Source organism: Martes martes (assembly GCF_963455335.1).
Source record: "Martes martes genome assembly, chromosome: 1".
Taxonomy (NCBI): domain Eukaryota; kingdom Metazoa; phylum Chordata; class Mammalia; order Carnivora; family Mustelidae; genus Martes; species Martes martes.
In genome coordinates this window covers 123,380,673-123,645,143 of record NC_137888.1, presented here as the reverse complement: position 1 = coordinate 123,645,143, position 264,471 = coordinate 123,380,673, and the positions used below count along the sequence as shown (strand labels likewise).

At 41.4% G+C, this 264,471-nt stretch overlaps 5 protein-coding genes across 6 annotated transcripts; 1 reads left to right on the top strand and 4 right to left on the bottom strand.

Annotated features, from left to right (window-relative positions):
- Window positions 1–24,225: 24,225 nt before the first annotated feature.
- On the bottom strand, window positions 24,226–62,058 carry DZIP1L (DAZ interacting zinc finger protein 1 like; the record flags this gene model as incomplete). The annotated part of the gene is made up of 16 exons (XM_080810403.1): window positions 61,994–62,058; window positions 55,468–56,049; window positions 53,065–53,149; window positions 49,961–50,082; window positions 49,097–49,258; window positions 46,128–46,256; window positions 40,675–40,737; window positions 39,114–39,254; window positions 36,824–36,854; window positions 35,696–35,749; window positions 31,784–31,917; window positions 30,897–31,089; window positions 28,200–28,416; window positions 27,597–27,787; window positions 25,937–26,076; window positions 24,226–24,387 (listed from the first exon to the last, which is right to left on the bottom strand). Exons 2-16 carry the CDS (start codon window positions 55,966–55,968, stop codon window positions 24,226–24,228), a joined length of 2,325 nt encoding a protein of 774 aa, XP_080666529.1. The 5' UTR covers window positions 55,969–56,049; window positions 61,994–62,058.
- A 9,165-nt stretch (window positions 62,059–71,223) lies between these two features.
- Window positions 71,224–76,128, bottom strand: A4GNT (alpha-1,4-N-acetylglucosaminyltransferase; the record flags this gene model as incomplete). The annotated part of the gene is made up of 2 exons (XM_080807275.1): window positions 71,224–71,838; window positions 75,718–76,128. 2 exons carry the CDS (start codon window positions 76,126–76,128, stop codon window positions 71,224–71,226), a joined length of 1,026 nt encoding a protein of 341 aa, XP_080663401.1.
- A 22,815-nt stretch (window positions 76,129–98,943) lies between these two features.
- On the bottom strand, window positions 98,944–111,562 carry DBR1 (debranching RNA lariats 1). The gene is made up of 8 exons (XM_080810854.1): window positions 111,251–111,562; window positions 110,494–110,618; window positions 108,668–108,748; window positions 106,808–106,893; window positions 104,905–105,129; window positions 102,011–102,091; window positions 101,620–101,765; window positions 98,944–100,917 (listed from the first exon to the last, which is right to left on the bottom strand). The coding sequence occupies exons 1-8, from the start codon at window positions 111,445–111,447 to the stop codon at window positions 100,224–100,226; spliced, it is 1,635 nt and encodes a 544-aa protein (XP_080666980.1). The 5' UTR covers window positions 111,448–111,562; the 3' UTR covers window positions 98,944–100,223.
- A 9,452-nt stretch (window positions 111,563–121,014) lies between these two features.
- Window positions 121,015–224,084, top strand: ARMC8 (armadillo repeat containing 8). Of its 2 annotated transcripts, XM_080804577.1 has the most exons (22): window positions 121,015–121,303; window positions 147,412–147,488; window positions 158,043–158,114; window positions 159,735–159,877; window positions 159,982–160,079; window positions 163,461–163,553; window positions 168,590–168,670; window positions 171,038–171,113; window positions 171,210–171,300; window positions 173,165–173,225; window positions 175,178–175,378; window positions 178,292–178,387; window positions 194,385–194,467; window positions 194,781–194,862; window positions 198,384–198,470; window positions 201,363–201,455; window positions 204,929–205,078; window positions 206,287–206,382; window positions 211,363–211,458; window positions 215,717–215,789; window positions 217,191–217,284; window positions 221,536–224,084. In XM_080804577.1, the coding sequence occupies exons 1-22, from the start codon at window positions 121,259–121,261 to the stop codon at window positions 221,567–221,569; spliced, it is 2,022 nt and encodes a 673-aa protein (XP_080660703.1). In that variant the 5' UTR covers window positions 121,015–121,258; the 3' UTR covers window positions 221,570–224,084. The 2 variants fall into 2 exon arrangements, with proteins under 2 accessions (XP_080660703.1, XP_080660704.1); XM_080804578.1 differs by lacking the exon at window positions 147,412–147,488 and having other exon boundaries at window positions 121,020–121,303.
- A 2,913-nt stretch (window positions 224,085–226,997) lies between these two features.
- On the bottom strand, window positions 226,998–248,339 carry NME9 (NME/NM23 family member 9). Its single transcript, XM_080818425.1, has 12 exons — window positions 248,207–248,339; window positions 247,820–247,973; window positions 242,776–242,833; window positions 238,676–238,779; window positions 237,540–237,611; window positions 235,792–235,908; window positions 234,433–234,508; window positions 232,270–232,352; window positions 231,824–231,916; window positions 230,700–230,854; window positions 229,310–229,446; window positions 226,998–227,269 (listed from the first exon to the last, which is right to left on the bottom strand). Exons 2-12 carry the CDS (start codon window positions 247,850–247,852, stop codon window positions 227,205–227,207), a joined length of 993 nt encoding a protein of 330 aa, XP_080674551.1. The 5' UTR covers window positions 247,853–247,973; window positions 248,207–248,339; the 3' UTR covers window positions 226,998–227,204.
- Window positions 248,340–264,471: the final 16,132 nt, after the last annotated feature.

Genomic DNA, 264,471 nt, shown 5'->3' with positions numbered 1-264,471 from the left:
CTTGTGGAGAGCTGGCGTCAGAATGACCCTCACAGCCTCTCTGGCAACATACACACAAGACTCAGGCTAGCTCAGTCTCCTGGATCCAGTAGTTCCATCCCCGGGAATCTTCTCAAAGGAAGTCAGCCTGACTGTGGTCCTGCTGCCAAGGGAGCCATTGGCAGAAGGCTGGGGTGCAGAGAATATGAAAAGAAACATGATACCACTATCTTTCCAGACACATCTTTCCAGTCTTTGCATGTCCAAGGAATACCACAGAAAGTGGTAGAAGAAAGCTGAACAAAAATAAAGACTTGACTTCAAAAAAGCAGGAGTCAAACCACATGGAAAGAATAAGTTCCCCACTTAGAGAATGTAAAAGTTATGTGTACTACCTGGGTTCTCATTCCTGCCAGGGCTATGCCTACAAAAGGGACATCAGTATGATGTTGCAGGGGAAAGGTTTCAGATACCAAAAACAATCACAAATGTCTGTCTGGATGTATTTATGAAGTTTCTGGCTTTCTATATGATTTTACTTTCTTCTTGGGATTTTGAAGGCATAACATAGTGGTTCAAGTTACAAAATAACATGTTTTAAAACACATAGTTAATGTTAACTTCAGGGACACCTGGCTTGCTCAGTCTCAAGTGTCTGCCTTCAGATCAGGTCATGATCCCAGGGTCCTGGGACCAAGTTCTGCATTGGGCTCCCTGCTCAGCAGAGAGTCTGCTTCTCCCTCTCCTTCTGCCCCTCCCCGCTGCTTGTACTTTTTTTCTCTCTGACAGATAAATGAATAAAAATATTTTAATAAATAAATAAATAAAGTTAAGTTTAAACCAGGGAAGTTGATCAATATTCATTCTTTTGCTGTAGAGAGGTTCTGATCAGCAGCAATACAGTCTTCTGCATTAAATTGTTATTCTGCTTACAAGCATTTTATTGAGGTGGAATGAGTGACAGATTAAGTGGAAAAAACATCTCCCCTGTTTTATATGTACTTATTACTTAACATTATTCAAATAATTCTTATTATCTTCTCCCTCCACTTTATTTATAGATATTGCAGACGTGAGTGGGAAGTTATTGACGTTTGGCTCTGAACTTGGTGTCCAGACTTAAAATTCTTCCCTCAGTCCCTCTTGATTGCCTCGTTCTTCGAGCCAACAGTCATTCAATTCATTGCTGCTTCACAAGTATTTAAAATATTTGAGACTAATATTGCTGAATGCTCCCTTAGTAATTAGTCTAGACCCAAATCAAAAACAGGTTGTATTTGTGATTTTTTTATTTGTCCTTGGAATCAAAATCCCAATATCTTTCTTTTTTTTTTAAGATTTTATTTATTTATTTGACAGACAGAGATCGCAAGTAGGGAGAGAGGCAGGCACAGAGAGAGGGGGAGGCAGGCTCCCTGCTGAGCAGAGAGCCCGATGGCGGAGCTCGATCCCAGGACCCTGGGATCATGACCTGAGCCGAAGGCAGAGGCCTCAACCCACTGAGCCACCCAGGTGCCCCCCAATATCTTTCATCTGAGAACAAGAACACAAGGAACACGCTTCATAGGTGCAAATGAATACAGCGGATTTCAGAAAAACACATATTACACACACTATCTTGAATTCAAACTGTCATGAAAGCCTGGGGTACAGTGTTCATCCACAGTGATGTGTAATATAAATGAATCACTACTGTTTGGGAAAGCTCTTTGAAGCAAACACCAAACTTTTTTTTTAACCTTTTCTCCTCCCCAATTATGCACACTAGCATAATGAAATATAAATGCAGAAGATAAAATTGTGTTTAAGAACTCATCATAACAGATGGAAAAAATCTCATTCTTTCATGTTATAAGAAAGGGTAAAATTCATCATTGTAAATACACTATAATCTGAATCATGGGGGAAACAGACAAGAATCTGAAAGGAAATGCATCAAACTATTAACAGTTCTGGTCTTTAAGTGCTGAGACTTGGGTAAGTTTATTTTCTCTTACTACATTTTTCTTAATTTTCTATAACGGGAATGTAGTTTTTATATTTGCAATGATAATAAATATTTTGCAAGACCTACACATGTTCTCTTACCTCATAGCATTCCCCAACCTCTTGGCTCTTGCCTGCTTCTACTGTAGAGGCTGGAAAAGCTCAAATTGTCACTTTTCCAATCATCTTTGTCCTAGCAGAAGCCATTACAGTTCCAGCTGTGAGGTGTGAGTGGAAGTCTGAGGCCTGTCTTTGCCCTTTTTTCTTCTTCCTGACGAGATTGCAGACATGGTGGGCAAGTGGGGCAGTAACAGCCATCTGGGAACCAAGCTGGGAAGGCCAAGAGAATCACATGCTGGCCCCTGAACTAAAGCCAATGGCTGAGGTTGTTAAGACCATGATGAAAAGTATTGGAGGAAACTGTGTGGCAGCAAGGCCAAGAGCAGAGGTTCTCAACCATTGCCATCGTCATGTGGACAGATTTTGTCAATACAAATGTCTGGGTCCTAATCCTGGAAACTTTTATTTAATTGGTCTAGGCAGTCAGCTGGGCATTGGGATTTTTAAAATTTCCCCAGGTGGCTTGGCCAGGGCTGAGAACCCAGTTCTGGAGGCATACAGAAAAAGAGGTCAGAGGTAATACCACACTACCCAATGATTCAGACTTCCCATTATGTGAAAGCAATCAATCCCACTGTGACTGGATTTTCTGTTGCTGGAAGTTGGATGTATTCCTAACTGATAAAATTGTACTGTTTCTTAAGCCTGGGCTAAGTGTGTACATATGTGAGTTTAATACTGATAAAATTCCATAGCTCATACTGGTCACATAGATATTTCTGTTTCTCAGTGTGGACTTCTCCCCCTTTGAAATCACACCCAAGCAAAGACCAGATTTATGAAAGTATACAAAAGTACAGTTTTGTGCCAAGATGGAGACCCCAAACTGAAGACCTCATGTCCTCTCATCCCTTCTATGAGATGAAGTATTGCCCCACTCTGGCAGAGACCATGAAGTATCACAAAAATCTCACATGGCATTCTGCCCCCAGCCCCAGATGCCCTCCTCTTGATGTTAGTACATGGCTATACCTCTCAACCATAGGACCTTGTTACTCAAGGACCAGTGGGTTGGTTATTACCAGAGAACTTGGTAGAAATGCAGAATCTCAGGGTACCTGGGTGGCTCAGTCAGTTAAGTGTCTGCCTTCGGCTCAGCTCATGATCCCAGGGTCCCCACATCCACTCCTTGCTCAGCAGGGAGGCTGCTTCTCCTTCTGCAGCTCCCCCTGCTTGTGTGCTCTCACACTCTCGAACTCTCTCTTTCTCTCCTTCTGTCAAATAAATAAATAAAATCTTTTTAAAAATTTATTTTAAAAGCTTTAAAACCAAGAAAAGAATGTAGAATCTCCATGCCATCCCAGACCTTTTGAATCAGAAACTGCATTTTAACAAGATCCTCAAGTAATTTGTATGCTCAATGGAATTTGGGAAGCCCTGCCATAGCTAGAGTTTACCATGTTTAAAAGCAGTGGTTCTCTCTCAACACATTCCCCTTTCGGTTCCTCTTTTGCCATAAAAAAACAAAACAAAACAAAAAAACTACAAAATGGAGACAGGAAGGACTAAGCAGAGAGAGAGAGAGAAGCAGGGTTGTACTAAGAACAGCCAGGAGGACCTGCCTGCTTATGTAATCAGCAGGCTTTCCCTTCTCCCCAGGTGTGGCTGGGACCTGGAGCCCACTCAGCTCTCTCCCCACTGGCATGCCCATCCCAGGTGAATACTCCACCCACCAGCGAAGAGGAATGGGAAAAAGAGCAAATTAATTTCCTTCTTTTAACCTTTTTGCTACAGCAAATGTGCCGATCCCACAGCAAACTCTTTAGGGAAGTAAAATTTCAGACACCTTTGAAGGGAAAAATTAATTACCACATTTTGTGTGTCTAGAGAAGAAAATAGGACCTTAGGAGACATGAAGGGACAGGGAGGGGAGAGTTGGGAGCGGGAGAAGTGGAGCCTATATGCCCACCTTGGGAATTCTCACACAATAGAAGACACCACCATGAGGGAGATCTGTTTGCAGGAAGATCTGGGAGGAAGATTGCATGTGTCTGTGCAACTAACTGATGCTTGGATCAAACACAAAATGTTTAGGCTTTAGCAGTAAGAGGGAGCGCCTCGATGGCTCAGTTTATTAAGTATCTGCCTTCAGCTCAGGTCATGATCTCAGGGTCCTGGTTTCAAGCCTGCTTCTCCCTCTCCTTCTGCCCCCCTCACTTCTTGAGCTCTCTGTCTCTCAAATAAGTAAAATCTTAGGGGGAAAAAAAAAGACTTGGGAGGCCTGGTGGCTCAGTTGGTTAAGCATCTGCCTTGGGCTCAGATCATGATCCTGGGTCCTGGGATCAAGTCCTGCATCAGGCACCCTGAGCCTGCTTCTCCCTCTGCCTGCTGCTCCCTCTGCTTGTCCTCTCCCTTCTCTCTCTCTCAGACAAATAAATAAATAAAATCTTTTTTAAAAGGGCTTTAGCAACAAGAGAGAACAGTCTGTATCCAAAATTTAAAAGGGAGGGGCTCTGCTTGAACAGAAGAAAGTCAGTCCGAAGCAGGAGAGGCAAGGTGCCCCAATGTGGTCCTAGAACACTGGTTCAGCATATTCAGGATAGAACATTTTAAAATCAAACACAGGGTGGCATTCCTCAACTGCCCTTTGTCTCAGCCCCTGGGACCTTATGTTAAGATTTTGGGCAGGGTCTGGAACGGGATGGGTGATGTTCCTCTTGGATGAGAGCCTCCCCTCCCCTCAACCTCAGACAGAAGCAGCTAAGCACAGACACCAAGATCTTCAGGAGTCCCAGTCATTTCCTGCCAGTCAAGGCAGCAAGCTGAGCTGACATGGGAAGTCTACCCCACCCCACAGCCAGTTTGAACACATAGGAATGCTGGAAAAAAACTGAAAAAAAAGTTTTTTAAATCTTTAGCCAAAATAGAGCATGGCGACCACAAGTGCTGGAAATGAAGAAAGAATTCAAAGCCAAAATGATGAGTGGGAGTTGATGCCATATGGCCCACAGGGGGATTCCGCTAGATATGCATCATGAGGTTTGTGTTTTAAGCTCCTTTGGGAAGCATCAGACGCCATGCCTGTAGATATTTGAACTGAGCTCACTGCATAAAGGAAACAGAAATACTGCCTTCACTAGCCCACAAACACTGAACAGAATGTGCCACGGATTGTACATCAAGGATGGAAAAGAGATCACTTAAAAGGAACCCACATTCCATGCTGTATACAAGACTTCAAGGCCTAAAATCTGTGCTTCTCCCAGTTTTTCCTGGCTTAGGGGTTTTTCCATGGCACAGAACTTATTACCAAAACTCATCTGGGGCAGCTCAGCTTCTAGTACAACTTAGAAAGTTCCTGCCAGAATAACCCTCCTGCAGATAACAAATATAAACTCTGTTTAAAAAAAAATACAAGGGGCGCCTGGGTGGCTCAGTGGGTTAAAGCCTCTGCCTTCGACTCAGGTCATGATCCCAGGGTCCTGGGATCGAGCCCCATATTGGGCTCTCTGCTCAGCGAGGGGCCTGCTTCCTCCTCTCTCTCCCTCTGCCTGCCTCTCTGCCTACTTGTGATCTCTGTCTGTCAAATAAATAAATAAAATCTTAAAAATAAATACAAAAAACAACCACCTGAAGACACCTAAGAGCAAACAAAGACAGGCATATTCTGGAGGATAGGTGACACTTGGAAGAAAGGAAAAGCATAAGACAAGTTTCCCATTTTGGTGGCTTCTGGCCCAAAGGATGATCAAAGTCAGGCAGCATGGATGCAGAGCAGCTAAAACTGTGTTAGAAAACCTGCGTTCTTTATGGCCTGAGGAGTCAAAGAATAGGACTCAGGGTAACCATAGCCAACATAAAATGAGAAGGGAATCTTGTAATAAACAGACCCAGAGAGGTAATGACCAAATTTTGTATGTAAACTTTTCCCCATATCTCTGATTAAATCCTGAACTATACAAGTACAGGGCTGACTTATAAACAGATGGCTTAGGATAATAAAACGAAAGGAGATTTGAGATGCTCCCAAGACACAGAGTTTGTAGTAAGAGTATAAGCAAGTTAACGGTTTACACAAACAAATAAACAAAGTCAACACACTTTGGAAGAACACAATGGGATCCAGAGTCTCCTAAAACATACATTCACAATACCCAGAATAGAATAAAAATTGTTTGATACACACATGACATGACCCATTTTTCATAGAGAAATCAATCAGGGAGACTAACTTCAAAATAACGCCAGTGTTAGATTTAGCAGATAAGGATTTTAAAGCAGTTATTGTAACTCTGCTTAAACATACAAAAGAAAACATGCTTATAATGAATTTTCATTATGACAGAAAATCTCAGCAGAGAAGTAGAAATTATTTTTTTAAAACAAGAACTCTAAAACTGAAAATACAATATCTGAAAAGTTTTTAAATATATTATGTGAACTTAAAAGCAAAATAGAGGTGACAGGAAATCATCAATTAACTTGAAGACAGATCAATAGAAATTATCCAAGAACAGAGATAAAGAAGGGGTGTTTTGTGGTTTTTTTAAAATTTAGATTCAATTAGCCAACATATAGGACATCATTAATAAAGCCTCAGGGATTTATAGGATAATATCAAAAAGAAACTAGGGACACCAGAGGAGAGTAATGTGATACTATTAAGGTTCTGAAAGAAAAACTATCAACTTAAAATTCTATACCCAGCTCAAATGTCCTTCCAGAATGAAAGCAAAATACAGTTTTCTGATAAAGGAAACCATGAGAATTTAATGCCAGCAGATCTGCACTACAAAAAATACTCAAGAAAGTTCTTCAGGGGCGCCTGGGTGGCTCAATGGGTTAAAACCTCTGTCTTTGGCTCAGGTCATGATCTCAGGGTCCTGGGATTGAGCCCCGCCTCGGGCTCTCTGCTCAGCCAGGAGCCTGCTTCCCTTCCAATCTCTCTGCCTGCCTCTCTGCCTACTTGTGATCTCTGTCCATCAAATGAATTTAAAAAAAAAAAAAAATCTTAAAAAAAAAGAAAGAAAGTTCTTCAGACTGAAGGGTAGTGATGCCAGATGGAAACTAGGATCTTCAGGAAGAAATGAAGAGTATCAGAAACAGACCTTTTTAAATAGGACATTGTATATCACTAGGTATAATGCCAGGTTCTATAATGCACAGTCAGTGCACCACATCTGGCCTCCCACTGTAACCACCACAGCAGTTCTGGGCAGCTGTCAGTGATCCACACTTCCCCACATAACTGGGAGTTTCTATGGAGCCACACTAAAAAGCAAATATCTGTTTATGTATAATAGTAATTGGCAAATCTTGGCAGTCCCTATACACAGTACTAAACCAGGAAATTCTTTTTGTTTGTTTGTTTAAAGATTTTTATTTCTTCATTTGAGAGAGAGAGAGAAAATGTGTGCACATGCATGAGTGGGGAAGGGGCAGAGGGAGAGAAAGACAGAATCCTCAAGCATACTCCCCACTCAGCACAGAGCCCAACACAGAGCTTGATCCCAGGACCCTGAGATCATGACCTGAACCAAAATCAAGAGTTGACCACTTAACTGACTGAGCCACCCAAGTGCCCCTAAACCAGGAAATTCTTAACTTTGGAAACCAATTGAAAGAACAATTGTAAAAATGTTATTCTGTAGACATTTGATGTAGAAGTAGAAGCTTCCAGGATGCAAATTTCCTCACAATCCCCATATCTTAAAGGCATTTCCTAAGAAGTCCCTAGATGATCAAAAAAGCCAGTACAAAAGACAAAGAAATATCAGTTGTTCATTCTCTGCATGCCTTGTCCCATATTAGGGGGTAAGGTCAGCTTTTTAAAAAAAAAATCTTTTTTCATTTCGTATTTGTCACCAAGCTACCAGTTTGTTAGACATCTCTTCTTACATTTTAGTCTCCCCTTTATTGTGTGTTAACACAGAGTACTTTGTGTGACACATGCCTTTCTTTGTTTGTGTTTATGGGTGAAGCAGGTGTCAGCTAGAACAAAGTCAATTCCATAGTCTTTGGTTCTCAACCAGAATATGCTAAGGAATGGAAGACTTCTTGACTTCTAGAAGAATAACAGAAAAAAAAGTAATTTTATGCCTAGCACATTGAATTGATTGAAAATACCTGCTAAAATAACTTCTCCACACAAGTGTGACAGTGAGAGAATCGTGTGTATATATGAAAGCTGTAGGGAGATAGGATTTTAAAAGAAATGAAACTAATTTCACTCTGCTTTTAATCACCAAGAAACTATTTCACAAAAGGATTACAGAGTGTCAATTAGTCACCACCATTAATGGCAAATAGCTCAACTCTCCCCACCCTTTAAGCATATTTCCTTCCTGGATGTAGAAGGAAAGCCTTTCTGAAGCAACAGTCGTCAGGCCAGACTGTTTTAAGGGAATGACTGGGCCCCTGCAGTGGACAGCTTAGCTTCAGAGAGCTGCTGAGGGGTGTGTTTTGCAGAAGAGGGCAGGACGGACAGGAATAAAAACACTACTGTGAGCCCCATGGTTGGCTGTCCTCCCATCCCCTGCTCTGACTCATGTTGCCATGGAATGGAAACTCTAAAAAGAAGCTGAACATGGGACTCCTCCATTTAGGTGCAACCCTTTAACTTCTCCTTTTCTACAGGGATGCTAGCTCCCCTTTGTCTGAACCTGAGGATTGGCACTGAGTTTATTGTTTTCCAAGTTGAGTTTCCTGCACATAATATATTTTCAAGATTCACTGTACTCACTTACTGAATAAATATGTATTTAATGTCTATTTTACACCAACATAAAGAAAATTTGCTGTTAAAAAACAACATTTATGAATCATGTCGCAAAATTTTTTTTAATTATCAAAGAGAGGAAAAAAACTGTCTGAAATCAGTGAAACCATAGGGCTTCATGGAAGGTATTCTGTATGGATGCACCCACATTCCAGGACATACTTGAGCTTCCCATATGAAAACTTCTTTCACTAAAGATAAGATCACTATCAATTATTGAATAAAGCCAATTTGATCTTCAAATTTATACAGTTGAATATTTGTTCTTCAACAGTTTGGACTATGTTCCTCACCTGCAGACATCCCATCTCTGATCTCTTCATAATGTATGATAATTACCTTCTTTATTGCTTTACCTAATTTCAGTTGGGATTTACTATCACTTAAAGCCAATGCCTCCTAATCCAAACAAACATGGACACCCAAGCCAGGCTTTCATCAAAGACCATGGGCAGATACAGCCCCCACAGAAATATCCACTGTGCCACATGGGTTTGGTGAACATGAGGAGAGTGAAAACCAAAGCATGTCCTAGGACATCCCATCTCAAGGGAAGAAAATTGGGAAAGAACGAGTTTCCTTCAAGGATGAGTAGGGATGATTCTGGATGCAGTATGATGGTTTCATTTTGATTGTCCTCTAATCTACTGTGCATAGTGTTGTATCTGAATTCTAGGGCAAGTGCACTACAAAAAGAAGTGAAAAATATTGACAACTACTTCACTAAAATCTCCATGACATGCTTTGAGGGGTACTAGTAGGTTTGGTTGCATGGTCTGGCTGTATCAGGAGATGGGACTGAAGTGTCCCGGGAAGGAGGACTGGTCTCTGAATCTTGGGAACTAAGCTGGCATTAAGTCTCCTTGTTTGGAGCCAGGGACAATAAATGGTTGGATCTTAAATGTCAATGCAGACTGATTCCAATGAACTGTGGTTAGAAGGACTCAGGCATGAGAGAAGGCCAAGATCAGTGAACAATGTCTGTCATGGAACTGGCTGGGGAATGGCAGCAGACATGCCACACACTTACCCTCCTGAATCCCTCTGAGATGGAACTCAGCCAAGCATCCCCTGCATCATAGTGAGGATGTGCTTCTTTCAACATCCTGTGTTATGCATTCAAAAATCTTGTATTTATTTTTTATCTCCTCTTAAGCAAGGGTGTACTTATAAAAGTGCACTGTCTCCAGCCAATCCAGTCCTTGTTGAACAATCCACCAAACCCAAGAGCCATTCTCATCGCATTTATTGTCCCTTATGCTTCAGAGCACTTAACAATCCTCAACTATTGCTATTTCTTGAAAAGCAACAGCACTCCACCTAGTGAATTTCACTTCAGAATCTTAGTACTATTGTTGTTTTTAGGATTATTCTTGTCTTCCTGCTTCATACTAAAGATTTTAACCATGCGCAGATTTGACATGCTTCAAAACTTCTTTTGTTCTTTCAGGGAGCTTTTGGAGAGGGTCCAACTTCACAATGTCCCTGGGAAGCAAGGCCATGCAGAATCCTTTGAATTTACTTCCATAAATATTTCTTGAGTACCTACTTTGTAGCAGGGGCCATGGCAGGTACAGAGATGAATGAAGAAGAAAGAAAAAGTATCATTTGTTGAGATCCTGCTGTGCTAAGCAACATGCCAATACCTTGTTGGGGACATTGAAGTGTTTCAGCTCATTTCATTTCCATAACAACCTCCCAAAGCATCACTATCACAAACACAGCCGAGGAAACTGAGGCTCAGGGAGGTTACATGACTTGCAGACTCACTCATCTGGTGATTACTGGAGCTGGAATTTGAACCCTGTCTGTCTGACTCAAAGCCCATCGTGTTTCAATGCACCATGACATAAGACCAAATTAGAAGTATGCTTCGTAGGAAAGTGGGAGGAGGGGTCCTGGGAAATTAGGAGTCAGAGTACTTCCCAGCAAGCTGTGTGAAAGTGGGCCGGTTATCCACTCTTAGTTACCCACTCTTAGCTTCCCCAGCCTAGTCACGGACTAATACATACCTTGCAGGGCTGTTGCAAGGATTAAAGAAGATATGTGTAAAGCACCTAGCACATGGCAGTCTATAAAGAATACCTATTTTTATTCACATCCATGTAAATTACCATTTCTCAAAGAGGCAGGAGCCATTTCCCTACACACTGAATTCTCAGAGCTTACATTGGGTACAAATTTTGAAATCTAGAATCAAAGTTAACAAGATTTTGTTATTTTGTCATATGGCTTTGAGAAAGTATATGGTTATCTCAAGAATCTCAGGAGAGTCTGCAAGAAGAGAAAACCCCAAATCAGAGGAAAGTTTGAGGACTTGCTTTCCTACTCTCAAGTCCTCCGTCAGCCGAATTGCTGGCCAGGAATGACTCACCATTGTTGAGCCTGCTCCTGATTTTGCATGAAAAGTGATAAGCAACAACAACACCAGGTCTGGCCCCCTGAAATAGCCACAGCATCTGCAATGAGAGGAAGGCCATTATCTAAACTGCCTGGAATCCCACAGCAAATCTCTACAGAAGGGCACAAACGTACACCGGTTCAGGCTTCTGTTGGTCTCTGGGGGGGAAGCTGACTTCGTTCCTTAATGCCACGACAAATGTGTCCTTGAATGAGGGAAATGGCAGGACACCTGTCTCTGCACTGAAACCTGATCGAAAGCAAGTCCAACCCCTTCTATTCTCTCAGGAGTCCCCACAGTTTCTAAGCTAGTTAGTCCTTTGTGATTCAGCAATTTCTATGGCAGGAAGACACCATCTTTGTTTCTTCTAGAGATAATCTATCCATGGTGCAGCGTGAACCCTCAAGGACCGGGCTGCCTCCCAAATAGCGAAGGATCATTGCCTGAGTGGAAGGACTTGAGAGAAACTGAAGATGCATCCCCATGACACCCTAAGCAACCCCCCCCCCACCACCCAATAAAATTGTTTTCTTATCTCCTGTCGCCAATGTTGCAAATCCTACTTTGGAGGCAGTGGCATAGGCAGGCAGCACTTCCCACACTTTTTTAGCAAAGAACCCCTTAAAAATAGAGTAATGGCAGGGGTAACTACACAACACTATGAACGGACCATAAACTACAGGACTGCGCATTGTACAGTGATGACATTTATGTTCTATAAATTCATCTCCATAATAATAAAACAAAACAAAAGCAAGGGAAACAGCCTTGGGAAACTTATCCTTGGGAGGCCTGAAGGGCCTGGACTCAAGTGCACAGCTCGAAGTAGGGACTCTCTCGTGCCTGTTGCATTTCACTCCCTAGAATAACCTCCACTTGCTGTGGCTTTTGAAGAGGGTTAAACAACAAAATGCAACCAAGTGAGTTTGTAAGTCTAATTGGTTTTATGAAGCAATTCATAAATCGGGCATCATTCCATCTAGCAAGTAGAGAGATTCTCCTAAGAACCTTATAAAATGGAAGATTTTTATAGGAAGGAGGCTGGGGCAATAAGTTACTAGCAAAAGAAAAGAAAGGATTGTTTTAGGCCAGAACTTTTTGTGGAGAGTAGTGTGGGCCTGGAGGGCAGAACTGCAGGGTTTTTATCATATTGATTATCTCACTAGTGCTGATCACGACATTTCAGACTGACTTTTAACAGGTTACAGACCTTGGGGCACTTGGGTGGCTCAGTTGGTTAAGTGTCTTACTCTTGATTTCAGCTCAGGGCATGATCTCAGGATCATGATCTCAGGGTCATGAGATCCAGCCCTGTGTCAGGCTCTGCGCTGGGTGTGGAGTCTGCTTAAGATTCTCTCTCCCCTCTTCCTCTGACCCTCCCCCACACCCCTACTCTACTCTCTCATCAAATACATACATACATACATACATACATACATAAATGTATGTCGGTCACATTCCTAGGATAGGTCGAAACTGTAATTAAGTCTTGGTTTCTGTTGTGGGGGGCAAATGACTTCAATTTGGGTTTGTTTTTTAACTTTTTAACAAGGGTTAAAGTTATTTACCAATTAAAATGCTCTACCTTTAGGCCTTCATTTTCAAATAAAATTGAAACCTCAGGAAGACATACCTTAGTTTCCTGGGGGTTTCGGAAACTTGTGGCAGCCCCACTCCCTTGTGGGCTGGAGAAGCATGTGAGAACCAGACTTACCAGGATGCAATACCAGGGTGTGATCCCAGGGATGATTCCAGAGTATGGATCCCAGGGTGTGGACCCAGGATGGGATTCCAGAGTGTGGATCCCACCCAAAGTGTGATCCCAGGGCATGATCCCCGGATGTGGGTCCTAGGGGGTGGATCCCAAGATGTGATCCCAGGATATGATCCCAAGGCATGTATTCTAGTGTGTGACCCCAGGGTATAATCCCAGGGTATGACCCCAGGGTATGGATCCCAGGGTGTGGATGCCCTGGTGTGATACCATAGTATTGTCAGGGAGGAAGACTTTCCTCTGCCCTTTGCTTCTTCTAGCTGGACTTAGAATCAAATTGACATGAGACAAATTAGCAGCAGAAAGTCAAATTTAATAGCACACCTACGGAAAATCCACAGACATGAAATTCTCAAGACAATGAGGGAACATGAAGCTTATATGAGCTAAGCACAGGCCTAAGGACACGAAGGGGAGAAAACTCATTAGCAAGAAGGTAAAAGAAGGTGTTTGGAAAAAACAGGATTGTTCCATCATGTAGCTGAGTTCCTTCTGTAAAGAGGGCCTAGTCAATACTTCTCTTCCAGTTGCAGGCTCTCCTTCCAATGTAAGTTTAATCAGTTATGAGGGAGGCAGAGCACCTCTCTGGCATCTGCTGGGTTTTTATTATTTTCAACTCAAAATAATCTTTATGTCAAAGTGGCCCATTTTGGGGTATCTCATCCTGCACCTTTTCAGTATAATCCCAAGGTGAGAGTCCCAAGGTGTGGTTTCAGTATGGGATCCTAGGGTGCAGCTTTGGTGTTGTGACCCCAGGGAGTGACCCCAGTGTGTGGACCCCAGGCTGTAAATGCCAGGGTGTGAATCCTTGCTGTGGGACCCTGGTACATTTAGGTCCCTGAGAGCATCCATTTCCTCCTCTGTTAAATCGGGAATCTAGTACCTACTATAGCATGAAACACACCCAAATAAAAATATACCTTATGTCACAGGAATAATTGAAAAAATAAACCAACATCTACAACAGCTCCCAACACACCACACATTCAGACATTCCTACTAGAGAGTATCTCCAGATTTGAACGAGCTTATCCAAGGCAGGAGACCTGAGGTAAGCAAAGAACAAACAAAAAAAGAATAAACATTTAATGAAAGGTTTCCAGATGAAGCAAAAAAGAAAAGTTCCTCTACCCAGCCATAAAGACCTGTTAAAGCCAAGGTTAGGACAGGCTTCTGCAGATGGAAGAAATGTCTTTTCCTCATTATGGGTTCAGACTGTACAGTCAAGAACAAAATGTCTTCAAGATAGTACTTACTTAAATGCCATTTGAAAGGGCGCCTCAAGTCCAGATGAGGGTGCAGGGAACTCAGTCCCTGTTTCTCCCCTTCTCAGTTCTCGCTGACTCTCCACCCTGAATGAGGGGTCAGTCAGATGCCCAAAGGGGCTCTGGGATTTGTGGCAGGCATATGCTCTTACTAGCTGGGGCAGTGATTCTTTTTGAGAGCATGCAAAGTTGGGTTCCAAAAATGCTACTAACATGCTAATTTGGGGTGAAACATTTTTCACAGAGGAAGTTCAAGGTTCTGAGTTACCAAAAGTCCATTGCCACGTGAACAGGCCCTGTGTCAATTCTCATGCTTCCATGCTTTAGTTCAGGGCTGCCACAGGCTGGCAACTTGGGAGAGCAGCGGGTGACATTTATCCTGCATGTCCCTCACTACTGAACCCAGGACAGTCCTCTGACTACTCATAGGCTTCAAGAGTCCTCTGGGCGTGGTCCCTTCTGTACCCCCTAAGGTGTTTCAAGGCTGTTGCTCAGCAGCACAAATGGACTCTTCCAGTTGATGTCCTTTCTTACTTCCAGTTGTGGTGACATCCTACTCTCCTGGGTCAGTCTTATGCCATGGTAGAGAACACAGGGACATGGCTTGCATAACGGACACACCTTGCTCTTCTCCCTCTACCCAAGGACCCCTTTCCTATCCTTGCTGCAGGCAGCTGTCTGTGGAAAGCAAGGGCATGGTCAACATTGAAAGGGAACACATTCTAGAAAGGCAATGATTAAGGTCTAACCACCTCAAGAGAAGACATGGTTGGAAGACATGTTAGTCTACATTTGTGTTATAAAATTCTAAATGGTAAATTTACCAAGACCAGAAAATTACCATTTGATTTTCCTATATATAGTGGGCAAGATTTATATTTGCACTCAACAATGAAACACTGCAACAAGATTTGAGAGTGTCATCAGAAGGCTGTATTCACAGGTGGCATGATTGTAAGTGATGATGGAACTAGCATTAAATAATAGGTCTCAGGGAATTGCAGAGACCAGTAGATCTGTATTGTTTCAATACACACAGCCACAGCTTTGGGAGAAATAACAGTGTTGCTACCTTTTCCTCATGGTGAGGGATATGAAATTAGCCAGGAATGGTACATTTGATAAGAAAGAACAGGAACAGATGATGCCAGGATACTACCCAGGGTCTTCACACGCAATGACTCGACAAGAAACAAATCCCTAAGTACCTCTTCTCCACCAATTTGTCTATGCTCATGAGCCCATGAGTTTTGTAATTCTTTGTTTCAATCAAATTGTTTATACAGGCAGCCCCATAAAAAATATTTGTCCAAGGCCATGCATCCCCTGGAGGTTGCCTGGGCAGGGTTGTGCCTTTTGGAGGCAGGGGAATGGGGTTTGTGGGAAAGAGCTGGGCAGAAGCCTGCTTGGGAAAGTGCATTCAAAGCTGAGGACAAAAGAACATGGTAATGAGTGGAGGCTTTTTTCCCCTTCAAATACCTTCATTAGCCTTCCAAAATCCTCTCCAAATAGAATAAAAATAAATTACAAAAAAGAAAACTGAGCAAAATTAAAGGTTTGAATGTTTTAGGTTAATGTCAGGAGGAAGTATGGCATAGTAATTAAGAACAGTAGCTTCTAAAGCCTATTACCCTGGCCTCAAACCCCACTTCCATCATTTACAGTCATGTGACCTTGAACCTATCTGAGCCTCAGTACTCTGCTCTGTAAAATGGAGGAATAATAGTACTCATAGTCTCATTGTCTCAAAAGTCTCATTGATATGTTATTTGTATAAGTAACTCTCATGATATACTATTTGTACAATAAATGCTCAATCAATGTAAACTGCTATTGTTTATTTGTTGAGGTAACAGGCCAACCATATACAGGAAAAAAAAATCCCAGATCTGTTTCTATTAAATCCAGTTAATTATCCCATCTATCTTTACGTTTAGCATACTTTCATTTTTTAAAAGTGTTTTTGAAAGGATATGAGTCTTCTAATTTAAAATCACACTGTATCCCAGTAAGGATAGACAAAAAACAAATCCATCCATACCTACAAACACTGTGATTTTTATAGAATTGTAGAGATTGAAAGAACAGCTTAAACTTAAATCAAGAAAAAGGCAGACTGACTACAAAGCAACAGCATTTGGAGTGATGACAGAATTCTCCAGAACACAATGGAATTGTGTCTTTAATGTAATGACAGAAAGCAATTATCATCCTAGTATTCTATACCTAAATAGTCTGTCTTTTAAGAAAGAGAGTGAAATCTTTCTATTTTCCATTTTCACTTACTCTAAGGGCACACAGTGTAAAAGCATAGAGCATCCCTAAACCCATGCAACTTTAAGACAGGTCTTTTCAAGCCTTATCCCCCCTCAGACTGTCACCCCGAAACCCTGTCATTATAGAAACTGGAAGTGACTGAGGAATGTATTGAGAATGCCCAAATCCACACTCTGAAATGAGAAAAACACACAAGTTCATGTACTATTAAACCCAAGTGTATTTGCCACCTATGCCACAGCTGCTGATGAGGAAAAATTCTGTGATCATTTATACAGAGCCACGTTCCAAATATCGGGGCTCCAAGCCCCTCCAATTTTGGCCAGTAGGAAATTCCATCTTTTGCCACAGAACCCTTCCTAACCTTTTTAGATCTCTCAGAATGCACATGTGAAATGCAAATGTACCTCAGTCTGCTCACCTGGGGGTCCTAAGTAGGGTCATACTCCTTCCTGGAGTGCCTGGGAGGCCCCACATAAAAACGGAACCTCCACCTGCACCTTCCCTTAACTCTTCCCCTCCCTGTGTCCTGCTGTCCCTGCTTGTCTCACAGATGTGCCTCATCCCCTCTGCTATGGAGTTCAAACTAACCATTTTCTGGCTTCCTCTGGACCACCCCAAAGTGACTGTCTCACCATAGCAGAACTGCCTCTGACCTCAACAGTCCCCCTCTGCCCAGACCCAGGTCTCTCCCACAGCCACATGGGCCCCTAGTGATACCGCCCTGAACCCATAATTCCTAAAGGGCTTTTTCAAAAGTCATTTTGTTTCTGCTATACATTAACCACAAAAGAACTAATTCTAAAGCAAAAAAAAAAAAAAAGAAAGAAAAAAGAAAAAGACAATTATATGAAAAACGGCTCAGAACCATGAAATAGAGGCTGATTATAAATATAGGCTTGAGGCATTATGAAATGAGGCAGCTCTAAATTTTCAAAGAACAAAGAGAAAGCAAGAGGATTTTTTAAATATCAAAAGGACTTTCAGGTTATAATTAGTAAATTGACTAACCTTTTTAAAGGTAAAAGTGAATTTCCAAAGCCTAAGGCATTCATGGGATTCTAGAATACCATAAGTCTAGGAAATGTCCCCTGCGAACCTCCCCAGTCCCCAGGTGAGAAGACTAAAGGTTACATGACTTGCCTAAGGCCACCAAACCTGTTTGTGGCTGTCAGGATTTGAATCAGGGCTCCTGACTTGCTTCTTCAGGTTCTTTCCACTCAGTCTACAAGAGAAGATGCATTCCCAAATGGGCCACAACCCCAGAATTACATGGACCGATGCAGGGTGGTGGTGGTGATGGTGGTGGATGGGAGTGGTCACTGTGTAGGTGGTGGTGGTGCAGGAGCCAGTGGTGCTGGTGAGATATATATGTATATATATATATATATGCCAAGGGGACAGTTCAAGGGTAACTCAAGGGCATGTCAGCCAACGCTGAGATTCAGTTGTAACAGGGTACATCTAAGAAATTGATGGACTGAGGAACATGGTGCAGTGGTAGAGACAAATCAACTAGATGTATCTATAAACAAAATACAAGAAATAATACAGCAACTGAGGAAGCAACAAAGGATTTTTCAGTGCAGGCTTGCCATGCATGTTGGCTATTCCCAGGACAGGGAACACCTCCCAACGGTGAGACTCTTTGAGAGCACACCTGGCAGAAAGATATCTGTTGATTGCTTTTTCCATGCAAGACTCTCAGATAGGCCTTGCCCACGCTAAGGTAAGCAGGGAAGCAAGGCAAGTAAGTCCCTGCTCTCTACCCTATTTTTTTGTTTTGTTTTTTTTAATCACAAGGGAGTTTCCTGGCTGAATGAGACAGTTTGCTAAATCCTGCCCACCTGTCCCGGAGAGGTGGTGCGGGCTGGAAGAACCCTGGTTATCTCTTGCAGAGAAGTCCCCATACCATTAAGTCTGCCTGTGGCCATGGCTTTGTAGCCCACAGTGCCACCATGTGGTAGGCACCAGTTGGCTGATACAACTGAAGCTTTAAGCCAATATATCACTTCAGGCCAGGGAACCCTGAGCACTTTTCTTTGCATGGCTACCGTGCTAAAACAATGCAGAGAAAAGGCTGTTAAGCCTTAAGGTGCAAGAGACCTCAGGGACCATCTCTCAGGCCGGAGTTCTCACCAGTCTCCTCTGTAAGGTCAGCTGTGGTCAGAATCAGTGAGCAGCAGGTGGTTCTCTGTTCTTGAGACCACCCATGGGATCCAGTCCTCTGATGCATTCCGTGGACTATGAAATGCAGCTTCAGCTTCTACAAGAGCCTAATAACAACCAGCTATTGACAGTGGCAGGACAATTACGATCATTATCTTGCCCTGGGTCAGGTCCTTCTACCCGCCACCTTCACACCTTTATTTTAAGCCCCCTGTGCCCCTTGGGAATATTTTTCTTTCTGGTTCCTTGCTTAGGTTCATTCCGCTGTCTAGTCCTGTCATTAGGTAGAACAATGTATGAAGACACTCCTGGCATAGGAACGGACATGGAACTGGCCCAGCTCAGCATATCAGATGGCAAGTGTCTACTCTGTGCATGTTCGAGTGATCCAAGGGTCAGCAACACAACCTCCTCCCTACAGAACTTAGCAAGTGTTGGTGTCTGGCAGCACCATTTTCTGCCTGTTGTTCTCAAGGTAGAGCCTGCAGCATTATCTCCAGCAGGAAGACAGAATGGTAGCCATTTGTAACAGGCATGAAACAGACACAGAGCAAGCCATGCAGGTGTACAATGATTCCTTCCAGTCCTTTCCTCCTAAACCTAGAAAGGACTTGATGGATATTTGTAACTCCCTTCAGAAACTGGTAGCAGGCGAGGAGGGCAGAGGGAAGAGAAAAAAGTACAGAATCCCACTTGAGGTTCTGTCGACTTTAGAGATTGTTTTATTTGAATTCCCTATAAACGTACAGTTTGATTATAGTATGTAAAACAACTTAGGTTATTTCACATTAGACTTTCCAAAGCTGAAAATGGTCTTGCTACACTAGATCTTTGCCAAAAGTCCAAGAAGCAATTGATAATGGTCTTAATCTTCATTATCTTCTATACTACTACCAAGTTCCAGCCACGAGCCCAGAGCATCTTCTACTCCCTAAATTGTGGGTTTACATTTTTAGATGGTTTCAGGTTGTAAACGTAAACTTATTACTAACTTCCAATCAATGTCATCCCCACGTGTCTAAGTTAAACTTCTTTTTTTATTAAGTTCTATGAGCTCAAACTCATGATGCTGAGATCAATAGTTGCATGCTCTTCTGACTGAGCCGAGTGTCTATAAGTTAAACACAATTTTGAAGTTACCTCAGAAGATACATCTATTTATTGGGCACATGGGCGTCTCAGTCAGCTAAGCATGCAACTCTTGATTTTAACTGAGGCCTTGATCTCAGAATTGTGAGGAATGGGCCATTCTACCCAGAAGTATTCAAAAGAGACCCCCAATACGACCCAAATAGTTTCTGTAGTATACAACAAAAAGGAAAAGTTAATCATCAGGGGAAAAAAGATTAAGAATATGATCAGGCAATTTGTACAAGGAAAAATAGAAATAATTGATATGACAATGAAAAAGGGACTCCTAATAGAAGACCACTAAAAAATGTCAATTTTTTTAAAGTGAGTTTCATTTTTCACTCATCACATTGTCATATCCCAACATTTAAAGATAAACAATACCCCCTGGTGGCCAGGGAAGGAGAAAATGAGCCCACACTGCAAACATTAGGCTAAACTGGTTCGGGTTTTCTGGAGAGCATTTAACAATCAATAACAAACATCCCCAAAAGTAGGTGGTTTGGAGCCAGGGCTCCAGGGCCTGCCAGTCAGGGCAGATCCCAGTTGTACTACTTGCTGGCACCTGGACTTGAATCAAGTTTCTTTCAAGGACTGCTCTATGTCTCAGTGACTAGTCGTTCAGTGACTGTAAAGAGTTGCACCAGCTCCCTGACTGCTGTCAGGTTCAGCCGGTGAATATTCATGAGCACTTTGGACCAGTGCCTGGCACATAACATGGCTTTCATTATGATGTTGGTCCAGCAACCTCACTTCTAAGTATTTATCCTAAGAAAATCTTAATTAAGGACACAAAGATGTATATACGCATTTATCACTTCATTATTTAGCAAAGGCCAAAAGTGGAAATGTCTGGTTAAATTTTTTGCAGACTTTACCTTGTAATACTATGAGCCCATTAAGTATAATTATGTTGATACATATGTACTGATGTGAGCGCATTCATATTCTATTTTCGAGAAGGGAGGTCAAGTTAGGGAAGAATAAATATAATGGAACCCTAGGAAGGAGACATATGTGTTTTTTTTAATCAGAGCATGTATAGCTTGATGTTAACAGACATGTTAACCATGTTGACCCTTGATTTGGGGGTTACTCAAATTTATTTTTCTTTTTTGATTGTCTGTGTCTTCCAATTTTTCTACATCAATCTCATTGTTCATATAATTTTTAAGTAATTTATTATGTTGCATACTGAGATGGTTAATCTCAGTCAATTTGACTGAGCTAAGGGATGCTCAAATAGCTGGTAAAACATTCTTTGTGGATATGTCTCTCAGGATGTTTCTGGAAGAGATGAGCATTTGAATCAGTAGACTGAATGAAGAAGATCCATCCTCCCCAATGTGGGTGGGTATCATCCAATCCACTGGGGACCAGAACAGAATGAAAAGGCAGAGGAAGGATGAAATAGCTTTCTCTTCTTGAGCTGGGACATTTATCTTATCCTGCCCTCAGACATTGGAGCTTCTGGTTTTGGGGCCTTTGGACACCAGGACCCTTCCTTGTTCTCCAATCTGCAGATGGCCATGGGATTTCTCCATCTCCATAACCATATCAGCAAATCCCTACAATAAATTCCCTCTTTATACCTATATCCACACCTATATCCTATTGCTTCTGTTCCTCTGGAAACCCTGATTAATACACACATGCTCCAAAGTTCTTATCAATTTTGCCACACATTCTAAAATATGTTTGAAAGTGGGGAGGGATAAGCAGCATAGAAATATAAAACCAATGTTAGTCTCCAAAGTAGATAGAAAAACACATTCGGAAACATATAACTTTATAGTGAACACTGAGGTACAGAATCATTCTCGGTAATTATCACTAGTGTCTGTGTGTTCACATGCAAACAAATGTGCACACACATCTATTTCCTTTGGGTTCCCCCTAAAAGCAAAGCCTGAGGCAAGGATTTGGGAACAGGTTCATTTATTTCAGAGATGCTCCCAAGAAGCGTAAATGAGAGTGAAAAAAATGAAACAGTGGGGAGAAAGGCAAATAAGAGGAGCGCTAGTAAAAAGTAACTGCTGCAAGCCACTGGGATTCACTCCCACTGGGCACTCTCTGAGAAGCTGTGATAAACCTCAGAACTGTCCCACCAACGCGCAGGCAAGCTGAAGCAATTACTAACTCCCCTCCCACCTGGGCTGTGGGCTACCCGGGTAGCGTCAGCTCTCCCACACTTCAGGGTTACATCTGCAAATACGCTACGCAGCCTCCCACAGCATCAGAGACACCTCTGGGCCAAAGAGCAGTGACCCTAGGATGCATGTATGAAGTGGCTGGGCTGCCATCCGACATCAGCTCAGAGTTGCGGGAGACCCGGATGTGGTGGGGGGGACACCCGGATGTGGTGGGGGGAGACCCGGATGTGGGATGTGGTGGGGCAGAGGAGACCTGGATGCGGAGCCACCATCTTTCATATCTCCCTTGCCTAAACCCCGCGAATAGGAAACCAGGACTTTGTTGGGAGAATCCTGGGAGGCGGACGAACCCACCACACTTCCCATTCACTGCCCCTTCTCCTTTTCACACACTCACCTGCGACCATCGCTGCACAGGTCCTCAACTGCTCAAAGGTGTGAGAAACACAAAGGGAATTTACCCTCCGGCAGGCCAGGGCTGTACCAGCCCCAAGTCCCACATCATGCCCTTCATAAGCTGTCTTCTGGCCTCGCTGAGCAGCCTGGTACTGCGGCCCCCTAAGCCTACCCCGACCCCAGATACCCTTTGTCCTCTGCAGTGCCTTTCCTCCTTCGCTTCCCCTGGTTCCTCCCACCAGAACTTCCGGGCCTGGCCAGGTGTTAGAACCCAGAGGTCAAAAGAAGCCCGGATGGAGGGCTGCGGAAGGCAAGAGACCCCAGGTCGGGGGAGAGAGAGGTGGAGCAAGACTGGCCATGAGTTGCTTTCCTAATGGCTGAGGCTGGGTGTTGGGGATGTGCACTGATCACACTACTCCTGAAACCTGTGACCAAAGGGGTCCCATCACAGCGGGAGAATGGTAAGTACAGCTCCAACTTCTTACCCAGCCCTCTCTTAGTTTGCCTTTACATTTCCCTTACTCTCCTCCTGCAAAGAGAGGTCTGAGGCTTGCCCTCCTGTCTCCCCATTTGGCTGCCTCTCCACTAAACCCTTCCCTTGCTGCATACTTGAAGTCTCAGTCATTGTCTTTGCTGCCCAACAAATGGGCAGATGGACTGGGGTTTCTCTACATGTGACTCTTGGAGCACAAGGCTGCATCTCCCTTGAGGCCAGAAATTGCTGTTGGGCTCTGAGGAATGGAGTAGATTGACAGGATGGGGGCACTAGAGCCCAGCCCTTTCTCCCCAGTGGCGGTGGGGGGTAGTAGGAGGGGTCCCTGCTCCACAGCTCCCACTGGGCTGGTGGAGATGTCAGCCCCGCCAGGCAGTTTGGGGGCTCCCTCTCCTCTCCCAGTGGTGGGACCTCCCCCACTCTCTGAGGGCTCTCCCTGCCCCTTCTGCTTCCTCTGCCTTCAGCCCAGCCAACCTCTGGCACTCCTAACTCCATCTTGGCAATCGCATCCCAACAGACCTCACCCGATACAACCAAGGTGCACTAGCTTCGCCCCTACTCTGCCCCTGCTGAAGCTCCAAAAATAATGAGTACACACAAGTTGTAACCATTGTGTTATTTAAATGTTCACATATAATAAATTAAGCTCTTCACATTAAAAAAAATACAGTGGTGGCATAGATAACTTAATTTTGGAGATAATATCAAAAATTAAATTTGTGGTCCTTTGAGCACGGGGTCCCATCCAGGTGGCTTTCCTTCCCTCCCGCCACTGAGCAAGCACAGCCAGACATCAGTTCTGAGACCCTCTCCAGGACTGCCCCTTACAGCACTGGCTGGCTCGGGCTCTACTACCATAGCACCCTAAGCTGTCACTAGTTTAGCACCTTGTAATTCTGCCCCAGTCACCTCTGCCAGCACCCCGATTCAGCAGGGAGAGGCTGAAGGGCCTGGCACAGAGCAAGCACTCAGTAAATGACTTTGGATCAGTCACTGAATGAATGACTGAGGCATGTGTCCCACAAAGACACCATGCAGGGTAAGACTCATCTACACACTATTCCCACAGATTTACAAAATGCCAGCAAATAAAGATCAAGGGGCTCCTTCAGACCGTAGTGAACATGGAGGTGGGAAAGGAAACTGCTCATTATAACCCTTTATAACCCATTATAATCCTTTCTCAAGCCTTGGGACCCAGGGGCACCAAGCACCCCTGGTGCTCGGGAGCAGGACAGGTGGGAGGAAAGAAATTATATCCAACTTCTGCTCTGCTTCTTTCCAAAGGAGATCTCTTGGTTACTGGCGAAGACAAGAGGCCTGGCAGCCTCTTCTGTTCAGGGAGCCCGCCTCTGGGGCAGGATCACCAACCAGGGACCCCGGGTCGGCCAGGGCTCCAAGGGCTGGCATCAAACTTCTCCAGTGGCTTTGAGCGAGACAGGGGCTTCGGTTTTTCTCTCTGGCCCATGTCCTGGGGGAGCTCTTCCAAGGAAGAGATCTCCAAGTCACTCTCAGCATCAGAAAGCTGCAGAGAGGAAAGGGGGAGAGGCAAATGCATTCTGAAAATGGAGGATGAAAATGCTGGACGGACATGGGGGCAAAATGCAGGTTTGGAAAAAGCAGGAGGGAGATGCTCCTTCTCCTGTTTGTTCCCATTTCCCTGTCTTAGAAGACCTGATTCAGAGACCCAGAGTCAGAGTGATTTCAAATGCTCCTGAAATCCCACTGGCCAAACCAAGGCAAGTTCTTTGGAAAGGCTTATGGCAAGTCAAGTTGCTCTTGTAATTTAAACTTTGTCCAGATTTGTTAATTCCCCACATTGGAGCTGAAAGCCCAGAGCATTGACTTTTCTGAATCCCTGAGCTGAATGCCGCCCAGGCTAATGTGCACCTCCCCTCCTCTAAGACAGCTGCTCTGGGGCCCGGTAAACACTCTGACTCGAGGAGTAGCAGAGATGCTCCAGAGCACCAGGATCCCCTAGCCTGGAAAGCGGCTGGGCTGTAGCTAACAGAAAAGCCCGAGCAGGCCAAGGGCCCAGGCAACCTCTGGGCCATGGACCCCACTCCAGAACTTTCAGTGCCCTCCTGGCCTATGATAGGAACATCCTATGCATTTTTTCCCAGAATGTAAGGCCAAGCAGCTAGAACCACCCTGGGCCCAGGGCAGCAGGCTCTAAGCAGAGCCTCAATCTGCTCTGGGACATAGGAGAAGGGACAAATACTTGTTTAATCATTTGGACTTCCTACTCATAAACTGCACACGGCCTGCGCAAGAAACCAAACACGTTATATAATAAGTGTATGATCTCATGAGGACCAAAAAGTGATTGTCCACTCTCCTGGTCATCCCAAGAGGTGCCTTTTCAACTGAGAAGGGTGAGAGAGGAATGTGAAGTAACGAGCTCTGAATGTTTCTGCCTAAGCAGGTAATGGGCATGTGGGAGTTGTTCCCTGACTGGAGGCAGTGGGGAGGGGGTCCTGATGGTAATGGTCGCAGAGGCTGATGGCAGCTAGAGTCTCAGAGAGGCAAGACCACCAAGACATTCTTAGTGATAAGGAATGGCCTTGAATATTCTTAACAAAGATCTCTAGATATTCCCGTTCTATGTTGTCACCTGCTATGATGTGCTATGGGATGCCCCTCCAACACCCTGCCCTCAGAGAGAAGTCGTCTCTGCACACAAGGCCTGGAGTTGGGGTCTGGAGCTGACTGAAGGAAGGGGGTGGGGCCCATGATGGGATGAAACCGAGCCAGAAGACAGTAGCTACTGCAAGCAGCCAGGCACAGCACCAGGTCCCGGCTCTGTCAGAGGCGGGACATAGGAGCATGAGTGACCAGGAGAAACGATCTGTTGAGCAGTTGCTTGTGTAATGAACCAAAAGGCTTCTTAACATCAACAAGGATACAAATAAGAAGTGGCCGTCCCTTCCTCTGTGCAGGGGCAGGGACAGGGAGGTTACCTGCAATGTCCCACTAGGGCCAAGGCTGACACTACACCCCACCCCAGGGCCCCAACACTTGGAGTTGGCTCTATTGGAAATGGCAAGACAACCTCCAAGAGTCCTATGCCCTACCTGAGGCTTGTTTCCCGGCACGGCAGCCCTCTGGGGTCCAGTGTTAGGCAGTAAGAACAGACTGACCCCTCCAGCGGGCTTCTTCACTGGGGCCTCCAGCTGTTTCTCAAGGTTTTTGACCAGCGACTGCACTAGTGTTCCTGGAAGACAACCAGAACAGAAATTCCAGAGAATGAATGCCTCATCCTTCTAAGACATGACCAGACTCTGGTGTGGATAGAAGGAGTGTGGAGAAGGGTCAGAAGGAAGAAGGAAGGGCAGCCACAAAGAAGAGGGGCAGGGGCAGAGAGAAGGCCCAGGCCAACGTGCGCTGGCTTTGCCCATCTTAAAAGTATAACTTCAGTTAATGACATGGCTGTGAACAGAGGCTTAGGAAGCTGTTATTCCCTCTTAATGGCAGGACCTCTGCCCAGCTAGTAGATGAAAAGCAAGACTAACAGGCAAACACAGCCTCCTTCAACATCTTCACTGAGAAGAGAAGAAGTATCATAAATGTAAATTATCACAGAGGAGCCAGGGGCCAGACAGGCTTTCTGCAAACTCCATGCAGGAAGAGGGCTAAGCAGGGACATAGACTATGAACAGACTCCTGGTGACATGCTAAACCCCGCGGGATGTCCAGGCCTCAGGAACGGCCAGGAAGCAGGGAGCTAACCACCACCTCGTAGGGTTCAAATGTCTGAGGGCCTGAGCAGATGTCTGGGGCTACAACAGCCCTTGGTTCATTGATTCATTCAAGAATTGTTTGTTAAGGGGCGCCTGGGTGGCTCAGTCAGTTAAGCATCTGACTCTTTTTTTTTTCTTTAAGATTTATTTATTTATTTGTCAGAGAGAGAGAGAGAAGCAGGCTCCCCACTGAGAAAGGAGCCCGATGTGGGACTTGATCCCAAGACCCTGGGATCGTGACCTGAGCCGAAGGCAGTCGCTTAACTGACTGAGCCACCCAGGTGTCCCAAGCACCCGACTCTTGATTTCGGCTTAGGTCATGATTTCAAGATGATGAGATCAAGCCCTGAGTCAGGCTCTGTGCTCAGCGTGGAGTCTGCTTGAGATTCTCTCTCTCTCTCTCTGCCCCTCCAACGCCCCCCTCCGTTAACTCACATGGGTGTACTCTCTCAAATAAATAAGTAATAAATAAAATATTTTTTAAAAAAAAGAATTGTTTGCTAAGGGCCACTATGTCCAGGCACCCTGTTCCTTACCCCTCATTGTCTTGTCCCAGTACCTCATTTTACAGCAAAGGAACTGAGTGAGAGTGTCTCTCACTCAGACACAAGCAGGTAGCAAGTGACAGAGCCCAGACTGTCTCAGAGGACTTTCAACTCCTGCTTCCAAAACCTTTCCACCCTATCTTCCCACCTGGTGGCTATCAGTACCTGGTGCTGGTGGATTCTGGTGGACTGGGAGACTTGTAATGAGCGAGTGAGCTCCTCCAACCTCTAACAGTTAGGCAAAAAAAGGGGCAAAATAAACCTCTCTCAGATTCTTCCTTCTGATATCTCTGTGATCCCAGGAAAAGATCTGATGGGAGGGAGGGTCATTCTCTCCAAGTTTCAATGAGTTGCCAAATCAGAAAACCCAGAGAAAATCACAGGGTATTTCCAGAACTAGAGGAATCTGGGCTGGAAAAGGGCTGTCCCAGTGGTCCCAGACCACTCACCTGAGGAAGCCAGCCCACCTGAGCCCTTGTTAGGGGGCTGGGCACTCCCCTCCGAGGTCTCGGTGTCAGACCAGTCCCAGTCATCCTCTGGCCGGGACCCCATCCTGGAGGGACCTCGTGGGGGCTGGAGGGATGTCCGCTGCACCGAATTTCCCTCCTCCAAGTCCTCTTCAGAACTGAACGGGGGCGTACTGTCATGGAAGGGAAGAAATGAGGCCTATATGGACCAGAAACACTTTAAAAGCCAAACCTTACCACTTGCAAGCATGTTTTGTTTGCCCTGAGCCAGCCCTGCTCCTTCCTTGGGTCTGGGTGACAGGAGGTACCCTGGAGCACAGAAGCCATACCAGCAACTCTGTTAGAAGATGGGGACCAAACCCTCCTGGTGCAGCAACTAAGGCTTAAGGAAGAAATAGGGAAGGAAGGGTAGGTTTGTCCCGCCTGGGAACAAAGGACCCTGGTCTCTTCATGGGGGCTTGGGAGGAGACCCCACCTGAGGCCCCTCACCTGTTTGCAGAAGACTGTGGGAGGCCCTGATAAGGACTGCCTGAGGCTGGGAGCCGCAGCCACAGACCCAGAAGGAATGCAGAGTCCAGGGCTCACCTCAGCCCAGGCCCTGGGGAAGCAGGGGTGCTGGAGCGTCCATGTGCTCTGGGACGTGGAGCGGGGGTGGGCATGTGGGCCAGGCCAGGGCCATGGCTGCCGCGGCTCTGAAGAGTCATCGAGGGAGACTCTGCTGGTTTGGATGGCGACGCCACATGCAGGGTCCTGGACTTCGCCTGTGCCTCTTTGATGACCAATGGGTTCTGCTGGCTTTTGACTAGAAACACAGAGAGGAATAAGTTCCAGGGCATGACCATCTGGGCCCTCGAGCCTGAAGAAGACAAAAAGAGACGTTCTGGCCCACTAGAAATGGACAAGTCACTCTGTCACTCTATACCATAATAGCCACAGTCAATAAAGTCCTTGCCCCTACTCCCAGTTGTCTGTCCTGCTGCTGGCTTGACGCAGGGTTGGGGACGGCCCATAGTTCCACGAGAAACCAGGAGAGCAGCTTGTGTTCCAGGGTCATAACATCATTCCAGGAGTGCCGCGGGAGTCGGCAGGTCTGAAGAGGGGCCCAGCTTGCCTGCAGCTTCACCCTGCAGTCCTAGGGCCTCATCTCCCCAAGAGCCCCACCCAGGCTGCGGCTGCCAGAGTTCAGACAACCTTGCAGGAAGGCCCTGCTGCCACCAGAGGTCGCCACAGGACCACATGGGCCATCCACACCCACCACTGTCCTCCCAAATAGGCAGGTGGCTGGCAGGAGGGCTCAAGGCAGGCCAGCAGACCCAGCGCCTCCCTCTTCTGAACTGCATCAAGTCCCATTGAGGCTGGGGGTAGGAGGGCGGCGAGGATCCAGGATCAGCAATTTTTTTAATGGAAAGAGAAGCACATCGCAAAGAGTCAGAGTAAGTTCTGTTGCATGAAACTCATTATGTGTGGACTGTCACCGTGTAAATGTGTTTCTTACTGTAGTTCAAGATAGAAAACGTCTGAAATACACTGCTCTCCGAGAACACATTTACGTGGAAGTGGATCTTCTAGGAGGCGCAGACTGAAGGGAAGGGAAGGCAGACAAACTGGCTGCGGGAAAGTAACGACGACAACTAGTTACTGCACACCGACAGCAAGCTAAGCCCTCTACCTACAGCATCCACGGAGCCCCGAGCCCTTAGGACAATGTTTTCTCCTTGCTTTACAGAGGATACAGGATATCCAGGGACTCAATCAAGGCCCACAATTCCATAGAAGGAAGTGGTCAGTACAAACTCAGGTCATCGGCCACCCCAAAGCCAGGGTTCTTGCTACTCATGGCCTTGCTTCATCCCACAGCTTTGCCCCAAAACAAAAAGAGGTGCAATCAAGGCAGAAATCAGAGATGAGCATTCCCATAGCACTCATGGGACCTAGAAAACTAGCATGTGGGCGTAGAGCTGGAAAGAGAGGTCTACAAAATGCTGTAAAAACACATTGCTCATCTCATACCTCCAAGACATGCCCTGGAGAAGGTGGGGCCCCTGGACCTGGGAAGGGGAGCTCAGCAAGGGGTGGTTCTCACTCTTGGCTTTCTGACCACAGGAGCAAGGGCTAGACAGGAGGGGGCACCTGGAGGAACAAGGTACCTTTCCTCTTTTGGAAGCCTGTCCTCAGAAGATGCTTTCATTCCTCTTCCTTGCCTCCCTGTCCCCTCTCTCCTCTCAGCCCACGCACCCACACACCCCACCCCTATGCTTGGCCCCATCACACTTCCTAGTCTGGGCTGGTTTCCCAGCTGAGGTGGCAAGCCCTGGCACAGATCAGCCTCAATAGATTTTAAAATTATCAGTCCCTGTACCAACAAAAATCATCTCACATATCCCCAGAGAATGTGTCCACACTCTGGAAAATTCCTTAATATGAAGAGTTCAGATTGGGTCTGCCTATACAGGAGGAGATAAGAGAATCGGTATCCCTCTGGCCACATATGAGGGAAAGGAGCTGCAACATCGTCCTGCACAAACAGCCTCGGACCCTTGAAGCCCTCCCTAGAGCCCCCAGTTTCAGCAGCCCAGTGGATCTGGGAATCCTCCAGAAATGGGGGGGGGGGTCTCAAACCTAAGAACACAAATTCCCTTGCTTTCTCAGTTCCTTGAAGACAGAGACTGGAGGGTCCTCACCCACACATTTGGATTCTCCCCAAGAACCACTGGGCCTGTCCTTGTCACAAGCCCCAGGGGCAAATCAGGGACTGTGATCTGGCAGAGGGAACCACAGTCAAGCTCTGAGGATGTGTGGGCAGGCAGAACTCACCCAGCCTCTCACGCCCTCCCACTGCTACCCAGCAGAGTTTCCATCTTATTCCTATTTGCCTCCACCTGCAGCCCCAGTGCTCTCAGGCCTTGGGCCTTCTCCCGGCACTGACATGCCCCTCTTCAGAGCCAGAAACAGAATGGGCTACTCTCTGTTGGAGCAAAGTTCAAGTTGTGATCAAAGCAAGTAAAGCAGTGTAGAGCCAAGTTGCTGAGTGGGGCAGCAAGCTCAGAGCTGACCACAGGCCCAACTCTAGCTCTCCACCAACTTCCCTGGGTGACTCGGGCCCACTCCTGGATTCTGGTTCCCCCAACAGAGAACTTTTGGACTCAGTCATCTGTGAGGACTCTCCCCTCTAGCCCTTGAAAGTAATGCCTTGCTGGGGACAGGCAGTGCACCCTCCTTGTGTGCAAACCAGCCCAGATCCTCCCAGTCACAGCCCCCAGGGATGCCCTTTTGCCAGCTCACCTGGAGCCTTGGTGTCTGGCTGGGACACTGGTGCCCTCTTCCTCTGTCCCTCCTTCACTCTGCTGGTGGCTTCCTTGACAAGCTTTTCCCTCAGACTCAGAAATTCAGAAAATCTCCGTGCCCTCTGCTCCCGCTGGGCTCTCAGGAGGGACTCAAGGTGTCTCAGAGTTTGGATGGAGATTCCCTTTGCATCCTAAAAAAGATAGAAGTTCCTCTTTGAAGACAGAAGCCCACCTCATTCTCCCCCAAAGCCTCTCGTACCTGCTGCTGGCCTGGGAGTCCCTGTGATCAGCGCTGGGTGTTCTCTGGGAGAGGATATGGTGAGTGTCAGAGCAGGGTGGGCAGGGGGTGCCTATGCTGCACAAAGTGTGGTGGTTTAGGGTCTGGGAGCCTTGTCAAAACATGCATGGTAGGCACCTGGGTGGGTCAGTCTGGTAAGCATCTGCCTTTGGCTGAGATCATGATCTCAGGGTCTAGAATCGACCCCAGCATAGGGCTCCCTGTTCAGTGGGGAGTCTGTTTCTCCCTCTCCCTGCCACTCCCTCTACTTGTGTTCTCTCGCTCTCATTCTCTCTCAAATGAATAAAAATAAAAATAATAAATGGACACAGAAGAAAGCAGCCCATGAGTGGAGAGCACAGAGAGGTCAGGACACAGGGTGACACCCCCAGCAATCACTAGAAACGGAGGAGAGAGACCACACTGCTGCCGTGAGGTAAGGAGAAGCCATGTGGGCTTATACTCCCAGATATGAAAGGCTCCCCAGCTGGAACAAGTAAGATGAATAAGCCTATGCAGCTAAGAGAAATCAAGCACTTGCCAGGTTAAGAATGCCACGTATCCAAATGGTAGGCAGCAGCCCTTGCAACTGTGGCTCCCGCGCTTACTCTCTTTATCCCCATGCTTTCCAGTTTCTCTTCTAGGGTGTCCTCCAAGACTGGCCTGAACTGCTTCAGCAGGGTGGGGTTTCGCCTCAGAGCAGCCAGCACATTCTGCTGTCCGTCTCGGGAGTCCTCCAGATCTGCAGCACACAACAATCCACCAAGGTCAGCCTGGGCGCCCAAAACCTCCATTCTCAAAGTCACATAGCCCCTGCGTGGCCCTCACCAGCCCATGACCCATGTCTCTGGCCAGCGAGCCCAGAGCCACGGACCCCACCTGAGTGTCCACCCCAGACACTGGGAATGTTTCTGCTGCTGGCTCCCACTACTTCAGGCCACCTACCTGCCTGCAGGATTCTCCTCCCCTGCCCGTCCGGGCCACCAGGATCTGGGCTCAGTGCTGCCCAGGTGAATCTGGGATTTGTGGGCTTTTGACTTGCTCTTGAGCCCTAGCAGCAGCTTGTTGCCAAGCTCCATTCCTCCCCTCAACCCGGTTTTATTGAGACATAACTGAGACAGAGCAGCTTATACGTTTAAGGTGTATAGCGCAGTGACTTGAATTTATTCTGAGATTATCACAGTAAGCTTAGTTAACACCCACCCTCTCATACAGATACAAAAGAAAAAAATGAAACAAGTTTCCCCTTGTGATGAAACCTCTTGGGATCTCTCTCTTAGCAGCTTTCCCGTATGTCTTCCAGCAGTGTTAGCTCTGGTCCTCCTGTCCATGACCTCCCTGGCACTCGTTTCTACTCTCACGGGCAGCTTGTACCTTTTGACCACCTTCCTCCAATCCCCTTTCCCTACCCACTACCTCTGGTAACCACAAATTATGATCTTTTTTTCTATGAGTTTGATTTTTGGTTTGTTTTGATTCTACATATAAAGGAGATGATACAGTATTTGTCTTTCTCTGTCTGACTTACTTCATTTCACATAATGCCCTCAGAGTCCATCCATGTTGTCACAAATGGCAGGCTTTCCCCCCTTTTATGGCTAAATAATATTCCGTTATATATATCTACCTCTACCTCATTATCCATTCATCCATCAATGAACACTTAGGCTGTTTCTGTATGTTGGCGATTGTAAACCGCAGATTCCAGGCCCTGCCGGCTGCCAGCCCTGTGTGATCCTGGCCCCAACTGACACTCTCACCTACTGCTGTACCACGTTCTGCTCCCATCCAGGGGATCGAAGTCTGCACGGGACAGACACCATAAATTTCCTTCAAGTTTACTGTCTCTAGAGATCAGGGACTCGCCCTCCAAAGTAGTACACAGAAGGACCACAGAAGTTAAAAATGCATATTCCCTGGCCCCACCCTCCAGAAAGTCTGATTCCATAAGTCCAGGGAAGGACCCTGGAAACTGCACTTTAACTTGTCTAAATGATTATGGTGGAGGTGAGCCACAGACCATACTGTGAGAAATATGGACCCAGAGGATAACAAAATAAGCCATTAAAATAAAATGTGGTCATTGCTGCAAAGAGGCCCTCCAAGGACTCGGGTCCAGTGTGGGGTGGTGGGAGGGAGGGTGGGCACACTGCCCTTACAGCAGGACCAGCCCTTGAATTCACTCAGTAGACATTTTCTGACAAGTAATATGGAGAATGAACGGGCTAGTACTGGGGTGCTGGGGGGCACAGAAGACCCTCAAGGGGCTCACATTCAAGAATGGTCATGTCAACTGTGGCCGCACATTTGAATCTCCTGGGCCCCATCCCAAACTAATGACATCAGAATCTCTAAAGCTGGGCCATAGACCTCAGATCTTCTAACACCCAAGCCTGAGAACCAAGTGTTCTAGAGCAATGGTTCCCGAAATGTGAGCTTCAGCGACGGCACCACCGGGTAACTTATTAGAAATGCAGATTTTCAGATCCCACTCCAACCCTACTGAGTCGAAAATTATGGATGTGGAACCCAGCAACCTGTGTTTTAGCAAGCTGCCCCCCACCAGGTTGATCCTCCTCCATCAAGTCCATGCTGGGGCGTAAGCCCCAACCGTGGCCACACATCGGAATCACCAGGAGCTTTAAATACTACCGTTGCCTCGAACCCACCTCCTATATGTTCTGTTTAAGGCCGGGGGTGGGGGTTGCTGGTGGGGTCCTCAGAGAGTTACAAGTAACCTGGGTGATTCTTAATGTGCAGTCAGCTGCGGACAGCCACTGGTGTGACAGCGGGGCTCCAACAAGCATCAGGACGCCTGGAGAGTGCCAACATAGGCTGCTGGACCCCGCCCCAGAATTTCTGACTCTGCTTATGTGGGATAAGGCTGAGAATCTGACAACTTTCCTTTCTTACAAGTTCCCAAGTGGTATTTCTCCTGCTGATCTGGAGCTAGAAGAGGCAGGCCAGGTACAAAAAGGCCGAGCACAGTGGATCAGTGTGGGAGACACCAGGTGCGTGTGACAAGATGGGATGGGTAGGGGTCAGCCAAAGCACCCTCCTCAGCTCCGCTCTCCATGACTCGGCAGCCTCTGCGGAAGGATTTGGTTCCTCCCCTCTATGAACCTCAGCAGGTCCAGTAACGTGTTGTGTTACTCAGCAGATAGCTTCCCCCAACAAAGCTGCATGCATCTCTAATTTGAACTTCTAAATTCCAAGGTTAAGTGCATGGGATGGGGGTGGGGAGTAGTAGAGGACGAGTTAAATAAATTTTGGTGGGGCACCTGGGTGGCTCAGTGGGCTAAAGCCTCTGCCTTTGGCTCAGGTCATGATCTCAGGCTCCTGGGATTGAGCCCCACATAGGGCTCTCTGCTCAGTGGGAAGCCTGCTTCCTCCTCTCTCTCTCTCTCTCTCTCTCTCTCTCTCTCTCTCTGCCTGCCTCTCTGCCTACTTGTGATCTCCATCTGTCAAAGAAATTAAAAAAAAAAAATCTTTAAATAAATAAATAAATAAATAAATTTTGGTTCATCCATCCAACAGAATACTGTAAAGCCCTGCAAAAATAATGAAGCAACTGTACATAAAGAGACAGGAAATGATTTCCCAAATAAGTTGTTGAGAAAATAACCAAATACAGAGCAGTATGTATAGTATGATCCCATTTGGGAAAAAGGAAAAAAATGCATGCACATATGTGCTTATATCTGCACCAAATATCTCTGGAAAGATAAATGAGAAAGCATAGCAGTGTGATCTCTGGGTGGAAACTGGATAGCCCAGCAGGAGGGAGACCTACTTCTCACTGTACACACACTCTTTTGCTCGCTTGCTCACTTGCTTGCTTACTTTTTTTTCCTTTTTTCCAAGAGCATAGATTACTGTCTCAGAAGTAAAGGAAGAAATATTACATTAAAAAACAAAATTCCCATGGTGAACTCTTTGGTGACACAAATAAAACCCTTTCCTGGGTGCACTGGTTGGGTCACTTTTGTCATATGAGAGCCCAGCTCCAGAGGGCAGCCCTGGTCAGCAGGTCAGCTGCACACACTCATTGATCTCTCCTAGGAGCTCTTCTCCCCAACTCCCCCAGGAGCTCCCACAGTCAGGGAACACTGCTGGGTTTTTTTTCCACTTCTTCTTTGCATCCCCTGAATCATGTGGTTGAGCTCTCTCTGCATTTCAGACTCACCACTAAATGGACTGAATGAAAACAGAATGTGCCCAGGACCGTGGAGAGGGAGCCCAGGCAGACTCCGAATCCCGCCTCTGCCCACCTGCCGGCTCTGTGACTCTCCCTCTCTGGGCTTCCCCATCAGTGAGCCATCAGATCCCACGTTAAGGCCTGTATGTAACCTGCCTGGCACACACAAGGTGCTTGAAGTACTCATCTCATGTCCCTACTTCCCTTCCCCGGGCTTCCGGTAGCCAGACACAGTGAGGGAGAGACAAACTAGACAAGGAGGACAAATATAATGCAGGACGAATCCTGCATTAGACACCGGGGAAAGACATTCAGGCCTCACCTTCCTCAGAAGAGTCTTCTTCTGTGACCACAGCCTTCAGGCCCTCGCAGGTCCCTGAGGAGAGCCCAACAGTTAGTGGCCCCGATGCCCCGGATACCATCCCTGACTTGGAGGAAAGCGCAGAACACCACGTGATTGCCAGTCAGAAAGAGCAAGCCTTCCAGTAGTTTCTTCACCAGGAGAGGCAGGATGGATGAAACTGCGGTCATGAGCACAGACAGTGCGAGCCAGAAAGACCAGAGTTCCCAGCCCAGCTTGCCCATCGCTGGCCCTTCACAACCCCGGGGGGGGAGGGGGCTGTCCCAGAACCTCGGCAAGCCCCAGTCTCCTCATCTAAAAAATGAGGCTGATAATGCCGGGCCCACATTAAGTAGTGGGGAAAATGTAATGAGACAATGAATCTAAAGTGCTTGACGACACGCGTGGCACACATCCCAGCCCCAGCCCTCAGGACGTTCAAGGCCACAGGGAGGGTGCCTCTCTGACCTGCTAGCCAAGCTGGGGAAGGAACGTCTGACCTAGAGGCAGGGATTAGGGACAGGCATGTGGGTTTGCAAGAAAAGGCAGAAAGGTGGCTAACGAGACAGGACAGAAGAAGTGGGAGTCCAACGGGCCAGGTTTCATAAGGGCTTGGCCAAGGTCCTCCATGCAGGGGCGGTCTCTTGTGGGTTACTGGCTCCCTTTAGATGCCAGCATGTGCATCCATGAGACACTCACACACACAAGAACCACACAGCAGCACACCAGGGTACCCAGAGGAAGACTACACATAACTCTAGACAGGCCACATTCATATTCAACTGCTACACCCTGGGAGGAAGGTCAAAGTTGATGGCTCGAACCCTAGGCATGAGGAATTAGAATCTTTTCGTGAAAAGCTCCATCAATCACTGCCCGCAGGATCTTCACCGTTCCCTGGGTCTCCACCACCCCACAGAGAAGAACAGGCCAGGCCAGAATCCATCTGTCTGTCCCAGAAGCAGATCTCCCCTTGCCCTCCCTCACCCAGCCAGCGAGCCTGACACCCCATGACCCAGGAGCTGCTCTCACTGCCACCCCCCTCACTCTATAAACTGACTGGTGAGGGACAGGAGAGAGAAGAGGCCAAGACTATTAGAAAACACTTACGCTCCTCCTTCCTGAGAGACATGGTCTGGATCTGCAAAGATACAGAACAGAACAGGCAGCTGGGAACCCTGCTCTGTGCAGTGGGTCTGCCCAGCACCATAAAGAAGGGACAGTCAGTTTCCACATCCCCCACTGGGAACTAGAAGGAGCTCGGAGAACGCTGCCCAACCCCCCAGTGCACCTCCTGCCATCCATATGTAGGGGGGGTGATGGCACCGAGGTTGAACAGAAGCATCCAGGATGGGGAGGCGACAATGCCCCTCTTCAGAGAGGGACTGTGATTTGAAGGGCAGGAGCCCCATGTGAGTGGAGTGGGACAGGCATACAGCAATACTACTGGTACACTTGGTGGACAACCGGGGTGAGGCAGGCTCCCCCCCAACATGGGGACATGAGCTGAGGGCCCCCTGGGCGGAAGGAGGCATGAGCTGGCAGTCATTTAACTGCTGAGCCCTCCCTTTTCCAGAAGGCGCCTCTTCATCCTCCTTCCACACAGTCGCACATGGGACAGCCACTTGTGACAATGTGACCCCGCACCACAGCCATAGCCAAGTGTCTAGGTTGGGGCAGAGAACCCTGAATTGGAAACATGTGAAGTCAAGAGCCAGTGGCAGCCAACTGGTTTGGGGGTTGTTTGTTTGTTTGTTGCTTGTTTGTTTGTATTGCCATATGGGACAGGTATGACGTGAAAGGTGATCTTCAGAATAAAAAGAACAAATTTAAGCAGATCTAGAGAAAAGGACAGACACACACAGCAAAGGAAAACTCCTGACTACATTCATGTCTGTCGTTCTAGTTAATCCCAGACTCAGCTGCTCTCCTGCCTTGAACTTTCTGAGACATCCTGTCTACCCTTAAGACAAATTTCCTCTTCTGCTTAAGCTTCAATTGTTTTTTATTATCTACTGATGAATGACACATCCAATGCCAATTTCCAACTACTTCTTCCTTTACCTACCTCTATGCTAGAGACTCTAAAACTAATTATTTGCCTTCTAACATTCCTTGCAGCTATGGTTGCCCATGTAATACAGCTCTGACCAAAAAATATAAGCAAAAGTCTGAGGAAGGGGCCTTTTCATCAACTTCTTCTACTGAATATGGTTGTGATGGTTGGGGCTATGGCAGCCATCTTGCAATTATAAGGGTCAAACATGAAAACAAAACTCAACCCACTGAAGATGGTAAAAAAGAAAAACTGAGTTTGGATTTTCAATGACATAATTTTGCTGCTAAACCAAGGCCATCAACTGTCACCTCTTTTGACGTTACAATACAAATAAACCCCTACTAACCTATTCTAAATCCAGGTTTAGCCAATGGGCTCCCTAGTGAAATACCTGCAAACAGGAGTCCCGGGTAACAGAAGGAAGAAATCTCCATATTGGACCTGAGGTGGCCAGAGCAGTGAAGAGCTAAGTGGGGGGAGGCCCAGTAAAAAGAAAAGCAGCAGAAGAGAGGGTCAGATCCATTACCCAAGTGAAGTACAGCTAGGAGAACTGAAAACACAAAAACCAGGGAGCGGGAACAAGAAGACTGAACTAGGTAGTGACAGGAGGCGCTCTGCTCAGATAATCTGTGTGGAGGGGGTTCCAGAAGAAAGGCAAGGCCCTGAGGCCCTAGAGGGGCCACTCTGATGGCAGAGACACCTGTCTCCTGACCTGCAGCTCAGAAGGGGGAGCTGAGCCTCGACTAGGCAGAGAGCTAGCAGCAGTAGGTCAAGGGGTCAGCTCTAGGAGAGGGGTGCTACGTGAGCAGATGACTTATCATACTAATTTGTCTGACAACATCATCAGTGGCCGTTAATTTAGGACAAGTGTTTTGACCAGGAAATGATGTCTGAGAACGCAGTGAAAAGAGCCCAAGTTTTGCAGTGTACTGCCTGGCCAGGGCTGAATCCCCCCACTGGCTCTTATAGGGTGTGCTCTGTGGACTTGAGGGAGGCACCTGCTTCTCCAGCCTGTTCCATCATCTGTCAAAGGAAGATGGGGGAAAGCCAATGTCTGCCTTGAAGGGCAGCAGTGAGGTTTAAATGAAGTAATACACCAAGTATCAAGGAGGTTCCAGCCCTTGGAAAATGACTGGTGTTTGTGTGAACTTAGCTCAGCCCCTCCAGACAACAGGGGTATCTTCAGCCTGGAAACAGACGGCCGCAGCTCCATCATTCTTCTCTCTCCTGAGAGCCTCGCTAATGAGACCACTGCCAGTGAGTCCGGAGAATCAAAGGAGATCCTCACAGAGAAGAGGCCTAGGGGCCCCGGGGCCTGGCAAGGAGGAGGGACAGACCTACCATCTCCTCCTGGGAGGCAATGAGCCTGGCTTGTTCCTGGAGCTGGGCGCGGAGAGCACTGATCTGGCGCTGGAACTGGGCGGCTGCTTTCCTCTGATCCTGAGACAGGGAGGCCCGGAGCATCTCGTTCTGCTCCTGCAGCTGGTGGGCACAGGGGACTCAGTCAGTCAGGTGTCGTGGCGACCTCAGAGTGCCCGGGAGCTGCAGGCCTGCTCTTGTAGGCACACGCTGGCTGCGGTTTCACCTGAAGTGGGGTGGGGGCTTCCAGACCTGGGTAGGTGGCTTCTAACAGGATGGGCTACTTCCCAGTTTGGGCATATTTCCAAGCTGTGCTTGAGGGGAAGTGAGAATTGGATGCAGGCCCCTATGATCAGGGGAAACAGGCTTTCTGTCCAGCATGAGCACCCATGGAAGGACAGTCAGATAACCTGAGGCCATTCATGAGTCATCCAATGGTGTTTTTAGGGAAAAACCAAAGTGAAGAAAATACCATCCCATGCTGTTGTAAGAGTAGAGAGAAGATGAAACTGTTTCTATTTGCATAAAGAAACTCTAGAAAAATACCCAAGAAAGCAGTACAAGTGGACAGAGAGCCATGGGGTGGGTGCTGGGGGCAGGTAGACAGAGTCGGGGTGGAAGTGAACCTCCATATATTTCAGTACATTGTACTGAGTGTGCCTTCATATGTTTCTTCTGCTTTTGGAATAAATTAAACTGTATTTCCCACCTGAAGATGTTTCAAATAAAATAAAACCATCAGATGGTCGGGGCTCCTGGACGGCTCAGTGGGTTAAAGGCTCTGTCTTCAGCTCAGGTCATGATCCCAAGGTCCTGGGATCAAGCCCCACATCGGGCTCTCTGCTCAGCAGGGAGTTTGCTTTCCCCTCTCTCTCTCTCTGCCTGCCTCTCTGTCTGCTTGTGATCTCTCTGTTAAATAGATAAATAAAATATTTTTTTTTAAAAACCATCAGATGGGAATTACTGGAAATGAGAGTGCCGGCCTCTGATCTCAGCACCTGCCTCTTCTGGGCTTTCTGTAGGCAGTACCTGGAGCTTCTGATAACCAGCTTCCTCCTCAACTTGCTTCCTCCTCAGGGGCATTTTCATAGAAGCTATTGTCTCATCCTGAGGCCTACTGCTCCCTGTTCCCCGATCTCAGTATTTGAGCCTTTCCATGTGGGCTCCCCTTGAATGATGGCTGAGGTTCTCTCCTGGGTGGGGTTTCAAGGAAGAGCCCAAACATGAAATGACCAGGCAATGCATCTAAGGTTTCCAGGCCTGCTCTCTGTGGACGGCCTTAAGGGGTCCCTGCATAGGGGACCACAGAGTAAAGCAGGTGTTGGGTTCAGAAGACAAGTCCCAGAGGCCCTGACTCCTGGCCAGGGAGGCTGCTGTCTGGGAAGCTGACCCCTTCTAGGGATTGATGGGGGGTCAGCTACCAGGAACACTATCAGCAACCAAATACTGGTCAGTTTGAGGGGGGTAGTGATAGAGGATGGGGGTGCCATAGGATAAGAGGAGGTCTCAGGAAACCCAGCTCCCCTAGACCACCCAGAGTTACCTCTCGCTTCTGAGCTGCATACTTTCCCTGAAGTTCCTTCATTTTTCTCTTCCATTCTGCTTTCTGAAAAAGATAAACAGGCCTCTGGATATCAGAATGTACTACAAAGCTACAGGAATTAAAAAGTGCTGGCTCATGATTAGGCAGAGTAGTGAAAAGAACAGAAAGCCCAGACAAAGACTGGGGGGTGGTGGGGGATAGAATCTTAGTCTGGGGGAAAGAGATTATTGACAAATGGAGTTCAAACGGGTGGTTAACTGCCTGGAAAAAAATATATGAACTTGAGTCTTTATTTCATATCTTAAACCAAAATAAATTTTAGGTGGGTCAAAGATTTAAACTTAAAAATTGGAAGTGATATCAGTAAAACGGTACCATAAGAAATTCCAGCTCTCAAACCACCCACAGGTGTGGATTCCTCTGTGGGAGCCCAGGAACCCAGCTGAGAGTTTCTAGCACTTCAAAGAGGAAAAAAACAAAACAAAACAAAACAAAACCAAACCTGAGAATAGATGCATTCCAGAGAAGTTTCACTTTCCCTGCCTCAGCTCTCCCCAAGGTGGCACAGCTCGGTGCCTAGAGAGAGACCCCTCAGCCTGCAATTTTTCCCGTGGAGGAAAGTGAGAGCAAGTGAGCACCCACCGCCCCAGCCTCACAGGGTGCTGCCCAGGAGGCCCACTTCTCTCCCCCGCCCTCAGAACGGGGGGACAGGGCAGAGCCTAATCAGCCTGTGGTGCCGGCACGGGGATCTCAACAACCATCCACAGATCCGACTGGCTGGTTTGTAGACACCAGGAGATGTAAGATGAGAAGTATTTACATGCAACCAATATTAAGTTATTATCAGCTTAAAATAGACTGCTGTACTATAAGATGGTTTATGTAAATCTCACACTAACTACAAAAAAACCTATAGCAGATATGCAAAAGGTGAAGGAATCAATGCATACCATTACAAAATAAAACCATCACATCAAAAAGGAAGGCAGCAAGAGAGGAGGAAAGGAACAAAGTAACTACACAACAGTCTGAAAACAATTAACAAAACGGCAATAGTAAGTCCTTACTCACCATTAATTACTTTAAATTTAAATGGGCCGGGGCGCCTGGGTGGCTCAGTGGGTTAAAGCCTCTGCCTTCGGCTCGGGTCATGATCCCAGGGTCTTGGGATCGAGCCCCACGTCGGGCTCTCTGCTCAGCAGGGAGCCTGCTTCCCTTCCTCTCTCTCTGCCTGCCTCTCTGCCTACCTGTGATTTCTGTCTGTCAAATAAATAAATAAAATCTTTAAAAAAAAAATTTAAATGGGCCAAGTTCTCCAATCAAAAGACACAGAGTGACAGAATGGATTAGAAAAACAAGATCCAGCTATAGGCTGCCTACAAGAGATTCATCTCAAGGACACACATAGGCCGAAACTGAAGGGATGGGAAAAGATATTTCATGCAAACCACAGCCAGGAAAATGGGGTAGCTATAATTCTGTCAAAGGCTTTAAGTAAAAAACTGTGACAAGAGACAAAGAAGTCACTATATAATGATAAAGTGGTTAATTCATCAATATAACAATTATAAATATAGAAGCATCCAAAATCAGAGCACCTAAATATATAAAGCAAATATTAATACAACTGAGGGGAGAAAGAGCAATACAGTAAGATTATGGGGCTTCAATGGCCCACTTTCAACAACGGAGAGATCATCCATGCAGAAAACCAAAAGGAACACTAGACTTGAACGTCACTATAGACCAAATGGGCAAGACAGACATACAGAACATTCCGCCCAAAAGGAGAACCACCTATGGAATGTGAAAAAATATTTTGCAAACCACATATCTGATAGGGCTCATATCCAAAATATAAGGAACTTCTACACCTCAATATAAAAAGAAAAAAAATTAATAGACAAAGAGTCTGAATAGACATTTCCCCAAAGAAGGCCTACAACATTAGTCATTAGTGAGCACAAAAATGTAAATCAAACCACAATGAGATACCACACCTTACACATGTCAAGATTGCTATTACTAAAATAGATATAGATATAGGTAGATAGATAGATAGATAGATAAAACAAGTGTTGGTGAGGATGTGAAGAAAAGAGGATCCTCATACACTGCTGAAGGGAATGTAAATTGGTGTAGTTATTATGAAAAACAGAGTGGAAATACCTCAAAAATTAAAAACAGACTTACTCATTTCCCCTGGATATCTCCCAGGTAGACATGAAATGTATTTGTTAATAAACTTGTTTGTTTTTCTGTTATTAAAAAAAAAATTAGGGGTGCCTCAGTGGCTCAGTCAGTTAAGCATCTGACTTTTGATTTCAGCTCAGGGTCATGAGATGAGCCCCACAATGGGCTCTGTTCTCTGAGTACAGTCAGTTTGTACCTCTTCCCCTGCACCTCCCCTCTCTTGCACATGCCCTCTCTCTCTCTTTCTCAAACAAACAAACAAATAAATAAATAAATAAATTTTTAAAATTAAAAACAGAACTAACATGATATCCAACAACCCCACTTCTTGATATTGATCCAAAAAAACTGAAATCAGGATCTCAAAGAGATACCCTCCCATGTCCACTGCAGCATTATTCACAATAGCCAAAAACAGGGAAACCTAATAATCCACTGATAGATGAATGGATAAAGCAAATATGGTACATACATACACTGGAATACTAGTCAGCCTTAAAAAAGAAGGAAATCCTGCATCAACATGAATGAACCTAGAAGACGTTACACTATGTGAAATAAACCAGACAAGAAAGACCAACACTGTATGATCTCACTTACTTGTAGAATCTAAAACTCATAGAAACAGAGAGAGAATGGTGGTTGCCAGAGATTAAGATGGGGAGAAAGTGGGAAGGTTATGGTCAAAGGGTACAAGGTTTGTTCTACAAGATATGTTGTATATTTAAAATTAGCTAAAAAGGTAGATCTTATGCTATGTTATTACCACACACACAAAGAAAATAATAATAATAATAATAAAGAGGGTGGGAAGAAATTTTGGGAGGTGATAGATATGACTGTGGCCTGATGTGGTGATGGTTTTAAAGGTAAATACTTATTCTCAGACTCACTGAGTCATGTACACCAAATATGCACAACTTCTTACATGCCAATCATACCTTAATAAAGAAGGACGTATGAATGAAGGAATAAATAAATAAATAAATAAGGCCTTAAAGGCACTAAAAGGAAACACAGAAACATTTTCTTTTTAAACCTCAGAGTGGCCATATACAAAAGATTGATAATCTAATCATTTTGACCACATAAACATTATTAATTTCATATGGTCAACAAAATTGGAGGCACAATATTGTGGGGGAAACAACCAAAAGAACAAGGACGCCTGGGTGACTCAGTCAGCTAAGCATCTGCCTTTGGCTCAGGTCACGATCCCAGGGTCCAGGGACTGAGTCCAGCATTGGGCTCCCTGCTCAGCAGGGAGCCTGCTTCTCCCTCTGCCTGCTGCTCTCCCTGCTTGTGCACTGCCTCGCTCTCTGACAAATATGTAAATAAAATCTTTTTAAAAAATTAAATAAATAACCACAAGAACAAGAAAAGTTTGGGTTAAGTTCCATACATTATCGAAACTCTCAAATTGGTAAGGAAATCCATAGAAAAAGAGGTAAATGATGAGAACAGAGGTCATTTCTTAAAGTGAAACCTGTAAAACATCAAGCAGTAAGAACACTTTACCGCTCTCAGACTTTAAGCTTTCTTAACAATCTTAGCGAGCAGAAACAGAAGCATGATCTGATAGAGTGATCAGGCCCTTCCTTGTCCTGGAGCGATCAGTGTTGCAGACCAAATGTAGCTGGACCGTTGTAAGATTCCTCCAGTGGTGGCCGGAGCCACCTCCTGCAGCCTCAGGAAAGCAGACTGGGCGCCAGCCTCTCCAACTCCATACCCAGGGGCCTCTCGGCGGCAGCATGAAATTGGCCTGGGTGGGAAAACTTACACCATGGACGATGGCAACTGCTACAAATTAAAGCTTTTTTCGGTCCAGAGAGTGGTTGTTGGGTATTTACCGTCATCCACAAAACCCACTGGAAATACCTTCAAAACAGGAGACTGTCACACTTCCTTAGAGTTGTTTTCAACTGGGTTGGATCCAAAGTGAGGGTGAAATATTGTATGTATTTTGGAAAGGTCCTAAGCAAACCTGATATTCCTCCCATGTATATACCAGCCTCACCTGAGAATCCTAAGAATCTGATCCCATGCTTTCATGCATCCGCAGAAGGTCTGCAAAGGTAAAACCTGATGTCTTCCACATGAAAAAATGCTCAACATCATTAGCCATCAGGGAAATATGAATCAAAACCACAATGAGATACCACCTTATACCAGACAGAATGGCAAAAATTAACAAGACAGGAAACAACAACTGTTGGCAAGGATGTGGAGAAAGGGGAACCCTCCTACACTGTTGGTAGGAATGCAAGCTGGTGCAGCCACTCTGGAAAACAGCATGGAGGTTCCTCAAAAAGTTGAAAATAGAGCTACCCTATGACCAAGCAATTGCACTATGGGATATTCACCTCAAAGATATAGATGTAGTGAAAAAAGGGAGCACATGCACCCCAGTGTTTACAGGAGCAATGTCCACAATAGCCAAACTGTGGAAGGAGCTGAGATGCCCTTCAACAGACAAATGGATAAAGAAGATGTAATCCATATACACAATGGAATACTACTCAGCCATCAGAAAGGATGAATACCCAACTTTTGCATCAACATGGATGGAACTGGAGGGGATTATGTTAAGTGAAGTAAGTCAAGCAGAGAAAGACAATTATCATATGGCTTCACTCATATATGGAACATAAGCAATAGCACAGAGGACCATAGGGGAAAGGAAGGAAATCCAAAGGGGGAGAAATCAGAGAGGGAGATGAACCATGAGAGACTATGGACCCCAGGAAACAACCCGAGGGTTTCAGAGGGGAGCAGGGAGGGGGGTAACTGGGTGATGGGTATTAAGGAGGGCATGTGCTGTGACGAGCACTGGGTGTTATATGCCACTAATGAATCACTGAACAATGCATCAAAAACTAATGATGTACTATACAGTGGCTAACTGAACATAATAAAATAATAATAATAATAATAAAATAGAAAATATCAAACTGCATAATGCATAGAGAAGATAAATATTGTTTTGTTTAAAATATATTTCCATTTTATTTGTACATACATGAACACATCAACATAGGTCTATCTGCATATGTGCACATATATGTATATGTAAAATGTAAAATGTTCTTACTGTGCATCAATTCAAAAAATTTTAAAGGTAAAAAAAAAAAAAAACAGAAACAAAACAAAACAAAAACCTAATGTCTTCCAACTTCCATAAAGCCAAGAGCAAAACTGAGAGACTTCATCGAAAACAACATGGCTGGCTGTGGGGAAAAGGGCAAGAGCCCTTAGCTCACCTGAACGTCCATCTTCTCCCTCAGGACCTGGAGCTCCTGAGTCTGCCTGAGTCGCTCCTCAGACTCCTCATCCCGCAGTGACCCGAGATTGGACTCCACCACACTGTGGGACTGCAGCACCTGCAGTTTCTGAAAAGCCAGGGCCCAGTTTTATTCAGATGAAGATCTAATCTTGATGTTGTCTTTCATACGGTCAGAAGGGCCCACCTCACCCGACCACAAACTCCAGCTTGTCTTCACCGGACATCTATATGCCTGCATATACTCACACAAGTCTGCATTCCCCTCCACGAGGGTACCCCTGAGAGCTCAGTGCTTACACAGGAGAAGCAGGCGCCCATGGACGAACAGAATTCAAGAGCAGAATTTCAACAGCACTGAAATTCAACTGTACCCAAAGCCCAGAGCTCACCAGACATTTCTGCCCCCATTTCCTCCTCAGTCTTGAATAGGCTGAAGAGAATCAGACTCTTAGAGGCTTTGGGAGGGTCTCATGCACTCTGGACCATTCCCTGAGCACTCCTGTCCCTCTTCCCATCAAAAAATGCTGGCTGTCACCAAGAAGGCCTGGCTTTGCCTGGCTTGGAGTGGTGTCACCAATACCTAGTGATTCCTGAGCATGTGGTGTGTAATCTGAAGGAAAAGGCACAGAAAGGGGGATCCAAGAGAACAGGCCTTGCCACCTGTGGTTACGCTTTTAAACATACCACTTCTGCAGTCACAAAAGTAAATTATCTCCATCTCTATTACCACACCAAACTCACAAGCCCCCCATTAAAGCTTTAAAGAACTGCACGTCCCTGAGTTTAACTTGTCACCATTCTTCAACTCTTCTCAACTGCTAAAGCAATATCGGGTAAAATCTTAACCATTTCTAATTGAGTATTATCATAGAGTAAAATGCTTTTTCAAGTGTATGTACAACCCTCGGCTTCTGATGTGTCATTTATGTCTTCACACCGATGTTTAGACAACCAGAGAGCAGGCTCTCTCGGCATCACAAACCTTCATGGCAATTTCCATTCAACTAGGGACTCCTTTGGCAGCTGGATTTACCCTACATCTTCTCTCAAGTTCTCTCTGCAGTCAGGCAACTTAGCCAAAGTAAGCTCACAGGCCTTGGTATCAAAGAGAAATTTTTGAGGAGAAACATCTTCAAGAACTATTTCCCTTTCATTGGCCCTCCTAACACCAAGGGGAATCTTTTCTTGTGTAATGAGACAGATGGTCTTACTGTGTTATTCATTCCCATGGTAAATGAAATCTTATCTTTTTCTCCCCCAAATAAGAAGAAAAACTAACAAAGTAATTATCCAAATACACTGAGAAGTGTGTATCTAGTTTGGTTCCTATAATAATAAAATGTCACTTGAGAGATGGGGGAGACATACGGACACAAAAACACAGCATAAGCAATCCTATAGAGGAAAGACAAAAAAAAATGATGTTCCAGTTTAGGAAAATGTGATCCAAGTTAAAAAGAAACCATGGATGGTAAGAATTATGTCCTCATTTACCAAAACTTCGAATTTCTGAACTGAAGGAACCCTCTGACATTTGCTGAGGTGGTTTCTGAACAACTCCAAATTCAAACCAATACGTATCTATCAAATGTCTAGTCAGCTAACACCGCGTGAGGGGAGGAATGGGAGTCAGCAGGGGTGTGGGTGAGCTCAGGAATGATGAGCACAGAGCTGATAAGAGCATGAGCTCCATGGGGTAGAGTGGAATCTTGTCACCCACATATCATCCCTGACAGCATGCGGGAACATTTAGGATGGGAGGACTTGGGTCACTAGAGATAACCACACACACACATACACACACACACACACACACACACACACATCATCATCATCATCATCATCTCAACCCCAAGCCTTCCCCATCCTTGACTTCCCATCTCAGATTGAGATGATGGACCACCCAAGATCCCATGCATATCCTATAACGATCTCCTCCTAGAAAAGTTGTCCAGGTGTTTCTTTAGCAAAACGTAGAATGATTGTGAGAAACGCTATCAGACAGTTCATTTTCAAAAACAAAAAAAATTCTCCTTGATGTTAGAAGGACCAATAATTAGAACTAAATATATTCTAAACATATTTCTCCTCAAAACATTTTCAGCCATACAGTCATACAGATTTATATGGGAAGATACAGTCCAGGGATAATAACCTATAATAAGGTTTTCCTGAATAAACCTGACAGTAGACCCAGTAGAAGAGCAGAGGCTTTGAAGTTTCAAAAGTTAAGTTCAAATCCCAGGTCTACCTCTTAGTAGCTGTGTGACCCCATAACATGGGGCCTCAATGTCTTCTCCTGCAAAGGAGGAATGATAATAGCTTTCTTTTAAGGAACCTTAAAAAAGAAGTAAGTAAACGGATAATGTACCTATTTTGAGAATTTTATGGTTGTTTTGTTGTTGTGAGGATTAAAAGTTAATGTATATATATAAAGTGACCCACACAGGGGCTGGAAACCAGTAACTACAGTCAGTAAATCTTACTATTATGTGTGATCTCCACAGACCCCAACAGATTGCCTGGCAGGTAGGCAGCACTCAACTCACAACTTGCTGGGAGAAAAGTGCATTCATTTAAATTCCGCCTCATCTCTTGTCCAGTGATGAAAGAAAGCCCTTTGCAAAAATAAAGATAGTGTCTGGGAAGTTCTTACTACATACCAGACAATGTTAAGTGCTGTCTATGTGCTAACGTAGCCCTTTCAGCAGCCTATCTTACAGAAAAGAAACTGAGGCACAGGAAGGTTAAGTAACTCACCTAAGGTCACACAGCCAATATGTGACAGAACAGGGATTCAATCCCTGGCACCGGCCTCTGTTATCTGGCTTCACATTATATTAGCCCGAATGGCAGATGAAATAGAACTAGTACAAACTAAGAAATAAATTTAGAGAATAAACAGCTTTTTAGCAAAAGAACTTTGAATGCTTTTGTGTTGGGTACCTCTTCTAGCGCAGAGTTATGGTTGGCAACACTTTTAAATTCATCCCAAAATAATTTTTTTAGCTTGTCTATTTCCTCATATAGCTTGGCCCGCTCTTTTTCTTTCCATTCATCAAATTCTTTCTTAGCTTCTATTTCCTTCTGACGGGTGATCTCTGCTTCCTGGAAAGAAAAGCAAGAACAATAGATTCATTAATTCCACATTGTGGCAAATATTGATTGAGAAAATGCTAGGGCTCCTTGTCTGGGCAAGTCACTATGGAGACCCAAAGAACATTCATTACCACAGCCCCCATCGTTTGGTCATGGAGCGGGACAAGTCTTATCTGAACTGTAAAGTCCCTTGAGGATAGGGACCCTGTCTTTTCTCTCTCTTTGTTCGAGGCATAGTTGACGCTCGATAAACAAGGAAAGATAAAATGAGGAAATGAGGAAATGAATGAAGAATGACTACAAGAAGGAAGGGGTGAGGCAAGTTTACATATTTTCATTCTACAATTATTTACTAAGTACATCCCTGAGACTGGACTTTGGAGTTTATCGTCTTTGTTCTCAAAAAAGTGAACCAGCCAGGTAGAGTAAGAAGCTAACATTCTGGTTCAAATGCCCTCACAGGGTGCCAAAAAAGGCAGGAAAGTGAAATTCTCCGCTTTGCTTTTGGTCATATAGATCTGGAAAAATAATTGAGTTTTCCTTCCCAGACAACCCAAGATCATTTGCCACACTCAGGAAGATGCCACCCTGGCGCTGACTCCCAGCAGCAGAAAACCAGCCAGACTTCTGGTCCTGTGGGAGACAGGTGCCCCACGGGTCTGCTGGGTAGTCCACAAGCGGCTCTCCGCCTCGCCTCCTCTCCGCTCCCACCTGCAGCTGCCGCTGCCTCTCCGCCTCCCTCTGGGCTTCCAGCTCCCCTTGGGTCCATTTTAGCTTGGCCCGCAGCTCTTCCAACACCTCCTCCACTGGCTGTTCCTGCTTCTTCTGCTTCTCTGTGGGGTCCATGAAAAGAAAGGGTAATCAGTTAAAGTGAAAAAGTGAGTGGAGCGCCGTTCCTCGCCTATGCAATAAGCCACACCTCAGGCTGAGACCAGCTCTGCCACTTCTATTGGACATTGACCAGGGGCAAGTGACTTAACCTCCCCGACCCTCAGTTTCCCCAAGTTGGAAAATGGAGATAACAGCAGCCAGCTCAGATGGGTTGTTATGAGGATGGTATATGATAGCGCAAAGTGCTTAACATACTGCCTGGCCTAACAGCTCCATAAATGTGAACTATGATTGTCATTGAAAATAACTATTTGGGCAGTCCTGACTCATGCAGATGTAAATGCGAGATCAGTAGAGTAACAGAAGCAGAATACGAAATAGCATGTGCACAGTGATTATTGATACAAAGAACATATCAATGGGTCCTGACAGCCATCATAGAGGAGTTGAACATAGTGAAGATAATTGTAGTTTGAAGTTCACTTTGTTCAGAAACATAGCAAAGTATTAAGTTTCAAATGAAAAAAAAAAAGCAGCGTGTATTATGAAGGAAAATTTCAGCGAAGGTTGCTTTAAGTGCATGGATGCTTTAACTTTTCTAAGATTAATAAAAAAGAATGAATTGTAAGAGAACATTCTAACTAAACCACATACTTACAAACCAAGAGTTACAGGTTAATCAAAAAGACACCAATTGTACTTGAACATTTGTTACTTTTCAAAGTACCTTTAATTCCTATTAGATAGATGGCATCATTATTAAAACTCTAAGCCTGTCTCTGAAATGAGATATGGTTTTCCTCAGGCTGGACTTTTTGGAAACAAGCAATTTTTAGATGTAGTGGAAATTAATTTGGGTTAACAAAGTGATTTGAGATAGTATGAAAAAGGAGAACAGGGGTATCTGAAAAGCCAGCTGCCTGAGAATAAAAAGATCATGAACATTAATTTAGCAAAAGTTGCCTTAAGAACATATTTTCCCTCTCCTTCAGCACTTAACCTTAAGAAAATAACAAGGAATATGCACAAAGATTTACATACAGGAATGTTGATCATCATATGATTTCCAAGAGGGAAATTTATGAGTAACCCATAGAAAGTACAAAGTAATTTAATTGTGAAATAAATTATGATAGTCAGAGGATGGAATACTATTCAGCCATTAAAAATCATATTTTCCAAGATGACTGAATGACATTGAAAATGTAACATATTCTTAATTGAAGATAAGCAACAGTCAAAACTGCATAGTATAGGATTATATACGTACACAGAAAAATAATGACATAGAGCAAACCAAAATATTAACTAGCTGATACTGTCCATGGTTTTTATTTTCTCTTTTCTACCCTTCTGTATTTAAATTTTCCAGGTCAAGAGACACATGGGTAGCTCAGCCAATTAAGCGTCTGCCTTCAGCTTGGGTCATGATCCCAGAGTCCTGGGATTGAGTTCCATATCAGGCTCCTTGCTCAGTGGGGAGCCTGCTTCTCCCTCTGCCTCTGTTCCCCCTGCTTGTGCGCTCTCTCTCTCTCTCTCTCTCTCTGGCATGTAAATAAATAAATAAATCTTTTTAAAAATCAACAAACATTTTAAAAAGATAAGTTAAATTTTAAAGAATTTTCCAGGTCAAAGACATTTTTTCCAGCTTTTTAATGTGGTAAAATATACATACTATAAAATTTAGCATTTAACCATTTTTAAATGCACAGTTCAATGGTGTTAAATGCATTCATAATTCGTAATGCTGTGCAACCATCACCACCATCCACTTCCATAACTCTTTTCATTCTTGTAAAACAAAAACTCTATATGCTTTAAATAACTCCCATGGACCCCCTCCCCTAACCCCCCACAACCATCACTTTACTTTCTGTTTCTCTAAATTTGATGACTCTAGGTACCTTGTATCAGTGGAATCACACAGAATTTGTCCTTTTGAGACTGACTGACTTCACTTACCATAATATCCTCAAGGTTCATTTATGTTGTAACATGTTACATAATTTCCTTTTTAAGGCTGAATCTTATTCCCTTGCATGTATATACCACATTTTGTTTATCTATTCATCTGTCTATGGACATTTGGGTGCTCCCACATCTTAGCCACTGTGAATAATACTGCTATGAACATCGGTATACAAATATCTCTTCCAAGACATGTCTTTTTATCAGAAAAATTCATTTAAGAAGTAGAAAATATGTTTTTCTTTGGCAGTCTCCAATACAGAGCCAAGAATTAGATATACAATAAATGCATAACAATTAGGTAAATGGTGCTGTTTTAAAACTCTTAAGTCTGCTCTTTGAAAAGGAAATTAAAATGAAAAAAATAAGAAAAAGTTTTATTTAATGGGATTTTTATATTTATATGATTTATATTTTCATATTTATATTTATTTTATGTGTTAACAGCTATTTCTTATGAACCACAAATATAGATATAAAGTATGTAAATCTCTTTATGGGGGACATACAGTCTCCCTACTTGTTTTGAATATGAAATGGTAAAATTAAAGTGATTAAGTCATAATTAGCTCATGTACATACAAAATGTCAAAGACCTGGTCTAACCGCTCATTAACCACATTTAAACCCCTTCCTAGTTAACATCAGAAAATAGCAGATTCATAGGAGACTGGAAGGTGAGGACCCTTCAGAGTCATGCCATTTGACTGCCCCATTCACAGCAAAAGCCCCTGAGACTCAGAGGGGGTGCATTGACTGTGGTCACATCATAGAAAGGAATGGAGCTAACACCAGAACTTACCTATCTGACTCCCTTCTTCTCTACACAAATGGTCAGAAACCCTCCCAGGCCCACATGGGATGGATCCCCCACCACCCCATGGTAGATGGTGAGATCATCCCCTTCTTTACTGGATGATGAGGTCTGAGGACAGCTGTGATGGTCTACATGCCCCACACCCACTGCAGACCAGCCCAGACTCTTCGACTGTCCCAGGAGGGCCTCCTGGACTCACCGCCTTCTGCTGTGCCTGTGTGCCTGCGTTGGATGTGGCCCCGGAGGAAGGTGGCGTTCATGAACGTCTTGTCACACAGGTGGCACTGCACAGAAGGGAGATGGTGGTAAGCCAGGATTACATCACCTGGCTCAACCTGGTGTCCTCCCAATATCAAAATTCCCATTTCCATGGGCTTCCAGGGCTGCTTCAGAAATGAAGATTTGATCTGAACGCTACGGTGCCCTGGGGACCGGCAAGCACTGACTAGGTATTTGAGGACACCAAGGAATTTTTGTTGGTTTTTTCAAGGCATGATGATGCTCTTGTGTTTATATTTAAAAGTGAGAGTCCTTGCCTTTTAGAGATACATACTGAAATAGGTATAGATAACACCATACACTTAACACACTTCAAAGTGACACAGGGGTGGGGCAAGTGGGTAGGGGAACACAGGCAAAAATATGGATAGTTGATAATGATTGGGCTGGGTAATGTACAGATGAAGGTTCATTACACTACTCTCTTTTTTGTACATGTTTAAAAATTTTCACACTACAAAGTAAAAAAAAAAAGCCAATGCCCGGGTCCCATCCCTGGGGTTGAGAACAACCAGAACAGAGGATAGAAAATAACAGTATCTCTAATTCCACTTCACTCTCCTCAAGCATTTCAGACACTGCCAATCTATCATATCATCTTTTCACTGTAAAATTTCAAACTTTTTCCAACACAACAAAATTGCAGTTTGCCAATCCTACTCAAGTAGACTAAGAGGACAGATTATTTGCGATCTTTACACAAATGTGACAGAAATTGCCAGTTGTCCCCCAAGACCCATTTTCCCTCTTTCTTCAGTAATAGAAACTCTTATTTTTAGCTGGTCATAAGGTTAATGAGAATAAACACTTTATGTTCCAACCTCCCTTACCATGTGACTACATTCTGGCCAATGACATGTAAGCAGAAGTGATATATGCAACTTCTAGAAAGTATCATTAAGGGAGTTAGGACCGTACAGTAGCAGCTCCTTCTTCCTCTGACAACAGAACTCCCAGTTTTCTTCAGGGGAATTACCCTGCCCCTCACTCTCCATCCACGGGCTTCTGTCCATTCCCAGCTTCAAGGTGAGACATGCGACCTAGACCAAAGCCAGTCACAGTCCTGAATTCCCAGGGACCTGTGAGTGGCTCCCAGATGGGTAGGAGATCAAAAACAGCCAAATACAGGACACAGTGAAAAATGGCCCAGGTTTCTGGGACCAAAGTGGGCCTTCTATCGTGCCAGCCTTGAACCTGGGAAAATGAGATACTGGCACTGGTGGCCCAACTTCCTACCACACAGACAGACTCTTTCTGAGAATGGAACCCACACTAAAGAAGAGTTGCCAACAGCTACAGAAAAACAAACTAATTTCTAGTGCTATCATCTGATTCCAAGGACAAGCCACATGTGAGTCCCACCAGAGCTCTGGATTTTTCAGTTAAAGTAACCAATAAATTCTTTATTGGCCTAAGCCAAGTTAAACTGCTGCTCTGGCATTTAATGCTGAAAGGATTCTGACCTTTTTATCATAATTAACATTGTATCATATTATTCCTTCTGTCTCACCCACCCCCAGACTATGAATTTCTTGAACACCCGAGCCAGCATGACTTGTGCCTGCCTCCTCAGAGCCTGGTCCAGGGCCAGGCCCCCACAGCAATTCATGAAAGTGCAATGTCCCCAGGCCACACTTGCCATGCAGATGCAAATGTCCATATGCCACTCCAGGTAATGAAATGTCACTAGGTTGAATGATGGAGTCACTTTTGGGAATGGGCCTGGCGGTACCACAGAACCAGTCTCTTGCTACAGACTGATTCTACACACACATATACACACATACACACACACACGCCTTTTTATATCACACTGCTATATACACACACAAACCTTTCAAACACACACACTCACACCCTCCATAAATACACACACCCTTACACACATATATATCCTTCATTCATTCATTCATACACACACACACACACGAACCATAAATATATCTTTAGGTGCATATTTCACACACAAACATACGTTAGACACCACACACTCTACATACATACATACACATATCCAAACATTCACATAGTAGACACACATATTCACACTGTCCTTAAACATGCACAGCCTCTACATTCACACCTGCACGCCCTAGACAGGCACCCTCTCCACAAACACACACACATATTATACACGTATGCACACACATCCTTCAGATACACACACATGCTGGAGAACTTGATGAGACATCTCTAACGTCTGCTCTTCACCCCAGAAAGTAGGGCCCACAGCAATCCTGGGACCCAGGGTGCTGGTGCCCAGGCGGCCAGGTGGTAACTGAGCCCACAGCCCTCCCCCTCCCCGACCCTGCAGAGTCCTCACCGCGTGGTAGCTGTGGGCCCCCGTCTGCAGGAGCAGCTGCTGCAAGGTGCCAATCATCTTGCGACGCCGTCGGCTCTCCTCTCTCACACCCCTGAGCTCGTCAGCCTGGCGCCCCAACTCCTGCTGGCCACGCTGCTGCTGGCCCAGGCTGGCCTGCAGCCGGGCCTCCAGCTGGGCAACACTGGTGCTCAAGCAATCCTGGCAGTGCAGCAGGTACTCGATGATGAGCTGGGCCAAGCGCAGCACCTTGAGCAGCACCGGGTCCACAGGCTGCCCACAGCGGCTGCATGCCTCCCGGTCCAAATTGCAGAAGGTCACCCCGGTGATGTTCTCCTGCAGGGCAGCCACATCCAGCTCCCGGGCCACACGGTCTACATCCAGGGCGCTAATGCGCCTCCAGTCCACACTCTCAGAGCGAGGCTGGAACTTGAAGGTAGGCAGGGGGTAGGCCCCGAAGAGGGAGCCACTGAGGCCTTCAGCAGGGGTAGCCAGGGACTGCATGGGCTGAGGAAGCCCTGGGCTGCCCACCAAGGGAGGGTGCCACCAAGGCCACGGCAGCAGGCACAGGAGCTGAGAGAGGACCTGGAAAATAAGGAGGGGTTCTGAGTTTGGCGAGATGCATCTGACTGCAGGTACTGTACACCTGGCCAGCGGGAGCTTAAGTGGGGCAAAGGGAGGGAGCTGGGCAGCAGCCATAGTACCCATCGGATGCATTGACTGGGTGAGAGCTGAGGGAGCCAATGGTGTGGGCTCTGTAATCACAGGGATGGGGATTCAGATCAAAGCCTTGGGCAAGTTCCTTCACATCCTTAAGCCTTCTGTGTATATTGGGGATCCTGGAGTCTACTCTTCAGGCTTGTGGTTAGGAATAAGGCAAGTGAAGCACCCAGCCTAATACCTGAAACACAGGAGGTCCTCCTGCTAGGAATGAGGCAAGTGACTCCCCCCCACTGCTATGTGTGTGTCCCTGCCAGAGGTCTTTGTCAGAGGGAGGGGTCAAATGTCTAAGTGGGTCTTTCTGCAACCCTATACTGACCTCAGGATAAGATCCAATACCTTGCCGTGGGAGGCAAAGCCTCCTAACAACCACCACACTCCATCCTGTCCTCCCGTCATTACAAGACTACAGACAACCAGGAACGGGCTACATTCTATAAAGTGTGCCCCAACTATAAAGTGTGATCACAGGACTATGGTCCCCCGGGGGGGTTGTGAGTAAGATGATGGCCACCGCGGTCGGGGGAGGCTTAACAGAGCAGCCATGTCTCTGCACAGACTCTACTCCATCCATGATGGTCTTCCTTTCAAACCTACTGGTTTAGAAAAGAGGTCCAGTTTGTTCTCAGACTCCTCTCCACTCTCTTGGGAGACACAGAAATTGTTCTCTCTCTTTAAAAAGTAATTTGACAGTAGCAATAAGATTTTAAAATGAACATTTCACAACAAAGAATTTTAATTTATCCTACAGATAAACATATACAAGTGTGCAAAGTCGCTTGTGCAAAGGATCATGTAGTATTGTTTGTAACAGCAAAGTACAAGAAAAATACAAGAAAGTGAAGTACGAAGTACAACAGAGGATACAAATGGTAACTCTATACAATGAAATACTATGCAACTATTGATAAGAATAAGGCAACTATTCACACACTGATACAGAGTAATGACTGTATGTCTGTAATGTAAGTATACACACACGTAAATATACACATATATATACATAGATATTTCCACACCTGTTTAAATGATAACATAATCACATTGAATAATTTTATTTTGCAAAAATAAAGATATATATATCTCACATATGTATCTATCTATATCTTTCAATATATGTCACATAGCTATAGATCTATAGATATAACTCACATTATTGCCTATGAGGAAGGAGGGAAATGAGGGGTGAAACGGGGATAAATAAATGAATACATGGATGGTGCATGGGTAGGAGATGGATAAATAGACAAGCCTTGCACAGAGCAATGATGATAATGATACATGTATATAATATATATACATATATACACACACGTACGAATGATTCATATTTGTTGCTCATATGTAATAATAGTGAAATAGAACACACTGATTTACGGCTCCTATATGTGATTCATTGTCTATCATTTCGTAACCATAGACTATGGTATTTCTAGAAAAACAAACAAACTGTTAGTAATGGTTGCCTCTGGGAGAGGGAAAGGAAGTTGGAAGATTTCGGTTTTCTACTTTCCCCCTTCCTATACTATCCAGTATATCTTTACATCATCATCTATTACTTTAATAATTTTTATAGAAATAATACAATTTCTGCCCTTGAACCTCAAATATGACCGGGGAACAATAAGGACAGATGAACTTATTTAATCAAGTTATTTCCAGATCATGTGATTCAAACTTTTAAATACAAGAGAAAGTCAGAGGAGAGAGAGGTCACTGATCTCATGAAGGGGAAAGGCCTTGTGGTTTTGTAAAGAGGGAAGGGGCCTCCAGGGAAGGTCCCTGACACCCCTGAGCCTTCACCTGAGAAAGACAGTGAGGGGCCTGCCCCACATGCCTGCACCCTGTGTGCCTCAGTGCAGCGAGTTCCAGCTCCTGCCGGACACAAATTCTACGTGCAAACCTCCAAGCAGCTGTCACAATTCCCATTCTACAAACAAGGAAACGGATTTCTGGAGGGGCTAAGAGTCTTGCCCCAGATTGGGAGGCCAGAGTTGAAGCACAGTTGGAGGTGCATCTGGCCCTAAACCTTATGGACTCTGAACACTGATTCTTGTCCTTGTCCTTAAACTTGGCTTTGATCAGATCAAGACCGCTTATCCCTCAAACTCATTCATTCATTCACCCACTGCCCCCCTCATTTACAGCATGCCTACTCGGACCAGACCCCGTGCTGGGCATTGGGGCTGCCGAGGTCCAGGAACCACATACCTTCCTGCACCCAGGAGCTCAGCGTGGCCCCTTGTTGCCACCGCACCATGTCCAAACCGCTTAGCCCAGCCTTGAAGACTGCCCGCAGGCTGCCACTGGCCCACCTTTTCCATTGCAGCTCCCACACTTCCTTTCTCATCTACTCTTCCCCCAAACAGACTCCAAAACCAAAACCATCCAGCCACCTGCACCCCCATCACGGCCATGACAAGATCAGTCCATTTCTACTTAATGTGTTCTGCTATTTAAACAAACAAACCAAAAAAAAAAAAGAGACTAGAGTCCTGCTACTTACCATGCTGAGCTCCAAGCCACAACTGTGTCCCTGGAGCCTCAGAGACAATTGTCACAACAAGCTATGCCTTGGAGCAACAGCAGGTTACCAGGCATGCTGTGGGCAAGGGTAACAGGACACCTGCTTCCTGTCCTCCCCCAGACAGGGAGCTCACCTACAACTCACTGTTTAACTATTTAAGCTTTGGCCTCAACTGTGTGCCCAAAGTCCTCTCTCTAAGAGTAAGGCTAAGAATGCTCCATCGGCAAAGGCAACTCCCACCTTTTTGAATGTTCCTTCCAGCCTCTTTCATGAACAATCACTATCCTTTTACCCTTCTTTTAACAAGGTGGGGGAAAGGGGAGAAGGCAGAGGGGATGGGGCACGGGCGGTGCTCCCGTGATATTCTGCTGTTCACTCATGACCCATCTCTCCCTGCACACTCTCCCTGACGATGAGTTCACACATACCCACAGCTTCAGCAACCAAAGGCCTGCTTTAGGCTGATCCTCAGCCACTCCCAGATCTCTTTTTTTCTGGCCCATTTCTCTCTTGGGACCTTTAGATCCAGCCTTCCAGTACTGATTACATCAGAAATTGCATAAATAAAATCTTTTAAAAAATGGGGCGCCTGGTTGGCTCAGTGGGTTAAAACCTCTGCCTTCGGCTCAGGTCATGATCCCAGGGTCCTGGGATCAAGCCCCGCATCAGGCTCTCTGCTTGGCGGGGAGCCTACCTCCGCCTCTTCCTCTGCCTGCCGCTCTGCCTGCTTGTAATCTCTGTCTGTCAGATAAATAAATAAAATCTTAAAAAAAAAAGAGAGAGAGATTGCAAATCCAAATTCCCCCAGGTCCAGGAAGTAGCATTAAATGCAGGAATGTGCCAGGTATAAGAAAAACCACAGTACAAGCTTGAGGATAAAAGGCAACTGATTCCCTACCTTAGTGTCCAGGATCCAATTAGGCAGCAGTTCTCAAAGTGTGGTCCCTGACTAGCAACATCAGAGCATCAGCATCTTCTGGGAACTTGTTAGAAATGCGAATCTTGGGATTTATTGATGCAGAGCCATGGTGGGAGGGAATGTTGGGGATTGTGGCGAATTGGGGAGTGCATGCCCCGTTTAGAAGCGGCATCCACCCTGGGGCACCTGGGGGGCACAGCTGGTTGAGCAACTGACTCTTGGTTTGGGCTCAGGTCATAATCTCATGGGTCCTGGAATGGAGCCCTGGGTCAGCTCTGTGCTCAGCAGGGAGCCTGCTTGAGATTCTCTCCCTCTGCCCCTCCCCCAATTTGCGTGCAGTCACTTGATCCCCCCCCCACTGTCTCTAAAATAAATAAATAAATCTCAAAAAACAAAAACAAACAAAACAAAGGAAAACAAAGCCACCCCTGGGCTTCAGACACACTAGAATGGATTTTCTGCGTTCTTCATTGGCTAATCCCAAATTCACTAAAAAGATATTCAAACACCTTTATGAACTGTTTCCAAATTACCTTTCTAGCTGCATCTCCCACTTACAATATTATTTGCTGTCCACACATTCATATCTCCGGGCTATTTATTTAGGGGCACTGTTTTTAAGTGCTTCGTGAAGAATAACTAATGTAATCCTCAGAACAATCCCTCAAGGAGGTCCTCATATTATCCAAACCACAAAGAAGTAAAAAAGTTTTCCCCAGATGCAGGAGGCAAGATCCAAACCCATGCAGCCTGCTTACAGAGTCTGAGCTCTTAGCCACTACGCCACCATGGTACAGATGGACCTCCACCACCTCCCCCTGCTCCTGCTGCAGGTGAATGAGTGCCTGCTTCAAGGCCTTGCTCACACCTGACAGCCACCATAAATCCCTCCCCAGGCCCAGAGTCAAAATGCCCTGCCCCTCCGTGGGACTCCTGGGGCCCAGGGTATATTCTCCCCTGGGTGCCTTACCACATTCTGGTCTGTACTGGTGTTTCTGTGCAACATTCATTTATTCATCTCATCAGGAAATGACTCCTGAGCCCCTTCCAAGTGCCAGACACCACAACTGACACTCAGAATTGATGGTGACCCGGGCAATAGTCCCTGCCATCATTAATAAAACTAGTCACCAGTTTTGCACACACAATTATAAGGTCTTCCATGCACTATCCCACTTAGTTCTCCCTACCACCTAGTGTACAGATGAAGAAATTTAGAGGTGACCCAAGAGGGCAGACAACATCCCACAATAATACAACTAGTAGTAAATGATGGTGTCTGGTGCTAGATTTCTCCAGAAAGACAGAAAAACAGACAGGATTGACCATACAGAGTGGTATGTGCTGGGGTAGGAGCTGGGACAGGGTGCAGTGGGTATACCAAGGAGAGCCCATGGCAGGACATTCCTGTCTCCTTTCTCCTCCAAGTCCCCAGCTATAAGTTCTGCAAGGGCTGAGACCATGGCTTATTCATATCTGTTGTATTCTAACGCCTAGAATAAGACTTGCAGCCCAGATGGCTATAGACCTGGGCAGAATTATCAAAATCTTAGAATATCTGCCTCAAAAGTCTATATTCTTGGGGATTTGGAGAAATGAGCCTATGAACCAGTAAGAATTAGGATAAAGAGGAAGAACAGAGTTGGGAGTCCTTAATTTGGACCCACAGGAAAGAAATGCCATTCAACTTACCAAAATGCTGGATTTGTTACAATATGTGTCCACCACCTGATCCCACTGGCCGCTAATGAAAGCCTAGAGAATGGGAGCCCTTGTGGGTGGGCTCAGGCTCCTCAGCGAGAAGCCCCAGAGCCCACATGGACTATTCAGATATGGCTGCAGGCCTGAAACCCTCATGTTTACACCCTGACCACACTCTGTAAACACTGAGGATGGCACCCCACTCCCAATTATACAGAATTCTGAATTAGGGACCTGAGTTCATGTGGTCTTATTGAACCCCAGAAGTGTCACTCCTGTCTTCCACTAGAACCCCCAGGTTCTCAGAAGTCTTAGGGCTCTGCCATCCAAAGGTGAGCAAGAACTGGGGGAATTTGAAGATTATGATAGCAGCCATCACTGATTAAGTTTCTGTGTATCAGGCACCATGCCAGCCTTTAAAAGTACTATTTCTAGCCATCATACCACCTTGGATGTAGCTATGATTTGCCTCATCGGACCAACATAGAAACTGAGGCTCAGGAAAGCTGAGGGACTGGCCCCAGGTCACTCAGCGACTAGATAATTCAAGCCAAAATTCAAATCAGGTTCTGTCTTACTTGAGAGCTTTTGAATTATGCCCAGCTACCTCCCAACAATGATGATGACACAGAAATTACTTCCCACCATGGAAATGACAGTACCTGAGATTTCTTGACCAAACTGCAAGAACTGAAACTTGATGGCAAATCACAACAGGAACAGTGCTGGAGACCTGAAATCTTTTCTCTATCTCCACGGAGCTTAGCTGAATGGGACTCAACTGCGCAGCCGGCATCCAGGTTAGGATGGCGGGAGACAAAGCCCAAAGAGAGTGCAGTGCGGCAGGTTACCTGGAAACCACACACCGCAAAGGGCAGTCACACTGTGCTTTCTCCAGGCATCAGCGGACTGTCTTCCCCACACCTGGGAGTAGAAACACAAGGCAGAAATGACTTGCTATCATTAGGAAATTCAAAGCCGTGTTAACCATCTCTGCATGTTTTGGTGGGGTCCCAGGAAGCCTCCCAATCCTATACCAATGTCATGAATTCGTAGGACCCAAAGGAACAATTATTTATGCTAGCATTCTAAATTTGCTTCATTGTTGAACAGTTGGTGTCTACCTGGGGCAATCCCACAGCCAAGAGAAAAAGCCCATCTACCACCCTTGCTTTGCACACCCCCAATGAGGTGATCACCACCTTACAAGGCAGCCATCCCACAGTGAAACAGCTCCTGGAGGATTTATGGTTCTTCTGAAACCTGCCCAGCTATAATCCGCCAAAGAGAACTTGCTCAAAAATCAACCAAACAACTGATCTTTTTAAATTCTGATTTTTTTTTATATCAACGGACAGCTAGACTCTACCACTGCAGCTGCCACCTTACTGTCTCTTCTGCTTCCTCAAGAATGCAGCCAAGAGGAGCTATTAGGAGAGCCAAGCTACCAAGGCGGTTGCCAGGCAATCATTGACAAGCCTGCCCTCACTCCCTGAGCTACCCTCAGCAGCACCTGCCCTGGGGAGCCAGGCTTGTCATTAGCGCTAATTGTCATGGCTGCCAAGGAAACCTTCACACAGTTTGCAAACAGGCCATGCTCACACCATAGGCAAGGGATCCCAAAAGAGGAGAGTGACTCAGGCGCTCTCCTGAAAGACTATCATTACAGATCTTCGACTTATTCTCTGCCTCTGCTGCTTTCTAAAGAAAGCTGTACCCTTTCCACTCCTTGTTGCCCTTCACAGGGGCTGCACCCACTGCCAGAACCATTGAGTGGCACACAGCTCTCCCCTACAGCTGGCTTGCATTCCCGGTAACTTTAAGGAGGTAGTTTTATTTATTTTTTTGAGTACAGTTGATACACAATGTTGTGCTACTTTCAGATGTACAACTTAGTGATTTGACAAGTTAATACTTTATGCTATGTTCACCACAAGTGTAACCACCATCTGTCCCCTTACATCACTTCTACAGTATCACTAACTGTATTCCTTATGCTCTGCTTTTTCATCCTGTGACTTACTCACTCCAGAACTGAAGGCCTGGATCTCCTTCTAAGAAGGTATTTTTAAAAGACACAACCAGCAGGTTTGTAAAAAAAAACATCTCTTAAGTTTTTGTCACAAAAGAATTTTCTTTAAAATAAAAATCAGGGCTAGGATTTTGACTGGCATTGCTTAGGAATATTTTGAAGGGGAAGATTACAAACTGACATGACCTGTCTTCCCAGGTGCAGAATTGTCAAAAATCAGCACTGCTTTTCACATCTAAAAGAATATGAGTTTAGAATATAACGGTGTTTTCTTTCCCATGGAGGAGCCATTGCTTCTTGGCAGATGTTATTTTCAGTCATCAGACCCCCACAAAATCCTCCCTAGGGGTGCGTGGCCTAGCAGCAGCTGGCATTGCAGGTACTTAACCCTCCTGGCAATCAGGACCAGCCCTCTCTGAAAAGGGCCCACAAGAAGGTTCACCACCATGTTGTCCCCTTTCCTGTTCCCAGCAGTGTCCATTAAGCCACAAGCCTTTTAACCAAACTCCAGCTTTGTGGCAGAACCCAGTTAAAATCCACGAAGGAATTCAGGTTTCTGTTCCCAACCTAAAGCATATAACTTCATGGGACCATTTTATCAAGCTGGATCGTATCCAAAACTATTTCCACATGAGGAAGATGTCTCTAGACTCTTGGTGCTGACAGAGAGAAAAAAAAAAAAAGACTGCTTATCAACCACTTGACTGGAGGACCGGCCTTCTCTAAGAGGAGTAGTTCTCACTGGCTAGTCCTCAGCTCTAGGGGCCAGGAGAAGGTGATGAGAGACCTCCCTGACAGAGGTAGTAGACCACCCGCCCTGTCTGCTGAGTTAAGTGTGAGAGGCCACAGTCAAAGCACCTCACACTCACCAGGCCTCTCTTCAAAGTCCTTTTAAAACTCGAATTCCCCTAGACAACGAAGGGGCAGGAAAGCCCTGGGCCCTAAGGAGTGCTGGATGAAGAGTAGCCCTGCCCAAGTCCTCCAGACCCCCTTCTAGACCCTCGTTCCAAAGGAAGTCTCCCCTGGACTTTTATCTGTAACCACCTCAAAAGGAAATACCATTGCTGCCTCCTGCTAAACTCCAGCCCCAGAGTGCAAGAGGGACAAACCAGAGATGCCTATGTGTTTGTTTTTAAATCATCTCATTATGGAAAGATCGCCTTTTACGTGCAGAACCCAAAGCATCAAGTCCTCCAAACCATATTTACTTTTTTCTCTGTCCACCCAGGGAAGCCCAGTCCTGGGGGATGCAGTCACTCCTGGTTCCCTCGGGGCGGGGTTGGGGGGAAGGTACCTCGGTCCAGAGCAGGCCAATAGAGCTGGAGGTGAGGGGCAGAGCCCGGCGGTCTAGCGGCGGTCTAGAGGCAGCTCGGCAGTGCCGCTCCCTCAGCTCCCGGGCTGGACCTCGACAGGGCGTCCGAGCCGCTATTGTTTAACCTCCCGCGGCTCGCCGCACACACCGCTGGGACTGCAAGGGCGCTCCGCACCCGCAGCCCTCCCAGGGCCGAATTCCTGCCATAGTTTTCCCACGCGGCCCTGCTCACCTGGGTGCCGCCGGAGCCGGCAGCGGTCCAGAGGCGGGGGCTCCCCAGAGTGGCCCCGGCCCCGCCTCTCGGCTCGCTCCACCACCCCCACCGCCGGGAGGCAGTTCCCGGAACCGCGGGCGCCACGCGGGCCGGGGATGCACCCCCCGACGCCGAGAGCCTGGACTACCTCCCCGGCGGGGAGAGCGCGGACCAGCCCACCCCTGTGCTGCCGACCTGCGGGCCCGCGGGCCCCCGAGCCTTCCGCACCAGCAACTGGAGGCCGGGGGTCTGCGATGCAGCCGGCTCCCGGGATCGCAGCCCCACCTCCCCCGCACGAGGGTGGAGACTCTCCCCAGCGCCCCCCCCCCCCCCGGGACAATCTATTTTTAAGTCTGTTACGGAGGCTGGAGGGAGGGGAATGCCACGTTTAATCCATCGGGAAAATCCGGGATCCTACAGAGTGGCTCCCAGGCCTTGCTGAGAGAGCGGCCGCTTGGAACCCAGGGAGCTGGACGCGCTCCCACCTACACACACACACGCACACGGATACGCGCACACGCTAACAACAAAGGCTGGCCAGCTGGAAAGCACGAGCAGTTGCAAAACTAGTACTTAAAGCAAGCAACCCCACACCCCCCAACCTTCTAGCTTCCCATGTGGATCCAGCTCTGAAACCCAGGACCAAAGAACTCTTTCTCTCCTGCTATTGGTCCCTGATCCCTAGCCAGTCACTGCTTTACCGAGACCCAGATTTCTGGGACTTTTTTTTAAAAGCCTTCCTCCCGCTCCAGTCTCAATCTGCCACACTCTGTGTCTTGGGGCAGCCAAAGCAAAAGTGTATGGGAACAAGTGTTAGAAGTACGTAGTGAAATCGGACCCCCTGTGCATTGCTGGTGGGAATATAAAATGGTACAGCTGCTGTGAAAAAGAGAACAAGAAAACAGTGATTCCTTAAAAAAGTGAAAATAAAATTACCATATGATCCAGCAATTCCATTTCTGGTTATATACTCAAAAGAATGAAAACAGGGACCAAAACAAATTTGTGCTCACAACAGCATTATTCACTATAGCCAAAAGTTGCAAACAACCCAAGTGTCCATGAACATATAAATGGATAAACACAATGTGCTACATACATACAATGAACTATTATTCAGCCTTAAAACATAGTGAAATACTGGGGGCACCTGGATGGCTCAGTCAGTTAAGTGACTGCCTTTGGCTCAGGTCTTGAACTCAGGGCCTTGGGATGGAGCCCCACCTGGGGCTTCCTGCTCAGTGGGGAGTCTGCTTCTCCCTCTCCCTCAGCTCCTCCATCCTCATGTTCTCTATCTCTCTCTCTTTCAAATAAATAAGTAACATTTTTTTAAAAAAATAATGAAATACTGATGCATCCCACAATATGAATGAACCTTGGAAATATTATGCTAGGTGAAATAAGCCAGATACAGAAGGAGAAATGTTGTGATTCCACTTATACGAGGTAATTGGAATAGTTACATTTATAGAGATATTCCTGAAAATGGAATAGTGGTTACCAGGGGCTGGGGCAGGGTGAGGGGAGTGTAGCGAATAAGAAGTTATCGTTTATTGGGTACAGAGTTTCAATGGCAAAGTTCTAGAGATGAAGAGTGGTGTTGGCTGTGCAACAATGTGAAGGTACTTAATGCCACTGAACTGTGCATTTGAAAAGGATTGAAGTGGTAAATTTATGGTATATATGTATTTTTTAATCCCAATTTTTTAAGTGGAAAAAAAAAAAAAAAGACCTGGGTGGCCAGGACCAAGATCAAGTAGGGATGTCTGAAGGCCATCTACTCTGATGGGAAACCTTGTTCCTCCTCTCCCTCTTGGCCAGGACATTTCATCCCAGGAGTTCCTGCCACCTACTAGAGGAGAGAAAAGAATCAAGGCTTTAGTCAATTAGCACTGGGGAGCGGTCACACTCTGCTCTACCACCTCTGCCACAGCACACACAAGAGTTGGCAGCACCAGTGGGGAGAGGGATATAGTCCACGACAAGGAACAGGCCAAAAGAGACTGGCCCTAAATGGCTAGGCCAGGGAACATCACTGTCACCAGGAGCAGCTGAGCCATAACTATTGGATGGGAGGAGAAAATGGTGGGTTATCAGGACCTATGGTTTGCATCTGGCCTCAGCCAATGACAGACACCCACTCTCTGACTCAGCACAGCCATCACAGCTGGTCTCCTTCCTACACTTAGGGATGTGTCAGGAGACTGTGTGACAGATTGCCCTTTGAAGGTGGACTTTGGAACCTAAGAAGCCCACAGTAGGAGCGCTCTCTGCTGTCAACTGTTGGCATCACAGCTCGGAAACCAGCTCCAGAGGCAGCTCCAGCTTCCAGAAGGACATGTGAGGGACCTAGGTGTACGAGGCATATCTCCCAGTGCTGAAATGTTGGCCATACATGGTAACTGAGGTAATTTTAGGACAAAATTATATTGTTGGGTTTTCACAGTGCTGATGTATAGACAGGTATAGAGTCAAAGGGAGATTTTACATAAAAAACTGGTTTGTTGATTTCTCTTTAAAAATCTGAGGATCTGGCAACAAGAGGCCTGCACTCTCACATATCAAGTATTGGCTGATGCCAACAGGGGGCCTCTTCCCTAGGCACAGCCTACACTCTAGTCTATTCCCTGAAAAAAGTCACTTTGAAGGATATTGATGCCCTTAAGAAGAGATCTCCTTTCTCAGGAAAAAGATTTTCTCTTCCACAAAATGAAAAAGGCAGTCAGCCTAACCAGGACTGGCTCTCTGAGTCTAGAAACAAACCCAAGGCATGGCAAACTGGGATGAACTAAAGAAAACTGCAACTAAAATATTAAAAATGTTTGTTTCCTTAGTATACAAAAAGTATACAAATCAATAAGAAATTGAAAACAACCCAATAGAAAAGCAGACAAAATATATTAGGCAATTCACAGAATAAGTGAATATATATTATTAAGAATGTGTAGCACTAAGTCTCGCCGAAATTAATGTGACAATTAAGTACATTTTTAAAACTATTGGTTAAAATTAAATAGATGTTTGCCATTGGTGCAGGATGGGAAAATAGGCAATTTCAAAGAGCTTTTTTGAAAATAATTTGGCACCACATATCAAAATGTAAAGTCCTCAAAAATGCAGGAATCAGAGCTTTTTCTACAGCATTACATGCACTATTAGAATTGAAATCAACTTAAATGTTCACCAGTTGGGTACTCACTAAATACATTACGATATATATCCTGCAATGAAACATTCTGCAACCATTGTGAAGAATAAGTTTGCTAATGAGAAAGGGTGTCAAGGATACGTACTGTTAAAGTGATAAATAACTGATATAATGTGTTTTTTTTAAACTATCATATGAGAAATTCAGGTGTGATATTCAAATATTTAACTATCAGACTTGCACAGCCACTAGCCACTAGCCCACAGGAAACTGGACAGCCTCCTAGGGCCAGTCTTAACCCTTTACTTGCTACACTGTGGGGGTGCTGGAAGGAAGAGCTAGGGTGGACAAGGTGCTAGTTGGAAATACTTGGAAGGCCTGTGGCCAAAGTTTTTTACTGATAGCATGCTATACATGCAGAGAAAAGGGGAGAGATACATACCAACTTGACTGTGGTGCAAGAGGCACTTCCTTTATTTTATTTTATTTTATTTTATTTTATTTATTATGTTATGTTAGTCACCATACAGTGCTTCATTAGTTTTGTGGCCAAAGCTTCTTACCAATGCAGAGAAAAGGGGAGAGAGACATACCAAACTTGACAGTGGTACAAGAGGTACTTTCACTCTTTGCTCTATACAATCTTATTGTTTGAAATTCTAAGAATGAGTGTGGGATTTGGAAAAAAAATTAATATAGAGAAACCACCAGCATGGCCTATTTTCAAAGTCTATCATGACATAAACATGTGCCACAGACTAACAGAAGAGGTCACAAAGAATCCAGGGCCATCTGGAACTCCAGAAATCCCACATTTCTTACTACTCACTGCTTTTAGCCCCTTGCCCCACCCCACCCCCACTACCACGTCTTGACATATCCTTTTCTACAAAACAAACTGTACTTCTTAAACAATACATTATTAATTTATTTCTGACATTTTATTAATTAATTTAATTTATTAATTAAAGACATTTTATTCTCAGATAAGTATCCCTATAAACATCAAATTATCAACATTAACGCAATGAATTCGTATAATCACAGCCCCACATAAGGAAATGTGACATTCAGATTGACCTATTTGGTCCCATCATGAAACACCTCAGATATTTTTAAAATATTAAAACTATTCCTGGGGTGCCTGGGTAGCTCAGTTAAGCACCAGACTCTCGATTTTAGCTCAGGTCATGATCTCAGGGTCGTGAGGTTGAGCCCCATCTCGGGCTTGCGCTGGGCATGGAGCCTGCTTGAGATTCTCTCTCCCTCTCGTTCTCCCTCTGCCCCTCCCCCATCCTGCTCCCATGGGTGCACACACAATCTCTAAAAAAAAAAAAAAAAAGAAAAGAAAATGAAAGGAAAAAAGAAATATTAAAGTTATTCCTAATTAAACCCTTCAGAACCTTTGGAAATGTTAGTTGGAGAACCATTTCTCATGTATTCTTCAGATGCAGAAATGAAATCCAATGTCTGTGACTATCCTCCCAGAAAGGGCGGGCCCTGAAAATCCTCACCTGGGGGGACAATCACGAGAGCTGAAAACCAGCAGGAGTTTAACTGTGAGGGGGAACAGCAGGCCCCACAATCTGACCATGGTGTCAGATATCTAAGAATCCAGAGCAAGTAGCCAGAAATAAATAAAGCTGGGCCAGAGACATGACTTGTGAGTATTTTTTAATAACACTGTCAGAGCATTGATTCCCAAAGGGGGAAATAGCACAGTGAAAGGGGATGTGGTGGGGGGCCATGTAGTTTGAAAACTCATCATATTTTTATATTTGGAAAAAACAGAAACTATTTTTCCAATAAAGCCAACTACCAAAAGGAAAGTGCTAGAAAATCTTGGTTGATGAATATATATAGAAGAAATATTGATTCTCATACATCCTGGAGGGGGGAGGTAAATTTTTATGTGACTGTTAAAGGGGAAATGGTTTGTAAAAATTAGAATTTGTAATTTGTTTTTATAAGCCAATTAGGGTAGGGTAGGGAACAGCAGACACCCTGGGAAAAGCAAGAGGGTGTCAGAGGGGGGATGTGGCCAGTCATTAGAATAAGTACGAGGGACCTACAATGGACTGAAAGCTCCTGTCCCACCAAAATGCATATGTTGAAATCCTACCCTTCAATGTGATGATGATAGAAGTGGGGTCTTTGGGAGGAAATTAGGTCATGAGGGTGAAGCCCTCATGAGTGGGATCAGTTCCTCTATAAAAGGGACCCCAGAGATTCCCCTTGACCTTTTCCACTATATGAAGATTCAACAAGAAAAGTGCGCTCTGCCACCAGAAGAGGATCCTCACCCTAATTTTAGACTACCGGCCTCCAGAACTGTGAGAACTCAATTTCTGTTGTTTACATGCCACCCAGGCTATGACACTTGGCTAGTGCTGCCCAGAATGACTGAGACAGAACCTTGTCTCCTTGATCCAACTCTATCTTCTGCAACTCAATCAGTGCTTGGCACACCGAAGGGACTCAGTTAATGCTCATTGACTGAAAGCATTAATGAATATCAAAATCAGGACCAGAGATCAAGTCTCGTTTTCCTCGGTCAATTCTCTAACAGGTCCTAAAATTAATCTTACAGAAGTAAATGTAACATGTAGCAAAACTGTTAGCTGTCTCTCCTAACACCCATTTTCTCTTCCTTCTTAAAATTTTCAGCCTCTCTTGCAGCTACAGTCTGACCAGTGAGATGTAAGGGGAAGTGTTATAAGGGACTTATAGGAGGTCTTCATAAAATAAAGGAGGTGCACCTCCCTCCCTCCTACCTCCCGCTGCCCAAAGTGCAGACATAATGGGCTGGAGATCAAGCAACCATATAGACCATGGGCTATGGGACACTAAGGATGGCAAATGATAAACAAAAAGTTGCAAGAAACCTAGGTCCTCGATGATCGTAGTGACCATACCCACCCCAACTCCCCGAATCACCAGACTTCAGACATCTTTTACATGAGATAGAAAGAAGCTTCTATATTGTACACACTGATGTCTTTGAGAATTTTCTACTACAGAGAGAGATGATCCTAACTGATATGTGGGTCAGCCTCACCCCCCTGGGGAACGTGGGCATGAACCAAAAACTGCCACTCCAGGAAGTGTTTGGTCCTACGACACAGCAGCAACAGCCCAATGCTGCCTCTATTTGTTATCGGCACTCAGCGTCCCAGTCCCCGAGCCTTCTGGGCCTTGAATCAGGTCCCTGTAAGTCCTGGGACAGTGCTTACGGCAGAGGTTCTCCACCAGCGTGTTGCTTCCTCTGACCACAGTCCTCCCTTCCTTGTTCATGTAGTTCCACAGATGCAGGGCATACGAGTCATTGAAGCTCAGGTCTCTGTCCCAGACTTCATAGTAGCGCCTCCACTCCGGATAGGAAATGGGGTAAAATCTTTGGGGGTGCAGAAAGGACAAGTTCCAACACCTGAGGTCACTCACCTCCTGGAAGTCTCCAAGTCTGCACCACAGCCTCAACATCCTCGTCATCAAACTGGGACCCTGGTTGCCCCAGATTTCTGAATTGTAGTGTTCAACAAAGTTTTCCATGCACTCCCACAGGAAGGGGTGGTGGGGGAGGAAGCCAAACACCCCGTTACTAGAGTACTGAGAAGACTGTGCAGCCAGAAAGTTCTCCTCGGGGATGGGTCTGATGGAGATGACATCGGTGTCCATGTAGATGCCGCCATACTTCCAGATGATGGCCAGGCGGGACGCATCGGAGCTGACATGGAGCCAGTTGCTCTCCACACTGGCATTGATCTGCAAGAACAAGAGCAAATCAGCCCCAGCAGCAGGGGGACAGGGCGGGCTGTCCCAACGGGAGGCCAGCCCAGGGGGGCTGCGGAGAAGGAAGCAAGCCAGCTTCTCAAAAATCTACTGGACAAAAGCCCAATTTTGCAAATTTACCAAACTTAATTCCACCCAAAAATTTGCCTTCAAGTGACAAGTTTGCAGCACTCAGTAACAATGGGAAGATTTTAGCAGGTTTTAAAGATTTTGTGAATTTGTTTAAAAAAAAAAATGAAACAATGGAATGGTAAAGAAGAAACCCAGCAGGGATTTCATGATAAACCCATTGATTCATTTTTAGCAGGGTGTAATTTTTTTTAAACATTTTCTTTATTTGACAGACAGAGACACAGTGAGAGAGGAAACACAAGTGGGGGGGGGCGGGTAGGAGAAGGAGAAGCAGACTCCCCGCTGAGCAGGGAGCCCTTCTAGGATCCTGGGATCATGACCTGAGCTGAAGGCAGACACTTAAGGACTGAGCTATCCAGGCGCCCACAGTAGGGTATACACTGACCACAAATACAAAACTGTGAAGAAAGAATTTCTTGAGTCCTAAAAATGCTAAAAACTGATAAAAAAATAAACTAGGAAACTGTAAATAGATCAATATGTATGTTTTTTGAGAAATTGGTAGAAGACTCTTAAAATGCATGCCTATCTTCTTTCAGTAGTTAATTCCTTGAATAATATCCATGGAGGGCCTACTTTCTATGTGCCAAGCTCTGTTATAGTTGCTAAGGAGATACCAGTAAACAGACAGACAAAAATCTCTGCTAGGTGGAGATAGATGATAAACAAATTAATACATGATATGTTGAGTGTTCATAAGGACTGTGCAGGAAAAAATGCTGGATAAGGGGACTATGAAGGGAGCAGGATGGAGCCCTATCTTATTTTGGCTTCCAGTAGAAACCTGAATGAATTTGATGAGAGAACCATGCCGATATCTCAGAGAAGAGGGTTCTAGGTAGAGGTACAGCAAGTGCAAAGGCCCTGAGGTAGGACCTCTCTCACTATGTGCAGGAACAGAAAGAATGTAGAGTGGCCAAAGCAGAGTAGTGAAGGAGAGGGATAGGATGTGGGGCCAGAGAGGGATGGGAGGAGAGGGAGAGCAGATCACATAGGCTGGGGTAAAGACTGAAATTATTTGGAAGGTTTGGAAGAAAGGAGTCAAGTGATCTGACTTAGTCTTAAAAGGGTCATGCTGCCTGCTATGTGGAAAACAGACAGGGGTGGGGCTTGGGAGGTGGCAAGGGCGGAAGCACAGAGGCAAGTTAGGAAGGCTGTTGATGTGGTCAGATGTGTCCCAGAGCCACCCTGTTCTGAAAACTTAACATTGTAAAACTGACGTACCGCTTGGGGAACCCAAACTACACCCTATGGAACATTAGCTCCGAGAAAACATTGATATCCTACCGAAAGAGGCATCCATGCTCAAATCAGTTTGTAAAATGCTGTGTTGAATCAAGTTAACATTTCTTTAGTTCAGAACTGCAGAGGCTTTCATCTCCTCATGTACATGATTAGTCTGTGAGGGGCAAAAAGCGGGGGGGTGGGGGTGTAGTATGTGGCATCATCCAAGACAATTGGAGCAGAGATTTATTTGTCCAAGGAGCAAAGCACCATTTAGCTAATGTTCGCCTACCCCAGGTGTGGGGAAAGTAGGCCAACACACTGCCTGTTCTTGTTTAGTCCTCCTGGAACACCCTCTAGCAGGCTAGCCCTGAGAGCGACAGGGACCTTGCCAGCCTGTTCCCCCCAGGGGCCCCCTCCACTGCCAGGGGCTGTCTCCCTGGCCTGTGGCCTGCCCTGCTGCCTCCCAGGGGCTCATGCTGGCAGCTGCCTAATTGTTGGGGTGTGCTGGTGGCTGCAGGTGTAATCTTAGTGACGTGAGCTGCTCCATCCCCTCCTGATGGGCATCAATTTGAGAGCTCCAGACTCTTTAGGAGAATAGATGGACACACTGAGATCTAGAAGTCCCACGGGGCCAAGTGCCCACGGGGCACCGCCCCCACAGGCCTGTTGCTTAGTCCAGAAAATGCCTCCAGATGGCAGTAGGTAGCAGCTGGGATGTCCTCCCCCCAGGACAGTAGACTGAATAATGACCACCCAAAGACCTCAGGCACTAGAGTCTAGAACCTGTAAACGTCACCGTGTACGGAAAAAGGATCTTTGCAGATGGGATTACAGTAAGGATTTTACGATGGGGAGATTATTCTAGCTTGTCCTGATGAGCCCTAAATGCTATCACAAGTATCATTTAAAGACAGATGTAGAGGGAATGTTCACACACACACACACACACACACACACACACACACACACACACACAGGAAAAGGACATATGCAGATCTCTACAGGAAGGATTTTTCTCTAGATCCTCCCTGGGAACTGGGCCCCTGCCAGCACCATGACATCCACCCAGTGAAACAGAATTGGGACTTGTAGCCTCCATAACTGTAAGAGAAGAAATGTCTAGTGTTTCAGGCCACGCAGTGTGTGGTCATCTATTGCAGCAGTCATAGGAAACTAACACAAGAAGGTGTACAGTGGCTTCACTATTGCCTCTTGGCCTGCAAAACCTAAAGGATTTACAGTCTGGCGCTTTACAGAGAAAATGTTTGCTGCCATTTGGTCTAGCCTCTGCTTTAAACTTAGAAAGGATTTCATATGGCAAGCAAATGGTGTTATTTGGATGTCGATTTTTAAATTACTTTTGAGTTTTTAAAATAATTTTATTTTTAAAATGAACATATTTTCATCACTAAATGCACTCCTAATCAAATCACATAAAAACACCTACTATTACCATGCATTGTATTATTTTCTTCAGGTCGTTTTCTTCAGATCGGAGGGGTGGGGTATATAACTAAAACAATTACAATTACATTATAACGTAAGTGTATTTATTCTTCTATTGTATTGCATTGTAGTCTTTATATGATGTCACAGCTAAAAACTGCATAATGAAGTTATTAAGTGGTTCTACTGTAATTTCCTTAAGCATTATCCAATCATGGGTCCTCTGTGAGACAAATGTTTAATTGAAATATTATTTCCTTATTATGCTATGTTATCAAGATGAAGATTACAAAATTCTCAAGAGCTCCAGGAGTTTTCTTGAGTCATAAGATATGACCCAAGAAAAAAGATATTTCTTGGGTCATATCCTAATATAACCCAATCTCATATAACAGCACTCTGCCTGATCCTTCACGAATTTTCTGTTCACATCATTTTCAAATTAAATATTGCCTAGTTTCCCACTTAGATGCAAAAAAAAAAAAGTTTAACATAGATAAGTTTAAATAAATTAAAAATAAGTGGTTATAGCCCCCAGAAAAGATCTAGAAACTCATTTGGTTCAGAATAGTCACAAAGGAGGGTGCCTGGGTGGCTCAGTTGGTTAAGCGACTGCCTTCGGCTCAGGTCATGATCCTGGAGTCCTGGCATCAAGTCCCACATCAGGCTCCCTGCTTGACAAGGAGTCTGCTGCTCCCACTGACCTCTCCTCTCATGCTCTCTCTCTCTCATTCTCTTTCTCTCAAATAATAAATAAATAAAATCTTTAAAAAAAAAAAAAAAGAATAGTCTCAAAGGAAAACTTGTTCCTAAGAAATAAGGCTGGGGGCATGAGACAAGAGGCTCAAGATGAACCTAACTTAAGTCTCTCCTGCTTATTTGAATCAGGATTCAACGCTGTAGAAAGAAGGCCAGGATCTGGGTCCTAGTCCCATCTCTGACACTGAGTCCTTGTGCTCCGTTTACCTATCCATGAAATGAGCAGATGGGACCCCTTTTCTGCGGTCCCTCCCCACGCTGAGCTTCTAAGAGCCTCTCAACACTTACGCGAGTGTACCATGAAAGCAATGGTGTGTCTTCAAACAGCCTTTTCATATCCAAAGGGAAGAAGAAAACATTGTCTATTGCTGAGAGGAGGGAAAAGCCTGGGTAAGTGGAGTTTGAGGGTAGCCATGTGGTGTCGTAGAGACCCTTCATGAAGAACGCCACAGGCTGCCCAGGGTAAATCTTGGCAGCAGACTCCACAGCACAAGAGACCAGCGGAGTTGGCTCCATTCTCTCCGAGGTCTCTATGAACACAATGCCACGCCCATGGCCCAGGAGGGCTCCCGGGTCCTGCTGGGACTTCTGGGAAGGAAGGCAGGAGAAGAGGCAGCTGGACTTGACGTTGAGCTGGTAGAAGAAGACACAGACAAGCAGCAGGATGCCCAACAGGAAGAGCTGGAGCTCCTTCAGCATGTCTACGTCTCTCTCCTGGCCTGCTCCTTGAAAGAAGCACAATATATTACAAAAATACACACACAACACCTGATAAAGACAGCATGCAAGAAAATGGGACATGAATATCATTTCTAATATTAGATTTTTAAATCCTCAAAAAATAGGGTCAAATCAAGTACAATAATAGTAAAAGAAAAATGCATTCACTAAGGTTTATCTGAGGGATTTGAGGAAAATAATCATTCACCCTTTTGAGGGGCCCATAGAGCACCAGGCATGAAGAGCATCAAGACATGAGCTATGGTAGAAATTTTTCTGAAGTTTGCCCCAGGTTGTCTAGCTTCAGTTTCCAGGGCTTCAGGGAAAGGGGCATTTTTGGTTCTCAGGGTTTCCAAGTCAAGAGAATGGGAGAAAATTGGAAACCTTCATTTGGAGAGTCATAGCCAGGTATTTGAGGAAATCAGAAGAATTCAGGATCCAGCCCAGTTTTATAGGCACACAAAAAACATTCAAAGACAATTAATCAGAACTAGAATCTAACACCTATAAGGATGTGTTGTTGCAACTTAATTTTTCTCCCTAAAATCATCCTCATTTCTGTTGAAGATAGCCAAATTAAAACTAATTCATTTGGAGGGGGGGAAAGTCCATTTTAACAAATATGAACTAATTATTTTTTTAAAAGATTTTATTCATTTGACAGACAGAGATCACAAGTAGGCAGAGAGAGGAGGAAGCAGGCTCCCCGCTGAGCAGAGAGCCTGATGGGGGGCTGGATCACAGGACCCTGGGATCATGACCTGAGCCGAAAGCAGAGGCTTTAACCCACTGAGCCACCCAGGCGCCCCTGGCCTAATTATTTATAGCAAGAATTGTGATCGATCATATGGGTTTCAGAAAATCTGCTCTGCTGGAACTTTTTATAAGGAATTTCACACTGAACTTTTAATAGCCTCTCAAGGCCAGAAGACAAGCCAAATACTTGCCATCAGACTCACCTACAATACAGGTAGATTTGGGGGAATTCCTCTCTTCCTGAAGTCCCCACAATATCCTGAGGTTCCTGTACCTGCCAGGAAGTGACATTCTTTACTTACCTGGTAAGGCTCCTGGGAACTCTATAAGCAAGGTATCAGGCCAATATTTCCAAGGGGCTTTATTGACTCCATAAAGCCAACCTTCATTCCTTAAAGTTCTCCAGTCATATCTGAGTCTATGCATGTGTCTCTCAAATATGACATTGCAGTTAAAGCTTTGGTAATACAGCCAATGTTCTTAAGGGTGTCCTGTTACAAGGAGAACAGATTCTCATTGGATTTATGCAAATGACTATAATTGCCTTGAGAGAAAGAATACTGAGTTCTGAATTCTGGAGGGTTTGGATAGGGAGAAAAGATAATGATTTTTATTTGCTTACAATGTAATATTTTATCAAATTTCTATTAACTCACAGATACCTTAAGAGAAAAGGTTTCCTTGAATCTGGAAGGGCAAACATTAGAGAAAGAGCAATGTTTTAAACAAGAATCATAAAAATTATAATCATCTTTTTCAATTCAGTTAGTCTCATGTAAGTCATTCTTGTTCTGTTTGAATGCAATTTTTCCATTAGTTCTAGAGATTCTTACCCAGTTTTATTTTATGATCTTAAAGATATCAGAAACTTGTGTTCATCAAAAGTCCTTTTCATGAATGTCCTCGAAGCTGAAAGACATTTGCAAGAGCATTAGGACAGTAACTGTAAATGACAAAAGATTCAAAAATAGCCATGGTTCAAAGTCTGATTGTTATAATGCAGTTGACAAGGAAATTTGGTTATTTTTGTGACACACAACATTTCAATAAGTAGAATTTCAAGTGATGACATTATAACAGGACATATTAAAACTAGGAATTTTACGTAATTTCTGCAATGGTTATAGCGTTTGCCCACACAACATAACTTAAGAAAGTTTACCATCATTTGTTTGACAATGCTTCCCATGTACCATACCAAATAAACATACCAAAATTATGTTAATTGGTACTAACCAATTGGTTAATTGGTTAGTGTCAATTAACATACCAAATAAACAACTCTAATTAGTCAAAAAGACTTCATTTAGAATTTGAATTTGGGAGAAGTTTGTTAAAAAGCTCAGCAGTTTCAAAAGCACATGCCTAAATAGGATTACAGATCATCACAAAACTTAAAACTTAATTAATCTGAAAATAGGAAACCTTAATTAATCTGTTTAACAAAGGTGGCCTTAAGAGATACCAAAAGCAAATATAGCATACATATTTGTTAACAAAATTTAGCTTTTTTAATATTGAGAAGTTTTAATTTTCTTACATAATCAAAAAAACTGGTGAAGACAAAACATAGATCTTTGTTTTTTCTGTGCAGAAAAAGAAAAAAAATTTTTTTTCATAATTTCTTATCAAGAGCAAACAAACAATCCAATCCCTGTCTTTTTAACAAGGGGAAAAACCAAATTCCAATCTTATATTAGTGCACTTTCAAAATTCATTCATTCCAATCTTAGTCTTGACCATATATAAAATTATTTTCTAAAGATTCTCCGTCACTAACATTTTATGACTTTCTTTTTCCATTAAGACTTTGTCCTTTTTCCTCTCTAAACAATCTCATTTCAGGACAAAATCATTTTTATTCCTCAACAAAAATGTATCCTCATTCTTTATACAAGATACATCTCTCACTTTCCTATGTACAGAGTTGCTTTCCATATTACTTCCAACAGTCTCAATCACATTTATCAGAATTTTAATTCTTAAAAACCTCAGTCTCTAGGTGAAAACTAAGTAGGAAGCAATTATGAGCTGTCTGTTATATCAGAATCCTTTAAATTGGCCAATTTATAGATATATTTCATAATTTCTAAAAATGTGTTTTTTCATAGTACAACTTTCAATAAAGCATAATGCATGTTTATAAGCAGACCCAAATTTATCTTTAGTTTCTTTGTAATAAGAACCAAAAGCAAATAAACCTACATTTAGTAATTAATATTTCAGTATTCTACCTTATTAAAAAACTTTTTATTCATTCAAGTTATTTGTTTTTAACAATAACCCATGAATACTTCATGAGGCTAACAAAATCAACCATTATTTTTAATGTTGACTACTCTAAAGACATGTCTATTTTTTAACTTTATTTTTAATTTTTTTGGAAGGGTAAGAGGCTTATTTTAATTAATTAATTAATTAATTAATTAATTTAATGAATTGACTTATAATGTATTATTGGTTTCAGAGGTAGAAGTCAGTGTTTCATCAGTCTTATATAACACCCAGTGTTATATAACACTCATTACATCAGATGCCCTCCTTAATGTCTATCACCCAGTTACCCCATCCCCCCACACCCCCTCCAGCTGCTCTATTTTAATTAAACCAAAAAACTTGAATTTTAACTTATTAAAGATTATCCCAGATCACCCGAACTTGAAAAACATTTGGATCAGTTCTTATCTTTCTGAGTTTTAGAATGGCCAGTTTTTACAAGTGTTTGTCTTTAAGCTAATTAAAAAGAACTCTTTTACAAATTAATTTTTAGCAATACCATTTGGAGGTAGAGAGAATATGTCACATTTATAACACATATAAACACATATACACAAACAAGATGCTACCAAAATCTAGCCTTTGTTTCACTAACATTTGTGGAGAGGACATTACAGATCCAATTTCCAAATATCTATCTTTTATAAAACAAATCTAATCATAAGGTACCATATAATCTATGGATCCATTAATGAGTCATTTTCCACTTTCCAATTAGAACAAGGCCAGTTTTGCCCAAAGATACCAAAGCTGCAGCAACAAGCCAAATGAAACCTGGAGTGCCTCTGTGGTCATTGGTCCCTCCCCAAGGTTGGGGGCTTCACTGATCGAGCCAAATGGCTTCCTAGCTTCTGGTTGGTTAGTCTTATGATTGGTTTTCTCTAAATGTGTGCACAAGAAAACGAATTCAGACATGTCAAAAGAATCCCACTTAGGTCATCTGAGACTCCAGTTATTCTTAGTGAAAATGTCCCATTTGAGTAACCACTTCCAAGTAGAGGCTCAGTGTGTGCTGTGCATCGATCCTGCAGGAGTTTCCCGAGACAGCTCCTTTAGGCTTTCAGTCACCTGAAAGCACCATTTGGCCTGAAGGAGCAAGTGTCCCTTCTCCCTGAAGCTGAGTGATTCAGTCTGTCGTGTTTCTAGCCAGAAAATTCAATCAAGCTTTATATTAATAACATCAATTAGCATAATGCCAAATCAAAACGACCAGCCCATCCACCCCAACCCCTCTAGGTTATCTCCACCTAGAGAATATTACTGGTAACCCTCAACCACTCCAGTAAAAGTCAGGACCATCAACTCCAGTTGAAGAGGTTCAGATATGGGAAGAACTCACCCAATACACCTTCGAAGTGCTAAGAAGTTGGAGGGGCACAAAGACCCCTGCTGGTGCCGAGCCTGTGTTCCAGGGGACCCCCAGGTGATCTCACAAGAGTTGCTCTGCTATCCTGCAGGCTATATCCAAGAAAAGTTGATGCAAATTGAATAAACCTTCTAGAATATTTAAAAGAAAGAGTTTTATTTGAACTCAAGCTAGGGCAGTTGCCCAGGATACACAATCTTCACAAAGAAGAGGGTGATCTGCTGAAGGAACATTTGGTGCACTTTTAAAAAGTTACATATAATTAGACAAAGGACATTTCAGAAAGATGCAGACCTTATCATAAGCTTCTAGTATATGCAAGGCTGTATAACTTTAAAAATCATGGGAGCCAAGGAGGTTTTTTCCTTTTTCTTATCTTTGTGTTTGGAATGCTCCTTTTTTCTTATTTTGTAGACAAATCAGAAGTACAGTGTATGCTCATGGCAGAATTAAAACCCGTACTCTGAGGTTTTGCAGAGTCATTTTGACCTTGGTAAGTGTTTAAGTATAGCTTCCCTGGAAGCCCAGGGGCAGGACCCACAAACATTAGAAGCTGAAAGATTCCTTTATTTTATCACCTTCCAGCCAGGAACTTGAAGTTAGCCTGTATCTGAGCAATGACGACAAGTTTTTCCTGCTATCCTACTATACTTCCCAATAAATCACCACTTAATCATCCAATTCAAAAACTGGGGGAATTAAATCATTGGCAGAAGCTCAACACCAAACACAAGAAGTTCTCAGGACGCGTCTCCTTTTACTAAGATGCCTCAAAAACAGAGACTTGGGGAATATAAGGTGTTTGCACCATCTATCAGATGACCCGTACACTAATCCTGCCTGTTCGTGGATCTATCAGGGAGGGTTAAATGTATCATAGCACAACCCTGGAGCCAATAGATTGTGCACCTGGGCAGTTCGCTTCAGTCAAAATTATGGGCAGAGATGTGGGAAAGTTTCCTCCCTAGACAGTCCTATAAATGGATTCTAACTTTGCAAACACAGGTTTGATTAAAAGAAAAGCAAAGCCATCACCACAAAGAAGCAATGGACAAACCCCAGTAGTCCAAGGACCTGGTGATCTAGAATGGGAATTGATTCCCCGATTTCAGTGACATGGGTTCGGGAAGGATGCTTTTGCCCAGAGGTCGCCCTTTGGTGTGTAACTTCCTGTCAGTTTCAGGAGGTCAGCTTCATTAGCCTCCACTGATGCGGCAGCCCCCACATCTCCGGAGTCAGTGTCACTCTCCTGTGGTCTGCTCCCCAGCACCCCCCGACAGGATCACTCAGTAACAGCATTCAGACATCCTCTGCTCAGGAAGTCACCTGTCTTCAGTCCAGAGCCTTCTCCCAGCCATGATCGGGTATCCACCTGGTGTTCCCCCCGGGTGTTCTGGTGTGAAAACGGAGGTTCCCCCCTGAGCAAATTTTGGATCCTGACATAACAGGTCCTACATCAAGGAAGGTAAAACTCTCCCACTCATCTCTGGCTTCCTGTTTCTATGTGGCCAAGGCTCCCCAGGATAGCTCTTTGGGCCTCTACACACACCTCTTTCTTTGCAACTGAATTTATTCTCTGAACCTAGGAATTCTATGTTCAGCGTGCCTTGGCATCTTTCTGGAGTTCCCTAGCATTGGATGGATTGGTTTTCTTTCTCTGCAGTGGGGAGGGGAGAGCAGAGCTCCTGCTCCCCACTCTGGGGTAACTAAAGGGCTCCAATTTGGGGGAGCAATACATCCCTAATGCCTGTGTCTCAGGTACTCACATATCCTAGTGCCTTCTAGCTGCTTGCAGCATGGTCAAAATCACTGAGCAAGTGGTAGAATCAGAGAACAGTGAAGTAGTTGGTAGTCTTTGTCCCAAGAATGAAAGTAAACACTGGTGATGCCCTGAAATCCTAAAGCACAAAAAGTAGGACCTGTCTAACCAAGATCTAAGGAGATGGTATGAAAGAAAGAGCACTGAGCTTAGAGTCATGTCACTACCCGCCCCAGGCTGAGGGCACCAGGACAAGGACCCAGGTCTGCTGGGAGCCTCGGCTCCCTCATGCGCTCTGGAAGATAACTGACTGCAGGCCCACAGTGAGCGTGAAAGAGCTCTTGGTAAGGCAAAGCGCAATGCTCACTGTCCACCACAGTGAAGAAGGGACAAAAAGAACATGATGACCGTAGATGGCGTTTCAACTCCCTGATGACAAACATTAAGTTACTGTTTTCAGATTAAAGAAATCTATTCCCCAGTAAACCTTGAAAAAGGAAATCCTCAGCCCTGTGTGAGAGGGGATTAGGCATGTGCAGAAGCCAAGCAGTGTGTCACTGGTACGGGATGGGGGGGGCGGTGCGGGGTGCAGCAGGGACCTTCCAGGGTCCCAGCGTGAGGTCCTTTCTAAGTCCCTCTGAGGAGGCCTCCGGTCACCTGAGCCGCTCTATCAGAAACCTCCCAGGGCCCTCAGATCCATCCCTTCAGTCTTCCCTCCTCCCTTCAGAACAGAACTGCTTTTCCTTCCTTCTGCTCCCCTTTCTGCTCTCTCTGGCTGGACCACCCTAACCTTCGGTGCTTGTGGTCAGGTGCCCCAGCAGCAGCTCCTCACCAGAGGCTCCAAGGATGGACTTCAGGAGACCCTATGCCCTGGGCCCACAGCTTGCAACAGTCCCTTTACCTGGATGCCACCTATCCATAGCTTCTCCTACATGTCACCTCAGGAATGTCCCTGCTCTTTGACCCTCTGTGTCATTATCTCTGTTTAAAATTCATCAAACTATTCACCACACAATTGCAGGCCTTCTCCAACCAGCCAAGGAGGTCCTAGAGACCCAGAAGCAGATATCTGAGCAGATGTGTGCAAAGAGCTGTTTATCTTTGATGAGTGGATGGGTCCGAATACACTAGTGACAGTCACATGTGTATCTAGATAGTGTCTACTTTCCTAGGAGTTTCTACCACTTGTGAAAGATCTTTTATTTCCTCCGTTGCAATATAAGCCCAACTTGGTCAATTCCATGGACTATGGAGCCTGCTATTTGCTGCTAAGTAATGAGACCCTAGGAAATGCAGATTGCTATAGATCCAAAGGAATGAACAGGATGGAGAAAAAAAAAAAAAAACTCTGAATCCAGTGTTCTTTGGATTTTACAATGCTATTCTTCAGATATTTGGAACTAGTACTAAAAAATAAATAAATAAAATAATAAAAAATAAAAAGCAGTACAAGAAAGAAAACCACAGAACCATAGCAGAAATTTCCCCAACCCCCTAGCCTATGGCAAACTTCTGATAACTTCTACAGTAAGTAGTTCCGTGTTTGGGCCTAAACTCCCTCTGCCATAAAGGACTCACTGTATTGAGAAGGAAAAGGTAAAGGCATTTTTAACAATAAATGTTTGTTGAATTGAATAACACGTGGAAAGCACACTTCTCAATTCTGTAACTTCTTTGAACTCTGATTGACTGTGAGAAGGAAATATGCAAGCCTACAATACTTGTCCTATTTACTTTGGAACTTTGGGGACCACAGTTCCGGTTTTAACTTATTTGTTGAGCAAGTGAGACTGATAAATTTGTTAAACCATTCAGCTATCAATAGGACAAAACCAATACGGTGATATCTTATCAACCTTGCTAATTCCTTTCACTACTGTTCTGAAGCTGGAACAAAAACTGGAGTGTTGGGTTTATATGAATAGTGAGAAGATAGCTGGACAGAGGCAGCTCCCTGCGGAGTGAGAAGTAATCCAGAGCTTAACACTTGACACCCATGGGAGAGTAATTGAAACAGGGAGGAGTGACATTATCAACATTAAATCTTGGGGAAAAAATTGTTTTTACTAAAGATCAGTGAGTTCATGCCAGAGTAAGATCCCCTGTCTCAGGGCAATATTTTGAACTATTTTGCATGTTTAAGAAAATCATTCTAGCTTTGTGTTTCTGGAAATAACGCCTTTTGTTCTCCACTCAACCATACCAGTTAAATATGCTTCTGTTTACAAAATTTTATGTAGCCAGCAAGAATGTGTGTCTGGGTTTGTTCAGGAAATTACTGTATCTACACATGTCACTTCCCCCTTTTTTAGAGATGTACTTGCAAGTAAAAGAAGGGATAGGAATAAAGGCAGGGAGATGAGAGAAAATAATGGTGCTCAGTGAAACAGTTGTGCCCCACACCCCAGAATTTCAAGCTAAAGAACAGAATCTGCAAGAAGCCCGCAGCAAGGGGTGGACCAGCCATGGAGGACTGAAGGCACTTTGCTATTATTATACTCTGTAAGTCAGTATTTCATTTCTTCTTCCTACAAGGACTTGGGGACACCTTTGGAGCCACCTGTGCCAAGGGTCCACATGGCACAGGAACTTTATAATGATTGAGTGGCCATGCGAACCAGCACTTCTCAATATGGTTGAAAGAAATTGCTATAGACTGAATGTTTTTGGCAGTCCCCCACACCCCCACCCAGCACCAAAATTCTTACGTTAGAGCCTGATGATGGTTTTTGGAGGAGGGGTCTTTCAGAGGGAATTAGGTTTAAATGAGGCTATGAAGTGGCATTCTTTAAGAAGAGAAAGATGAGATCTCTCTCTCCCTCTTGCTCTCTCTCTCACATCCCCCCCCGCCCCCCGCCATGAGCATGCACCAAGGAAAAGCCATGTGAGGACCTAGCCAGAAGGCAGGACATATAAACCAGGAAAAGGATCCTTACCAGGAGCCCAACCTGCACCCTGGTCTTAGACTTTCCAGCCTCCAGAACTGTGAACAGCAAATGTCTGCTGATTAAGCCACCTGTCTACAGTATTTTGTGATAGCAGCCCAAATGACCAAGAAAGAAACCCCACAGTAATCTTTTCTCTGATTTCTTTCCATATATTTTCATAAGAATCTGTTTTTGAGCCAGCAGTGAGGTTGGAACTTGTCTTAAGATTTGAAGAATTGAACACAGGCCTCCAGTGGGGGAAAGGATAATTTCATTTGCAACAGAAACCCATAATGGATTAAATTGTCCTCCTTACCTGAGACCTCTCTGCCCTTCCCTTCCTTTTGTCCTTCCACACACCTCTTGTTTGTCCTCTTGTTAAATGGAGACTCCTGGTCTCCCTTATCTCAGTGTCTAACCATGCACCCAGTACCCAAATCAGGAAATCAAGGAGTCATTCTTCATTCTTCCCTTTCTTACTCCTCCTGTACAAGCTATGTCAGTTCAGGTCCTCTGAAAAGCAGACACCAGGACAAGATTAATTATACAAGGATTTTTATAAGCAGAAATGCCTGTGTGAGAGAAAATAGGAAGGTTGCTGTATGAGGCTGGAAAGCTGGAATGTGCCAGTGGGAGTCTGAGAAGGTTCAGTGGACGTCTCCTGGGCCACCTTGCTGACAGCTGTCCTTGTCTACACAGCAGGTTCAGCAGTGTCATCAGAGCATCCTCAAACAGGTCAGCCATTGGAGAAGGGCTGTGCCTCCCAGGAATGGGTCTACTCAGGATTCTTGCTACATCAGTCACTTAGAAGCCCACAGGAAGAGTCACCTAAGCACAACTCGGCGATGCATTTCACAGAGCAGTAGATGGGCTTTTGGTCACTCATGTATCCTCTGGTTGGACATCCTTGAGGCACATCCCCAGATCTGCCAGTGCACCCCTTGAGCTGCATAGATCTACTTCTCCACGTAGTGTCAGGGAGCAGTGCTTCCATGGGCCTTTCTTCCAGAGGGAAACTAAGAAGAGGTTAGAGGGATGAACCACAGCCCCTGTCACTGTAGCTGACCTCAGGGCTGCAACTCATCCACTCCCTCCTCCAACATCCTTTCTGAATCCCCTTCACCCGCAAAGGTCACCTTATCACATGTTGGTAGTTTAGCTAGTTGTGCAGCTCACAAGCCCGAATCCTTGATAGTCATACCTTTTCTCAGTTCAGGGTTGCAGCATGTGTCTGTTCGCAGTTACAATAAGGCAAAAGAGGACCAGGAGGCCCCAAAGTGGATCTCTTAGGTTCCACACATACCATATTCCTTCCTGCTCCTAGTGTGTAAAGCAGTCAGACCTCCTCCTGCTGAGCAAGGTCAATCATGTCCACCAGCAAAACTGCTCCTTTTCCTCCCTGGTCCCTGGGCACAGGAAGTCCAATACCTTACAGCAGTTCATAATTCAATGACACCTTTGCAACATCATCTGGAAAGAATCTGTTCTATTTGGGATCAGAACCTCCAACACTGAAGATCCCAGAGTTGCACTGACAGGACAAAATCCTCTGGTAAGTCATTAGGAATGGTGGTCAGTGAGGGGATATATATATATACATATATGTGTGTGTGTGTGTGTGTATACATGTATACACACACACACACACACACACACACACACACATATATATATATATACCCTTGATTCCTGGATCCATGGACTCTTGAGAACAGTACACCATATACTGGTGTCTGGGTTGATATAATTATACTGTGTTTTGGAGGATGGCACTTCAGCTGTCCCTTTAGAAGGCTGTTCCAGAAACCTCCCTCAGGATGATGCAATATCTGATATAACCAGTAAATACCAAGGTAATGGACCCTCTCCAGCACCTCCCATGCTGTTAAGTCCTCTCATCAAATACTGTGCTGGATGAGAGTCCATACTTGTGGATCAAGCATTCCATAACCCCAGAGCATGTTGGGGCTAAAGATTTGTAGGCAAGAAAGGCAAAATCATATCTGGAATAGTCATTCCTGTGGGAATGAACCATTGGCTCTTTCAATGGGAGGGCCTGATAGTCAACCAACCGGGCACCAAACAGCCAGTTGGTCTCCTCAAAATGATATCAAGGATTCAGTGTTGATCTCTGTTGCTGATAAGCTGGACATTCAGATTCATAAGAATCTGTTTTTGAGCCAGCAGTGAGGTTGGAACTTGTCTTAAGATTGAAGAATTGAACACAGGCCTCCAGTGGGGGAAAGGATAATTTCATTTGCAACAGAAACCCATAATGGATGAAATTGTCCTCCTTACCTGAGACCTCTCTGCCTTCCCTTCCTTTTGTCCTTCCACACATCTCTTGTTTGTCCTCTTGTTAAATGGAGACTCCTGGTCTCCCTTATCTCAGTGTCTAACCATGCACCCAGTACCCAAATCAGGAAATCAAGGAGTCATTCTTCATTCTTCCCTTTCTTACTCCTCCTCAAACACAAACTATTCAACAGAATAAGTGTTGTATTTATAGCATTAAAATAAGAATATTTGTTAGATAGAGGACTCCAAAGACAAAATAATCTGGATGACATATCGGGAAAAGATAGTTGTAGCATTTAAAACCAACATGAGATTAATATCTAGATTTATAAGGCATGTGTAGATTTATAAGAAAAAGGCAGAGAACCCAACAGAAAAATGAGCAAAGCACATGAGAAAGGAATTTGCAGAAGAGGAAAACAAATAGCTAGCATATGGAAGGAGATGCTCAACTCATTAGTTATCAAAGAAGTGCAAGTTAAAGGAAGAGCGAGACACCCCACAGGAACACTGGTGAACTGCTGACAGTCTAGTAATTGGTCACCAGCCCGGAAATGGCATGATGAGCACATGCATGGGATGGCTGTGGTGGCAAAAATAGAGACCACATGTTGGTCTAACAGCATCAATCCCCACTTCCCAAGACTGATTTAGTTAGTGCTATGTCAGTTCAGGCCCTCTGAAAAGCAGACACCAGGACAAGATTAATTATACAAGGATTTTTATAAGCAGAAATGCCTGTGTGAGAGAAAATAGGAAGGTTGCTGTATGAGGCTGGAAAGCTGGAATGTGCCAGTGGGAGTCTGAGAAGGTTGGCTTATTTTAATGCTATAAATACAACACTTATTCTGTTGAATAGTTTGTGTTTGAGAGATCTTTTTGAAGACCTTCCTCATTCCTACATCACAAAGATATTCTCCTATAATTTTTTTTCTTTTTTTCTTTATAATTTCATAGCTCACATTATGTTCATTCATCCATTTGTTTGTTCATGGTGAATTGTGAAGATTGATTTTTCTTTTTCTCTCTATAGTGAACTGTTTCTCCAACATCATCTACAAAACAGTTCATGCTTCTTCCATGGGGTTGTGATGCCAATACTGTCATATAGCAGGTCACCATATGTATGTCCCCATATATCTCTCTCTGAGTTTTCTCTTTTCTTCCACTGGTCGATTGTTCTCTTCTTATACCTGTAGTTCTTAAATTCCTCTGGCTTTTAAGTAGATCTTAATCTGTGGTAAATATCGAATGACTGCTCCCTTCTCTGATTTCCCCACACGCCTTTGGAGCAACTGCACTTGGCAGGACAAGGTGACCAGAGAAGCGATGGTGAAATGCTTATCTGTAGAATAAACTGATAGAAATGGAGAGATTAAAAAAAAAGAAGAAGAAGAAGAGGTAAAGGGGCAGCTGAGTGACTCAGTCAGTTGAGCATCTGACTCTTGGTTTTGGCTCAGGTCATGATCTCATGAGATCCAGCCCCTGGGTAGAGCTCTGCACTTAGCAAGGAGTCAGCTTGAGAATTTCTCCCTCTGCCCCTTCCCCCACTCATGCTCTTCTCTCTCTCTCAAATAAATAAATCTTAAAAAAAAAAAAAACAGGCCAAATGTTGTGGCTGGATGAAACATATTCTTGGAAAAAATTTAAAAGGAAAAGGAAGAGGGGGTGGGAGGTTGGGGGAACCAGGTGGTGGGTATTAGGGAGGGCACAGATTGCATGGAGCACTGGGTGTGGTGAAAAAACAATGAATACTGTTATGCTGAAAATAAATTTAAAAAAAAGAAAAAAAATAAAAGGAAAAGGAAGAGAAAGAAGAGAAGACAGAGAAAATTTAAAGACACAGCCACAGCTTTCCAAGGGGGAAAAAATAGAAGAAGAATTTAAATTATTTAGGAGGAAAAGCACAAACTATTAGTAAAAATGATTATCCAAAAGAAATACATAATGTGGTGAGAACATAAATGTCTCCTGAGAAATTTCAGCAGGGCTCTGGAAAAATTTCAACAGCAGCATGATTTTTGAATCTCTCCAAATCCCCATGTAAAAGCAGGAAGAACAACTAAATTATAAAACAAAATCCCATGGATAACATTTACAACAAAACTAAGTGACAGGATATCCCCCTAAATCTCAAAATACAAGTGGATGCCAATGATCTATCAATAGCCCCAAGAATTCCATGGTATCAGCTTCTGTGCTGGAGAAAGCAGAGAGAAGCAATCAGAACTGAGAGCAGGAGAAACTCAAAATATCTAACAGATATTTGCTGGAGAGTGTGGCAGCACTGAGACAGAAGGGCATTGTCCAATATAGTAGCAGATAAGAGCAAGGAGCCCATAGTAAAATCTGAAGGGGCTAGAATACACTGAGCTTCCATGAACTCTGGAAATCGAACAACTAGGCCTCCTCTCCCACAAAAGGCCTTACACTAATGAGATACCAAGAGGAATGGAAACAAAAATGTACAGGATATGGAACTCCACTTTCAGGAAGGCAGAATGCCAGAATCCCCGTTTCTTACCTGAAACAAAAAGTACACGAAATATACAAACAAAAAAGAAATAGTCAAAAATACACAAAATGCACAAAAATACATCAACAAAAGTAGACAAGATATATGAAACGATTTTCAAGACCACTGTGCAGCAGGCAATGAAGGACAGTAATTCCTGAATGATGGCCCCAGCCTCCTGCCACAGGGGGATTTCAAAGCCTCAGTGTAGGGAATGGGGAATTCAAGAAGAACCCACAGACTTCTTGCATTGAAAAGACAAGCTGAGATTCTAGGAAGAATGAGGTAAGCAGAGTGCTGGAGAGGAGACAGCTTCACGGAGCAAAAACTCTGGAAACCTACAGAGAGTCATCCTTGCGAATTCATCAGGGAAATAATTGAGCAAGTGTGTGAGGAAACAATCTGAGGTTAGAGAAAGAACCAACAGCAAGGATTAGAGGAAATGTACCTGGGGTCACACAGGGCCAAAAATAGTGCCTGTTCCCATCAATCAAGGTTAAACACTTCATAATTCATAGGATATTGGGTAGAGAACTCAGAAGGCCCTTGTCTCAGTATTAGGGGGAAAAAAATCAGCCATACACTAACACATCTCTGACACCACCTAACCAACCTTAAAGCAAGACCTAAAAGCATCAAGTAACTTAAATGAGTCCCAGAACAAAGCTCAAGCATATTTATAGGAAAACAAAAACATTTAGTGCCCCAAAAGGAAAATCCACAATCTCTCACATCTGATAAAAAATTACCAGGCATGCAAAGGAGCAAGAAAAGACAAGCAATAATGAAAAGGAAAAGAAAACTCCATTAATTGAAATCAACCCAGAACTGACACATGTTAGGATTAGCCAACAAAGATATTAAAACAGTAATTATAAAAATATTATGTATGTTCAAGAAAGCTAAGAAGAGACATAGAAGGATTAAAAAAAAATGAAACTTGTAGAGATGAACCTACAATGTCAGAGATGAAAACAGTTTGATGGGAGTAGTGGCAGATTTGGCACTGCACCAGAAAAGAATGTCCTTGACATAGCAATAGAAATGTTGAAGACATAACAACAGAAACTATCCAAAATGAAACACACAGAGGAAAAAAAAATCTTTAAAAATTAACAGAGGATCAGTGAACTGTGCAATAACTTCAAGTGCCTGATACATGTATAACTGGAGCCCCCAAAAGAGGGCAGACAATAGAAACAGGGAAATTAGTCCAAAAAAATCATAATAGCCAAAATGTTTCCGTATTTGATGGAAATTATAAAGTCACAGATTCAAAAGCTCAGCTATCCTCAAGCACAGAGACATGAGGAAAACTACAGCAAGGCCCATGGTTTGGCTCAGATTGCTCAGATCCAGGATAAGGGAAAAAATATTAAAGGCAAAAAAAGAAAAACTCACATTACATACAGGAACAAAGATAAGAATGAGCCCAGATTTCTTGTCAGTAACAATCTAAAAAAGAAACAGTAAAGTAACATTTTAAAGTACTCAACCACAAAACAAAAACAAAAACAAGCACCTTTAAGCCAAGAGTTCTATCCCGAGTGAAAATGTCTTTCAAAATTGAAGGCAAAATAAAGTTGTTGTTCTTTTTTGTTGTTGTTGTTTTGTTTTGTTTTGCCATATAGAAGCTGAAAGAATTAATCACCAGAAGACCTGCACTACAATAAATGTTAAATGAGGTCCTTGAGACAGAAGAAAAGTTATACTAGGAAATATGGATCTCTACAAGGGAATGAAGAATATAAAAAATGGTAACTATACGGAATGGGGTTCCTGGCTGGCTCAGTCGGAAGAGCATGGGACTCTTAATCTCAGGGTCATGAGTTCAAGCCCCATGTTCAGTGTGGAGATTGCTAAAAACATAAATAAACTTTAATAAATAAATAAATTTATTTATTTAAAACATGGTAATGTCCCACAGCTGGGTTCCTGCTCAGTGGGGAACCTGCTTCTCCCTCTGCTTGTGCTCTCCCCCTGCTTGTGCTCTCTCTCAGGCACATACTCTGTCAAATAAATAAAATCTTTTTAAAAATGGTAGCAACGTGGAGAAATATACAAGTATTTTTCTTATTATTTCAAGCACTTTAAAATATGTCACTTTAAATAAAAATCAAAATAATATAGTATGGAGTTTGTAGCATACGTAAAAACAAACTGTATGGTGAAATAGCATCGAGGTGTAAAGGGAAGCAATGGGAGAATATTCTGGTAAGGTTCTTATACTGTATGTGAGGTGATATACTAACATTTGAATGTAAGCTGTTAACATAAAAGATTGTTGGTTTGCAACCCTCTGGGGAACATTCCAGGTGTAATCTGAAATTGGACCCCAAGCGCAGAAGGCAGGGAGAGACCAAAGGAAGAGGCAAGCCATTCCGGGTTAGTAGGTAGTAGATTTTTGTTTGTTTGTTTGTTTGTTGTTTTAAGATTTTATTTATTTATTTAGTAGGTAGTAGTTTTGATAAGCAAAGGGAACTTAAGTATAAGGCTCATCTTGGGCTGCAGCAAAAGTGGATCCGGGAATCTGCCTGCCATGTCTTAAAATGTATATGGAGAGACATGGGTACTGTCTATACCCTTAACTGAGCACGTATACTGTGCAGGTTGTCTCAACACCACATCATTATCTCAAGGCTAGGTCCTTGGAGCAGCCACCGGGAATGGGAAAGGTAAGCAGGACCCACTTTCTAAGGACAGGGAGGAGGAGGTCCCATCTCTAGGGTCCAGCTCAAAGGTCAACTGGTGGTCAGTTCACAACGAAGTTTATGGCTAATAAGCCAACAGAGGAGATAAAATAAAATCATAAAAAATATTCATCTAAAAGAAGCCAGAAAAGGAAGAAAAGGGGGACAAAATACAGATGGGAGAAAGAGAGAAAAATGGTAAGATGAGAGACTTAAAATTAACCACATCAGGGGTGCCTGGGTGGCTCAGTGGGTTAAAGCCTCTGCCTTCAGCTCAGGTCATGATCCCAGGATCCTGGGATCGAGCCCCACATCGGGCTCTCTGCTCAGCGAGGAGCCTGCTTCCTCCTCTCTCTCTCTGCCTGCTTCTCTGCCTACTTGTGATCTCTGTCTGTCAAATAAATAAATAAAATCTTTAGAAAAAAACTAACCACATCAATAGTCAGAAACCAAAATGGGGAGAAAATTGCACATATGCAAAAAATGACTATTCCCAGTAATTGTATTATGTATGTATTATATAAGATTTATGTATGTTTAATAGAGGTTAAAGTAAATTAGTGATTATAGGAGATTCTAATTCTATTTAGTACTCCAGGTCCTTGAAGTCAAGATTTCCAGTGTAAAAGATAGGAGGTATTGATGTAATATAAAAGAGTTTAAGTAAAACATCCTATAGTCCTGAATTTTCACTGGAAATATCAATATGAGCTCATGAAGTATTTTGTTGTATGTGTATGTGTGTCCGTGTGTGTGTGTGTGTGTGTGTACTTTTCCTAGCTCTGTCCATTGAAGAAGCCTAGAAACAATGACTAATCCTTGGTAGCAATTAGCAACCCTTGTACCCAGATCATGATTTTGAAATATCATGTTTCACTAAGAGAAATAAGGGTTTTTATGGGGAAATGGTCCATTCCCTGCCTGGGGCAGAAAAAAAAGTACAAGGTAAGTCAAGAATATATTTTCACACCAGATAAAGAAAGCTACTAGGCTGATGCGAAAATGATTCAGAAGCCGACTTGAAGGGATTTCTACTGAACAAAAATAGAACACTCTATTTTGAAACTCTTCAAATATGTTTGAATCCATAGGTTCATAATGATTTTAAAAAAAGCCAGCCAGTTTTGGATTGTGATAGGGATTTGATTCACAATCTAAAAATTTAGAATCATATTTTTATCCTCTATATCCCACATAGAATTGAGCTATTAGTTATTGACTATAAAAAATGGAATTCTTATTAAATAAAAAAATACTCCACTTGACAAACATATATAAAGTATTTCAATGAATAAATGAAAATGAGGTATTGAATTAGAATATCCTTATTTTACAACTCCCAATAAGCTAATCATTCTAGACACTGGGCATCAAAAGCTGCTAATGCCACAAAAAGAAAGAAAACCAGACATGGTATAGCCTCCTGATGAAGGAACACAGCACCACCTATGGTCTTTTCAAAGGGATTTTATCTAAGTCTGATAAAGCATCTGGCTCCAGCTGCCAGTTTGCAGGAAATACAGAGGATAGAGGAATGTGTTGAACTGCACCAAGAGCAAAATCTAGACTATGCAAAACTACACAAAAGTCCTGAGATTGTCATCTGAAAAGGTGTGAAGAAAAGAAAAAAAATGGAGAGGAGTCCTCAAGATTAAAAGACCCTTTAAAGCCATTGCAATTTTTTGAATGGTCAGGACTAAACTATAGAGTCTAGGATTGCCTACAAGTGAAGAGCTTTAAAAAAACACAAGAAAGTAATTACTAAAAGACAGGATAATGGATATTTTTGGAGGAAGGGAGAGTGTTGAGATCAGAATGGGGCATATGGATGGATTTCTGGGGTAAATGACAACTTTCTAGCCATCTGCATGACCTGGATGGTAGTTACAGGGGTGCTCATTCACCTTATAATAATTCAGGAACGATACATTTATCTTGGGAGTGTTCTGATGCTGTGATCTAAATATTTTACAACCTTATTTTATAAAAATACCTAAAGATGCAGTGGTTACTGACTCCTTAATAGTCAGTCAGAAACAATCAAATAGCAAAATTATAAACTGCCTATTACACAACTCCTAAAAACCAGTAAGAAATTAAACTTCATTTCTGTAGAAAATCAGGCAAGAGCTATAACCAGGCAATCCAGAGTAAAAGAAATATAAATAGGTTTAAATACATGAAGACACTCAACCTTACATATAAGATGGTTAAAGCTGCCCTGGGATATTTTTACCTCTCAGATGAGCAAATGCCTATAAAGTTTAATAATACAAGGCATTGGGAAGAGTGTGGAAAAACAATCACTCAAACATGTTACTGGGAGCATAAATCTGTATAACCTCAGCCGGGGACAGTTAAGCTATACTTGTTGAAATGATAAACCAATATGCCGTATGTCCAGCAATTTTATTACCAGGAATTTATCCTAGAGATCTAGCTGCACATGAACAAAGTAACATATATTTTCATTTTCACTGTTTTTATTTTCAAAGGATTAGAAACAACCTAATGTCCATCAGAAGGGACTGGTTTAATAAATTAAGATACATCTATACAATGGAATAATATGCATCCATAAAAAAGCAAGGAAGACTTTTACATGCGGACATAGATTCATCTCCAAGAAACATATTTTAAGTAGAAAAAAAAACACAGTAAAGAGGAGAATGTGTGGATTGCCACTACCTTTCCCAAAAGAGAGGAGAGAAAGAAATTCAGTTGATAATGTTGGTTGACCCTGGGAAGAACTGAGTGACTGGCAGACATAGATGGGACTGAGATCTTTCACTGGATGTACCTTGTACTATCACAATTCTGTACCATGTGTATATGCAAGCAATTTCAAAAATAATAGATTTAAGAAAGAATAATTGGGTATCCCAACAATGACTGAACACAGACCTATGAAGAAAGTTCAGAAGTTTAATACAATTATTAATGAAGGATTCATGAAATCACTAGGAACTTCCTGCTTTGGATTCAGTAAGTCAATCCACAGAGAAGTCCAAAAATGGACAAAGGAAATCAACTGTTTTGGAGTTCATTGGTATTTGAAATATTAAAAATAAAAATTGGAGTCACATCAATATTCACAATGCTATTTCTTGTTACCAGACTTCTGTATACTTTTAGGAACTGATTTTGAATCTTCATAATATCACTACTATATTTATATTAAAATTTAACTTTCCAGATTTGTTAAATTACCAGGATCAGAGTCCACACTTCCTCCTAGGTAGTTTGTGATCACTGGTATTTGTTGATTTGGCAACAATTGACACCTTTATAATGTTAAGCCATCACATTCAGAATCCTGGACTATTTTCTCATTTATTTAAATATTAAATTATTTCCTTGATGCAGTTTTTTTTCTTTATTGAAGTGTTGAAAATTTTTTTATTAATTAATTTCCAGAAACACTTTATTTTTGTTGTTGTGTTGTTTTTCTATCACTTTCTTACTGGTTATTGTTATTTGAAAAAAATGCTACTGATTTTTGAGGTTCTCTTTGTACCTGGCAAACTTTTGTTGGCCTTATATCTATGAATCTTTTTATTTTGCTTTTTATACTTTCTATACAAGTGATCTACATACAGGTGGCCTGCAAATAATGAAGTTTCCTTTCCAACCTCTATATCTCTTATTTTCTTTTATACATGACCAAGATCTCTGGTATTATATTAAACAATACCTGTGAATCAAATAACCCTCTGATTTGCTCCTATAGTACCATATTTCCCTCATTGGCCACACTGCTGTAGTTGGAATTTCATAATTATTGAGGTGATTATTTTTATTAATTTCCCTCATTGTATTATAAGTTCCATGAAGCCTGGAATTATACCTGATTTTTCTCACCATTGTATCCCTGGCATAATGCCTGGGATGTATTTATCTCAGTAAATATTTCTTGAGTGAATAAATGAATGGCCTAAGCTGATAAATAAGAATTAAAGAAAATCATAATAGATGAGGACCATAATTTTCTTATCTTGCCTTTCCTCCCCTGTTCCAATTACAAGCTCATTAACACTCAGGAGCATATGTATCAGTCAGGGTATTTTGGCTGCAAGCACCAAAACTCTGGCTGGTTAAATTAAACAAGAGGGGAATTTACTGGAAGGCGATAAGGAGATGGGGATTAGAAGATGACAGGAAGGCTGAAACCCTACGCATAGAAAAGAGCAATTCTGAGGGGGTAAAATAGGTTTGTCAGGGTGCTGTGTCTGCAACTAAGGAGCTCCAATGACTCTCATCATTGTATCTCTCTGAACAAGATCCCCGCTCCATCTCACCACCCTGAGACCACCACCTGAGCCGAAACCAAGAGTTGGAAACATAAGCAACAGAGTCACCCGGACACCCCTACTCAGGTTTTCATATGCTATTTATGTTTCATTTTTCTCATTTATAAGTTTGGTCTATTTGGAGTTTATATATATATATATATATATATATATATATATATACACACACACACATATATATATATATACACACACACATATAATTATGTATATATGCATAAACATTATGACATTTATATATATATACAAGTTTTTTCTCTTACAAATGGATACTGAGATTCAATCCTGTATATTTAAAATATCATCTTTTCTTTTCCCTCAGTGATTAGAGATGCCACTTAAATCATACACTAAAATCTTCCATATGTTTGTGCCTATTTCTTGTCTTTCTGTTCCATTGGTCTGTCCATTCATGAACCAATACTACATTGTTTTAATTACAGAGGTTTTATAGTATGTTTTAACAGGTGATATGGGCAGTATAATCTACTGCTCTTTTGGGCAGTAGAGCAACTTGCCTAGCTCCAGGAAAACGAACAAAAACCAAAACCATGTATTGATATTTTAACTGGGGTCCTGTTAAATTTACATATTAACTTTGGAAGAACTGGCATCCTTAAAATGTTTACCTATCCAAGAATAAGAGATGTTTCCACTAATTCAAGTCTACTTCTGCATTTTGGGGTGTATTTTAAGGTTTTCCTCATTACAGGCTTTGCACATTTCCTGTTAAGTATTTCCTTTTGATATTGTTTGTATCGCACTAGTTATTGGTACTTGTATATGTGAAAGCTATTGCTTCGTATGTTAATTTTTATCTTATTACATTACTGTATTACTTACTATTGTGCTGTATTAGTTTTAATTTTTATGTGTTTTCAACCTAAACATTCAGGTCATCTATATGTACTTGCCTCTCCCTTTGCAATCTTGATTTCCCTCACTGCTTTCTTTTGTCTAATTGCTTTGTTCTTTACACAGATACAATGTTAAAGTGTAATGGAGGTAGCAGATATCCTGTCTTGTTCCTTGACCTTCTGCTTACTTTCCTTTTATGAGAATGCCAATAGTGTCTCCCCATTAAACAAGATGCTAGACTTTTTCTACCAAAGACTTATTTTTAAAGGGAGGGGGGAAATCTTCAAGCTGATTCCACACTGAACACAGAGCCCAACAATGCGGGGCTCCATCTCAAGGCCGTGAGATAATGATCTGAGCAGAAACCAAGTTGGATGTTTAACCAAATGAGCCCACCCAGGTACCCTCGATTTTACTTTTTAAAAAATCAGAAATGGGTGTTGAATTCTGCCAAAGGCCTTTTCATCATCCACAGAGATAACCATGTTTGTTCTTAGATCTACTACTATGTGAGTTATATGAACACATTTCCTAATTATCGAACCATCTTTGTATCAGTCATGCTAAATCACCTTAAAATGTGCTATAGATTCTGTTTACTAGTATTTTATTTAGGACTTTTGCAGCAATATTCATATGTGAGATTGGTCTGTGGGCTTTTTGGTGCAATCTTTACTCAGATTTAGATATCAACATTTTACTTGCTTCATAAAAAGAAAACTAAACTTTCCTTCATTTTTCTGCATTTTATAAGTTTACCTGACATTAGTGATTATTTGGTACTTTCCTCTTGAATCCATCTAGGCCGAGCCCTTTTTTGTGGGAGTTAATTCTTTGATAACTTTCTCTATTCCTTCTGTGGAAATTTTTGCCACTTTCTACCTCCAGTAGGATGAATTTCAGTGAATTCTATTTTCCTAGTAATCATTTATCACATTTATTTGTACTAAGTTACGAGGGTAAGCCTATGTTTGTTTGAATACCCTGTTTTACTGGCTATTTCTCCCTTTATTTATTTTTTAATTTATTTTTGGCATTTGTGCTTTCTTTCTTGATTGAGCAAGCTAAAGCATTGTCTTTTTTTTTTTTAAACAAACTGTTATTTATTTTACACCTAATTACTTTCTGCTTTTATGTATCTTTATTAAAGAATTTTGGGGGAGAGACCTCTATGTCACAACTATGGAATTCTATTAAATCTATTAATAGATTCTATTAAATCAGCAATAGGGGAAATCCATAGTTTTTAAATACTTCATGTAAATAATGAAAATTTAAATTAGCGAAGTAAATTCACTCAAAAAAGAAAGTAAACAAAATAGATGGCAATAAGGATAAAGTGCTCAACCTTCTTCAAGCCAGATGCTGACAAAATAGACGTCAACTGCTAAATCATTCTCCTAGATTGGCCCCTGGATGTGGACTACTATGGGATGATGACATCCTAGAATAATCTGAATTCATGGCTACTGACCCAAGTATAGGGCAACCATCTCTGCGGGTCACCCAGGCATTTTAACCAGAACCAGGATAGAAGTATAGTTTTTCCACGTAGATCTTTAAAAATATTCTACTACTAGCAATCCATAACAGCAAAGGGGCAGCATTTATGCAACTCAGTCCCCACTAGTAATTAAGACTAAGCTGAACTGTACCCAAATGACCTGAAACGCTTACTATAGCTACCTTAAAATTAAAGCTAAAGCTAAAATATGCCAAAGTCTACAAGGCTGTATGAATCTCAGCAATTAAGTGTAAAATTTTGTTTACCAATGTTTAGTATTTAAAGGAATTTATTTCCTGAAACCTTATCTACCATCTTCAATTTCAATTATATTTGACAGACATTAAGAGCAGACCAGGAAAATATTTATAATAAAAAGAAAGCATACAAAATTACACACATAGTAATGATTTCACAAAACAAAATATTAAATATGCCTTATTTTATACACCAAAATATTCTTAGTGGTAGTAACTCCTTGAAGGTAAAAATCCCTGTCTTACTCGTCTTTATAGAGCCATCCTACAGAAGAGTGCCTGGTACAAAGTAGGTATTCAGTAAGTGCTTCCTGAAAAAAATGAAAGTGAATAATATCCATCTTCCAAAAAAAGGTACTCGATCAAGTAAATATATGAAATTTTAATATTTTCATCTGAAATATACAAAGGACTAAAGACAAAGTCAATACCTAACTAAAATTCTCTTAAGTAACTTCATTATTACAAAGTTAAATCTTGAGTCAAAAATCCAACTCTAAAAATATAGTCTCAAAAATCACATATCTACATATAATACGGAGACAACTCCGTATGTTTTATGCTGCATCATCATCATCCACTGCAGCATAGATGGCTTGATTCCTCCTCTTAATTTTCTTTCTTTGTTCAGGTTCATGTTCATCACTCAGCCTCTTCAATGGCAACTCGGTTAAGTCGTTTCCATCCCCTGACTCTGAAGCCTCACCGAGTTTCCCCTCTCTGCCATCTGGGGAACCCAATGTATCATCAGAAGATACAACCATGGAACCCGGCAAGATCCTGACATCAGAGAAGCTTGCAGAGAAGTCAGAAGCTTGATCAGAAGAAGGTTCTACAGATGGTGTATTCATGTCACTATGCGTACTTACAATACTATCTTCATCTTCCTCTTCTTCATCTAACATTATTTCATCTGGATTAATAGAGGATAGGGCAGATGTATCTGTGTTATATTCACTACGATCTTCTCCAGAGTCATTACTCTCTACATCATCTTGCTGTTCATATTCACCACACAAGTGATGTTCCTCCTTGGCCTTCTGAAGCCTGACATTCATGTCAGTGATGCCAAGTTGGGCACAAAATTCAGTAGTTTGAGGATTGATCCTATGAACCAACTGCATTTGTGTTTGTGGCCTGCTAGGGTCATAACAAGCAGCTGTTATGCTGAAGTTACATGGAACTTTGAGGTCATGATTCAGTATTTCCAATACTTTGTTCATAGCTTCTTCTGTTGCACTATAATCCCATCTACAAAAGTCCAAAACAAAAGCTTTTTACATTTTATTAGCCTCAGACAACAAAAGATGAAATCTAAATACAGACTTCATATAAACCATATATAAAAATTCCATCTAATAAAATTATAGTTAATTTTCCAAAGGACCATTTTGAAATAAACAATTCTTAGAGGGACGCCTGGGTGGCTCAGTGGGTTAAAGCCTCTGCCTTCGGCTCAGGTCATGATCCCAGGGTCCTGGGATCGAGCCCCGCATCGGGCTCTCTGCTCTGCAGGGAGCCTGCTTCCTCCTCTCTCTCTGCCTGCCTCTCTGCCTGATCTCTGTCTGCCAAATAAATAAATAAAATCTTTAAAAAAAAAAAATAAATAATTAATTAATTAAAAAAACAATTCTTAGAAAAAATTGTTCTTAATTCACCCTCTAAAACAAGTATAAATCACTTTAATGTGTGAACCAAATCTCCACCATATTACAGTTCTATGCATGCTTATTCATTTATACACTTATTTGGGTTGGTATTCCATCATCCATTTTTATATCCCTTAGAAGGAAAATTTATAGTTTTCCATACCAGTCAGTAAACCCTGAATTACTCTGACATTCATTTAACAATAATTCCCTTGATTTAAAAAAATAAGAAAAGTAAGAAGTGGATGGGACAAAAGTTGGGCACGCAACAGAGACAGCAAACCCTAAATAAGGTCAGACTTACCTTGTATGCAGGCCATTATTTTCAGGCATATTCCATAGACGCTCAGTCACATTAATAAGATCATCAGTAGCCCTGAGAACAGTGAGCCATTCAACATCATATTCTAAGTACTCAGGAGCACTGGGGTCATGTTCTATTTCAATCACCTATAAAAAGAAATCAGTAATTTTAAGAAATACATTTCTATTTTTAATATTCAAAGAATTTCAATATAACAAAATGTAAACGGAATTTAATAGCTTACAAACACTAACATAACTTAAGTATTCCCCCAAAATTCTCAGAATATATAAATTATAGAGCATAAATAAATTCTAAAGGGAAAATTATTATGTTTCTAATCATTGGAAGAGCAAAACTATATTGCAAAGTTATTTCATTTTCTTTTTACCTGAAGAAAGTCTCTATGTGGTAAGCATTTGTCCAAGGCTAAAAATTTGGTTGCTTTGGCTGCCTGTCCTTTATCCTTGGCCTAGAAATGTGAACCATGATTTAAGAAAAAAATGTTAAAACATCATAGGTAATTCATACACAGAATAGGATGGTAGCAATCTTTATTAAACATACCCCTAAGTCATGTGTCAAAGCAACAACTGTCACCATTCCAAAATAAGTCAGTTCTTTCACCACTTGTATAATGATGGGCAAGGTACTTAAACTCTCTGGGCTTCAACTTCCTTACAAAAGTCAAAGGTAGACACAAATGCTGATGATAATGATACTGGGTTTTTTTTATTATAATAACAATTAAAAAGTAAATTAAAAAAAGAGAATCAGATAATGATACAGTTAAATCAAAGCACATAATACAAACGTTAATGATAACAGAAGAGCTTAAAAGTAATCTGGCAGATTGAAAGAAATTGTATAATTTCTTCTAAACAAATTTTAGAAGAAATTATAGGGAAAAATCTTTATAACCTTGGGTGGGGCAAAGATCTCTTAGATATAACACCAAAAGTGGGTATGATACATTCACAGAATGAAATATTGTTCAACAATAAAAATGAAAGAAATCCTAAACCTGCTACCTGAAGGAACCTCAAAAACAAGCAAAGGAAAGAAACCAGAAGCCAAAGACTATAGATTTTGGTCCCACTTATATAAATGTTCAGAAAAGACAAATCCAGAGAGACAAAAAGCAGATTAGTGGGTGCCCAGGGCTGTGGGTGGGAACAAGACTCACAGGAAATAGACACAAAAGATCTTTTGGGGTGCTGGAAATGTTCTAAAACTGGGCTATGTGATGTTTGCTCTGGAAACATGTAGAACTCTGAAATATACTATAACTCACTCACTGAATGGTACATTTAGATGAATTTTATATTATGTAAACTATATGCCAATGAAACTTTTTTTTTTTTTTTAATGAACTGGCAGAAAGAAACATGGGCAGGAGGTGGTGGGTCACAAACATTAAGATTATATTGGATGCAGTAAAAAAGTGACTCGGAGAACAGTAAGGCACATGGAGAAAAACAGACAAGGAAGCAGGTTCTGTGCCATCCTGCTGTGGGCCAGGTTCAGTTCACTGGTGGTGATGGACTAAGAGAAGTGCAAGGCACACAGATTACAGACAGAGGTAGCAGCAGGGCAGTTCTGAGGAAAGGTGATTTCTGGTGTTGGACAAGGGGCTGAAATAGAACACTGGCAAAGTCAGAGGAGGTTGAGGAGCTAAGAAAAAGGGATCAAACATATTCATTCAGAAATTGAAGTCCCTGAGGTTGACAACAGACGATGGATGGGGGAGGAAAGTACCAAATCTGATGCTTCAATAAAAATCCAGGAGTGTCATTAGCCCTAGGAGATAGAAGATAGTAACACAGATGTAGAAAAGGTGATGGGGGGGGGGCGCCTGGGTGGCTCAGTGGGTTAAAGCCGCTGCCTTCGGCTCAGGTCATGATCCCAGGATCCTGGGATCGAGCCCCACATCGGGCTCTCTGCTCAGCAGGGAGCCTGCTTCCTCCCTTCTCTCTCTGCCTGCCTCTCTGCCTACTTGTGATCTGTCTGTCAAATAAATAACTAAAATCTTTAAAAAAAAAAAAAAAAAGAAAAGGTGATGGGTATAAATGGATGACTTGGACATTAAAAGAGGATAATCACTTTGGCAGTGGCCCAAAGGAAAAGAAAAGGAGTAACCTTGACTCTTCATCTCAATGAAACTGGGGAGTGAGGATAAGCCCATAACAGCAAGGGCCCACAGGAATGTTTTCAAACATAACTTTCCAAACTGTATTTGAGTAACATCATTAAAGTGCACCCCCACCACAGAAAAGTGTTGGGTCAAGTTCAGGAAGCACTGCACACCACATTCCAGTGACCAATAACACATTCGAGATTCTCAGAAATTATAGAAGCCCTTGAGAAGAAATCTCTAACCTTGTTACCCCAGAATTTTCTAAATGTTTTCCCTATGGAGTACTTTATGGGGAAAGTCAGATTTTGGTGAGAACGGGAGGGGAAAGAGAGAACCACACATTCCCATAAAAGCCTAATTGTAAGTATAAATTTATTCTCTACCTTCCATCAATCACTATCATTCAAGCAGTTTCCCAAAGAAAACTCTGGGAGTTCCTCTCTGTCACCAAATCCTGATGATTGTGCTTCCAAAATCTCTCTGGAACCTGTGTTCTTTGTGTTCCCTCTTCACCACAGTTAAGAATCTCATGTTTTGCTTAAATATGCCTCCCATTTTCCTTCCTACACTCCAGGCACAAAACTGCTATGAAACTAACCTTTCTGAAATGAAAATCTGGTTTCATCACTCCCCAACTTTCCCCATTACCTTCTGGTTAAAACTCAAACTCCAGAGCATGACCCAGAAGGCAGCTATGATCTCATTCCAGCCTCATCTCTCCCTCTGCCTCAGTCAAAGAGACTGCTACAGTCCCCCAGCACACACCAGCGCCAGGCATTCAGGCCATTAGTCTCTGCACACACTGATCACTCTACCTGGATGGTATATTACCTAGATTCAACTGCTTCCTGGAACAGTCAATTCCTTTGGAAAACCTTCTTCATCTCTTCATCTCCTGTCCACATCCCCATCTGAGCACAGTATGGCAGAGGTACTCCAACAGTCTCCTGGCACTTTTCATCACTGATTTATTACACTATCTTATAATCACCTGCATGTCTCTTCCTCCCAAGGATATGGAGTTACTTGCAAAAGCAAAGTTATCTTTGATCTCTTTCTCTCAATTTACAACTGTGCCCACAGTACCTTAGCTGACACATATTCGATAAGTGTTTGTTAAATGAAAGAATAATATTTTTGGTTTCTACCTGATGCTGCATTAAGGCTGCAAACTTCACATGAAGGTGTGCAGAAAACCAGTACGTAGGCTTGAAGTGCTCTAAGAGCTCTGAGGCAGCAGGACTTCCCAATGTGTTATTTTCCACTTCTTGTCGGAAAAAAGATTTAGTCTTCAGAAGCTGTTGCTTATTTCCATAATGATAGATCTTTCTTGGCCAATCATGAGATAAGAATATGTCCATAGGCTGCTTCAGCTTTAACAGAAAAAAAAAGAAAACTTTTTAAAACACAGATCAAAAGCAATCCCTGACTGTTTCTCCACTACTGCACAACCGTTTGCCCACTTCGAGCTTTAGATTTCTGTGTAATTCATTCCAAGGAAACTTTATTTAAGAAGGTCACAGAAACACTAAGAAATACTAAACTCACTCATCTAAGCCAGGAGAAACCGCTTTCTCTTTCCTCACAAATCACCCGTCTTCCATGGCAAGGCAGGGCCATGCAGACACACTTTGATCAGACTGTCAGCCAGCCATGGTCTTTCATATGGGGCCTCTAAAATATATAATAACCATCATTCTTTTCCTTTCTGGTGAAGAAACTGTTTTAAGATACACAGACACCAGATTTCATGAGATCTCTAATGTAAATAGTATAGTAAAACCCAAAGGTATATTCCCTTTTTTTTCCCCTAATGGACTCATATAGCATATACCTAAAAAACTGTTTACTACATAAATTACAGTAGAGGTATTTAAGGTGGCTGGTGTCTTCATGGGGAGGCCACAAAATACACTCCATACTTTACTGATCCCCAGCACCTTCAAGTAATCTGCAAAAAATACCTGGAAAACTAAATTAAAATAACTTAAGTGTTCAAGATGATACAAGACAACAGATATGACTAATCACTGAATAACTAATTCAGGCAGTAAGTGCAATGAAATTTCAGAATAGGCTGATGGTTTTAAACTAGAACACTGTTGGGACACCTGGGTGGCTCAGTTGGTTAAGCGTCTGTCCCTTAATCTCAGCTGAGGTCTTGATTTCAAGGTTTTGAGTTCAAGTCTCTCAACCCCTCTTGGGCCCCACGCTAGGCATGGAGCCTACAAAAAAAAACAAACAAAACAAAAAACCAGAACACTGGTATCTAAGGCGGTTCTTCAAAGACTGGTAGGGCTGAAATGATTAAAAGGGAAAACGCATTCAAGGCAGAGAACTGTTATGAGTAGGGTATTAAAGAAATGCCTGCAAAGCAGTCTCATGCTCCTGCTGAGACTGTCGGGTACGGTGGGAGGGCCTGAGAGCATCAGCCAGGCTCCATCCCTTAACTCCTTGGGAAATCCAGGGCAGGCTACTTACCTATCTGAGCCTTGGCCTCGCATCCTTAATATGACAAAGTCAGAGTAACACCAGTTCGCAGAATTGTGTGGCAATTATATGAAATACCATGTGTGGAAACTGCTTAGGCCAGTGTCAGGCATTTAATGCACTCTCAAACAAAAACCTGATTTCACCTACTCTCCAGTTAAGCCAGTGTTCCAATACCCCCTTCACAATTTTACCATATTCTCTATCATTTTTTACCACTATTTATTTCCTATTTAATACCATTATCTGAAATACTTTAATATTTTTTTTAAAGTTTCACTTTATGCCAATATATATTCTTTAGCCTTATTCTAAGTAGTAATATCTGAAGTCATGGATTAAATGTTCTATTTTATTATTACTCCCTAAAATAAATTCATAACATTAGAATTAAAAAATGTTCATCTGTGAACCTCCTAAAAGCAACTCAAGATCCAAATTTTAGATATACTGAATTAAGTTCTTCTTGGAAGTCATATACCAAAATGATCAAAAATACACTTTGGTACAGAATTACTTTAACATTTTTTTCAAGTCTGCTGTAATGTACTTTTTACATACCTGTTTTAATTTATAGACTTCAATATTTCTCACATGATATATACTCCTTATTGTAGCTGGATTATAAGGGGGGCACTCAAAATGACCTTAAATTAAAGAAGAGAAATAAGCTATATTCAACTCCCTTAAATACTGCAAATACAAATATATACATACACTTCTCCAAAACTGAGGTCTGTCATTAATGCTTTTGGTTCTTAAAAATTTTATGAAGACACTGCTCTTAAAATATTGGTATTTTCTACTAATAAGTGATCACTAACTATAAATCTAAATAATTGAGGGGCTTATGAATTTTTAAATTAAATTATATTTAATACGGAATATGTTGTTTATTCACATAGTTTAAAATTTAAAAGATACCATCAGAATGGAATAAGAAGAATTCCTCCAGAGAGTAGACCACTGATGCATAGGGCTGGGGTGGGAGCAGGGATTAACCATAAAACTTTGGGGAATGATAGAAATGTTATAATTTAGATGGTTGCACAACCTATAAATTTACTAAAAAATCAATGAATTGTATACTTCCAAAGATATGTAAATTTTACCTCCACAAAGCTGCTAAAACAATGGGAGGCAGGGATCCTCCTATTCCTGTCCCCCAGCCACCAGTAACACTACCTAGAGGCAACCAGTGTTAGTCAGGTTTTAGTATTTTATTCCAGGAATATCTACTATGCACATCATAATACACAAACTTCTTTATCCTTCCTTTTTTAAAAATGCAAATGACAGTAGAGTTTATACATGTTCTGTGCCTTGTTTTTTTTTCCACGTATCTTAGAGTTCTTTGTATACCTCACACACAGAGCTGCTGCTCTACTTTTTTAACAAAATAGCTTCATAGCACTACATTGTATTGTTTTATCACAACATAGTTAATGAGTTCCTACCTTCTGCCATTACAAACAAGGCTGAAATTTTAAAAATGTGTACACATCACTTTGCACTTGTGGAATATATCTGTAAATTACATTTCTGGAAATAGGACACCTGGGTCAGAGTAGTTCTGTAATTTCCACAGACTACCAGCTGTCCTCCAAAGAGTGGAAGGCAGTTTGTACCCACACTTGCCATGAAGGAGATAGCCTATTTCTGTACTCTTATGCCAATAGTTTAGAATCATGGGGAACAGCACAGCAGGGAACAGACTTGTGATTTAATAGTTACATTGAGGATATAAGTTTTAGCTGCCAACTCATAAAATTCTGAAGTCAATGTGAACCAAAGTTATTCCTTTAACTTTAAAACCAAGGTATAATCTTTTCAGATACAGTAGAATGAATAAGTACAGTGTAGTATACATCTACAATGGAATACTACCCACAAATTAAAATGAATAGAGTGAGATGGATGGATTTCAAAAACATACTGAACAATGAAGCAAGCTGCAGGAAGACACATGCAAAACAATACATTCACATGAAGTTTGAAACATGCTATATCATACACTGTTTAAAGCTGTTACATATCTCCTAATGACATAATCAAGTGAATGACAAATATCAAATTCAGAAGAATTGACTGCCTGATGAGGAAAGGGAAGGATAAGAGGAGGAGAATGGAACTGAGGACAGATAAACAGTGAGCTTTGACTATGTCTGTACTGTTTTATTTCTTTAAAATCCTAACTAAAAGTCACAAAATACAAAGACGTGATAAAACTAGATGGTGGATACATAAATAGTATGTTCTAGTGTTCTCAACATTTTCATATATATATAAACTATTTCATTAAAAAAAGTAGTAATAGTTCAGAGAAAAAAATCCAACGAAAAAGTCAAACTCTATACTATGCTTAAGTTACTCTGAGGCATGCCAAGTTCTAAAGTTTAAAAACAATTCTCAGAATAATACCTTTTCGATAGTCATGAGATTTAAAGATACCAGAGATGCCACCAATCCTTATGCCTCGGTATTTTACTACACCAGCCAAACCTGAAAAAGTACACAGTTAAATAAAATTACCATAAGCAGAAGCAATCTCTTTACTAAATAAATGAATAGTATAAAGGCCTAGAACTCCATGCAGACCTAAAATTATCTGAAAATTAAATGTCATGATGAAGCTACTCTTCTACATAGTGATAAGCCAACAATATATAAGGCAGACTAGGGAGGAGAGGCCTAGAAGCACAGGCAAGAGACTAAGCAGAAAGGAAGGAACGCATGAGATTAGGTGTGTTAAGGGAGAAATAGACATAATTTGGTACCTAATCGAATATTACAGTGGGTTGGGTAGGAAAAAAGGAAAAATGTCCTATGATGGATTTGTATGTTATAAATCTGAAAGTCAACAGATATAAAGTATAAAGAACCTACAGTTTCTATATTTCATTTCTGATTGACCATCTTCAAACCTTCTCACAATATTGAGCTGTCAAAAGATCAACCAGTAATGAACTAGAACATTTCCGAAGTTATGATGTCATCATTAGAGCTATAAGCATTTATATTTTTTTAAAGATTTTATTTACTTATTTGAGAGAAAGAAAGTACAAGCTAGGGGAGGAGCAGAGCGGGAAGGAGAGGAAGAGAGAGAATCTATCAAGCAGACTCCACACTGAGCGAGGAGCCCAACATGGGACTCTATCTTACAATCCTGAGACCATGACCTGAGCTGAAACCAAGAGTCATACGCTCAACTGAGTAAGCTACCCCAGGACCCCACTATAAACATTTAAATAAAGAGAGTAAAGGACTGTATAGTCTAACAGGACTATACAAATTGAACCTGAATATAAATTGAATATATAAATTGAACCTGAATCTAATCAGGTTGTGAATCTAAACACAGATTACAAGTACTGCAAAGGATAAAATGAATTTGTTAAACAACATAGGAAATTCCAATCAGCTAAATCCAGAAAGCAGGAAATTCTGTAAGACAAATTTCTCATTTTCTTCAACAAATCAACAACATGGGGTGGGGGAAAAAAGGAACCGTTATAGCCTAAGAGGATTTAGAATCATGACAATCAAATGAAATGTGTGGACCTGCTTTGGATTCTATTTGAACAAGTCAATTGTAAAATCAAACTCTTGGTGATAATCACAGAAATCTGAACATGAAGTAGGCAACAAATAATGGGAATCACTGCTACTTTAGATAAGTATAATAATGGTACTGTAGCTGTGGTATTTTTAAAAACACTTATCTCCTAAAAATATGTACTGAAGTATTCACAGGCGAAATAATATGATGGCTGGGATTTGTTTTGCAATACTCCAGTCACTTCTTCCCACAAAAAAGTTTGGAGGGGAGTGAGGTTGAAATAAGGATGGCAGAATGGTAACAGTTGTTGAAGCTGGCTAATAGGTACAAAGATTCATTATACTATTCTCTATTTTTGTGTATGTTTAACAATTTCCATTATAATAAGTTTAAGTTTTTTTTAGTTTAATACAGAAAGAGAAAAATAAAGGGATTGCACATAGTATAAAAGGTCTTTGCAGTTATTATTACATTATATTATCAATATTGCTTAAACACTAGATGAAGCATGGACATATTTTTGTGATTACCTAAATTAACTGTTTTAATTAAATTTTCATAATTAACTATTTAAATTAAGAGGCATTCCCAAAACACTATACATCTCAAGATGCTGCCCAACTATTATACAAATCCTGACAGGCTCTTCCATTCCAAACAAACCAAAAAATTACCCATGAACACATACCTAAATAATAAATGTTTGGCGCCACCCAGCCACCATAGGGTAACTCTTGCAAATGATTTGAGGCTTCATGGTTTCCCCCAATGAAGACTGTGAGAACTGGGGCCTTTTTCTCTCCAGAGTAATACCTAGAACATAAGGGTAACGTTGTCAGTTTGCATAGCAAAAATTAGGCACAGAGAAAAGCAGTAACTGATGCCCATAAAACTGGGCACAGCAGAAAAGCAAAATTAGGTCCAAAGGAAAGATCTGAGCCCACTATAAAAAATTAAAAAGCTCTTTCTAAACTAATTGCCTATAGTCCTTAGGAATTCAGGAGCTGCCACCTTGGGTTCCAAGCCAGCGCGCATTCAGTAAGGTCAAGCAAGAACTTTGTCAGCTCCGAACCTTAGCTTCTAGAACACGGACGAGCACAAAGCAGGCGTCCAATAAAAATTCCTGGATCAGGGAAGAAAGCAGTCCCAGAGTCCTATCAAGTACAAGGTAATTAACCTGTCAGCTCCTTCCTGCAGGTTTCTCCCTCAGGCTTCGATCCCTTCCGAAACAGACAGGACAGGTGAAAGGAAGTGAGAAAAGTGACATTTACTAAGCGCCGGTTCCTAGACACCGCGTGAACAAAGAAGGTAACTAAGCAGGACAGCTAGTCAAGGCCGGGGGTGGGGGGCAGGGGGATTGGAACCCAGTCCGGGTTCTCTCCCACTCCCTGCTGGGTAGTCACACCTCGCACCGCCAGGTCCGAGGCCCGGGGCCCGTCGCTCACCTGTAGAAGGTCTGCATGTGGCGGTACTTGGGCGGGACGGCCATGCAACGCAAGTCGGCCTCGTTGCGCACCGCCTGGAAGTCGCCGCAGCACAGCAGAAGATCTATCGGCCCGGGGCCGCGCCTCTCCGCCAGCGCCAGCGTCTCATAGATCTTGTCCAGCTCGCCGTGGCAGCAGCCGGCCACAGCCACCCGCATTCTGCCGGCTGGAGGCGGGGAGGGTTGCCTGCAAGCCCCTACACCAGCGCCAGCCCAGGCCAGACAGCAAGGAGCGGCCAGACCGTTCAGCTCCCGCCAACACTGCCTGAACCCACCCCTCGAAAACACGCCCGAAATAGAATTCACTTCCGGTTTCCAAATCTCGCGAGAGAGGGATGGGCAAGGGCAAGAATTACAGGATTCGAGAGAGCTTTCTAATGGGATGGGGCTTTGCCTATCTTCCTCGAATTCTGGCAGTATGACAGATGATAAAAATCAAAACCAGGAAAGGTCTGGGTGACTGAGTCGGTTAAGCGTCTGCTCTCTGCTGAGGTCATAATCCCGGCGTCCTGGGATTGACTGCCCCGTGGAGCTCCTAGTTGAGCGGGCAGTCGGCTTCTCCCTCTGCCTGACTCTCGCTCTCTCGCTTTCTCTCACGAATAAATAAATAAAATAAAATCTGTTTTAGAAGATCAAAAACAGAATAGTTGGGGTTTTTTTAAAGTCCAGAAACAGTAGTTTAGTTTGATAAAATCAAGCCGAACTAAACTAGTGAGACCGTGGGATTGGCTAATTTCCTAGGAGGAAACTGACGGCAAAGGTAACTGCCTGAAAGCGAATTAGAAATTAAAAGATTTTTTAAAAAGAGAGGTCAAACTAAAAATAATTATTAACTAAAACTTAAAAACTCGCTGAAGGTTTCTAAATTATCCACCAGTGAGTTTCTAAAATTACGGGGTTTTTGTTTTTTGTTTTGTTTTGTTTTGTTTTTTTAAAGGGGCTGTGGACTCTTCTTCCTACCAAATAGCTGTTTCCATAACTAGACTGTAAGCTCAATGAAAGCAGAAGAATGTCTCGAAAACATCCAGGAGGGAAACGAACCAAACAACTGAAAAATGAGTGGCCAAAATAGAAACAAGGAAAACAGTGAAACACCTCTGGCCAATTTAATCAAGAAAAGTAATCTAATCAAGATAATACAGGGAGTAACAAATCCATACTTCATTTTCTTTTTGAAGATTTTATTTATTTGATAGACATCACAAGTAGGCAGAGAGGCAGGCAGAGAGAGAGAGAGAGAGAGGAGGAAGCAGGCTCCCCGCAGAGCAGAGAGCCGGATTCGGGGCTCCATCCCAGGACCCCAGGATCATGACCTGAGCCGAAGGCAGAGGCTTTTTTTAAAATGTGTAAAGTAACATTATAGGACAATGACACCACAATTAATTCAGAAGTAAGCAGAAGATATTAACAGAACCATGACAATAAGAAAATCCTGGAAAAGTCGAAGAAATCCATTGAAAGACATTGTACCCACAGGGGCTTACAGGCAATTTCTTTCAAATTTACAAGACAGAACTTTCATAATGTTTAAACTGATCAAGAGAAAAGAAAGGAATGTAAATCTAGTACTTCCAATCTTTTTTTAAAATATGTTCTCCTTTGGGTTTGGATTTTTAAATATATAATAGTGCTTTTTACAGCATTGCTAAATTTAACTTTTTCCATTTGATTTTTAAAATTTTATTTAAATTCAAGTAATTAACATATAGTGTATTATTAGTTTCAGAGATATAGTTCAATGATTCATCAGTTGCATATAACACCCAGTGCTCATTACATCAAGTGCACTCCTTAATGCCCATCACCTAGTTAACCCATTTCCCCACCCACCACCACCCCAGCAACCCTCAGTTTGTTTCCTATAATTAAGAGTCTCTTAAGGTTTGTCTACCTCTCTGATTTCATCTTATTTTATTTTTCCTTCTGTTCCCCATGATCCTCTGTTTTGTTTCTTAAATTCTGCATAAGAGTGAAACCATATAACTATCTTTTTCTGATTTATTTTGCTTAGCATAATACCCTTTAGTTCCATCCACATCATTTTAATGGTAAGATTTCATTTATTTTGGTGGTTAAGTGATATTCCATTACATATATATATATATATATATATATATATATATATATTCACATCTTCTTTATCCATTCGTCTGCCGATGGACATCTGGGCTCTTTCCATAGTGTGACTATTGTGCACATTGCTGCTATAAACTTTGGGGTCCATCTCCCAAAGGATCACTATGTTTGTATCCTTTGAATAAATACCTAGTAGTGCAATTGCTGGATCATAAGGTAGCTCTATTTTCAACATTTTGAGGAACCTTCGTACCATTCTCTAGAGGGCTATACCCGCTTGCATCCCCACCAGCAGTGTGAAAGTATTCCCCTTTTCTCACACCCTTGCCAACATTTGTTTCCTGACTCGTTCATTTTGGCCATTCTGACTGGTGTGAGGCGGTATCTCATTGTGGTTTTGATTTGTATTTTCCTGATGTTGAATGATGTTGAGCATTTTTTTCATGTGTCTGTTGGCCATTTGGATGTCTTCTTTTTTTTTTTAAGATTTTATTTATTTATTTGACAGACTTGGATGTCTTCTTTGGAGAAATGTCTGTTCACGTCTTCTGCCCATTTCTTTACCAAATTACTTGTTTTGGGGGTATTGAGTTTACTAAGTTCTTTATAGATCTTGGATATAAGCCCTTTATCTGATAAGACACTTGAAAATGTCTTCTCCCATTCTGTAGGCTGTCTTTTGGTTTTGTTGACAGTTTACTGTGCAGAAGCTGTTTATCTTGATGAAGTTGCAATAGTTCATTTTTGCTTTTGTTTCCCTTGCCTTTGGAGACGTGTCTAGTAAGAAGTTGCTGCATTCGAGGTCGGAGAGGTTGTTGTGTTCTCCTCTAAGGATTTTGATGGATTCCTGTCTCATATTTGGGTTTTTCATCCATTTTGAGTTTATTTTTGTGTATGGTGTAAGAAGGTGATCCAGTTTCATTCTTCTACATGTGGCTGTTCAATTTTCCCAACGCCATTTGTTGAAGAGACTGTCTTTTTTCCATTGGATATTCTTTCCTACTTTGTCAAAGTTTACATGACCATAGATTCATTTGATTTTTAATCTACAGGAATTGTCATTTTCTGGATCCTATTTTCTTCCATGTAAAATATTTTAATTGTTGTCTGACTTAAAGTAACAAATTAAACTTAAAGTAACAAATTAAAACTTAAGAGCCCATTTTGACATATGTAATCACTCATATAAACCCCATCCATATCAAGATATAAAGTATTTCCAGAATTCAGAAAGACTCCCTTATACTTCCTCACAAGGCCCTACACCCAAAAGAAAAGCACTATTCTAACCTCTATCAACATAGATGGGCTTTGCTTTTTTTTTTTTTCTAATTCCAGTATAGTTAACATACAGTGTTATATTTGTTTCTGGTGTACAATATAGTGATTCAACAATTCCATACATTACTCAATGCTCATCATAAATGGACTCTTAATCCCCTTTCTCTATGTTGCTGGCTTACAAATTTCATATAAATGTCGGTATATATTATGCCCTTAATTTAGTGTCTGTGATATTCATCTGTAAATCTATAATATAAATAGAAAAAACCATAAGATGCTTTTTCTTATTACTGTGTAGTATTCCATTATGTGAACATACCGCAGTTTGTCTATTGTTCTGCTGAAGGACAATTGGGTTGTTTCTACTTTGGGGCTATTGTGAATAAAACCACCATGCACATTCTTGTAGAAATCTTTTAGTGGACATTACACTTATTTCCCTTGGATTATGTCCAGAAATATAATCTCTGGGTATAGAGTAGATATATGTTTAGCTTTGATAGATAGGTCGGTTTCCAAAGTGTGCCAATTACACTTTCCTAAGGAATATAAAACCATTCCAATTATTCCATGTGCTCAACAACCTTGGTATTATCTATCTACTACATTTTAGCCATTTCCTTGCATTTTGTGCAATGGTGTCTCATTATGATTTCCATGCACGGTTTATAAGAAAATTTTAATATATCAGTCAACTTGAATTTTCTTCTTTTGTGACCAATGGGAAATAATATCTTAATACCATAACATTCAAAAACTAGTGGTCAAAGCAGGAAATAAAAGATGAAAATAAGAATGAAGAAGTGCATTGTGGCTCAGCTCCTGTTTCCAACGTACACCCCATTTCTAGAGGCCATACCAGTGAGTAAACAAACTTGAGAAGTCTCACTGACTTTCTTAAATCCAGAAAGAATCAGACTTGATAGAAACCCTCACTCTCTTGCCATTCTGAATGAGGATGGAAAAATAAATCCATGTATAAGTGGACCCACACAGTTCAAACCCATTTTGTTCAAGGGTCAACTCTATTCTATACTAATAAAAATAAATAATAGGGGGAAGAGGAATCTTATTTACTCAAGAATGCTGATTGGTAAATATGGAAGGAAAGTTGGATTAGAGATTACCATTTATCATCATCATCATCATCATCATCATCATCATCATCGTTTCCAGCAAGTATCTTCAATTAATGCTAAAACCACTGAGTAAAGCTTTAGAGAGTAATAGGATACTTACATAGTTTCAATGTACCTATTATTTGAAACTACTTATATAGTCTCAAAGTATGTTTTCAAAAGATACTTATTATAACACAAAAATTAGAATTTTACACTAGAGAAACCTAGCAGATACCACTTTAACAGAATGATCAAAGTTAACCTTATTAGGAGTGAACTAATCTTCATCATGTGTCTCCCGATATATTATATGTTATTTCTGTGGTAGTCCTACCAAAAATCCATAACTCAAATTTAATCCTGAAAAATAGATGAGACAGGGCACCTGGGTGGCTCAGTGGGTTAAAGCCTCTGCCTTCGTCTCAGGTCATGATCCCAGAGTCCTGGGATCGAGCCCCGCATCATGCTCTCAGCTCGGCAGGAAGCCTGCCTCCCCACCCCCCCAACCTCTGCCTGCCTCTCTGCCTACTTGTGATCTCTGTCAAATATAAATAAATAAATAAATAAATAAAAATTTTTTAAAAATAGATGAGACAAACAGATTGAGAAAGACAATTGAAAAATAACTGGTTTATCTTTCTTAAAAATATGCTCATAAAAGAAGGGACAAACTGAGAAGGATTAAAAATTAAAGAAGACAGAAGTTTCATGAATATGGTACTATAAAATACATTAGGGCAGTTGGCCAAATGTGAATAAGGTCTGTAAATTCAATAACGTTGTGTCAGGGTTAATGTCCTGGTTTTGTTAATTTTACTGTGGTTACATAATGGAATTCCTTGTTTTTAGGAAACTTACATATTACATATATATATACACATATACATATATATATATATAATACTTTTAGGGATAAAGGAGCATCATTCTGCCACTTACTCTCATATATGTAATATTTATTATATGTGACAGATACATAATTTATATATATAATGTATCATAGATATATAGATATATAAAATACTCCCTCCCTGTGTGTGTGTGAGTGTGTGTGTGTGTGTGTGTATTTTTAATTTCTGCCCATGTAGTGCAGGGGCTAGAACTAAGAAACTGCATTTCTTAGACTCACTTGCCAGCTAAGGTCCAGATTTGGTTTTGCTAATAAGAAACACTTGAGTGAAATTAGAAAGGAAAAGACAGGTGAAAACTCTTTCTGTCCTTCAATGGTGGTGAACTTCCTACTGTTCCTGATCTCAAGTAAGATATGTTCCCCCAAGACTGCCTCATTTGCATCTTTAGCTCTTTCAAAAATGTTGTGATCTTTTTTGCTTGAAAGACCTAGAATAGGGGGGTGTCTATGTGGCTCAGTCCTTAACCATCTGCCTTCAGCTCAGGTCATGATCAGGTCCTGGGATCAAGCGACGTGTCAAGCCCTACATTGGGCTCCCTGCTCGGAGGGAAGCCTGCTTCTCTCTCTCCCACTCTCCCTGCTTCTGTTCCCTCTCTCTCTGTGTCTCTCTCTCTCAAATAAATAAAACCTTTTTTAAAAAAATACCTAGAATGGGTTCTGTTTTCCTATATGTTATACCAGGCAAGGCGTCTTTCGAGTAAAAGGCAACAAGCAGATGTTTTCAGCCATAAAAGAACTCCAGGGAAACAATACCCAAAGGCCCTTTTTGATGAAAAAAAAAAAAAAATGACTTGACAATGAAATACAGCCAAATGAGAGTTGAGTAAAAATAAAGAACACAGGAAGAAAGAACCTATTTAAAAGATGGATGATTAAAAATAGAGCCTTATGATGGGATAGGAAATAAATGCTGAAATAGGAAGTAGGGTATTTCATGAATACAACGTGGTTCTAGAAGACCATGTTGATAAGGTGACATTGAGCAGAAACCTTCACGAAGTAAGTGGGTTAAGCCTCTGCCTTTGGCTCAGGTTATGGTCTCAGGGTCCTGGGATTGAGCCATGCATTGGGAATCTGCTCAGTGGGGAGTCTGCTTCCTGCCTTTCTCTTCCTGTCTCTACCTGCCTTTCTGCCTACTTGTGGTCTTTCTCTGTTAAATAGATAAATAAAATCTTTTTTAAAAAAGAACATTTTCTGTACTTTTACTGTAATTTTTAATAAAAGACTTTTTCAACATCTTACTACTGCTTTATGCACATGCATATTTTACACCCTTCAAACACCTGATGAATTACTGATACAGTTTCCCAATGCAAAGCCCTTGTAAATTTTGCTTAATTAGCTGGGTGCTTAGGTGAGTGCTTAGTTGTCCTGTGTAGGATAGGCCTATCAGGTCCCAGGAGACTGTGAGGGCTCTGATAAGGATTTTGAAATACAGAAGCCTGTGCCCAAATTGATTCAGCCTCTTATTTATACCCTGAGCAACCTTAAATACATTGTTGAACGTCTGAGTCCCACTTTTATTCCTGTCTGCTTGAAATTGGGAACCATTTCTTTATACTACTTTGAATCCCTAGTATAATATGGGCACAAGTAAACCCACAATTAGTGACTGTTAAACTGAACTATATCTCTTCTGCACCACCATTAGTGCATTTTCTCTTTTTGTTCTAGTTAAAGAATCTCTGTTGTCAAATCTTGTTAAAGGTTCTCCTAAAGTCCTTTTGAGGCCCTTCAGTTTTTGGCTTACATCTATCTTTCTATACTTTATGCTTTCCTCTTTTTGCATAGGTATGTTTCTACTTCCAAAAATTCAGCTTTCTCTATCCTGGCAATTGCACTTAGATATTTACAAACGTTTTTCAGATTTTTTCCAGCTACTAATTTTTATTGTGTATTTCTATTTTGCCATATTAAATTCACACTTTGTTGTCATTTTTTCAGAAATTAATATTGCTCGGGGTGATTGGGTGGCTCAGTTGGTTAAGTGTCTGCCTTCAGATCAGGTATTCCAGGATGGAGCCCCTGGATCAGGCTCTCTGCTCATTCCTGAGGAGATGCTGCATTAGTGGCAAAAACATGATGCATAAAAACATGGGGAAGGAGTCACTTAACTTATACTTGGGGAAGGGGCTTCCTGGAAGATGTATTGCTTGCTAATAGATGAAGCATGGATAAATACAGCTATAACAACTCTATATCATACAAATGTCAGCTGAAAATTCAAGTGATACTTTTGTATCCTCTGTTCAAAAGTTATGCTCTGCTCTCTTATGATATACAGTATCTGACATGATTCTAGGCGATGAATGGACATTTAAACTTTTTTGTAGTTATTACATTAATACATACTAGAATAAAAATAAGGAGCACAGGGGCGCCTGGGTGGCTCAGTGGGTTGAAGCCTCTGCCTTCGGCTCAGGTCATGATCCCAAGGTCCTGGGATTGAGCCCCACAATGGGCTCTCTGCTCAGCAGGGAGCCTGCTTCCCTTCCTCTCTCTCCGCCTGCCTCTTTGCCTGCTTGTGATCTCTGTCTGTCAAATAAATAAATAAATAAAATCTTTCAAAAAAAAAAAAAACAAGGAACACAAAAAACTTGATTTTATAGACTATTGTGGTTTAGGATAAAGATAAAACTATTTAATGAATTGAAATGAACCTTAAAGAAAAATATTGAGTGAATAATAACACCTGGGTGCAGACTGACAAAGATCGCATGGGTGGTATGCAGATTATTGAAGTTTGGGAAATACTGCAGAAGGAAAAATCTAAAAATGAAATTCTTGCTTTCCAGAAACTCAACAGATGTTTGGGAACACAAAGCCATGAGCAAGGATAATTAAGGTTGCAATAAATTTGGAAACCAAGTACAGGTTTACCCCATTATCCAAAATTAGAGAGCTCTTTTAGAACTTTCTAAATCAAAATGGCATAAAGTGAAGAAGCAATTACCATTACTTTATATGGAAACATTTTTGAGCATTTCCAGACCTTAGGCATTTCTGATACTTTAGGACATATCTTGCTAAGAGATACACAAAATAAATGGAGATAAGGCACAAATGTTCACAGACAAGCTATGGGTGGCTTAATACTGAGATGCTGAATGTAGTTCTTGGGGAAGCAGCTTGGGTATGTCACTCTCCCCTGCTGCCTGGGGTTGAGAGCTGCTTTTAACAAGACTCACTGCAAAACAAACTCTAACTACTATTTTATTTACTACCTTTTTTCATAAAAGCAAAAATTCTCTTTGGATTTCTTTGGTTAGCAAAAACAGGTTCTAATGTAGGGCTTTTCTAAAAGCAACGTGGCTTAAGGGGAACTTTCTAAAAGAGGGAGATACCGAAACAGGAAGATGATAGGTAAGCAGTGAGGAGAAAAGTGAAAAGGCTAGAATCTACAAGATCAGTTGGAAGGCTATTGCTCTAGTCTACAGGAGATGTAGTAACAGCTTGAATTAAGGAGTGGCTATAAAATGGAAGGAAAAAAAAAGACAAATAATGTACTCATTGCAACCATTCTATGAAAACTTACTGGTTATAGGCAGCAGGCTGGTGAAGCCTGTCCGGCCAAGTCCAGGGCAGTTTTGTACACAAACACACACACATACACATGGAGTGGGAAAGCTGGATTAATCAATCAGAAAATATAATTAGAAGCATGTTTTTATTTGGCTTCAGTTGCCAGAGCACTTTAGTGTTAATTCTTCAGGTATTTGCCCCCCACCTTTTTTCTGTTTGACTCATAGGCTGGGGAAATACACATATATAACGCCTTCTACATTCCAGGCAGAGAGCTTTAGTTCTCTGTTCTCATAACCCTTATTTTATAGAAATAGAAAGAGCTTTAGTTATCCGTTCTCATAACCCTTATTTTATAGAAGAGAAAGCTGAAGCATAAGCAGGTTAAGTAATTTGCTGGAGGTAATGCAGCTAATAAGGGAAGTAGTAAAGATTAAGTGCAGGCGTTCTGGTTCTAGCGTATCTATTCTTAGCACTATACCAGAATAAATGGGTATGGCAGATTATGCTGAAGACCTGATTCTGAGACCACAGTCCCTCCGTCTGTAAAATGGCGATAATAACAACGTTAGGAGTCTGGTGCAAAGGAGTGAGATAATGAATACGAATGTGAACTTCAAATTACGTATGTGACCCCACATACGAGCTTTTCATAATATGAATACGTGCGCTCCAGCATCGTAACGAATCAACTGGTGAAGTTCGCAGCGCCAGAGCGAGACCCCGCCCCTGTGGCTCCGCCCACCGCGAGCGGCAGGTGGGGCTCGCAGATCTTCTTTGCGCATGCGGAAACTGCTGCCCGCTCCCACCTCTAACCCAGGCCGAGAATAGCTGCCGTTTCTGAGAGGACGATTCGTGAGGAGGCCCTTGGCGCGGTTTTCCTTTCCTCTCCCTTCTGCGGGGCCTGGCCGTGCTTCACCTGTGCCTAGAGCGTGGTGTGTTCTCGTCCACTTGCCTGACTTTCTGCAGACGGTGCCTTTCATTGGCCCAATAGTTCCTTGTCGAAAGTGCCGGCCCCCGCGCCGGCACCGGCCGTAGCCCGGTGGGAAGGCTCAAGATGGCGTGCCTGTTGGAGACCCCAATCCGCATGAGCGTCCTCTCGGTGAGTGACCGCCGCAGCTGCCCACCGGCTGGAGAGCTCGGGCTGCCCGTCAGCATTCACCCCAAACGCGGAGTGCCTCCTGGACACCACCCCTCGGGGTGGCTTCCGGCTCAGCTTTGGGCCATGGAGAGAGAGGGTGGGCAGGAGGAATAGACGGGACCCCGACCGAGCCAGAAACGTCTCCCAACTCCAGGAGCTCCCGCCGGTACCGTTTCTCGGGTGGCCTCTGGCGGACAGGGTGGTTGGGCGTACGGGCAGCTGGCCCGGTGGCTCGGCTTGGGCTTTGCCAGGTGCTTCACTGAACCTTCCTCTCAGCGTTGCTGCTTCTCCCGGCCGAGCGCTCTGCCCTGTGAGGTGCCGGGCTTGCCACTGGCCTGGGAAAGAGCGCCCATTCAGCACCCCGCGGCTTTGGCTAGGAGAGGTGCAGGCACTTTGGGCCCCCACAGCCTGAGAGAGTCAGGGCAGGTCTATGGCTTCTGTCGCGTCCCGGCACGGGCTAGAACTGCTTGCTTCTGGGCAACGGAGATTTCATGTCAGCTGCAGCATATCTTAGTGTATGTAGCTATTTAAGCTCTTTTCTCTGCTTTGGAAGTCGCTGCTCCGAGTCTAAAGGAACCTGTGCCTGGCATAACTTTTTCCTTTAAGGGGAGTCAAGCGCTGGGGGGGAAAAATCAATTTTCCTATTATTGAAAGAGGGAATGTATTGACCCAACAAGAAGTAACACCTAGTTGTTTGGGGTTTTTTAAAGTTAAAATAAAAATCCAAAATACAACTTTTACTTTACACTGTGTAGCTCTTAAGAACCCGGACCCAGAGTGAAAGTTACTGAGGGATAACTTCAAAGGGTTTTACAACAATTTAGAGCTGTCCAACCAGAGAATAGTCACTTTACCAATGGTCCATTTGCTGTTGCTGGAAATAGACAAAGACTAATTGGCCGTTTTTTAGACTTGTGGAAACTGCCCGATACTGAGAGGGTGGTTGGATTACAGTTTATCTGACTTGTCAGGTTCCTAAAATCTGTGATTCCAGCCGGTTTCTCTTCTCTTCCCCGACTTCTGTCACGGAGACACTCACCTATCTGGAAGCACTTAGGACGTTTGCTATGATTCAGGGTTAGAACACTGGAATACTGTAGCCTAGATAATTTAATTTAAGGGGGTGGAGGCTGTCATCCAATTTGTCTCCTGATCGATTTTAGCAGTCCTTTTCCTTATTTTATACAGCTTGGGGAAACAGTGTTCATCTAAGTATTGAATCAGGTTAGCCTTTTATTCTACTTCTGTAATATTTTGTGGGCAAGCAGGTAAATGACTTTTCCCTCACTATGTTTTTTTTTAAAAGTATGCCTCTCAACTGTCCTCAGGTCCCTTTAATTATCTTGTTTATCCTTCATTTCACCTGAAGCTTCTTTTACATTGTCAACTTGTATCAGGCTTACAATTGAAAATTTTCATTTGTTTCACTCCCTTAGTAAATAATGTTTCCTGTTTAATTTTATGCCGAAGCTTCTAGTGGGGATTTGCTTTAGTTCTAATCTCATTGGGGGCTTAGGTATTTTTCACAGTCCCAAAGTCTTGTCTGTCAATTCATCAGTTATAGAGCTTTAGGAAATCAGACATTGCTATGGCACTGCCTTTTGAAATACAGAGTGCAGGTAGAACAGGAAATTTTAATCAGAAATTACCTTGAAAATAATTGAGTCCTTTAATAGGCTACTTACTGTGCACCAGTTAAGTACAACACTGTTTAATGTTTACTTTTAGGGAATGTGAGGATGAGATAAGATGTGCCCTTAGGGATCTCACAGTCTGAATGAGTCCACAGCATGATAAGCATCATTCAAGCAAGGGGCAAGTCATATGGCTTTAAAGGTTTCTTTCAAGGCCCTTTATACCTTCTCCCTTATGAGAAATCTCATTCAGTCTTAAACCTTAATTGTGACCAACTCACATATTACATTGCCAACCTTGACTTTTTTCCCACGTAGTTTCATATCTTTAATTGCGTGGATGTTACCTGAGACTTGTAACAAAGCACATTCCCTTCTCCTAAGAGGACTTAACTATGACTTTCCATTTCTGTTAATGGTACGGTTTTCATTGATCACTCCTGGATCATCTTTGATCCTTCCCCCTTTCATGCCCCTGTATTTAATCGGTCCTTAAGTTCTATTGGTTCTTAGTATTTCACACATGTGGCTGCTCCGATGGCCAGCCTCTCATATCATTTTGTGCCTGCATTACCACAGTGTCATCAGAATTATTTTTACCACTTCTTATGTCTTACCCTCTCAGTTAGGGTCCATTCTCCTTAGTAATTTTCCTATAGAAAACATTGGACACGCTACTTTCCTGTTTCAGTTCTTTAGTGGGTTCCTGTTGCCAAAAGGTTGATAATCATGTTCAACTTTGGATATAAGATTCTTTATCCTCTGCATGAGCCTTCTATTCCATATAAACTCGCTTTCTCAAAGTGAAGTGATCTTAGGTTCTTCCAAACCCAGTAACTCTTACTGTCTGCCTGCTCATTTGTACATATGAATTATAGCTTTATTCATTCATTCATCAAATATATTTTGAACTTCTCAGTCATTTGCCAGGCATGACATTGGGTTTGGGAATACCGTAGTATGCTGCACAGACCTGTCTTTGCCCTTTGGAAATTTTAGCCTAATGGGGAAAATAGATATCAAACCATTACACAGTTCTTTAGTTGTGAACAGTGATTAGTGTTATGAATGAAAAATATAGGGTGCTGTATGAGCACGTAGTAGGGGAACTAATTTAATGTAGAGGGCAATGAGGGGAGCTAGGGAGGATTTCCCTGAAGAAGTGACAATGAACTGAGAGAGTTCAAGGATGGTTAAGAACTAACTAGAAAAACAGAAGTGTGTTCCATGCAAAGGAAACTGCTTTTGCAGAGGCCCTGAGACCTTTAATAATTGTTCTAGCTTCTTAGTAAATTAATTCAGAGGTAAGTACTTGACTTTTTCTTAACCCCACTGCTATTTATAGCACTATGTCTTGCATATACTAGATATTCAGTAAATGTTTGGTTAAACTATTTTTGGGGGGGAGTTGAACAAACTCTCCAGCTATCTTTCTGGACTGCACCATGATCATCCCTATCCATCTTTGGTTTGCACTTTGGTTTTATTACCCTTTTCAACAAATGTATAAATTCTCTCATGTTTCCCAAACTCTTGAATGATTTTACATTGATTGGATTGTTTAAAACTTTTTATTCTGAAGTAATTATAGATTCATGGGAGGTTGCAAGATAATACAGAAAGATCCCTGTGTACACATCACCCGGTTTCCCCCTGTTGGTTACATTTTATGTAACTATAGTATAATATCAATACCAGGAAGTTGATAATGGTATATGTATAGTTCTGTATCATTTTATCATGAATATAGTGTAGCCATCACCACAGTCAAGATAATGGAATTAGTCTATCACCAAAAAATCTCCCTATGCTACCTCTATAGTCAAACCTACCTACCCCCTGCCTCTAACCCCTGGTGACCACTAATTCCATCTCTGAAAATTTGTCATGTTTGATAATGTTACAAAAATACATGTGACCTATGTGACCTTTTGAGATTGGTTTTGTCATTCAACGTAGTGCCCTTGGGATCCATCCAAGTTGTGTTTATCAATAGTTTGTTCTTTTTTTACTGCTTAGTAGTATTCCGTGGTATGGATGTCACATTTTAGCTATAAACCTAGGAGACATTTTGGTTATTTCCAGTTTTGGGCTGTTTTAACCTGCAGTGAATAATCAGGTGCAGGTTTTTGTGTGGAGGCAACTTTTCATATCTCTGAGATTAATGCCCTGGAGTGTTAATTGCTAGCTTGTGTGGTAAACGTATGTTTAGTTCTTAAAGAAACTGACACTTTTCTGGAGTGGATGTACCATTTTACATTTCCATCAGTAATGTATGAGAGATCCAATTTCTCTGTACCCTCACTAGCATTTGGTATAGTCATTATTTTTTATTTTAACTGTTCTAAATAGATGTGTAATGATAACTCATCATGGTCTTAATTTGCATTTCTTTAATGATAAGTAGTGTCAAAAATATTTTCATTTCTTGCCATCCATATTTTATTGGCTATAAAGAAATATTTTAGTGAAGTATTTCTTCATATCCTTTTGCCCACTTCTTAATTGGGCTGTTTGTTTTTTGACTGTTGAGTTTTGAAAGCTCTTTATAATAGATTCTCGGTATGAGTCCTTTGTCAGATAAGTGCTTTGTAAATATTTTCTCTTAAATCTGTAGCTTATCTTTTCATCCTTTTAACCATAGGTTAAAAAATGAACTTTGAGAGCTCCTGGGTAGCTCAGTTGGTTAAGTGACTGCCTTCAGCTCAGGTCATGATCCTGGAGTTGGCGGGATCAAGTTCTACATAGGGTTCCCTGCTCAGCAGGGATTCTGCTTCTCCCTCTCATCCTCCCCCCTCATGCACACACTCTCTCTCTCAAATAAATAAAATCTTTAAAAAAAATGAACTTTGATCTCAACTTCACACCTTATGCGAAAATTAATTCAAAATGGATCATAGACTTAATTACAAAACAAAAAATGAAACTTTAAGAATAAACAACATAAAATCTTCAGAATCTTGGACTTGATGAAGAAGTCTTAGACATAACACCAAAACCATGTTGTATTTAAAAACTTTTTTAAATTAAAAATTAATAATTGGACTTAAAATGAAAATTTATCTGTGTGAAAGACTCTTAAGAGGATGATTGCATTTTACTTTGGTCACTTCTAATGATTTGAGAGAGGCAAGATAATAAAATTTTATTGAATAACATTGTAGGCTGGTATAGACAACTAAGGCATCTATTAATTTTAATTGTCTCCTTTACAGTGTTACCTAGTGCCATCATGTCTTTTTGACAAGCAGCTAGTAGAACTGTACAGGGTATTCCAAGTCTGAGTATTCCTTGATTTTGTTCTGTTCTTGATAATTATAAGCGTTTGTTGGCCTTAAGCTGCGTATTGATTTGCTCTCTTAATGGACATCTGACAATAGGAAAAATTTTTATGTGATGCTAAGGCCAGCTATACTATAAGCATGAATTTGACCTCTCTTGGTTTTTAGTAATAAATGCAAAGTAAAATTTGGTCAGCACACTTTAAAGTTTGCCATTAATTCATTCTACAAGCACTCAGTTATGTTAGAAGGTATTCCTAATAGGGATTTAACAGTATGAACTTCCAAATCTTTACTTGCAATGTATGAGGAATGGGAAATGCTCATTGTCTTTGTCCAGGCATTGTGTTGTCTCTTTAAGGGAAGATTGCTGCCTGAATTCAGACATTGAGTGCTCAAGAAGTTTTTTAAGCTTGGGGCACCTGAGTGGCTCAGTTGATCAAGTGTCTGCCTTCGGCTCAGGTCACGATCCCAGGGTCCTGGGATTGGACCCCACATCTGGCACCCTGCTCAGTGGGGAACCTGCTTCTCCCTCTCCCCGCCCCCTGCTCGTGCTCGTTCTCTTGCTCTCTCTCTCAAATAAATAAATAAAATCTTTTTTTAAAAAAAGTGTTGGTTTTTTTTTTTTTTTTTTTAGCTTTACCAAGTGTTAGAAACAGCATAGGGTCTTTCTATTTCACTTGGACGTCTATCTCCTGTCTCTTCTTGTTCTCTTTAAGACTTTCAAAATAGTGCCAGGAGCCAGGAAATTCAGTGGTTTTGACTTGTATCTTTTTCATTTTTGATTTGGCAATTGCTTTGCAGTGCCATCTGTCATGTTGGCTTCTGAGTAAAGATACGGAGTGATTGACGAACAATTCCTGTTACCTTCTGGGAACTAGAGAACAGCTGCCTTCACTGAACAGTGGTGCTGTGATCCTTGGGACTATTTAGATAAGAATGAAAGGTATTCCACATAAGAGCCATTTTGCAGAAACAGCCCCCCACTTGTCACTTTGATAAGGGAAAACTGGCCTTTTTCTATAAAATCAGAAGAATAATGAGTTAGTTACATTCTCCAGTATGTTCATAGTACAGTTATTGGAGGAGGGAGAATGATAAGAGTTTTTTATGCTTGCCTCATGAAAATGAAAAGTTGTGGTCCAGTGGGAAGTTTCCAGTTTGCAGCATCTCTTAATATTTGGTAGTCTTTAGGACCTGCAAAATTATTATAGAATGCAAGATTCTTTCTCTTCAGGAGTGTTTTAAGGGCTCCTGGGTGGCTCAGTTGGTTAGGCGGCTGCCTTCAGTTGAGGTCATGATCTTGTGGTCCTGGGATCAAGCCCCACATTGGGCTCCCTGCCCGCAGGGAACCTGCTTCTCCCTCTCCTCCCTGCTCATGCTTTCTTTCGCTGCCTTTCTCTCAAATAAATAAATAAAATGGTTTTTTTTTTAAGTGTTTTAAGAATTTATTAGGCTTTCAGAAAGTTATAGGTGGTCACTGATCAAATAAGGAAAAGAGTCATGATAATAATTAAATATGACTGACAGGATTTTTACCTTTACAACTAGGTGGTATCATCTACTGAGGTTTAGGAGAGGAACATGTTAGGGAAGTAAGGAGGAAAAGTAAGTTTCATTTTAGACATGCTGAGTTTTCTGTGTGTTGTGGACATCCCTTTAGAGGTGTCAAATAGGCAGTTGGATATTCTGGAGTGTTTTTCATACCACCAAGAAATTCTCTAATTCTCTCTGGACCCCATGTGAGTGTTGTACAATTTAACTAAATTCTGACACGTCTACATGAAGATAGAGTCAGATCCCATAGGTAAAGGGATCAGTCCTACAAGACTGCCCTTCTTCAGGCACTAGTTGCAAGTCCAGGTTGTTCTTCTGTGCCTCTGACCAATCAGCTATAAATTAGAGGTTCTCACAATGCCCTCCTTGGTTTTGATAATTTGTTAGAATGGCTCACAAAGCTCAGGAAAATCCTTACTTATGTTCGCCAGTTTATTATAAAGGATACAGATGAACAGCCAGATGATGAGGTACATAGGGCAAGATCCAGAAGTGTCCGAAATGCAGAAACTTCTTTTTTGTTGGAATTGGGGGATGCTACCCTCCTAGCACATGGATGTGTTCACCAGCCCAGAAGTTCATCAGATTTTATTGAGCTTTAATCTCCCTTTCCCCATTTTTCCCCTCTCAGAAATTGCTGCGTAGGACTGGTTGGAAGTTCCAACCCTCTAGTCACATGGTCTTTCTGGTTACCGGTCTCATCCTGAGCCTAACTGTTCATAGCATAAACTCAGGTGTGCTCAAAGGGGGATTCTTATGAATAACCAAAGACACTCCTATCACTTAGGAAATCCCAAGGGTTTTAATAGCTTTGTGCCAGGAGCTGGGACAAAGACCACAAATATTTATTATACTACAAACATAAAGATCTGGTGCTTAAACGGGGTGATCATTACTTGGGAGTTATTATTATTATCACCATATTGATCAGTAGTTCTTACCTTTTAAAGATAAGAGTCTCAACATCCTCTTCCCCAGGAAAACATGCATCTGCCTAAAGAATCACATAATTTCACTTGGTTCATGATTCCCTGGAACCTACACATCAGTCAGGAGTTAATAATTCCTATTTTTTTAACTGATGCCAGAGTCAGTCACAAAAACATATAGCAAAATTTAGAAGTCATTTACATTTGTTTTTGAGTGGTAAAAATTGTAACAATAATACGGTTTTAAAACTCATATAAGGTATCATGTGGGGAGTTGGCTCTGAAGAAGCATAATCTTTTGCCCAGAGTATGCGGTGATCTTCTATGCGGTGTGCTATCTCTACAGAAAGGGTTTTGTATAGCAGATGGTGTAGCAGGTCTGGGGGGAAAGGGTAGATTAGCTGGAGACCCACAATAAGACACCGGGGTGGGGGGGGGGTCTGGGCACAGGCCAAGTGGAATAGACAGATTACAAGTGGCCCATAATACTGGCATGATTGTCCAGGCCACAGTGTGGATGATGGGTCAGACAGATCCTTAGTGGTACTATAGTAGGAAAGCTAATGTATCAATTGTTGGAAGTGATGGGCTGAGTCTGAGTCAAGCACCATGGATAGCTCCAAGGCAATGGTGTTCACGGTTCATAAGAACCTGAAGCAAATAAACCCTCTAAAAAAAAAAAAATCAGTAGACAGCTAGCCTATCTGGACGCTTCCACTTACAGGGTGTACCATGAAAGATGGTACCCAGGATCTCTAAGTCATTATATCATTTCAGTCTTGAATAATAATTTAAACTATCCTTGTGGCCCACCCATGTATGAATAGCCTCACTGTGTTTTGTCAAGATTCAGTATTAAGCATTTGAATACATTCTCATGGATTTCCTGGGCTATCTCATCATTTTGGGAGGCATTTGAATGAACCTAGCCAACCCAGAGAATATCTCAATCTTCGTAAAACTCCTCACAACCGATGTTAGTCCTATGTCCCAGAGATGGTTTTTGCCTCCTTGGACGTATACATTTGTGCTGCTTTGTATGTTGATCCTACTTAGTTCCTTTTCTTCATCTGGAAGGATCTCTTGTTAGCCCTCAGTTTTTAGACATTCCCATCTACATTGAAGAGTAAGTGAATAGAATTTATTTATTTATTTTTAAAGATTTTATTTATTTATTTGTCAGAGAGTGAGCAGAAGTAGGCAGAGTGACAGGCAGAGGCAGAGAGGGAAGCAGGCTCTCTGCTGAGCAAGGAGCTCGATGCCGGGACTCCATCCCAGGACCCTGGGATCATGACCTGAGCCAAAGGAAGCTGCTTAACTGACCGGGCCACCCAGGTATCCCAAATGAATAGAATCTAATAGTGAGAAGGAACCTTATAGATCATCCAGACCCAAACAACTCCTTATGATTTGACCGTACTTTAAAAGGAGAAACATTGCAGTACCTGATTAGAAAGGAGCATGAATGCTAAATTGCTTCCAGTTCTTGTGACCACCAAAACATGTTTCTGGCAATTGTTGATATTATAAAAGGTCTCTAGTATTTTATTATATTAAAAACTCAATACAGAAAAAGTAAAGGCTACAACACTTCTATCTCATTTAATCTAACTGTGCTATGCTTTTAAATTATGAAAGAAGTCCCTCTTTGTGTGAGTGTAAATTATGGAGTCTTTGGAAGAAATCTGCAGATAATCTTTAGTTCATTCTTATCATTTTTTTTTAATTGGCGGAAAACTGAGAACTAGAGAGGGAGACTTGCTCACTGTATATGCTATTATATAAAGTGTCAGAGCCATGTATCCAAACACCTAATTAAAAAAACAAAACTGTGTGCACAGCCTTAGATTTTAGAATTTTATTTTCAAACTCGGAGCACTGATTTACCATTTTAAAGTGTTTTCTTAACATGTAAATTCCGATTTTGAGTCTTATTTATTGAGAGTTCAGGGTTACCTCTTACCCAGGTAGTTTATGTTAAAAAGTATGTATTTAAGTATTTTCATGATTGTGTTTATGAAATTTAAACCTAATTATATTCTAGGAGTCTCAGCTGTCATAATTATGTTACAGTCTATACAGATAGAATCCACCCAAACTGAAGTGCTATTTTATAAGCCTTCCAAAGTTGCTAGAGGCGGCAAAAAAATAGGGCTTTGCTTAATATGGAGAGAGAGGATGCTGTAAACCTCTAGAAACACTGAGGTACGAATCCCATGATAGAAAAAATAAAGGATAAAAATAGTTGCAAAAATTCAATGTGACAGGTTTGAAGGAATTTGAGAATCAGATTTTTTAAAGAGATTTTATTTATTCATTTGAGAGAGACAGAGACAGAGAGGGCATGAGTAGTGGAGGGGCAGAGGGAAAGGGAGAAGCAGACTCCCTACTGAGTGGGGAGCCTGATGCGGGGCTTGATACTAAGACTGTGGGATCATGACCTGAGCCAAAGGCAGATGCTTAACCATCTGAGCCACCCAGGTACCCCGAGAATCTGATTGAGTTCTAATGAGGCCAGAAGTTTACCAGAATTCAAAAAGTAAAAGAAAAACAACAAAACACCAAGATCTTGGGTCTTGAATAGTGCATGGGCATTTTCTTCTCATTTCTCTTCCTTTTGGAGGCAAGTGGGAATCTTGGAAAAATAGGAAGGGCATGATAGTTACTTGCAAGGAAAAAGTCAGTCTTTGTTGATTTTATTTTTGTGTATTGTCCGAGATGGACAGATTTTTTTTTTCCCTCAAAGTTAGGAAAGAATTGTCTAGCAGTTTATTTTTTATTTTATTTTATTTTTAAAAGATTTTATTTATTTATTTGACAGACAGAGATCACAAGCAGGCGGGGGGTGGGGGGAAGCACGCTCCCTGCGGAGCAGAGAGCCCGATGCGGGGCTCGATCCCAGGACCCTGGGATCATGACCTGAGCTGAAGGCAGAGGCTTAACCCGCTGAGCCACCCAGGCACCCCTTACTTCAGGTTTTAAAACAGCAGTTGCACACTTTTATAGCTCTTAATTTTTAAGTTAAATCCCATTCATGGCAAGTCTGGGATTTAGTAATTTGGCATTCAAACCCTTTTTTAAGAATGTGGTGGTTTTTTGTTTTTTTTTCAAATGACAGGGATTTGTTTATTTTCATTTATTGAGGTATAATTGGCATACAGTATTATATTAGTTTCAGGGTGTACAACATAGTGATTTGACATTTCTATGTGTTGTGAAATGGTTACCAAAATATATCTAGTTACCATTTCCCCCTTGCAAAGTTAGTACAGGGTTACTGACTCTGTTTCCCATGCTCCATTCTGTACATTACATCCCATGCCATATATTTTATTACTGGAACTATGCATTTATTGATTCCCCTCATCCATTTGGCCTGCTGCCACCCCCAACCCCCCATTAATCTCTTCTATCTGTGAGTCTGGGTTTCATTTTGTTTTGTTTTTTAGATTCCACATAAAAGTGAAAACATGAATTATTTATCTTTCTCTATCAGACTTACCTCACTTGGCATTGTACCTTCAGGGTCCATCCATGTTGTCACAAATGCCATGATTTCATTCCCTTTTATGTGTTTTCATTCTCTTTAGTGTCTATGAATTATTTAAGTTCTTCCTTAATTTCCTGGTTGACCCAGTCATTCTTTAGTAGGATGCTCTTTAACTTCCACATGTTTGAATTCCTTCCAAATTTTTTCTTGTGATTGAGTTCCAGTTTCAAGACATTGTGGTCTGATAACATGCAGGAAATAATCTCAGTCTTTTGGTATAGGTTGAGACCTGATTTATGACCAAGTATGTGATCTAATCTGGAGAAAGTTCCATGTGCATTTGAAAAGAATAAGTATTCTGTTGTTTTAGGGTGGAATGTTCTGTATATATCTACAAAGTCCATCTGGTCCAATGTGTCATTCAAAGCTCTTGTTTCTTTGTTGATCTTCTGCTTGGATGACCTGTCCATTGCTGAGAGTGGAATGTTGAGGTCTCCTACTGTTAATGTATTATTATCAATATGATTCTTTATTTCGGTTAATAGTTGGCTTATGTAGTTGGCTGCTCTCATGTTGGGTGCATAGATACTTAAAATTGTTAGATTTTCTTGTGGGATAGACCCTTTAAGTATGACACAGTGTTCCTTTACAGTCTTTAGTTTAAAAATTGGTCCTTACTACAGTCTTTGGTTTAAAAATCCAATTTGTCTGATATGAGAATTGCTACCCCAGCTTTCTTTTGAGATCCATTTGCATGATAAATCTTTCTCCATCCCCTTAATTTCAATCTCGAGGTGTCTTTAGGTTCAAAATGAGTCTATTGTAGGCAGCATATAGATGGTCCTGTCTTTTTATCCAGTCTGAAACCCTGTACCATTTCATGGGAGCATTTGGGCTGTTCACATTGAGAGTAACTTTTGAAAGATATGAATTTAGTGCCATCATATTGCCTGTAAAGTCCCTGTTTCTGTAGATTGTCTCTGTTACTTTCTAGATATTACTCTTGGGATCTTTTTTCTTTTATAGAACCCCCCCCCTTAATTATCTCTTGAGGGCTGACTTGGTGGTCACATATTCTTTCACTTTATGCCTGTCCTGGAAGCTCTTTTTCTCTCCATCCATTCTGAATGACAGCCTTGGTTGGTAAAGTATTCTTGGTTGCATGTTCTTCTCATTTAGTACCCTGATTATGTCTTGCCAGCCCTTTCTGGCTTGCCAGGTCTCTTTGGACAGATCTAATGTTATTCTGATGTTCCTCCCACCATAGGTAGGAAATCTCTTCCCCCTAGCTGCTCTCAGGTAACTTTCTTGGCTCTAAGATTAGCAGGTTTTACTATTATGTACCAGGGTGTTGGTCTACTTTTATTTATCCTGGGAGGAGTCCTCTCTGCCTCTTGGGCATGGATGTTTGTTTCCTTCCCCAGATTAGGGAAGTTCTCAGTTACGATTTGCTCAAGTATACCTTCTAGTCCTCTCTCTCTCTCTCCACCCCCTCAGGGATCCCAATAATTCTGACTTTGGAACATTTCATGGCATCATTGATCTCTCTAAGTCTGATCTCATGGGCTTGTACTTTATCCCTATCCTTCTTGACTTCCTTCCTTGCTATCAGCTTATCTTCTAGACCACTAATTCATTCTTCTTTTTCATTTACCTGGCATTCAGAGTATCCATTTTAGACTGCATCTCCTTCATAGCATTTTTAAGTTTGGTGAGATCAGCTCTCAATTCTGCTCTTAGAGATTCTATATTGTTGCCAATACTTTTCTCAAGACTAAAAAGCAACTTTATAAATGTTACTCTGAAGCCTTTTTCTGACATTTTCCTTATATCCATATCCATTAAGTCTATGGCAGAGGCCACTGTCTCTGGTTCTTTTCTTTGTTGGGAGTTCCTCCTCCTAGTCATTCTGTTGAGGGATGGTTGAGGGAATGTACAGAGTCCAAAATATCAACCACAACCCAGGCAAAATGCACCCAAGGAAAATCTGGAGCAGTCTGAAGCCACCAATCTCATACTGATTTCATAGGTGTTCAGGATGGTTTGGTAGATATCCAGCTCAGTTCAGAGGACCAGTCCAGGTGAGGTCCCCTACTCCTCCTCCATCTTGCCTCCCTCCTCCCATTGACCTTTTCTGTTGTCTTTTAGTTTTTGTTTTATTTATTTCCACTCTGATCTTTATTATTTCCTTCCTTATGCTAACTTTGGGCTTTATTCTTTTTCTGATTTCTTTAGTGTAAAGTTAAATTGTTTGGTTGAGATTTCTCTTGTTTCTTGAGATAGTCCTGTATTGTTATGAACTTTCTTCTTAGACCTGCTTTTGCTGCATCTCAGATTTTGATATGTTGCATTTCTGTTTACATTTGTCTCTAGGTATTTTTTGATTTCTTCTCTGTAGTTGTTCAGTGACATGTTTAATCCCCATGTATTTGTAGTTCTTCTAGTTTTTTCCTTGTAATTCGTTTCTAGTCTCATACCATTTTGGTCAGAAAAGATGCTTCCTATGGTTTCAGTCTTCCTGATACTGAGACTTGTAGTGTAGCCTAACACATGATCTATCTTGAAAAATATTCCATGTGCACCTGAGAGGAATGTGTATTCTGCTGCTTTTGGATGGAATGTTCTTTATGTGTCTATTTAAAGTCCATCTGGTCTAATATGTCATTTAAGACCAATGTTTTCTTACTGATTTTTCTGTCTGGATGATCAATGATGTAAGCTGGGGTATTAAAAATCCCCTACCAGTATTGTATTGCTGTCAGTTTCTCCTTTTATGTCTGTATTTGATGTATGTATTTTTTAGCTTCTCTGTTGGGTGCATGTATATTTATAAATGGTTTACTTTCTTATTGGATTGACCTTTTAATTATTATGTAGTGCCTCTTTTTGTCCCTTATTACAGTCTTTGTTTTAAAGTCTATCTCATCTGATATTAGGATAGCTATGCTGGTTTTCTTTTTGTTTCCATTTGCATGGAATATCTGTTACATTCTTTCACTTTCAGGTTCTATTTTTTGTCCTCCTGAATTGAGTCTCTTATTGGTCTCTCTCTCTCTTTTTTTTAATATTCTTTTTTTTTTTTAAGATTTTATTTATTTATTTGACAGAGAGCGAGATCACAAGTAGGCAGAGAGGCTGTCGGGGGGGGTGGGGGGTGGGGAAGCAGGCTCCCTGCTGAGCAGAGAGCCCAATGCAGGGCTCGATCCCAGGACCCTGAGTTCATGACCTGAGCCGAAGGCAGAGGCTTAACCCACTGAGCCACCCAGGTGCCCCTTATTGGTCTCTTTTAAAAAAAAATTCTATATAGCTACTCTGTGTCTTTTGGTTGGAGAATTTCACCCATTTACATTTAAGGTTACTGTTAATAGGTATGTAGTTATTGCCATGTTCATTGTTTTGTGGCTTTGTTTGTAGTTTTTCTCTATTCCTTTTTCTTTTTCTTTTTCCCCTGGTGGTTTGATGACTCTCTTTAGTGTTATGTGTAGATTCCTTTCTTATTTCGTGTATTTACCATAAGTTTTTGTTGTGGTTACTGTGAGGTTCACATACACCATCTTGTGTATGTAATAGTCTATTTTAATTGATAGCAACTTAAATTTGAACACATTCCCAAACTTTATATTTTTACTTTCTCCCACCCCACATTTTTTGCCTTTGATGTCACATTTTACATCTTTTTATTTTATGTATCTCTTGGCTAATTATTGTAGTGTTTGTTAATTTTATGTTTGTTTTTTAACCTTCTTAGTAGCTTCATATAATGATTAATACACTAACCTTTACTATATATTTACCTTTTTCAGTGAGAATTTTTGCTTTTGTATACTTTCTTGTTATTAATTAGTGTCATTTCTTTTCAGCTTAAAGAAGTCCCTTTAAGGGGGACTTCAGGCCTTGTAAGGCTGGCTTAATAGTGAACTTTTTTAGCCTTTGTTTGGAGAACTATCTCTCTTTCAATCTGAATGATAATCTTGCTGGGTATTCTTGGTTGGAGATTTTCATCCTTTCAGCACTTTGAAAGTGCTGCCTTCTGGTTTGCCACCACCTTTTGGTTTGCAGTTTCTGCTGTGAAATCTGCTGATAACCTGTGGGGTTTCCCTTGAACATACAATTTTGGTTTTCTCATGCTGCTTTTTAGATTCTCTCTTAATTTTTAACTTTTGACATTTTCATTATAATTTGTCTTAGTGTGGCTCTTGTTGGGTCCATTTTCTTTGGAACTCTCTAGGCTTCCTGGGCCTGGGTGTCTTTAGGGGAGTTTTCAGCTATTATTTCTCCAAATAAGCTTTTTGCACCTTTATCTTTATTTTCTCCTTCTGGGATCCCTTGTAATGCAAGTGTTATTCCTTTTGATGTTGTTCTAGAGGTCTCTTATTTTCATTTTTTAAAATTATCTTTTTTCTTTTTGCTGCTCTGTTTGGGTGAGTTCCATTGATTTCCCCTCCAGCTCACTGATACTTCTACTTCTTCCACTGTATTGAATTCCACCAGTATATTTTTCAGTTCAGTTACTGTATTCTGCAGTTTTGTGACTTTTCTTTGGTAGTTTCTCTTTGTTGAAGTTCTGTGTTCATCCATTCTTTCAAGTTCGAGGAACATTGTTATGACTATTATTTTGAATTCCTTATTAGGTAGATTACTTGTCTCCATATCATTAAGGTCTTTTTCTGAGGTTTTGTCTCATTCTTTTGTTTGAAATATATTTCTCTGTTTCCTCATTTTGGTTTGACTATCTTCATTTATTTCTGTCAGGCAAAACAGCTACCAGCTACCTTTCTTAGTTTTGAAGGAGTGTGTTTCCCCCCCACCCCCGATCTTATTTATTTATTTATTTGAGAAAGAGAGTGTGCATGCAAGCAAGGGGAAGGGGCATAGAGGGAAGGAGCACAGCAGACTCTGTGCTGAGTATGGAACCCAACATGGGGCTTGATCCTACAACCCTGAGATCACAACCTGAACCAATACCAAGAATCAGATGCCCAACTAACTGAGCCACCCAGTTGTCCCTGGAAGGACTGGTTTTAGGTAGGTTCTGATCCTTCTCCTTCAGCCTTGTCTTAGCTCTTGGTTGTCTCTTGCACCTTTGTGATTGTCTAAACTGCCTGATTTATTCTTGATATGCCCTGGTTGTTGTGGATGTGCCAAGACTTGTCAGCAATCCAGGAGAATGAATCTCTTGTAGCATCTAATTTCAGGCTGTTTGAAAGCCAGACCTTCAGGCAGCAGCTTTTCAAGTGTGCAAATATATATACAGTCCTGTGGGCCTGCACTTGTAAGCCCTGTGGGCCTCCAGACCAGAAGATCTGGAGGTGTCTCCAGGGCAACAGTTGAAAAGTCTGGGCTCTAGACAAATGTATAAACTCCTTGGGGGAGTCTTGCTGAGCCATAGCAAGGCTAAGGTAGTGAACAAGTGTGGTGTTTCCCTGGAAGTGCCTTTTTAGCTTCTAGGTGTGTGGGAAACTTGATGCCTGTCCTTTAGGCTAAAGCACTGGGCTAAGCAAATAGTCTTTTTTCCACAGGAAGACTGAGGTTGTGTTTCAGTCTTCTGTCTCTGCAGTGCCTTGGAGGTGTTAGCGTGCCACAAGAGCTGTCTCTCTAATTGTTACAGTCCTGTACAGCTCTGGAAAGCCAACCCTCTTGGGTACCAGAGCCAGGGAATCAAGAGATGTTCCCTGTGTGGATTGTATGTGGCTTTAGCAAGGCAGCCGGAGAGTGTGGTAGGTGGGGCAGACTCAACAGGCTTCAGAGAAGGAGCAGAAAAATGTCTTGTCTGTGATTACCCGTGGGCTTCAACAATGCTGTGAGAAAGTGCCATGTCCTTGTGTGTGCTCCAGCTTTAGGATGGAAGTGGGAGAATGCCACTGCCACTGGTATTTACCCCAGCTAAGGGACAGGAGATATCACAACCACTTGCACTTGTGGACTTTAAGTAGGGAGCAGGAGAACTCAGAGACCATTTGCACTTGCCTGCTCTAGCCAAGGAGCAGGGTACCAGTCCAACCACCCATGCTCTCTGGCCTCGGCAAGTGCCAGGACCACTCACTCCGACACATCCCAGCAAGGCAGGGGGAGGGTGCCATGTCCAAGGTTACCCACCTGTGCTAGCATAGCAGTCTATGGGAAGAGTGCAACAATGGTGTCAGCCAGCAGCTCTGTCTTCTGGGGAGTATCTCAGCTGTCCCTCACCCCTCTAGTTGATGCCTCTAGATCAGCAAATGATTCTCTTTCACATATAATCTACATGCTTCTCAAACTGCTATTTTTTGCTGGGTCCTAGAAGAGTGAAACCACATATGAGCTCTCCAAAAGGAAAATCCTGTAGGACTTTGGGACCCCTGGATATTAGCACCACTGGTTTTCTAAGCCATTCTGGGGACTGGGCTTTCTGGTATAGATCTCAGAGGCCAGGGCACCCAATATGCGCACCAACCCCTCCCACCTCTGGGTGCTTCTCCCATGCCAGGGTAGGGTTTTTTGTTTTATTTTGTTTTGTTTTATTTTTGCAATTCTGTGTCTCTTCCTCTCTTACCCAACCTCTCTTACCCAACCTTATCCTTTGTTATGAAGAGCATTTCATCTAGTTTTCAAATCTTTTTAAGAGGAAAATGGTCTATTTGTAGCTGTATTGTGTGTCCATGGGAAGAGATGAGTTCAGGATTTTGGCATTTGCTGAGGCATGCATGGGTGGTTGGAGTGTCCCCCAGACTCCCTGGCTGGTGCAGGTGTGTGCAAATGGTTGCAGTTCTCCTTCTTCCTAAAATCTGCCATCTTGGATCCTCCTCCTAAAAGGCAGGGTTTTAATTCACCCCAGTCATGGATAGCTTATTCAAAAGGGTAATTAAAGATTGTTTTAGTTTACCTTTTCAGGATGTCTGACCGGTTTTTTGAGCTCTAACTTTTTTCCTCTTCTGTACTACTGAAGAATTGAAGGTAGGATGATCATACAGCCTGATTTGTTTGTAGCACTTTTCATTTATGTGTATTACTTTGCGCTAATGATTAATAGTGCCCTCTTTCCCTCTTTAAAATCATCCTGCTTTGATGATAAATTTGAAGTTGTATTGTTATCTATAATATTGTTTTAATTTTTTATTTTTTTATTATGTTAGAGAGAGATGCAGCAAGAGAGGGAACACAAGCAGGGGGAGTGGGAGAGGGAGAAGCAGGCTTTCCGCAAGCAGGGGGCCCGATGTGGGGCTTGATCCCAGGACCCTGGGACTATGACCCAAGCCAAAGGTAGACACTTAACAGCTGAGCAACCTAAGGTGCCCCATTATCTGTAATATTGTTATGTAACAAATTACTCCGAAACTTAGCTGCTTAAAACATGTTTATTATCTCAGTTTCTCTAGGTCTGGAATTCAGGTGTGGCTTAGCTGGTACCTCTGCCCCAAAGTTTCTTGAGAGGTTGTAGTCAGGGTGTTAACAGGAACCATGTTTTGTTTTTTTGTTTTTGTTCTTATTTCTGTGGGGGTTTTTTGTTTGTTGTTTGTTTTTTAAGATTTATTTGAGAGAGGGAGACCATGAATGGAAGGGAGGGCAGAGGGAGAGGGAGAGAGAGAGAACCTTCAGGCGGACTCCATCCTAGGACCCCAGGGTCATGACCTAAGCCAAAATCCAGAGTAGGCCGCTTAACCAACTGAGCCACCCACGTACATCTAGCCCGAGCCATGTTTTATTTGAAAGGTCAGTTGAGGGAGACTCTATTTCCAAGTTTACTCACATGATCATTGGCAGGATTTAGTTCCATGTGGTCTGTTGGACTAAGGGCTTCAGTTCCTTGCTGGCTCTTGGCCGGAGGCCTTCCACAGTTCCATTCTGCGTGAGCCTCTCCATAGCACAGCATGGCAGCTGGCTTTTCACACACACATACCAAACTGAAGTGACATCCTGTTACCTCTGCTGCATTCTGTCATTAGAATCAAGTACCAGAAGGTAGGTATCACTGGAGGCCATTTAGAAGTTGCCTAACCCTAATAAAAGGGAAATTGCTTTCATAATACTTCTCCATAATGGAATGTAACCCATTACCTGTTTCTGGTTTTGTTTTCCTGCAAGAAGAAATTTGCTTCAGTGTTCTCTTTTTAGAGTGATCTGTACCTGTTTGTATACACAGTGGATTCAACTCTTCTTAGAATTAACTCTAATTCACAAATTTGGTATCTACAAACTTTCTGTGAAAGGGATCCATATATGTTTTCATCTAATATAATTTCAGGGGGTGCTAGGAAGTGTAAAACATGACAGGTTTTTAATATACACATTTGTGGTAGTTTTATTACAGCTTTGAATGTATAAAATGAGTTCAGATCCACGTTTTAAGGGCTTGCTAGGTCATTTGTTTGAAGCCTTGTACCAAAAGGCAGAGGTCAGAGTCTGACCTTGGCTAGCTTTGCTCTCCGTTGTGGGCACAGACTGTACCTTGAGCTTTAGCTGGCTGCTTGGCACATTTAGTCAGTTGGAAGGATGGAAGAATCACCATGTGTACAGTTAATGGAAGCTACAGAAGGCAATTTAAAAGGGCATTGGTGTTTTTTTATTGTTGTTTTAAGTAGGCTCCATTACTAGTGCGGAGCCCGATGTGGAGCTTGATCTCACCATCCTGAGATGAAGATCTGAGCTCAGATCAAGAGTCGGACACTTAACCAACTGAACTACCCAGGTGCCCCATAAAAGGGCATAGGTGTTTTGAAGTGAAGGTGAAGCCACATCTTGAAAGGACAGAGCATCAGAAACCCTCCTAACCTTTTTGTCTCTATGAGCAGGTTGGAAGGAGGAATACCAGTGCTTCTCATATTTCTGGAGTAAATGAGAAGTGCCCAGATCAAACTATCCTTCCCTACATTGTTGTTGGCAAGAATGAAGAGCCCTAAAGTTCTTTCCCCCCCTGCCTTCCCCACACACTCCAAATCTTTCCCTTGAGGTCGTCAGGATTAAGCTCTTTGTGTCTGTTTACATTAACTACCACAAGAAGCTCAGGGCTCTAGGGTCATTCCTCATGTGCGTTTAACTGTCTTTCTGCTTTTCTGTCCAGATCCCTTGCCTTTTTCTTGCCTCTTCTCTGAACATTTCCTTCATCTTTTTTGTTTAGACTGAACTGGGATTTTTCCCTGATGGCACTTTTTCCCAGCTTTCTTTTATAAACTTCTCAGCTGGCTCTTTTTCCTTCTATCTCATAACCCTTCTGTCCCTAGAGATGGAGATAAAGACTTGCTTGTCATTGCTCTTTTCAGAACCCTTTCTTTCCCTTTTCTCTAAACACTCCTGCTCTATATTTTATCAGACTCTATCTTGTTGTGCATCTACAGTCCCTGTGGTTCATTCTTCTTCATTTCTTTGAGATTTTAGCTGCTAGCTTATGGTCACTTTTTCTAGCACTACTTGTGTGATAACTTATGGAAATTTCATTGCCTGTGTAGATAATTTTTCTTTTTTTAAAGATTTTATTTATTTACTTGTCAGAGAGAGAGAAAGAGAACACACACAAGCAGGGGAAGTGGCAGGCAGAGGGAGAGGGAAAAGCAGACTCCTCACTGAGCAGGGAGCCAGATGACACGGGGCTCGATTCCAGGACCCTGGGATCATGACCTGAGTCAAAGGTAGATGTTTAACCAATTGAGCCACCCAGGCGCCCCGATAATTTTTCTTAAACTATAGCCTTCCCTGATGATCATATTCTCCATCCTGCCTTTAGGTACTTGTTCCCATGGTCATTTCCTGACCTTGACCTTACCAATAACTAAAGTTCCTCCATAATCTCAAATTCAAATATCCTACCTACCACCTTCTGTCCTTCCGAGCCACTGCTTCTACTGCCCAATAGCAACAATCCTTCTGCAGTCCATCTGTTATCTGCAGTCTATTAATCCTACCATTTTTTCACTGGCCTTTAATAGCTCCATCATTAAATTACAACTGCACATATGCTCAACTGAGCTGACCCCTTCCCTTAGCTTTGTCATCCTTATGTGATAAAATTCCGACTCTGGTTAAATCAAACTCTCTTTTTCATGCCTACTTTTACAGTTTAATGTTGATGAGGAAAAAACACAGCCATGCTGACTGGTCATACTTCAAATTCATAACAGTAAACTTCAAGAGGGCTAGTGCTGTCTGGCAGTCCTGGTACATTTTCTTGGCCCATTCAGTGTTGTTGTCTTTCTCCTTTCTTCAAACCACCCACCTCTCCACCCATCCTCACCATTTTTTACTCTGTAAAAATAGGAGTAACCACAGACAGTATCCACAAGTGCTTACTGCCATATCCATCTACTTAATTCTCTCTGGTTATTGTACTTTCCACGTTCTGCTTGCCCAATAAGTTCTATTCCCTCTCAGTTATTCATGAACATTGTTCCAAAAGTTCCCCCCTGCCCCAATGCAGCATGTTTTTTCTCTGTTAAAAAAATTTCCATCAGTAAGTAAGTATGCTCTAATTTATTGCATCTTTTAAAAAATGCTCTCCTGACTCCACTTCTCCCTCTAGGTACTACTCTGTTCCTTCATTCTCCTTTCCAAAATGAAATTCCTTGCAAGAGTTGTCTGTATTTACTTTCTCTAATTCCTCTTTTCCCGTTCTCTCTATGATCCTCTTCAAGCAGACATTGGCTTCACCACTCTGCCCATACTGTTGTTGTCAAGGTTGCTGATGACCTCCGTATTTCTGTATCAGGCCCTAGTCATCATCTTATGCTATACTTTATTAATATTTGGCATATTTGATTACTTTCTCCTTGAAACAGTCTATCATTTGGCTTCTTGTTATTCTGCTTAATCCGAGTGTTCCAGTGTTGTCTTTTGGCCTGCTTTATCCATGGTAAAGTGAACTCCCTTATTGAACTCATCCCATTCGCATGCTGACAATTCCCTGATTTGTATATCTAACACACAAACTAAACTGCAGATTCATATATCCAACTGCCAACTTGACATTCTTACTTGGATGGCTAATAAAATTCTCAAACCTAACATGTTCAAAACTGCATTTTTTATCTTCTCACTCAAACCTGTATCATTCAGAGTCTTCCTCATCTCATTAACTGACAACTCAAATCTTTCTAGATACTCAGGCAAAAACCTTAAGTGTAATCCTTGCCTCCTCTCTTTTTTCACACCCCACATCTATTGTGACAGCATATCCAGTTTGATAGTCATTTCAACTTCCAGCATTTATCTGGAATCAATGAATTGTATTACCTTCAAAGCTCTTGTCCTAGTCCAGACTACCATCATTTCTCTGAAATGACCACATTTCTGATACTGAAACAGCCTTCTACCTAGTCTGTCTGCTTTTGTCCTCTAGCCCCTCCACATGTTTGTCTGTTCTAAGGTTGTAACCCGAGTAATCCTTTTAAAACAAGTCAGTTCATGTCTGTCTTTTCCCAAAACTGTAATGGCTTCCCAACTGGAAGCATAAAAAGCAGAATCCTTATAGTGACTAACAGGGCTCTATGCCAGCCCTGTCCAGTGGAAAAATAATACAAGCTATACATGCAATTTTAAATTTTCTAGCAGTCATGCTGTGAATGTAAAAAGAAAACATGAAATTAATCTTAATGTATCTAATTTAAACCAATATATTGAAATGTTATTTCAACAGTAATCAATATAAGAATTATTAATTGAATTATTTTTTATAGTAAGTCTTGAAAATCTGGTGTGTATTTTATACAGTTCGGTTGTCAAATTTTGATTGGAAATACTTGTTTGGCATTTAGGTTTCATAAAATTTACAATTGATCAAGCAGATTTACATACCCAAGTAATTCTAAACATTCTTAAAGGTTTCCTAACAACTAATCCAATATTAGCTTTTCTAAATTTAAAATATTAATTAAAGTTAAAAAAATTTAAAATTCAATTCTTATCCACATTTCAAATGCCCAATAGCCACATGAGGCCAGTGGCTATCATATTAGACAGTATAGCTCTTTAGCATCTGGCCCTTCTTCTCTGACCTTATCTTCTGTAGCTTTCTCCTTCATTCATTCTGCACCAACTATCATGGTCCCTGTCTTTGATCACAGCAGACACTTCCCATTTCAGAGCCTTTGCATTTGGTGTTCTCTTTGCCTAAAAAGCTTTGTCCCCAGGTGGCTACATGACTTCCTCCTTCATCTTTTTCAGGTCTTTGCTCAAATGTCACCATCTTAGAGAAGCTTTCCCTGACCAGTTTAATATCTATACCATTTGCCTTCTGTCTCATATTCTTACATTTCCAGGTTGCCTTTTAAAAAAAGAGAGATAAGGGCTGAGAAGGGGATGTGATCTACAAAGGGAAGCAGTAAAATATGAGAATTGTCCCATGCAGACAAATAATAATTATGTTAGGCAAAAGTGTAGAGTAAAATTGAATAAGTGACTATATCCCCTATGCTTGCTGCTACCTAGGCAGCTCAGAGGATTGTTTTGTATTTGTGTGTATGTACATGACTTGATCCTCTTACAGATTGTAAACTCCTTAAATGCAAATTTCTGCCATAATATCATTTTGTATATTCTTTGGCACCTAGCTTAGAACTTTGACCAAAAGATAATCTGTACTCCAGTTATGGGCCACCTATCGGTTAGCCTTCTGTGTTATATATTCTTGGTGGCCTCTACCCTTCCCTTCTTTCTCAGTGCTAGCAACTGGTATATATTTGCTGATGGTATATGTGTGTTGGCTTCACATGGGCTATGGGCTTTGGCTGTGATTGGGACATTCACTTTGCCTTGTCCAGTCTTGTGCACTCTTATTTGTTTTCCAAAACTAACTCCTCTAAGGAGTCTTCAAAACAGAAGTATGTATACTTCTGTTTTGTATTCTAGTAGGAAACATAAACATGTAAACATAATTACAATAGCAAATGAATTCTTGAGGACAGGGACCATGCCTTAACTCATTTAAAAATCTTTAATGCCTTCCACACTGCCTTGCATATAGTAGGTACTCAGTGCTTGTAAAATTGAGTGAACCAGCTACAGAGCAGTAAAGAGAGTTGCTGTTAATGGGCAAAACTTAGGTTGTTTAAGATACAGGTCTTAAACCCAAGTGTCTTTTGGCAAGAGATGCAGAGCTGTGAGAGAGTGTGTGAAGAGGAACAGTAAAATCCAAGATCAGTCCCTAGGTAGAAGGGTCTAAGGTACTCAGAAGAATGTACTATGTGTACACTTCCATGTATTCAAATGGAGTGATGAAACTCATCTGTTTGTTACTACAGGAATACTGTTTTCAGTTTTACTCTGGATTTTGCTCTTGATATATTATTTCTTGATGGATTGTACAGTTGTTTGCATCCCTACTTAAACTTTGACAATCTGGCATCAAGGTAAAGATGCATCCCTCATTTGTTAACTAAGGGATTGGGTTAAAATACTTTTTTTCTTAAATTATGAAACTTTTAAAAAAATATTTATTTATTTATTTGAGAGAGAGAGAGAGTGAGAGAGCACGTACAAGCAGGCAAAGGGTTGGAAGGAAAGGGAGAAGCAGACTCCCTGCTGATCAGGGAGCCCGGCACTGGCCTCAATTCCAGAACGCTAGGATCATGACCTGAGTCAAAGATTGAGCTCAACAGTCTGAGCCACCCAGGTGCCCTCGGGATTGGGACAAATACTTATTAAGAATCCTTCTAACTCTGTGGTTCCGTTATTTTGAGTAAACCAAATCCTTTTATCAGGTATTTTAATGGTATCCTGTTGGACACAAGTATTTCGATCAGTTTTGCTTGTTTTTTGCCCCTGTTTGTCTTTTTATAAATGGAGTGCATACTAAAAGTAGGTATTTGGGTTGCCTATGAGGATATTTTGGTAGCAAGCTCATAATAGAAAAAGGTATTTTGATTTTGAATTAACTCTATTATCAGAAAATTAGAGTTTATGTACTTTTTCTCCAGAGATACTTTTGGTGACTCAGAAGTTTAAGCTGGCACTGTGTCTTGTGAGTTAACTGTTTCTGATCAGGGGTTCTGGGTAAACTGGAACAGCATTTCTTCCTCTCGATGCTAATTCATTGCAGATGGGTGGAAGTACATGAGATACTTCAGCAGGCATCAGAAAGAAACAGAAGGGATGAAAATTATTTTTCTCTGGTTCTTGAACATATGTTCTTTGTTTTAAAAAATGTGGTGCCTTGCTGGTTTAGTTGGTAGAGCATGTGACTTGGCTTCAGGGTTGTGAGTTTGAGCCCCACTTTGGGGTGGAGATCACTTACTAAAAGAAAATCTTTTTAAAAAAAGCAATGAAAATTAAATATAAAAAATATTTATACCCCCAAATAAGTATTATAAAAAAAATAACATAATACAGGAAACTCCACAATACAAATAAAAGGAGGTATCTCCCTTTACTTTTTGAAAGTTCTAACTCTCCCCCATCTATGTGGCCTCAGCCACTTCAGACTAGACAGCTCTGTTGGACTTGATAAATCTCTCTCTCTCTCTCTCTCTTTTTTTTTTTTTTAAGATTTATTTATTTGAGGGGGGAGAGGAGGAATCTTAAGGAGACTGCCTCCTGAGCATGGAGTGCGGTACGCTCAGTCCCAGGACCTTGAGATCATGACCTGAGCCAAAATCAAGAATCGGACACTTAACCTGGGCACCCCTAAATCCCTCTAATTCTTAATTGCTTTTCTCTCACAGAAAGCGTGACCACTCGTTTACTCTGGTTTTTATGTTTACATATGTCTGCTTCCTATCAGTGTAGCTTCTCTCCATCAGTCTGAAAGTCTTCCTTTTGCATGTGGACTACCCCTCTTGGACTTTTTATGAAGTGCTTCCCCTTTTTTCCTTGCAAAGAGCCAGATTCTCTCTCCCTTTAGTGGGTACTAAACAGAAGCAACATACCTATCTATTGTTCATTTGAAGGTGACATCCAGCAGTTGGTTAAGAAACTTACCCTGCTTCTTAACACTTATACCCAGTTCTTCTGTTGGCAAAGCTTGCAAGATTCACCACAAAGATCCCACTGTCTAGTTATGGTTTTAGTGAGAACAAGCTATTTTCTTTCTTCCCCATCTTATTATTTATCTTGTCACAAGCTTTTCTCAAAGAATGATTTAATACAGTAAGTATTTTGTAGACATTCTAATGCATCTGCCTTAAATTAGATTAAATAGCTACTTGATGTTGTGGATGATGCTGTGAATTTGTGATTTGCGTGGCTTCAGATGTCATAATTTTTCCCCCCCACTTTCTAGGAAGTAACAGCTAGCAGTCGCCACTATGTTGACAGGCTATTTGACCCTGATCCCCAGAAAGTTCTTCAAGGTGTCATGTAAGTAGTATGTATTTAAGAGTCTATCAAAAGTCTTTTTTGTTTTGTTTTGGTTTTTTTAGTCTTGTTTGTTTTTATGATTGAATTTGCCAAATATTATAATTCTGAAAATTCAGGGTTAAAATTTTTTTCTTCTGTTTTAGAAAGATCCTGACATTCATGACTTTAATATTGTACTGTAAAGAGTTGTCTGATCCTTATTCACTGACATGGTTCACTTACTTTTTTATAGAACACTTGTTTTACCATTTTAAAACATGTTTTTGGAGAATGCTTTTGTGACTTTTATATCCAACAAAAGCAAGGGAATAAAATTGACTATCTTTTATAATTTGAAAGGGATGGGAGAATATGTCAGTAGGGTTTTTTGTTTTGTTTTTCATTAACTCACTGACTATAAGGCTTGAATCTCCTACTGATGTTTTAAATCTCAGAATTTAGAAAGTAGTTATTGGAAATTTAAATTCTTGAAAACTTGAATACCCATTTTTTCCTGCAAAATTCCCTGGTGTTTAATGAGAGGAAACATTTTTAAGCAAGATATCTGAGGTGATAATACCTTTAAAAACTTAAGTCAGATAAGTGTGGTAAGATTGCAGGTGATTGAAAGATGAATTCTCTATCCTAAGAGCAGATTATCATGCACTTGACATATGACTTCTACAGAAGAAGGTCTAGCCTAAGACTCTCCTCTTAGGGTTGGCAAACATAGAGCGCCCACAGGCTCGAACTGTGTCCAGGCGAAGGAGGAAACAAAAAAGGGTCAGGATGTTTGGTATAGCATTGGCACACATGAGTCCTTTTATTCTTCTCTTACCCTGTTAGTGTCATCAGCCAAATAGTACTTTCCAGTTTAACTTTTGCTCAGTCATGGCAAGGCAAGGATGCTTTATCTATAGAAGTATCTATAGATTCTAATTCTTATTCAAACCACTCCCCCAGCACCCATCCCCCCAAAGCACATTATATAGGACATGTCTTGGGGATGTGGATTTTGTAGGGTGGAGGCAAGATAAAAGTGAGTAAGGCTGCTTGACTATTCAAATTGAGCTGGAAAAGAAGGTGAGGAGCTGGATGTAGACCCACCTGGCATACTTGACGCCTTACTTCACATTTTCTCAGTACAGAAACAGGAGATTACAGTTCTTGTTTTCTCATTATGTTGACTCTGCCTTTGTCCCCTTCACTAGGAGACTTTGTGATGATTTAATCAGCCCCTTTGTAGACTAGTTTGATTATTACCAGAAAAAGTGGTATTAAATTCATCTGTTAAATAAATCAACTTGGGTTGTACCTACACATAGAGCTTAGCTGTGGGGTTAGTTTTAATTAACACTTCTCCTTAGACACTCCCCATACACACCCAGACAGTTTTGTATGTTAGTAATCCTTGATATCATTTAGGATTGTTCAATAAGTAGTTTAGCTCAATAAGTAGCTTAATTTAGCTTAATTTAATTTAAGTGTTCCATGAATGATAGAGATGATGTTGTATCTTTATTTTTATTATGATTGCTAGAGTGGTTTAGGAGAGAAGCTGATTTTATCAGGATTTCTGTGTGAAAATCTTTTTTCTTGTATCAGAAATGAGTAGCTGATTCAGGTGTTGTCACTTTGTGAAATTTCTCATTTCCCAAAGAAAGTTGATAAATAAGGCATAAAAAACAGTGGAAAGAGTGTATTATAACAAACCAGCTAAGGCAAAGTTGGATGGCCTTTAGCACCTCTTTAAAAAGTGTCAAGTCTAAGACACTAAACTGTTAGCTGAGGCAGATTAGCAAGATTTTTGTGTAGGGGTGGTGGAATACAAAGAGTATGGGCTTCGGAGTTGGACAACAAGAGGTTGAATTATTGGTTCTGACATTTCCTACTGGAGGCCTTTCCTAGCTGTGTGCTGGGGCAAGTTACTTAATATCTGTGAGCCTCAGTTTCATCATTTGTAATGGGAGAATAATATGCCCATCTTGCCAAGTTTTAAGAATTAAGTCAAAATATAAAATCCAGTGCCTGGTATGTTGATAGCCACAAATTGGCACTGAATTGCTTAATCATTATTGATCCTAGTTTAAAACAACTTCAAAAATAAGATGATTCTTTTCAAAGAAGAGAAAGAAAAACAAAAAATATCAAATGGAAACAATTTAAACTGATGGAGATGAGGGAAAGGGGCCAGAATTCTTGATTCAGATGAGAATCCAAGCAGTAACATATAAATATGATTGCTACTTAAAATAGTAAAATCTGTTTAAAGTCAGAAAGGTACAGATCACCCCAAATCTTTTTACTTTATGTCAGAATAGAGCTAGCCTTATATAGATATGTATAGTTTGATTTGATAAAGTGCCCTTTTCCCCAGAGAGAAAAATTTATTCTTTCTGACTTACTATTTTCCTAAACATTGTCACTGTCTGAAAATTAATTGTACATAGTCAAGATAATAAAAAATGAACTTTATTTTTAACATTTCATTCTCAGGTAACCTTGTCTGGTACTAGAATACTACAGTATTGATAGAGGAAAGGAAGAACCAAAATGAGGTTTAGGATAAGAGAGTTGACCAGTTTTTCCTCTTTTATACACGTTACACAGACACCATTGAGTCCTACAGAGACCATTATTAGACCAAAATAGGTAGGTAGAAGCGAAGTAGCCACAGAGTATAAACAACCAAAGGTACCCTACTAACTTTGAGGGAGAAGATAGAAGTTGAAGTAATCAGCTTTGAGTCCAAAATATCCAATTGGAAAGACATTTAAATTTGACAACTAGCTTTAGCTATGAAACAACAGAATTTTATCATTTTTCTAGCTATAAGCTTGATTTTGCTTAATAAGGATTGTGAACATATAAAACATACCAGCAGGAAAAACAAAATTGAAGAAATTAAAGGCAAGTAAGGACTTCTCATCATGATCTGTAATCTACTCAGCATGTTAGAGCCATAGTCCTACCCATACATATAGGGAACTTCTTTGTAGCTAACCCGTGTCATAAAGGACCATTTTACGTAAGTGAATGTGCCCTTACTGAAAAATACTGTTAAGCAACAGAAGTGCTTAATTTTAATTGTTGAAGAATGAGTTCTCTAGAAATAACTGTTTTGTTAGTAGTACATTATTTGGTATAAATTTAAATGATCCTATTGTATCAAAGGTTTGAATACAGAATCAGATCCTAAAAGAGCAAAGTTTCAAATTAAAAATCATTAGGTAGGAATAAGATAGGTCCATTGTGTAGGTCATAAATGATAGCTTTTGCAACTGAAACAGAGTAGCTATATCAAATAAACTACACTGCATTGCAATTCTGAGCTTCCTCTAGCATGGAGATCTGTATATTACCTTAAACAGTTACAGGATATTTTTTGGTGAAGTTACTGGTGTATTAGCTCAACCCTGTTAAACCTTTTAGTTAAGAAAGAATAACTCTTCAACTGTTTATGTAAAGTCCAAGCTGCTTAATACTGTGTTGTTTTGTTTTGTTTTGTTTTGTTTTTTAAACATATTTAATAAATTAGAGCACCTGATCTGGTTTTTACATTAGTGATTCTCCAGGAAAAGATCAGCAGATATCCCTATGTGGCCCTGTGTTGAAGGGCAAAAGATGATGCAAGTTAATGTGGCTGGCTTTGAAGTTTCCAAGTGGAATAGAACTAGGAAACTAGACTGGATCTCTTGGTAAACTCAGCCAGGCTATTGAGGGTACTTTAGAATTGTTGGGGGATTTTCACCAAGTATCCACTTCTAAAAATTATTTTCTGAAGTATTTTAATGTACCAATGATGTAAGTTTATTTTGGTATTAAAATATAGACAGATTCCATTTTTCTTGCATGGACTAAAGATATGAGCTTTCATAAAATGAAGGCTTTGGGTTTTGAGAAATTTTAAATTAAAGGATAATTTTTAGAATAATTCAAAAGAAATAATCCTATTGGTTACTTTTAAAAGTGTTACAGATAAACATAAATAAAGATGACCATATCCCAAATGAAATGAAGTCACTCTGAGTCTTGTTTAAACCTGTGTATTCTGAGAAAATTCAGTCTGTTTAAAGGGTGGCAAGTTTTTCCAAAAATTATTAGATCACATTGATATAGTTTTACGCACAGATAGATAAGCTATTTGTATGTGGTATTAACTTCAAACATCAAGAACAGCTGTATATTTGTATGGATATAAGTGTGTGTATATCTATATCTATCTTGTCATATTTGTAGAACATTTAGCTGTATGCTGCCATATTATAACATTTTTATGTTCTTTGGAATGATTACATGTATTAAAAATATTAATATGCTCTAAAATATTTTGGCATTTATTTTAATGCAGTTCCTACATTGTACTCATCATTTTTGGAAAATATAAGGTGATTTGTAATCACCCATTGATAAAACAAAGATTTAAATATAATTCTGATTTCTGAGCTTGTTAGTATTTGTACAAACTAGAACTATATCTAACACTACGTATGTTCCAAAAATCTACAAAAATCTACACAAATCTTGTTTATAAAATAAACTAAATTACCATCAATTCTCAGTTCTTTTCAACTTATACATATAGTAGGGCACAATACGTGCCTCAGTTGACTTGAAATGGGAAGTTAAGTATAAATTTCTCAAATGCCTCCTGGATCAAAGCCTTATCTTAAAAAGTCTTCGGTTTGGGTAATAGATAACCATTATCTAATTCTTTTGCAGTTGGCAGTTCACACGTGGCAATGGTAACTTTAATTAGAATATGAGCATATCTCATTCCCTAACCATGCTAGATAGCAGAAAGCTTATTATACTTGGATGTTTGAATGTTACATTCTCCAAAAAGGCATACCTAATTTTAGAGCAGTGAGTATGTTTGTAATTTTCTAAGTCCAGATAATTTTGTAAGTTGTTTACCATGTTGCCTTATTCTAGCTACCCACAAATGTATATTTTCTCCTCATTTTATGGATGTCTTAGGACCAGCGAGTTTTCAGAAATAGGTTATACTTTATACTCAGATTGTAGTTTTCAGTAGCCAGTGTATTTTTTGGCTACTTCACATCAATTAGACCAAGGATTGAATGTACAATATTCCAAACAGGAGCTTCCTCAGGTAAGTGAAAAGTAATACTGGTTCAAAATGATCTTTAGCTTGTGGCTCTAGCATTCCGTGGTCTTAAAGATAATTTTCTGTTTTTAGATATTAAGTTTTCATTTAAAATTTATGCTGTTTTAACTGATTGACTGAAACTGTTTCTCTAGCAGGTCTAGATCCCAGTTCTTTAAAAAATTTTTCCTATTGTTTTGCTTGTAAAATGCAGTGTTTACTTTCTGTCTTGGTTTTAATTTTTCTTTTCTTTTTTTTTTTTTTTAAGAGAGGGAGAGAAGTGGGTGGAGGGGCAAAGGGAAAGGGAGAGAGAGAATCTTAAGCAGACTTCATGCCCAGTGTGAGGCCTGACATAGGGCTTGATCCCACAACCCTGAGATCATGACCTGAGCTGAAATGAAGAGTCAGATGCATAAACAACTGAGCCCTCAGGTGCCTAAACTTTCTCTTTTGGTTTTGATCACCATCCTAATACGCTCATTTAGACATAAGTTATGGTAGCCACTGTACATGTTGGTTTAATACTTGAACTTCTCTCCCACACTGAAAATTAATCTCTTTTAGAGTAAAGGAAGTAGAAAGATTAGTCTCTGTGTAAAATAGATGCCTGTTGAGTCCATTTATTAGTGGACAAATGAAAGTTTCTAGCTAGATTTTAGCTGAGAATGTTCCGTGGCAATTTCTCTTTTGTCACGTCTTAATATTGGCTTCTTTTCCCATCCTTAAAGAGCGGGATATCCCCAAGGCTTACTTTCTAAGCTTTTCTACCTGGTATTTTTATCTTACCTGAAAGATCATTCATTGTGTCCAAAATCAATATAGATCCTTGTCTTGTTAAGGGATTTATTTTCTAAGCTTCCTAGTGTTCTCCCCTTCAGGAAGTGAGACTTGAAGTAATCATTCAAGATGTATCATATCACATTTCACTTGCCCATCAAATCGTCTTATTAACTGCTTCCTCAGAATGTCTTCTGTCTTAGTGATTCCTGTGGCTGCCATCCTAGTCAGTCTCACATAACCAGATACCTGGATGGATTGCATAATTCCTTCAACAAACATTTATTGAGTGCCTACATTGTCCTAAGCATTGTAATGTGAGGGGAGTATGTACGAATGAATAATGTAGTCACTGCTCTGGAGCATCCAGAAGTCTAATGAAGGAATTAGATTGCTAAATAGGCCACTATGGTTTGATTGGTGAATGCTATGATAATCCTAAGCCCAGGACAGTCTTGGGACCACAAAGGAAGGGCATTAGCCATTTAGTTGCCTCTCTTGACTCTAGTATTCTTTGCATTCCCATCCATCCGATACTCATTTTATCTTGCTTAGTCACTGCTTCCTTCATATCCTTTTTCTGATGGAAACACGATTGCTCTTTTATCCTCCCCTTTAGTTTGTCTCTTCTTCCTATCACTTTTCTTTATGCTCTGCTAAATGTTCCCACCTTAAGGGGACACTTCTTTTCAACCCAGGCTCCTGGTCCTGCCCCAGAAGCATGATGTATTCATTTCCAGTATTGGAAATTCATTCCAGTCTTCTATGAATGGCTTTTCCATTTACCCTTCCCATTCACTGTCCAAATCCTGGCATTTCCTAAGGTTCATTTAGTTCTACCATTGCTTTAAAACCTGTTAAGCTTGTCTAATCATTTACTTATCTCAGCCATATAAGCACTCGATTTATAATATAGCATTGCCTTACATTGCTAGTGTTATTTTTATCTCCTCAAGGAGATTGTAAACTCTTCAAGCATCCTATTATGTGATGCTTTTATATCCTTCATAGAACCTAACACATTGTTGAGCTTAAACCTTAACTGTTGAATTTCAGGAGTATATAAGTAGGGCATTTTTTCCCTCGAACATTAAAAACTGGTTGATATGGGATATATTCCTTTGATCTACTGGGAAAAGTATGTCTTTAATTGAAAGTTAGAAATGCTTTATCGTTTTGTGTAAAAGTGTAAAACTGAAACATGGGAGGAAAAAGGCAATATGTTAGCTCACTTCTTTTCGATCAGTTTGTTCTGAATGCCCGATGTATTGGAGGTAATGGAAAAAACACTTGGCATAAAAGACATGAGTTGAAACTGGCTCTGTCATTTAATGTGGAGCTCTGAGAAAAGCCCCAAATCTGACTCTTAGCTTCCTCATCGGTAAAATAGGGTTAATATTACTCAAGGTTGTGATGAAGATTACATGCCATAATAGGTATGGAATGCTTTGTAAACTTCAAAGCAATATATGTTTCGCATAATTTTGTTGTGCCCCATCTTGGATGATAGTTTTGAATTTGTGTTTTACAAAAGTGCAGACTTCTTTATGGTGCATTTTGTGATGCATCAATAGTAAGTTCTCTGATATTTTCAGGTCAGCCTGGCTTTCTTGCCTCTCGAGAGGAAACAGACTTCTATCCTAACAAAGTAATGCGTGTGCTATGATAGAGTACCATAGAGCACCACTGGGACACCTGACCCAGACCTGGTAGCTGTCAGGGCAAGCTTCCTGGAGGAAGTGAAATTATTATCTAAGGCCAGACCTGAAAGATGGTAAAGGTAGCCAGGGAAAAGTATGAGGGAGAGAGGATAAGGAAATGAGAGAGAGAGAGAGAGAGAGAATAGCTCCATTCTGGCTGGCTCTGAAATTGAATCCTGTACTATATTTAGATCTGCTAAAGATGGGTGTATGTGATAAATATCATCTCTTTCGGTTGTAACTGTTTCATAGGAATGCTCTCCTAGTATCCCTTTATAGTAACAACTGAATAGAATTTATTTGCTGGGTGTTAACATCTCTTCTTCCTTATGTAGCATTGATATATTTTATTTATTAGAGTCACAGCAAGAATTACCTCCTTTAGACATTGATCCATTTTATTAATTCTCTTTAGTCTGCATTTACTTTATAACTACGAATTGCCTCCTTCATGTCTTCTTTGCAAACTATTAAGAGAACTGGAAAATTGGTTTTGGAGGGGTTTTTGTTTGTTTTTGTCTATAAAAACATTTACTTTTGCATGGCTCCAGATATTTGGAATGTGTTTATAAGGTAATGTGGGGACACTTCATTTCTGCTTAGTTTAGGAAGAATGGAGAGAAATCTGGGGGAAATGTTGCTGTTGGGAGCTCCAGAATAGAGAGAGCATCCAAAATGGCACCTGGCACAAAATAGACTCTCAATAGATAGCTGCTAGACAAATGGATGTGCTACATTAGTATAGACAGAACACATTCGGAGAAGGAAAGAAGATGAAAATAAATGTCATACTGCTAAGATAGGGTCTATAAACTGATGATTAGGAAGTAAGTCTGTATAAGGAATCCTAGATGTGTAGATCTAGAAGCCTAGATGTATAGTTTTACCTACTATGCTTTGCTGAATGAGGCTTTGATGTCATATAATTTTATAGTTGTCTGTGAGAACTTGATTAAAATCCTTATAGTAAGCATCATTCAGCTAAGTCCCCATAAACGAAAAAATATTACTACTTATCCCCTGTGAACCATATGGAAATTCTGAGCGATAGTTTATAGAGAGAACTAAATGAGGCCCTGAAAAAAATAGACCTACCTTCAGCTCCTCTGAGCTACTGGAAGATGAGGCCAATAGTCTTTGTCTCAAAACTTGTGAAAATGCCATTCAGAAACTTGTGGCGAGAATCAGCTTTCAGTGCATCACTGCATCATAGCAGTATTTTTCTGCCATAATTAAAGAAAGTAATTAAGGAGAAAGAGTATTATAATTATTACCAGGGTTTTTAATACCAGTGAATTTGGTTGGTATTGGAAACACACACTGACTATAACATTTAGTTGATTTTTTAAAGTAACTTTTTCTCCTTCTGTTTTCTGTTGTTTTTCTACAATATCATGGTTTGCCAATTATAGAATTTTTTTAGGATTCTAAGTTTCAAAGTTGGCAAAAAATGTCCGGTATACATTAGACCATGGCCACCTAAAAGAGTCAAAAGAGATGCTGGGTTGGAAATGTAGGGGAACTTATTTTGGGATATGAAAGAAATGTGTGAGCTAAGAACTTTGAGGCTCTATAGTGATGGTCTTAACACAGACCTGACTCCCCCCAATAAATATTTAATGACCACTGTACTACTCTGAAATTAAATCTATAATAATATAACTCCTCACATACATAACTCCAAAAATAATACGATGCCTTCCTTGCTAATAAGGGAGAACCTTTTAAAAAGGTAATTTATGATGTTTCCATATATAAATGTTTGATATCAATAATTCCAGTACTGGAAGTGGCCCCTGTGCTGGGTGGTCTGATTTTCCAAAATGAAATAACTTCTAATAAAAAGTATAATTTCCTTTTTATTTACAGGGCCAGATGCAGTACTGAAAAATAAAGTTGTTTTTTTTTTAACTGTACAAAAATGCTTTCTGTCTAATTGTAAAATTACGTATGGCCAGAAATTTCCAGACGCCCTTATAAACTTCTGAAATGCCCCAATGGGACTTTAATGCTGTCTTCCCCACTTTGAGAACCACTGCTATATAGAATCACATAGTGTTCTAGTGTTTTTTAAGATAGCACTACTGACCAATTAGGGTAAGTATTTTTTATTAATCATTTTATTAGTAGTACTAGGCTTATTTTGAGCCATATATTTTTTCTCCACCTGTCCTTTGGGACCAATCAGTGTTTGAACCAACTGGTCATTCATAGAGTTACTCTTCTTCCATAAGTTTTACCCCTGATGAAGATCTGAGTATAGCTAGAATGAAAAATACTGGTGAGTATGTGAGAAATATAAAAGATTTTTTCTTCCTTTAATCTCTTTAAAAGGTAATTGGCTGCTTAAGTAAAAAATAGTAACAGCATATTGTTATTTCTAACCAATTGAAAAATAAAATATGTATGACAGTAGTAGCACAAAGACTTGATGGAGAAATGGAAGTATATGCTTGCAAGACTCTTAAAATACAAATGAAATGAGATGCTATTCTGTGAAGACTACCGTGATAAGTTAAAAGATACATATTATAAATTGTAAAACAACTGCTAAAAAATAATAAAACAAAACCCAAAGAGGCACAGCTAATAAGGCAATAAAGGAGATAAAATAGAGTCATAAGAAATACTCAGTTCAAAGAATTCAGAAAGAGAGGAAAGAAAGGAACAAAGTCATGATCCCTGAAACAAGGTCAGATACAATGTGTGGGCCTTGTCTGAAGAACATGCTTTATATTGGAAGTCTTTCACAAGTGCTCAGGGTATCTCCCACTTTCCCCACTCCCACACTGTCGTGTTTTACAGCCCCCAGGCTCATCCAGTACTTGTCTCTGTTCCTTCTCTTTGGTACTCAGGTGGATTTGACTTTGTCACGGACTTCTGTGTTTGCTGATACAAGATGTTGCATAATAAAGTGGAATGAATTGATTACTGATTTTTCTGTCATGTTTCAGCATACTTTACTCTTTTCTCTTCCCCTGAATTCAGAGACATGAAAAATGCTGTAATTGGAAACAACAAGCAGAAAGCCAATCTCATTGTTTTAGGAGCTGTTCCAAGGTATGTTTGCTATCAATTCCTTTTCTGATATTCATACTAAGTTTCTAGTATATTTCTCATTCTCATCCATAAAGCCCATCTTTTTTCTGTATTGTCTATCCTATTTTTGAAAACCTCCTAATTTTTAAAATAAATGCTTTGAAATATATGAAGCATCTCTTTAGAAATTTTTAAGTATCAGAAAATGGAATATGAAGCAAATGTATTAATACTTTTTGGAAATTCAGGAAGATCATTGGGCCTGCAATAAAAGGATGTGTTGGATAGATAGACAATATACACCAGCCTGATTCTTTATCTCCTCAGAGCCTTGGCAGGTTTTTTTGCTTTGGTTTTTTTTTTGTTTTGTTTTTTTTTTAAGATTTTATGTATTTGTCAGAGAGAGAGAGTACGCGCACAGCAGGGGGAGTGGCAGGGAGGGCGAGAAGCAGACTCCCTCTTGAGCAAGGAGCCCGATGGGGGACTCAGTCCCAGGAAATGAGGATCGTGACCTGAACCTGAGCCAGAGGCAGACGCTTAACTGACTGAGCCACCCAGCATTCCGGCTTCGGCAGTTTAGTATGATTGGATAATAATTTCTTAGGATTCTCAAAACCTTTTTTGAATTGAAAAAAAAAATCCTGCTTGATTTTTTTAATCCTGATTTTCTTTTTATAATTTCTAATTTTTAGAATTTGCTGTTTTTTAACTTGGAAAGCTTGATCTTTTTTCTGATGAACTAAATTTTTTTCTGGTAGACGACGATAGTTGTATAACTTTCTCTTCGCCTTTGCTTCTCAGAACTAAGTTTTATGTGCAGTTGCTGTAAGTTTTTTAATGTTTTGGTTTTTCTCTTTCTTCGTTTCTATTTTCTGATACAGTATTGATGATCTTATTATTTTTATTGTAACTGATCTCAAATATATACTTTGGTAACCATAAAGCTCTCGGTAGCCTTTCTTAGGGTATAAGTGTTCAGTGTATATAAATGTACTTTAAGGCACATGAGCGTTCTACCTTAAAACATAAAGGAGGTGATCATAAGTGGTGGATGATTAGAGTTTGGGGAATAGTTGCTCAGCAGGCAGGGCTGGAATAGAAATGTGAGGATCTCCTGATTCCTCAAATGGGAAAATTGGAGAAAGACAAGTTTCCCTTGCTTGAAAGAGCTGCACAAGGACTCTGAATGTTCCCTCTAGGCTAAGCCTCTGTGATTTCTGAACCATACTTCTGGATAGTGCAGGTCCCTTGTTAGTCTAAATTTAAGATCCAACAATACTTGGCATTGATATTCTGAGTCTTCATATCCTGGAGCAGCAGATAACATGAATTGACTTTGGGGCTGCTTTGTCTACTTGTAGACAACTTTCAGATTAATAGTTCTGATAAACTCTGAGATTATATATATATAGTGCTTTTGCTCAAAATGAAGAAAATGTCTTTTGATTTTTTACCCAAATATTCCTTTTTTAAATGAATAGTTGATGCAAACAAATGATCATTTCCTAGCCTTCTGTTAGCTCACAAACCATATTTTTAGTATGTGGGATATATTGGTAGCATTTTTCTGTCACATTACTTTTAGCTAAATTACTTTTAATTGTTTTAGTCTCCTCTGCTTATCAAAGTCCTTCTTTTTAGATTGTTGTACTTGCTTCAGCAAGAAACCTCAAGTACAGAGCTGAAAACTGAATGTGCAGTGGTATTGGGAAGTCTTGCTATGGGTACTGAAAACAATGTCAAGTCTCTTCTAGATTGCCATATTATCCCAGCCTTACTACAAGGTATGTAAGGAAGTCATTTTTGTACAAGTAAAAATTAGAAACAGTTTTCAGGGTTTAAAATACAGACTGAAAGGATGAGTCTCACGTCCATTTTCTATTAATAGGACTACTGTCTCCAGACCTGAAGTTCATTGAAGCTTGCCTCCGATGCCTGCGTACCATCTTCACCAGTCCTGTAACTCCAGAGGAGCTTCTATATACAGTGAGTTTTAGAAGTTTTTGAACCACCAGTACATTTCACTAACAGCATACCTCTACTTTACTCAACATCTCAAAATTCATCATAACTATGTTACAGAAAATTCTCAAGAAGTATTTCAGTTCTTGCTAATTTGCAAATATCAAATGTTCTAGGTATTATAAAGAAGTGAAAGATAGTATCAGAACTTGAGAAATTTATAAGCTATTTTTTAAAAGACCCATTTTGTTCTCTTAATATCAAATTAAGGCAGTGTATTTAATGTACTTAGTTTAGGTTAAATCCAGCAGAGTAAGCTTTACAGAGAATTTGACCTGGATCTTGAATAATGGATACGATTTAGAGAAGTGGAGAGGAAAGAGGCCATTCTAGGAAAGATCTGTATAAGAGAGAAGATGCAGGACAGTGGGCAGAATAGTTAAATGTAGGAAGGGCATCAGTGTTCGTTTCAACGGAAGAGGTGAACCAGAAAACAGCTTGCAGGAGGCTTACTTGCCAGGCTAGAATCAGAGAATATGTGTGAAAGAATCCAGAGATCTTTGGAGTCATTCAGTAGTTTTCAAAAACCTTAGGGATTACTAGGGGATCTTTAATCTATTGAATACATTGGACTTTCTTAATGAGCATTATCCAGGCCAGTATTTTTCATACTCTCTGATCTGCAGTCCACAATAAGAAAAACATTTTCCATTGTCACACTATGTGTGTGTGTGTGTGTGTGTGTGTGTGAGAGAGAGAGAGAGAGAGACAGAGAATATTCCTGAGACAGTCTTCACAAAACAATTCCATAAATGTGATATCCTCTGGTTTCTAGTCTATGCTTTCTCATTTTTAGAAAAATGCTGATTGTGATTCTGTGAGCCAACACAGAGAATCACAGTGTCAGATAGGACATATATAAGTCAGAGATCTTATCTGGAATCACATTTTATGAATACTTCAAGAGCATAAGCAATCAGGAGGCATAGGCAACGGAAGCAGGGAGAGAGGGGCATGTCATGAGGCTCCATAGTCATCCTCCCCACATCAGATACATGCTCCTCTGGCCCATAATGGTACATAAAGTCTATAAGTGAGGTTCATGGGTCACTTTACACAGCAGGGAGGCTCTAAATTATGAAATATCTCAATTTTACACCTCAGGGATTTGTGCAGTATTCTTTAGGGAGCCATTCCATATAAATTGGTAATGTTCATTACAACAGTTCTCCAAATTGAGCATAGACCACGATTGGCTGGAGGGTTTATTAAGCACAGATTGCTGGAGCCTTCTGCCAGACTTTTTGAGTCAGTGAGTCTGGGATAGGGCCTGAGAATTTGCTTTTCTAACAAGTTTCCAGGTAATTCAGAGGCTGTTGGTCCGTGGACCACTGGTTTACTATAAACAGTCCTAAATTGGGAACTCCTTCTCCAAGCTTTATACAGAGAAGGACTCACCTCCTAGTAAATATCAGTCTGTTTCCCTGAAGGTCATATTGTGATGTTTACAAAGAGATTAAACCAATCACCTGTCTTCTTTACGCTAGAAGTTACTTTCTAACCTCTAGTCCAGTGAGTGAGAAACTGATCCTGGACAGCCGTTTTAACTCCTTTCTCCTTGCTCTTCAGAATGATTTTATGACCCACTAATGGTTCATGGTACGTGATTTGGAAAACTAGTCCACCCAGCTTAACTTTTTTAGACCCAGGGACATTAAGTGACTTTCACAGTGACAGTGTTTTATGCCTCAGAGACAATGGTGAATCTGTGAAGAGTGCTGGATGGAATGATGACAGAGAGTAGTGTTTTAGTGTAATTAACTGCCCTCTGTGAGTTGGATTGTATAGAGCCAGCTGACATAGCAACTTAGATACTAAACTGAAAACAGGGCAGTTCGCTTAGAAGAAGGTAGGATGTCTAGTTTGAAATCCTGTTTATCATTTAGGTGACTTTGGGCAAATTATGTAACTGTTTCTTGTTTAATGAACTATAAATTGTAGATCTATATAAGACAGTTGGCAGAAAGGGGGCAGGTGTGAAGAAACTGGATGAAGCTGTTATTATAGGAAAACTGAGAGATGAGAGAGCAATGGAGGAAAGAAAGGAGGTGGGAATAAGTTCAGGAGCTTGATAGAAGCTTTCATATCATCTTTTGATTGCCTGTTCTTTCTTAGCTGCTACGTGCGTCCCTGTTTTCTGCCAACGGAATCACTGTTTCCCCTCCCTCCTCTATGAAATAGAAATGTACTTAACATTCTCATATTCTCTCTTCGTTTCTTTCTACGCATTTAGTACCTGACTTCTTTGGGGTTTTCTAAATTTTTCATTTGTTTTTAAACTGCTTGTGATAACACAAAGGGGTTATACTAATAAGCAAAGGGAAAGAGTCTACTTAGAGGGAATCAACTGCCTTTTGTTTTTTCACTTAGCCTTTTAAAGATTTTGGGCATTCTTTTCTTTCTCAGGGAAACCCCATATCTTGTTCATCCAACAGTAGTACTCTTAAGTTACCTTCCTTGCCTCTGTTGTCTTTTGTCAAAGTGTGGTCTATGGACCAGCAGCAGCAGCCTTACCTGGGAGCTTAGATCCTACTCCAAACCTATGGAATCAGAATCTGTACCTGATGACTATCTCCTGGGAATTTGCATATACATTCATATTTGAGAAGTATAGCTTTAGGACTATGACAGCATTGACTAGGAGGCTTGAGCTAAGTCTCCTTTTCCATCTGTGGTTCAGACCAAATACCCTTTCAACTTTTAATTCCCTTTGCACCCTAAGAAGAAGAGGGTTCTTGGAGAGCCCTGCAGCAGATTGGGCAGATTGTCCTCTTGTCTGCTGTACCAACTTGTATATTGCTAAGTGTCAGCAATAGGCAGAGAATGTGCTCTAAGTGAGGAGTTGATATTTTATAAATTGTCTTGTGAAGATTGAAATTAGCTAACTACAGTCATTATGATTCTTACTAGTAACTGATAGATACTTACCGTAACATCTCAGAGATCAAAACTGTCAAGTTTTATTTTTATACTGTAATTCCTCCTTACAGGCTATTTGTTATTGTATATCTCATTAGCTCACATTTTGGTTTCAGAACAGATTTCTATCATGTCTTTTGAAATAATTTTGTCTTATTGTGGGGATATAGGCTGTTTATGTGGGAGAAATTGAGAATTTCCCATTCTTATATTTTGTTGTTGAGGATGAATATTGAAGCCCCTCGTCCTTTACCTAAACAATTTGGTGATTCTCTTATATTTTTTGTTTTGCTGTGTTCCTTAAAGAGTGTTGATTTACTGTAATTAAGAAGCTTGCATATGTGCCTGCTCGTGGAAATACTTTGTTAGATGTATTCACAGTGCCTAAGTTTCTTGTTGCTATGCTCTCTTTTCCTTCGACTCCAGGATGCCACAGTGATACCACACCTCATGGCGCTACTTAGCAGGTCCCGCTACACACAGGAGTACATCTGTCAGATCTTCTCACACTGCTGTAAAGTAAGAACCAGAATAAATGTTCTCTGTAATGTAAAATCTTCTATGCCCCCAGGAGATGTGCCTTCTTTGTGTACCTTCCCAGAGATAACCTGTAATATATAATTATGCAGACCTTTGTATATTCTCCCCTCTCCCCTGTTTTTATATATAAGCAGACCTATGTATATATCCCCTTTCCCCTTTTTGGACACAAATGGTAGTATTCCATACATATACTATTCTGTACTTTGTATTTTTCATTTAACATATCTTGAAAGCTATTCCATATCAGTACATAAGAGGCCCCCTCATTTTTTTCCCCAACAGCTGTATAGTATTTTACTATAAAATATATTACTATATCTTTTATTATAAAGATATACAATAATTTGTATAACGAGTTCTCTATTGTTGGACATTTGCCTTGTTCCAGTCTTACATTATTATAAAACAGTGCTGCAAAAATATCTTGTGTAAGACATTTTATAAGAAATTGCTGAGTCAAAGAATGTGTGCATTTGTAATCTTACCACATACTGTCTTGTATAGAGGGTATACCGTTTTATACTCCTACCAGCAGTGTGTGATCATAACTGTTTCCCCACACCCTCATTGTTGGAAATTGTTTTAAGTGATCTCATATAAGGAGAAATGAGAGCTTCTTCTCTGCTCTCTGTTGAGAGAAATTTCTGTTCCTAAAAGGGTCTCAAACTGAAGAGTGCTACAAAGTGCTACTTACTTTGTTTCATAGTTTACATATGGAGTATAGTCTTTTGATAACCATGGGTAATTATTTATTTGAGATCTTTCATAATTTCTACACATTTGCCAATTTCTAACCACATGTTTATCTTCTGATGACTATAAATTTTTCAGGACAGCATTACTCACCTACCTATATTTGTAATAAGACAAAGTAAGGAGTTTGGGGAACTGTAGAAAATAAAGGAAAGAGAAGTGAACACCTACATATGAAACCAGGAAGATCATACATGTATACTGTTTTAGAATAATTACCCAAATAAATGAAAATTTAAATCACTAGGCTCCAGAAAAAGTACCTTAATAATTTAATTGTTTAACCCTTCCCTCCCAAATTCTAGTAGGCTTTCACAGCCTATTCAGTTCTATTTAAGACATTTAGAATTTAAAGATTTTGTCAAAAATCTTTGAATTTCTCTTCCCAGATTGCTTTGACAGTGTGTAGGTCAACTTATAGGTGCAGGGATGTCAAACACTCCCTTAATCTTTTGAGGTGGGCAAAGAAAGACTTTGAGAAAATGACAATTTTGTTGCCATTTATTTGCTAAAAATGAGCTGAACTTCATAGGGTGTAGAATTTTCCAACAGTAAAATTAAGTCTTGTAGCCCAGCCCTGGCTGATAGGTAAAGGAGGATACTCCAAAACTCCTGTACCTCATTAGAAATCTTTCGGCATCTGTACCTAAGTGCTTGAGAGCACAGCATCTAATAGTTACAGTAATCCCAAAGGGGCACTGAGAATTGGACCTGGAGGTATAATTACTACATGTCAAATTATTGTGTTACATTATGAGAAGTTTGAATAACCCCATCTCAGAAGTTACCCAAATAGCTTTTAGAATTACTCATCAGAAACTTCTGAATCCCTTTAGGCTTGCTCATCTAAAATTTCTCAGTGCTTTTTAGCTGAAATCATGGATAAAAGAAAGCCATTAAATCATTAGTTCTTTTGCTGGAGAGAATCTTATGCTGAGCAAGAATTTGTAGGCATCCTCATGCCACTAACAGAACTGAAGATATTATTAGAGAAAATCACCTTAACTCATCTTTCGTTTAGCCTGGTAATTAGCTTTTGCCACTGTAATTAAACAACCAAATTTAAGTGTTCTGAGATATAATTAAACCTTAGGAAATACTATAGATTTATAAACCCAATGACAATAGCCTAATATAAATATTAATTTTTCTACAGATTTACTAGCATGAATCTTTAAAAACAATTGATCTGATGATCTCTATATAGTCATTAACTATTAAAACCTTTTATCTTCATGTTCAGTTTACATGTAGGCTTAAAATAAGATTCATAATAAATTCATAAAGTAAGATTCATAGTAGAATAGAATTTTCTCATTCACAACTTTACATAAACAGTTGATCCAATGGGAGGGTCAGGGGTACCAAACCCTGCTCAGTCAAAAATAGGCATATACCTTTTGACTCCCCTAAAACTTAACTACCAATATAATCCTAATTATATCTTTGAAATTCTCTCCCTGATGTATTAAGGAGCAAAAAAAAAAAAAAGCTAGTAATATTATGTTGTTGCCACCTCTTAAACAGGTTACTCAAACTTTTGAGACCTGTCCTTTGGAGTTTAAAATCTTGAGGGCTTGTTTGCTTCCCACCCTGTGGATGTTGCCTCACCAGCCCAGGTCCATATGGGTTAATTTGGAGAGACCTAAGAGAGACTTGGTAAGAATCAAATGATAACTTTACTCTGGTTGGTTCAGCCAACAATTCCATTCCTTGCAATTGTTTTTACACAATCCTGTGTACAACCACAGAGAGGAGGAGGAAGAGCTTCTTTTGTTATAATTATTTCCTGTAATCTCTGGGGCAAAGAAATTCAGGGTTAAAAACTACAATATCTTGTAAGCAGCAGGAAATAGTTATGTTAAATGAATTGCATAGTGCTTGATCTTTTTCATAATATAATTTCATCAGTATAGATATTCCATAAGTGATCTAGCTCTTAAAAAAAGATGCATGCAAAAAGAAGAAAAGATGTATGTGGATGGATATTTACTGAAGTGATTTTGTAATAGTAAAAGATTGTAAACAATCTAAATGTCTAACTATAGGGGACTAAAGTATGGGTTATCCATACAGCGGAGTAAGGTCAAAAAAGAAATAAGAAAGCTCTTTCGGTACTCGTGAATGATTTCTGGGAAATACTATAAAGGAATAAAAGGTTCAGAGCAATATGTATAGTATATGTATAGTACATATAGCACATATATATGTAGTATTCTGCCATTTGTGTTGAAATAGGAGAAAGGATATACTTATGTATTTGTATATGTATGTAAGGCTTGAAGAATATAAAACAGTCTGTTAGTATCAGGTCACCTCAAAGCAGAGGAACAGAGATAAATACAGAGATGGAAGAGCCATGAGGTGCAAGGGTAGAGGTAGTACCCCATCTCCTTAGCTATTCTTCTAAGCACTGCCAGTATTTAAATTAGGATGTTGAAATTTATATGGAAGGCAAAAAAACCTTAGTATGCTAACATATCAGCCTTGTGTAATTTAGGCTTATCTCCACTATTTATTCTAGTTACCTTTTTGTTACTATGTAAGAAAAAAATAGGTCAGATTCTTAGGAAACCCTTCTTTTCCTAGGTTCTCCATTATAGTCTCCACCACTATCTTTATATTGAATTAGCAGGAAACTCCTGTTTCAAATGAGACGATTCGAGTAAAACATTTAGAGCAGTGCCCAACTCGTAGCAAGTACCCAATAATTAGTACCTATAATTATAATTGCAGAAGCATGGATGAAGATGAGGTAGGAAGATAAAGAGCATACTTCCATCCTGTGCCCTGAGAATGGCAGTATCTTTAGTTGTTCTAAAAGCAAGCCTGCATTATTCTGGATGGATATGTTAGAATACATATATCAAGCAGCGTATGCAGGGAATTTATCCTCATACTCTTTTAAGAGTTTCCACTGAGGTGGGGCTGGCTTTAATAATGTTCAACAAAACATTGTTTTTAATAGTGAAACATTAGAAACTACCTAATATATGTAATGGGGGTTGCCTGAGTAGAGTGTGGAATATTTTGCATCAAAAATCAGAAACTAGAAGTTAGTAAGAGAAATTGCTGAAGTGTTTTTGTTTTTTAAAGGAGCCTTTTAATGGTATATAAAATGTTCAGGGAATTACTACCTATAAAATAGAATATGGCTGTTTTGTGATTCAGGACATGAATACTGATCTCCCCACTTTGGTCCAGGAAAGAATGAGGCATCTTCAAGATCATTGTTACTTGGCTGAATAGTGCCTTGGAAAAATTGATTTGAGAGGTTTTTTTTCCTAGACTAGCAGCTGGTTTTCTCTGGTGAATCCAGATAGGTAGCCAACTTTCAGTGCTGTGTTTTTCTCTTCTGAATAATGATAAGCATAAAGTAGCATCCTTATCCTTGCTCTGACTTCATTATTTGAATGGGTGGGAGGTACATAAAATCAGTGCGTTAAGAGGGGCATATGGCTAGCTCAGTTGGTGAGCATTTGACTCTTGGTCTCAGAGCTGTAAGTTCAAGCCCCACCATGTGTTATAGAGATTACTTAAAAATTGAAAAATTTTTTTTAAAAAATCAGTGTATACAAACTGTGGCAATTTCAAAGCCTTGCATTAACCTTTAGCTTCTGTCACTTTGAAGATTTCGATAAATTGCTTAGTAGAAGACAGTTGATGAAATATAAAATCCTGAATTTTCCTATTTCTTTACCTTCCTACTCTCAGAAATGATAACTTAAGAAGAGAAACGAGATAGAAACAGAAACCAAACCATATTCACTTCTATGTATGGAGTGTTGTGTTTTCCACCATCCATAATTCAGACTTCCCTGATGGTAGGTTAAGCTCTGATCCAGTTCTTGCACTTAATTAGTTTTAGGGTTCCTCTGACTAGTTCATCAGTCTAAAGTTGTAAGAATGACTGCTGTCCTCTCTAGCAGCATAGTGTAAGGTTGTGTACATGAAGTGCGGAATTCGCAGTGGTTCTGTTGCTGTGATGGTGTGTTATTTAAGAACTACAAAGGGCCTGTGCCAGGATAGCTTCTGTGTCCCTTTCATTACTTGGGGGGAAGGTAAGGAAGCGGTAGTTCTACAGAACCGGGGTGACATAAGAAATGGCAACGCTTTGTCTGCCTTGCTTTATTAGGATGGATTTATGCAAGAGAAGTGTAGGTGAGAATTTGTAGTAAATGGACTTTCCTACACTAAAGCAAATGTTTTGTTGGAATCAGTCATTACTCTTTTTAATGTTATGTTCTCTTTTCTTACAGGGTCCAGATCATCAAACAATTTTATTTAACCATGGTGCAGTTCAGAATATTGCTCACCTACTAACCTCAGTATCTTACAAAGTAAGATGTTAAAAATTATGGCCAGATTCTTGTATTTTATTTTTGGTTTCTAGGGTCTTGATCTAGACGGAGGCCCACATATCTTATTGCTTTGATAGATATTGTGATCAAGAATAACATTTTATTAATAAAATGGGGCATTGTTTTACCTATAAAATCCTCTTTAAAGAATTTTAAAAGCTACCTTGCCTTCCATTTTTTTTTCTTTCAGAATATGGTTGTGGCTTGATTTGCTATTGATTTTAACAGTCTCTTCTGCTCTGATGTCAGTGCCAAAGCTGCACATGAGGAGGAGGTTCCTTGAAGTATATAGGAACACTGGCTTGCTATATCAGGAAATACTTAGATTTCATATTTGAGACCTGACTTAGCCAAAGTGACTCAAATTTAGAACACATACCTACATATACATCAACATTTAAAATGTGTTAGGTATTTCAAAATGTGAAGTCTCAAAAAAGTTAGATTTTTGTCTGATGCTATGATTTTTTTTAAATGTGTTCTGTTTTGTATTTTGAGTTAAAAAGTTAGAGGTTTTCAGACTTGTTAATTAAATTTCCTTCATTGTCTTTTATGTATAAGAAAACATCATGATACATTATCAAGCATGAAGTTAAAAATTTGGTTATTTCATTGTTGTCCAACTAGCAAGTTATAGCAGATAATGGGGCATTGCCTTTACTGTGTCACATTAGAGTTGGTATGCCAGCACTTCGACACAGAGCAGAGAGAGAAGTACTCATTTTTGTCATTTGTCCTCGTGCACTGATTCTAATCTGCTCTATATTGCAGCCTGCTAATATCTATGTTTTCCTACTTTAGACACCCAAAGTTTGATCTTGGTGAAGCACTCACAAGGACAGGAATGGGGAATGGAGCCAGCTTGAAATTAGCCAGAGGGAGGGGGAAGGAAATATATACTGAAAGCTGCTTCCTCTACCCTGTGCCACATGGAGGCTGAAACCAGTCAGCATTGGCACATCAAGAAACAATTGCTGGGGTGGCTATTTACTGTTCCTCCTCTTCTCCATCCTCTAGCTTCATAAACTCCCTCAGTTCTCCCTCCTTTTCTCTTTTCTTTTCTTTTCTGCACCAAGCTTCCTTATCTACTATAATAGTTTACAGATTGTGAAAGGAAAAAGGTTTTGGTAACATTACTCTTTAGCCAAGGTTTGCTCTGTTGTCAGAGTATCATTGGCAATTTTAGGTCCCATATTTTAGGTGTACACATGCTGTGCTGCAGATCATTGCTGAGATGACAGACAGAAGTAATTCACACTTTGAGCTACCTATCCTACCAATCTCAAGTTCCCGCATAAGAACATCATATTGTAGACTCAGGCTTGGAAGTGAGGATTAGATTGTCTGGTGAGAACTAAACAGAAAGAATGAAAAATAACTGTTCTCAAAGAAGCTCCTGCGGGTTGTAAAATATATTATATGTAGTCAAGGGTTTGACCCCATGTTATGGTCGCAGACCAGTAATCTAGTTTTGAAGAATATAACACAGTTTATAAATGTTTTTGTTGTTGTTGTTGTTTATTTAAATTCAGTTAGCCAACGTATGATACATCATTAGTTTTTGGTATAATGTTCAATGATTCATTAGTTGTGAATAACATCCAGTGCTTTAAAAGTTAAATTAGGGGGTTCCTGGTTGGCACAGTTGGTTAAAGCATCTGACTCTTGGTTTTCACTCTGTTTGTAGTTTCAGGGTCATGGGATCAAGCCCTACGTCAGGCTCTGTGGTCAGCATGGGGTCTCCTTGGGACTTTCTGTCCCTCCATCCTCTCTCTTTCTCAAATAAATAAATAAATCTTTAAAAAATAAAATAAAAATTGTTAGTTTAGTCCTTTCCAAAGTTTTACTGTAACTTTGTTTCCTTCTGTTCTCTTTGCCACAACCCTATCCTAGACACTACTCTAAGACTACACTTTTTTTTTTTCTTTTTTCCTTTTTTTGTCTTCAGTTCTCAGGTTTGTAGTTTGGGGAGAAGAAATGTCCCACCTGAAAGGCAGTTGATAATTAAGTGTTACTAAGCTCTCTCTGACTTACCAATATTATGTTTTGTACATTGTTCTTTTAAATTTGATTAGGAATTTATCTGATTAAATTTTAGTTGCTGCTGCTTCCTGTTTTTTCTTTTTTATTACTTTACAGTTAATTTTAACTCTTTATAATTAAGTTTAACTTACTGTACTCCAGATACTCAGGTGTTATTTTTATTCCCTTGAGGCCTTCTTTTAATATTTTAAGCAGATTTAAACAGTTGTTTCTTCAGAAGAGTTTAGATTCTGTGACATTAAAATTCGTTATTTGCAAGATCAAGATCAATGCATTTTTTTGTTTGTTTGTTTATTGTTACAGGTTCGAATGCAAGCACTGAAATGCTTCTCAGTTTTAGCTTTTGAAAACCCCCAGGTATCGATGACTCTGGTAAATGGTAGGCTGAAACTTTCAGTGGCACCTACTTGATTTGATTTATGAACTTTGTAGATTTAAAGAATTCCTTAATTCTTGTTGTTTGTTTTATTTCTAGTTTTGGTTGATGGAGAATTGTTACCACAAATTTTTGTGAAGATGTTACAGAGGGATAAGCCTATTGAAATGCAGCTGACATCAGCAAAATGGTAAAAGTCAAGACAATGTGGGAAGAACAACAGTGCTTTATCAATATGTTAGAGTGTTTTTGGACAGCCCAATTAGCTCACCTCCAATCCCCATCTTATTTTGGGGTTTGGGGATTTGCAAGTCATGAGGTTGCCTCATGTTTTCTTAAATGGGTATGAATTTTTTACTCAGCATACTACTAGTGGCATGCAGAGCAGCAACACTCATGTAACAGCTAAGACTTATCACAGAAAATTATTTTATTACATTCTCAACATACTTTCCTTGTATTTCAGTTGAAATAATATAGAATTAGATTTAACTAACAAATTTATGCTAATAATTAAGAAACTATAAATATAGGAAGATATAGAGTGAGAATTAGTTGAAGTTGATAACCAAGGCATGATTTCAGAGAATATGGCCTCCTCATCTTTAGAAAAACAAGACATAAAATTCTCATAGAGATGTGACAGTTTATAAGATAGTTAAGTTCTTATTAGTACAAGTCCTGGCTCATATAAGCATTCAATATATGTCAATTCTGTAATTATGAACACATTTAATAGATAGGTTGAGCACCTGCTGTGTAAGATTCTTTGCTAAATTAATTGTTCCAGTATTTAAGAATTTGTGGCTGTCTAGTATTTTAGACAATGAGGAATATTCAGGGAATTACTCATGCACAATGAATTATTTTGTTTTGTTTTTAGTATATTATTTATATGCTTGTTTGCTTTTTGTCTTCAAAAACCTTTTTGTTAAGTAAGATAAATGCTCTCATGGAACTGGTTTAAAAAAATATGGTAACAAGTCTTAAGATGATAACAGCTATAAACAATTCCATCCTCTACGGTCTAAGTAAATTTTACTGATTTTTTTATAGCTTTCTATAGAAGCTAGAATACGGAGTGTTTTAGCTCCCTCTCCCCAGCTTACTAAAGGAATCTAATCCAAGAAGGAAATTCATTAATTTAAGTTTCTGAAGTATTCAGTACCTGTTTAGGGAGTACTGAGTAATTTTCTTCTTCAAAGACAGATATCATTGTGAAGGCAAATTGTTTTTTAATAGAGCCAAATCATTGACCAGTTGTCAAAGCCATTGCTGGCAAACTCTGAAGAGTTATTAGTTAATTTCTTATGGCTACCACTAAGAGTTAAATGCTTCTTCTGTGATACTTGGACTACTGGTGTTGGAGTTAGAATATCCCAGCTTAGCTTAATTTAATCTTAGACACTTTGTGAACTGTATATTTTATTTTTAACTTTTCCCCCCTTTTTATTATGGAAACTTTCTCACGTGAAAATTATAGAAAAAAGTATAAGGCATCAAAAACTAATGAGGTACTACATGATGACTAACATAATAAAAAATAAAAATTTTTAAAGTATAAGGAACTTCACTATGCCTGGTATGTCTCATTAAGCCTTTATTTTTTTTTTTTTTAAGATTTTATTTATTTATTTGACAGAGACAGAGACAGCGAGAGAGGGAACACAAGCAGGGGGAGTGGGAGAAGGAGAAGCAGACCTCCCGCCAAGCAGGGAGTCCGACGCAGGGCTCGATCCCAGAACCTTGGGATCATGACCTGACCCGAAGGCAGACACTTAACAACTGAGCCACCCAGGCACCCCAAGCCTTTATTTTTAAAACAATTTTGTATGTGTTTTTGAAAAATACCTGACTTACTGTCTTTATATGTCAGTTGGTTTTGAGTGTTAAATTGGTGAAACTGCATATGAGGTAATCTGAAAACCTCCTTCCTCAAGATAAATAAGAGTAGCTGTCTTTTTTTTTTCTCCATAAAATCCTAAAAGCAAGGAATTTTTCTTTTAAAGCTTTAAAACACAAGCAAAAACTTACTTTCTGCCATCTTATTCCAGTTTAACTTACATGTGTAGAGCTGGAGCAATTCGGACAGATGACAACTGTATTGTATTAAAGGTGAGCTAATTAATTCTCTCTAAACACATGCAAAAGTTCCCCCAGTCGTAAGTGTTGAATATAAATATTGATATTCCCATTTCTTTTTTTCCTCCTATTTCTTTTTGTATGTAACTATGGTATATGTGCATAACATAAAATAATATTAAAACAACATGCTTTTCTTTTTAATGGCATGCCATGTAGTTTTAAAAAATTGCTTTTAGATGTGTTTTGAGAGTCAAAGTGAAATAGTTCTTTTCCTTGTCACACCTTTTTCATCTTTATGGAAATTAGGAGGATCTAGAAGTTGTAAAAATACATAAAATTCAGGTGAAATAGAAAATATATTTTAATCCTTGATTTTCATCAAGTTTGCAATGTACTTTTATAGGAAAGCAGTTCATTAGCTCTGTAGACAAAGACGTTATATCACCCTCATGGCAGATAATCAAAAGACATAATGAAAAAGAAAAAGTAAATAGCACATGAAAACCATCAACATCATTGTGAAATGTCAGAAGCAACTAGAACTCAGAAAAACCCAAGTAAGAGACTGGTCCTAGAAGTTACAAGTCTTGGATTCTGGGTTCAGCATTCCACCACTGACTGGCTTGTAACCTTGGGCACCTCCATTACTCTTTTGGTGCTTCATGAAAATGGAGGCAATAATTTTTGCTCATCTATCCCACAGGGTCATTTTGAAAATAACAATATATTAAATATATTAAACATCTTATTAGCTACTAAGAACAAAATTAAGTGTAAATAAATTGGTTATGTTTCATTTTATGATTGCGATTTTATGCTCATTATCAGTGTACAGAATGAACCCAAGGATAAAAGAGCAGTAATACTAATGTTTGCTTTAGTCTTTGGTGAAGCAAGTCAATTAATTAGAACTGAGGACCCACTAAGTTAGCAACATTGTGTAGAGTTCTAAGGGCTTCCATGCAAGTAACCTTAGTTTATTTGCTCAACTGCTCGACTCCTTCTCTTCTCCCTTATTTGTAAAACTAGGTTAATAGCATCTTCTTCGTGTAGTAGTTGTGAGTGTTAAATTCAATAATCCATGAATTTATGGTATTAATAAATATTAGTAACTGTTAAAAAAAAATAATAAGACTTTCCTCTTGGAAGCCTAGGGTTGTATTATAAAGCCTGCACTAGCTTGATAGGAAATCAGTAGTGAATAATAAAGTGCTAAACTCTATGGTAAAGATATAATAGGAACTTAGAAAAGAGCATAGTACAGACAGTAATTGAGGAAGACTTCCTATAATTACAACATTTCAGTCTCCACCTTTGTGGTGGCGTTTAAAATGTGCTCATCAGCCTTAGAAATAGTAAATACTTGGAATTTTTTTATTGAGGACCTAATGTAGATGAGTTAACAAAAGCACCAGGATTTTTGAAGGACCGCGGAAGTAAAATTGGACTAGCAGGTATAGTCATTCTAGAGATTGATTTAGAAAACCTAGGAACGATTGATGCATTTCATTAGCATTATAGGAAAACTCATGGAATCAGTAATGGTAAGATCCCTGAATTTTTAAAGCTGTATTTTGGTTTTGCACCTATAGGTATTGATCACACCCCAAAAATAAAAGTCATCTCAGTCATATTATTCACTAAAGAAAAGATAGCATACTTTTTCTGCAGCAGAATTGTTCCTGATTAAACTGCTGGATGTCTTTTATCAGCTCTCTAACCACCTAAGCTAACTGGCCACTTTGCTGGATGTCTTTTAAATAAATAAATATATGGATGGGACAGAAACCTCAGACATGATTTATTAGGGATTCTTAAATGTCTTTTATAAGGTTGTGGAATAAAGTTTCAGTTTTATCTGTTACAAAAGCCTTTTGACATGACTGCCAATAAAAACCATTGCATTGATTCAGTCACTATATGCTCTCCATCAACCTTTTGCCTTTACCACAAAGCAAATAATTAATTTCACTACCTTCCAGACACTGCCTTGTTTGGTTCGAATGTGCAGTAAGGAGAGGTTGCTAGAGGAGAGAGTTGAAGGAGCTGAGACACTCGCCTATCTGATTGAACCAGATGTTGAACTACAGAGAATTGCTAGCATAACTGATCACCTCATTGCCATGCTTGCTGATTATTTCAAGTATCCCAGCTCAGTGAGTGCCATCACTGATATTAAAAGGGTATGTTCTGTTTTTCTTTTCAGCAGCTGAAGCAAGGGATTTTTAAGAAGTTTTTCTTACTGCTCACAACTTTGAACCAATTGATAATTACAGTTCAAAACCCTTTTAAATGAAGAAAATCTTCTCCCTTTGATAACACAGATGGTGCTATGGGTTTTTGAATCCAGTTTGTCTCTCATATATTCATCAGAAATTTGTCACTAAGCAGGTAATCAGGAAGGAAGAAAATTACATCCCTAATTCTCAACTAAAACCCCAAAATAGCAGGGTGTCTAAACTGGGTATTGATATATCAGTATCATCTTACCCTGTTGAGGTTCCCAGGATCATCTCTCTTGATATATTCTTGTTCTTTAGGTCAAGGGTAATTATCTGTGACAGGTGATGTGAGTGGCCTTATTTTAACTCTTCCACCACTTACTCTTTTGCTATCTTTTCTAACTTTTGTCATCTTTCCTTCAGTTTTATACTGTGCTTTGGGCCTTCTAGTGTCAGCTAAAGCACTGTTTAATCTCTAGTTTGCGACCATCAAGAACTAGACTGCGCTTTTCTCCATTAGAATAGTTAGGTATTTCTTTCAATTTTGTTCTTCTCAGCTTGTTTGTCATATCCATTTCTCTAAGCATAAGGGAACAACATTCAGTTAGAGAAAGTTTATTTAAGGAGGTCATGGTAGAGAGAGCATTGCCTCCCAATTAGTAACCAGTACTGTTTCATGAATGTGACTGTATTTTTGATGCCAGTCATCCCAAAAAAAATGGTAATATTTTTTTTTTACTTTTCTCTTGACCTCTCCCATGCCCTTGAGTTTCCTAAAACTTCATTTGACAGGCAACTGTTCATTTGGCATTTAACACTGAAAACAAAATGAACTCTTAAGGGTTTATCTTTTTCTTCTAGAACGGGCCCAAAGTAACCTTCAGTGTTAGTGGTATTAATAATGTACACTGTCTTCTATGAATTAAAGTTAGTGCCTGCTCTTCCTTCAGTGTACAGTATTGTTCTTCCAGTATAGGTGATGGGTGACTTTGAACCAGTTACCTTTTCTGTTTTCCCTCTGGCCACTTGCTCACATGGACACAGTATCTCACTGATACAAAGATACATGAGGAAGTCCTAAGAGTGACCTCATGAATATCTTTAGTTGACAATCCTAGCAAGGCAAATGGGACACTTGGATGGACAGGAGAGTGAGGAAACATAGTTGTAAGAACTTGTACCCTATACCTGTGTAAATCATTTAATCAGTATATAGAAAATTATCCCTCTGTTAGAGTTTTTCCATTTTATTTCCCTCACAGTAAAACTAGAATAGTAATAATTTTTTAAATGATCTTTTATACCAAACCTTGAATATGTTTGTTTTGTCATCTTTATTTTTGATGATGGCTTATATAGTGGTTTCTGACCATAAAAATATAGATACTAGACCCATAGTGAGAAATTCTTACATGTTAATAAATGTGTGATTTTCATGGTATATGTTAAGCCAAGTCCATATTCTAATATATGTTATGACTAGAAAGTATTTAAGACTTTAAGAATAGATATTTTAGAACTTATACATCAAAATGAGTGTTGTATATTGGGGAGTTCCTCCCATAATTCATCATTGCCTGCTTTGGTCAAAATACTTTTGAAACTACTATTGTTGTTACTTGACTTTTTTTGTTTTTTGTTTGTTTTTTTAATTACATTATTTGAGAGAGAGAGGGAAAGAGAGCACAAGTGGGGGGAAGGGACAGAAGGAGAGGAGAAGCAGACTCCCCGCTGAACAGGGAGTCAGACATGAGATCACGACTTGAGCTAAAGACAGACACTTAACAACTGAGCCACCCAGGCACCGCTGTTGTTGTTATTTGTTACCCTAAATAATGTTACCCAGCTAAATTTATTTCCCCATCTTCATATTCCACAGTCAGTGACAATTTAATAAAACTCTTAACTGATGAATTTAGGGTTTTCTACCTAATATGCCACTTAGTTCTTTAGGAAGTTTCAAAATAAGATCTCAGAAGGTTATAAACAATACTTGTATCATTGCATAAAGGTGAACCTTTTCAAGGCAACTCATTTGGAGTGGTAGTCATTTGGATGAATTAGTTATAAATTATTTACATTATCAATATGCCTTATGTATTTACTGATTTGTATTTAGTCATTGAAAGTGTCATGAGAACATGCTTCTATTTCATTTTTGTGGTAGTTTAATGATAAATCAGTTGTACAGAAGAACTGATAACCTAGCCAGTTATGCATGTGGAAAGATAGCATTAATTGTTTCATACCAGTGAGTAACCTTAAACTTATCCAAAAAATCTCTGAACATAAATCTCAGATAATTATAATAGATAACATAGTAATGACTACCATGGTGTATTGTTTATTAAGGATTTTCACAAAGGTTTTCCTCTTTCTAAAATCTTGTTAAATGCTGAAATTGGGCTAGCACTGCTCTTAGTGTTTAAGAAAATCTCCTAGACACCCAGTTGCAGCAGTACTCACATTATCAGCTGTAGTCTGGGGGCTAAAAAAGCCCGAGTGCCTAGTTTTTGAGGAGAGCTTTCAAAAAGCTGGTGTAAGCAAGCATCAGTGCCACTAAAGCTACCATCTGGGAGCATTACATTTTTAAGGGTCAGAGGTTCACAAAGACTTTTCATATACCAGTGTCAAGTGTTATAGTGTTCACTCTTAGACAGAAGCAGACTGCTCGCATTCCAGGTCATGCTGACACAAACACAGCAAGGTCTTAGTCATACATGAACAGAACCCAGAAGTAATCAAGAAGTCAGTGAGAGCATTAGTATCTTAATAGTTCAAATTTTTTTTTCAAAAATGTTTATTTCTACTCAGTTTTATTGGAAATTAGGTTTGTGGACTGAGTTGCAATATACCTTTTTTCCCCTTCCATAGCTTGATCATGACTTAAAACACGCTCATGAACTCCGCCAGGCTGCATTCAAGCTCTATGCCTCTCTAGGAGCAAACGATGAAGACATCCGGAAGAAGGTGAGTCTGGGAGAGGGGCGTCCCCCAGTCCTGACAGCCAGCAGGCAGGGAGTGACGTCAACCTGAAAGTCGTGGTGAAGAGCACTAACAGTGACTGTTTGAATATAATAAAGCAGAGTGACTAAAGGCATAATTGAAGAATGAATGGGACCCGGATTTGGGGGTTGTTTGTTTTTAGAACATAGAGTGGCATGGCCGTGCTGGAATGACAAATAACTGGTGTGCTTTTTTCTGTCATTAATATGAATTATAATGTTGCACATTTTTGCATGTGTTCTGATAAAAATCAATTCTAGCACTGTGAAGCTTTAGACACCTTGAAAGATCTAACACTAGAATTGTAAATGTTATTTATGGAAAAACTTTCCAATGCCATTGAGAAATTCAAATCTTTATTGTATATTGTTCTTTGATATGTGGCTTAGTTATGTTTTGATTTTTTTTTTTTGCTGCTGTGCAAGTTTGATGTGAATAAAATCTTTGTGGAATAATGATTTTATGTTTAGTGAGTGGTCATCTGAATTTTCCAGTTCCCAAAAAAATGTGTCACTGGTCTAGCACCGTATGTTACTACAGCCTAGTCTAACACTGAACTCGTGTTCTTTATAGAATAGTTCTAAGCAGGGACTAAAGGAAAGTGATAAGCTCTGACCTAGCTGCCTCCACAAACTGAAAGGCTGGAGCTTACCACTCAAAAAAAATACATCATCTAATAAATTTTACACATGACTTTTAGGAACATCAGTAAATTGATCCACATAATCTGTCTTGATGAATTATAGCAGAAGGAGGAAATTGGGCATTATTTACTAAAACATGGTGATTTATTATACTCCCATCTAAAGCCCTGTGAGGAAAATCAAAAAGTATTGGGAATTTACCATGATTCAGAAAAGTACTTTGGGCTTGTACAGAGAGAAGTAGGGGAAAAACTGTAGGTTTATTGAAATAAATTGAAAAGGAACCATTATTGAAGAAAATTGAAATAATAGCAGAGAGATTAGATATGTGAGTAGCTTTGATTTATAAATCAGAACAAACACAACTAAACTGAATGCTTTCCATGTATCTCAATTTAGTTCAGTTAACAAGATGTTTTTGACTTGAAGTGTTTAGTAAATATCTATGAAAATCCTTTTTGACACTTCTTTCATTTGTAATCTGTTACTTCAAGGCAAATATACTAATGATCTGATATTCCCTATGTGTAAGAATGATTTATGGATGTTGATATTGATATGTTTCATTCAGCTTAGGTACATGGTATATTGCAGGGGAAGAGGCTTTTGTGGCAACTCATATAGATAAAACATTTTTTTAAAAATTGACATGGACTGTATAACTTAAATACATAATGATTTGGTTTTAGATGGTTATTAGGCCCATTGGGAAGAGAAGTATTTTACCTATTCTTTTAGCTCAAGAAGGCTGTGCCATGGACTGAAAGGGAGATAGATAGATGGACCATAATGGGGGGAAATAGGATGTCCATTTGTACTTCTTTGTACTTTTTTGTTAATAAACTATTGTTTTGGAATTAATGACTTAATTTGTGATATCATGTTCTAGAAATACTTGCAACATAATAGTCTGATCAGTAGTCTATTAAAACTTGTATTCATAATGTGTATAATTTACTGGTAAGGCTTAATCCTGATAACTTCTGTAGAAAGATGACAAATAAAGAACAAGTTATAATTATTATAGTTTTTTGTGTGGTAAAGAAAAGATACTGTGACATTTTTATGTAATGGGGATTTATAGAGTTTTTAGGAAGATATTTAATCTGGGAAATTAAGTGTTTGAATAATTTACAGTTTATAGCAACTACTGAAGAGAGAAATTGTAAAATGGAAAATATAAAATAATTTTGTGATAAAAACTGCATGAAAATGGTTCTTAGGAGTGGGGAATCTTTATTTTCAGTGTATAAAAAATGGTAAAATGATAACGCTTCCTCTGAATGCATTTATTTCTATTCCATTTCTTTGTCAAAATAATTATCTGGATAGATTTTTACTTACTTTCTCCATGAAATATTTAATTACCTTTTACACTTATGCCTTATAAACTTTGATTGTATTCCCTTCTTGTGTAGATTCTTGAAGACAATGTTTATTATTGTTTTATTTTTTAATGCAATATTTATGCTTGTTGAGATGGAATTTCAGTTTACTGAATTAATGAGTGGAGACTCTGTGAAAGAAATTTCAAGGGCTGTAGACCTGTTCTCCCCATTCCTCCAAACAAAAGCAATGAAAAGCCTTTTTGTTTAGGATAAAAATATGAAATGTTAATTTGGTCTGCCTTTTAAATGAAAAATGAGAATGTAATTAAGTAAATACAGGAGATAGTCTATATATCCCATTACCCTAAAATGGCCAGTTAAAGAAATGAGGCAAAATGAAGAAGAGAAAACCAGAGTAAAGAGGTAGAGACGGGTATACACAGCAATAAAGGAAAAAGATACAGGCCTTCTCTCGTCATAGATTTAGTCTGTCTTCTTGCGTCTAAAGACTTCAAAAGTCCTGCTGTGATTTTGTTTCTTGATCATTCTCTCTGGGCTGGAAAAAATGAAGCTAAGGACTGAACATGACATGTAGATCAGAAATTTACCATTCCTGCGTTGGAGTAGTGATAGTGTATTCCCATTAAAAGAACCCAACTTTATAACAGTCCTTGGAACTTAATAAGCACTCAATAAATATTTGTTGAATAAATATAGAAATGAAAATGCAGAAACCATACACAGAGTGGCATTTCCTTTAATATGCTTGAATCTTTCAGTATCCTTCTGTGCAGAGCAAAGGTGGTATTGGGATTCCTGGCTTTGCATCCTTTATCACTCTGTGGTATACTTATAAATTTCCCAGTTTCCCACAGTGTCCTGTTAGAAAGTGAAGGAGGGTGGAAAAATCTGCAATTGAAAGTGGGAAACATTACTCTTGGCTGTGACATAAGGAGGGAGAAGCCCAAGGAAAGATGAAGGACCACAGAGCTTGACAACAGGTGTGGTCTGGCCATATTCAACTTAGAATAATTGAAAGATTTTGGTTGGAGAAAGCAAGGGCAGAGGCAGCAATTGAGAGCTCAGTGGAAGAAGGGTCCAGGGCACATTAGCAGTAAGTGTACTGGCAGCAATGCCAGGTAAAGATTAGCTGTAATCTCTGCCATGGGCAAAGTCTAGTTTCTAATGATGGTCTTAACCACATGTTATTGCTGACTAAGAAGCATATGTTCGGTTAATGGGATAGTAACAAAAGAAAGAAGTTAAGATACCTAAGATTACTTCAAATACTGCCATTCCCAGTCAAAACTCCAGTCATTGGTTAAGTCCTTCAGAGGCAGCAGTGGCAAACAGTCCTATAATTGTGAAGCCAAGTCCTTTATAATAAAAAATGGCTCTTAAGAAGACCATCACTTGATTAATATCTGTTGATCATCAATTAGGTTTGAAATTTGAAAGGATTGTTTCACTTTTACGTTCTTCAAGGAACTAGTAGGATTTATCAGAAAGAGAAAGTGTAAATTGAGGAAAACTGGAAGCAGTAAATATAAATTAAAATTCAAGGAAGTTAATAAACTTAACATGGTGTGATTTTTATTTTTGGTAAAAGTAAGGCACATTACAAATGTTAAGTGTAGTACCATTGTAGCCTTTGCTCCTTTGAGGTATCTGACTGATGGAGCCTTACAGAAAGTTTTCCTCTTGCATTTTGAGTGCTTATATTTTAGCTGTAGATCCATTTTGAGGAACTAGAATGTAAGCTCCATTGAGGGCAGGGATTTTTTATGTTTTGCTTATCACTGTATTCCCAGCATCTACAACATTGCCAGGTGCATAGTTGGCACTAATACATATTTGAAGAATGGATGAAAAAAATGAATGAGTGAAAAAAATGAATGAATGGACAAATGGATGAGTGAACCATATTGTAAAATTGCATTAGGCACCCTTAATCCAATTATATATGGGTGTTTTTGCATTGAGAACTTAACATAACTTTATTAGCAGTTACACAGGTTTGTAAAGAGATGAGCCTTAAAATACAGGAAATCTATATCTGACCATTTAGTCAAGGGGTTTCACTACATTTAACATAGAGAAAATGTAAGAAACTCCCATTTTTCAAAAGGCAGACAATTCCAAGGGTGTGTCTTCTCATTTTGATAATAGATCAAAGAGAACATGTTTTATGGTATGGTAGTTTAATTTTGAAATGGTTTTTACTATTATTTGTTAGGGGTTCTTTTGATGTATAAATGTATGAGTTTAAAAAATTTATAGCATTCACAACTGTGAATCGGGACCAATTTTTTGTTTTTTTCCCTGTAGGGATAAAGATATGATTTGGTTTATAGGAATTAGCTTCTTAGAAATCAACCTATTTTGCAAGTAATACATATCTGTATAAAATATTACCTGAATATCAGATTTTTTAAGATTAGTAATTTGATTCTACATTGATTGATTGAACTTCCTACATTGTAGAAACATTGTCCAGTGGAAAGCAGAGGTGAGATAAAGAGCAGTAAAACACAGCCTTAAAATTCGGCATTTATAATAAAACCTCAGTAAGTCAGAGAAAAGTAAGAAATGAACAGTAAGAATTTGCTAGGGGCTCAAAGAATTATTGGGAACTAATTAAAATGAACATGGTGATACCAATATAGCTATCCTTGAATCAAGTTAGAAATTAATAATTTAATATTTTTGTTATTTTTAATGTTTTCTAAATGCCTTTTATATTTTCAAGAATTGAAAACATGAACTCTTAAGTTTTTTTTCCTTGGGGTGGAAAAAAATCATCCAGTCACAGATGTTTTACATGATAAATGTGAAGAAAGTAGCCAAGGGTGAGATGTTTTTTCTTTTCCCAACTGAACAGTGGTTTTTTTTTTTGTTTGTTTGTTTTGTTTTTTAAGACAGAGAAAATAAGAAAAGAAAAGGAAAACAAAGAAGGAGAATTTGTCTTCTACCCTCTTTTTTCCCAGCAAAGGAAGTTATATCTGCAGGGTCATTGTGAGGATGAGATCTAAAGTATTTAAAATATTTAGCAGGGTGACTGTAAGTGCTCAATAAAAGGAAGCATTTGTTAGAATATCTTAAATGACTTAATTGGAAGAGTAAAAATAAATATATATTTTTAAGTGTATTAGAAGAGCTAAACAGCATTGGAGCATAAATTTTTAAAAAGTTTGCAATGAAGATAGTGATGCTTATGCTATAAATTCTCAAAACTATTATTCCTTCTAGTAAAAAGAATATTTATACTTCAGAAGCATAGGCCCTTTCTTTAGTTCATCTCTCATTAAAGAGAAGGTGTCTTTTTACTCTTATATTTTAAAACATATTTAAAATACTGGTTTTCAAAACTGTTTGATGCCATAGCTATAGTATGTTATCCAAAGCACCAAATATAATATTTTCTTGGAGTTAAGTTGAATATTGCAATATAAATCAATAATTGGTGAAATCGTAGGTAATGGATGTCTTCAGAAAATTGAAGAGTCCAAGTTTTACCTTATTTTGGTTACCTAAGTACTACTGTCCATGATTGCCTCAGATGTCATTTCTCCAAAGCATCATCATTTGTATAAAATCATATCTCAAACATATATGTTCAAATTTTGAACAAATACAAGTTCTTTTGTATTTTTAAAGTTATAAGATTTTAAAATATATTGATAAACATAGATTAGTTTTTCATTATATTTTTCTGTTATAAAAAACTTAAGCATTTCACTTTTGAACATTTTTATCATGGGCTGTAGGTAGATTTTATTACTAGTTGGTTTTCTGGGTAACAGTGTAATTATACCATGAATTTCTATTTTTAAATATTTTTGCAAAGTTCAGTAATTTTAAACGGTCATTTAAAAGTCACAGTGTCAAAATTCTGTAATTGTCTCTGCCATGAAATCGGGCAGGTGCAAGGAATTATTTCTGAGCCTTGGCCTGCATTGTTGAAACAAATGCCTGAAACGAACATGTTGAAAGTTTTCAACGGTACCACAGAAGTGGCACCCTTCAGGACTTGGCTTTGCTACTGAGTAATAGCAGACTCGTGCAGAATTCAGAATTCCTTGACTTACTCTGTGGTTAAATTGTTAGTTATCTTCTTAAGGCTAATCTACCAAAGAACTTTAAATGAACTCTGCAACATTCTTTCATAATGGTAAGTATTTTTAGAGTTAACCATGACCGTACCAGGGTTTGCCACTTGCCCACAGTATTGAGACCCTTGGCCTTCAACATACTGAAAGAAGCAAACCTGGGAGTGATAATGCTATATACATAATAGAGGTATTTATATAATCAAGTAATGGATTTTTATTTGAATTTCATTAAGTGGGGACATAAAATTGAATATTATGTTATTTGTGTTGTTGTAGTTGCATAAACCATTATAATTCTTGTTCTTAAAATGTGAAGTACAAGTTGGTTATTTTGTTGTTTATAATCTAAAACAGATGAAAACCACAAGATGGGTTAAAATATGATCTTTATTAGATTTTTGGAACTCAAATTAGTTTTCAGAATGTTCTGTCTAGAAATGAATGAAATGTTTGCGATGATACAATATTTGTGGGATAGTAGACCTTGAGAAAATTGAGTTTGTGATGAACCAGGACCATTGCTCATATGCTTTTTCCCATGATTATAAATGCTAGCATAGGGCTTGGCAAACTGTACCCTGTAGATACTTAATACCTATGTAATAATTCTACAACCTGTCAGTTCAGAATGGTTTTTGCATTTTTATATGGTTGGTGGGAAAAATCAAAAGAATATTTTCTGACATTTGAGAAATAAATTCAAATTTGTGTCCATAAAGGTTTTTTTTTCTACTTTTTGTCAGCTTTATTGAAGTCTAGTTGATAAAATGTTCATAAAATTCTTTGGAATATAGCCATATTGATTTGTTTCTGTGTTGCCTGTGGCTGTTTTGCACTTCAGTGGCAGGTTGAGTAGTTGGCAACACAATCATATGCCACAAAGCCTAAAATAAGTTTGCCCACCCTGTGTGAATAAGGCATAGCTAAATATAAATGATCATAAACCAGTTAGGTGAAAAACTGTGTTTCCTGTTTGCCTCTTTATAATGGACTGTAGAAAGAAATGGGGCCACACAGAAGCCAGGGGAGGGTGAGATCAGTTGTCTAACTTCCTGAAAGAGAAGTATCATCAAGCGTTGATGATATGTCATGGTCACTGGATACTTTTCTACATGCTGATTCCCTTGTTTGAAGGATTTTGGCATATAATGGACCCCAGACAAATTGGATAATAGCTATACATTGGTTTATGGTAGGAAACATTATTATGTCCTGTGTATCGGTCAGCAGAGTTGCCTGAATAAGATATTTCACCATGTCAAAGAGAAAAATAAAGGTCCAGTGTATGTATTAAGCAAACATCTATTCAACCTTTGTGACATATGAAGCATTGGGTTATGTGGTATGGGGGCATAGAACAATTACATAACTCAGATACACACATCAAGAGATAATCTGTTTAGGAAATCTAATTTTAACATAACTGCTACCATTTATTGAGCACTTACTATGTGATAGACACAGTGGTAGGCATTAGCACGTTATCTCCCTTAAGCCTCATATAACCCTGTGAGATAGCTGTTGCAGATCAGGAAATAAGCAATTTGACCAAGGCTACCCAGATAGTAAGTGACCCCACCTACATTCGGTCCTAGTCTCTGACTCCAAAGCTCATGCTGTTAACTGTTACTTTACTCATGTAAAGTTAAATATCATTACTAGAGCCAAATTATGGTATGAAATGGCAAGAAAATTCACAGGAGAATGTGCGATAGTCAAAGTAGTTGAAAAAGAAAATGCTGTGAATTGAGAGAACTTAATAGCTTTTATTAGCTGGTTGCAAAGCATCAGATTCAGAAAAACGTGTCTATTTTCTCACATAGCTTTTGGTACAAAGTAGGTAGTGAGATGCTTTTATTATTCCCATTTATTCATCTGGCATTTACAATATGTACCTCCTCCTGTGTGTCCAGGAATGAAGAGCACTGGTGTGTACCTTTTAGGAGCTCACAATTTAAAGTAGTTAAGGAGATGAAACACTAAATTGCTACATAGTAATTCCAGAGCCTCATGTGCAATAAAAAGTGTTGTCCACATTGAAAGCCAGTTTTGCCATGATTGGTACAGCCACATATGATTAAGATATGGCTGTAATTAAAATAGCCTATTATGGGGACGCCTGGGTGGCTCAGTTGGTTAAGCGGCTGCCTTCGGCTCAGGTCATGATCCCAGCGTTCTGGGATCGAGTCCCACATCGGGCTCCTTGCTCAGCAGGGAGCCTGCTTCTGCCTCTGCCTCTGCCTACCACTCTGTCTGCCTGTGCTCACTTGCTCTCTCTAACAAATAAATAAATTTAAAAAAAATAGCCTATTATGAATGAATCTGGAAGAGTCATTATATAATAATCAGTGTATGTCAGTTTCATCAGTGTACGTCATAGTATAATATGTATTATTTAAATTATATATTATTTAGATAATTTAATATATTTTATATAATAGTCTCATCTAAAATAAGAGTATTTGAAAGCATTCTCACCTTCTCCTTTTAAAATATTAAAATAAGTTGTTTCAGAAGTTTTGACCCACAGAATGAAGAATCTTCATATCTCTGTTTCTTTATCAGTTGGAAATGTTTTTCTAAGGGCAATGTCTAGATGTGATCACATTATAAACTAATGTCCTAGAAGCATCCAGAATGAATGATGTAACCAAAGTACTGTTTCAGCATTTTATTTTGTAGATAGCTTCCTTATGGAATAGATTTAAACTTAAAGCAACATTTTGAAATCCTTGTATCTTCTTTTAATGGTTATCCCCTGTCAAACAATGTTTGTAACTAGAATGTAAACTCCATAGAAGCATTACCTAGCAAATAGTGGATGCTGTGCTTGTATTTATGAGTCAGTTGTGTAAGTCTGGACGTGAAAATTCAGCCAGCCAACCTATAGGATAATTAAGACTGTTGCATACACAGCTGTGTATATAGAGGAGTAGGGATTGAGCAGGGCTATTGTGTTGCACAGTTCTTGGGGCAGTGCGTCATTCAGATCCCTGGAAAAAGTAAAAGGTGGAGGGGAAGTTTCTCGTCCTGTTATTTAAAGTAACTTTTTTAATGGTTTTATTTATGTGCTAAAATGAAAGAATAGAATCCAGCAGCTATTTATGTTTTGTTTTGCCATTAAGCTGATGGTTGAGTTTTAAAAATTGAACTTTTGAACTTTTATATGTAGAGAAATATTTTTTGAGAAAGTGTTGATTTATTTTTAGATATCATAAGTATTTCTGACATGGTGTGTTTGGTTTTATGAGAAGGAGAGGTTGGGCCAACTTCTTTCCAAAGTGTAGAGAAGTTTAGAACTTTGAGTATTTCTTCTAAACATTTAACATTAGTGAACACTTAAGTTGCTTAGCTCTTAAGAAGAGAAAAAGGTCCTGAGGTACAAATTACAAAATACCATTTAAAGAGACTTAAAAGCAAGAATGAAATCTAGAAGGTTAAGAATGTGTCCACTGCAAGAACGATCTCTCTTCTTTGTCCTCCACTCCTAAAATGAAGTGTTACCATTCCCATTTGGCCTGTAAGAGGAGTTAGATGTTAATTTAATTCAGTGCCTTTAGGAGAAAGGACCAAAAGGAGGCCTTGTAGATCAACTCTTAGGATATTTTGGCTTTTACTTCTCTGGCTGAGAGAAGTTAACTATTTCCTCCCACCCCCTATGTCCCAAGATCATGGGAGTTTGAGAAATTTGATATGAATGTGGGAGTGGGTAGCAATGGAAGACTGAGAGAAGGAAAGAAATACTTCGTAAAATGTTTCCTGAGACTCAGGAGTATCATGGGTTGATCAGCTATTTGTCCTAAGAGAAGCTGTGTATCTTTTAGGAAAAAAAGAGCCTTTGGTAGAAACTACCCTTTATTTTAAAACTATTTGCTTGAGGAAAATGTCAAAATCTTACGTTGGAGCAGCAGCAAAGATATTACATAGAATAGACTGTGGGTGGGAAAGCTTACAGTTCTTATCCAGAACAGATGGGGCTTATGGCCTGAGAACAGTAGAATATTCTGTTTAGTTAGTATCTACAGAAGCTAGATGCTGATTCTAGAATGGAGATCAAATCATCAGGGAACTGAGTTGAAAAATCAGTGGAACTCACTCTTGTGGCTTTTTTCAGTGTTTCCTTGGCTTACCTTTTCTTCATTGGCTTCCATTCTCTCCCACCTTTGGCATTTTTACCCCCAACTAAAGCTGAATCATTGATTTTTATTCTCTCTCTTTGGGGGCCCTATGAATTGTACCTTTGTCATTTCAGTTTATTAATGATGACCTCTCTTGTATACTATATTAATTTTTATCAGCCTAGGATGTCAGTATATAGGCTGTAGTTTCCACAGTACTGATAAAATTTTCTTCTCTTTCTTTCTTTCTTTCTTTTTTTTTTTTTTTAAGCACTGGTAACTTTTTAACTACTTTTCTCCCAGTTTTCCAAGTCAGATCTCAATTTAGTTACTAAGGCTAAGCAAAAATTTCATCCTTAAGCACAGCAAGTGAAATGGACCTCACACTAGAAGTAAGAAAACCCAGTGGAGCCCTACCACTGTCCCAGTTTGCCTGGAGAACCTTAACCAGGGACTTAATCTTCCTGAATTTCAAAGACCTCAGTGAAGAACTGAGGAGGAGTTTATTTCTAAAACCCCTTAAGATTTTAACATTATTCAATTAAAAACTTAACTATACATGTATTTAATTCCTTCAGATAGTTATGTCTGCTGCTGTCAGTGGCATTGAGAAGAATGCAGTCGAGGAATTGGGTTCCCAGGTGAACCTCTCTAGGAGCAAGCATTGCAGCTGCCCCTAGCTTGATTTGTGGAAGGCCGTGTACTGTTGGGGTGTATTTGTTTTGCTCTTCTGTTTTAATAAAGGAATGGGTATAAGGATGTACTCAGGAATTATAAATATTAAGTGCATTTCCATTATATACATGGCATCGTGTCTTTTAGTTAAGTATTTTGTGATAAAATCAGTATGGCCACTTCCTAAAACCTAGGGGAAGTTTGGTTTTCCATTTTTAAGTGTGGATCCCTCCTCAGGCCTCTGTTGATTCTACTCAGGCTACCGGACAAGCTGGTTGTACATGTTTATCTCACTCTAGCATCTAACTTGTTATCTCATAACCCCACTCCTTCCTCCCCAGCCTCTACCATGTTTCTAAAACCAGTCTCTTGCCTGTACTGACATCAGACCTTGTGTTCATAGAGCTCATCTGCTCAAAATAAGATGTTTTATGAGGAGCTGGACCTTAAATAGGTGACCCCTGGTCAGCAAGACTCAACTTTGTATCCTGGGACTTGTCTACATTGACACTTATGAATTGAAAGGGTTGCCATCCATACCCAACAGGGTGCAGTGTCCATTGTAGATCCTTTTTCCTTGCCAGACCTACTCTTTGTTCCTGACCTCCCTGTTCTGCATCTTGCTTGGCTGCTTAGTCCCTGCTGCTGTAACTAGACTTTCTGGATTTGCTACCTTATCCACTTAGATCTTAGTTCAATTCCAAGTCTTTACTCTTTCTAGCCAGTTCTCTCTTGTCATCCTCTGTGAAGACTTTCTGGGAACTTTTCACAAAAGCCTACCTGAAATTAAATTGTATTTGCCTGACCATTGTGCACATTAGTATAAATAGTTGATGTTAAGAAAATGCCTATTTTACTATCCCAACTCCCTTGACCCCAAGTCCACCCACTTTGAATTGTTTGAGAAGTTTCTTGACACCAGTAAGAATTTGCCTGGTTTTTACATTCTCTGCTTGACCTGTTTTGATCACAGTTCAAGGTCCAATCTGAAGTTGCTAATACCTGGAAAATGCTTCATCCTCATTCATGCTGGGAGAATAGTTGGGCCTTATTTTTAACTCTGACTCTTCCAGTTCTTTTTAGGCTCTCAGGAATGGGTGGTATATGACTTGGCCACAGCTAAGGTATGAGTCCAATAGGGCTCATGGAGAGCTAGGGAATTCCCTTATAAGTCAACGCCATTTTCATCTTATGAACATTCCCATGTGTGCCATGAACCTTAGGATTATCTGGATTCTGCATTTTCCCCCTGACCCTCTAGCCCACTGCCCTTTTCTCTCACAGGCCATAGGGTTCTTCTGTCCCAATGGCAGGGGCCTCAGATCCTTTTCTACCCCTGCAAAGAGCTACAGTTTCAGAGAAAAAAGCTTAGCAAAAACATATAGTCACTAGCACTAAAGACACCAGCAGAGAGAGAACGTAGCACCTAGTCCATTAACCTAAAACTTCGTCAGTTTATGATGCAGCATTTTTATGTGATTTAATTCTGTAGTTAAATTTACAACCCAGCCCACTAGAAGAGTAGAGATAGAGAAAGGGTGCCTCCGCTCTGAAGATTCAGTCCACATCTTATACTCCTGGCCAGGTACAGTGTCTGTAACAGAGGGCCTGGCCACCTGCCCACCCTTCCTTCTTCCTTTCTTTTATTCCTTCCTTCCTTCCTTTTTTTTTTTTTTTTTAAAGCAAATTCAATAAGCTATGCCACAGGGCAGATTTGCTGAACTGTGGCTGAGGAATCTCCAACCAGAACCATGAGGCAGAACAACTTGAAGCTTTATTTGACATTGCTCTTATATTCTGGAAAGACCTAAGATCCTTTACAGGGGCTAGGACTTGGCTCTCTGTCATTATCAAGGCTTTGTAGCCCAGTACAGGTTGTTAAAAGGCACCATGGAGGGCGCCTGGGTGGCTCAGCGGGTTAAGCCTCTGCCTTCAGCTCAGGTCATGATCCCAGGGTCCTGGGATCGAGCCCCACATCGGGTTCTCTGCTCTGCAGGGAGCCTGCTTCCCCCTCTCTCTCTGCCTGCCTCTCTGCCTACTTGTGATCTCTGTCTGTCAAATAAATAAATAAATAAATAAGATCTTAAAAAAAAAAAAGGCACCATGGAGAGCAAGTTTTATTGTGCTTGGCTTTCCAACCCAGGTCTAAAAAGTTATCTGGTGCTGTTAGACCTTCAGTAGGTCAGAGATCTATGGCAACAGCCACTGCCAACTCCTTCCCAGCTGACCTAAAAATTTTTTTCTCTGAATGTGATTCCAAACCTTTCTCTGCTTCGTAATCTCATTTTAATCTTTATTTTGGTCAGTGTGTTCACTGTATTGCTCCTTTATCCCTTACCAGATGATCTGAATACCCTAAAGAATACAAAATCACAGTTAGATCATGTTGCTCATTCACATAGCCTCTCAGGATACCTTTTTGGATTGGAATCCTAGGTTCACATTCTGATTTTGCATTATTTTCACCCTCTTGCTCCCAGACTGGTATCTTGATGGAAAAGGTGGGCCAGTCATTCAAGTAATGGGCTTTCCAAGATGTTGGCAGGGTTACTAAAGTCCCTCCACAACAAGTTTGAATACAAATCCAGGCCTCCTACTTGTAGACATTTTGATAGACTGTAACCTAAGTAGGGTCACCTTGTGCCTGAAAGAGAAAAATACCTCCAAATATTCCTACTGTTTTATATCCTAAATTAGGGGAAGGGTTTACCAGCCAGTTTATAGCTATTCTCTAGCTCCAGAATACTAGCTCCCACACCCCCAGGAAACTTAAAGCATGAAACTGTGCTCCATATAATGATTGGCTGCTTACATAGTTCCCCACTGCCTGCTGGCCTAAGCCTCAGTATTGTCTGGTATGGTCATTAATGGCCATTTCCCAGCATTCTGAGAGTGGGTATTTTTCCCACTTACCCTTTGTGGACACTTAATTCATTCTGTCTGCCTTAAGATTGCTCCTGTCATTCCTAAAGTGCTTTTGCTAACAGCAAGTGCTATAGCACTCATTCAGTAGTTCATTGCACTTGCTTAACCTACACTGTAAGTTTGGTGGGAACAAGGGCTTTTCTGCCTCACCGTTTTATCTTCAAGTTTTAAAACCGTGCCTCGCATTCGGTGGGCACTCAAATATTTACTGAATAAGTAAATGTGGCCATGTAAATAGGAGCTGTGCCCTATTTGCCCTTAATCTAGCCTGCTCCCTGATTTATGACCCCTTATCTGACTAGGCCTGTACTGTCTCGTCTCTTCTACTCTACCTTCCCATGTTGCTTCTGGATAACATGGTAGTTTTGCCCAGGCAAACATGAGTTTTCTTTACATGCTGATTGCAAATGATTGGAGGTAGAGTAATAATTGCTCTAGCCCCTCATTTTACTGAAGGCCCACGGAGGTCAAATGATTTGGTCAGGATCATAGAGCAAATCTATATGCCTAATGATTGCTACACTTGTCCTGACCCTTGGCAGATTTACATCTTTGGTTGGATGTGGCCAATAAACATTATCCAGAAGCTTCTTTAAATTCTTGGTCATGTCCAGGTTTCCTAAGCATCTGGAGCCAGCCTAATAGCATTTCTTAGCTCTCGGAGGATAATCTTTTTTGTTGTTGTTTATTTATTTATTAGATTTATTTATTTATTTAATAAACATATAATGTATTTTTATCCCCAGGGGTACAGGTCTGTGAATCGCCAGGTTTACACCTTTCACAGCACTCATCGTAGCCCATACCCTCCCCAATGTCCATATCCCCACCACCCTCTCCCATCCCCCCTCCCCCCAGCAACCCTCAGTCTGTTTTTTGAGATTGAGTCTTTTATGGTTTGTCTCCCTCTCGGAGGATAATCTTGTGTTCCCACCCCCACCACCACTTTGTTCTTGGAATAAAGAATTTTAGATTAGGGAATATCAAGCTGATTTTGAAGTCCCAGCATTATCATATGTAGAGTGAGAGGTGAGCAGAGCCTTGGGATGTGTGTCTGTTTAAGGAAGGGAAGGGGTAAGAGGACTACAGCTTAAAGAGCTCCCGGGTGATCTTTCCATGTGTTCTCCCAACGAGGTGTTTTCCAGGTGGGAGTAATGACTCACATTAACGTTGTCACTCATGTTGGGGACTACCTTATGAGCACAGGAGTTCTCTAACCAGAGCCATATTACAAGCATGACTAAGAATCAGGACTCTGGAGTCAGATGCGTGGGTTCCTCTCTGCTTTGTGATCCCAGGCAAGCTCTGTATCATCTAGAACCTTCAGTTTCCTAACAGGCTAATGAGAATAATCATAATAATGCCTGCAAGAGGGTTAAATCAGATCATGTAATATGCTTAGTAGCACAGTGCTCAGCACATAGATGTACTTAACAAATGTTAGTTGTTTTTGTTAACGTTTTGGTTGTGATTGTATTAGCTTTTTTTCTAATAGGTGGTTTTTCTATAGGACCACACAAATTAAGCTTAATTTCTTCCACACAGTATTTATTTTGTATCTGTCTATTGCTTAATGAAGGAAAATTATACGCTATCTTATTTTTAAATATAAAAAAATTGTGACTATAGTGATTACATGTAACAGGAGTTAGTGTTACAGTAAAAAGATGGCAAGGATTACTTTTCTAAATATTTAGCTTAGTTTCCTTTTGCTTGGTAAGAAGGTAGCCACAGGGTGGCTCTGTCAGAAACCCACAGGTTGCATTTCATAAGGGGCTGAGTGTGAACCATAATTTTTCTAGAATCTCACTCTGGCAGGAACCTGCCTAGTGATAACTCAGTTACATCTTTTAGTTTTTTTCAATACTGTTTATGTAACACCTCTGCAATATTTATGCCATCTAGTTACTGTTTTAAGTATTTTTTAAAAATAAACATAATTTGCCCCTTTATGCCTGTCGTTCAGTCTGGCAGGTTCTTAGTGGATAGTCCTTTCTTTCTGATGAGCTGTCTGCCCCACCACAAAACAATTGTTCCAGAGGTAAAAACTCTTGTTAAAAACATTAAACTTTTAATGGATATTAACATACTTGCATTTACAAGAGTGAAATTTGTCCTCTTCGTGTTGTTATTTATGCAGCATTAACCTTTTTCTCCAGATCATTGAGACTGAAAATATGATGGACCGAATTGTGACTGGCTTGTCTGAGTCTAGTGTCAAGGTGCGGTTAGCTGCCGTCAGGTATGAGCTTTAAATGGTCTGAATAAAAACCCTTTGCCGTGTGTTTAACCTGTTTCCTTTCCGGACCTTCACCAAGTAAGCGCAGAATCCAAATGTTACTCGAAAGTACTCTTGGGTGAACTTCTGCAGTGTGTAACGTCATTTCACAGAGAAGCTAGCCTGGAAAGCCCATGAAGTCGTGAAGTTGTTGAATTAACAATGTCTATAGATATACTTGACGTGCATATTAGTAATTAGTGAAATGCCAAAGCAGTGTGTTTGAAAAGTAAAAGTTTTGGCTTCTTTTGAAGCTAATTTTGATTATTCTTTGTAGATGTTTGCACAGTTTATCTAGATCTGTGCAGCAGCTTCGAACCAGTTTCCAGGATCACGCTGTGTGGAAACCTTTAATGAAGGTAAGAAACCAGCAAGTAGCACCCATTCCCACAGAGCCTTTGTAGTGAGCCAAAGTAGCTGATAACACTCCCTGCTCTGGGAGTATGGCTGTTTTTTGTGTGAAAGATTTGAATACTTAACTCCTCAGATCTGATGTTTTAAGCATCTTTAGATCTATAGAACGTGTTTCCAAGGTCAGCATCTCAAGTGTGACAGGGAAGCAGATGCCTAGTTTTCTTTTATTAAATAAAACTTTAGTTACTCATCTGATCTCCCTCTGTGTTTGCTATTACACTTTAGACTTCATCCAGAATCTTTGTAATTTTTAGTTGTAAAAAGGAAAGGAATCAGTCATGGGGAGGTATAATCTGTTCTTAATCTTTTGGCAATCCCTGGATATTTTTTACCACAATGTTATCTCCTATTTCTCTTTCACCAAAATAATTTCTTTGGTCTTAGGTCTTTCCTTGAGGGCCAACAACAACAACAAAAAAGTGGTTGAGGTCAAATAAATCTGAATCAAGACTTAGATGAGGCATTAGGTTGCTGCTTATGTTATTCCCTGATGTATTACAGAACTATGGGTCAACTTGGTCGCTGGTCCGTCTTCTTTCTTTCTTTCTTTCTTTCTTCCTTTCTTTCTTTCTTTTTAAGTGATCATACACATTACATTTAATTGGCAGAATTTATTAAGGTTTTGGTTTTGGTTTTTGGTCTTCATTACCTACTGTGAAAATCTCTTAGGCACAGTGAGGCTACTAGAATTTTTTTACTCCAGAGCTTTTGCCCTCATCTTAAAGCTTCAGGTTACAGTAGGGGCATCATTGTGGTAGAAAATAGCCAGGGGAGGCTTCAGGCAGGAAAAATATGAAGTGGACTTTGAAGGAAAAAGGAAGGCAGGAAGATTTTTCCAGAGAGAGGAGTAGCATGAGTGAAATATTACATAAGGTCCGTAAAGGAAGCATAAGGATGTCTTCGTGACCGTAGTAGAAGGGGTGCTGGGGGTATGATCACCAGGTGGAAAGAGCTGGACCAGTGCTGTCTTTAGGAAAGCTATTTTGCTATGGGCATTCTTTCTTATTTTATATTATACCTTTTGCATAACAATTTAATCTTGATTTATGGATTCTGTCCATTCAAGATTTTTTTTAAGGCTCTTCCTTTTCCCAAAATAACTTCCAAATATTTTCTCTGGAGCTATTTTCTCTAATTGCTCAGCTCACTATCCTTCTATCATATGACTCAGAAATGGGGCAACATACTGTTTCTAACTAGTTCTACCTGGACAAAGGTTTGGTGGGCAATCTAGAAGGATTTTGTACACTTGGGTACATGTGAATATAGTTACTATCAAACTACTACCTTATTGTACAAAGTATAATACTAAAAGCTTGAGCTTGGAAGTAAGTCAGTGATTTATCTAGATACTTTTAGGTTTTTCTTAGTTCAAGGCTATTTGCATGTCTATTGATTTTTTTCCCCCTTTTTGCTTTGCCATGTTTTCAACTGTTGGTTAGCAAACTACAGAAGAGTAGGCATTACATTTTAATTAAAAATTTTATCTGTGATTTTTTGGTCCTTATTTTGTTGAAATTCTATTTGATCAGTATCAGATGTCAGCTTCTGAATTTCAGTGTAGTATCTTATACTGCATTGAGTAAATGCTTTTAAAATTTTGATAGCTATTCTGTTTTAGTTTATCATTGTTATGTCATTGGAAAATAAAAGCTGATAAAAGCACACTAGTCTCCATATAGCAAAAATAGTAGTATTTTTAAAGTGAATTGCATTGGTAAGCACTCGCTTATTTCAAGCAATGATTCTAAGTAGTATAGTTTTAGAAAATGATTATTTTTCTTAATTCACAAACGTTCATTGAGCACTCCTTTTGTGCAGTGCCATTCAGTTGATATGGGCCAGGATAAATTAGACCATAGATTAGTCCTTCAAGAAGTTTTAATTTGTAAATAGAAAAGAAGATTGGCATGGCTGCACAAAGAATTTGAATAGTAGGTAGTAATAAGGGTCCCAGGAGAGGTCACAAACAAAGGCTATGGGTATTCAGAAGGGGATAGAATGACTTCTGACTGGAAGGGCTTCAAGAAGGCTTCTGGAGTGGGGATGGCCTTAAAGAATGGGTAGGGTGTGTACCTGACGGATAAAGGAAGGGCATGGCAAAGGAAGGGAAGGGTTGTATGATCTCAGAGGGGGTTGTGACAAACACAGATCAGGATCCATAGTATATGAGATTTGATTTTCATCAACTAGCTGACAGTTCACAGGAGAGTTTAAAATGCAGTATCTTAAGACAACTATTTCTGTTTTATAATTCTTGCTTATTCTTAACTTGGGAAGTTCAGATTTGATTTAGCTGAAGAAAGCAAATAATATATTTAACTCTCTGAAGTTTTTTGTGATGATCCATTTCCAATTTGCATAACAAGAGTTTCTAAGATTCCTTTTGGGATCATGAGTCTGATCCTGATCTGATCCCAAATGCAGAAGATTTAGTTAAAGTGGATATTGCATATAAGTGGTGGTGGTTATGAGCCTTCACTCTTGGAATATAGAAACAACAGGTTCTGATAACAGCTAATGATGACTAACATTTGTCATTGTGCTATGCTGTCTTCTGAGTTGAGTGAGAGTCCATGGCAGTTAGTTTGCTTTGTATCTACGTGCCTGATGATAACAATTACAACAATAAATTACCTTTGTAAAAACTATTTTTATAGCCATTACTGTGTGCCAGTTACTATTCTAAAATCTTTTTATATGTTAATTCTCACAATAATACCATCGTCCCCATTTTATAGCCAGGGAATTCATAGACTTATTTAGTGTTTGAGCTGAAATTTGCATTCAGGCGGTCTGTGTTCTTTACCCCCATGTCATGTTGCTTCCCTTAATATTCACCGGATCACATTTAATCTTAATAACTCCTGTCAAGGAAGTGTTGTTTTCTTCAATTCAAAGACTCAGAGAGGTTAAGAAATAAGCTCAAGTTCATACATCTACTAAGTGAAAAGGAGGGTTGGAACCAGGGCTGTGATTCCAGTCCTGAAAACCAGTCCCCACATTGCCCTAGCTGTGTAGTAGCTTGATTCACCCCTGCTTTTGGTCAAACAAGCCCTTCTAGAGACACACAAATCAGAATGTTTCAGGCTCTGGGGCAATTTGTGGTTTCATAAGTGGCCTGATATGATGGAGTAAATTTAACTAACTTGTCCTAAAGCAGTCCCGTGCTATTCACACTTTTCATACAGAGCACCCCCTCCCTGACTTATGTGTTTATCTCTTTCTGTGCAGCACCTCCCATCCTGGCAGTGGGGCTGTAGCTTCTCCAGCAAGATAGGTGTGAGGGCCTTAGTCATAATTAGAGCACAGGTAAAGTTTGACACGATTACAAGTGGATCTTTCCTAACTATCCAATATGAAAAGTCAAGTTGAAAGATAAATTGTTTTTGGTTCTCATTTGTTCTTATGATCTCACTTCCATCATTCCAAACCATTAATAGCATCCCTTTTTTAAACTCCATAGGTTTTACAAAATGCACCAGATGAAATCCTAGTAGTAGCATCTTCCATGCTATGTAATCTTCTTCTTGAATTTTCTCCAAGCAAAGAGGTTAGTATCGATTTTCTCTTCCTAGACTTTGCCCAGTCTACCTAGAGTTTAATCACATAATTTTCATAGTAGTTGACTTTGAAATTTCAGGATTGACGTATAAAAACTACTTCTGGAGTAAAATACTACATCTGCCTGGATGACTCAGTCAGTTAAGCATCTGACTCTTGGTTTTGTCTCAGATCATGATCTCAGGGTCTTGGGATCCAGCCCCGTGTGGGGCTCTGTACTCAGCAGGGAGTCTGCTTAAGAGTCTCTCCCTCTCCCTCTGCCTCTCTGCCTCCATTCATTCTCTCTCTCAAATAAATAAATAAATCTTAAAAAAAAAAAAACAACCTACTTCTGAATTGTTTGGTGGTGTGTGTGCAAATAAAATCATTTTAAAATGGTTTAATTTCCAATTCTCCCATTTCTGCCTGGCATGTGCAACTTATTTGAAAGATACTATAGCTTATACTTAATCTAAACTGCCTACAACTACAAATGTAATTACAAAAGTAGTAGATTATTTTCAAACTATATATATATTAAGAATAAATTAAGTGTCAGTTTTGTAAATCAGGATTATAAATCATTTCAGGGTGATAACTGGTAGAAAATAATCTTTATACTTTTTCTTTTTTTTTTTTTTAAGGGAGAGGGAGAGAAGGAGGGTGAGTGGAGGGGCAGACGGGAAGGGAGAGAGAGAATCTTAAGCAGGCTCCACGCCGATCACAGGGCTCAGTCTCACAACCCTGAGATCATGACCTGAGCCAGAATCAAGAATCAAATGCTTAACTAACTGTGCCACCCAGGTGCCCCAGGAAAATAATCTTTTTAATGTTGGATGTTAGATTGTTGTTTGGGGAGGGATTACATATGGGAATGTTCTTTCCCTTCTATACATTTTATAAATGTATTTGAGCATGTATTGTTTTTATACTAGGGAAAACTACAATAAGCTTTAATAAAAGAGGGAGGGAACCTTACAGAGTTAGTTTCATCATGTTGAAATATCTCTGGTCTGCCCAGTTGTGAGCTGAGGTTTAGACACTATCCTTTATTTTGTAGTTCCATTTTTGTTGAATTTCCTTTCATCACTGTAACACCTGTAGTCTTCTGGCTGGTAGTTAGGACGGCATTTGGTAATAAGGTGGAGATTCAGAGAGACAGTTACTCAACAAGCAGAAAGACTGGTAGTTACTCTGAAGGAAGAGAAAGTCTAGACAGAATGCCAGAGTTTCCATCTGTTTTCCTCTGCTCTGGTGGTTGAGGTCTTTGCATGATGATGAACTGGTTGCAGTCAGTACTATACCATTAATCACTCTGAACAGCACTCATATTGCCTCAGATCCACTTTCCGCATATTTAGATAAGGTCTGGTTAGAAGTAAGGTAGATGAGCTCAGGCATAGGGTCAGTAATATGATTGATTTTTTTTTATGTTAAAAATAAACTGGATCCTGAACTGAGAGGAAGGAAATGCTATAAAAGCACTTATTAGGCCAGTTGACAAAATTGGGATACAGGGTATAGATTTAATAAAAGTCTTGTTTTAATGTTAACGTCTCTGAATTTGATAACTGTTCTGTGATTCCAAGAGAATATCCTTGTTCTTAGGAAATACACATTGAAGTATTAAGGGTAAAGGAGCATGATGTATATGCTGTACTTTCAAGTGGTTCAGAAAAGATGAATAATGTGGATATGGGCATGCAGAAGGAGAGAGGTAATGATAAATATGACAAAATATTAAATTTTTGAATTGAGGAAAAGACTATGTGGTAGAAGCACCTTATTCTTGCTACTTCGTAAGTTTGAACTTACTTCAAAATTAAAAAAAAAAAAGAAAGAGGTGGGGAGATGGGCAGAATGGATGAAAAGGAGAGGGAGATACAGGCTTCCAGTTATGGAATGAGTAGGTTTGGGGAATAACAGGGATTGTAATAGCACTATATGGTGATACATGGTAGCTACACTTGTGGTGAGCACACCATAGTGTATAAACCTGTCAAATCATTATGTTGTTTGTACACCTGAACCTAAAGTAACATCATGTGTGAACTATATTCAAAAAAGAAAATTTTAAAAAGAAACAAAACCAATTTGTACAAGTAGAGGAATGTGTATCCTTCAAAATAACATCTTCAAAGTCACTGCCCTTTTCCTCCCTACGTAAGTCTGAATTGCTTAAGACAGTTCTAGAGTCCACTTGAAAGGGGGCCTTTTAAGCATTCATTGGTGACAGTAGATCAGTCCTCAAAGGTGTGAATTTTTTAGAAATTTTCAAACCATGTTTTTAGCCAAGGATCATAAATAAAATGAGTGGTTAGGCTAACGGCATTTTAGGTGGAGAATGTGATAGGACCATAAAAGTATACAACTGTTTTGCTTGTACAATTGATAGATAGTCCTGAAAGTAGTTCTAAAAAATGGATTCTTCAGCACATTTGGAATAACATCGACAGTCTGTAAAGAAAATAGTTCCATTATGTAAGTTCCATGTAATCCAGCCATGTTGTCAGTCCCAGCTTGTAAAGAACACATGGGATACACCCGTACACCACACAGGAAGTGAGTGTCTCAAAGGACAGTGAGAAGGAGAGTGTAGAATTAGATAGTGGAATCATAAGGGCATGTGCAGAATGTACAGAATTGGGACAGCTCCTGAGTCAGAGCTACAAAAAAAAAGAGAAATGACTGGGACTATTTTGGGTTTTGAATTTGTGAAAGACCTATTTGTTTTTGCCCTTTTTGTGGTAATTTTTATGTTCACCTCACTTCCTGCTTTGCAGAAGTTGCCTGGAATTGCATGAGAGTAGGAAGGAAATCATAAGCAGAGTGCCAGGGAATATGCACATTTAGTCACAAACTTGACTTTAAAACTGTGCTTTTTTTCCCTTTCCAATCACAGCCAATTTTAGAATCTGGAGCTGTAGAACTACTTTGTGGATTAACCCAAAGTGAAAATCCTGCATTGCGAGTGAATGGAATTTGGGCTTTAATGGTATGTTTTACTCTCTTATATAACTCATCATTTGTAAAGAGAATGGGGCTGTTATCAAAGTTAAAACTAAAGAATGTATTATTTGAAATGTCTGAAATTTGCTTTTTAATAAATGTTGCTATTTTGGCCTAGTTCTCTAATGACCTTGGACCTAGAACACTTAGTATTCAGCTTTTGGATTTGAATATTAGCAAGTTATATGGCCACTGTGTGCCACAGTTCTCCTTTTTATTATTAAGAAAAGCAGGGAGGGGGAACGCCTCGGTGGCTCAGTGGGTTAAAGCCTCTGCCTTTGGCTCAGGTCATGATCCCAGGGTCCTGGGATCGAGTTCCGCATCGGGCTTCTTGCTCAGCTGGGAGCCTGCTTCTGTCTGCCTCTGCCTGCCACTCTGCCTGCTTGTACGCTCACTCTCACACTCTCTCTCTCTCTCTCTCTCTCTCTGACAAATAAATAAATTTTTAAAATCTTTTAAAAAAAGAAAAAAGCAGACAGGTCTTAAAATTGGACATCTAATTTGGGAAAAGCAAATTTTCCTCATCAGAAATATATTGATAACCTGCCTAGAGCTACTTACTTGACAGAGCCTTTTCATGTGTCCTGTGCTCTTTATAACAATCTGAAATAAGCTAGAAAGTATTCATATTTTACAGATGAGTAAACTAACCACAGAGTGATTAAATAACTTGCCCAGAGCAACAGAAGTGATGCATAATTGCTTAATAATTTCTTAACAATTTTGGGGTGCCTGGGTGGCTCAGTGGGTTAAAGCCTCTGCCTTCGGCTCAGGACATGATCCCAGGGTCCTGGGATTAAGCCCCGCACCAGGCTCTCTGCTTAGCAGGGAGCCTGTTTCCCCCACTCTCTTCCTGCTTCTCTGCCTGCTTGTGATCTCCATCTGTCAAATAAATAAATAAAATCTTTAAAAAATAATAAAAATAATTTCTTAACAATTTCAAGTAAATAATTTATAATAACCTAAATTTATAAAACTGTATAACTATGAAGTCAAAACTATATGACTTAAGATTTACTAAAAATATATTGAAATTAAAACTGACATGGATTTGGGACACCTGGGTGGCTCAGTCAGTTAAGCCACTGCCTTTGGCTCAGGTCATGATCCCAGGGTCCTGGAATCGAGTCCTGCATCAGGCTCCTTGCTTGGCAGGGAGCCTGCTTCTCTCTCCGCCTCTGCCTGCCACTCTGCCTGCTTGTGTGCGCTCTCTCTCTCTCTCTGACAAATAAATAAAATCTTTAAAATTGACATGGATTTCTTCAAATATAATTGTGGTAGTTATAATTTAATTACTATGTACCAGACACTAAGCAATGTGTTTATCTTCAGTTGTTATTTCTGATTCTTATTTTAAGTTATATTGGTTTATATCCACCTCACAATTGGGAACCTGGGACTTGGAGGATAAATGAATCATCCAAGGTGTCACAGCAAACAAGTGATTACAATGGATTCTGAACCTGTTTCAGAAAAACCCATATTCTTTTCCTTGTTCTGTGTATATCTGTTGTCTTTCTACACAAATTTGGGATAGAAATAATCATTTTCTAAACAGCAAATCCAGTAGTTTCAGTTCTTATTCTCCTAAACTTTGTCAGCTTTTAGCACTTTTCTTTCTTAAAACTCCATTCCAGGACTTAATTTTTTTTTTCAGCCTCACTTTCTACCTAGTCCCATTTTCAAACCCCTTCTCAGGGAATATTTCCCCAGTTTCAATTCCCAGTTTCCATTTCCCTTTATACTTCAGTTTCAAGGACTTCATCTTACTGTCATGATTTTAGCTCCCCTTAATAGAAGTTACTTTGAGATGTACAGACCCAGACATAATTGTTCTCTATACCCCAGGTCTATCACTTAAACGGCCTGTGAGATTTCATTTAAGGCCTCCCTGGGACATGTACAATTTTATTGTTGAAAACTGAACTTATTATCCCACTCCTCAAATCCATATTAACTATCTTATTCTCATTAGTCACCATATAACCAGCTGTTTTCTTCTCTGTCCACCAAGTATACAATCCTGGAGTCATTTTTGGCTTGGATCTCTTGACACCAGCCCAGTCAGTACTCATTTCTCTCTGCCATGCTGCTCACATCATTAGGTAACTTGGTCTTTTGCATGGTTTATCTCCTCAATTTGAAAAGTAAGCCTGGGGGCACCTGGGTGCCTCAGTCTGTTAAGCATCCAACTCTTAATTTCAGCTCAGGTTGTGATCTCAGGGTTGTGAAGTTGAGCCCCACTTCGGGCTCAGCGAGGAGTCTGCTTGAGATTCTCTCTCCCACTCCCTCTTCCCCTCCCTCCACTCAAGCTTGCATTCTCTCTCTCTCTCTCTCTCTCTCTCAAATAAATAAATAAATAAATAAATAAAATCTTTTTTTTTTTTGTAAATAAATCTTTAAAGAAAAACAAATATGTGGCAATAAGCACATATTATAGTAACTTTCTCGTATACAAAAGACTTTTATACCAAAAGTTGATTTATGAGTTACTTGGCATTTGCTGTGTTTTTATTTTCTTCAGATGTGTTATTATAGCTTCAGGTTAAACTGGGGTAATCCATAATGTGTCCAGAAAGGAGAAAAAAGAGCAAGGGAAAAAAAAAAAAACAGCCGTCTGGGGTTGCTAGTAGCTTGGGTATACCTTCTACCCTTTGGGGAGCTTCCTTTATAATATAGACCTGCCATATCAACACCCAACATAGTATTGTGAGTATAGTAGGTGTTTCTGTGCCAGTAAACTTAACAAAACCCACTACTTATTTTCACTCATAATAAGGGAATTCTTTTTAGTCATTCTCAAAATGGGTGGCACAGTGTAGTTATTAGTAGCAATTTTGTTATTAAAATACACTGAAGACGGGGTGCCTCAGTGGCTTCTTGGGAAAAGCATCTTGACTCTTGATCTCAGGGTTGTGAGTTCAAGCCCCACATTGTAGAGCCTACTTTAAAAAAAAAAAAAATGGTGCACAGAAGGCAACTTGATAACCAGAAACATTTCTGAAAAGTAACCAAGCTCATAGAGGTAAGAGATCAGTGGTTGCCAGAAGTAGGGGATAGCGGGGTGGGAGAAATGAGTGAACTGTTTTTTCATTTGGGTTTTGTGTTTTGTGTTTGCTTTTGGGCAGTGGGGGTTTGGTTTGTTTTTGTTTTTGTTTTTGTTTTTTCAGTTTAAATAAATAATTTTTTAAAAAGAAACCATAGATTCTGTATTTATTAGACAAATCTTAGGACACTCAAATGCCCATATCAGGAAGTGGTCATATTCCTTATATATAGGAGATAGTTATCTTTCTCCTGACAGACAGAATTATAAGTAAGTAACAGGAATCAGAAAAATAATATGACTTAAATTATCTGCAGCTTCTGTTTGTACTTTGAAAATTTTTAGTTATTATCAAAATATAATTTAATAAAGCAAATTAAACATGATTTTTGAAACTTCTTTAATCCTTTCAGAATATGGCATTTCAGGCTGAACAAAAAATAAAAGCAGATATCTTACGAAGCTTGAGTACTGAACAGCTATTCCGGTTATTATCAGATTCAGATTTGAATGTGCTGATGAAGACATTGGGACTTCTTAGAAATCTTCTCTCTACTCGGCCTGTAAGTAAAAGTTTCCACATTAGCTGCCCTGCGTATGCAGTACAAAATATTATTCTCCCATCAACATCTGCCCAGAAGTGCGATTCAAATACTGTCCCTAATCAAGAAGAAGTCAGTATCTAGACCTGTCACCTTCATAGGTGATCTGGGAACTTGCTTTACCATATAGCCACCTGACCCTCCACTCTTGCACTGCCTGTTCTGTCTCCCTCTCCTTACTCCATGGCGGATATGAGCCTGCCTTGATTTGTTACTTCGTTCTTACTTGGTTTGCTGGCCAGAATGTGTTTTCTCATATGCCTAAATCACTCATCCCTGGGGCCTCTGCTTTTTCCCTTTAGAGAATCCTTCTCAGTGTTATTCCATAGACCAATCCCCATGCTGCCAACATTTAGTAGATTGACTCTGAAGATGTCAGTGTGGAAACAGTGGTTATATATCAAAGCAGGAGAGGCTGAGCCTGTTTCTGGGGTCCCTCTTGTAGTTCCCTGAGCCTACCTGAAGTCTGTGGCCTTCAGGTAGATGAAGAAACATGGGTGGTTCCTTTGTGCTTCACTTGTTTTCTGCGCCTTCTTTGTTCATTTGTACTGCAGGGTGTTAGTAAATCTGTGCCCTATTTTCCATGTCTCTGGTTTTTTCCCCCTTTCCCCATCCCTTTTTATTTTTAATTATTTATTTTTAAAGATTTTATTTATTTATTTGACAGAGATCACAAGTAGGCAGAGAGGCAGGCAGAGAGAGAGAGAGGAGGAAGCAGGCTCCCTGCTGAGCAGAGAGCCCAATGTGGGGCTTGATCCCAGCACTCTGGGCTCATGACCTGAGCCAAAGGCAGAGGCTTTAACCCACTGAGCCACCCAGGCGCCCCTCCCCATCCCTTTTTAGAGTTCCTTTTTCTTTAAAATCTTTGGGTTTGAGGATTCTGTATTGAAAATATAATTCTGTATTCTATCAGGCCAAGTCTATGTTCTTTTTAAACTTCAAGTCATAAATACACACACACACACACACACACACACACACACACACACAGCTAAATGCAATTTTATGCTATAATAAACACTATTTTTTGGCATCTAGTTCTGTATGCTGTGGTTTCTCTTTCAAGCAGTTGTGTATTATATTGTTTAGCTTAGAAGCTTTCTTTTCCTTTCTGTGATCTTTTTCTTTCTTCCCCAGATAGTAACTGTGGATTTCCCTTGTTTTTGCAGCATATAGATAAAATAATGAGTACTCATGGAAAGCAAATTATGCAAGCCGTCACCCTTATTCTGGAAGGGGAGCATAACATTGAGGTTAAAGAGCAGGTATGTGCTCCTTTATTATTATTATTAATTATTTTTTTTCCTGAAAAGTATCTTCTGAGTGTGAATACCAGAAAGGATCTTCATTAGGAGTCTCCTGAAATATTCAGATCTGTGAAAGACAGAGTGCTGAGATAAAGGTGCTATAGAGACAAGAAAGATTTGAGGAGAAGGATCCTCCACCACCCCCAAAATGGTTCAAGAATTCTTCCTCCCAGAATAGAAGAAAATATTACCAGAGTCTATCGTTTCACCCTCCGTGTCGTGCACTGTACACACTGTCCCTGTCTCTGTAGAGATACCACCTTTGATCATCCTAGACTGAGTCCACTCTCTTGGATTCATCATTTCCAGCTTTCTGTATCCACCATGCTCTGAACTCCTTATTCCTGTAACACCTTGATAAAGTAATCTCTTATGCTGGAGTTGTTTTTCATTTTTTTACTCTAATGTTCTTTATTCCTATCCCATACTTCTACTTTCTCTTGTCTTTTAGTAGGGCAGGTTTGGGATAGGCATAAAAATACAGAGGCTATGCATTCATCCAGGGACAGTTTTAGAATTACTTTTCTGTATTTTCTGGGATTTATTACAGCATTTTTAACATAGTATATGTTTTGTCATAAAAAGAAAGGTCACCTACAAACTTAAATTTCTGATACAAGATCTGAGGCAATACTAATGTTCAACTTTCTGACATAAATGTTAGCTATATAATGTGTTCACTTCAGAATTCATTGAGCTGTGTACTTATATGCGTGGAGGAAATTTGCCCAAGGTCATCAGTGGGGAGTTGAACTTAGAGTCTAGCTGCAGGCCCATGCTCTGCATTCTCTGTGTTCCTGCATTAGAGTAATTCTGCAAGCTTCAGAAGAAAAGTCCAGGAAGTAAGAATGGTAGGATATAGGAGCTATAATTGAATTTGTGATCAAAAAAGGCAGTAGATTTGACAAAGTGGTTTTAAGGTGGACATTTTAGGTGATTTCCCTTAAAATTCAATAATAAAACAACCATGTTTTCTGATGAACAAAAATTTAACACAGGAAAACTATAATCTCAGGCATCCCTAATACTAGGTTGAACATACCCGTTACAGGAACACAACAATGAAGAAGATCCATTGCTCAAAATAAACTATTCTGTCTGGAGGTGCCTAGATGGCTTAGTTGGTTAAGTGTCTAATTCTTGATCTCAGCTCAGGTCTCAGTGTCAGGGTGGTGAGTTTAAGCCCCACATCAGGCTCCACGCCCAACTGTTTTATTTAAACTATTTTACCTGAAGAGCATAAGAATGAATTTTGTCTATAAAATGGCTCACCTAGATAGAATTCCTCTGACTTGAAAAGTGAAGCAAGGCAAAAAGGTGAGGCAGGATTTGCATGAAGGCAAAAAAGAAAGGCCAACAACAGTAATATGTTCTGACAGGACTCAAATTATACTCTTTCATACAGATTTTGGTCATGGTCCGGAAGTAGGTGATGATGGGGGGCTTAAACTGTCTGATTGTTAGCTGGAAGTTTAATTCTTCCCAGACACCATGATAATTCAGCTTTTTTTTTCTTGAGGTATACTGACATACAATAAGCTACATATATTTAAAATATATACTGTGATATGCTGACATATGTATATACCATGAAATAATCACCACAATCAAAATAGTGAACGTATCTGTTACTGTCCTTATATTGGGAAAAAGACATGTCCATTGTTACCAGTCTTCTTCAGCAGCATACTGGAGTTGCTACCAAGTGCAACAAGACAAAAAGAAATAAAAGGCATATAAATTGGAAAAGAAGAAATAAAATTATTCCCAGACAACATGAATGCCTATGTACAAAATGCCGTGGACTCATCAGAAAAAGCTAGAAGTAATCAAGGAATTAGCCAAGGCCACAAGATAGAAAAATCAATTGTATTTTTAATACGTTAGCATGAACAAGTAGAATTTGGAATTTTAAAAACAGTACCATTTATAGTAGCTCAGAAAAAAATACTTATGTATAAATCTCATAAAGTATGTGCAGGATCTCTGTGAAGAAAACTGCAAAACACTGATAATGAAAGAAATCAAAGACCTAAATAAGTGGGGAGATACACCATATTAAAATGTCATTATTATCCTTTACATATGTTGTTGGATTCAATTTACTGAAATTTGGCAAGGAATGTTTCACATCTATATTCGTGAGAGAAACTGATGTTTACTTTTCTTGTGATGTCCTTGTTTGGTTTTGATATTGATATTTGATTATGGAGATAATGCTTGCCTCGGGAAATGAGGTGAAGGCATTCCCTCCTCAGTTTTCTGTAAGAATTTGTGAAGCATTGGTATTCTTTCTTAAATTTTGGTAGAATGTACAAGTGTAGCCATCTGGAACCTGGTGTTTCTTTTGAGGAAGAGTGTTTAGCTAAAGCAAAATAAGTCAGTCAAGAAAGACAATCATCATATGATCTCACTGATATGAGGAATTTGAGAAACAAGACAGGATCATAGGGGAAGGGAGGGAAAAATGAAACAAGATGAAACCAGAGAGGGAGACAAACCACAAGAAGCTCTTAATCTCAGGAAACAAACTGACGGTTGCTGGAGGGGATGGGGGTGGGAGGGATGGGGTGGCTGGGTGATGGACATTGGGGAGGGTATGTTCTATGGTGAGAGCGCTGTGAATTGTGTAAGACTAATGAATCACAGACTGGTACCCCTGAAACAATTAATACATTATATGTGAATTTTAAAAAAAGAAAGTAGAGAGGGAAAACCTAGAATGAATGGTAGACAAATGATTTTTATTAAATGAAATTTTCAGTATAAAAAAAATGTTTAGCTAAATTTTGGTTCTTTTATAGAAATAAGACTACTCAGATTATCTTTCTTCTTGTGTCCGCATTGGTATTTTGTGTCCTTCAAGAATTTGTCCATTTCATCTTTTTCAAATTTATTGACATAAAATTGTTTACAGTATTCTCGTTATCTTTTTAAGGTCTATAGCATTCTTTGCAATATCCCCTCTTTTGTTCTTAATATTGATAATTCCTTTTTCCCTCGTCAGTCCGGCTAGAGGTTTATCAGGTTTGGTTTTTTTTATCTTTTCAGAAAAGCAGCTTTTGGTTTTATTGATTCACCCCTCCCCCATTTTCTATTTCTCTATTTCAGGAATTGGCAAACTGTTTCCACAAAGGGCAAGATAGATGTTTTAAGTTTTGTAGGCCATTCAGGCTCTGTGGCAGGCAGCTACTTAACTGTGCTGTGCCACAGCCTGAAAGCAGGTATAGACAATATGTAAGCAAGTAGGCATGGCCATCTTCCAGTAATGCTCTGTTTATTACACAGAGAGCGGGTTGGATTTGGTCCACAGGCCATAATTTGTCTATCCCTACTCTATCATTAATTTCTAGTTGTTCACGTGAGTGTGTAAGCATGGACATGTGTGTGTGTTGTGTGTGTAGCTTTTTTCTCTGCTCCCTAGCTTATACGTTAAATTGGCTTGGCCCAAGAACTAATTGATCTGTTTACCAATTCTGTAGTAAGGGTTGTGGGACCTTAGAAAGAACTGTAGCTCATGCTGCCATGCTGTTCAAACCTGAGGATGAATGGGTATATTCTAACACTCCAAGAAGGGGAATCACTTGCTTCTCTTGCTAAACAAGTCTATTTTCAGAAATATTTCATGAAATCCCCCTCATATTCTGTCTTAGTGGTTAAGAGAGGGATACCTCTTCCCTAGATGAGGCTAAAGATGTTCATCACTCCTTCCCCTCCCAGAGGCAGCCTTTTTTTTTTTCTTTTTTTTTTTGTTTCAAACCTCAGGACTCAATTCCTAATCAGTGTATTAATCTAGGAAGAATAAGACCACACACTCTTTACATTTGAGGCCTCAGGCCATAGTAAGAAAACAATCTCATCAATTAGGTATAATCTGCAAGCTTAATTAGCTTAAGTCTACCAAAAGAAAGGTTAAATTTGGAGAAAATTACTTGAATTTAGACCCCATTCCAACTTCTTACCAGTTTCTTTGAGTGGTTCCTTACTGTGCTCCAGGATTCAATGTCACTTCCACCAAGAAGCCTTTCCTGATCCTTGCAGTATCAAACAAGTGCATGTCATGCTTTCTCAGTCCTGTTTTTCCTCTGTCACACCACAGTGAAATGTAATTGTGTGACCGCTTCAAGATTAGGTAGTGTGTCTTATTCCTGTCTAATCCTGATACCCTGCAGAGTACATGCACATTGTAGGTGTTCAGTAGATGTTTGCTGAATTGTAAAGACTGACACTGGCTCAGTATCCTTTACACAGTCCTTTTACCTTTACATTGCCCTCCTGCTAGTCTGGCTATGAGATTCGCAACAGCTGACAGGAAAGTCCCCCCAGTACCAATGTGGTGATTATCTATTAGTCACGCTGTCTTGCCAAATGTTATAGTCTCCCTCCAGTCTCATTAGGCCAAGCTTGACTAAGCTCCTTCACACATTTTCCTTACCTTTCTGTTCCTCTAATCAGGTTTTAAAAAAGTCATGAAATCCTAAATGTACATGGCTAGTGGACCAGGGTACAGGCCTTCACTTAGAAGGTCATGAGCTCAGGAGCAAGAAGCATTTGGAGGTGGAGGGAGGGAGTTTCAGCACCTATGATGCTTCCACCAAAAAGACTACACTTTTGAAGAAACATTGTTGGGTTAGTAACAAGAGCTTCTTTTAGAAATGAAATAATAACAATTCACGTTTTCCCTTTGATTGATGTATATAAGACATAGCTGCCTTTACCCAGTGATGCCCCAAAAGAAACTACTGAAATGTTTGGGTTCTCTTTTGCCTAAGGTAGACTTTCCTTGGCAGTAATGTCAGGAGATAAGAAATCAGAGCATTCAGAATAGAACCTGTGAGAATCCATGTGCTTCAGGTAGAAATTGCCCAAGTTCTTGAGAGAGCTTGCATCTGGAGACTTCAGAGCTTTCCTGATCACCGGCCCTTTGTTCTTTTCCAGACACTGTGCATCTTAGCCAACATAGCAGATGGAACAACAGCAAAAGAACTTATTATGACCAATGATGACATCCTGCAGAAAATCAAGTATTACATGGTAGGCCTTTGTCCCTTTCACTGCTCTGTGGTAGCTGCATTAAAAGGCTCAAAACAAATTGTGCAGAGATTTAAAAAAAGAATAGACTACTCTGTAACAGATTCAAGGAACTCTCTTTCATCCTGAGGAAAAAGAAACAGACATGAAGGCCTTGAAGCTTGTGCCATTTGGGCAGTATTACCACCCATTCATTGCCCCATTCCCTGCCTTTGTTGTTTCCTGATTGCCTCCTCCTTAATCAGTGAAGACTTGGGCTCTTGGTTTTCTTTCAGTGCATCCACATCCCTGTCTTCCCTCTCAAGGCTTCTATCTGATGTACATTACCTCTTAAACCCTTGGCACCTCTGGCACTTGTTCTTTGACCTGTTTGGTTGCAAACACAGTCTGCTACCTACTTGCAAACACCTCAGCCACCTACTGCCACAACCATCCCATGGATCTTGTCATCACCAGAAACTGCCCATTGCCAAACCTGGCAATCTTTTCATTCTGTCCGTGTCTCCTAGCAAAACCATAGCTGTGGGTGAATCTGTCTTCTTTTTGCCTGCCTGTCAGCAACTGCAGAGAAAGGCATAGAACCAGCCTGATTGGTTTCATGTTAATTTCCTGTTTACAAACCCCCTGTGGGTACTCAGCACTGCTTACTACCCACTTGTGATTCTCCTGCAAGCTGACACCTCCCTTTTCCTTGAGAATGGGTTCTTACCTTCTTATTCTTTAAACCTTGAGTTTTCTCTCCCTCATCACTCTTAGTGGTGACCTCACCTTTTGTTTTGTTAAGAGAATAGAAGCCACAGTCCATCAGTGGCTCCCTTTTGCACCTTGAATAACATCCATATCCCCCTTGTGATGACCTATGAAGTCTTGCATGACCTGACTCATCCGTATCCTAGCTCCTCTCATTCCCCTTATCTTTGTTCGTTACACTGACTTCTGTTCCTGGAAAAGGCCATCCATGTTCTTTCCTGTCTTAGGACCTTTGCACATGCTGGCTAATCTGCCTGGAACACTTTTCTCCTCTACTCCTTCACGGCATGCCTTTTCATCTCTCAGATCTGAGCTCAACTTACACTTCCTTGTGGGTTCTTATCTATGTGAGTTATTCATTGTTACTGCATTCTGTTTCCTTTGGAGCAGTAGCTCAGTTATAGTGATACACATGTGTTTGTTTGTGTGCCTGAGTGTAAGTTCCATGAGGGCAAAGCTTCATGTGTTTTGTGCACATTTTTATATGTCACCTTGGATGATGCCTGGAATTTAGGATGTACTTAGTAAATATTTGTTGAATGAAAACCTTACTGCTTCAACAAGGAACTCTCTATCTTTCCAATACCAGATCCACGTAGCCTCTCTAATCTTTTCAAAGTTACTCTTGATTTCCCATATCCACTGAGATATACCTATTTCTGCGCTGCTTTTCAGAGCCAGACTTCTTAAAAGTGTCTTTTGCACATGCTTCTCCTTCCTTGCCTTTAAATTCATTCTAACCCATTTTGTCTGGCTTCCACTATCATCGCTCAACTGAAACTTCTCTGCTTAAGATCTCCAGTGACCTCCATGATACCAAATCCAAAGGACCATTTTCTGTCCTGATCTCACCTCACTTACAGCAGCCTTCAACACAGCTGACCATTTCCTCCTCCTGGAAACATTCCTTTTTCTTGGCTTTCAGTACACCATCCCTCCCTGCTTAGCCCTAGCCCCTCTTCTTTTCTCTCCTACACGGCCTCCTGAGGTCTGTGATCTTTGTTGCACAGTGGCATTTTCTAGGGAGTTTTCAAAGATGATTGCCTTGTCCCTTTCCTTTCAAGATTCTGATTTAATAGGTCTGGGTTATAGCCTGTACATCAGGGTTTTTAAAAGTTCCCCAGGCAGGGTGCATGGATGGCTTAGTCATTTAAGTGTCTGCCTTCAACTCAGGTCATGATCCCAGGGTCCTGGGATTGAGCCTCTAATCAGGCTCCGTGCTCAGTGGGGAGCCTGCTTCTCCCTCTCCTTTTGCCCCTCTTCCCACTCATTCTCTCAATCTGTCTCTCTCCCCCCCTAAAAAAAATAAATAAAAATTTTAAAAGTATTAAAGTTCCCCAGGCAGTTCTTACGTACAGCTAGAGTTGAGAACCACTGTTTTAGGAGAATCTTATCTACTCCCATGGCTTTTACTATCAACTCTATGCTTTTTTGGTTTCTGGGTTCTGGTCTTGTAGTCAGTTTTGATAAATAGAATAAGCATTACAGTATTTACACTTTCCATAGCATCGTCAATAGAAAACACAACCACAGTAATGGTTACTGGCCTTCAAAAGCCATGACAATAAGCTTTCATGATGGTACTTGCAGCTTTACAGGTGCTGGTTCTTTTCTTAATGGGGGTAGAGGGTAGAGGAGCAAGGTAAGAGGGTCCCATGGAGGGTGTACTTCCAGACTTGTCTTCTGAACTCTGGACTCCTGTATCCTCCTGCCTACTTTACATCTCCATGCACCTGTCTAATGCTTCCTGAAGGTGATGTTTAAAAATGAATTCTTAAATATCTCCCCTAAACCTAAATTTCTTCTCTCCTGTTCTTTCTTGTCTTAGTACAGTGGCTCTGCCATCTATCCTGTTGCTCAAACCTGGGAGTCAGTCTTGATTTCTCCAGCTTTTTTACCTCATTAATCTGATTTATCAGCAAGTCCTGTTAGCCTTTCCTCAAAACCTCATCTTGATTCTTTTTGCTTCTTTCTATGACCACTGCACTCACCCTGGACCAAGCCATGGCATCTCATGCCTGATTGACCGTAAAAGCCTCCTAGACACCTTTGCACTGTTATCCAATCCCTTCAGCTCAGGTGACCTTTTAAAAATGTAAATCATGTCTTCACTTCTCACTCCTTAAATCCTTCAGGAGCTCCCTGTCAACTCAGAGCGAAATCTAAGTCCTTTCCGTAGGGCCCACCAGGGCCCACAATTTAGCCACATCTACTTCCCTGAACTAATGTTGCTGCACTTTGCCTTCTTAGTATGCAGGAGCTCTATAGCGCCCTCTTACCTCAGACCTTTTCAGGAACTTTTCCTTCTCAGTGCCCCAGGCCCCTGCTCTTGGCACAGCTGGCACCTTCCTGTCCTTTAAGTGTCTGCTTAAATGTTCCCTCCTTCAAAGAGATCTCCAGTTTTCTCCACAGAATTTGTTTCCTTAAAAAAATATGTATTGAATGAACTTAACATTGTAAGCACTTATTTTTGTCCTTTGTATAAGTTCATTTATTCAACAAATCCTTCCATTCATGACCTGAGGCTGAGAGCAATGGTAAATTTTGTTCCATCTTGTCTTTGTGGAGCCTGAACTGGGCATGTCTTTAGAAGTCTTGGCAGGTAAAAGGAAAAGAGAATCACCAGCCATAGAATTCTAGTGAAGAAAGCCATGTCGTCCACTTCTTGTCTCTGCATAGTTGAAATATAGGCCTACTTGGCAAAATAAGTACATCTCATCCTTCAAGAAACTGTTGAACATACTATACCACTGATAATTCCCTAGATATGCATGTTATTTAAAAGTACTGGAGAGTTTTTTTAATTGACCAATAGGAAAACCGTTTGTAGAGATTGTTTTACTATTGGGTCCTCTCTTGTGTAGGAGAAAGCACTCCCTATAGCTAAATGATCCAACTTAAGGAAAGTGGTTGTACTTTTAGTATATAAAGAAAAATAAGAATTGTGTTTCAGAGGAATAGGAGGCCCTTTAGCAATAGTAGAAACATTCGATGAATCAAGTAAAGACTCAGGTTTTGGGAGACAAGGCCCCCCAGATAAGAGTAATTTGAATCATAATCCATAATCAATGGCTAAAAACCAAAGCCACATTCATCTAATTTATTGGCGCCTGGTGACCTGAAAGTTTCCTGGTGTAGATCAAACATAGCCTAAGTCTAAAGCATAGACCTGTCTGATGCCAGTTTGTGTGCATGGATAGAGTGATAAGTTTGCAAACTGCAGTTGTAGCCCTAGAGGTGTTTCGTTTGGCCTGTCAGAGGGTTTCTAAAATTTGAATATGAATGTCTTTTGGCAAGTCTTCACTCCCCAGTTTACCAAATTTCCACCACTCTCTTGTCTTTAGCATAACCCATTTACCCATTAGTGATGAGTTTGTGCCCCTCAAGACATTTGAGTTTGAGGGCCTTGCTTCACACTTTCAGCCTATTGGAATTGTCTATGGTGTGTTACCAAAAAAATTCCTCAAATCAGATTGCCTCCATGTTTTTTTCCTTTTTCTGCATCAAATAGGGTCATTCACATGTGAAACTTCAGCTTGCCGCTATGTTTTGTATATCAAACCTCATATGGAATGAAGAGGAAGGTAAGAGATTGGTGAGATCTGTTTTGAGGAAAGTTATAGGAGGGAAGGTAGCAGATGCGCCTGAGATCCTAGGTGCAAGCATCACTCAGTGGGTCCTGAACATCCAACCAAGTCACCTTGGTATAAGAATCCATGGGACTAGCCAGAGTTGGCTCAACAGTTAACACTGAGCCCCATCTTGAAGTCAGCACTGCAGGAGATTACAGAGGATGGGGATAAAGGGGACCCTAGAGAAACAAGTGGCAGTCCGTGCCCTTGAGAGAGCTGGGGAGGAGGTTGGGGGATGAACTCGAAGAAGATGAGAGGTGGTAGTGGTTGGGCAGATTCGTCTTTCATTGTGTTCAGAGGGGCACATGTAAGGATTACAGGCACATAAGCTTAATGGAGAAGAGGGTGCCTTGGTGAGAAATGAGAAATACACTGTGACTAGGGAAGCAGCCAGTCTATAAGGTGGCCTCTATGGATCAGAGGTTCTCCACCTTGACTGCATATTAGTGTCACCCGAGGATTTTTGCACCAGACCAGTTTAATCAGAATTTCTTGTGGGGGAGGTTACAGGCACAAGTTTGTTTTTGTTTTTGTTTTAATTCCCCAGCTGATTCCGATGTAGCAAACAGATGTGGAATAGTGGTGGTTCTCAGTGCTGGGCTGACTGCATAAGAATCACCTGGGGAACTTTTTAAAATGCAGATTTCTGGTTTTTACACCTAGAGATTCTGATTCACTGGGTCTAGAGATAAGTGCATGAGTGAGTCACTGCAGGTTCTTCACAGGAAGGAAAGACACCCAGAGGATTACTCTACCCAGCAGCTGTGTCTAGAACAAAGGAAGGAGGAGAAATTGGATTCAATACGTAGGCCTAGAGACCAAGTATCATCCAGGTGCCAGGGAAACAGAGCCACCCCCAAGGAGGTCGTAGTCTAGTTGGAAGATAGAACAGAGCAGTATGAAGTTGGAACTGCCACGTGCTATCCAGGAGGCAGCAGGAAGTGCTGGGAGGTCAGAGGATGGTGGAAGAGAACAGAAGGGGGAAAACAAGACCTGTCTGGAGTAGGAAGAGCCTGACTTGATATGCCCAGACAGAAGAAATGAAGATGGGCTGATGGCAGCGGGCCTTGTGCCAGGCTAAAGAATCTGACCTTGACCTATAGTCCATGGAGAAATTAATCTATCAGCAGAACCCAGAATGGACTACAGGAAGGAGGGTCAAGGAGCAGAGAGACCAGTTAGAATGTTGTTAGAGGATCTAAGCATGAGACAATCCAGCTTCATTGGGGATTAGGGGTTTAGAAGGGTGGGGAGTAAAGGACCTTGGCAATGCTCTAGATTGTTGATTGCACATGCAAGGAGACCAACTGCCTGGGTCATGTTCCCAGTAACCTGTTAGCGTTAATCTCTTAGGTTCACAAGAACGCCAGGATAAATTACGAGACATGGGCATCGTAGATATTCTACACAAACTGAGTCAGTCACCAGATTCAAACCTTTGTGACAAGTAAGTATCAAAGTAAAAGGGCCTTGTATGTTGGATTCTTTTATGAAAGCGTTTAGCTTGCTTAGGAATTTACACTGCCAAACTTAAAATCTTTTAGATGCCCTTTTTTTTTTTTAAGATTTTATTTATTTATTTATTTGACAGAGAGAGAGAGACAGCAAGAGAGGGAACACAAGTAAGGGGAAAGGGAGAGGCAGAAGTAGGCTTCCTGCTGAACAGGGAGCCCAATGTGGGACTCAATCCCAGGACCCCAGGTTCATGACCTGAGCCAAAGGCAGACGCTTAACTAACTGAGCCACCCAGGAGCCAAAATCTTTTAGATTCTTGAATTCCCTTCTTAATCTTCTGTGAGCCTACTCTTCTCACTTTTAAGTAAGGAATAAACTAATAATTAGCAAATTTTTAAAGGTTCTCATCTTATTGTGAGTTAACATGAGCCTGAGCCATCTTAGTGTATATCTGGAGAGGATCCAGTGATCATTCTCTTGATGTTAAAATAGAAAGGAAGGCAAATAATAAAAACATCCATTGTCTCAAAATCTCACTGAGCACCTGCCTTGTCTAAGTCTGGCCCAGCTGCTGAGAATATGACAGTGACCACTGAGGGGTTCCTGTCTTCACCATTTACTGGGAGAGACAAGAATCATAATCAGAGATCCCTCTACCCTCAAAGTAGCCAAAAATGTTCTTCCTGACTGTGTACCCTTCCTCCTACCACAGCCTTCACTCTGCAGCTCACTTTCATGCTCCCCGACCGTGTCCTCTAGGCATACCTGCCCCTTTGCAATGTCACATCTTCATGCATTTACACATTCTGTTCATCTGGTTTGCCATCCCAGTCCCCTCTCCTCTCAATTCCCCATTCATTCAGCAAATTTTTTTTTGAATACTAACCTCCACCAGGGACTGTTTTAGGCATTGGAGATAAAATGATGAATAAAATTGTTGGAAGTCATTGCCCTTGTGGAACTTACATTCTAGCACAGAAAGAAGACCATAAACAAATGAATATGTAATATGATAGCCAGTCATGAGACGTACTATGAAGAAAAATAACAAGATGAAGGAATGAAGAGTAAGAAAGTTTCTTCTCAGATAGATTGGCCAATAAAGGCCTCTCTGAGGATGTGATATTTGATCAAACATCTGGATGAAATGAGATATAGTCTGCCAGGTAGATGTTCAGAAGACTAGTATTCTAGGCAGAGGGGATAGTGAGTGCAAGTCCCTGAGGCAGGAATGAGATTGGCATGTTCAGGAAACAACAGGAAGACCAGTGGAACTGCTGAAAAATAAATGAGGAGTAGGGTGGTAAGAAGTGTACTCCAGGAGGCAATGGGAAGCAAGTGAAAAGCCTTGTCGGCCATAGTAGGAACTCTGGATTTTATTTAGAGTTTAATAGGAAGTCATTGGAGAGTTTTGAGCAGAAGAGACCCTATCTGACTTGAATTTGTATAAAATCAGTCTGGCGACTCTGTAGAGAATCACCTGGGCAGGAACAGAAGCAGGGAGAACAGTTCAAGGCTATTGTAGTCCTGTAGGTAAGAGACGAGGGTGGTAGTGGTCAAATTCAGAATTTAATCTGAAGATAGAGACAGCAGGATTTGCTCAGGGATTCAGTGTGTAGGATATTAAAGAGAGGAGCGGAAAATGCTGAGAGTTTTAGCCTGAGCAACTGGATAGGTGTTACCATTTACCAAGATAATGAGAAGTGGGTTGGGGTAGGGAGAATCGAGGGTTCCTGTTTGGACATGCCAAGTTTTGGATGCTGTTAGATATCCAAGGGACTTGTCAGGATAGTGGGGCTAAGGGTATAAACTAGGAGAGTATATAAAGCCATGGAACTGGATGAAGTCACCTAAGGAAAGTAAGAGGAAAGAAGATAAGAGGGCTAAGGACTATGCTCTGGAGCCCTCAAACATTTAGGGAAAAGTGAAAGGAAAGGGAGGAACAACCAGTGAAGCAGGCCTAGAGACCCAGGCACAGGAGTTGTCCTGAAAGCAAGGGAAGAGAATGCCTGGACAATGGCCATTTACCCTTCACAAATCTTACCTGGTTGTCACCTTTTCCAAAAGGTCTTGCCTGACCCATTCTCCACCCTAGGCTTTGTCAGAGGACCCCTTCTGCCAGGGACTCCTGTAGCACCCATAGGACATACCACACTGTGTCATGGCTGTCAGCTTCCTTGTCTTCCCCACTGAAGGGAAGAGGCGCTTGGTAATTGCTCCTCAGGTGAATGGCTGTGCCAGACTCTGGAGCACACAGAGCAGGCTGGGCCCCTGCCTCCCTGAAGCTTGCCATCCAGTGGGTTAAAGAAGACAAATCCCCTAAATAATTGCAGCCCAAGGCTGCTGCTCAGGTGAGTGTCCCATCAAAGGCAGCTGAGAGCCAGGCACTTGCTGAAGGCTGGAATTGAGCTGTACTTTGAGGACTGGCCTCCATCTCCATAGCAGCAGTAGCAGCTACAGACCTAAATGGTGGGCTATGTCAGCCCATCTCTCTTGGCTGAAAGCCAGAGCGCTCCCTGGGTTTCTTTTCTCATGTTCTTCCAGAAATGAAAATATTTCTGCTCGAAATCTTTTCTAGGGTGACCTGGAACATTAAAAGTGGCCTCACTAGCAGGATGTGCAGTAGGTTTCAGCCCTGGCCTACAATGGCTTAGATCTGTCTGGTGCTGTTTTCCCATATTTATATGGCACATAAATTTTCAGCAGTTCTTAAACCGCATTAAAAGAATCAAGGTTTGAGCTACCCTACCTAGTCCATCTAAGGAAAGATGACCTTGCCTTAAGGACCATCCATCTGAAAGACTCCTTAGATATTAAGAGATATCAGGAGAATAATAAGGTCAGGGTCTCTGAGGTCTAATATAACAAACGGAGACATCCCCTGAGAAGGATTCAGGAGGAGTCTGAATTGGTAGTTCTCATTTTAGTCAAAACGCTCATGTGGACCTTCCCACAATGGCACGTGGATGTCTGTTACCCAAAGAAGACATCTCAGGTTCCTTTTGTCCTTAAGGCTTAAGGCTTTGTGATCTTTTGACTTTCAAACACTTACAGATGAGGTGCTATTGCCAACCAGCCCTTTCCACCCCAGGCTTCAAGGGCCTTGGGATTGTGAGGGGAGGTAGATGGTCTTTAAGGGGTAGCCTGTGGCATCCTTCATAAGCTTGTTTCTGTAGGAAAATGACCTTGTAGAACCCAACTCGCTCATAACTCGGAGACCATCTGTACAGGGCTTTCCATTTTGATGGATTAGACTATTTGCAGTTACTATATAGAGCCTTAGATAATTGCAAGAATATCCCTTAGTATCCACTTTTAAAATTGTAGGTCATATCCATTACTTGACCATAGAGACTACACTTGCATCCAGCTTATTGCATGCCCAGTCTGCCTTGGCTTACTTTCATCAGCTAATAGTAACTGAACATTTTACCCATTTCTTTCCATAACCTACTGGGGGAGACCGTTGCTAAAACCTAACTTCCTAATTCCCACAATTGTAGCCTCTTGAGAAATGTTATTAAGCTCATGATTGGAGTAGTAAAGGAGGCCTCCTCAGTCCCAGGTCAAAGAAAGACACTTGTATAAGGATCAGGATGGGTGAGGCCACTGCCCATATCACATCTCTTCCTCTCCAACTAGCTACCTTCTTCCCCAACCACCCTAACAACCCACATCCCCTGCTAGTCAGTGTCAGCAGGCATGATAAGAAGAATGAGATGAAACTATAACCTCCTTCCTCAGTTTGAAGGCATTTGAACCATGAGACAGCTTTGGGTCGTGAGCTCTAGGCTCCCCATGCACTTTCTGGTCAGCACCTGAAAACTGACTCCGTGGGTCAGTTTTCCTCTTCAGCTTCCCAGAATCCTAAGTGTCCTCCCCAGTGTCCTGCAGCACCAGCTAAAAACCTGCATGACAGTGGGAGAAAGTAAAGAATTCTGGATCCATTCTAGCCAAATGCCAGTGATGAAGGGAAACTATAGAATGTCACTGCAACAGGTGTAAGGACAAGAACAACCCTTCCTAAAAGAACTTCAGGAAGAGGAATGTAGGCAGTGTGGGTTTGAAGTTGCCTGCTGACCACAGATCTCTGCCCCTTACGGTAGTCGCCCAGTTGTACTCACTCCAATTCCCTTTGGGGATCTTTTTAGACACCCCCCCTCCCTTACCATCTTTGAGCCACAGGATTTTTGCCTTGTTTACATTTATGAGATGATGGCTAACAGGAACTTTGTGATTTCAGGGCAAAGATGGCACTGCAACAGTACCTGGCGTGATGGGAGCGCCCTGGGCACCTGCAAGCATCCCACATCCTTGTTAAAGGAAGTACAGGAACTAGCCTCATTTGATTCCTTCTATTTGCACAAGTCACCTTGGACTGCAGGGAGCTGTTTTGCAAAAGCAATTTGGTAGGCTTAGATCTCAAATTCATCTTGAGAACATTTTTTTGAGGTAGTAATTTCCTCAGAGGACTGTTGTGTTTTGTTTTGTTTTTTTCTGAGCTACCTGGACTCTTTATTAGAACAATCAATCATTTTCCTTTGGACCTACAATTTTTTGCCTATGCTGCAGCCACTTTGTGAGTGAGAATGAATGTGTCTCTGCACACACAGGTGTGTGTGCATGTGTGTGCACGTGGGTCAGAATGAATGGGTGTGTGTGTGTGGGAGGGATACCTCAAATTTTTCTTTTCTTATTTTGTGTGAAAATCTCTTTTCTACAGATTTTCCAGGGTTTAAGCATTGCTTGCTGTATAAAAAACTTTACTGAATTATATACAGTTTGAATGAGATGTTATTTTAAAAACAAAACAATTGTTAAGTGTTCCATAAAGGTTATGTTGAATTTTGGTCAGATGAATATTTGTAAGTAAAAAATATATGCATTTCTGAACCTCAACTTACATAGATTTTCTTTATAAAAAAAAAAAAAAAGAAGAAACAAAAAAAGAAAAAAAGGTTGGCTGTAGTTGGCCTGAGTAACAGGCATGATATATGGTGCTGTGCAAAATAGTAAGCTAGCATCTTACTGCCGTCAATATCAGCAGGTACAGAGCCTCTTTTCAGCCTAATTCAATAAGCTCTCAGGCTTCCAAGTCAAATGGACAGGGTGGAGTGGAGTGAGGCAACAAATCGTAGGATTTTTGAACCATCAAGGGGAAATAGAACTACTGATAGTGAAAGCCCAGCCCTGACTCTGGCAGTTTGCACTTGGCAGGAACTGGGCACCAGGAGCCTCCCAACATCCCTAAATCCTGTCATTGGTGTAACGGTATCTGGCAGGATTTAGAGCCAGTCATGGAAACTTATGCTCAAACTAAAGTAGGTCATCACTTCCCGGAAACAAAGTCCGATCACCTTGTGCTTCCTGAAACAGCATATCACTGTGAAACTAAAGAATGCTCTACGGACTCATCTGTAGAAAGAAGTGAAGAACAGGATAGTTTAGAAAGCTGGTTTTCTCTTAGCTATACTTAGCTAATTCTACTAGTCACTCAGGACTGCTATTCAGTGTGCTTTTTTAAGACGAGATCAAAATTTGAGTAAGACATGTGGCTGAGATCTTCTCCTGCATGAAGCCCAAAGCACTGAAGTTTGATGGAGGGAAAGGGACTCTCCCCAGAGGACGGAAGATAGCTTCTTGTACTGAGAGTGCTGCTTCGCCCTTCTGCAGCCCTTAGCGTGGCACCCAGCTCCAGCTTCTGGGGCGGCTTCAAGGTGAACTTTGCAGAGGTTGCTCTTGACTGTTTGGAGGAACAACCAGCCTTCCTTTCCCTTTGCTAAAAGAAGTTCAGAGGCATTGCAGCCCAGAATCAAGGTCTGTGGCCCGGAAGCTTGCCATGAGTATGCGCCACTGGCAGAGTCCCAAGCCTACCAGCCACTCCTGATGGGGTTGCTCACCCCGCAGTCACCCCATCACCAACCTGCACCTTCCTTGGAGGATTCAAATATGTTTGATTGCAAATGAATGTTTTTAAGTGTATTTAATGCAGTTTTTCCTGTTTTCAGCATGACCACCCAAGATTCAAACACAGAGATTTCAAAGTTATTTTTTCCCCCTCAGAACATCACTAATTTAAAAGTCTGTCACAACAGGAACTTGGGTTTTGTGCGGCCATCAGTGCTAACGTGAGAATGCCAGTTTAAAGGGAATCAAATTTGTTGGGAATAAAGCCTTATATAGGCCCACTCATTGATACTTCTAGTACTGAGAAAATATCCTTGGTTGGCATTTATAATACAAACACTATAGAGTTGTTATTTAAAAGTACCAGGTAAATATGAAGGAACCAATTATGAATTGCTGAGACAATCTTGTACCCAGATAGCATTAGAAAGCTGAAAGCCCAATGAAATAAAATTTTCACACTTAAACTCTGTGGATAAATCTTGCCTGTGGCTATAAACAGATGGTCAAAGAAAAAGTGCTTTACTATAATTAACTTTTCTGATTTGAATGAAGGAAAAATGTATTTATTAAAACAAAGCTGTTTGCTGCTTTAGGCAGGTGCAGTGTTCAGTCAGCAAGGAAGTGGGAGGAATGGGGCATGGTCTGTGTCTCCACCCGAGTCCTTCACTAAGCTTCTCGCTCTAATACTGCATTCTGTTTCTCCTTTTGTGCCCTGATTGTAACCCAAAATTTATGAACTAGAAAAGAATGTCCAATTTAATAAGTTGCATTTTTTTTCCTTAAGCACTTTATGCAGAACAATACATGTTCTTCTGGTAGTGTTTGGATAATATGATTTTAACACATGCTAATAAAAGCCAAGAAAAAAATCATGGCAACTTCTAAAAAGGAGTCTGTTTTCCAAATGTCTAGAACATTAGGAAACATTGGAAGATAACGTGTCCTGGCTTTTTGGAACCTATGCTTCTTGGTGAATAAGAGGCCGGGAAGTGATTGCATTTCAGAATGGGTGCCGGTGCCCTGTGGTGGTTACAGCTGTGCTATAGGGGGCATCGGCAGCAGTCTGGGAACCCCTCTTCTTGGCCTCCTGAAGTCTAGCGGACCTTTTACGAGTGGCCACTCCCAGCCACCAGGACCTCCCCAGTGTTGTGTCCACTGCCTCCATCTTCTCCTCAGCCCCTTACGAATGCCACGCTTCCACTGCCACCACCCGCTGGACTCAGGCCGAGAATTTGGTGGATGACCAGCGGCCCCGTACGCAAGCAGCTATTCCTCTGCAAGGAAGCCCAGGTGCTCTTCACAGACTACACACTGCCTTTTTTTCCCCATCTCTAAAATGTAGAGAAGCACCTCTTACCTCTTGGCCTCCCTAGAAACAGAAAGCCAGGGACATCTACCCCAGAGCGTGGAGGGTTGGGAGAGCATGAGGGGTGGTGAGGTGGTTGGCAGGGGAAGGAACTCGCTTGCCAAGGGCAAACAGGAAAGTGAGACCTGGGAAATGGGAGACTGACCCAGGTTCTAATGGAGAGCTGACAGGAGGAGGTCCCAACACATGGCCACCTGGAATAGGGGCTGGTGCTGCCCCAGTCCTGCTCCTTTGCACATTTCTCCTGATTGCTGGGCAGAGAGGCATGTGTCCATTTTCAGCAGGAGAGTAGTTTTAGTTTACTACCTGGCCTCTGGAGAAATTGGGAACCCCTGCCTCAAGGGCCACATCATGGCCTACGTAGCCAACTTTCCTCCCTTTATTTATGTAGCCCCTGACTCCTGGCCTTGGCTCTGCTGTGCACTTGGCCCTCTTACTGAGTGGGGAGCCAGAGTCAGTGTTAGAAAGGAACCACCCTCTATTTCATGCAGCGGGGCCTGCCCTCCACCCTATCAAGCATTCACACCCAGGAGCTGAGAGGCCTTAATGGCCAAAACAGCACCCATCCTGCATGCCCTGGTTTGCTTCCATTGTAGGAAGCCAGACCCAGGGTCTGTGCCAAGGAGTTCCACCCTCAGAGTGGGCTGACATTTTAGCTACTCTCAATGAGACTTCTCTCCTCCAACAGCACTCCCTCCCCTGCACCTCTATTCCTTCTGCTTTGAACCTTACAAACTCTGGAAAGAAATGTTCTACCAAGTTATAGATGGAAACGGGGTGTCCCCACATTCCCCCTCTATTGCCCCTCCTGCCTTCCCCTCTGCCAGCCCCACTACTCCCAGCTACTTCCTGGGGAGACTCAAAGGTCATCACAGACAAGAACATGCATCACCCCTACAGTCTCGGTTCCCCCACCTACTCTTCCTCTCGCCCCACTGCTTTCAGAGGCCTTGAACAAACCATTTCTCATCTCTTCAGTGATGGAAGATCCTTGGCTTCCCAGCTTCTGGGGAGATCAGATAGTGGTTACCCCCAAGTAGCTCATTCAGAGCCATGTAACACCTGTGCATGTAGAAGACCAGATGCAGGGTTCTAATGCTTCTCCAAGGCTTTGAATCCCCCTCTTGAGCCCACTCACAAGGGAAGAGCACAGCCCTATGGTGGGCTGGAACAGTGGATTCAGTTTTCCTGACATCCTGTCATGGAGGGACCCTCTGAGTACATTGTTTCTCATGGAGGTCAGTACAGATGCTATGAACACAGTGGGCATGTATTTTTGCATCTAAAAGTGACAAAAAGTCATGGGGAATGCAGCCACCCCCCCAGCATCACAGGCCTTTCTCCCCACTTCACACAGCCTGTTTCATCCTTCCGTCCCCGGTGCCTGCATAGCATTGGCATAAAGAGTAATGCACCCATGAAGAGCAGTCTTCTGGGAGCTAACTGCGCGTTTAAAGAACTTCAAGCCACAAGCAAAGTCTTCTGGAGAAAACCAGCAAATGAAAGGAAGTTGCTAACATTTGCCTTGGGGAGTAGAACATAGCCTTTTCCTCAGAAAGGAAAGTGGATGCCTGGGCTTAGTGAATTTTCAAATAGACCAAAGACCAAACCAGCAGGAGGGAATGGCTATCCATGTTAATATTCACAGGGATAATAATAGTTACTTTTTATTGAGAATCTCATGAGATGTTCAACCTCAGGGGCAGAGCCATGGAAGGATGGCTCAACCAGGTGATTTAGTGAAAGCTAGAGGCAGCTTGGCTCCACTGGGAGCTCTCGGACTTTAAAATTAGGCAGTAGCAGAATCAGAAACCAAAGAAATGGGGAAAGGGAGCATCAAGAAAATCAGATGACTCCTGGTTCCAAATGTAACTCCCAAGCATTTCTTATTTATTTATTTATTTATTTATTTATTTATTTGAGAGAGAGAGAACATGAGAGGAGAGAGGTCAGCAGGAGAAGCAGACTCCCTGTCAAGCAGGGAGCCCAATGTGGGACTCGATCCCAGGACTCCAGGATTATGACCTGAGCCGAAGGCAGATACTTAATCCTGAGCCACACAGGCGCCCCTCCCAAGCATTTCTTTATGAACATGGCGTGATGCATGGAGAGCTTCGGGTGGCCAACTGGGCAGCATTGCAGGACTGTCCCCATGACTGGGTAGGCAGCAGGAAGATTAAAGCCAATTTCTATCTGCCTCCATGTCCATATGCCTAGAAGTGTTATATCCAATCTTTTTGCACTGTTTCCAAGTTCACTCTAAACTTATTTAGTCCACCGAGTAGATTAGTTCTTGGGGAAACACTGTCCTATGTAACTCAGTATCCTCTGTGATGACACCATATCATACCAGGGTACCAAAACAGATGTCCATTTATTTTATAAAATCCCAGAGGTAGCAAAACAAAACAAAACAAAACAAAAAAAAACCCTGTTTTATATACTGTTTAATAAGGCAAGAAAATATATACTATTTTTATTGTTCACAAGACATAACTAAACCAAAAACGTATTGGTGCTGAAAAGAGTGAGTTCCAATTCTGGAGTTGTCCTATGGGTGGCTGATTCAAGCGCACTGACAGCTCATCTCATGGTCTTGCCCCTGGTCACATGCTCTGGAACAGCAGCCCAGCCTCTCAGTCCGTGTCCTCAGGGAAGCAACGTGCCTCAGTGGGGCCCACCGCTCCTTCAGCCCCGTGGCCTGTGGGATGACAGATGTTCTGTAGGACTTCTGAAACGTAACCCTGTTCCTGTCCTCTGTCCCACTCACCATCCACAAGGCAGCAGGAAAAGGGGATCTAAGTACATCACAGACAGTGAAGCGAGGGGTCAGGGTGGGAGGGACAGCAGAGAAAGGTCCTAATAGGTGTGTTCCAGACCAGGAATTAAAAATTAGGAGAATGAGGGGCACCTGGCTGGCTTGGTTGATGGAGCATGAGACTCGATCTTGGGGTTGTGAGTTCGAACCCCATGTTGGGTGTAGAGATTACTTAAAAATAAAACCTTTAAAAAAAATCAGGAGAATGAGTAATATGTTGAGGACTTCAATGTGTCAGGCCCCAGGTTAAGAACTTCAATATCCTTTGTCTCTTTCCATCTTCACAACAGCCCTGTGGGGAAGATCACTATTGTGGAGATACTATTATGGGGCTAATAATGGGTCTGTCATTATCTCCATTTCGCAGATGAGGAAACTGGGTCCCAGAAAGGTAAATAACTTTCCCGAGGCTATTCAGCTGATAACTAGCGGAGTCAGGATTCAAACCCAGGATGATCTTGTCTCCAGTGCCCTTGATCCCTGACACTTAGCAGAGAAAGCGATGGGTAAGTTGGAAGCACACTGCTCCTGATGACTGAGAAGGCCTGACACATCAGACGAGCAGCACATCAGCACCCTTACAAGGCTGCTTCAGAGTCATGTTCTCAGGAGGCTGGGCATTTATTCCTGGGATGTCTCTGGGCTCAGACCCCTGTGGAACTGTCCCCATAGCTCATTATCACCTGGGGCCCAAAAGTCAGGCTCGTGATCTCCCAACACTCTAGCTCCGCCTCTTTCCCCAGACTTGGCCCTGAGTTCTACCACTCGTTTCTGATGGCCCCTCCAAAAGGATGAAGATGTGTCATGACCCTGGACACATAAGGAAATACATCATGGGCACTCTCTGAGGGCAGGTTCCTTGAGGAAAGCAGGCCCTCGTCACCAGAGTGAGATCTCCTCCCAGCCGAGGAATGGCCTTGAAGAACCACAGTACACACTCACATGTGTCAACCGGGTCCCTATAAAACCATACTTGCCGTGATCTCTCCACTCTACACCCCACCACCGCACCCAGCTCGCCCCTTGGCTGGCAGCAAGCATCCACGAGAATTAAATGAGGGCCAGCACAGGCCAGCTCCCATCCCCTCTTCCGGTGCCCTCAGACCACCTATTCTCACTCAGCTGGATTCAGATCCTGAGGACACTGAATATACCAAACATTTAGATAAGTATATTGGTTAAAACCCAAACATTGGTGCACAAATATGTTACCATTTCAGATCTACATGCAGCCTTCTCCCAGGAATGCCACCCTCATATCCTTTGCTTTTCCTAGGATACTCACCCCCTGGTCCCTCCCACCTCACCTCAGGCTCAGACCACAGATACCCAACTCGGCAGCAGGAGCATCAGGGGCCAGGCCTAGTTCTACTTGTGGAGTGGGGTAAGTCACATGCACTCTGGACCTCTCAGGTTTCTCACCCAGATTTGGAGGTGGAGATGACCTCGCATGCTTTTCCCAAAATGTGGGGGCTGAGGGATACAAGAACCACAGCAGGCTCAGGGTCCTTTTGTATAATGCTCCATGACCAGCAACACCCCCAAGGGCCTGACATGAGGTTTGGGAAGTGCAGAGGAAGTGAGGAAGTGAAATCTGGCCTCTAACTGTCTTTGAAGCAGGGTTCTAGTAAGCTAGTTACATTTTCCCTGTGGTTTCCACAAGAAAATGCAAAGTAACTTTGCAATGAAAATATGACTGCAAAGTAAGAATGCAGAAAAAAACAAAGGGTAATGAAGATTAAAAAGCAACATCATTACTCTGAGAAAACACAGAACAGACTAGGACTACTGCTAAAGTTATATAATGGCCCCTCTTTATCAAATAGGACCTTATTAGATTGAAGACTCAGTTACCACATAGTTATTATCCCCCCCAAATACTCAGTGCAGATTTAATAAAGACAAACTGCCTTGATGACTTACATAGAGAGGCTTCTAGAACTTCATCTGAAAACTTAAATGTGGGGAAGAGCAATGCCAGTTCTCGGCTGGCGTCCTCTCTGTCCTGGCTTCCGTGGACTGCATTGAAGGGCATTTCTGTGCCGAACTGAGCGCGGAGACTGCGAACATTGGCAAAATGCATAAGAAACAATTGTTTCATTTGAAAAGAAGCATTTTTGCTCTCCGGCAACATGGGCACCAGCAACCAGTTAGCCCCCTGCACTTCTGTGAAACGGCTTTCTCTGCGTTGGAAATGCCAAGAACAACAGCAAGGACAGTAGCTGACATCTATTTCATCACGAAGGTGTGCTGAGCATGTTGCCAAGTACTTCACATACACGATCCCGTTTCATTTGTGCCACAGTTCTGTGAAGGACACTCTGTCACAATTCTCAGTTTAAATATGCGTGAGTCACGGTGTAGGCTCAGGAGCTGCCATTTTGTTGATCTCACTACCAGGGACGAACACCCTGCCAAGAGCTCGATGTAGGTGTGCTTCGTTAATTCCTCAATAACCCCATAAGATAACACTAATACTGCCAGGGCTTCCTTTGCATCAAGAACTGTTCCAAGCGTTTCATATACATATGTGTATATACATATACAGAGACACACACACACACACGTACATATGCTCATTTAATCCTCACATCAATGTGTGAGTCATTGTAGTACCCATTTTTCAGATGAAGAAATTGAGGCACAGAGGGATTAATGTATGGCCCTAGGGAGTACTCTTAACAACTCCCAGGACAGGTGTCATAACCCCATTTTACAGATGAGAACTGAGGCTCAGAGAAAGGACTTACTCGAGTATGTGGTTAGCTAGGATCTGAACCCTGGGCTGTTTTATTAGTCCCACGTATGAATGTTCTGGTCTCCTACAACTGCAAAGTACAACTGCAGTTACTTAGTCTCTTGCTCATTTCTTTTCTGGTCACTGGGGCTCTCTCAGCTTCAAAGGCAAGACACAGTGGATTTGGCATTGATGCCAGGCTAAATACAGGGCCAAGGCAGCCTCGTGCAAAGTTCAGAACCAGGTGCTCAGAATCCAGGGGGCCTCAGAACACCCTGGGTGGATCCTTAGGCTCTGCCCAGAGTCTCTGACTAGGCAGACTTTGGCAGGGCCCTGTAATCTGTATTTCCTGGATGAGTGTTGTATTTGTTTCTGAGACCACACTGTGGAACTCCCTAACTGTAGGACCGGATCAGAGAGTGAGGATAGCAGGGTCTCCTCACATAGATAACAAAGAGGTCAGGGTCTCTCCAAATATATGTAACGGGGATTTGGGGCTGAATATAGAGCAAGGCTCTGGGCTTCTTTGGATGCAGGTTTTGAGACAAATGAAAAGACCACAGCTGGTGACATCACCTGTCAGGCTGCTCCCTCCTTGCTACATCAGGGTCACAAGGCCCCATGAGCGTTCGCCAGGCAGTGATCACGTCCTCAGTGCCTTCAGGCCTGGTGAGGATCAGGAGGTGGCTCGGTCCACTGCACATGTGATGAACCAGCTTCTCAAATGCCTCCTAGCACAGGGAGAGGAAACAGTGACCCAGGGCAGGGGTCCTGGGGTCTATAGTGGGTCAGTGGGCCCATAGCACCTGCAGGAAGGGAGGGGGTCAGTGAGCAGCCTTGCCACCAGCCACCATGCCCATGGGGGGGGCCCATGGGAAGGGTGGTGGTGACCAGCAACACACAGAGAACCCAGGCAGAGGCAAAACCAGGAAAATGAGACTTGTATTTTATGTGTTTGGGGTTGAATGAGAGACTATAACAAGTTAAGTAGGGACGTGTGTGTGGAAATCATGTGGATGCTGGATAACCATGGGGTGCCGTGTAGCTAAGACTTATTTTTTGCAGTGCCTTGCAACTCTTCCTCCTGCTTCCAGTAACAGTTTTCCTTTGGGGAGAGCTCTTCCCCGGGTCACTTGGCCTAGTCTGGCTGACAACGGTGATGCCTCTCCACCCCCTCCACTGCCACTAAACACACACACCTCACCTGAAAGGTGGGGCTACGACCAAGCGGGGTCCATTAGGCCTCCATCCCAAGTATCCCAAGTAGGGGAGGCAGAAGCAGAAGTGAGTGGAAAGTGGTTGAATCTGAGTTGTCCAACAGCAGCACCTAAAGTGACTGGTCATGGGATTCTGCTCCTAAGCTCCCTACAACTCTCTTGGTTCTTCTCCTCAGCACCTTCTTGTTCAACTCCTTCAACTCTCTTCTTCAGTTCTGGGACCTATGGAGTATTCTTCCAATAAATTCTTCATGTCATCACTTAAGTTAGAATCAAAACCTCTTACTTGCAGCCAAAGAACTTTTTACCTGACACACACTATAATCTTTATTCTAAGAGCAAATCATGGCCTTCTGGCTGCTCATATTCTTATTCTTCGTAATACTCTATTTTATCCCAAACTAACATCAATCTATGAACATAATGGTGGAGAAAGAGAAAGAAATGAGAGTGTGTTGGACATGTAGAAGCAAAGGAGCTGACCTCTCCAGCTTTGTGCTGATAGAAAAGTCGCATTTCTGCCTCTGTCATGGTTCTCTCTTCATTTGCTAAAATGTCAAAACCGGCTTCGTGGATCTGTAATGTGTATATATATATATATATATTATATATATGTTGTGAAAGGGAAAATCAAGCCCAAATTCACATTTAAATGTGCTGAAAGGTAAAAGATAATGGGAAAGGGAACATTAAAGGCAGCGAAGACCCTCATCCTCATCGTGCCTGTCCCAAACAGCTATAAAATGTGTCATTGACTTAACTGGCATTTTGGTTGGAGCTCCTCAGCGGCCTCCTTTTCCATTAGCACACTCCTTTTCCATTAGCACACCTCCTTTTCCATTAGCACACTGTTGTTCGATGTCCCGCCCCTGCTTTTCCACCAGAGGAGACATGAGGGCAGTCTGTCCAGGAAGCCTGGTCTCTCTTACCTTCATAATAATCTCATCAGTCTTTCCATGGACCACTGCGTCTGGCTTAATGATGGCCAAGGTGCAGGTCTCCCCTGATGAAGCTGCAAGAAGCGGACGATGGTGCTGTCAGACGCTGGGCTCCCGGCACCCATCTTTGAGGCTCTCGGGGGGCCATCCACAGGGACAATGCAGCCTCTGCACACAGCTCCCAGGGCTCCCCTGCTTGCCTCTGGGCTGTGCCCCTGCACACTTGGACTCTAGTTGAGGCATGGGTCAGGCTACAGACCTCACCCTCCACCTGGCTCCAAGGGACGGAGAGAGGCAAGAACCTGGGAGAAGAGGAGTGAGGTGGAGGTGGGGAGGGAGGAAGGGAAGGGACAGCAGAGACCAACCACTCAGGAGCAGAAGCCCAGCAACAACTGAAAGAGTTGGCTTGGAGTTGGGGAGCACTGGAGCAGAGGCAACATGGGCCTGACCTCTCTTGTGCCTTCCTGTCACCTCCCCTGATTTGGAGCCTCTAAGTGCTATCTACTGTGTTCTCTTCTCACTCCTCTGGCTACTTCGCCAGAGACTCGTTGTTTGGAGCCAAGGTATCAGTCATAGCTCCCTGAACAATGTCCTGATGGTTGTCCTTTGGTCGGTGTCCAGAGGCCCTGCGGAGGTGGTGTGTGAGTACAGTTCCTGCTCAGGCCTGTAGGGGGCTCGGTGTCCAGTCCATAAGCCCATCCCTGCTGTACTCCTGTTTGTATCAGCTTGGCTTTGGTGAGCTCCCTGTCCTCTCCACAGACTCTGTATCCCCCATAGCCTATTTTCAGTTCTCAACCTTTGTATCAGTTGTGTGGCAATGAAACATGACATCTGCATTTGAGGAGAGATTCCTACTCTGAAAATCTCAAAAACATGGGTACTGCAAAAACGTGAATCATTTTAAGCAACAGATTATCCATTTTTCTATTTTATTTCTAACATCCCATGAATACTTAGTCTTTAAGGGACTCGTAAAATGAAATCCCTTATACGATGACCCATTAATGAGATCCCCTAGAGACACAAGGTGAGAAGAGAAGAGGCCAGATCAGGGCCTGGAAAATTCCAGCTTGAAAGGGGAACAAATGAGAAAAGATCAATGAAGGGGAGGCTGCAGAGAGGCCAGAGATGTAGAAGGAAAACAAGAAAGAGACAAGGGTTTGGAGAAAGAAGGGTACAGTCGACATCATCCAAGTCCTCAGAGAGAGGCTGTAGGATATGACCGGACACCATGTGTTGGGTTTGGCACCAAGAAGGTCAGCAGTGCCCCATGAGCACCAGGGAACAGGTCGGGCAGGAGCCAAAGGTGAGGGGTACCCAAGGAGTAGGGAGCTCAGGAAGCTCAGGCATGGAGGAGAGGAAGGCCAAGCGCAAGAGCAGATTTTATGTTATTTTCTAGGTAGAGAGATTCGATTTGAGAGGAGATAATGAGGGAGGGAAAAGGAGATCATCCAAAAAAGGCAGTAACAACTGTTTCTTGCAGAAGCCAAAACACTGATTTTTTTCACACAAAGTTTTTTTGCTCTCCAAACTGTGCCTCTTTCCTTGTTAGAATCCCAGCTCAAACAGCCTCCATTATCTCCACACGAACAGCCTGTCTGGTTCACGCAATAATAAAAATCTTCCTTCTCCTTCCAACTCAGTTCCTGAGCTTAATGCTGATTTCCCCTGGCATCTCAGTTACTGTCACAAGCCACCTTCTAAGTTCTGGTTTCCCTGCTGTCAGGTCAAGTTGTTCTTCCCATAGTAAAGGTTCAGGAATAACTGTGACACCCAGGACTCCTGACTTTTGGACCCTTCAGAAAAAGGTGAAGAAAAGATATGAGCGATTTAACTCAAACAAAGAGCCAGGAAACACCAACATCATTACTTGAAATTCTGTCTTCCTTTTTATTAGGTGGGGCTTTTCCTGATGCCAGGTAATTGCCTTAAGAGTCATACCTGTTACAGTTGAGCATGATTGGAAAGCTGTGAAAGGTACCTACGATGGCAAGAAAGGGCAAAAGGGAGATTTGACACAGTATGTTTGAAGTCAGGTGATTGGAAACAGAATGTTTTGGGGTTAATCTTCCCAGAGTTCCGATTGCCCACATCACTGATTGTCCTTTGCTTCTAGCCTTTGCTTCTCACCTTGCTGAGTGGTTCTGTACTCACCCACATCCTCGTTGTCACCGATGTCCTTGTCGTGGGAGAGGCATCCATCTTCATCAGACAGAGCCTCATCTCTAATCTAGAGCAACAAATTGGTCACAAACAGAAAGTAGTTAGCTAATTAAAATTACCACAATGGCCTCCAGAAACCAACAGAAGCAAAAAAAAAAAAAAAAAAAGCAAAGGCCTGAAATGCAGAACCAAGAAAAGGGAGTCAAGACCATCAGCCTTGGAAACTTTACAAGACCCTTTTTAGTAGCCAGATGACTGTGGGGGTGAGGGTGTTCGAAGACAAGGAAATCCATGCTGACTTTAAGGTTTAGATTCGGCCCATTTCCACAAGCGTCAAGTAGAAAAGATGAAGTTGGGAGTCGGCCAGAAGACACACAGGGAGATCCTTAGCTACTGGCTCCGCTGGGCACGTTAGTCGTGAAGACAGATATCATCTCCCCCTGGAGGGGGCACAAGCATGTGTAATTTTCAGCAAAAAATATAATTGATTCTAATCCGTCCTATAAAAACAGGGCTTTACTGTTTGAAAGTGAGTATGAAAACTTGAACAATGAACACTGAACAACTTTAAGGCTCGTTGGACAGAAGCTCAAAGCACCAGGAAATGCCTCTGTCTGACGCTGGTGTCAGTGTTCAATGGCAGCCAAGTTTTTGTGAGAAACTGTAGTCTGTGCTGTCACGGAAATAATTTATCAAAATCACAAGCCATGCCGATCCTATTGCTCATGTGAATGACAGCTTAATTTCTAAATTAAATAATCCCTTGGGGATTGCAGGTAAACTTTCAGGTATGGGAGGCAAGGGCAGGTCACCAGGAGAGAGCTCACCTCTACCCACTACTCTACTCCATAACTTTATTTCCATTTCTGAACTCATTATCAGGGGTCCAGAAACCCCTGTTAAGAATTGAAGTGGGGGATGAATGGGAAATGGATAAAAGAAGTTCAAGTGCTCTGGATGAAGGGGGTGACTTTTTAAAAGAAGTTTTTAAAATGCACGTTGGGGGACCTGGGTGGCTCAGTCGGTTAAGTGTCTGCCTTCAGCTCTGGTCCTGATCTTGGGGTCCTGGGATCCAGCCCCGCATGTGCCTCCCTGCTCAGTGGGGAGTTTGTTTTTCCCTCTCTCTGTGTCCCTCTCCCCGCTCACTCTCTCTGTCAAATAAATAAATAAAATCCAAAATAAAATAATAAAATAAGATAAAATGCATGTATGCCCTAGTGGGCACTGCCTCCCCCTGAACCTTCAGGGACCCCAGGGTGGGCATTTAATGACACATGTCACTGAGCACTCCAGGAAAATTCGTGGGGGTAGGGAGACACTGAGCTCGCTCCTGGCAGGAGGGCTCCTTACCACTTTGCGCTCGCAGCCTTCAGCCAGAACCTTCTTTTCAGCCTCCAGCTGCTCTCGGATGGTTTTCTGCAGCAGTGGGGCATTGGCGCCTCTAACCACGGCCACCAGCTCTCCACCCTAGAACACAGAACACACGTGCTCACCCAAACCACCTGAACTCATCTTCACAGATCTTCATCTCTTTCAAGAGACAGCGAGTGTCCAAGGTCGAGGCCTCCGTCCACTTCTCTGCCTTCTCCCCCATGCCTCTCCTTTCAGAACTGCCTTCAGGGAAACAGGGAATTAGTTAAGGGAGGAGCAGAGCAACGAGGCTGTGAGTGACTAAGGGTGGCCTAGTCATGGCTCGTCCACTCAACAAGTACCTATTGAGCACTTACTCTGCCAAGCGCCAAGACAGAGGCAAAGCATATGAACAGTCAATGTGAAAAGCCATAGTTGCCTGCTTCAGGGAACAGGAAGTCAAGTGGGAGAGGTGGTCATATCAAAGAAACAATCACCATAGAACAAGATCATTGCTTGAAGAGGGGGAATGTACAGGATGCTTGGCATTCAGAGCAAGAATGGATTCCCAGCTCCATATGGGGTGGTCAGAGGAAGCTTCATTCACCATGAAGGTGGTGTTTGGGGTGACTGAGTCTCCTTCTTTAACATTCTTGCCAGTCAATCTATGCCTGTTACTCACAGAAATTGGTAGAGAGCAGGCCCTCCCCATTCCCACCCCGCCCTGCAGAAGAGAGGCTGTGATGGATCCCACTGCCTTGGCACCTGCCCCCACACATCCCCAGTATGATTCATGCCCTCATCACTACAGGCGCAAGCAAGCGAACCCCTGCGCCAGCGATCGCATTTCCCTGCCTGTGCTCTGCTGTCACTGTGGCCCCTTCCCACTCCTCCCTCCGTCTTCCCCCGTGTTTCAGCATCTAACTCCAGTCTTCCATCACGAATCAACACCCAGATAATGTTCGCCATAAGCCTCCAGTTTCTGAAACCGGGGGTGCCGAGGGCAGGAATCTGAAGGTCTCCAAACTCAGCAACCCTGGCCTGGCTATCAGGAGAGGTGGGTGGGTAGGCCTCAGTTTCCCCTGACTGTACAAGGAGGGGGCTACAGTCAGGAGGAGCATATCGGGCACTTGCCTTCAGGGCCTGGCAGGTAACCTAAGCTACGAAGCCAGGAGTGAGGCAGTGGGCCCTGAGGGGCATGGGGCCAGAGCATGGATGTCACTCCCAAAGACATCCAAATTCTCTTCCAAAACACAGAATGACTTGGCTCTCATTTCTGAATGTCTGGAAGCATATCTTCACATCTTACGATTCAATAAAGAACGTGGAGCTTGTCTACCCCCTTAGAGTGTGTGAGCTGAAAGCTTCCTTCTGTGGCGGAGGAAATCTTGAAGACCTTGCTCTCTGATCGTGAAGCATCAGTCAAGCGTGAGCATGAGTCAGAAGGAGCAGACGCATTTGAGTGACTCCTATTCTCTCCCATGCACAGCCGGCCAGGAAGGCTGCGGGCCCAGAGGGACCATCGGGAGCTGCGTCGTGCCAGGCCTCGCTGCCAGCAAGCTGTGCCATCATGCTAGGCAGGCACCTGCATCACCATGACGTAAACATGCCTCTTCCTACCCCAAATAACAAATGCAGTTAAGGAGAAAGCAGTCCCTCATTTGGATCAGTGAAGCCTCTTGGTGACTTTCGGTGAGATGGAACCCTGATGATCTGTAATGTGTTTCTGGTTCTGCAGACGTACTTACTGCATAAAACAGAAAGGTCGGCTCACACTTCCCACGATATTTTTCAAGGACATCAAGACAATCTGCTTCTGCCTAAAGAAAACAAGCTGTCAGGGGGGACCTGGGGTGCCAGGAACACAGGGGCATGCTGGTGGGAGAACCACACAGGACAATACCCACACAGACACAAACCACTTATATACACACGTAGACACCATAAACACACAGCACACATGCACACACACCCCCGTGTATATACGCACACATATCCCTCTTACACACACCCCGCCCCATGCACAGACACACTCACAGGCTACACTGTGACTGTCTGCCCCAGAGGATGCCCTGGCAGGCTCTCATGCCTCGCCCTCTAATGTCTTTTCATCAGAATAACTCTCCTGTGGACATACTGGTAAAAATTGTTGGCAGGGGGCTTTTTGGAAGAATAAGACAACGTGGAAACAAGGTTCTTCCTGCTCCCCAGCCAGCTGCTGCTCTGTGTGCCACCCTGCTGCCGCCAAGACCGACAACCACAGAGGGGGAGGGTCCTCAGACTTTGCCTTCCGAGCCTGAGAAAGCCCGTACGGGGGCAGGCATTCCCACTGCACACTTTCCCCAGAGGTATCAGAACTGACGCCCCGTGAAGAAAGTGCCGAGTCCTTGAGAGGTGAGCACAAGTGTCTTTTCTCCTGTGTTCTCCTAGAACCTCTAATCCGAGTGTCTCTCACACGCTTCCCTGGAATTTATTCCCATTTCCATACATCGATCCAAGTAAACATTGGCTAGAAGCTCCCCGTGATGGAGCAGAGCATAAAACTCTTGGAACTGTGTGCTCTGAGAGTAAGACTTCAGAGTTCCCAGGGTTCATGAGCCAGACAGAAGCCATGGCATGCTCACGTGTGGGGTGACACACACCCCTTCCCTGTGCACAGGGTCAAGAGATGCCTGATTTCACAGTGACTGTCAGGCGGGTGGGGGTGGGGTAGGAATCCTTCATCATGGAAGAAACCATAAAGCTTCATAACTGATGACCAAAAATTTCACAACCGATGCCTTTTCAATGATCTGGAAAGGGCAGCTCACGTTTCCTGGCCCCGCTTTTAAATGTTTAATTATTTTACAGTGTTGCGTGGCATTCTGCTGAGTGAGGAACTTACTAATGCAAAATGCAGGAGGTCCAGGCCGGCCTCAATCCTCATCTTCTGGAAGAGGCTCACCATGGGTTTGCAGGGCCCACACCAGCCTTGATAGACGTCGACAACTGTGTGCATCCAAGAAGCAGGAACATTTAGTGAGCACCAGCAATCTCCAGGTCAGGTAAAACTTACCCCTGCAAACTTGAACCCCCTCCAGGCACACGTCTGTTTGCAGGGTTATTCAATGGCTCACAGGGTTTATTCTCCCCTTGGAGTGGGAGCCAGCACGGAGACACAGCTGCCCCTCATGCTTACAACTCAGTGTTCTTAACTCTACACATAATGAAGTAAGTGTGGTAGGAAGCAGTTTTCTCTACAGGGATCCTTTCCCTATAGTGATTTTCAGGCTACTATCACGGTTGGGCTGACACAGAGTGGCCCTCAATAAATTTGAATTGTACTAAAATGATCTATTCTAAAAGAGGTCACTGTAGGTGGCCTGTCAGCCTACAATCAACTCTTAGCTGCTTTGATAATAAGCACAGTTTTGCCATTTTCCCCTGATGAATTAAAAGCCACTTCTTTGGGTAAAGGAGAGTTTTATTTACTTTATAAAATCAATGTCATTCTCCTGAAAAGTATACCTGCTAGACACCTAGATGGAAACTCGGATAATTTTTCATTGTCAGTCACAGTCTATGGAGTGTGCCAGGACTGGGCGTGAGGAAACCCTCTGGTCTGATTGCAAGAGGCCACAGGGCCTGTGAGAAAGCTAAGCAAAGCCAACACACGGGTACCAGGCACACGCAGGACATGCCCAGCCCCATCATGACGATGTAGCTAGTGCTAGATTGTGTGAAGTTCAAAGACGTGAAGTAAGTAACCCAAGGTACAAAAGAAAAGAAAAAAAAATTGAATTCTCAAGTGGTAGAACCTAGCTTTGATCCCAGGTTCGTCTGAGTGCATGCTGTTTCAACTACTCCAGGAAAGAAGTGAGATGCATGGGTTCAGGTGTACTGGTTAGCTTCAGCCAAGCAGCGCAGTTTTGCAGGGAGAAATTGAGAACCAAGTGGGGTATGGGAGGCATGGGGAAGCCAGGCACGGGGGCAGTGCAGGCGGGAGGGGAGGAAGGGAGGAATCCACAGACTTTGAAAGGGAAAGACAGGTGAGGAAAGTCACATGGGTATGGAAAAGACTCCACCTTGGAGCCTGGCAGAGGAAAAGAACAGGGTGGTGGAAGGGAGAGATCCTTTGGGGGAAGGAAAAATGTCAAATGGATTCTAGACCGCTGGGTTTCTAGTACAAACAAGAGAATCTAAGGCCAGTGGTCTCAAAGGTAGCCAGGCACCAGCAGAGATGGAGGCAGACTTGGGCCTCCTGGGCACCCACATGGAAGCTAAAGCTCTGGGCTTCTCTGAGGACAACAGCATCACACTTGAGAGGTCTGGGGATTTCAATACACCATAGTAATGGGGGAAGAAATCATTTGGGTCAAGCCAGGAAAAAGTCTTTGAAGACTTAGAGAGCCTGTGTTTGGGCCCACCAACGAAAGCAGGTTCACACCCCACTGGGGGAAAAAATGGGGTCCCATTAGCTCACCAATCTCTCTTCAGGATTTGCACCCTTAGTTCAGCTTCCCATCTCCCCTCATAGTCCTTGGCTGTCTGAGCAGTGGTGGAGCAAAGGCATACTTCACAAGGTTATGGGGGAGAGAGCAGGACTGGAGAGGAAGTCTATCAAGAGTTTGACTGAAAGACAGGAAGCAAAACAGAGAAGACAGCTGGGAGGAAAGACATGGCAGAGAAAATGAAAAGGCGTGTGTGTGCACGCGTGTAAATCTGAATTGACTTGCCTATTTGAAGGCAGGGGAAAATGAGCCAGGAGAAGGCGAGACTTCCAAGATGGAGGTTTACTTTGGAAGCACATGTCTGCTGGCTCTAGAAAGAAGGAAGAGCATAGCTTCCTCAAGACTGCCCAATAAGAAGGGAAGGACGAGCTCCTGCTGCCCCCAGAAGACGCAATTCCCTGGCATGCTTAGAGCAGGGCTTGACAGAATCCACACCCAGCAGATGTCAGCTGTGATCACCTAGGGTGCCTGGGACACAGCAAATTCTCAAAATGTGATGAAGTAATAGTTTTCTTACTACCGTTAAAGAAACAGAAGTAATGGTTGTTTTGCCCTACAGCCATGCTCCAGCTGCACCCATGAGACATGCAGACAAAATAGTTGAGACCTGGCACCATGAAAAAAGCTATGTAATCCCTCAGGTAGTTGAATGTGGCAAGACTCCCACCCACGCTGCCGGATCAGTGCGACCTGCACTCTGCCCCAGGCCTGGGCAAGTCTGCTGGAGACGGAGAGGAAAAAGACAATGCCCCTGTGTTTCGAGTTCAGGGGGAAAGCTGTGAGTGCTCCTCCAGGCAGGGGCCACACCAAGCTGGGCGTGTGCTGGGGCGGAGAGGGGGAGACAGAGTCCCACTCCAAATGCCCAGGTGACTCCCAGGGGGAAGTGACCACGCAGAGATTCTGGAAAGACTTCATGCAAGGAGGCTGCTGCTTTGGAGCTGGGCCTGGGGGTCATGATATTCCAGGGAGCAGGGACAGCACGGATAAAAGTGGAAAAGTGGGGAAACTTGTGGCATGTTCAGGAAACTGAACTGGAGCTCAGGACATATCTCCGGGAACAGTGGGGGAAGGGGCTGGAAAAGACAAACTGAGTCATGGGGGAGGAGAGGGGTAGGGGCCTCAAAAGCTGAAGTCCCTCAGTGCGGGTGGCACTGGGAAGAGATAAGGGCAGACACAAGCTTGCCGAGCAGGTGTATTTATAGGGAGAAGAACTGAGCAGATACAGAGAGAGAAAGGGAGCCCAGAGATACGCATGGTCAATGAAGACAAGAAAAGAACAGCAGCAGCTGATGTGGCTGGCAGCCTCTAAGATGGGGGAGTCCTGTCTCCTGGGAGGTAAGCCCCTGTGCTTGAGTGCAGGCCGGGCCTAGTGACCGGCTTCTAACAAACAGAGTAGGGCAAAGCGATTAGATGTCACTGTTGAAATTCAGTGACAGAAAGATTCTGACTTACGTATGTCTCTCCCTCCCCCTACCCCCTTCCTCAGGAGGAAGAAAGTTACTGTGTTATAAGTAGGCTTGTGGGGAAATTGATAGCAAGAATTTGATGTCTCTGGCCAATAACCAGCAGGCCCGGAGTCCTGCCAACAGTCACAGGAACAAAGTTGGAAATGACCTTCTAAGATCTGTCAGAGCCACATGACCAAGCTTAGAAGCAAACTGAACTTTAGTTGAGCTTTGACGTTCCCTGTTTTACTCCTTAATCACAGCCTGGTGAGAGACCTGGTGAGAGACCCCAAACCAGAGACATCTCAAACCAAAGGCAACGCAGCACCTGGATTCCAGACCCACAGAAACTGTGGGATAATAAATGTTCATTTTGGGGGCACCTGGATGGCTCAGCTAGTTAAGCGTTTGCCTTTGGCTCAGGTCGCGATCTCGGGGTCCTGGAATCAGGCCCCCCCACATTGGGCTCTGTGCTCAGCAAGGAGTCACCTCCTCCCTCTCCTTCTGCACTCTCTCACTCTCTCAAATAAATAAATAAAATCTTTTTAAAAATAAATATTAATTTTTTAAAAAACTACTAAGTAAATTGCGATAGATAACATACAAGAGGATAGGGAGGAAGAGGCCCAGGGGACAGTGGCTATGCTGTATCCTAATGGCGGGGCAGTCCCTGGTTCCAGCCCCTTGGGAAGCCTGGCTCTCCTTCCAGCCCCTGAGTTCCAAGAGGTCCCCATATTCCTTCCGGTACCTTCCCCTTTATGTCTCAGGCAGTCAGAAGAGGTTTTCATTCCTTCACACCAAACAACCCTTGGGTCTAACAGTCAGCTCTGAGACAAGGGAGCCCTGTTGGCCAGCAGTCCTGATGGCTTTCCTGAACTGAACGTACTAACAGATGTGTAAGTCGGATGTATCTACACACACAAAGACTCGGTTCTTCATTTATGGAACTCAAGATTATAGGAAAATGGTGCTCATTGCAGCTTTTCTCTTCCTGGTTCAATATGCTATGTAGAAATTTTGAAAAGGTTGAGTCTAAAAACTTAAATTACCCGTTAGTCCTTTGGAACTGAGCATTTCCTCCCAAAGCTCCTGGGTGCTGATGTTAACCTAAGGTCAAAGAACAAAGGCTTTATTACTGAGGGCATGGATGGGGAAAGGATTTGATGTATTTGCTCCAGATACCTACCTACCTACCTACCTACCTGCCTCTTGCTACCTCCCTTCCCTCTCTCATTCCCTCTCTCCCCCCCTTCCCTCCTTTTCTTCTTCCTCCCTCCCTCTCTGACATAGGTACAAATACAGGCTCAAACTGTCTTCTTTCCCCAATCTACCTTCTCCTCCTGTCTTTTCCTGCCTCCAATCCACACGAATAACTAACCTAAGGAAATCTCAGTCATTTTTTTAAAATAATTTTTTCTTGTTGCTTGTGCAAAAATAAAAACATAAAATTGTTTTGGGTCCATAAAATGTACATAAATAATATCATACTCTAGAGATCTTTTTGCCACTTTTGTTCTCACTCAAATCCAGTTTTGACATTTATCTAGATTCATATACAGAAAGGTATTCATTTGTTTTTTCTTTTGGTCTTCTTAAATGTTCTAGAGATATAATTTATGTACAGTGAAATACACAGAACTAAAGGGTTGCAGTTCGCCGAGTTTTGGCAAATGCACACAACCCAGGTCACCACACCCCTCTCACAATACAGAACTTTCCTGTCATCCCTGAAAGTTCCTCTGTCTCCTCCCTGTCACCCCTCCACCCCCGCTCCTCACCCCAGGTGATCACTGATCTGCTTTCTGTCACAATAGATGTGTCTATTATAAAACTGCCTATAAATGGAATAGTATAGCACCTATTATTTTGTGCTGGTTTCTTCCACTCAGTGTTATGTTTGAAGAAGCATCCATGTGGTTGAGTGTCAGTAGTTTGTCAGTTTTATTCCTGAGCATATTTCATTGTACGGCTGTATCGTAATTTGCTTGATAGATATTTAGGTCACTTCTAGTTTGGAGTTATTACAAATAACTACTTATGAACATTCTTTTTTAAAGATTTTATTTATTTGAGAGAGGCAGTGACAGAGATAGCAAGAGAGAGCAGGAGCCGAGAGGAGAGGGAGAAGCAGGCTCCCCACTGAGCAGAAAGCCCAATGCAGGGCTTAATCCACGGACCCCAGGATTGTGACCTGAGCCAAAGGCAGAGGCTTAACAACTGAGCCACTCAGGCGCCCCAGTTATGAACATTCCTGTTAAATCCTTTTGTGCTCACATTCTCATTTATCTTCAGTAAATAAATACTCTAGGAGGGGCATTGCTGGGACATAGGGTAATTGTTTGTAGTTTAATAAGAAACTGCCAGGCTTTTCCTAAAGCGGTTGTACCATTTTAAACTTTCATCAGCAAGGTATGAGAGTCCTGCTTGCTCCACATTCTCACCAAAATTTAGTAATGTTAGTCTTTTAGATTTTAGCTACACTAATGGCAATGTAATGGGTATCTCATTGTGGCTGTAATTTCATTTCCCTGATGACTAAGGGTGTTAAGCATTATTAATTATTAAATAATGCTTATTGTTAAAATTATTAAAAAGGTATTTATTATTAAAATAAATAAATAAAATAAGCACTATTTAGTGTGCTTATCAGCCATTTATATGTCTTCTGTGAGAAGTGACCATTGGTCTGTCCATTTTCTTTATTCGATTGTTGGTCTTTTTATTATTAGATTATGTATATATATATACACACACAATATATATACACAATCTAATAATATATATATTATATATCAATATACAATATTGATCAATATATAATATAAATCAATATATACATAATCTAATAACATATTATATATATATCAGAAAGATGCTCTCCTCTGTTTTCTTCTAGAAGCTTTATAATTTAAGCTTTCACATTTAAGTCCATGAGCTATCTGAAAATAATTTTTATCTATATTGTGCAGAAGGATTGAGGTTAATTTTGTTTCCATGTAGAGGTACAGTTGTTTCTGCAAAACTTCTAGAAAGGATTTTTTTTTCTCATTAAATTGCTGTGGCATCTTTGCTGAAATGAGTTTACCACATAAGCATGGGTTTATTTTGGACTCTATTCAGTTTCATTGACCTATTTTCTCTTCTTTTGCCAAGACCATACTCTTTAATTACTGTAACTTTATAATAAGCCTTGGAATCAGGCAGTGTGGGTCTTCTATATTTGTTTCTCTTTTCCAAAACTGTTTGGCTATTCTTGATCCTTTGCATTTCCATTTTTTTAGAACGAGCTTGTCAATTTCTACATTATCCCATCTAACTACAAAACAACCCTCAAAGTCAGGGAGTGAACACTGATATAGTATCACTATGCCATCTTTGGATCCCATTCAGGTTTTACCAATCATCCCAATAATGTCCTGAATAGCAAAGGATCTCATCAGAATCACATACTGGATTAACTGCTTTCTGGAATCGTTCTTCAGTCTTTCCTTGATTTTCATGACCTCTGGGTCACTTTTGACAACTATGGGAGGGTTATTTTTGTAGACTGTCCAACGCTTTGGGTGTGTTTGATGTTTCCTGATTAGATTCAGGCTGTGCATCTTTGGATTGGTTGGAATTGGTTGCTTGGGGTGGAGTGTCAGGGAAGCAGAAGAGTGTTCTCTCTTTGTGTCCTATCAGGTGACATGCAGTCTCGATCAGCCCCCTTATTGCTGATGTGCACTTGGATCACTTGATTAAGGTGCTCTGTCAGTCTTCGGCACTGTGAAATTATTCTCTTTCACTTTGTAATAAGTAAGTTTGGGTGGGGATTATTTAAAACCATAAAAATCAAGAGACCATGACAATGACCACTCATTCTTAATACAGGTATGCTGAGGTCTTTGTTCCTTTAAAAGGGCTGGAGACATGTAATACCTGCAAATCTTCTGCTGAAGATCCATCTTTCTAAAGAAATCATAGCTCCATACTTTTTGTTTCAGTGAAAAAGTACAACAGTCTTCTTCTTGATGCTTTGAGTGATCTAAGAGAGTTGGACCAACATCATCCTGGGCTCACACCTGTAGTCCTGAAGAAGGTGACAGAGGGTTCAGAAGAGTGTGCCCCCCCCAAACAGTCACTTCCCATGGCTCAGCTGTTGGTCAGTAGCAACTCTCTGTGGTACACCCCTGTCATGGGATAACCCTCACCAGCAGTGGGGCCGGGACTCTGAACACTTGAAGAATCTCTCTTAGGAACAGGTCAGGAGCAGGAGAGTATGGAAAATGTCTGACTTCACCAAGCCCTACATTTGGTCGGGAATGAATGAGGAATGTGTGGCACATTCTAGCCAGACCATCTCTTGATGTCCTGTAATTTCTGTTTCAGTCACAGAAGGAGCCCAAAATAGTCTTACTCAAAAAGAGGGGTTCCTGGACTGGCAAACCCTAGAGCACTGCTTTCAAGGAGCTGATCTGGGGGGCACCTGGGAGGGGGGGCTCAGTTGTTAAGCATCTGCCTTCAGCTTGGGCTGTGGTCCCAGGGTCCTGGGTTCAAGCCCTGCATCGGGCTCCCTGCTCACTGGAGAGACTGCTTCTCCCTCTCCCTCTGTTCCTCCCCCTGCTCTCTCTCTCTCTCTCTCAAATAAATAAAATCTTAAAAAAAAAAAAAAAAGGAGCTGATCTGGTAGAGTGGCAATGCTCACATCCTTCAGTAAGTGGAGTACTTACTTGGAGTACCACATCGAATTCAGAGCCCTGGGGAATAACATTTTTGTGAAATCACCAAAAAATATTCCCAAAGGGGACACAGGGCGTAGACTAATGAAAAATCATATGGGGCAAAAATCTTAGAGCCACTACAGACAGCAATCAGTCCAGCCTTGAAATACCTAAAGGAATCTTGTCACAACAACTCTGCAGGCTCTGTATTATCCTTCCTGTTTGCATAAAGGATCTGGAGTCTCAGAGAGGTTGAGGAAGTCACTCACAAAGCAGTAAGTGATAGGTCCAGGTGCTTAGAATTTATTTACGGACAGAATGTAGACATATGAAAAGTTAAATAACTCCAGAGTACTAGAGTACCAATGCTGGAAAGCCCTTAAGGGATGGTTCACTCATTCTATTGATGGGCAAGCTGTAGCAAGAGACGTTATGTGATTGATCTCAAGTCTCAGAGATGACTAAGAAAAGAGTCAAGAACTGTATCAGGTCTTTGGACATTCAGTCCAAAGTGCTTCCCACCCTCTCCTAGTACATGCTGTCCTTACAATGACATTGATTTCTCCCTTTTTAAGTTATTAGGCTTTGGAAACTCGCATGGAGAGTGCCCATGCCACAAAGGACAATTAAAGAGAAATCAGGTGTCTCAAGACCACTGTCATTCTGCTCCGCAGCGGGCACCTGAATGCGTGTCCAGATGGGCCAAACTGACCAGGAGACCCTGAAATTTGCTTCCAAATGTGCACGTATTATAGGCCATCCAGGCGATCTGTTTATGGCAAAGCACTCCTTCCTGTCTGGAACCAGGAACAAAAGCAGATGCTGGCTTACAGAATCGTTTGTTCCAGGTGCAAATGAAGGAAAGCCCTCTATACAACAAATGTGTAGCACATAAAATATCAAAACATATTCGTTGAATAAACAAATGATTGCAAAGGGCAGTGGTGGGAGAACTGGGTCTCTAGAGAGCACATATTTACAGACGCATGCCCAGATTCAAAAAACCCTACATATTCTCGAAGCAAGCTGTATTTATATTTCAACAAAAAATATGTCAGTATCGAATTGTATTTGTTCCTATTTTCTTGAGTTTTTAGTTTTATTTTAATTCATGTTTGGGTTATGTTTGCATAAGCACTATAAACATAAAGAGCTTATACCGCATTTTATGTTTGCTTATATTTAAGGGCACAAAAATTGTCACTGGGGGGGTCGAGAAAAGATTGGTTTCTTTTTTTTTTCCCTTTAAGATGGAGGGGTACAATATTCAAGTTTTAGAACACTGTCTGTCACGTACTGCTGGCAAATAGTATCACTTTTATACATTTCTTTCCACTCCTCCTCAACCCCTACCCCAACCAAGCGCTAGAAGCAAGCGACCCTTGAGGCTTACCTGCAGGGCAATTTCCTTCTTCTTGCTGCCCATGGCTCTGCAAAGACAGAAGCCCTGTTAACTTCTGACTCGGGCTGTTCCCAACAGCAGCCTGGAGACAAACCGCTGCAAAGACCAGCAAATCCAGATCCTCCTTCAGACAAAGCCCCCGTCCCTGTAAAGTAAATATAAGTAGCAGCAAATAAACGCCCCGATGCAAAATGAACACCCCACGGGGGAAGCGGAGCCTGCCGCCCGCAGGGTCGTGGCTTGCCGGGGGGGGGGGGGGGTTCCGCAAAGTCCCTTCCCAGCATGGAGTGGGGGAGCCCGGCTACGCAGCCCTTATCGCTTCGGAGCGCCTGCCGAGGAATTCGGGCAGGAAAAGGCATACAACCCTGTTATCCCTACTGTTGCAATATACTCCTAAGAAACTGAGCCACCGCGAACGATCCCTCGACAGATCCACGGTCCTCAAAATGCAGAGAATTTCCAATCTATTCTGCAGCGACCCAGCCACAGTCGTCAGGGCAACACAGCGCGTGGGGGTGGGGTGGCTTGTAGTCCAGGTAACAAACTTGCTGACGCGTAATCCACGCCCCCGCAAGCCCCGCCCCCTTGCAAGCTGAAGTGTGCTGTACGGGCGCTCTCGTTGGCTGATGTGTTTGTTAGTGTCTGGGACACTTAGACTCACCAAGCAGAGAGACCCAGTGCGCTCAGGTACTGTACAGTTGCGTCCCCGAAGCCCTGCATACCTCCAGCCCAACCAGAGCCTGGTGTGCAGCTTTTCTGTTGTTACTTAGTGAATGCCAGGCAGGGGTGGCTCCAGGTTTTGAGGGATCTGAAGGGATTCACAATTATCAATTCAAAATTATGTATGGAAGTCAAGTGGAACAAATAGAAAACAGTACACTTAGCATGAACAGTTTATAGCAATTAAAAGAGTGTCAATGGATTAAAAAAAAAAAAAACAGAACAAGGCCCGACTGTGTGTCTGTAAGAAATTCACTTTATTTACTTTTTTAAAGTTTTATTTATGTAAGTAATCTCTACCCTCAACGTGGAGCTCAAATTCATGACCCCAAGATTAAGAATCGCATGCTCTTCAGACTGAGCCAGCCAGGTGCCCCAAGAAATTAACTTTAAATATAAAGACACAGATAAAGTAAAAATAAAGGGGTGTTGGGGCGCCTGGGTGGCTCAGTGCTCAAGCCTCCAGCTTCGGCTCAGGTCATGATCCCAGGGTCCTGGGATTGAGCCTGCATGGGCTCTCTGCTCAGTCAGGAGCCTGCTTCATTCTTCCTCTGCTGCTCCCCTCGCTTGTGCTCTCTCACTCTCTGTCAAATAAATAAATAAATAAAATCTTTTAAAAAGTCTTTTTTAAAAGGAGTGGAGAAAGCTATACCATGCTAACACTAATCAAAAGAAAGCTGGAATAGTTTTATTAACTTCAAGCAAAGCAGACATCAGAGCAAGGAAATTTATCAGGAATAAAGAGAGAGCAATACATAATGTTAAGAGGGAACAGTCCCCAGGAAGACATAACAACACTTAATGTGTTTGCACCTAACAAGAGATCATCAAAATACATGTGACAAAAATGTGTAGAACTGTGAGAAAGAAACAGATGAACCCAAAATTTTAACCGATAACTTCAACATCATTTTTTTAGTGATGACTAAATCCAGCAAGGATATAGTTGAACTGAACAAGAACATCAGTCAACTTGATCTGATGTTTATACTTCATCCAACAACAGCAGAATAAAGATTCTTCTTTATTCACCATAGAATATTCACCACGACAGACCACATTCTAGGTCATACAACCTACCTTAACAAATTTAAGAGAACAGAAATCATACAGAGTCTGTTCTAGACCACAGGGGGATTAAACTAGAAAGAAATCAAAAGGTTTTAAAGAAGTGGAGAGCTATTCCAGGTTTGAAGGTAGGAAAAATGAATATTCCAAAGATGTCAGTTATTCCCAATGTGATGTATAGATTAAGCACAAATTCAGTCATAACTCTAGTTAGCTATTTTGTGGATACCCACAAATTTATTCTAGAATATATATAAAAAGGTAAAGAGACCCAGAATAGCCAACACAATACTGAAGAAGAAGAATAACGAAGTTGGAGAACTGACACTACTAAACTTCAAGACTTAGCAACACAGCATATTAGTGAAAGAACAGATTCATAGACCAGTGAAGCAGACAGACCCCAGAAACAGACCCATACACATGTGGTCAACTGTTCTTCGACAAAGGGACAAAGGAAAGTCAATGGAAAAAGGATGTCTTTTCAAAAAATGGTGCTGGAGTAACTGGATCTGAACACACCTTATGCCTTTATAAAAATTAACTCAAATGGATCATAGGTACAAATGTAAAACTATAAAACTTCTAGAAGAAAACAGGAAAAAAGCTAGATGATCTTAGATTTGGCTTTCTAGACATGACACCAAAAGCATGATCCATGAAAGAAAAAAATTGTAAGTTGGAGTTCATTAAAATTAACAACTTTTCATGAACTATACTCAAATTTAAAAATTTTTAAATAAATAAAAATTTAAACATGTGCTCTGTGAAAGACTGTTAAGAGAATTAAATAGAAATGCTATAAACTGGAAGAAGATATTTGCAAAACATATCTGATAAAGGACTGTTATCCAAAACACACAAAACTCTACAGAAAGAAAACAAACAATCCAATTAAAAAATGGGCAAAAGATCTGAACAGATACCTCACCAAAGAAGATATACAGATGAAAAGTAAGCAAATGAAAAAAACCTGAACTTCATTTCTCATTAGGGATTACAAATTAAAGCAATAAGGAGATACTTCTACACAACCTACTAGAATGGCTAAAACCCCCCCAAATTGATAATATTGGCTCACAAAAGTTGGTGAACACCAGAGTAGTAGACACTCTTCATTTATTGCTGGTGGAAATGCAAAATGGTATACAGCCACTTTGGAAGACGGTTTGGCAGTTTTTTACAAAGCTAAATGTTGTCTTTTTTTTTTTTTTTTTTTAATTTGACTGGCAAAGATCACAAGTAGGCAGAGAGGCAGGCAGAGAGATCAGAGGAAGCAGGTTCTCTGCTGAGCAGAGAGCCCGATGCAGGGCTCGATCCCAGGACCCTGGGATCATGACCTGAGCCCGAAGGCAGAGGCTTTAACCCACCGAGCCACTCAGGTGCCCCCCCTTTTTCTTCTATTACAAAGCTAAATGTAGTCTTATATATGACCGAGCAATGACACTCCTACATGTTTATCCAATTGATTGGAAAACTCAGGTATACACAAAAACCTGCATGTAATGTTTATAACAAGTTTATTCACAATCACCCCAAACTGGAAATAATCAAGATGTCCTAAATAGGTGAATGAATAAGCAAACTGAGGCACATCGATACAGGGGTGTGTGTAAAACACAGAATTGCAGATTGGTTCTACTAAATGCAAGTGATGTTTGTAGCCCCCGAGTGGGGGTTACTCATGCTCTTGAATGGCTTGAAATCTCCCTTAGAACTTCATTTCCAAAATAAAATTCAAATCAGGACACTGAAAAACACTGCTAGGACACTGAGAGATACTTTTTGTTCTTTTTGAAAGGGTTCAGTTTCTCACCACAGGTCAGTCTCCACCCTAAAATGTAGTCACATCTTTGCCAAATTAAACCACAGAACAAATTTAGGGCAACTACATGTCTTTATACACTGACTTTGTAACGGTTGTCCTGTGCAATTATTAATAACAACTCTTTTTACTTTCAAAAGCGTACAGTTTGGACAATATAGAGCCTCCTCAATTTTCCCAAGTGGATCACCCCGCTTTTTGCATCTTGATTTAATGAAAGTTCAATCTTCTACATATTTGATGATTTCCATCAGTGATTAGATTGTGTTGCCTCAAAGTCCTGGCCAAAGGACGGTGCTTTGTTTGTTTGTTTTGCTTTTGTTTCATGCAAAGACTTCTAACTTCAGAGGTTACTGCTGTGTTTTGGTATCTGAAAGACTGAAAAAATAAACAAAAATCATTCTTTCTTCTGCCAAGTTATGTTTATTGCCGCAAGACCCTTCTGTGATCCAAATTGGATGCCAAGAGCATTTTCTTTATTTAAACACTTAGAACTGGGACGCCTGGGTGGCTCAGTTGGTTAAGCGGCTGCCTTCGGCTCAGGTCATGATCCCAGCGTCCTGGGATCGAGTCCCACATCGGGCTCCTTGCTCGGCAGGGAGCCTGCTTCTCCCTCTGCCTCTGCCTCCCACTCTGTCTGCCTGTGCTCGCTCTCTCTCTCTCTCTAACAAATAAATAAATTAAAAAAAAAAAAAATTAAACACTTAGAATTGTGTCGTGGCTGTGTGAAACAACAATGAACTTACTCACTTTGAGAGCAAATCACAAAACCAAATAGTTTCCAGTTTTTTGTGTTAGCTGATAAGAATGTATGCATATTGACACCTCTCTGCTTCCAGATATTATGGTTTCTTTTTTCCATAAATGCCAGCGTGTCCCTACTATGACTGGCTCTGAGGAAGGCAGCTAGGAGTAGCAGAATGGGGAGCATCTCACAGACATGGTGCTGGAGTAACTGTATCTCACAGACGTGGGCTGGGTCCTTGGACCCACCACCTATCAGCTGTGTGAGCCTGGGGACCTTACTTCAACTTCCTCAGACTGTTTCCTAGTCTTTTTTTTTTTTTTAAGATTTTATTTATTTATTTGACAGACAGAGATCACAACTAGGCCGAGAGACAGGCAGAGAGAAAGAGGAGGAAGCAGGCTCCCTGCAGAGCAGAGAGCCCGATGCAAGCGGGGCTTGATCCCAGGACCCCGGGATCATGACCTGAGCCGAAGGCAGAGGCTTTAACCCACTGAGCCACCCAGGCGCTCTCAGTTTCCTAGTCTTTAAAATGGGGAGTATAATACCTACATTTCGGAAATGTTGTGGAGAGAGATAAAGTCTTCCAAATTTTCTTGATAGTCAAGCCATTATTGTTTGTGGCGTCATCCTCTCTTCACAGCATTAGGACCATCGCTGGGAGGCAGCTTCCCCGGCAAGGTTCGAAGTGGCTACCCCCAGCCCTGGCAGCCAGATGGAGCCATTCGATTAGTTTTCCTCCATCAGGGTGGCAGGGATGAGTGCTACCTCTGACCCCCCCACACTCTGCCCCTGTCTGCCAGCTCCCTGTGACCAGGATGGCTTTAATGACCAGACATGTTTTTAATTTGATGAAATTCAATTTGCCAGTTTTTATTCTATGTGTATTGGGCATTTTCCCCCGTTTAAGAAATCTTTTCCTAAGGATTTCCTACTGCCAGATCATGAAGATAGTCCCGTGATTTTCTCCTAGGAATTACAAAAAAGTTATAATGATAAGACTTATTAAAAATTTACATGTAGGCCTGTGATCCATCTCAAATTCATTTTTTAATTGAAATTTTTATTGAGATCACTGTAGGTTCATGTAGTTGTAAGAATAACATGGAATCCTTTGTACATTTTGCCCAGTCTCTCCAATGGTAACATTTTGCAAAACTAGAGTCTAATATCACAATCAGGATATTGACATTGATACAAGCCACCTGTCTTAGTCGGATTTCCTGAGTTTTAGTTGTACTCCTCTGTGTGTGTGTGTGTGTGTGTGTGTGTAATTTTATCACCTGTGTAGGTTCATGTATCCACCACCATAGTTAGGAATCTGAACACAGAGACCCTTTGTGTTGCCCTTCAGCCACACCCACCTCTCTCCTATCTCTCTCCCCCTAACTTCCGACACCTTTATTCTGTCCTCCATTTCTAAAATGTTGTCACTTAAAAAATGATATATAGGTCATATCATCTAGCATGTAATCTTTTGGGATTGGCTTTTCTTCACTCAGCATAATTCCCTGGAGAATCATGTAAGTTGTTGCATGTATCAATATTTGGTTCCTTGTCATTGCTGCATGTTTCGTGAATGGGTATACCACAGTTTGCTTCTAATTACCTTTTTTTTTAAAGATTTTATTTATTTGACAGACAGAGATCACAAGCAGGCAGAGAGAGGAAGGGGAGCAGGCTCCCCGCTGAGCAGAGAGCCCGATGTGGGGCTCGGTTCCCAGGACCCTGGGATCATGACCTGAGCCGAAGGCAGAGGCTTTAACCCACTGAGTCACCCAGGCGCCCCTCTAATTATCTTTTGTATGAGATGTGAGGTAGGGGTCAGATTTCCTTTTTTTTTTTTTTTTCCATATGGATTTCTGCTTGCGCAAATACCATTTGTTCACAAGACTTTACTCTACTCCATTGTGTTGCTTTGGGATGTTTGTCAAATATCAGCTGGTTATAAGTGTGAGTTTCTTTCTGGACTCCCTAGTCTATCCCACTGATTTATTTATCTATCCTTATGCTGGTATTCACTAACTTGACTACAGTTGTACAGTGTTATGGACTGAATGTGTCCCCTCAAAATGCATATGTTGTAACCCTAATCCTAATGAAATGGTATTTGGAGGTGAGGCCTTTGGAAGGTAATTATATCATAAGAGCAAAGCCCTTGCGAATGGAACTAGTGCCCTTATAAGAATAAGCCAGAGAGCTAGCTAGCTCTCTTTCTGCCCTGCATGGACACAAGGAAAAGTCAGCAGTCTGCAACCAGGAAGAGCATCTTCGTCTTTACCTGTCTGTGCTGCCGTCACGATCTTTGACTTCCAGCCTCCAGAACTGTGAGGTTTATAGTGTTTTGTTATAGCAGCCTGAGCGAAGACATAGTAAGTCTTAAAATCAAGTCATCTGAGTCCTCCTCTAACTGTTTTTCTGTTTGAAAATTGCTTTGGCTATTTTCATACAAATCTTAGAATGTCTGTTAGTATCTTTTAAACAATTCTGTTGGAAATTTAATTGAGCTTGCATTAAATCTAAAGATTAACTTGAGGAGAACAGACATCTTGATAATATTGAGTCTTCCAGTCATGAATATGGCATCTTTCCACTTATTTATTCTTTTTTAAAAACAGATTTTATTTATTTATTTATTTAAGAGACAGCATGCCTGTGCAAGCTCAGTGAGGAGTAGAGGAGGGAGGAGAGCTAGAAGGAAAGAACCCCAACCAGACTCTAGGCCGAGAGGCCATGCAGGGCCATGCAGAGGCCCTGAGATCATGACCTGAGCGAAAACCAAGGGTCAGAGGCTTAACTGACTCACCCAGCCAGGCGTCCCCCCATTTGTTTACTCTTTCATGTCATCGATGTTTATACTTGCTGGAAGTCATTTGTATTTTATGTTTATTAATGCTATTACTAATGAAATTGCTCTTATGTTTTTACCTCATTTCTAGTTATGTGCTGCCCTTTCATAGAAATACACTGGATTCTGTGGGACGCCTGGCTGGCTCAGCTGGCGGAGCCTGACACTCGTGATCTCGGGGTTGAGAGTTCCAGCCCCGTGTTAGATGTAGAGATTACTTAAAAATAAAATCTTAAAAAAACACACACAAAGATATAGACTGGGTTTTGTATATTGACTTTGTATTCTTGCTAACTTCACCTATGAATTCTAGTAGTTTTTTGTTGATCATGAGGCTGACTTTGAAAAGGCTAGTGAGCCACAAAATGGAAACAGCCTGTCTCTGAGTCCACCAACCTGCGTCGGAGTCTAGCATTTCTTTTCACATTGTAGCAGTCACTGGAGGTCTCATCAAACTGCTGATCGGGATTTCAGCTCCTTCCTAGTGACTCTTACCACAGAGCCTCAGGCACCCCTCACACTCAGGACTGGTGAGCCCTGTGCTGCCCACCACTCAGGCGTATCCAGAGGTTAAAGGAGATAGCAAGGAGACATCTGCACCATGCACAGTGGTCTGATCGCAGGTTCCTATCAGCATTCCTCGAGACTGTCTCACGTTTCTGCACATTTCGCAAGCAGAGGAACATTTATACAGTAGACAGGCTTGACAGATAGCGATAGCATCTCCTTCTAAAACAAAGGGCAGGGGCTGCTGGGTGGCTCAGTCAGTTAAGCGGCTGCCTTTATCAGGTCATGATCCCAGTGTCCCAGGATCGAGTCTCATGTCAGGCTTCCTGCTCAGTGGGAGTCTGCATCTGGCTCCCCTTCTGCCCCTCCCTGTGCTCATTGTCTCTCTCCCTCTCTCTCAAATAAATAAAATCTTTAAATATAAATAAATAAAAATAAAACAAAGGGCAGGTTTCATTACAGCCTTGGAAGATGGAGGTTGTGTCTCTCTCTACAGCAAGCATAACCACTCTCCAGTGTGAAAGTTGGCTTTCCGAAGCTCAGAGCTGTTCTTCTATAACACAACCCACTGCACGTGCAGGTGCAGCTGGCCTTCTTTGTGTTGTCCTCTGGAAATCCAGGCCAAGGAATCCTGTGCAAAAATGCGAATACCCCGATGATTACTATTGCTGTGCGAAATAACCTATCCTTCACCGCTAACCCAGGAGTTTCATGTTTTCTGCCAGTGTCCATAAAACTGTGGAAAGACCACTTGTTAGCTTGCAAGTAGGATAAAATCTCAGAACTTCATAGTTCCTGATATCACCCAAGAGGTAATGAGCTTTGCCCCTTGATTTTTTAGGCTCTCCTGGGAGATTAAAGAGCAGGACTTCTTTCCCATCTAATTTCTCATTAGAACAGAACTCCTTGCCCATCTTTTTGGGCAGACAAAAGAAGCTTTTGAGGCAGATCTGGATCTCAGTCAGCCACACAGATCTCATTACTAAAGACTCTGCTCCTCTAGGTGTCCCCCGAGGCTTCCTGAATGACTGCCCCAGGCATCAGAGGGCTTCATGCTCACTGGCCTTCTGGGTTCTCTAAACTTTGCTAAGATGTATGCATATTCTGAAATACTACACACAAATTCGTCTTAGTGTAAAAATGTTTTAAAATTCTAACCATCAAAGATTTCATTTTTTTCCTGTCCTGTTTGTTAGCAGGGGTAATGTAAATTGGATTTCAAAGAATGGGGCTAAATGGAAATGAGCAAATCCTGCATTGCAGGTTCAAAATCCAGGCAGTTTTTGCTTTTCTAATTTGGTGTTACAATATTTCAAATACTACGACTCCCAAACACTTGTGGCTACAAAGGACGATCATTTCTCCATTGTTGGGCCCCTGAGGTGGGGTAATTAGCGAGGAGAGATGCTCCGGATGCTGGGCTCAGGCTCCTAGTTGCAGAATGTTGTCTCCTGTTGTGAGGCCAGGCCTGGCCACATCGTTCCTGCGGTGGGGAATAATGGCTCTCACCCCATTTCCACTTCTTCTGAGCTCCAGAAAATGTTCATCAAAGGATTTTATCAATGAAGGAGGATATCTGATGCTATAAAAATTATGTTTGAGGGGTGCCTGTTTGGCTCAGTTGGCTGAGCATCCTACTCTTGGTTTCAGCTCAGGTCATGATCTCAGGGTTGTGAGATCAAGCCCTGTGCCAGGCTCCCCGCTCAGTAAGGCGTCTGCTTGAGATTCCCTCTCTCCCTCTCCCTCTGCCCCTCCCCACACTCATGTGTGTGCTCTAAGTCCCTGACTCTCTCTTTCTCTAAAATAAATAATCTTTGTAAAAATTATGTTTGCCTGGTTTCAGCAGTTAACTATGATATGCCTGCATTCAGTTTTCTCTGTGCTTTCCCTCTTTGGGATTTACCAAGCTCATTGAATCTGTGAATTTTATGTCTTTCACCAGCTGGAAAGTGTTTTGCTCTTACCTCTCTGACTATTGCTTCTGTCCCATTCTCTCTCTCCTCTCTTTCTGGGACTCCAGTGATATGAATTTTAGATAATTGTATATGGCCTGATTATCTTTTATGCTATTATCTCTTTCTCTGTCTTTTTTCCTGTGTTTTCATTTCAATGTATTTTTAAATTTGTCTTCAAGTTCGGTAATCCTGTTCCCAGCTGTGTTCAATCTGCTATTAAATTCATCCAATGTGTCCTTGACCTCTGTTAGTAGACTTTATAAGTTCTAGAGTGTGCACTTTCTTTCTATTTTTATTTTTTGTAGATTCCACTTATCTGATGACATTTCCTTTCCTTTTATCTATTCTACCTACCTCTTGTTCTATTTATTTATCTATTTTATCTACCTCTTCTTCTATTTTATGCAACATATTAATCTAAGTGAGGCTATTTTGAATTTTTGAAGAATAACACACATGCAATGATGCATAAAGTGTGCTAATCATGAATATATAGTTTGATGAATTTTCTCATTTGTCTATACCCATGTAACCATCATCCACATCAAGATACATCATATTTCTGGAACTTCTTTCCCTCTCAGGCATCATTCCCCTCTGCCAAGAGATAACCACTATTTTTTTTTAATTAACATATAATGTATTATTTGTTTCAGGGGTACCAGTCTGTGATTCATCAGTCCTACACAATTCACGGCACTCACCATAGCACATACCCTCCCCAATGTCCATCACACAGCCACCCCCTCCCTCCCACGCCCCTCACCTCCAGCAACCCTCAGTTTGTTTCCTATCTCCCTCTCTGGAGATAACCACTATTCTGACTTCTGTCACTATCAACTGATTTTATTATTTACTGGGCTTCATATATGTTGTCTTTTCCTTCTGGCTCCTTTCATTTAATATAATGTCTGTGAGATTCATTCATGTTGCTTATGTCTCTGTATATCATTCTCATTTATTGCAGTATTGTACTCCATTGTATGAGTAGACCACAATTTCTGTATTCATCCTCCAGTTAATAAACATTTGGGTTGTCACCATGTTTAGGCCATTATGACTACAGCTGCTATGAATATTCTTATATATGTTTTTTGGTGAACATAGTTCCTCATTTCTCTTAAGTATGTACCTAGAAGTAGAAATGTTGACTCAGAAGGTAGATGTATGTTTAGCTTTAGTAGGTTCTACTAAACATCTTTTCACAGCTGATTGTGCCCATTATCAATTTATTGCCATTCAGATCCAAATCCATCCTTATTACCCGCTCTGCAATAATGAAGCGGGACCCTGTAAACATTTCTCTTCCGCCCTCTGGCACATTGCTAAGCTTTGTCAGGAGAGAGTGCTAGCAGCCACCGTAGGAGAAAGTGGCTTCTCTTCCTGGCTCTGATGGGCTCACTTGGCAGGTTCCTGGTGCACATGTTTCCTGCACACGTGGCAGCCAAAAACACACAGCATGTCTCCACTGACAGCTTCCTCTGACACCACAGAGGGCAGATTTTGAATGCATCATTCCTGTGGGAAGTTTTCCAGCAAATTCCACAGTGCTGCACCTTTCCCTGGATGGTTTCTCTCAGTACCCAAGAGGAATGCTTTCCCAGTGTGTTCCATGTGCATGGAACTTCAGCAAACTTCTTCATCATCCGTGAGTCATGACTACACTGTCTTCAACAAGGTAGGGACCTCAGCCTAGGGGTAGAGCATGAGGAAGGACCTCATACAGGTTTGTTCCTTCCTAGGGTGGTCTGTTTCAGCCTCAGAGGCTACTCTCTGTATCTGCTATAACAATATTCCTCGGAATTCTCCTTCCTTCTTAGCACATAGTCCCCTTTTATACTTAATAATTCTTTACCTTAAAATTTTCTTGTCCAAATTACTGTGTGGTTTCTGTATCCTGAGTTAACTCTGGCTGATGCATGGATTACCATTTTACATCTCCACCAGCAATGTATGAGAGTTCCAGTGCTTCTAGAATCAGTTATTTTAGAGTCCTATCTACTAACTGCTACATCTGAAAGATCTGTGTGTCTGCTTTTATTGTTTGTTTTTTCCTCTTGCTTATTAGTTATCATTTCCTGCCGCTTCACCTGATTATTTTTCACTATATGCAGACATTGTATGTAAGAGGCATAGAGACTCCAGATGATATATTTTCTTACACAGAATGTTCCTTCTTTCCTCTGTTAAGCAGATAGCCATGAGGGATGATTGCCTTAGTCTGGTGAAGGATTAAGCTGAATTGAGGCTGGATTTCAGTGTTTACAAAACAATCTATCTCTGTTTATCTTTATTCCTTACATGTGGATTTATACTGAGAGCCTTGCAAGTCTCTGTACCCTCAGCCATGAAGGACTGTAGAGACTCAGTTCTGCCCTTCACAGGTTCATAATCGAACTGTCTAGATTCTGTCCCCTTGCAGATTCAAAATCTGGGAAATGTCTTAAAGAATGGCTGTGTGTTTGAGTCAGGCCCTTTCTTCTTGGAGAGACTTTGTTTTCTAAGTGCTGTAATACTGTGGAAGATTTCACTCTCCTTTTTAGATGCAGCCAGACCCAGAACTCAGCAAACATCCTGCGGAGAAAATGGGTTGTGTTTTTAAAGCCTCCATGTTCCCATTTTTCATTCTAGTACCATGTAGCCACTAATAGCTTTACTGGTTTCTCTTTCCTCCATTAGAGATCTTTCTTTTGGGCAAAGCTTAATTGTTAAGCAGTTCCCCAAACTGACAAATGTCCAGGGAGATGAGTGAGGGGACAGCTGGAGAGACTCATCTCATCGTAGGACCTTGTGGGACCATTGGCCTGCCACAACCTACTACATCCCGCCTAGGAGAGGAACTCTAGGCTTTAAAAAAAATTTATTTATTTGAGAGAGAGAGATAGTGAGAGAGAGCATGAGCAGGTGTTGGGGATGGCGGGGAGAAGGAGACTCCCTGCTGATCAGGGAGCCCTAGGTCGGACTTGAACCCAGGACCCTGGGATCACCACCTGAGCCGAAGACAGATGCTTAACTGACTGAGCCACTCAGGTGCCCCAGAAATCTAGGCTTTTGAGATTCAAAACTCTTTTCTTTTCAAATTTCTGTCTGTAACATGTATTCCAAAATCTTCAAGTTGACTTTTCTTTCCTGACAAATTTCTGCTGTAATGTCCCTACTTTGAGGCTCTGAATGTCAAAATATCTGAGTTCAATGTTCTTCAAACTGTAGGTCACAATCCATTAATGGGGCATGAAATCATTTTAATAGGTCTTGGTAGAATTTTTAAATGAAACAGAATAGAATACAGTGCATCACATATAGTAAAGGTAAGTATTATTTAGTTAAATTTTTGTTTCACTTGTGTGGGTTATGTGTTTGGTTTTCAATGTAAAACCTATTTGTTTCTATGGGTTGCAGCCAAAAATGTTTAAAAGCCACTGGATTTTTGTTTAAACAGAGAAAGAGCTAAGGGAGAGAAAAACAAATGATAAGAAACAAACATATTAACTGAGTATGGACAACTTTATGGAGAAGTTTGGTCATGACTGGGAAATGGATTGACTGAAAGCTGCTCTTCTGGCCCCAGGAAGCAAGAGTCTGTGTGAGGGATAAACCACAAGCATCAGCAACCAGAAGCATCAGAGAAGAAAATCCTGTGAGGGTTAGCTCCTCGTGGGGCTGGGGCAGCTGGGGATGTACAGAGGGGTAGCAGGGAGAGCTGAAGATGAGAGATTACTGAATTTAGATCAGGATGAGCTGTGAGAACCCTAAGAGAAGACTGTGTCATTCTTGGTGCCGTATCATGGGCAGGCCAGCGAACAACAGCGTGTACTCGGCCCAAAAGAAGGGTCAGTGGAGAGGATGAACAGGCGTCGGGGTGGGGTGAGGCTCTTCTGCTAACCCATGGTCGATGCTTCAGGGTCAGCAAAAAGTCTAAGTCTAGCCACAGGCCTGAGGAGACTAGTATCCTCTTCACCTTCTCCCTGCTTTCCCAACACCAAACACACAGTTGACCTGCCTGTCGAGGCTACCAGACATACGGGAAAAAGTCTGGGCTCTGTGGTCAGAAGACCCTGATTCTGAGTCTACTGGCTGGTTGGATTGGGCTTGTGTCTCCTTTTATCTAAATCAGGGCAGGTAAGACCTGAATAGGTCGTTGGGACATGGGAAGACTCACATTAAGCCCATGTCCAGCACACCATGAGTGCTCAGGCGTTCAGAGCTGCTTTTGCCCCCAGGAACCACAGCGGAGCAGAGTTCTGGAAGAACATTGTGCCACGGGATGGCTCCTAGCCCTTGAAATCCTCAGGCCCCCTAGGCTTGCACACTGAACCCCCAGGCACCAGTTTGTGTCTGCTCTGAGGCACAGCATTCAGCAAGCCTTGGGGCTGAGAGGCCAGCGCAGGACACTGCAGGGGACGTGGTATACTTGCTTGTGTCTCTGAGCAGGAAAGTTCTACTCTGGGTCAGTCCAGCAACTCTCGTCTCTGCCCTATGGCAAGAGCTGGCTCCTGGCCCTGTGGCCGGCCTTGGACTTCAGGCCCTGAAACTTGGGCCTGAGCCTAGTCTGGGTTTTTGGCCAGGAGGCATTTGGGCCTGGAGTCCGGCTTTCTACCATGCTGCTAACACACCTGGTCAGACACGTGGATCTGCGGGAGTTTTGGCAAAGACTTCCTCTCAGTCATACCTCAGCATATAAGGGTTTATCTCTCCCTTCTCATTCTAGCTGAGAGTTCTTTGTCCCTCAAGCCCTGGCTCAGCCATCACTTCTCACAGAAAGCCTGCGCTGGGCACCCACACCCTCCCCACTCTGGGTTAGATGCCCTTCCTCTGGGCCCCACAGGCCCCGGGACCGCTCTCTTCCCCATTGCTTACCCTCGGCTGGCACTCTGAGTTGGCTTGGAGTGAGGTCTCTGCCACAGCACCTGGCACACAGTGGGTGCTCTGGCAGTGTTTACTGAATGAACAAACTGTCAAACTCAGGCCTCCCTTTCCTGCCCAGTGCCCCTGTCTGCCAGCCACTGAGCCATACTTTATTTCAGGGTTCAAAGAGCAGAGGAGGCAGCCCAAATGGGACAAGGGCCCTGTTGTAAGCCCTCAGCCACAACCTACCTTAGAGAATCCCAGGTAGCTGTATGTGATTACTAGCTGTTTCAGTTCCATTTCTGAGGAGACAGATTTTTAAAGATTTGTGTATAAAGACAAATCTTTGCTCTCATGCGGATGCTGTCTCAGCTCCAGCTGAGGGCAACACTTCCAGAGCCTTGAGCAAGTCAGTGCCAGAGGATGTTTCTTGACAGAGGGAGCCCAGGAAGGGCTGACAGACAACCAGGACACACAGAACTTTGCCAGTCTCCCCCAAGGCCTGTGGTAAATGGGAGGAAGAGGAAGAAGCAGGTTCAGGGCAAGACCCAGCTGGTCACAATGAGCATTTCTTCCTCAAGCCCCTTCCTCAGTCAAGGTCTTTGACTCCCTACCAGGGTGAGATACTTGATAGCACCTAATGCACTCCCCCTGCCATGGGGACTCTTGGGGTCCAGAGACTTCAGAGCAGCAAGTGGAAGTGGGGGGACACAACTCTCACCAAATGGCTGCATAGGTACCTGGGAGGCCAAATAAAACCAAAAATCGGATTGGAAGCCCCAGCACTACAGGAAGGACTCAGTAGTAAGCTCCCCCTAGGCTTGGGGCTGTGGTGGTGGTGGTGGGTGCGGTAGATGAAGCTCTCAAAATGACAAGGGGGTGAGGGGCGCCTGGGTGGCTCAGTCAGTTGAGTGTCTGCCTTCAGCTCAGGCCATGATCTCAGAGTCCTGGGATGGAGCCCCACAGCGGGTCTCCCTGCTCAGTAGGGAGTCTGCTTCTCTCTGCGCTTACTCAGCTCATGCGCAAACTCTCTCTTAAATAAATAAATAAAATCTTTTTTAAAAATGACAAGGGGTTGAGTAACCTGAACGTGTAAAATGGTTCCAAGTTATCATCAAGGTCCACCTACAAGAAAGTCCTCAAAAATGACACCAATTGCCAAAATTACAACGAGCTATCACTTTACTCCCACTAGAGTGGCTGTAATCAAAAAGACAGCGTTAGCAAGGATGTGGAGCCATTGGTGCTCTCAGACATGGTTAGTGGGAATGCGATGCAGCTGCTCTGGAAAACAGTTAGGGGGGTCCTCAAAATGTTAAACATAGCTAAGCACATGACCCACAATTCTGCTTCTACTGCAGGTCTACTCCTAGATATATCACCGAGAGAAGTTAAAACATGCATTCATACAAGGGGTTGTACAGGAATGCTCACAGGAACTGTATTCTTAACAGCCAAAAAATACAAACAGTCTAACAAACATCATCTGAAATGGAGAAACAAAATGTGGTATATACATACATTGGAATAGTATTTGGTCATAAAAAGGAACAAGCGCTGTTTCATGCTGCAACATGAATGCACGTTGAGAACATAATGCGAAGTGAAAGAAGCTGGTCACAAAACACCGCATGTGGTAGCATTTCATTTATATGAAATGTCCTGAATAGGCAAGTCCATAGAGACAGAAAGGACATGAGTGGTTTCCAGCTACTGGGGGGTGGGGAATGGGGAGTGACTGCAAATGGGTAAGGGTATTTTGGAGGGGGGTGGGCTATGAAAATGTTCTGAAATTACCGTGATGGTCCAGCAACTTTGCTGATAGGCTAAAAACCACGTAATTGTACACTTCCAAAGTCTTGTTTTATGGTATCTGAGTTATATTTCCATTTTTTTAAACGAAAAAATGTCATCGATGGAGAGGAGTTAACAGAACTGGAACAATGAAATGGAGCACGAGCGTCGCCTGTGCCCGTCGCATCCATCGGAACGAACTTAGGGCCCAGGAATGGTGCACCGAGAAGGCCTATCGGGAAGGGAGGCTGCTTCTGGATCTGGGAAGAAACCCCTCCCGGGATTCGAAGCGAACGCCGCTCAGGCGGCGACCCGGGACCGCTAAGGACGGGAGGC

Excerpts from the sequence above, each read along its gene's own strand:
- DBR1 (XM_080810854.1), bottom strand. The coding sequence starts at position 111,447 with ATGCGGGTGGCTGTGGCCGGCTGCTGCCACGGCGAGCTGGACAAGATC. Across the intron at positions 102,092-104,904 it reads CAGCCTTAATGCAGCATCAG|GCCAAGGATAAAGGACAGGC; the intron begins GTAGAAACCAAA and ends TCACATTTCTAG. Across the intron at positions 101,766-102,010 it reads CACATAGAGACTTTCTTCAG|GTGATTGAAATAGAACATGA; the intron begins GTAAAAAGAAAA and ends TTCTTTTTATAG.
- ARMC8 (XM_080804577.1), top strand. The coding sequence starts at position 121,259 with ATGGCGTGCCTGTTGGAGACCCCAATCCGCATGAGCGTCCTCTCG. Across the intron at positions 159,878-159,981 it reads TATCCCAGCCTTACTACAAG|GACTACTGTCTCCAGACCTG; the intron begins GTATGTAAGGAA and ends TTCTATTAATAG. Across the intron at positions 205,079-206,286 it reads ATCTTCTCTCTACTCGGCCT|CATATAGATAAAATAATGAG; the intron begins GTAAGTAAAAGT and ends TTGTTTTTGCAG.
- NME9 (XM_080818425.1), bottom strand. The coding sequence starts at position 247,852 with ATGGGCAGCAAGAAGAAGGAAATTGCCCTGCAG. Across the intron at positions 232,353-234,432 it reads CGGTGACAACGAGGATGTGG|CTTCATCAGGGGAGACCTGC; the intron begins GTGAGTACAGAA and ends CGCTTCTTGCAG. Across the intron at positions 227,270-229,309 it reads AGTTCTAGAAGCCTCTCTAT|GCCACGGGGCTGAAGGAGCG; the intron begins GTAAGTCATCAA and ends GTCATCCCACAG.